This window comes from Thunnus thynnus, chromosome 5, assembly GCF_963924715.1.
Source record: "Thunnus thynnus chromosome 5, fThuThy2.1, whole genome shotgun sequence".
Taxonomy (NCBI): Eukaryota; Metazoa; Chordata; class Actinopteri; order Scombriformes; family Scombridae; genus Thunnus; species Thunnus thynnus.
In genome coordinates this window covers 29,957,752-30,167,882 of record NC_089521.1, presented here as the reverse complement: position 1 = coordinate 30,167,882, position 210,131 = coordinate 29,957,752, and the positions used below count along the sequence as shown (strand labels likewise).

General features: G+C 40.0%; 6 protein-coding genes across 16 annotated transcripts in view; 2 read left to right on the top strand and 4 right to left on the bottom strand.

Moving 5' to 3' along the window:
• Positions 1–792: 792 nt before the first annotated feature.
• On the bottom strand, positions 793–50,134 carry cftr (CF transmembrane conductance regulator). Of its 4 annotated transcripts, none has more exons than XM_067590633.1 (28): positions 50,045–50,134; positions 49,298–49,396; positions 45,161–45,271; positions 40,944–41,055; positions 35,828–36,043; positions 34,912–35,001; positions 33,076–33,239; positions 32,742–32,867; positions 31,941–32,187; positions 31,650–31,742; positions 29,127–29,303; positions 28,759–28,950; positions 24,261–24,355; positions 23,154–23,240; positions 21,925–22,717; positions 21,579–21,707; positions 21,447–21,484; positions 19,987–20,273; positions 19,728–19,807; positions 18,627–18,777; positions 15,369–15,596; positions 13,007–13,107; positions 10,087–10,317; positions 8,874–9,029; positions 7,525–7,614; positions 5,944–6,116; positions 4,588–4,693; positions 793–3,899 (listed from the first exon to the last, which is right to left on the bottom strand). In XM_067590633.1, exons 2-28 carry the CDS (start codon positions 49,309–49,311, stop codon positions 3,684–3,686), a joined length of 4,503 nt encoding a protein of 1,500 aa, XP_067446734.1. In that variant the 5' UTR covers positions 49,312–49,396; positions 50,045–50,134; the 3' UTR covers positions 793–3,683. The 4 variants fall into 4 exon arrangements, with proteins under 4 accessions (XP_067446734.1, XP_067446736.1, XP_067446735.1 ...); XM_067590635.1 differs by having other exon boundaries at positions 49,302–49,396; XM_067590634.1 differs by having other exon boundaries at positions 49,298–49,389; positions 50,045–50,133.
• Positions 50,135–50,187: 53 nt separating this feature from the next.
• asz1 (ankyrin repeat, SAM and basic leucine zipper domain containing 1) lies at positions 50,188–78,878 on the top strand. Of its 2 annotated transcripts, none has more exons than XM_067590643.1 (13): positions 50,188–50,411; positions 52,548–52,653; positions 53,274–53,396; positions 59,604–59,715; positions 64,333–64,444; positions 64,601–64,735; positions 65,070–65,188; positions 66,482–66,554; positions 67,106–67,162; positions 67,797–67,909; positions 72,068–72,173; positions 72,693–72,806; positions 78,461–78,878. In XM_067590643.1, exons 1-13 carry the CDS (start codon positions 50,298–50,300, stop codon positions 78,632–78,634), a joined length of 1,458 nt encoding a protein of 485 aa, XP_067446744.1. In that variant the 5' UTR covers positions 50,188–50,297; the 3' UTR covers positions 78,635–78,878. The 2 variants fall into 2 exon arrangements, with proteins under 2 accessions (XP_067446744.1, XP_067446745.1); XM_067590644.1 differs by lacking the exon at positions 50,188–50,411 and adding an exon at positions 51,620–51,856.
• Positions 78,879–78,982: 104 nt separating this feature from the next.
• wnt2 (wingless-type MMTV integration site family member 2) lies at positions 78,983–103,530 on the top strand. 2 transcript variants are annotated; one of them, XM_067590645.1, is made up of 5 exons: positions 78,983–81,442; positions 82,497–82,717; positions 87,432–87,709; positions 87,909–88,173; positions 100,720–103,530. In XM_067590645.1, exons 1-5 carry the CDS (start codon positions 81,360–81,362, stop codon positions 100,923–100,925), a joined length of 1,053 nt encoding a protein of 350 aa, XP_067446746.1. In that variant the 5' UTR covers positions 78,983–81,359; the 3' UTR covers positions 100,926–103,530. The 2 variants fall into 2 exon arrangements, with proteins under 2 accessions (XP_067446746.1, XP_067446747.1); XM_067590646.1 differs by having other exon boundaries at positions 81,350–82,234.
• A 1,273-nt stretch (positions 103,531–104,803) lies between these two features.
• On the bottom strand, positions 104,804–169,576 carry LOC137183511 (suppressor of tumorigenicity 7 protein homolog). 6 transcript variants are annotated; one of them, XM_067590636.1, is made up of 17 exons: positions 169,302–169,576; positions 167,197–167,267; positions 150,777–150,812; positions 127,659–127,741; positions 125,019–125,178; positions 121,065–121,119; positions 120,200–120,315; positions 119,873–119,948; positions 117,837–117,991; positions 117,524–117,621; positions 117,093–117,222; positions 115,337–115,409; positions 114,063–114,165; positions 112,173–112,323; positions 111,927–112,019; positions 109,807–109,949; positions 104,804–105,592 (listed from the first exon to the last, which is right to left on the bottom strand). In XM_067590636.1, exons 2-17 carry the CDS (start codon positions 167,237–167,239, stop codon positions 105,497–105,499), a joined length of 1,611 nt encoding a protein of 536 aa, XP_067446737.1. In that variant the 5' UTR covers positions 167,240–167,267; positions 169,302–169,576; the 3' UTR covers positions 104,804–105,496. The 6 variants fall into 6 exon arrangements, with proteins under 6 accessions (XP_067446737.1, XP_067446739.1, XP_067446740.1 ...); XM_067590638.1 differs by having other exon boundaries at positions 109,807–109,946; positions 169,302–169,575; XM_067590639.1 differs by having other exon boundaries at positions 117,093–117,207; positions 169,302–169,571.
• Positions 169,577–171,137: 1,561 nt separating this feature from the next.
• On the bottom strand, positions 171,138–191,801 carry LOC137183515 (F-actin-capping protein subunit alpha-2). The gene is made up of 10 exons (XM_067590648.1): positions 191,683–191,801; positions 179,903–179,966; positions 178,312–178,363; positions 177,752–177,815; positions 176,032–176,238; positions 174,949–175,028; positions 173,672–173,750; positions 173,436–173,507; positions 173,031–173,093; positions 171,138–172,340 (listed from the first exon to the last, which is right to left on the bottom strand). Exons 1-10 carry the CDS (start codon positions 191,719–191,721, stop codon positions 172,200–172,202), a joined length of 861 nt encoding a protein of 286 aa, XP_067446749.1. The 5' UTR covers positions 191,722–191,801; the 3' UTR covers positions 171,138–172,199.
• A 12,450-nt stretch (positions 191,802–204,251) lies between these two features.
• Positions 204,252–210,131, bottom strand: part of met (MET proto-oncogene, receptor tyrosine kinase) — a 77,199-nt gene continuing 71,319 nt past the window's right edge. The window contains exons 20-21 of the mRNA XM_067590630.1: positions 209,912–210,048; positions 204,252–207,189 (exon numbers count right to left, since the gene is read on the bottom strand). Of these exons, the coding sequence (XP_067446731.1) occupies positions 206,886–207,189; positions 209,912–210,048 (441 nt within the window). The 3' untranslated portion in view covers positions 204,252–206,885. The remainder of the gene's footprint in view (positions 207,190–209,911; positions 210,049–210,131) is intronic.

Below are 210,131 nucleotides of genomic sequence, written 5' to 3'. Positions count from 1 at the left end.
CTGTTGTTGCACACAATTGATCCAAAATGCAATTCACCAATGAAATGAAGGATCTACTTGTAGCTGGAAAAATCTAAATAAATTACAGATGGTGGTGAGACACCTACAGAAAGAGACACCAGCAAGTATTATATTATTTCTGCATACTCTGACATTAGCATATAGTAAATACAGTTTGTAGTATGGAATTGGGACACAACTGATGATCTGTGTTGTGACTGATGGCTGAAACATTTTCTACAACCAAAAAATATGTTGAATACAGAAAAGTAAGATGTACATGGCTGAAGGTCTCTGGACAGCTCAGTTATGTGTACTTCTGGTAAGGTTTTGGCAGGGCCCCTTAGGGAACTATTAATGCAACTGTATATGATTATGTTTCAGACAAAGCCCTTCATCTACAAAGAAATTGTTCTCCCAGTTTGGTGTGAAAGAACCTGACTGACCTGACCTCAACCCCATCCAACTTCTTCTTTGGGATGAACTGGAATGAGCCAGACCTTAAAACCCAACATCAGTGTTGACCTCACTAATCCCTGCAGCCAGGTGCAAAAAAAAAAAAAAATGTGGCGTAAAGCCTGAAACCAGAAGAGTGGAGGCTGTTGCAGCTGCAGACTCATGCCTGTGGTTTTGGAAGGAGATGACCAATAATTGCATAAGAGTGTAATGTTCCGGTGTCCACATATTTTTGGCCACATAGGGTATTAAGAAAAAGGGTGAGAGTCAGTATCTAAGAGATTGAGTCACAAACAAGACACAGGTGTAAAAAAAAAAGACACAAACATGCAGAAATTCTCAAAATCTTTAGTTTTACTGGAAATATAGTTGATTGAACAAATACATTTATACATTTTTTGGACATTTGTGTCCCTTTTCCTATGAGTAAGAAACAGCTTTTTCTTAATTTACACTGTAAAAAAAAAAATCTGTTGTCACAGTTAACACATCAAGGCATTTCTCCACGGTACCTTAATTTTTTCTGCATTGCTTCTTTACAAAACTATCATTCAGTATGAAAGGAGCAACGTGCTCTTCCCTCAAACCAAAAGAAGAAAAAACATCAGGAGAGTCAATATCGTTTCCAGTTTCAGAGGGAAGTACAGATAAGAGTTAAAAAATGGTTGGTTTTTGCGTTTTATACAGCAGCAGCTCTGAAAATATATTCATTTCAAATAGAAAATGTACTTTTTTTTTGATGAATTACTGCCTTCTCCCTATAATTTGTCAAGTATTATAGGCTGAAAAAATTAAAAGTAAAAAGCGTAATTTGTTATCAGAGGTCATAATTCTACATCTACACTTAATTTTATGGAAGAATTGAAGAAACTGTTGTACAGCGTTCAATCATTCGACTGTTTTCCTTGCTGTGAAAGCTCTTGAGTACCTCAGGGTGTCTCTAAAGTGCATACAGATTGAAAAATAAGGGTATCAGAGTCATCGCTCGTTAGTGACGTCAGCCAATGACGTTACCGTTCCCGTTTCTATGTGTGTGTGTGTTGAAGTTACTGCAGGGTCAGACCACAGATACAGAAGTGAAGCCACTGTAGAAGTCTCTACTTTACCTTAATTCTCAAGAGTAATTTATACACGGATTATAAATCTAACAGCAATACAAGGAGGATATTTCTGCCTGAGGAAGACCTGTAAGTTGGTAGAAATGTCACTAATAAAATTAAAGGGAGCTTTGGTTCGATGTGCTGGTGATCCTTGTATTGCTATTTAATTGATTTTGTATCCAGCACCACTTCCACTTCGTTTTTTTTTCAGATTTTTTATATATTACAGCATGTTAGTGGTGTTTTGATGCTTGATCTGCGGCTCATGTTGCATCAGTTTGTTGATAATATTATGTTTTGTTCCTGTCGTTAATGAGAGGTGAATATAATAATGATTAATAATAATAATAATAATGGTTTGTCTGCAGCTCATTAATGCTTCTCTTCCTGTTCAAAGACAAACAGTGATTCCTGCACCGAGACAATCAAATCCTAATTTTTACATCCTGTTCAGGTCACATTTGACTGATTTTTACATTAGACAGCAGTAGAAACACCATGAACATCATTCTGAAAGCCTGAAATGTTATGACTTTTCCTTAAGTGACCTAGAATATGCAAAATTATTTTGACTTTGCTTCAACTTTTTTTTTTTTTTAGATTTTTGTCCAGCTGATACACATTCTTGGTCCAGGTTGTGAATGTTTTTTGTGTAAAACCCTGAACTCTCTCTGCTCTCTGAAATCTGAATGAAGGATTAATCGCCCGTTTATTAATGACAGGTGAGGTATTTATGAACTAAAAATAGATTTGTAGCTCAGAGGTTTTAGTAGAGAGACTTATTATGAGTCGATGCTGTGAAGGTTTAGAACATGAACATGTTTGTAAAGGATTAAATACGCTTTGTTTTCCTCATCTACATGAAATGTCTGCTTAGTATTAATTAGTATTAAAAGGCCAAAACTGATAGCAAAAGATCGAGCAAGTCATCAACTTACTTGTCTGTTTTTATTGTGCAACATTATCATTAACTAATTAGATTTGATCTGTGTTTGCTAATTGATGCTCATAGTTACACTTTCTGTTTGTGCAGCAAACATGAGACATGAGATTTCTACAGCGGCTGCAGCTCAGTCTGAGTCAAACCATCTAAAAGAACGGGAACGCTTCCACTTCACTTACAACAAAACAGTTTTCTCAGCAAGTTAACCCTTGTACTTTAAAACAACAAAATATGCAAAAAAAAGGTTTTATATATTTCACGCTTTTTCAAAGCAAATACAGATTTTTTTTTTTTGGACCTCAGGAGAAAAAAAGAAGAAGCCCTTATACAGTTTGTCCAGCACCAAAAGGCACTCGAAATGCTTTTCAATAACAATAAGTGTCCAGTTTGAGGCCAGGTGGAGTCTGTTATGTGCTTCACTAACATTTGAGTTGTATTACTTTTAGCCATCATGTTTTTTTTTATAAGTGGTCCCTTCTTCATGGAGCTTCAGAGCTCTTCCTGCTGCACGTACATATATACTGCATCGGTATATTCATATTTTTCTAATTTAATGACAGATTTTCACCTCACAGCTTCAATTTGTACAGTTTCGTGCAGCCGCCATGAAATTTCAATTCATCTACATACCAATGCTTTTTTATGCAACTTCCAAACTCACAGCTACAGTATCTTGTACTGTACTGTTAAAGGTTTTGCACATGATTTGAAGTTTTATTGCCCTCACATTTTGCACTGTACATACCTGATTTATACGCAGTTGGCCGTTACAATCCAAATGATTACAGATACTTTCTGTTATATGTGAGCTGCTGTTATGAGTGAGTCATTACCTTTATTAGTCTGGATTTCTGTCAGTAAATTAGCTCCGTAGCTCAGCCTCGTTCTGTGACAGTAACATGTTCAGCTGAGTGTGCAGCCAGACGCTCTTTGCTGTGTTTTTATTGTGTGTCGTGCTTTGTTGCATGTTTACAGTAAAATATACTGTATGTGTATGTGAAGAAGTGTGTGTGTTAGATGATTATATGGATCCAAATTGTTCCATTGATGGAAAATCTGACTTAAATGTGTTCACTTTACTTTTAAAATGTTTTCCTACAAAAATAAGTTGGGATTTCAGTGTTGAATCAAACTGTTGTTATTGTGTGTGTGTGTGTGTGTGTGTGTGTGTATCTGGCCGGTTATTAGAGTCGGGTGTCGTGGACTTCGTCCTCAGCTTCTTCTGGCAGGGACGAGATCTTGGCGGTCTGCGGCGCCGCCCTCTTGCTGGAGTTGAGGCGGTGAAGCGTTGGGAAGAGGCGGAGCCTGTCGGCGGGGCTCATGGCCTGTTTCAGGTGACTCGTCTCGTTCAGAAGCTTCTGGATGGAGTCGTAGCTTTTCATGGAGCTGCCCTCGATCATCTGGACAAGCAGGAGGGAGCAGAGATCACGTCTGATGTGTTTATCTGAGCTTCTTTCAAATTATGATGTTTCATAAATTAAAAAAAAAAAGCTGTGTGGAGACTTTTGCTTCAGTTTTGTAAACACACTGTATGTGTGTTACCTCCTGTTTTGTACAGAAGCAAACCTTTTCTGTCAATACTGAACTACATTAGATCCACTCTCCAACCACAGTCAACAACAAACACTCAGCTGGTGTGTGTGTGTGTGGGGGGGTTGTTGGGGACAAATGTTGGCTTTTGGTAAAGAATAACTGCAGTCAGTTCAGACAGTTTTAATAAATAAACTGACAGTTCTTTCTGTCTTTCAGTCTTTCTGTCTTTCTTTTTTCTATCTTTCTTCCTTTTCTGCCTTTCTTTTAGTCTTTCTGTCTCTTTCTGTCTTTCTTTCTTTCTGTCTTAAGTCACAGTAGCTGCTCCTAATCTGAGGTCACTTCCCTCATGTTACTGTCACGCCATCTGTTGTTCCAACACAAACCCCCATTACCTACATGCAAACACACACTCAAGCACACGTGTGCACCCAACACAGTCTACCTAAGGGAATGATGTTCAGGCCAAGTTGAGTTTCATGAGCTTCTCCAAAACACCTGAGCTTTTAAAATGTGGATGAAAATCAGTAAAAAATGTAAATTTCATCCAGAACTCACCAGGAATGATTGGCACTCCAGCAGTGGCTCCACTCTGTGCTCTGATAGGATGACGGTGCAGCCGGAGAAAACCTGCTTCAATGTCTTCCTCAGGACCTGCAACGTTCTGTTCACAAACAAACAAATGCACACACACACACACATACCATCATCATCATCATCATCATCATCAAAGGCCATCTCTCTCCACTGCTAATACATTAGCTTAGCGTTCCATTCCTGTCGAGGGAGGTTGTTGAGGCTGACATGAAAGAGCGGGCGGCGTTCGGCCTCGGGTCAAACTAGATTGCTCATTATAGGCTTCATTTACCATCATGACCCCCCTTCTGCAGAAACGCTTACATGCAAACACACTCCCACGTACAGTAGGTCAGAATTACTGAAAGCACTCTAGATTGTCTCCATATGCAGTGACGGGAACACCGCACATGTTGGATTTGGGTGGCTGCTGCTGCTGCTGCTGCTGCTGTGACCTCACAATACAGGACATCACACACACACACAAAGGAAATACACATAAAAGTGAGGAGAAAACAAGATACTTGCAAGTATTGTGTGTGTGTCTGATATATCTTATTCCTGTGTCGTAGACCTCATCTTAAAAACCTTTCAGTCAGAACTACTCTCCGGAGACTGCAGAATGTAATCGCTGTTAATAGTCTTTGGATTGGTTTCTAAACAAACTACCGTGACTGTAGTCTTTGTGGCGCAGGAACACGTCACCCAGTGCAGCGGTGTGGCTCGCTGACGTGTTTTTAATAGTTTTTGGACGACGACGGAGCTCTGCAGCACAGAGGAACAAGATATATCAGGGTTTGGATACACACACACACACACACAATACTTGTAAGCCAAACCACCTCTACACATGAGATTTGAAAAATATTTGATTATTTTCTCAAGAATCAGATTTTAAGCACCTTTTTTTTTTTATTTCTGAAGTTTTAATTTGAACTACTTTCTACTGGAAAAACCCGTCCATATGAAAACTATAAGCAGCTCGTCCTGTTAGCAGAAATCTCATAACCTGAACAAATAAATCCAAAACTATCTACATAGATGCCACGAGAGGTGAGAGAGAATTTGTTTTGTAATTTGAGTGAACTGACCCTTCAAACAGGACGTATGCATACAGCAGTCAGCAGGATTTAGCTAAGCAGAGGCTTCCTCTGTCTATACAGCCTGAATGAATGTGTACACCATGTGTCACCAGCAGAGGTACATTTTCAACCCAATTTAAGAATACACTAATTTCTGATGCACCATAATTATATAATATTTTAGGACAGAGGTCACAAGTTAACCTCTTGTTGCCACATACACTCATAACACACATATGTTAGTGTTCCTACTGACATGGGGTCGAGGTAGGCGGAGGGTTCGTCCAGCAGCAGGATGCGGGCCTTGCTGAGGATGGAGCGGGCGAGACACATCAGCTGTTTGTGTCCGTTGCTCAACACGTTGCCTCCGTCTTCCAGCTGGAAGTCCAGCTTGTCCGGGAACTGCTCGATCACCGACTTCAGACCCACCTGAGGACGCAAAGGACGGATATTACCCACTGACTGCTGATTTTTTGCTGTGGATTATCATTTCAGAGGTCATTCATAAATAAGTTTCTATGAAAGGGGCAGCAAACCTGAGAACAGTTTCTCTTCTACCGACTATGCTGCTGATAGAAAAATCTGTACATTGTATACCATGTATGGTTATATATATATATATTAGATTGCAGGATCACAAGGGTAAAAGTGGGATAAAGTCATATGGATATCATGTGGAAGGGAGAGCTCTGTAAAGCTTTGTCTAGGTCTGGTAGGAATCTGTAAACAACTAAAGGTGCCTCCCAAGGGCATCAGGGCCATCGATATATACCAGTGAATTTCTTTTCTTCTTCAGAATTCTCCACGGAGACTCTGCGGACTCTCTGTGTCTGTAACATATGTTCTGATTGAATTAAAGAGACACCGCTTGACTTCAACAAACCTCAGTCTATTGATAATTTATCTATCAGCTGCTTATTTCTGATTATTTCTGACACAGCAGGACCAAGCAGCAACCTCCGGGGCTGTAAAATGAAGCCAATGCGGAAGTGCCAAAAACTGCAGTTCCTTGAACGACCACTTGAGGCTCCAAAAGCGAGTCGATCCCCATAGACGCCCATGTTAAAATGCCAAAACATATATAGCTAATTTCCTCTTTCATGACAACTGTACGGGGGGTGAATTTTTTTATAACTCACCAGTTTAAATTTTATTAAGCCGTAAAGTTCTGCATAATGAAGGACATGGCTGCTTTGAGTGACAGGTCCACCAGCCGCTAGGTGGCTTGTTTCAGCCGTTCGGCCCGCCTCTTTGCCCATTTTTGATTGGCCGGGAGTTAGGCAGAGTCATGTACTGCCAAGATGGCGACGGCCGGAGCGGCTCGCTTTGAGCTTCAGAACCGCTCTTCAGAAACCAACGGGTGACGTCACGGTAACTACGTCCATATTTTTATACAGTCTATGAGCAGGACATGGCTGATATCATTTTGGTTCTCAAGAGTAACATGTTACTCAGAAACATCTTATTTTTCATACACTTCCTGTGCTGAAATAAACATCTTTATATGTTGTTTTGTCTATAAGTTTATTTGTATTATTTTTAACTGCATATTAAATGTTCAAATTCAATGACACCTTGGTCGCATAACAATTGAAATGCGTTAAAAAAGCAGCAAGGTGGTCTCTACCTCAAGATAAAAACTTCTCAGTTTTCTCTCTGTATTGATCCCAGGAGACAAACCAAGGCAGGAAACTGTGGCTAATTCACCCAAAATTGAACGCCATAACATCTATATAACTAATAATATGGAAAACGTGTCTGGTTGAACGGAGTACTTCACCAATGAAGACCAAAATTACAGCAGCACAGAAGGGAAAAAGGGGAAATGGAGTCTCACCTCCTCGGCCACCCTCCACAGCTCGTCATCGCTGTAACGTCCATGTGGGTCCAGGTTCATCCGGAAAGTGCCGGTCAAAATAAACACTTTCTGTTCAATACGGAACACAGGAAACATTTAAATGACACAATAAACTTGACATTACACGTCTAGCCCACATGATAACGATCGTTTGGATCGTTTACAGCGGCGGTGATTATATTTTCAGGCTTTTATATTTTGAACTCAGTCAGTCTCACAGTTTGATCGTTGAACATGTTCATGTTCATATGTTTTGGATCTAATAAATTTAAGATCTTTATAATAAAAGAAGAGGTGATGTCATCTGCAAATAGTGACACAGTCTCAAAGAATAACAAGCTACTGCAGGCAATCTGTGGCTAGTTTAGAGGTCTAATAATATGAAAACCACATAGAACTGACTGTAGTAAGGACGACATTTGTCAAGGTGTTTTAAAGTTGCAGGTATGGTTCACTAGGATTTACTGTAGTATTCGCTGATACGATCAGCCTTGTTAGGCAAGAGCAAACAAATCACACTATTAAAGTAAATTAATTCAAAACAAATAAATTAAGTAGAAGACAATTTAACTTTTTTTTTTAAAATAACAATTATTTTAGTTTTACTTGATCATTTTAACCCAAACTATCATCTTTACTAAACCTAACCAGACCTTAACCACAGCGTTGTCACATTATTAAACATCATTATTGTTTAACAGTGACACGTGACGGTTTATAAAAACACAGACAGATGATGTCATCTTGCTGATTACTGCTGATAGAGACGCCTGATTATGTGTCGTTCTGGAGTCACATGATCGAACCAAGTATCTGCTCGTTGTAACTGAGGTTCCTTTTAGATGCAACACAATCAGATTATCTACAGTTTGACAGCATTCGTCGTTTGTTCAAGCACTTTAACAACCCCGTTTTCCTGACAAGCGACCTCTTGTGTTTAAGAGATTAAATGATTTGTCGATTAACAGACAATTAATCTGCAACTATTTTGATTATGGATTAATTGTTTCAGTTTTATTTGTTTTCAAATGCTTTTTTCTTTTGACAAGAGTCTTTTCATGAATGAAAATGATACAAACTGCAGAACGGTCCAGTCACACCCAAAATGATGCAGGACTAAATTGTAGTACTGATGGCGCTAAAACAACCATCTAAATTTCACAATTTCCAGTGTTTGAAAATCCCATTATATGGGAATCACCTGAGTAGGATTTAACCAGACTAGCTATACTTTCACCTGTCTATATTTTCACAGCTGTCATTAAATTTGAACCGACATTATTTAGAGTACTTTGCTAAATAAAGCAGCTCAGCAGTCACGGACGTACCTGCGGCACCACTCCGAAGGCCTTCCTCCACGTGTGCAGGGAGACGGAGCTCCATGAGACACCGTCAATGGAGATTTCTCCATCAGTGGAGGCGAGACGCAGCAGAGCGGACAACAGGGTGCTCTTCCCTGAACCCGTCCTGCCCAGCAGACCAATCTACACACACACACACAACCAGAAGACACACATTTTACTCAGCTAAAAATATTAACTAATTTCTATCTTATCAGTTCATTTAAGAAAGCTTAATTAATTCATTCACCATTTTCTGCATGTATGTATCTAAATATGCATCTATATAATCATGATTACATACAGTGTATGCTGTATATACACATAATGCACAGTATGCAGCACATACTGTATAGTTAGTTAAGTAGAGTATACTCATGACTTTGTGAAATGAACTGCCGCCTTGAGGTATTTAAGAGTCTAAAAGCTCTCTGTCAGTTCTTCTGCAGGCTGGTGGCAACAATTAACCCAGTTATCAGCGGGCCACACAGCAGCTAATGGGACGAGGCTAAAGTACTAACACTTACTGAGCTCTGCTGTCCTCCACGATTCATTACGAGGAGCTCATACTAAGTACAATTACTGCCAGAAGCAGAGACAGAGAGACAGAGAGAGTGGTCAAATATTACACTTGTTCTCTCTTTTCACTGAAAGCAATTTGGACACTACTAACTGAGTTCCTCTGCCCTAATTTAAAAGCATGAGGCATTTAAATGAAAGGGAGACATTACAGCTCTAAGCGTATGTGTGAGTTTGAAAAAAAAAAAAAAGGTCTTTCAGCAGTTGTCACTGATTTTACTGTTCTGACTTTAATATTATCTTTTATTTTTTCATTGTATAATGTCGTGGATTGTTTTGTCTGTATTGCTGTGTTGTCTGTGTTTTGCCTTTGTTTGCACCTTGGCCCCAGAGAGAAGTAACATTTTGTTCAACTGTAATGAACTATAACAAATACTTGATACTTGATTCCCTACCCAAATTATTCTAATTAGTAACTTAAACAAATAATAACAAGCCAGTAGTAAACATGTCACCACACACGCTTGTTAACGAGTTCGTCACCCAGCTATAATCTCTCTACAACACTGCAAGGATCATTTTCCTGCAGCACCCCTCTTGGTCCAGTTAGCCGGTGCTAACAAGCATCACTTTGCCATGTTTCATAATCTCACACAATCTTTACCCATCACCCAGGACTCACACTCTGTCCCCCGTCCACAGAGAAGGAGATGTCGCTGAGGATGGCGCGTCCGGCCTCGGTGTATTTGACGGTGAGACCCTGGACGTCCATCTGGCCACGGTTCGGCCAGCAGTCGCGGGCGTGAGGGTTGTCGATGACGAGGTCGGGGCCTCCTTTACCGCCGTGTTTCCCCGGCAGCAGCTCCTCAGATGGCAGGTCGATGAACTTGAAGACTCGATCCACTGAACGCATCTGGGACGGGAAGAAGAAGAGAGACAAGGTGAGGTGAGTTTTGTACGGACGCGACCCTACTTCCTACTTGATTTATTACCTCAGTAAACAGTTTCCTAATAGATTTATGGTCTCAATCGCTAGTTTCAAGTCTTCTCCAGTACATCATGATGTTCATTTTGTAAATTATGGTCCCATTTAGAATAAAACAGACGATAAAGCAGGGTGTGCTGTAGGGTGTGGCTACATTGTGATTGACAAGTCGTTACTATGGCGACAACGTTGGTTAGGTAACGTAACCATGGCGTAACTCCAGATTCACACAGCGTAGGCGTAGCCATAGCCATCGCTGTTTCAGTGTGTTTTCAGTTCATTAAAGTTAATTGTAACATTTTGGTTGCCTAAAAAAGTCTTGTTCAGCGTTTGGTTCTACTAAAAGACTTTCTGAGGAGTCAGCTGTTCAGTTTTTCTGGTAAGTACATTTTGTTTTTTGCTAGCAAAAATTAGCATTAGCATTATCACAGTTAACCATAGATTGTAAATACACTGTGCTAACAAAGCTAGCAGCTAGCATTAGGGTCAGCTCCACCCTCTCGTCCATATATGGTCACTTCTGGCTCCAGAAATCCAAGATGGCGACGGTCAAAATGCAAACTCTGACAAACCAATGAGTGACATCACAGTGGCTACATCCATTATCTTTTACAGTCTGTAGTTGGCCATGTATCTAATTGTATATTGCCTGTAAATATAATATAGTTTTTACTTGTTTATGTCTTCCTTCCTTTATTTCTTCCTTCAGTGTGACTTTTATGTACTTTGTTCCATTTTATTTCTAATTTTATTATGTTACTGTATTCACATTTTTAGTATTTTAATACTAAATAAATACATTTTCTGGCTACAACTGCATTTCATTGTGCAATCCTGTATTGTATAATGACAATAAAACTGAACCTTGAAACTTATATATTTATATTTCTTTTGTAAGTATCTTCAGACTGAATTGTTGTACTAAACAACATGAAACCTATGTTAACACTAAGTTAACATTTTAAACTAGCTGCGTGTAGACACCTGCAGTGTTAGTTATGCTCAAGCAATGTACTTGTACTTGAGAAGAATATTTTAATAGCTACACTTCCCATCCAGTGTAAGTATTATTCACAGGGAGTCACAACACATTAATGAGCTTTTCTCTCGCTCATAAGCATATGAGTCACACTGTGAAGATCAGCGCCAACTCCCCCAAACACACACCAGCACCACTGCGGTGAACGTGTTTGTGTGTGTGTGTGTGTATGTGAACATACTGAACAAAATGTCCTGCACTGTGATAAGCTCTGTCAGTTCAACAAACCAAAATGTGTCGGAAATCAGCCACCGACATGACAAACACTGGTTCATAAGAGCCTCACACACGTCTTCGACAGAAATAACAGCTTGCAGCAACATACCTGCTGCGTCCCTGCTCTACATTTTACTCCTTGTCTTGTACAATCAGAGGGAGTCAGCTTTTGATTGTGCTCACATGGAATATAGTCAGATACCATTTAAAGACTCTAAAGCGGTTCAGATCTCCCCCTAGTCCATCAAACTGATTTTCAACTACTGCACTTAGCATCAAGAGCTGACTAACAACAGGTGTTACACCGGTGTAACACCTGTTTGTGATCCACCTACCAGCTGTTGTCTTCTGATGACGTGTAAAAATCATAAGTGATTTTAATAGTGAAGTAGTAGAGAATAGCGTAGTAATGTCACCAAAACATGTTGTAGCTCTATATATGGAGGGCAAACTCTGAACTCGTATGAAACATGGGGAAGTTATGAGATATTACATTGCAAAAAAGGTCTAAATCCCAAATGTTCTGATTCCTGGTACATCTAGTTTGATTGGGTGTTTGGCACAACAGGGGGAAGAACTGTGTAAAGCATAGGTTTCACATTATCTCACCCGATATCTACACAGCCAGCATAGTGAAAGCAGCAGTAGCTGCGCTGCTGAGTGTCCTCTGGAAACACTTCCGTTGTGTTGTCTGTAACGAGTTGTGTTGTTTGTGTTTGCGGCGTGTTTCTGTAATGAGTTGTGTTGTCTGAATTTGCAGCACATTGTCTAAATGCTGCACATATGTTGTCCAATTGATGAAGATGTTTTTCTTAACTTGCTTTGCGTGTTTTGTCTATTCGCACGTGTTTTCCTGAAGTTGCAGCGTGTTGAGCTCTGAGCTCTTTTTAATCGTTGTAAACTGAGCATCATTTTTCAGCTCTGGGAACTTGTAATCTGCATTTTTCACAAACATTTTACAGACTAAATTAATCCAAAAAAAAAATATGATGGATTAATTCATAAAAAATTAATTAGTTGCAGTTCCTGGTTGAATTACAAGGCATTTGGCAATTACAAGAAAATAAATCTGCAATAAAAGAGAGAGTCTTAATCCCAGCTGTTGCAGAGGAGCGGCTCCCTGGCCAGCAGCGGAGGGTCTGAGATGTGTCCGGTTTGGTTTGGTGTGTAGATCAGAAGGAAACACATACATGCTCAGCAAAAAAACCTTCTCGAATGTGCGTGTGTTTGAGACACTCTTGACCGGCCACTGGCGATGTGGTATTTTAATGCAAGTCAGATCTTACTACTGCGATGCGTATGATGGTAGCTGTGCGTGTGTGTGTGTGTGTGTGTGTGTGTGTGTGTGTGTGGACCACATACCAGTCCGTCTACTGTGATGCTGGTGATGACAGCCCATTGGAAAGTCCCCAGGATGAGCATGGCCAGGGCCACGATGATGCCTACCTCACCTGGTTTGTCCTCTGCAGAACACACACACAAACACACACACACACACACACACACACACACACACACAATCATCATTACTGTCTATTCAAATATGCTCTCTCAGATGTCAGAGCAGCACTCAGGTACGGCAACTCTGCCATTGGCTTCATTGGAAACTAATGAGCTGTGAAATGACCCTTTAATCTGCTCTCATCATAAACACGCAGGCAATGACGCAACAACACGTGTTGTGTGTGTGTGTGTGTGCGTGTGTGTTTCCCATTCATTTAATTAAAAACACACACACGCGCGCTTCCTTTTGTACATGACATTTTATCCGGTGGCATTCCAACAGTTGATCAGTTTTCACAGACAAACTGTTCTGTTATGATCTTGTTATCTGACTCTACACACTGTAACACACAGATAAGACTGAAGCTTCTTCACTTGATAGGACCAGCGGAAATAATAAAGTGTTTACTGACAAAATGAGCAGTCTATCTGCAGTGGGTTGATAAGGTTCTTGATCAATACCGGTGACACACGATTACTTTGCCACCTGATTAGATCACTTGTTTTTTTGCTCATTTTGCTCTGTTTAGGAACAACAATCCTCCACAGTCCTTCAGCTGCGCTACTACACACACTTCATCCTCGAGCCAAAACAAAGAAATGATAAAGCAGAATTAGTATTAGCACTGATAGATGCCCAAAAGAAGTGAATACCACCATAAAATCACTTTTATTGTGCTTGCTTTAGTAATGACCGTGATGTAGGCTGCTGTCGTCTGTCGGACGTAGACGCAAACAGCAACGAAATGCGACACTGCTCTGCTACAAATGATAACAGGCTACACCATACCAGCACACGGCCTTGAGGGGGCAGTGTTTAGATACACACTGGCCACAACATAACAGTATGTCGCTCGCATGTGTAATAGTACAACTGATAATAATACCTACGCAAAAAAAAAGGTGCAGTTTTTTTTAAAGATGCAGTTTATTTATTAATTTATTTTTTGATTGGCCTTCCCCACGCGATCAACGCATGAGTCTTATATTACATCTTCATGTCTTATTTTATTGTTTTCACGGCCACCTATCTTGCTAAAGGGCACTGATAAAAGTTTGTATCGCTATAATTATGCTTAGCCAGATATTAATCAAATATGTCTTCTCCAATGTGGTAACCAGCAAGCATCTGATCACAAGTTATGTTCTCTAAACCCAACAGCCTCTTGTTTCCAGAGTATTGAAGCACTTCCTCCCAAGCATCCATCCAATTTAATGACTTTGAGTTATTGATGGTTAAGGTTAAAACTATTGATGGAGTTTTGGTCTGTCAGTGTTACTGAAGGAGGTGGGATTTATGTGTAGGTCTCATTCCCTTAAAGGCTCCACTCACAGTGCTCTTGCTTACTGAGGATCGCCACAATCACAGCTCATGTAGTTTTCTCAACTTAAAGGACCAGTGTGTTAGATTTAGTGGCATCTAGCAGTGAGGTTGCAGATTGCAACCACCTGAATACCCCTCCCCCTCACCTTCCAAGTGTGTAGGAGAAGCTATGGTGGCCTAAAAACTCATAAAAACTGTGAAAGGCCCTCTCTAGAGCCAGTTTTGTTTGTCCATTCTGGGCTACTGTAGGAACATGGCAGGATCTGTAAAAGAGGCTCATTCTAAGGTAACAAAAACACAACAATTCTTATTTTTATAGGATTATACACTAATTAAAATATACTGATGAATATTATATTCTATTTTGCCAAGTCCGTTCCGCTAGATGCCACTAAATTCTGCACACTGCACCTTTAAACTAATTTGTAGATTGTTTTGGTTTTGTGGGCTCAGCTTTTGAGATATCCACTGCTGAAACTTCTCCGTAAATCTCAATATGAAGGTGAAAAAAAATAAGTTTGTGTTGCTCAAAGCATTGAAAAATAACATTTGACAAAAACTCAAAAGTATTGTTTTACCAGAATCAGTGTCCCAGATACTTGGAAGAAAGATAATATGTTAATATGAGGCAAACATGGCTAGAAACCACCCTGCAGGTAAGATAGTTTTTTTAGTTTTAGTAAGGTGACTAAATCCATTCTCAATCCATTATGGGTTGAGAAAAACCATCAGTTGTTGAAATTGTACCACCTCCATAGTAAACTACTTACATGGTGCAAAAGCTATTAAAAAGTACTTTTCTTAGCACCTGAAATCTTTACATTTACCCTGAGAACGCTGTAATCTACGCTACATCCAAACATTCATATGTCAACCCACGACCATCCCGTCACTCACGGTTGGTTCCCACAGCGATGAAGGCGGCGGCACTGAAGAACAAGACGAAGATCATGTCACAGCGGAACAGGAACCATCGCAGAGCAGACAGGTAGTGGAACCAGGTGGCCGTGTGAGTGTTTAGAGCCTTGTGGAAGAGCGTCTCGAAGTAGGTCTGACGGCCGAACGCCCGAATCGTCCACAAACCCTTCAGTGAGATGATGAGGTGGGAGAAGATTGGACTACGAGCTGCAGGAGAGGAGACGGGACACATAAAAGATAATAAGGTTTGAATACATACCAACAAAGGTCAATTTTCAAACAGTTAATGGATAGCAATTAAACTAATGACATTAGTGCATTAGACTTCAAAATGTCCTTGATAATACGAGCTGACAACTTATTAAACACTAAAGAGCATTTAGTTTATAGTGGTAATTATCTCCCATCTGTTACAGTACAGTTTGTGACACACATCTGCCTTTGATAAACACTTCCTTGTATTAATCATCCACTGCATTTCCCCCCCATGCATCAGTGCTTAAAAATGGAGTCATTGTTGGGTTTTTTTTAATTCATTTGTCTATTTGAAGCAACTCTGACCAGGAAGGAATTTAAATGTGAGGAAGGAAACATTATTTGTCATTTGTGCAGAATAACACAATGAAATGCTTAAGATGTACCGTCCTGAGCCTTGAGGATCTTAAGGATTTCCTTGTACAGATGACTTGTTATTCCGCACAAATGACCAATAAAGTCAAACTTGACTTTGCATTTTTAGATCAGCAAACAGGTGAGACAGTTGTCTGCAGTGTGTTCATGATGAAACTGGCAGCAGGGAAACCCCACAAACAACACAGGAATGAAACTGAAAAATCATTTTGTCATCTGAGTGCTTTGGTTAACTCTTTTGAAAGTATTATTTGTTCTAAATGTGTACTTTTTGGCAAGAAAGAGTCACTTTACAATAATTCACTTCAGCTGGAAAAACCAAACAAAAAGCATTCTTAAAAATATTTGTTGAGTGACTAATGCACTTAATTTCCCCTACAGTTTTTCTGACACGCTGCTTGTGACATCAGAGAGAGAGAGCGACACCAGGATGGGGCTGGAGGAAATCCCAGCTCAGCTCATCTCTCTGACCCGGACATGCTCTCGGCAGCTCCGGAAAGACCTCCCTGTCTTCACTGAAACACACATTCTGTGGTACAACTGAGAGCGGAGCAGGGAAGTCCAAAAATCACAGAGCGGCATCTTCGTCAGCAGTCCAGTGACCTGTTTACTCATCCTTTGACTGCTCTGTGGACCACCGCATTATAGCTTTGAAATATAAATTAAAGGAACGATTTTCAGATAGCTCACACGCTGCACTAGAATTTACTGCACCAAGGCGACGTTTCGAGCACACCTGCTCTTCATCAGACTCAAAATATTTGTATATACTCAGGTCCCCACTGATAATGAGATCTTAATTTCAATTTACCTGATTATATCACATAAAGTTGGTATATATTTTTGTCCAAAGCAACTTAAATTAATTGAACTTTTTGCAGGAACAAGAGCTAGATGTCATCAAAGGTGATGACTGCATACACACACACTGTCAACAGTATTCACTGGAAATACTTTCTACTGAAAAAATAGTTCCTATGAAAACTATTGACAGTGTGAGCTGTCGATTATCCATTGAAACAAAGACATTGTTTCTGGAAAGATGTTTCTGGAAAGATGTTGCCTTTGAATCATTTTGGATGCAATTTTTCAACATTTACAACCACAAACAAAATCCCATTCATGCATACACTGTACATGGATCTAAGAGATGAACATCTTTGCAAATAAAAAACCATCTGCATTGCTAGATGCCACTAAAAATATGTTTTTTTTCCCACTTTTTTGAGGTGAACTGACCAGGCAAGGAATCAAGCATTAAAAAACATTTTAGAGATACAGACTCTAGTGGCCATATGAAAGACATTAGCACTGATTTTGGTGGTTTGAACCAACTGGTCAAAGCAGCTTCTGCACCACCTTCATCTCATCAATGTCAGCAGATGGTTTCTGCAAAATATCACTTATTACAAGACTCTCACTTGAGGAGTAGGTCTAGTACTGTGGTTAAAGAACTGTCCTGCAAATGTAGTCACAGCCTAATAAATATCTACTAAAAGCCCTCACTGGTCTCAGCAGTTAATAAAATGTTATTCTCTCCTGATTGTGAACATCACTGCACTGTTCAGGTTCTACTAAAGCACCTAATAACATATTTACTGACAGTATACTGCTCCAAATCTTTACCGATGTCAAGAGGAGCTCAAACAAGCAAAAACAGTAATCTAGTGTCTAAAAAAAATACTAAAGAGATACTAAACACTTTTGCACTGGTGTACAGCTGTTATTTTATTCGCCCTGCCTCACATCCTTCATCTGTCCCCGTCCCTTTGAGGCAGCCCATCCATCCTCCCCTTCAGCTCTTCCTCTGTCATGTTTTTGTTCTTCAGCGTGAGCGCTGACCCTTTGGCCCCGGACCATCCACCAGCTCTGCCTGCAGACGGGCAGTTGTGGTGATTGTCACGTCTGCCGCCCGAATTTCACTTCCTCTGTTCGTTCTATTGGTTTTCCTCTCATGTTTTCACTTTTACTCCTCCTGAATCTTTACCTGTTTAGTCACTGTACTCTTGCTGCTTTAGCCCCTGTCTGTTCTCATCCTTCATGATGTTGTGAAATAAAGAGAAATAAGAATGTAAAACTTATCTGATCTGTATAAAATGGATTTTACTATATATTACATTTAAAATACTATTTCAAGCTGTTTTAAATACATTGTAAACATATATAATAAAAATGTATACATAATGCATTTTTAGGCAATATTATATATTGCTCTTTTTTATATTTATATATTTTCTTTGGATTTACAGACTGCAAATGTATATTTTCCCTTTGTATGAGGACAGTCTCCCTACTCAATACACTAGTTTCCATGTAATGCTATGATGCAACACATCCTCTTCTTTGCTTGGTCTTTCTGGTACTTGGTTACGTCTCTTCAGAGGGACAGAGAGGAGACATTAGACTACATAGAAGCTGTTCATTCAGCAAAAGTATAAATCTGTGCAGTTGAATATTGATTCCTCAGGAATATTTACACTGTTTAACACAGGAGCTTCCTGGTTGCATAGAAGTCTAGGATGCTGACCACATTAACTGCACAATTCCCCCCAGAAATACATAAAACCCTGCACTGGCACACATACAAAGTGTCTCCCCTACTCTCACCTTCAGCCTCGAGTAGTTTGAGTTGCTGTCCAGTTCGTAGAAAGTACTTCCTGAGGACAACAAAGATGACAGCCAACGGGATGGCGGCGATGAAGATGTACGGCCGTATGATGGACACAGTGAAGATGGCACCTGTGACAATCAATGTCAACTGGTTTGAGGGAAAAGAAAGGAAGAAAAAAAAATCAGACCTGAGATAAACAGCAGCAAATAATCCTGAGTGTGGGTGTAAATAGCCGACACCTTTCAGTCCACATTGTGGACTGAGAGGTGTCCACAGTCCACATTGTGTACTGAGAGGTTGACTCAATTTTGAAGTGTCGTGGTATCCTGCTTTTGAAATTCAATCCTCACTAAATAGGTGGCGTTTGTCAAAAATTGTTGACATCCAACATCCAAACCAGTATTTTCAGAGATAAGGCACAAGACAGCTTTACTATTAAAGGTTCACAATGTGTCACGTCTGTCTGAAAACAATAGTCAGGTGCCCATATATACATTTACAAAGGTTTTGCTTGCTATTACTATTACTCCTGTTCATACTGGCCTTCAAGGGATCCCTTCCTAACACCCTTCTAATGTAAGTGGTGTGGGACAAAATCCACAGTCCTTGTTTTGTGCAAAAAGATATTCCAAAGTTTATCTGAAGCTAATATGAAGCTTCAGTCGTCCAAATTAGTTAAATCAAGTAGATATCTTCCAATGTTAAAGCTTTTTTATGACAAATTTCCCTCTTTTTGTTACTATCCTTCAACAGCAGCTCAACAGGGAAACACAAGAGGGAATTTTGCACTTTAATACTGAAAGATATCCACTTGACTTGACTAATTTGGACGACTGAAGCCTCATATTAGCTTCAGATAAACTTTTGAATACATTTGCGCACAAAACTAGGACTATGGATTTTGTCCCCCATCACTTATATTAGGAAGGGATCTTTTAATGGACATTATAAACAGGTGGAATAATTAAAGCATGTAAAACCTCTTTAAATCTTCATAAGGACACTCGACTGTTGTTTTAATTAAAAATTGTGAACAAAAACGAAATATTTTGGGTCATGAGCACAATATTGTATTGACACATTTGTTGGTTAAATACCTGTATGAGGTCAAACAGCACCAGAGGCAGCATGTCATCTATGGTGGCCATATCCTTGGTGAATCTGTTCATGATCCGACCTGGAAGAAAACAAACAAGAGAAACATTAGGAAAAACTGCAGCATTGTTGTGAATGACTTAAGTTAATATGGTATTCAATGAGACTTAACAGATGTTGTGCTTTAGAGATGAAGAAGTGCAACAACATGCCAAACAGAAAGCCCTGAAAAATATTGAGAAAATAAAAACAGCAAAGCACCTGTCTTCATAGTGTTGAGCAGAGCCATGGGGGCCCGAAGTACAGAAGTCAGCATCTGTTCATGCAGTCTTTTGGAAACCGTGAGTAACGTGTGCACTAGTGGGAGACCCCTGAAGAATCCTAAAGCCAGCACGCTCTCTGATGTGGCCACATAGATGTAGATGATGTAGTAAGCGCTGGTCGGTGTGACGATGACGGCTAGGTGGACCGGGGGCGCCGAAGAGTTGGGGTGCTGCTCATCGATGTAGTTGGGTGATGAGGGGTTGGCGCCATCCCTCCAGATCTCACTGACAGAACAGAGAGAGGATTTAGAATGAAACACGACAATTTTAGTGTGAAAACAGACACAAAATGTCACTCGTTAAAGCTCTTGAATCTTTGACATAACAGTTCCCAAAGGACTGTATGACTGTTTTATATATCAAACTGCTCACCAATACATAATCTGAAACTTAGAAAAGCATAAATCCAATGTTTAAAAGTACTGATTCCTCAGGAAAAATAAAGAATTAGACATTTGAAAACATTTAAACATATGTTTAACATACTATATAACATATGTACATCTAAAATATATTGTATTGTTCAAGAGTTATGCTGTGTCTCAAATCGCATACTTCTGTACTTACACTTAACATTTTGAGTGCATAAGTGCGTTCACACTGAGAAGTATGGGTAATGCAGTGCACTGTGAGTACCCTGATGGTGCACTCAAAATGGTCAAAAAGTCGAGTGTGGAACTATGGACACTTCTCGCCCTCAATGTTCGCCATCTTAACTACGTAGCGGAAGGGGAGGGACCACTTTTCAAACTGGAAATGACGGCCGGGTGCGTTGTAACTACGGTGAACATCGCCACATTATACAAATGTAAGTTATACATGTGTTTTTTTTTTAGCACTAAGCACCACTATACTATTGTCGGATATAAGCCGTCAGTATGTTTTTTGGGTTAATTTAGCAGTCTGTAATGATTTGGTAGTGTAAACGATAACGCGAATGCTAACGCTAGCTAATGCTAACGCTAGCTAATGCTAACGCTAGCTAATGTTAAGGCTGTGTTTGATTTGAGACAACACTACCCTGTCAAAATTTGTGCACTACGCCAGTAATATATAGTGTACTACATGAAAGTGTACTAACAGAAGTATGTGATTTGAGACACAGCTTTAGTCTTATAGAAGAGAAAAACAAAACTCTGGAACTGTGTAATAAGAATTACTACTAAAAAATCATCCTTATTAAACATCCTCAAGATGCTAAAAACGACTTTATCCACATACTTAATGATCTATTTAATGACAATATTAAGTGTTTCAATCAGGGATAATGCAGTAACTGCATACGGGGTCTTTCATGCTGCTTTGGTTACTGATTTCAGGACAAACTGGATCAACACAACTAATATCTTCTGCTGTTTTAATCACAGTATCTCAAGGAAAATGAAACATGACACTTACTCAGTTATGAGGAAAATGCCGATGACTGAACCAGCAACCTGTTAGTGGAAAGGAAAAGAACAGAAATATTTATGAAATAAATTAAATCTATTAAAAATAAATCAAAACTTAAATAAATGGTAGCGGTTTTACCTCAATGACAAAGACAAAGATGATGAACATGAGGACATAGACTAAGCTCCTGTTGGTGGTGATGTAGCGTAGGTAAGTGCTCCATGAGGTAGTTTCAAAGATGTTCTCACGTTCATCTGCGAAGCATTGCTGTGGAGAAACAGAATTGCTCTTTGACACCTATAATCAATTCCACAGTACGTCTAGCTAAAGTTTGATTTAAGACAAAGTCAAGTAAATTTTGAGGTGTTCACAAGATCTTGAAAATGAGGTCTGATTCTTCTAAAAGCCTAAACGTAAGACTTGTATCCATCCATGTTCTCTAATGTGAAAAGGATTTAACAAACATTACACTGAAAAGCTCTACCTCCATGTCTTCTTCATCAATTTCCTCACTAATGTCATAAACGCTGTCCTTGGACAGGCGACGGGCGTAAATGTCCAGCTCGGACGCCAGGTCGCACTGTGGCGTGATGGACAGCTTTTTTCTGAAGGATGACTGCATCTGCTGCTCTCTGCGCTCATGGCCCTGAGCGTTGGTGATGAACGCCAGGACGGATTGGCGCCGCTGCCCGTTGAGATGTTGCAACCCGTGGTGGTACAGGTTCCCTCTGGGGAGCACCTCCTCTACTTGATCGTCCTCGGGTACCACCGAGAATTTCCTCTCAGAAAGTTCACGAACCCCGTCCTCTATCGTCGTGGACTGGGGATTATTTGTAGTCTGTTGGGAGTTCCCAATGAAGGAGAACTTGCGGGCAGCTGCCAGGGGACTGAGTATGAGTGACTGCTTGCGTTTTTCTGGGTAGCCATCACCTCCAGGATGACCTTGGGATCCAGGGACAATTATTGGAGGCGGCGGCTGGCGGAAAGACTGGCGGATGGGCTCTGGGCCTCGGAAACCGGCGGTTTCATCAATGGAGACTCTGCGGAGAGTTTCCGTGAGGATGGAGCTGCGCCGCTCTGCGTTGATGTTGTCGTAAGCTTCCATGCCGAGGAGGAGGGAGCTGAAGTCGGGCCGCTGGGCCTGCAGCTCTGAGAAGGTGCCGTAGAAGTAACAGTCTCCGTTGTGCAGCAGAAGGATTTTGTCTGCTCGTTTGAGATGATCCAACTTGCTGGTGACCACAATTCGAGTCTTTGAGCCCATCAGTTTACAGACACATCTAAGTAGTGACACAAAAAAATTTGATTGTAAAGAAATATTAGAAGTCTAGTTATCTTAAACACATTAGTTTTTCTTAAAACAAGCCCACAAACAATGGCTGTTCATTTAAAAAAAAAAAAGCTACTGTATGTGTTTACTGTGTCCACAAGGGTCATTCAACATAATCACAATGAGTAATTTTGGCTGCTTCTCAAGTCTGAAAGACTTCCAAAGTCCACATGTCATCAAAGGATAATTCCCTATCGCTCGACTACAAAAAAAAAAAAAACCCAAAACATTTCCTGAGAAAGTTAAAGTGTAATGAAGCAGCCGTAACTCACCGCAGTCAATCTGAGTGTGTCTGAGACAACAAGTGATAACCTTGACCTTAAACTCAACCTTAGCTCAACCACCCCCACCCTTCCACATGAAAGACTCTCTGTTGGAATACTCACTTCTCAAAGATCTCTTTCTCTGTCACTATGTCCAAGTGGGTGAAAGGTGCATCCAGCAGGTAAAGGTCTGCATCTTTATACACAGCCCTGGAGGTAGAAAACACACAAGAGAGAATGTGTGAGAAGTCATTATATACAGTATACTGAGAAAACAACAAGGTAAGAGAAAAACAGAACATAGCCAGAGGTATAAATGAGGAAGTCCCTGAGGGCATATATCACTTCCAGTGAATATTAACCATGATGGCTGAAGCCAAACACCAATGAGAGGAGGCAAATTGATGCCAGGACACTAAACTGAATAAATAATGCATGGGAATACGAGAGTGTCTGACTGTTGTAATCTGATTTAATGGAGTAATAAACCTGTATTGAGGCTGTAGAGAGCATTTGTCATTAAAACAAGACTATAAAATACATCAGTTATGATAGGTGATAGTTATCAGTTCTTGTAGGTTATCATTATGTACAGTAAGAGCTCAGTTTTTTACATTGTTAGGAACCAGTACTGTAACTTTCAGCATTGCCAAATCAAGTTTAGTAGACGTTTTTATTGGCTAACAAGGAATGGAGCCTCTATCCTTAGTTTATGGCCCTGAAGTAGATTTCTTCAATTGCATTTGTTGTCAGCTGTGATTGCAGGCCTCTAACCCTGATCAAGGTTGCGGAAGTGAATGTGTTGGTTTTTATTGAAGAAAAAATTCTGTTTGATGTATTATTCAGCTCTCTTTGATCTACCCACTGTAGAGAAGCTGATGTTTTTAACCTTGAACTCCCTCTTAAACTACAAAAGGAATTCAATTCCCATTCCTCATTGAGCCGTAACATACCAGAGATCCCAGTAAACAAATTGCTGATCTCTGAAAAACCACCAAACAACTCATAGTAGCTACATTTAGTTCTTCAGAGCACTTCCTCGATTGGAGATAAGACTCAAATCTTTACTCTTTTTTCTAAATCGTTCTATTTTTGTTCACTGCAAAAAAAAAAAAAAACACTGTCAACATTAGACATAGACTATAATTAGAATTAATCAGCAGAGGTGGTCTGTGTTGACAGATGGTGAATAAGACATGTTGAAAGACGCTCAGGTGTGACAGGAAGTACCTGGCCAGGCCGAGGCGTGCCCTTTGACCGCCGCTGAGCGTCACTCCTCCTTCGACAAGGAGCGTCTTGTCTTTCTCGGGCAGCAAGGCGAAGTCCTAGAGAGAGAAAAACTAGATGTCAGCGGGTCAAACGCATACATACAAACAGTAGTCACCTGTTGAACAAGTAACAACAGCAAGAAAAACACTGTGATACCTGAGTTTGACAAAATGGCAAAAGCATCACGAAGACAATGACGACAATCAATTGTTGATGACAGGAAAATAACACATTAGCCTCTATTTGCTTTTCTATGGTTGTGTATCAAAGTAAAACTGATCACTTCACCCTATCTTTTCAGCTCTTCATTTGTTTTCAATGTGGCAACAAAGGTATTTAATCTTATCATTTTTGCATTCGTTGCATATTTTACTGCCTAAGAATGCCAATTAAATGCCTGAAGTGCTTGATGTACTACCAGTGTGCTAACTGCTACAGTGAATGAAACTAGGTCAGTGGTTTGCAGAAATACTTGATGCTTAAATTCATCTACTAATTCTGATAACTTTGGAATGAAAACAACATTTATATTTGGGCCACTAGGAATAAAGGTTGATGGTCTTGAAGCAATAGTTATAAACATGATGTACTTGGCTGATAAAATGTTTTAATGGAAAGAAGATTTCAATTTTATAACATGTTTGACAAATGCAAGGCCGCTACATTGAAACCGCAAAACAAAAAGCTTCTGCGTGATGAGTTTTTATCACTTGAATGGTCAAAGCGTGACATGTACTGTATAGTCTACTGTTCACAGTAGACTATACTGTCCCCTTTGCGTTGTATGAGGGCTTGATGTCCTTGCACCATGTCCTTGTGCAGAAGTTCACACCATGTTATGTTAACCTAGTCTTTTTTTTTGTTAATAAGGGGGCAGAAGATGTGTTAAAGTACCCATTTCACGTTTTATTTAATGAGGTATTATATGTTCATGCTTGCATAGATCAGTTTTGTAAGACAGTGATTGGGTGATTCTGTAAAATGTGCTCTAGGAAAGGAAATGCAAAGAGTTTTTTTTGTCCACCTTTGTACACCTGTAGCGTTAATGTTGTCACCATGCAGCCAGCAGAAAATACTCACCAAAAAAGTATTTTTATGTACTAATATGCACAAAAGATACTTGTTTTCACAGTTTAATGAAACTGCCCTGAGAAAAGAACTAAAAAAAAAAAGGTTAATTTCTTTTCCTGGTAATTTGTATGAAAGCAACAAAGTATGTCTCAACACCACAACAACACCAAGACAGTCCTGTACGTACATTACTTCTACCTGGAAATAAAAGTACTTCAGGTTCAGGTAATCACAGATTTATTGTCAAGTTAAAAACCACAAAAAAGGCACAAACCACAGATGGGATAGGCAACATGAAGTAGAAACATAAAGCGCACGTTCAGTGGTAATTCATAAGGAAAATGTAGCGCCGACAAGGATGAAGTGACAGCACAAGTTTATCATCGTTAAAACTTCCTACCTTTTTAACTGCGACTTCCGCTGTCCTGACAGGAGCGCATAGGGGGGATCAAGTTAACAGGTTGTTTAACAGCTTGTAAAATAAAGCAGCATAGTAAAAAAAAAAAAAAAAAAGACATGTTGTGTGTCTCTCACTGTGAACAAAAAGCACCTGCCGGGCCAGCGGCTAGAGAGGCTGGAGGCGAACCGTGAGTTTACAGTGGGGAGACCACCCATGGGAGTCTAGTCTGGTGCTTCGGGGGGCAACAAGAGAGAGGAATTACAGTCACGAGCCCCTAAAAGCTTCAGCACTGTCTGGAGAAATCTGCTCTGGTTGTCACTCTTGTCTGTCATGGTTGTCATGGTTACTACAGTAGAAAAACCTGTGTGCAGTTTCTCTCATTTTCAGTCATTTCTAGTCTATTGAAGTGACTGATAAGACAGAATAATGAGAATTACTGTTAAATAATGGAACCGAATTGGAAAAGTTATTGGTAACTAGTTATTTTAAAATTAAAGTTACATAATGAACCTTTTTATGCTTTTGTGCAAAGTGGAAAACCATTAACTACAAGGCCTGTGCCTTGTAGTTAATGGTATGGTATTAGTATTGATTACTAATTGAAAATTCAATTCTCACTTACTGTACAATACATCAGTAAAGATTTTTTTTAAAAGGAGGAATCTGTGATCCAAACACAAACAAAATACCCATCTCACCACCAAAAATACAAAAACCTGCCATCACTCTCACATTACCAGTCTCATACAGTAAAGAGTAAATGATGCTGTAAAAAGGTTTGTTTACAGTCTAAATATTGCAGTTTAAGATAAACTGCCCTAACTGTACTTTAAGTTGGAATCATTTTAAGAAAAAACACAAAATGCAGGTTTTCCTCTATTCAATTAAGAGAATACAATTAAAACCACCTTAATTGTATTCAATCTGAAATATTATAGGTTGCGCCTTTAAATAAGAATTGCGTTTTTTGATAATTGAGATGATTTGAGCATTTTTTTGACTTTTCAAAGTGTTAGAACAATATAATAACACTATCATTTTATGTACTTAATGCCAGACTTATTAACATGAGACACATTAGCTAACGTACCTACCTACCACAAGGGATTAGTTGAAACAATGCTGCCCCGACACTGTTTGAAGGTGAGCTGCTTTTTAACAATCTGTCATTTTTAGAGGCTTTAACAAAACTTCAGAGGAATTGTCTCACTCGCTCACAATCGAAGCTCACGTGAACAGTTGTCATTGTCTTATCATTTCCAAACAACACAAAGCAGAAGTGACGGTGCGAGTCTTGTTGTTATTTCATTGACACCTCATCGCTGCGTTTGATGTCTCTCCTCAGGACAAAATGGAGGCCAGGTTTTTTTACAAGGAGACGTCAATATTGCACACCGGCTTTGTTTGCTGTGACAACATGTTGTGTTTTTGTTAAAACCACTGAGGCGCTGTCGGTGACACAGGGGACGGGGCGTGGCGGTAAATTAATGGTGGTGTCACCCTCTGCATGAGCTTCTGCTATGATTTGAGTATAAATGATACTAATGTACTGTATTTAGAATATCAACATGTCACTGAGTGATCGGCATAAACCTTTAAAAGCTTTAACAGGTTCCTAAAATGATTCCAAAAACTGGATTTATTCTTTAATTTTGTTCGGTTAGATTGCTGTGATGCGTTTCAGAAATACATACACTGTTTATTCCAAAAAATATTTACACAAATAATAATGTAGTTTAGTCATATCTGACTAAAAAATGTTTGCAACTGAATCAAAAATGAAATGAGAGTTTATGTATATATGTTAGAATCATAAGTGTCTAAGCATGTACAGGATATACAGTATAATATATATCATATCACTTCTGAGGTATTTTACTATGAAAAACACATTTTATTTTCATGTATGCTTCTTTTTTTTTTCTGTTCAACGATGTAAAACATATTTGATCACATAACTTTATATTGAAACACAGAACCTAACAAGCCCACAGATCTGATGGTTTGTCCCAAAACAGCTCTTCTGTGTTTGAGACGTCCGTTACTGAAGAATCAACAAGCTCATATTCCATCCCAGTGACATAACGTGAGATTTCCATGGCAACAGAGGAGACATTATTCTGCTGAGGGGGCCTTCACTCAACGCCGAGGCTTATGAGAGACCGAGTGTGTGTGTGTGTGTGTGGATATGTGTGTGAAGCGGAGTAATAGAGAGAGAATGTAGAAAGCTTGTGTGTGTGTGTGTGTGTGTGTGTGTGGAACATAATGGGTTTAAATGTGGCCCGGGGAAACCTGAACCTTCTTGATGCTTCGCAGAGGCTCCGGACAGACAACTGAGCAGAAAGCGTCAGTCCGATGAAAGAGAGAAGACTTGAGAATGAAGCCGGCTATGGATCACTTAGTTATTTGATGATTTCATAGCAATAAACAGCGATTTACAACGATCCAACTAACATACACCCATCAGCTTGAATTAATGTAAGTTACAATGAATTCCAGTGGTGTCAAAAGTATCAAAACATCATTTAAAACAACTATTATCTGTATTTCATTAGCTCAGTATGTTCCAGATACTCAAATCTTCCCAAATATGCCGCTTCCACCGAAAAATGTCACACATGTGCCTGTCGGGCTTGAATTAGAGTGCAACACCGCAGCTAGTAAGCTGTATATTTAGCAAAATTTTAGTGAAAATGTAAAAATTGTGTCCATCTGTATGCTTAGCACGTTCCAAATACTTCTCATTATTTTAAAAATATGTGTCTTTAGCCATATTTTTAAAAAAAAATTGAAGCCTTTGAAACATGCTGAGTATATTGAGCAGATTGCCAAGTACATTTTTTTCCAGTCGTGCTCATGATAAACAGGAGAAGATCTGGGTAGTTTGGTTGTATACAAACATAGAACAGACACTCACTTCATCAGCAGAATAGAAAATAAGAGGGGGATAAAAAAAAAAAGAATAAATATATGGAAAAACAAATGTACCTCCTCCAGCTGGCAAGCCTTGATGACGGAGGTGTAGCGGTACTCGTCGTAGGTCAGGCCAAACAGGATGTTGTCACGGATGGTCCCGGGCATGATCCAGGAAGTCTGTGGCGAGAAGGAGATGCGACCGCTGTGTCTGATTTTACCCTCCGATGGCACCAGCTCTCCCAGGATCATCATGAGCAGGGAACTCTGGAGGAAAAATAGTTTAATCTTTTACATTTTTAATCTGATGTGTGAACACAGATCAGCCTATAACGAGTGAGAGTTTTGGCGTCTTGCTCAAGGACACTTTGATGGATACAGTGGCATCTTTGGATTTAGCATAATCTTTATAAAAAAAACACACAAAATTTTCTTTGACCTACTTTCCCTGAGCCAGTGGATCCAGCCACCGCCAGCATCTTGCCCTTCTCAAGGTACAGGCTGATGTTCTTGAGGACGGGCGTCACGTAGAGGTTTGTGAAGAAGAGGCCGGCGTCGCCGTTCAGGTGTCCGTTTGCTTTGTTCTCCTGCTTGATCTTCTCAAACAGCTCACCAATGCCCTGCAAAAAAAAAAAAAAAAGGACATTCATTGTTTATATGGACTGAACAAAGGCTGGAAGATACTGACAAAACATCCTTTACTATACTGCAGTTATACTATAATTAATAATAATACCTTGATATTGATCTTTCCCCCAATTTTATGTTCATACATATCTGTCACTGTTCACTGCAGTTTGATGTAAAACTGCTCAAAATATGTTTCCAGTAATAAAAAGTGAAATTAGTGACAGTGGGGAGAAAAATTATGAAATAATATCAGCTTTTTTTTTCTTAAATTATCAATTTTTCCAAATTTCTGTAGTTTTATTTCATTGTTTTTTTTCAAACAAATTAAAAATGTGCATAAAACATGATCTCTAACTTTCTATGTAAATAAACTAAAAAAATAACATTTATATAATAGTTTACTGTACTTGGGTAGAGCGTGCTATGCTGTGAGCTACAATATACTTTTACAATAAACTACAACTGTACGTTAAAACACTGTAGCACTCAATGCTGAAGTATACATCATTGTGTGTGTGTGTGTGTGTGTGTGTGTGTGTGTGTGTGTGTGTGTGTGTTAATGTGTGCATGGCAGGTGCTCGGTTTGTGTTTTTCTTTTAGTTTACATAACTGCCTGCTTCAGGGCTGAGCGAGTGTGTCCGTCATGCTTTGCTTTCAGACGGGGGAGATCAGGCCGAACCGCTGTGAGAAACAAGAGATTCTCTAAAAAAAAAAAAAAAAGACAGAAGAAGACTCCCAAAGTCTTCACAATGGCTTTATTTCACCTCATCTGTCACTGCCCTCTGTAAAGATTAATGGCTGACACATCTCACTGTTAGAAAAAAAAAAAAGGGGAACTCTGCTTGACTCGCTGGCTTAATCATTGACCTCTGTGACGTTTTATGGGTCACCGTTCCTCTAATGCCGGGGCTTGCTGCGGTTTTGTATAGGTTTTTTCGGTGCGATTGTCATTCTAATGAGCTGACGTACATGCTGTCAGCAGTAAAGAAAGACAACACCCCTCCCATTCATCTGTGAATGGCACCTTCCAGGAAGAGGAGAAGGCAAGAGGAGAATCTGGGAATTAGGTGATGAACAAAATCCGAATCTCAGAGAGAGATTCAGAGCGTGTTCCCAGCGAAGGCGAGGTTTGGTGACGACACCGAGGTAATTAATTATGCAAAGTGACGGACAAAAAAACACTTGTTCGTTTTCTCACGGTATTGGGTGGTCAATGAATCACACCTGTTAGTTACAGCCACTGCCTATAGATAAGATTATACTACCCACTCCCCGGTGACGGTGAAGAATTATACCTCTATTATACCTCTGATGCATGATGGATTTAGGGGTTGTGGGAGTTCTTAAAACCTAAATTGCACGTTGTTGCCCTCTTGTAATAATGTCACACACACAAATACTGTAAATGTACAAGCACACCGGCTCTGCCTGGGATGAGTTTTCTGCACTGAGAAGACAAATAAAATCAGTTATAGCACTTCCGTCTATCACAGAAGTGCTTTCTGAAAACCATCTGAGCTGTTTAGCATACACTGTGATTTACATTTAATTAATAACTTGATGTGTAACTTGGCTGTTTCTTCTGGTCTGAACCAGATAGGAAAACTTTGTTGTATAATTTAATTTCAGACTTAATTTTGTTATGCTCAACTTGTATCCACATTCATCTATTCTACAGTTAATACATAAATAAATCATTATTACCTGCAATAGACTCTAGATTACATTCTCACTCATAACAAGACATGTTAATGATTACACCATGATGGATTCATATCTTTTTAATATCAATCAATTAATATTTTAAACTGACAATATGCAACTCTACGGTATTTGTGCATCTCAGGATATCAGTTCTCGAGGTGTTTCCAGACTTTTTTCAGTAGATATCTGCACAGTCACACACCTGCTGGGAACCGTGACACATAAATAAAAGCTGCTAAGAATTAAGTCTGTTGTCAAGAGATATGAGCAGCCTATTTAATTATTGTTAAAATGTTTGAAATTGTTTGAAATTCACTTGTTGGATAAGAAGATGTGGATCAGGATTGCATCTTCAAGCTTATTACAATTGATTGTTGATCATTAATGAGTCTGGCAATTCATTCCTTTCACTAAGAGGATGATTAAGACATGAATTCTCAAGCGTCTTGATGTTATTCGATGTAATTTGAGTTTAAATAGCATCGTCTGTTTGAGGAAGTTCTCCACAGTTTTGACTCAGCAGCACTAAACATACTTGGTGTTTAGTGTGATAATTTGTACGTTATTTTCACAACATATTGCATTGAAATACTACTACCTCATTCAAGTTTGACACACAGACACGAACAAACCTCGTCCCAGGATGCGGACACATTGACCAGCTCCACTTCAGTGGTGGTCAGATTGTACTCCATCGCTCTGTATTCTTCTTTCATTAAGAATTCCTGGAGAACATAAAGCAGGTACATCATCATTACATTTACATTTATTATATAATGTAAGCTCTTTTTTTTTGTTATGGGCTGTTGCAGGTCAAAACCAAAGCTGAAGGCCAACATAACATGTCTGGAAGCAATAAAAGGCATCTCTCTCACTGATTAACACACTGAATGACATCACCCTAGGGTGTGTGTCTCACCCACCTCTATCTTCTGGACCAGCGCCAGCGTATCGTACCACATCTGGATGGATCCTGGCAGTTGGCGGGTGAGCGTCATTCTCAGCACCATGCAGTAGGAGGCCGTGGTGAAGATACGACGGAGGATGATGCCTTTACTGAGCGCATGCGGCACGATGGCCGACACGATGACCAAGATGGCGGAGAAGAAGTACGAGGCGCTGTAGAAGTAACGCAGGGAACCGATCTTCCTCGTCAGCGTCATCTCATCCCTGAGGAGAACGAGGGAAGAGGAAAGAGGAAAGAACTCTTAGAGAATTACAAGAAATGATATTTTGATTCACAGTAGTTTAATGCTACTATTGTCGAGTACATGTGAAGTCTTGTTGCCTCTGTGTTACCTCTGACGGTTATCTGCACCATGACACTAAAACTCTTTCCTGTATGTTTATTGTACGTGCCAATTAAAGTGATCCTGATGCTGGCTCTGACTGCCACCGGTGACGCCAGCGTGGTTCTGCTGGTTAACCACATGTTTTAACATATCTCTGTCTCATTTCGAGCACCAGGTTGATTCCATTTCTACTGTACGGTCAAAGCTTTTTGAGCGTGACGTCGGCTAAGTCTCTCTGTCAATGACACCATACCTACTAATATCTGAACTGAAGATGCTTTAGGACATTCTGTTATTTAAAGATGTTAATATTAAATGACAAGCAGATATGTTACTGTAGTCTGTGTGAAAGAAACGTTAGACTTGGTTCAAACTGGGTTGGAAATGTTCCCCTTTCTGATGTAGTTGTGTGTGAGGAGTGCGGTGTCTTACTGTCTGATGTTCTTAATGATCGTCTCCATCACCTCCTCCCATCCATACGCCTTTACAGAGTGGATGTTCTCCACGATCTCTGAGGTGAGAGCCAGACGACGGCTGATCATCCCGGCTCGCTTCGCCCTTTTTCCACAGAATGAGGTTTTACGTTATCAAGACACAGCAGCATCACAGATTCATGAAATACCACAGCAATTGCAACTTACAAAGTATTACAACATTACAAAATAATATTGAAGTTCTTAAAAGCAAACGCATAAGGGTGTATAACAATTAAGACTTTATGTATGGCTGTAGTACAGTATGTACTATATAGTGTGAATATTCCCACCGGTGAGGTCCCATCTTCTGGGAGAGCCAGGCCTGGATGATGCCCAGCAGGGTGAGAGCTGCAAGGGCACAGAAGCCGTTCACCTCGATCAGTTCCCAGATTAGACCCACACACAGGATACACTGCAGGGGGGTGATCCATACGAAGTGCGCCAGACCCAGACTCTACAATACACACACACACGTACAGATAACAATGTATATAAAGTAACTGGAAAACTTTTACTGCATGAGTAATACTGTCATACTTATCATACTACAGTGGGGAAATGAGATAAGATCAATGTAAACCAACAGTTACAAAGGTGCATCACAACAAAGGTAGACAGCTAAACATTCTAGCCATATTTTGGTGAAAACATGATTGTTGTGAACATACTTAGCATACCGAAAGACAGCAGAGCAAGTGGATTATGCTATATGCTATTTCATGAAGAGTCATATCCGAGGAAGATCTGACTGGTATTGAAATGTGTATTTAAAACATGTGTGGTTTGGTGTGTGTGTACAGGTATGATCTTGTCATCTTTTCAAAAGGCGTCGTGCCTACACGTGATGTACGTTTCTCTTATTTTGCATTAGTTATTTGCAGGATAGTGGAATTAATAGATTATAACGATGAATGACAATGAATAACTAATATAAACTAATGAAAATATATAATTTAAAAAAAAGAAAGACAGAAAGAAAAGCAGGAGTGTATCAAACAGACAAGCAAACTTTCAGGTTCCAGGAATCTACTTTCATTCAGTGAACACTGTGCTGATGAATCTCAGCTGCACTGTAGGTGAGAAACTCTCAGCTCTCACCTCAGTAAGCCTCCTTTCATCCGCTCACCTGCGAGGGAATCAACTCAAGCTCTGCTGAATATCACAACCTCCCTCCTTCCTTCCTTCCTTCCCACACACACCCACAAACACACACACACACACACACACGTTTGTGCAGCTTGTTAGGGCGTTGTATTGACTTCCATTCATTATGGAGAGCCTAACCAAAACCCTAACCTTAACCAGGACCTCAGAAGTGATGTTTTGCCTCATTAGGATCAGGCTTTGGTCCCCATGAGGACTACTGGTCTAGACAAGGTTGGTGTTTAAACGCATGCACATGCACACACACACACACACACAGATTAGCTAACCCCCAACAGTCATTATAAGAAGAGAGTGGTGCATTGGCCAAGCGACATCCAAGCCAGGTGATAATTGTCTCAAAGCAGGTTGCAGAGTGTTTCCACATTCAACGCCTCAATGAGACCCTAGGCAAGACTCAGTTCATTCTGCGTACACACACACACACACACACACACACACACACACACACACACATGCATACCCTCCAGCTATGTTGTCTTGTGTTTATCAGAGATTTGTTTTCCAACACTGATACACATTTACAGAACACTTCGCTTATGTGCACAAACCTAATTGTGTGTGTGTGTTTGTAGTGGTGTATTGTTTAAGATCTATTGTCCTGAAATTGTCCCTCAGTATGTAGAGCACATAGCTGGGTGTTGGGTAATAAAATGGATTCACTGAAGTCAGTGAGGGTGTGAACGGTCACTCCTCCTTTCCCCTCATCCTTCCTGTAGTGACAAAAACTTTCTCCCGGCTACTTATGAGTGTAAAACTACTATACTGGTCCTTTATCTTAAAAAAGTGACTTGATTTTGCACATTGAAACTTGCAATAAAAGTTAATTGGAGCCCAGAATTTATACTTTTAGATTTTTAATAGTAAAAAAAGAGCATTTCACTTCTGGAAAGAATGTCTCCTCACTGATTCTGACATGAATAATCAACTTTCCTCAGACTAAAAAGTTCAGGTTTTCTCACCTCATCAAGCTTGTTGAGGTGGGCGGACATCAGACTGACCAGTTGACCGGTACTGATTTTATCCAAGACGCGGCTGGACAGTTTCAGGGTCTGAAAAGGTCAAAGGTTAGGGGTCAGTTGAAGCAGGAAAAGGGAGAAAGTGAATTGGATGAGAGGAAGCTGGTGACATGCGGCCACGCCCCTCGCAGCAGCCTGTGGATTGCAAACTGCTGGACTTCCACACGCCAGAAGCTTTCTGGGAATGTTCAGTGATCGCGTGCTAAACAAGATGGAAGCATTCAGCTGATGAGGAAACTATGTAACACTGGATCTTAAATACAACAGTAATACAAAAGTAGTTCAGCTGACAAATGCTCACAGATAACCGTCTCTTTATCTAATCAGCTGGGTTGTATTGTCTTGTGCTGACAACTACTTGTTACAGCAGCAGTTTTAAGGAGAAAATGTTCAATTTTATGTTTTATCAGGGAAAAAGTCACTGATAACACGTTTTGGGAGACGTTACACTTTTACTCTGCAACATTTCAAAGGAAAATATTGTACTTTTTTTTTTTCTCCACTATATCTATGGGACCATTGAAGTTACATGTTATGTTGCAAATCAAAATTATACTGATATAAGATCATCAAATCTTCTGGTTTTCATTTAGAAAATATTCTCCAGTCGTTTCCAAAACTGACAACACCAGGAATGAAAATTACATTTTTGCATGATGACATAATACATTACGTAAGAGTTTTGGAGGAGTTTGCAAACATTAAAACCGTCTAAAATCCTAAAAAATTAGGTTCCATCACTTGATAAAACTCATTTTCAGCTGAGATCTGATGAATCCAGCAGTATTCAGTATGAAAAAGGACTTAATACAGAATAAATAAGTGATTCTTAGTTCTACACAAGCTGTTCTCTCCTTACCTTCTTGTATATGAGACTGAAAAGGGCAATGCGGATCTGCATGCCCAGGTGATGCAGGCCAAAGATGGCAGGCTGCAACAGGAGGAAGCGGGCAGTGAAGAGGAGGCAGAGGCCCAGGGCCAGGAAGTATCCCTGGCTCCGCTCCGGAGTATGGAACGGGTCAAAGGAGGCAATGATGCGACCCAAAAGCTGAGGCTGCACTGCCTTAGAGGCCTCCTACACGGAGAAATGGGATGATAAGAGAAGATATTCATTTATTAGATGGACTTTTACAATAATTACCTTTTTTTTTCCCTTCTTGTTGAGACGTAAAATCAGTCAGCTTGTCTGGTGCTCTTAGTGCAGGTTGGAGTCAACTGTGTTTTCAAGCCTAGGCAGTTACTAGCAAAGGGAAACACTGATTTCAATCCAATCATTTTGCAGTACATGTCGATTTCTGCTAGTAGCATGGTTTGGTTTGGTGTCATGGTGTCCAGAGGTACTTTTTATCTAGCACCACCAGCAGGTTTTCTTCCTGTGAAATATTTTAACATCTACTAGATAGACTGGCACAAAATTTAGCACACACATTCATAGCTCCCTGGGAATAAATCCTACTGACTTTGGTAATCCCCTGAGTTTTCTTTCAGTGGCACCATGAGGTTCATATTTGTGGCTTTGAGTGAAATATCTTGACAACTGTTGGATTGATTAGATTTTAATCTAACAGTACATCTTCATTCTTGAAAATATACACTGTGATATACTCTACAGTGTACACCGTCATCAGATTTTTTTCATACAATTCAGTAGTACATGAAATTTCACAACATATAAAAACTCATTGATCCACATCTGGATATTTAAGATCATCAAACAACCAGAAACTCCTTCTGGATTCCACTAAGAACCTTTTCTAAAGCTTTTCTGTTTTTCCACACAGCCTCTTTAAATCTAACAGGCATTCTTGTTGTCATGACAGCCACCTCCAACTTACGCAATGGCTGCTGTTGGCACGTTCCCATAAGCCTGGGACAGTGACATGGTTTGTGACACCATAGTGCGACATGCTTGTGATTTCTGTGCGTCATGGCACAGTAGATCTATTAGTCCTCACCCCTCAAACAACACTGTTAATGTTTGCACTGTTCCCCCTGAGTGAAATGCAGGAGAGGATGCACTGGGAGTGTGTTCCTGATTACATCTCAAACTTGGACCAAAAAAAGTGGAACATTTTGCAAGATGACCTTCAGAAAGGACTCTAAAGAAGAAGTAATAGCATTGATCAGCAAGAACAGAGGAGAAAATATCATCTTTGGACATATTTTTCAAATCAAGTAGCTAGCTGTCAACTGCTAACTGCTACCTGCTGTTACCAATATTCCAAAGGAGATACAGCACTAAAGAAGCTAACAGAAGAGTTATTTTATGAAAACAAGAAGAAAACTTAAAAGGATCCTTGCTGGTAATGTAACCCAAGCATGCTCGAGCCTCTCTATGTACCCTGGACCCAAGAAGGCGCGGACCTGTCCAGTTGCCTCTCTGTTAGCGTCACTAAATTTGTGCACTTCTGTAACTCTTTGTGAATAATACTGGACATTATTGGACAGTGATGGCATATGACTGTGAGTCACTTTCATATTTCAGTGAAGTAGTACATGAAATTTCAAACACACTCTATTTCACAACATATAAAAAACTCATTGATCCACATCTGGATATTTAAGAACATCAAACAACCAGAAATTCCTTTTGGATTCCACTAAGAACCTTTTCTAAAGCTTTTCTGTTTTTCCACACAGCCTCTTTAAATCTAACAGGCATCCTTGTTGCCACGACAGCCACCTCCAACTGTACCAACTTATGCAATGGCTGCTGTTGGCACGTTCCCATAAGCCCGGGACAGCGAGATGGTTTGTGACCAAGCCTCCAGGAACAGCACTGGGCTGTGAATCCAATTTGACACAGCGGCCAAACCGTACAATTGCAACGTCATGTGATGCTATTGGGCCCAAAAAGACTTTTTCCTTTTTTGTGAAAGAGACGTCTGTAAATCAGTGGATAATTTTTTTTGAGCATCACAACCCCTGTGAAATGACTCATGTCACTATCAGAATTTGAGCCGTTCAGTCCGATCACATTTCGACAGCCTAGAAGAGCCGCATGATTGAATTGTTTTATCCCCATTCAAGTTAGCCGGAGTTGCTAATGCGCTTTCTCTATGGGCCCAATGATCCCGGAAGATCCGGGTAATTTTTTTACACGGAAGTTGAACTTTTTTGGCTTCATGCATGACTGAGCAACTTCCATGGGATACATCCATGTTCGTGACACCATAGTGCGACATGCTTGTGATTTCAGTGCGTCATGGCACCGTAGATCTATTGATCCTCATCCCTCAGACAACACTGTTAATGTTTGCACTTTTCCCCCTGAGTGAAATGCAGGAGAGGATGCACTGGGAGTGTGCTCCTGATTACATCTCAAACTTGGACCTAAAAAAGGTGGAAGATTTTGCAAGATGACCTTCAATAACCTTCAGAAAAGACAAAGTAATAGCATTGACCAGCAAGAACACAAGAGAAAATATCATCTTTGGATATATTTTTCAAATCATGAAAATCGAGATAAAGCACTGAGGAAGCTAACAGAAGAGTTATTTCATGAGAACAAGAAGACAACATAAAGGATCCTTGCTGGTAATGTAACCCAAGCATGCTCAAGCCTCTTTATGCGCGCTGGACTCAAGAACCTAGGACCTTGAACCCTCAATGACCTATCCAGTTGCCTCTCTGTTAGCTTCAATAAACTTGTGCACTTCTGTAAACTCTTTGTGAATAATACTGGACATTATTGGACAGTGATGGCTCTTGACTGTGGATCACTCATTAGGATTGGGAGGTGGTTGGCTCACCCCCCTGCCGACTCTGCTACCAGGCCGGTCCAGGTTTTCAAATGTAAACATCATATTAAACATTGAGGAAAAGGTGGAGAGGATAAACACTAGCTGCGATCCCGACCACATGGACAAGCAAGACCATCTATACATCCATCTCAACATCAAGAGAAACGGTCCTGGCCACATGGATCTTCTGGGGATCCTAACTGCCTGGATGACGGCCTTTTCTTCCCCCCTGAGGTCGAGAGGAGGGTCCAAGTGCACCGGGCCCGTCCTGAGGGTCTTAAGAGGAGCTTCTACACTCGGGCCACCAGGATCCTGGATGGGACTGCTGCATAGGACTATCCTCCGAGGCCATTTATCGTATCACAGAGCATGCCTGTCAAAAACTGCGTCAAGTTCAAAGCAGTGTTTCATCAGCAAAAAGACCTGGGCTGTGTTTCATGGAGTGCTTTTTGGACTACTGTTGGTACTCACCGCTGTATTGCCTGTATGTGTCTGTTTGGCCACAGCAATCAACGTTGATGGAAAACAGCTGTGACACCGAGTGATTGAGCTTGGGACAAATGCTGGCTCATGGCCAGTTGACACTCCTACAGTGAGTTTTCATCATAACTTATTGGGTTATTTTACAATGTATTCCTCTGTCCTGCAGCACGGACGAGCCCAGGTACAAGAGCGAATTACTGATCCAGTGGACCGGTCATCTGCCACCCCGTTTTAGAGAAACTGGCTGACTGGCTTATTAGATCATAACCTAACCCTATGTGCGAGTAAACTGACTAAAAATAGATTTAGGACCACAGCAACTAAGACAATGATCCTTCAATGCATACCCAGAGCTAAGCAAGAAGAATTTGTCAGTGAAATTAACAGCTTGAACTGGGATGATGTACTGTCCTCTGATGAGGAGTAGTTGGTGCTGTATTTTTAGATCTGCATAAAGCATTCGACACAGTCAATCATGATGTTTTAATATTGAAACTCTTTGCATGTGTGTACACAACAGTGTCATCTGCATACATTTGCAGTTCTACATCATAACACTGTTGAGGGAGATCATTAACATATAGGCTAAATAATAACACTGACCCTTGTGGAACAACCATTGTGCACTTCATGTTACTGGACAGTGTGTCACACACTTTAACACATTGTATCCTATTAGATAAATATGAAGACATCTATGCCAGTGCTCTAGATGAGAAGTTAAATTTAGAAACAGCTGAGTTAGCTGCTGCTAAGCTAACAACTGCATTGGAAAGGATCACACATTGGCTTGATCAATCATGTCTGAGTCTAAATATACACAAGACAAAGGGTATGTTTTTCTCTAAAACCATGGTAGAACTTCCTAACGCTGATATTCTCATCAAAGGTGAAAGGATTGACTGATAATGACAGAAATCATTAGATGCAAGCCAACCCACAGTATATCCTGAATATAATCAGCTGTGAAGGTCAGGTGACATGTGCATGGTTATTTCCTACCTTCAGCGATATATATGGTGGGATATACTCCAACTTGGACCAATAACTGATCTTCAATAGTGTAAAAGGTCAATGTAAAACCATAAAATGCTAGTTGTACTGTTTTTTAAAACTCTCCATTAGTAGTTGTCTTTTATTATTTTGGATTTGAACCTGTCAATCAGCTGCAGCTAAAAGCTGAAGTAAAGAAATGCTGTAAGATGTACACATTACACATTATCAACAGCTAATTTCACATTTCTAATGTCAGTATGTAAGATTAATTGGTGATGGTGAATGTGTTTGTTGTTGGTGTTTAATTGTTCCATTAAGGATATACAAGGCTTAAAGAGAAGTATTTTTGAAACATGTTTGTATGAATGACAGGTGAGTGACTTGCTTCTTTCCCCCAAAGCTAGACCCAGTCTTCATCACATTTGCCCAAATTGGGATTTTCCGACAAGACAATTGCCAGTTGTAATCTCAAACCATAGCCGTAAAACACCCCTTCAGAAACGTTGATATGATGTTACCAAAGTTACATCCATTTTTTCCTATGTCTATAATTCAAACTAAAACTTAATTCTATATACTTTTAGCTACAAATAAACAAGCCTAACATCACATGGAACAGACCATTAAATTAATAAAAGTTAACATCTGCACAACAGAATGGTATGATGCAGTCTGGCAGAGTTAACACCACACTGCTTAAGTCAAGTTATATCAGATCTGCATCTTCCAGACAGAACAGACCAACAGACTCACCCCAAGGTAGAGGAGGACACCAAAGAAGGCGAAAGGGCCGAGGAAGCAGCGGGCCAGCGCTCGCATTAGCTTGGGCTTGTTCTTGGCTGAGACCACCTCTCTGTCCCATTCTCTGTGGGGAGGACAGAGTTACAACACAGTTAAACAGCATCACAGGCAGGGTGGGAGAATAACAAATCCACCAGCCAAATGCCAGCGAAGTTTGGCAGTGGGCTGTTCTGTTTGTCCACTACTACTACTTTGGCAATGAACCAAACGTCCACTTTTAAGGGTCCTTCCTACCACTTTGGCTGGTTATTCCGTCACAGAATGAGAAGCTGAAGTAGATTTATTTATTTTTTCAGGTTGTTAGATATTCTTTAGCTGCCAGACAAACACATAAACATATATTTGTAGTAAAATTACTAATGAAAAAGAACATTTTATTTGTTTTCTCCACTTGATTTGATGATTTGTAAGTATTTTGATAGAGATTTGGGCAAATCTACAGGTTGTTAATTAGTGAAAATGGAACTTGACTGTGTTAAACCTCAAATTTGTGATGAACTTTTTTTTTTTAAAGTTTTACAGATTTGGGAAAATTTGGGATATTGCATGTTATAGTTTTAAGTTTGTTGCCCTTGTTACAACATTGTTGGATTAACTTCTCACAACTGCCTTGGCAAGCAGTTACGGCTACAATAAGTAGCTGCATTGTTCTCTGAGGGTCATTTATAACCGGGGTGATTTGGCTGACCAGTTCAACAGTAAGTGATAGGAGAAGAAGTGGAGGAGAGAAGGGGGGAGTGAAGACAAAGAAGGAAGGAGGCGAGACCAATGAGGAAGAGAGTGATTAAAACGGAGTAAGACAAAGTCTGAGGTATCTTGGATGTTGATATCCCTAAGCCAACAGATTCAAAGGCTTCCAAATCCTAAAGGCAGAGGGTAAAGATGTATACAAATAGAACTTCTGCCAGTTTTATACATTATATTTATCTCAATTTGTCGACTGAATGTTACACAGCTGAGTACTGACACTAAACACTATCAACCGTGTGCATATTGTATATAAATTGTTGAATTATTGCTGGGTCAAATTTGGGAAAATCTGCTTGATTAGAGGAGTTTCTGGTGACAGCAAATGACAGATGGGAGTGAAGGAAAAAAAAAATGTCACAGAAAATGCAACTCTAACATATACACCTTCTGTAGGTAGGGAGGTAGTAGGGAAGATAGAACAAGACTGGTGGATGAACTTGAGAATCACACACATTAAAGGTCCAGTGTGTAGAATTTAGTGACATCTAGCAGAACAGACTTGGCAGAAATGGAATATAATATTCAAGTATGTTTTAATTACTCCCTACAGAGGGAGTGGGTCCTTTTCCATGGAGTCCGCCATGTTGCACCGCCATGTTTCTACAGTAGCCCAGAAGAGACAAACCAAACACTGGCTCTAGAGAGGACCTTTCATGTGTTTGTTGTGAGTTTCACAGCCACCATAGGTTCTCATACATGCTTGGAAGGAGAGGGGGGGTGTATTCAGTTGGTTGCAATCTGCAACCTTATTGCTAGATGCCACTAAATCTTACACACTGAACCTTTAATAGAACTACTGAAATTAGTCAAAAACTAACAACCTTCCTAACTAGTCTATAACAGATAAACATAAACAAAATGATTAATTTAAAATGGTTAAAATTCAACTGAAAACGTATATTTAAAGCACTATTTATAATTTATGTTTTGCTGTCTTTGCTAGATTTAATTCCAGCTTTCCATGCCAGCAAAGCTCATTAATTTGAACTGAACTGAGCAGGTGATGGAGTGGCTGCCGGTACACAGCATGCTTTAATGGAAGGTAAAGTTCACATTCCCAGAAGCCCTCACTGTTTGCCTGATCGGAATAATGAAAGCAAAATCACCCACCACTACTCATTTATCACCCGGTGGGCACCGGGCCCTTTCTAAAGGTCGAATTTTTAAACACCCAGGTACATTGACCGGCTTGTTGGCACCATTCAGCGTGACCAGGAAGCACGGCCAATGTGGGACTCTGCTGTGGTTGTTAGGCGAGGTAAAAAAATAAAGGAAGAAAGAAGAAACATGGGTATTTAATCTTTGGGTTAAGTTCTCTTTTCTTTTTTTTAAGAAAATAAAAATTTGTCAAAAGTGTGGAATTTGTTTAGTCCTTAAATAAGGAGAAGGGATAGAGGAAGAGATTGACAAGTATGGAAAAAGAACATAGAGGGCAGGGCATTTCAGAGAAAAAACTGAAAAAAAACAACTTAAGACCTCCTACATTGTGAATTATTTTGTAATTTGGAATATGCTTTTCAACTAATTAACAGGGATATAAGTAAAAAATACAAATTAGTAAAAAAAAACCCATTAAAGCCTTTAATCTGACCTTAAATTTATATGATTTCAAGACTTTTTAATGACCAGCAAATGCAGTGAAGGGCAACATTATTTAATGGGAGTAGAGAGAGACACATAAATAAAATAGAGAAAGGAGAAAGAGAGAGAGAAATAAATTCAATGAGAACAATAGATGACAAAGAGGGACACCTAAGAAAAGAGAGAGAGAGAGAGAAAGACAGAGAGATATAAAGATAGAGAAAAAAACAAACTAAGAATAATGGATTTAAAGAAGACAAGGACAGAACAAGAAAGATTAAAATGACTTAAGAAACTTCCATAATGTTTTATTTATGTCATGCCAGTAAAGCACATTTGAAATTTAAAAAAGAAACAGAAAAACAGATTTGAAGAAAGAGGGAATAAGAAGAAGAGACAGAGATGTAGAGAAAGCAAAGGTGGGCAAAGAGAAAAGAGAAATGTCTTGGTGAGGAACCTAGAGAGACGAACAGATTGAAAGAAGAAGAAAAAGAAGAGTTAACCTTTTCCATCATGTGTTGCCTGGTTGTTTGTTTGGCACACACAGCTCTGGTTTATGTCTAACCCTTTTTAAATGCCAGCCCTTACAGTGAGGGAAGCATGGCCAATGGCCTGCTACTGTAAACACAAGGGTGCCTATGAAAAACATGAAGGCTGCACACTTCTGTGTTTTTGTTTCTCTACTAGTTCATCCTCCATAAAGGATGTGAGCAGGCCGTGTACGTATCGGATAAACAGGCTGAACGGTGTATTTGATGAGGTGGATGGTTGTTGTTGAGACAGTGATTAATTACTGTGCTTGCATATATAATTTTAGAGCATGTTTTGGTCATTTGTGGATGCAGTGGTAGATTTCATACCTTTCCAACAGTGCTTTTCTACCACCGGTGTTGGCTGGCTTGTTGCCATGTTGTACTTTCGTGTATTTCCTGCTCCTGTGTTTCATTGTTGACTTTTGATGCAAGTCGTGACTCTACAAGGAAGTTTTAGTTATTTGATTCTGAGGAACTGACGCCGAAATATGATGTTTACTATTAATGAATCATGAGCTTGTGTCTATGTTGACGAGACATCATTGTTTGCGTTCAACCAACAGTCAGTGTGAAAAATGCCACACCAAATAATACAATATACCCAAGTATCATGCACTGTCATTGTCAACAGCTGCTTTTTCACAGAGTTGACATGTTGGATATGTTGGGATGGATTTTTTCTTTTTAAAATATATTATATATATAATATAATATTACCTTAAGAGTAACTTTACTTTAATTGGAGACGGTATGCATCTTTCCACCCAAATGGCACAGACTGCATTCTGACATCAATGGTCACTGATGCTTCTATCAGAGCTCGTCTTACATCATGAGCAAATTTGATTTACGTGTCAATTAGGAAATGCAGTAGTCCACACTCCACAGAAAGACAACCTTCACTGGATGTGGCTGGCACTTTTCCTGTACAGTGACACAAGATAACTTCCTTGCCCCCTCCCCCCATCAGTAATGCCTAAATGGATTTATATTATATATCCAATCCCAATTAGATAAAACTTCACCTTAATGAGCTTACCCAAAAATATTTTTATATACGTCATCATTATGCTGAATACCTCCCTGTGCTATCTTGTACATGGGAAAACTAATACAATTTAACTATATCATGTTGGGGACCACACCACCATGATTCCTGAGGTCTTAGGATACACTTTGCATAAATCAGGTGGCAGTAAACGTATCTGTTCTCACATCTCTTTACTAAGGCATGACAATTCCCATTCAGTATGCTGGAAACATTGGAAACCAAGGGTCAAGCACACCGACTTAAACCACACAAACCTTTCGAGTCGTTCAGAGAGGTTGTCTGCCAGATCGAAGGATGGAGCCTTATACACATCTGAAAGCTCCAACTTCTTTCTGAAGCCCTTCCTCAGCAGCGGTGACATCCACCTGAGAGAAAACCACAGATTAGATAAATTGCTGGTTATCAGCAGTGGAAGCTACTGTAGGTCACCTAATGGCAAAAATAGTATATGCAACTTGGAAATATACAACAGATATAGTACAGCATGTACAAACTGGCTACGAAATCTTATTTGTGTAGGTAGCATACAGAATATTAAACACTTTAAATACATTTTATGTCAATTAGGTGAAGATATTTGAAATATTATGCAAAATGTATTTGTGTCAATGTGGTAAGAAGACTTCAGGAATCCAGGATTAGAGTGACTGGAACCTTTAATGTAAACTGTGTTGAGGTTTCACAGTCAGACTAATGATAGATGAAAGGTCAGAGGTTTGTTGGTCTCCTGTGACTGAAACATTTTATGAAAAGCTCTTCCAGCCAGGTGACAAAGTTTTCATCTCTGACTTTTGGGTCTGCTTCTTTCTTTTGGACCTCTCAGTAGTGTGAGAGTAAAGGACATATCAGTGCAGCCATTGACAGAACTAATTCTGTATTACAATTTTAGGAAGATGATATTCAAATGTCACAAAAATAACACAAGTATTGAACCATAGAAATTCTAATAAAAGAACAGTGAATATTATTAAAAATATCATAACATCACGCTGAAGACGTTAATGAGCATCATAGTCTGTAATGCTTTTATTGTTAATAATGATGTTTTACTGCATGTGAATGACTAATACCACGCACCACAAATATTTAGGAATAAGCAAACCCTCAAGAGCGTCTACCCCCCAACCTGACAGCCTTTTCTAGAACATGCCTCATGAAACACACGTTTCGCGCAGTTTCATAGTCAGGTGCGCATTTTACGCACGGAATAAGCGGCAAAAACGCACTAGTGTAAGAAGAGTTAACAGGCTAAAAGATACCAATATGCAACAGGACGATCAAAAGTGTCACTTTTCGAGTGAAATGCAGCCGTGTTTTCCTTTAGAAGAAAAACAGGAGATGAACAGGCAACATGATGACGCTTTCTAGCGATATTGCACAAACAACCTGTCTCACCTGTCAAGTTGCACATGTATTCAAAGTCTCTACAATTTACCTCCAAACGCGCTTATCTCGAATAAACTCGATATTTACTCTTCCATAATGATGTGAATTAACACCTTTGCATCCAGAAACAACCTCAACTCCTTAGATATATATAAAAAAGGACCAAACGTGTCTTACCAGAAGAAATATTTGGAGAGGAAGTTTGCATCTTCCACTGGTGACTTCTGCATCCTAAGAGCGCCGCCAGTTTGGTCTCTATGCACCTGAGTCGTTTCCGTGCGCGTCGCTTACATTTGCGTGTCCCCTGAGTGACTCCGTTCCCACAGACAGTGACAGGGGGGGTGGGGGGTGCTCGCCTGTTGTATCCTCCACTTTGTGCCTCCGGTAAATATGATTGCCACTGTTCAATTTTATCTTCCTCCCCCTCCCCAAAAAAAGACTGCTATCTCTATCCTCGGTGCGTCTCTCTCTCGGGTCTTCTTTACTGGTCCCACTCCCTCTCTTTTCTCTTTGCTCCTGCTGTCTTGCTCGCTCTCTCCCTCCCCTCTCAGTGTGACAGTGAGAGGACAGTCCATCCTTTATGGGCTCGCCAAACTTTGCGGAGACACGCGTCATTTCCACACCGACGAGCCTCAGGTTGCGTATTGTGGCAACAAGTTGAAAAGGCAGAAGCCAGCTGATCCGAACGGGGCCACTTCAGCAGAGAGATATTGATCCATATACACTACCAGGAACTAGTCCGGAGGTCAATATGGATTTATTTGATAAATTTTACTCAGAGGAACTCATTCTGTTTCTTTCATGATCTCTCTTGATTTCTGTGTTTAATATTTTTAAGTTAAAATGCATGCAAAGCACATTGAAACTGCCTCAATCTATGAATTATGCTAGATTGTGCAGCTGATTTTAACGACAAACAAAAAAATCTTCATAACACATGACTTGCAAAACATTTTGGACTTGGATAATAAAGAGCCTTATTTGTAAAGATGACAAAACTGCATGGATAATTAGAGCAAAAACTTAGTGCAGTGTTCCACTTTAACTTTGCAGTATCACATCCACTTCTCTTAGCTATGTCTCTTTTTTAAAATGTGCAGATATCTTATCTAACTTCTCATGATTACAATAAATAAATAAATAAATAAATAAATAACACGATGAACTCAACAGTTTCAACCCAGAGGCTGCTTCGAGTCAAACTCAACCTCTTCTGAATGCTGACGAGCTGTGGCTTTTTTTTTTTTTAATGTCACTCCACTCAGCTGCCTCCCTATCATTCACAAAAAACAGCAGAAACAGTTCCGGGACATTTAAATGAACTTTTTTTTTTTTTTTTTTTTTAATCAGTTTCGGGTTACGTACTGTTTCAGAAGAGGGAGGATCAAAACCCTCCAGACATTCCATAAGAGAACAGAGATAAACTTTTAAGATGTGGTAAGCTTTTAGCTTCCAACCCACAAAACTGACTTTTATCTCCACTGTCAGCACTTCACCTGCAGTTACTTTCAGACTGAGCAACAGGTTGGTTGGATCTGTTTGACGGTGAAGCAGCAGGACAGCCTCCTGGTGTAGTTACACAGTCGTGGGTTTGATTCCCTCCCCAGATATGTGCCAATGAAGATGATAAGAAAAATAAATGTACTGCTGACAGGTTATCTAATAATCCAATCATGTTTTCGTATGACGAATAGTTACGGTATCACACATTTTCACTACAGATTGAACTGAGCAGTTCAAATTAAAGGTAAATTAAAATTGCAGCAGTGTATAAAAGGCAGCGGTGAAATTGAAACAAACCAAGAAACAAGTTTGTACAGTAGGTATTAGAGACAACAGGAAGTGGTAATCATCAATGTGAAATAACACACTGATAACCTGGATCAGTGTCTGTAGGACTAATTTAAATCAACATATTCAATATGCAAGTCTAATTTGCTGTCAGATTGAAACAAGTAAACAGAAAGGTCCAGACTTGAAAGGAGAAGGGTGTGCATGCGTGTTACCAAAGCAAAACACAAAATGTGCTTTAATAAAACTTAACGGTGTCTATAAAAGAAAATCAGATTTGAGACAAAGAGCCGAGCGGGGACAATTAATCCTTCTTCTAATACCGAGCGGGATATGTTCTCCCTGTCCCCCCGAAATCAAACAGCGGCCGGATCAGAGAATATTGTCTCCATTTCCCAGCTTCCTGTAAAGGTTATTTGGTATTTATTCTCTGTGTATGAGAGAGGGATAAAGCTGAGCCTGAGCTTTGTAAGAGAGTTAAAGGATGAGGAGAATTACATGAAGTCAGGCTGCTGGTTGCTTGCAGTTTTGCTGAAGTTGAGAGTCAGTGTTGCTGAGGGACAGAGAGGTTTTAAGCCTTGTGCAAAGGGAAGAGTGACCTCTGCAGGACGTTTACTGTCTTGTGCAACAACTAAACTGGTCAAAGGCCTCTCAAAAATATATGCATAAACCCAAACGGAAGTGTGACATAGAAGTTACACATATAGATTACAGTTATAGCCAATGACGGCTTATATCCAAAGCACCTTATACAGACAAGTTTCAGTAAGATTGAAACCTTCTGTCTTCAGGTTAAAGCTTAAATCTAACCAGACTCAAATTTTAACTCACCCTCTGTCATTGACTATTTGTTAACTCATGTGAATAAAAAGGCATTTTGGTGCCTCTCATTTGTAATATTTAGTCAAGACTCATTGTACAGATAATACAAACTCTCCCTGATATACAAGTTCTTTCTACAAATCAGAGCAATAAGTATAAATTTTGTGGCTATTAATGTCTGATATGCTGATTTGTATTGTTCACTTTATCTGGATTTGTGCCCCGTGCAGAGCTTATTTCACCCATTTCATATATTGGAAATATATCTTGGAAATATAGGAAATACTATATTGTCACTCAGTATAGACTTTATACTTTAGTGACATACTTGTGTTGTTTTTTTTATTTTAAAATATTTGAATATACACCAAAAAGAACACCAACCCACTCACCTACCATGATTCATTCAGCCTCACAGTTAACTGCAGAAACCAGGGCGTGAATATTACATGAAGCTCCTTTGCTCTTCATCTTGCTGTACAGCCTGTGGACTAACAAGAAAAAAGCATTACAAGAGCTGAATGAATAATAACCAACAGAGCATTTACAGCTGATGTGTGAAAGCTTCTATACATTCCTCTAAGGCTACAACTAACAATTATTTTCATTATCGGTTCATCTGGCGATTATTTTTGCTCGATTAAGTGATTCATCTTTTTTGAATGTAAAATGTCACAAAATTAATTTCCCATCTTCAAATGCCTTGTCTGATCAACAATCTAAAATCTAAAGATACACAGTTTATTATCATGAATGACACAGAAAAGATCAAATCCTCTCATTACAGAACCTGCAGCAAGCATTTTTGCTTTAAAAAAAAAAAAGACATTTATTCAATCAATCATAATAGTTTTCAATTAATTGTTTCAGCCCTGCATTCCTTAGCTGCAGTGTAACAGGTTAACACCATTAGCAGCTATCTAGCTTGTTTATAGTTATATGCAGTGTGAGCATTCATTGCAATGGTGTGAATGCTTACATGATAGCTTGCTTTAGCCACTGAGAGATTGCATTCATAAAATGAATAGAAAACTAGTAGTGAGTAGGATTTAAATAAACAGCAAAAGCTATGATTCACGGAGGGATATTAATGAGGCCTTTTAGCTGCTAACGTTACAACAGGGTAAAAATAAACTTACCAACAACGTGTCAACCTTCCACAACCTTCCATGTCTTTTGTTATTTTCACGCGTTTGCTCAATAACTGCAGGTGTGGTAGGCGTGTCTGGATGTCACACACACCGCCCACCCTCCCCGGACCCCGGGCTGCAATTTGGTGCTTACTTGAAGCACCTTTTGGTTGTTTTTTGCGGCGCCCCATCCCACCCGCGGCGGGGTGTCACAGGCTTGCTGAGCTGAAACATTTGGCTAACCTGGCTGCTGGATAGAAAGATGGGGAGCTTTATGGATTACGCCTTCCCAGCTGGGGATGAAAGCGACGCCAGCAACGACGAGTGGGACATCGGGTGTTCTTCGGATAGAAATGAGTCTTCTTCTTGCATCCAGGTTACTTTGGAAAATGTCTTCCATCATTTCTCAAACGGACGCTAACGTTTGCTAGCTATAATGAAATGATTGCGGCTTGCTAGTAACATAAGCTAATGTTAGCTTTATTTGCTTTTTTAAGGTAGCAAGCTAACACTCCGCTTTATTGCTTGTTTTGCGGGAAAATGGGAACAGGAGTATGCCATAGGCTGGCACAAACTATATGTTCAGTTTTATATACCGCTACATATCTAATCATATTGGAGCAGAGGAAGGTAACTGGCCGGGCATTTTGTTTTAATTGGCGGGCCCGGGAAATGTGAATGCTTCTCATTGGCGACACCATTTAATTTGCATAATATCATACATAAAGAACCTTAGGAATACATACTGTGTTGAACACACGACAATTTAAGACTTTAGGAGGACACCTACATTCATGTTTTCAACAGCTGCCGTCCCCACGACAACCACGACACATTTCCTTGACAGTCACCAGATAACACGGTCAGTGGTTAACCCGAAACACCTGTTTCTAGTTTCTAGTTAGTGACTGTGTTGACTGGCAGCTCTAAGTTGAATGTGTCGTGGTTGCTCGTAGTAACGGCAGCCGTTGAAGACACGAACAGAGCATGTAGGTGTCCTCCTAAAAGTCCTAAATTATTGTATGTTCAACACAGCATGTATTCGTCTGGTCCTTTCTGTATTACATTATGTAAACTAAATGACGTTGCCAACAAGAAGTATTCACATGTCCTCACTTTTTTTTCTGACATTAATCTTTTTAAATGGCTGAAACGCCGAATGTTGTTGCAGTATCCTCGTCAAAGGGTGACTACAGTTTACACACTATTTAGCCACAAACTATTTTTAATTTTTCCACTCAGTGACAAAGCAGGGTAATGGTTGGATATGGGCCACTTTCCGATTGAAGATAAGACTCTATAAAATCACAAGATAATCTATAGCTGCCATGCAAATTTATAGGCTACGTTTTGTTTCCGACATTATAAGAAACGTTAAGAGGTGAATGTTTCTTGCTGAGCACAGTTTAACTTAATGGTTAATGGTTGCCGTAGGTAATAAACACACTGATTGATTAAAGTCAAATTGACAAGGCTTTTAGGAGCCAACTGCCGTCACCACGACAACCACTACACATTCCCCGGAAAGTCACCAGTCAACACGGTCACTGGTTAAACCGAAACATCGGCCGGCATGCTAAACCTCAGCTAGCCGTTTAACTTCCCGCTCAGCGTCACACGCTGACAAATACTTTGAATAGCAGTAACTGCCGCGAACTGAAGTCCAGAGGGTTAACAATGTTCTTAGAAACAGAAAGTGACGACAGAAAGATTAAAAAAAGAGTGAAACTAAAAGTGTAAAGGCGGCAAATATTGCTGACAACAAAACAAACACCGCACTTCTGGTTTCCGCTTAGGAGCAGCAGAGATACTAAACACGAGGTGATGTCTGACTTCGCTCTAAATCCAGACACAATAAACGAGGCAGAAGGTTTTTTTTCTCTCCGTGAATTTTATTTTATTTTTTATCCTAGCCTTGTGGGCCCTTTCACGTCGTTGGGCCCGGGTCTTGAGCCCTGGTAAGCCCGTGCATTAAAACGGGAAAATATTTAAAAGTAATGGTTCAGTTGAAGAGACAGCCTCTGGAAGATCTAGGAAAACAAAAATAAAATATCAAACCTTTAGAAAAACTTTTTGACCTGTCATTGATAAGTGTAATTGTCTGTAGCTGAATTGACATTCATGAATTTCTTCTTGTATTTTTCGCTGTTAGTAAAGGTACATGAATTTCCCTACTAATGGCAAAAACTACAGACTGTAAATATAAGTATACACTGTATAATGTTAGTATGTTGTGTGGATGTATGAAAAATATGGGAATGTGTCGCATAACATTTTCTTATTCTGCTATGTAATCAAATGCTTCCCTTAAAATGCAGTTTCCAACTAGTGGCAAAAAAATGGTTGGTTATCACTCCAAATTTCCACAAATATCCATTCCGGAGGAATTTTTCAACAATATATCAACAAGTATTTTCTCAACGGACTGGTGTTACAGTTCCTATTTGAAGGATTTATTGTTGACTGGAATCTGTTTTAATGAATTCATTGTGATTCTTCCTCATTGTCACAGAATGCGGATGCTGTTGTGCCACGTGCAGAAGAAGATAACGTGTCACTGTTGAAAAGAGCCATCGATAAAGGAGATATTGGGTCTGTTGAACATCTGTTGGATAATGGCAAGTACTCTCATCGTTACTTTATGACAGAGCAGCATTTCATTTTTTGACTGTGTGGGTTTGTATTCAAATATAATCAGTGTTTTTATTGCTTTAATGTATTCATCCAGAACAACTTAAAAGCTGTTACTTTGTGTCTATGTTTTACTGTGACAATATATGTAAGAGATACAAAATATGTATACCGTATGTACTTAACATTCCTTTACTCAGTTTTTCTTATTTCAAAAAGTCTTTTTTTTTCAGAAACAGATGTTGCAGAAAGTGTGGGTCTTATTATAATCAAGGCTTTGTCGCATAATCGGACCAACATGGTAGATAAGAAAAACTGAATGGTTGAAATAATAGAAGGCCAATTTTATTAGACACAGTCGGAATATGTCATGTAGTTGATCGTGGAGCCCTGTGTAAAACAGTTTTGCCAGAAAGGGTTTTCCAGATTTAAGGAGGATAGAAAAAATAAAAAAAATTGAGCAAGAAAGCTCAAAGAAACGAGGGCTTATTGTGTGTATATACAGTATGTATATGTGTCTGTGCACTTACGGGGATTATCCACAGATATTTTTTTTAATGTGATTATTTTATTTCCCTATTTAATCTGATCCTTTCGGTGTGGACAGGCATGGATGTGGAGACCAGGCTCGGCTTTGAATGGACTCCTCTTATGTGTGCTGTCAGTGTGGCTAATTATGACCTAGCCAAAGTGCTACTGGACAGAGGGGCCAGCGCCAACTTCAGCAAAGGTCAGACCTGTATTGATCCTATCACAATGTTTGAAGAGGGGTGATTTTGCTTAATTAGACTTCAGTCTCATCAGGTTCATGGATGTATGGGGAAAAAAAATCTCATCAAACAAGATTAAGAGTCGACAATCATGCTAGCGGCTCTGTCAGGCTGTACTTATGCACAGGAAGCTAAATGCTAACACATCTTGGTTGAGTTTGTTAGCATGCTAACGTTTGCTAATTAGCACTTAGCATCCAATGTAACATTTTTTCCCCACTGGTCCACTTGGCCAGTAGATCAGAGTTTTACTGGCCCCTTGTATGTTTTTACTGGCAATTTTTTCCAATAATTTTGGTGATTTATTCATTTCATTCATAATATGTAAAACAGTGAAGTTCTCTTTACATTTGGTTGTTTTCCTTTAGTTATGGATATGTAATGTTGATATATTACACAAATATGCAAAATATGAAACTAAGCACATATTGGATCAGTAAATGTATGGTGTATAAATGTATGTTTCTCCATACGTAGGGAGATAAGAGAGGAGAATTTATGATAATATTTCAGAGGATGGATGACCTTGATAATAAACTCTTGTGTCAAGAACTGAGAAAGTTATCAGATGCGAGCCGTGTTTTCATAAAACCCTTCTGATCGCAATTAATTAATTTCAAAATTTCATGGCAATCCATTCAACAGCTTTCAGTCTATACCAAAGGACTGATAGACCGACATGTCCCTAAAACCATGCACCTAATAATTGAGAAATGAAAACCTTCTGCAGTTGTGATTTTAGACATGAAAAATGTGGGATAGATTGGATGATGTAGGATGGATGTGATTGAGTTACAACAACGTCCTGTTTCATGGTGAAACATCAAAATTCACCGCATTGCCACCTTTGTAGTTTTTCATTGTAAAGGTCTTTAGATAACATTGACCAAATTTGAAGTCGCTTGGGTCAAATCTCAAGGAGGAGTTTGTTAAAATACAACACCTGCAAATGGCAAAAGTTCACAGTAAATCCAAAATGCCAGACTTCCTGTTGGACTTTGAGTATAGCTCCAAGAGGCTTTTTTGTGCATCTGGACATGATACATGTGCCTAGCAAATTTCATTCATCTACGTCAAATTTAAAGGTCGAGGCTTTTAATTTGAAATTTTCTAGGGGACACCCTTGAGCCATTTTGCCACACCCAAGCCCAAGACCCATATAAGATATCAAGTTTCAACACTTCTGACACGTGTGCCGAGTTTCGTGGAACAGCTTCCTGTTTCATGGTGAACCATGTGTGTGTCACCATGGCAACGGCATCAAGGTCTTACAGTTTACCTGACCAAAACTGACCAAACCTTAGGTGGTGCTGGTTAAGATGCTAGAAGTTGTTTGTAAAAGAATGGGGCCTATAACTTCCTGTTGCCAGTAGGTGGCGCTGTAACTGTGATTCAGTATTTGCCTGTGCATGCCTTCAGACTGGGACTCTTATCAAGCATGTGAAATTTGGGAGAGATATGACGATGTGGAGTTTGTTTTTTCATGGCAAAATGTTGAAATTTGCCACATCGCCATTCCAACGGTGTGCAGTGAAAACTCACAGGCTTCACAATATGGCATCATCAAGGTCTTAAAGCTTTTTCTGACCAAATTTGATGTGGATCTGTTCAACCTGCCTGGCAGAGCTCGTAAAAGTACAGCAGCTTTAACTTTCTGTCGCCAGTAGGTGGCGCCATGACTATGACTCAGTGTCGACACCCAAACCCAAAACCCATAAAATATTAAATTTTTCACCACTTCTGATGCATCTGCAAAGTTTCGTAAGTTTTTGAGCACATTTAACCCTTCAAAAATGGTGATTCTTTTGGGAGAATAATAGAGAAGAAGAAGAATTTCTTCAAATACAACAGGACCTTCACACTGTTCGGTGCTCGGACCTCAAAAATAGAGATAGACCAAAAGTCAGGATCTTTGCATTTTAGAGTATAGATTCTACAGTACATAAAAATTGGCTACCTTATGTTCATTGTCTGTTTATTGTATTAGTAAAGATTTAAAAAAGGAATTAGAGATGTAAATTTATTGTATCTTTTAATTGTTGGTTTATATCATGATATACAATACAAGTGCCGGCACCGCTGACCTTTCTGTGATACCTCCCTCGCCATTTTCCAGAAAAAAAAAAAAAACTAGGGCAGATACTTTAATTAGGCAACACCATTACATCGCTGCCTTCCAGGCTTGGATATCAAACAGCCATATCTAATCCTTCTGACGGTCCCTGTTGTGTTGGTGTCCAGCTATCCTTCCCTGTGGCACCTTTTTTCAATTTCCTCACCTGCTACAGCCAAAAACCGGGGAACCAATTGGGCCGCTGCACCACTACGCTTCATCTGACATTACTTAATGGTGATGACGCCAAAGAGGAACTCTTGCAGAAACACACCACTGATCCTTTCAGTTGTTTTTAGTTCATGCACACTGCACCCTCATCTCAAAGCAAGAGAAATTGAAGGCATCTGTTGGATGGAGGTCAGTCTGGGTAAAATAAGCATGGGGGGAAGAACTCTTCCATGTTAAGAAGTTTTCAGTAATATGTGCATAAAAGCATGAATCCTGTTGGAAAAAAAAAGAAAGATGAAATGTGTTGTTGTTAGATAAGAGTTAGTGCAGTATTGACGTATTAAAATCTAATCTGTAGATGGGAAACTTAAGGTTGACTGACAACTCCACTCAAGTAAAAACAAGAATCAGTCGTTATTCAAGGTTTAAGATTAGTTTATTGTCATTTTTGTGCGTATTTGCATACACAAAAAAAACTAAATGCTGTTCCTCCCAGCCCACAGCAGTGCAACAACAACAGAAAGGATAAAGATATACTGTAAATCTAAAAATTCTCTTTAAAAGGAGAAAAACATATAAATCCTAAACAAAAAGAATGAGCAGTTAGCAGCACAGTGCATTAAGTGCATGTAGAGAGAAAAGTACATGTCTCAGTTCCATGTAGACAGCTCTCGCATGTCAACGTGCGACCAGCACTGATTGGGAGTTATATAATCCATTTGGCTGTCCAGAGAACATTATGTTTCATTTTTTGGTCAAAATACGTTTGAGGCCTGTGCAGCAGACACAATAGGCAGCTTACTTAGTGATTTGCTGATATTGAGTACATGGGATAGAAATTTCACCATGACTACTAAGTTAAATTCCTAACTAAGGATTTCCTGTTCAGACCAAATCACAAAGCTGCTCAGAACAACTTTTAGTGAGGAGCTGAGAGAAGGGGCAGGGTCGACTCCATTGCTATGGATGACATCGTGTTTCATGAACTTTATCACTATCTCTCCACAGTGACTGGTTGACAGGTGACTCGTCTGTGTCAGTGAGTGTTAAAGAAAATATTCATCAATTAACAGGAAATGATTAGATAGATGTTGGTAGATGTTTTAATGCATTTTTTTTTTACCTTTTTTTGTTTTTAACTCAATGTGTGTCTGTTATGTCGGGTGTTTTGGCACTTGCACCTTATGAGAAATGCCTTTTACTTCTAACAAGTGTATGAAATACATGAATGCTCAAATGACAAATAAAGCAAATCCTAATCTGAAGAAAATGAGGCCTGAAGAGTAATTTTAGTTTGATGAATAACTCTCAAAGACGAAGGTTATATTCTAAATTCATCAAAGCTCTGAACTGCATTTTTTGCCAATGTCCAAGTAGTGGAGAGTTATGTTAACCATTATCTCTGGTGTTCTTGTATGGTTTTAATATTTTGGTACACTGATTGAATCCTTATTAACTCACCTGCCATCAAAATATACTTACAAAGTTCATGATAGTTGACTTTTTCCAATATCCTGATTCAAGGAGACACATCACATGCATCTTGTAAGTAGGTATTGGTGACATAGGAGAACTCTGGACTACTTCTAACTTCTCTTAAACTTAGGAGCTACTTTAAGCAATAAAAATGTTTTCTGAAATACTTTTCCCACATAAACTTAGGAGTATTTTTAGGAGTTTCTCTTAACTCAGCCAGTTAGGAGCTACTTTTAGCCTTAGGATGTTTTGTGAATACAGCCCCAGATCCCTGAAGTCTTTTGTACATTCTGTCAATGTTGCTGCTGCAGTTACAATAAATTATTTTAAGACCACTGCCTTCTTTATTTTCCTGGGGATCCACTAGAAACCCTCCTATGGCCCCTGGAAGTCCTTTAGACCCCAGTTTGGAACCACTGCACTAGTCATGCTGTTGATATCTGATGTCAATTAATTCTCAGTCCAGAATGTAGAGTTAAACTGTGTGTGTGTGTGTGACTGATTTCACATGGTCTCAGCGTCTGATGCTCGAGGCAGGTGAAGGAAACAATTAAACAGGAGGGTGACGTGTGGTCACGTCCTGATGGCGCTTGTCCAAGCAACAAGGCTGAGTGGAGGAATGCATGAGTGATTGATAACGGTCACCATGCTGCTGTCATTCCCTCTCACCGATTCTCAGGCCAAGATTTATTTACTCCAGCCCTCTGCAGACGCAAACCAGGCATTCTGGTTTACACCCACACAGACACAGAATATAAACACACACACACATTTGCACACAGATATAGAGACAGAAATGCACAGCCACAAAGACACAGGAACCCACATACAGATGTAGAGGCCCAGGTATTTGTGCACACACATACACAGGAAAACACAAATACACATTTAGATGCACACTGTGACACACACACAGGTTGGGGACTCAGTCATTGCCGGAACAAAACAGGAATTGAGTGCATTGCCATGGCTCTCAGACTGGTCTTATCAGGATAAGATAAGGAGACAATTCCTCTGATGTCATTTGGTCCCATAAAGTCCCCCACACTTCCTGGTGCCAGATAAACTGCTATCCATCTCCATCACTGGGTTCTTTATTACAGCATGATGTATGGCTTAATTGTGATTTAAAAAGAAAAAAAAAAAAGGTACTCCTTTTTCCTCTAATTTCTTTTGCTAAATAACGTAATTATAATTACCAATCACAAACTTTTCATACCTTTCATCTGTTTCTATGATGCGTCTACAGAAACAAAACTCCATCACTCTCCAAAAACAAACATGACATTGAGTGAATAACAGAGGGAATACTTGTCCATTTAGACAAAATGGTTGGAGCTGCTAGGACATACATTTGCTGACTGTTTCATGGTTGACCCAACTGCATCATTATATTTTTGTACATCTGCTATGCTAATGAGATTGGACAAAGCCAACAGGGGCTATATTCTAACCCTAACCCTAACCATGTTAGGGTTAGGGTTATGGTTAGGGTAAACAGGGTTAGGGTTATGGTTAGAGTTAGTATGAATTCATACAAAGTGTTTGGGCACATTAGTTTGTTTAGAAACGGCAGTCTCTGGAGAGTAGTTCTGTGTAAGGCAGAGGCCACTGTGCATGTGCAGGAACATAGTTCATATAGTAAACAATTGATATTTTTCCATTTCTTTTCAACATGTATAAAGTTTGCGTCAGAAAATGAAGCACTCTGTATAGGGATGTCAACGGTTAACTGTTGATCGGTTAACCGTCGAGAGTATTTTTGACTGGTTATGCATGTCGGTCAATAGGTTCATTTGCATACAAACTCCGCTAACGGATAGACAATTACACAACATCAGATCTTTTTGAATGGATAAAGTAGTGTCGGTAAACTAAGGAGGGATTTTCCCAAAGGTTCATAAGAAATCTTCTATTTATTTGAATTCACAACACAACCCGCAATTTGGCTCTGATTGATCAAATGTGAATAGGTACTCGGTAGTACTGTCGTAATTTAGTCGGTACCCTTAAAAGTACCAAGTTTAGTACCAAACCCTAACCTCTGCATTTGATGAACTAGATAAAAAAATGTATCTACTTCTATGCACTCTATTGCCTCTATGCATTGCCTGTTGGCACCTATGACCTGAACTTAGCTTCATGGTCTGCATAGATCCTCGCTTGTGTTGTATTAACTGTCATTTGTACGTCGCTTTGGATAAAATCGTCTGCCAAATGAAATTGTACCATTGTAACTTACTCTCCATTGTGAATGGTAATTCTCTCAGATTGGTACCGGCTTATTGCATTTTATGTAATTTTATCAAATGCACGTTTCAATAAGTAGTGCTAAACTAAATGTTTTCTTTAATAAAATAGAATTTTAAAATTGTTCAAATCTACACTAACGTATTTTCGTCCACAGATCATTGGACCGTGCTCATGGCCAGCTGCACGGCGTCTGCTGGTGAAGACAAAATCGCTCGCTGTGTGGAGCTTCTGCTTTCCAGAAACGCTGATCCAAACGTGGTGGACAGGTGAAGGGGGGGTATTTCAGGTCAAAATGTTTATGGGATTTTCAATACAGTACGCACCGTCACATCCCCATTGATGTAAGCCAAATCAAAACACTTCTAGACTTGACTTGAACAGGGGAGTAAAAAACAGAGGTGCTAGATCGAATTTCCTTTGATGGTTCTTGTTTTGTTTAGCTGCCATGTGGTAGCATTATGCACCACAGCACTCCATACAGTGTGTGTGTGTGTATATTTGTGCGTTTTGTTTGGAATGTCCTGTTATGGCATGTGCATGTACAGACTGGTATCAGACAGACAGACAAACAAACATTGAGTGTAACGGGTGGGCGAGAGGATTTTAGGAGGTTTTTTACAAGCTTGGAGGGAACCCAGCAAGCATGCTTTTGGTCATTTGTAGGTCAGAAGTGTTCAAGGCATCTACTGTAGGTCAGAAGTGGGCTGGTTTTTGTTAAAGTGGGAGCATTTTTGAACATCCGGGTGACACATAAGCATGGTTTCAACTGAATTAACAAGAAAAACTCAAAGAAAAACGAAATACAATTATTTGAATCAAGATATCTACTGTAGATGTCATTCATTCAACCATCAAATCCATGCTGAACCACGACCAACCGGCTATTCATCAGAACTTTTCATCATTTACGGGTATGATTGTAAAAATATGCATTGTCTTTCCTCACTCCATGACAATTTTCTTGAAATTCATCTGATTTCCAAAAGCAGTTTTGGTGCATTTAGCTTTTAAGCCAAAAAAGATTTTTTTCTATCTTGCCTACAAATATGAGTGAAATGTACAGCAACAATGTCCAGCCATCACTCAATGGTGATGAAAAATAGGAGAAATCTAGTGGCTTGATTGTTTAGTTTTCCCTAACCCCCCGCCACTCTATCTCTGCCAGCATGCCGTTACTTACTCGACACACACACACACACCACCTGAAACCCCCTGGTGACACACATGGACATGCTACAGCGTTAGGAAATTGATCGGTTCCTTCCCAGACAAAATATTTGAAAGAAGGTAACAAGACACAGAAGGATGGAGAAGGAGGGGGGGGGAGGTGGTGAGGAGGAGGAGGAGGGGCCAACTGCCCCCAACATCCAGTGCGAAGAAGAATATGAGGTTCATGTGGGTGCAGCGGATAAAACCGCCTCCTCTTCCTCATCGCCTCTTACGTCTGAATATCAAACCAATGATTAACACCAGCTGCGCGTCTCTCAGTTTTAGTGTAAACAAGCATTCTCTGTCATCTCTCAAAGTCCTGCGAGAGCATGATGTGGGGTCCATTGCCTCCATGTGTCCCATTTTTTTGATCTTCACCATACTGATCTGTGTTGATCGTAGGTGCGTTAAGGCTGGAGCGTGCTTTTCTATGTTGCGTATATGTGAATATGAGACATTTGTATGGCTGTTTATTTTACATTTGTGCATTTTTTTTTTGTTTCTATTTTTGTTTGTTTACTGCTCTAAACATTCCTCCTAACAGGAATTGGATCAACTAATCGGCTTACTTGATGCACAGGTTTCCCCAATGCATTGTTTGAGGTTTGGGGGTAGGGGGGGTGCACGTCCACTCCTATGTAAGCCCCTATGATTACACATAACACCCTTCTCTCCTCCAGTCAGGCCTGCAGAGACATTTGCAGAAGCATAATTCCAGTTTAGACTTTGATATCCTTCTGCTTTGGACTCATAAAAGTTGGTCAAAAGGCCCCAAACATTTGGTAATGATTGTGTCAATACTCATCGTCTCCAACCAAAAAAAAAGTAATTGAAAGACTCAGAACGAGTCAGAACCTGTATAGATATGGGGTCCCTTAAGGCCTGACTGGAGACTTGAAAGCAAAAAAACTTTCAAATCTCAAGTCTTGAAAGAGCCAAATCCTGAACACGTCAAAAATATAAAATAAATAACAGAGAAAGGCTTTGTGTTGCCGCACATCTGCCAACGCTGAGTCATTTGAATTCTCAGGATTCAGACAATCGTAAAGACATGCATCTTGACTCGCAATTCGCACTCGACTTAAAGTTCTAGTAGATTGTTTTGGCCGCAGCATGTGTAGAATAATCATTAGGTATGATCAGGTAACAGTTGTGTAGGTCATTTATTGATTGGACAGTGGCTGTTGTGCAAGTCGCACAAGATAAAAATGTGATTCTCACCGACATGAAACCAGCCAATAACATGTTGTCTGTGCATACTTTTCCCATGATTACTATTTCAAGTCAAAAGTTTGGACACTTGAATGAGAAAGTGCGTCCAGACTTTTGACTGGTATTGTAATCATTGTGAATTTTTTTTAGGATTCATTTTGTGGAAGTGATTAAGTGAGGTATTTGTAGAAGTCATTCTTCATGCTGTCATGACAGCAGGAGCCTTGTTTACTCTGAATTGTCTGTATATCGATCAGATGTCTGTTTGGGAACTGGCCAAAACTCACAGTCTGAAGGACACGCACGCATAAAATACACCGAAATAGACTGTGAGTGACCTCGTTACTTGTCTCCCAGGCAAAACCATCCTTGGGAAAAAAAAAAACAACAGCACGGGACATGAAAGCTGAAATGATTGATGCTATCTATCCCGTCCTCTTGGGTCAAAGGGGAAGTGACTGGGTGTAGAGGAATGTAAATGCGTGATTGTCATACTCATCATAGTTATTCAGGGAACCGGCTCATTTATTTGAATTCACATGAAACATTAGCTTTTGGTTTATTTTAGTTTATTCAAGTAAGATATAGCTGCCTGGATGATGTTCACAACCCACTGAGGTTCACACAGTTTCACACCTATTTAACAAATATCACCTCTGTCCCGGACACCTTTAGTTAAACATAATATGTTGGTGCAAAAGTCAACACCTCTGTTGCAACACATTTGTACATCTCAATTCAGAGTGACAAAGCAAAAAAGGTTCTACTCTACATGGCATCTATGTTTAGGAGCTATGACAATATATTCTGATTTGTCAGTCAAACACTGAGGTAGCTATTCCTGTAATGTCTCTGGTGGGATTTTGCATCAGTATAATTACCTAATTTGTTATATTATAGATTAAATTCCCCCGACATTCCCTTTTTGGTTTTCTTAAGTGCTTTCCAATTGAATTTCTAGGAAGCGTACTATATCATGATGTCAGTGTTGCAGTATAATATTACAAATACTCTGACTGAAGATTTTATATGTAAGATATGCTTTGGAGCATATTTCAACTAAAAATATAGAGGGGAAAACTTGCATAGTTTATCTTTAAGGTTTATTTCTATAGCTATTTTCAAAATAAAAATAAAAGCGTTTACAACCAACTCTGAATGTAATTATGAAAAAGATCTTGATTTGTCTGCTTCTCATTCTCTTTTTTAATTTTGATTTTCAAATTAAAACCCTTGCTTAAGAATAACACTATATTATTGTGTTAAAGAAGCAGTCATTGATTATTTTACTATATATAGATTTGAATTATATTAACTTCATATACATCATTTAAAGGGTTTAAATCTTGAGAAATCTGCATTTTATTCTAAAAGTTTAGGGAAGTCCTTTGTTTATACAAAATATGAATGTAAACAAAGATTTTACTGCAACAGAAACACAACTTAGATTTAGTGGCTTTCAAATGTTTGTCCATGTATTAAAAGCCAATGTATTATAAGAGCTGTCAATCAATTTGAGAGTGGTAATGCATTCCCATCAGTGTTTTTTTTTGTTGGGTTACCTATTTGTTTACATTTGGATTACAGACTGTGCCTTTAAATGCCTGCTGTGTGTCGCTCTCAAACAGATATACACATCAGGTAAAGTGATGAATCGCTCCTGGACTTTCCCAACCCCCTCTGGATTGACGTATTTTTCTCACCCGCTGTGTTTGAGTCAGAATTAATAAGATACAGAAGTACTGTAGCGCAGGTTATTTATATACAGCTCTTGTTCAAATAGAAGCAAACATGTAGTTGCAACAGAGGATTAGCAAGAAAGGTCATAGTTGTTAAAACCGGGTCATTCATTTAACAATCGTTGGCTTTCGAAGGACACATTGAACAACTGTGTTTTGTTTGTGATCTGTTATCACTACAGTAGATAAGCCTACACTTTATTATTGTGCTCAAAGACTGAATGAGTGTTCAACAGTGGAAAGATTTTAAGTGAAGTATCCTTTTAAGAGGGAAATCCATAGATCCATATATGTGAGTACATTAAGTTTCAGCCATAATGAAGTCTTGGCTGCAAGTCAGTTGGGACTCTTTCATGTGGATAGTAGAAACACAGTTGAAACAGTGAATGTGCTGAATCAGTGTACTTGTAAAGTCTATCATCAGGTGTCTGCTGCCCCCTGGTGGTTTTTATGTGGTTTTTCATCGACCCCTCCGCTGTCCTCACCTCTTAACTTTACAGTCACCATGAAGAAGTCCTCTTCTTTTTTTAACTCTGATTTCCTGTGGTCTACTTTCATCACCCCCCCGCCCCCTCCCAGTGTCTGTACTATTTCCACTTCTCATTCCTCTCCCTATTTTTCCTGCTCAATATCCTCTCCTGCATTCCTATAATTACTTCTCCTTTGTTTCTCTTTTCTGTCCTCATCTCCTGTTTGCTGTTCTTGTCTGTTGTCCCTTCTCAGGTCTCAAATGACCTGCTTGATGCTGGCAGCCAGGAACGGCTACAGTAAGGTCATCAACCTTCTGGCGTCCCACGGCACAGACGTCAACGTCCAGGATGGCAATGGACACACGGTGTGTCACAGTTTTTTTTTTTTGTTTATAGCAGGTTCCTTCAGTGGGAATCTGCAGATAGTCCTGTAGCTGATATTTGTTGGGTATATTTCATTTAGATAACCTTTTATATGTTTTACTTTTTGTATAATAATCAGTATTAATATTTTCTGCCAGGCTTTGGCTATTGCAGTGCAGTATGGCAGAGAGGAGGCAGTGCTGAAGCTCCTCCAGCTGGGAGCAGACAAAACAATAAAGACGAAGGCTGGCAAGAGCCCAGCTGACCTGGCTTCCATATTCAAAATGACACAGGTACCTGATGTAGTTTTTTTATGCATTTAGATAACACATATCTGCAATTAGTATTAGTATTTTTACTGTCCTTTTGGTAATCTAGAGTAAAGGTTTATTTAATATCAGTCTAGTCATTACAGAAAATAAAAGAAATGAACAGCATTAAACATGTCTTTAGAATATGTACTTAGTCTTATTTGAATTTAAAGTATCATTTGGTCATTCAAAGTAGTTTTTACGTTACATGAATCTTACAGCTCTGTGACATTAATTACATACATCCTTGTGTTGTGCTGTTCAGGGAAAAAAACATTTTACATAGTATTGACACTGACACTGTGTCTGTCTGTAGATATCCAGGATCCTGGCCTCTTCATCCCACGTCTCTAACGTCCAGGCTTTCAGCTCCATGGAGGAGACTCTTCCGAAGTTATTAAAGACTAACTCTGAACCTCCACCTTCCAAGGAAAGGTAAAACAGCCCCAGGGCTTGGGCAGGTTTGACAAAATCTATTCAGATCTAATCAGATTTTTTTGGGAACATGAGTTATGTGTTTGCACATGTAATGTGCTAGATAGAGTACTCCAATAGAAGTCAGGGTTTTAGGGTTCTGATCAGATGAAGATCAGCTGAAGTGGGCAGGGGCATCTTCAACTTAACTTAAAATAATAAAAATATGATGCGAAACAATTTATTGACAATCTACAAATTAGGATAGGAGTGAATATTTGACGCTTGTATTGTGGAGGATTAAGAATATTGTTTCCAGAGTCCAGGCAGCTAGAAAACATAGTGTGTTCATGTTTAAACTGCTGAGGTCACTTAGTGGGTAAAGAAATGACAGAGTTGCTGCATGTGAAGGTGTCAAAAACATGTCTGCACCAAAGCAGACAAGCTTAAATAATGCTACAATCTTGTATACAGGAGCAGCATTATAGTAAAGATTATACTGAGAGTTTTACAACAATCTAGTCCTCTGTTGCCTCAGCTGAAGACCAGCCAATGCAGCTTGTGTGCTTGTCGCCCCCTGTTGGGTTTTCTGTGAACTGCACAGCAGGTGTTGTTGAATCATTGTTCGACCAGACATAAACAATAATAAACCTCTTGCATGATTGTTTTGTCCATTCAGGCACAGCTGGGCAAGTATGATCAGCCAAAAACATTGTATTGTAGCAAGTCTGACATCAGGAATTACAGCCTGTCAGCCTGTAAACATTTTAGCTGTCTTTCTCTCATGTCAGCTACAAAGACATTAAAACCCCAGTTAAGCATTTCACATATTTTGTATGTGCGAGAAGAGAGGCTCATTCATAAAGTTTGTCATGTCAACAGTCAAACTGACGCTCTGTGTAGACTGCGGTTACTCTGATGTGTCTGAACTCAATGACATTTTAGCTGCACTCACTTAATCCCTAAAGGAGAAATAGATGTCTTTCCTTTTGCCAAACCACTTCTACAAACAGGTCAAAGGTTGAATTCAGGAACACTGGAGCTGAAAGAGATGTAGTTCATTGCTCAAGGACACTTCAGTAGGGTAGATCTTCACTGCTGTGAGGCTTTAAACCAGGCCTTGCACTTGAGGATGGTACCCCTTCTTTTTATGCTGCTGTTCAGCTTTTGAACAACATGATGCACTATACAGAAAGTCTAAATTCATACACGGTTTTAGTGTGATTACAATCCCAGCTGGTTCATACTTGAGTTGATACTGTAAAATAAGTCCATAGTTTTACGTCTTCGAGGTGAACTCTCTGCCCTCCTCAGTGTAACTAAGCTGGATGACCTCGAGCTCCTCCTACACGGCCTCGATCTTGGCTACCTCGCTGACATCATGAGTGTAAGTATGCGTGTTGGAATAGGATTTCAGTGTTTTTTTTTTCTCAAATATGTATATTTTTGCATGCACAGTGCCAGTTTCTAATGGAAGATTCTTGTTCTCTTATCTCACTGATGGCAAGATAGTGAGAAGAGATAACGTGCTGTTACACACAATACAATACAGTAATAGATCTATGGGTGACATATAATGATCTCAAATGTGTTGAGCGCAGCTGCATTATTGGAAGAATGACATTTTCATGCTTGGCAGCATGTCATGATGTGCAGTTTACATATTTTACTTGATACTTCATAATGGATCTAGTGTGCTGGATTGACTTGGCCCGAATTAAACCAAGGGTCAGCTCAAGTTTTAGACCCTATCTGATATATGAAGACTGGGTTTGACAGGTGCAGGTAGATTGGTTTCACTGTATGGCAAAGCCTCATGCAGGTACATCTGTTTCAGGCAGTGGGGTCAGGAGCAGCTTGTAGAAGTTTTGATTCGGTAAATGCTGAGTGATGTTTTTCGCTTTCTGACCTGGTTTTTCCACATACACACATGCACAGGAAAATGACATCACCTGGAACTACCTGTTGACCATGGAGAAGGAGGACCTGGAGAAGGTAGAAGATTGACTGTAACATCTGTGTGTCTGTCAGCTCTTTCGCACACTGTCAGCCTTCAGGGTGACCCAGAAAGAGACGAGGGTAGCTGCTGTTGTCATAGCTTTTTAAGGCCACGGTTTCAGTAGAGAGATATTGTGATAGATTAAACTGATAAAGTACTCTGATAAGCATCTCTCTTTGTTGGAAGGGTATTCCAGGATCATTCTTAGGATTGAGTGTATTTCTGTTAACCTTGATAGACCGCCAATGTGTGATAAGAGGCAAATTGATGTTAATAAAGTGTAATGTATTTATAACACCTGGTCCACATTTGGGTCATTATTACAAAGACTTGTTGCATTTATAGTAAATGACAACTTCAGGTTAAATTCCAGACACTAAATATATTTTATGCGGACTTACGTGCACACTTGTATAAAATGACATCTAGAATTTTCCATTTGATATAATAGTGCAGTGATGAAAAATGTATTACCTTAAACTCAATGAAAGCATCAGATAATCTTTTGAGAAAGCATCTTAATATATCTGTACACATAATCATGCAGTTTGCTCATTTTTTTTGAAAATATAAGAAGAAGGGAAGAGATTTGGGTCAACAAAAAGGTAACAGCTTTTTTCTATCTGTCAGACTGGTATCACAGATCCAGTGGACCAACAGAAGGTTCTGAGTGCTGTGCAGCAGATGCACCTGGACAAAGTGGACCTGGACACAATCAGCCAACTGGGAGCAGCAGACATTGGGTAGGGGTTACACAAATCTTAATGCCAAGGCCGGTGGCAAGTAACATCTGTGTAGTCAGCGGAAGGGGATCCCAAATTACGTACTACGAACAGAATTCAAGGAAAACAGTGAGTCACGGTGTCAGTATGCTTCAGATGAAGTGCTTGATTGATCGTCGAAGTGTGTCATTATACCCCCCACACACACACACACAACATCTCAAGTGTTGGAATTGGAAGGGCTGCATCCAAGAAGTTTTGTAACTATCCGAAACCAATAATTTGACAACTACACCCACTTTATACATTGATTTACCAGTATGGTATGGTGAGAAAGTCGGCAGAATTTGAACCTCTTCCTCAAGCTCTCTTATTTCATTCCTCACGCAACTACTACCGTTACTTTGCATGTGTATAAACCTAATGCAACACAATTAATGCCTTTGAGGAGAAACAATCCAAAACTGCATGCTATTAACCCTATTTGTACAATTATTGGGTCTGTGGTCTCCCTCTGTAACGGTAGGCTTTTAATCATTCAGACGTGGTTAGATGACGTACAAAGTACAAATCATTCCATGCACTTCAACTTTCCTATCAACACTACTGTCCAAACATAAGAAATATAATGGTAGATGGAGGTGTCTGTGGAAAAAAACTTCCTTATCCTCACAGTATTTGAAAATCTTCGTTTGTTTCACTTTACAAAGAATGTCTGACAAACTGTCAGTCGCCAAAAAAGTATTCCACAACACAAAGCCAGACACAAAGTTGACTGTAGTAGCAGAAATTTAAACACTTGTCAGCCACACACCTTAAACCCTCCCCCACATCCAGCCCTCCTCCATCTCCCCGTAATGCTCCGTCTGTCCTCCCCCACTGGAAGTCGTCCATCAGCCCTATGAGCATCTCACTGTCCTAGCTCCTTATCCCCATCCCCCCCCCCACCCCCATAGCAGAGCCTTGAGCCAGGCCCTAATGGTTTAAGCGGAGCTGTAATGATTTGTAAGGTGAGAGGCGATGGGAGGTTGCAATGAGCAAAAGAGAGCCAGCGGCAGGGGCCAAACAGAGCCATCGCACCGCACCCCATCACTTCATGAATCCTCAAGCAGGACTAGGCTTGCTAGTTACACCCACCCTCGCCTGCTAGATGAGAGACAGTCCAATAGAGAGAGGGGAAGGTTAAGGAGAGGGATGGGAGAGCTCCTGAAGAGCTCCTTCAGAATCCCCATTTCACTCTCAAAAAAGGGAAATTATTAGAAAATTAGTCTAAAAATGTGTTCTTGTCATGTCGGGGACCAGAGAAAAAATAGACCTGAAGTAATAAAGTGTAACCTTACTTGTGCTGATGGACATGTTGCTGTATTAAATCCTTGGTTGTCTTTAATGTACTGAAACACTATGCTGTGCGGAAACTGAATTAGAACATTTATGACATTTGCTCATCTGTCAGCTAACGAACGAACAAGCAACTAATAGTTGGGACTGTACCTGTGGAGCCCGATCGGACCCAAGAACTAAAATAGGGCCGCTGCATTTTTCCAGAATCCCAGGGCAGGTTGGGGTGGTTGAGGGCATCCAGATCAAGCGGGCCATGTCCAAAGCCGTCATTGCAGACAGCTTTTTGGAATTCTGAATGTCAGTGGTGTCTTTCAGGATGGAAACCCAAGAGACCACTGGTGAAGCTAAAGGTAAAGACTGAGCCTTTGGATGAGTTTGGGGAGGTCATGCAGAACTACTCGATGCTTTGTCTCAAAGACATTCTGGTAAATGTTCAGACAACAGAGGAAGGCGAGACAGGGAAGGCTGTGTGGGAGGAGAACTGCTGACCTTGACTGGCGATATTATGGACAGTGGATGGTGCACTTGGAGGAGCTCCTGGTCCTCTGTGAGGCAGTTAAAAGACCCAGAGGAAGTTTTGTCCAACTCTCTGGTGGAGGTCAAGAAGTTGGTAAAAAAAAAAAAAAAAAGAATCTTTGTAGGGATAAAGCATGTCAGACATAATAAAAAGGCTGGATGTTGTTGGATAGTCTTTGTGCGCCTCTCCAATGTCTTGTGGAGAATACTGCCCATTGACGAGGGAACTGGAGGACAGGCTCCAATTATCAGGGTATCACACTGCTCAGCCTCCACCGTAAGGCTTGTGCTGGAAAGGAACCTCAACGTGAACAGAATCCACATTGCTCCTCCTGGATCAGCTCCTCACTCTCACAAGGACTCAGGATGGGTTATGGAAGTTTGTTACCCCGGTCTGTATGTGCTCTGTACAGGGTCAGAGGGTAGGGTAGGGTCTATAACTGTGGTACTGTGTGGGTTGTATAACCAGTGAGAAATGTTTGCATTCTCACTAATAGGTTTTCAGTAATAGGTAACAGGTTATCTATTGTCTCACTATGGGAAATTTTTATTGCAGCCAGAGTTCACATGAAGACAGAATACAGAAGGACAACATCAACAACACATCAACACAATAAATCATAAAACTTGTACAGGGAAATGGAAATTCATACCAAGTACAAATGTGCAAGTGTGTGTTTTTAGTGAAGGGGAGGTATTGCATTATCGCAGAATAATGTAATAATCTCCAGGCACGGATGACAGTCTGCTCTGTTTCTATAATGGCTTCATTGGACTGCACCTGTAAGGCCACAGAGGTTTTCTGGGTATATCCAACTGCACAGAAAAGAACATGCTGGAGCATTATACATCTTGCCTTGTTAGGGAACGTCTTGGGACCCCCCCCCCCCCTCCCCCTCCTGGATCATGAATGGATGTTTCTCTTGATAGTTAAGAGGAACAAACAATGCATTCAAAGTGGGATTTTGAGCTAATAACAGTTCAATAGTATTGGAAAAGTTGTCAACAGTTGAATCAGTATCACTAGGTAGCAGGAAAAATATGTCTTGGTGTTGGTTAGCTACCAGTTTGGCAGGCAATCAGCTGTCATTTTGGTGTCTTGTGTTTAAACAGGTCTTTCTGCTAGGAACTTGTGGCTCAGTGCTATCTCCAAAGGAAGTTGAAGAAGTGATGTGACTGAAATATTGCAGGTCTGAATCCTTCAACTCTTGGTAAAATGCAGTGAAAGCAAATATGAATCACTCTCCTCTATGCAATTAGCATTGAGCAAAGCACTTCTCAAAGTCAAGCAGGGTATTGCTGGAAAAAGGGCAGGTTTGTCCAATTGACTTTCCGGGGATAAATTAAGTTTAAAAAAGAGTGGCACACACACACCTTCCACCAACATTCCCATTTAACATAACATCGTTGTTTCCATCTACAATCCCTTCAACAATCTTCCCATCGGGGGCCTATCATCACTCTCGGCTCCCTAGATAAACTAACAGCAGGGAGAAGGGAGGTGAGGGTGCAGCACAGGCTGACTGACACTGTTTACTCGCCCCTCTGACAGAGTGTGAGGAGGGCTGGCTGCTCAGTCCCCTCACCAAGGGAAATGTACCATTAAGATAAGAGCTATCAATATCCCACAGGACCAGGGGATGGGAAGAGGGGAACGGAGAGGTTGATGAATATAAATAACTTATCATTTAAGGTGGATGTTTTCAGGGAGGGATGACAGCATGGGTTAGCATGGGGAGGAGGTGGGAGAAGGCTTGGCCACCTGCTCTGTTTTCGGTGAGGTGATCTTCAAGGAAATGTACGGAGAATGTTAACACAAAGTTTGGTCCAAACTATCAATCTGTCTACTCTGTCATTGCTGGGCATCTTCACTAGTCTTGCCTTGTTTTTATGATGTGGCCATCTCCTTTGGCCTCTCTTCTTAAAAAGTTAAACCCAACTGATCTTAGTTTTTAGGTTGTATGTCTACAGAAACTTGTATGACTTGACAGATGAGCAATGCATCATGTTCGTGTGGCCTTTCTCAGTTTTGCAATTTGTACAGCTAACTTAGATTGGACATTTGAAATTTAATTTAACTGTCACTGCTTGAGTTTTGCAGAGCTCAAGGTGACATCTTTTAATTGCTTGTTTTGTCGAACCAACAGTCCAAAACCCAAAGCAACAAATCCTCAAGTTTAAGAAGCTGGAATGTTAATCAAACATTTAAGGCATTTATGGAGGAACAAATGCTTGCGTATCAAAATTGTTGTGGATTGAATTTCTGTTGATTCTCATAGATTTTTTTTTTTTTTTACTCCATAACTTGTTTGCATTTTGCAGGAGTGAGGAGTTGCAGAACTTCCTGATTAGTGTGATGCAGCAGTGCTGTTACCTAACAGAAACCATTCAAGATGTCATCAGCCGTTTTCCCCGCCAAGCTTCTCAGGTATATGTTGTCTAGGGGTTGCCAGTTAGGTTTTGACACATTAGCCGCCAGTTCATGCTAGCTTGTTTACATTTTGGCAACAGAAGCACTAGTGGTGCAATTCCTTGGCCACATGCATGAAACAATATACAAATCATCATATTCTATCCAGCCATCCATTTTCCGCCGCTTATCCGGGACCAGGTCATAGTGGCATCAGACTGTCCTCCAGCTCATATTGAATGATGGAAATCATGGAGCTTATAATAAAGGCATGTTGATGTTATGTAGATACACCGTTTCAGATGGAGCAACATGCAAAGTAGGGTTGATTCTTAGAGCAGGTAATCCACTAAACTGCAAAAAAGTAATGATAACTAATGATAGTCTAAAATAAACCACATTCAAATATATTTCATTTGCAATTTTAAGGCTGTGTCCCTTCCTGTCACATGACTGGGATGAGACCAGGTGCCTTTATGTTCTCTTAACCTCTGTCCTTCTTCTTCTTCTTCTTGGTCTCTTTGGTCCTCCATGTAGCTGGTCTTCTCACTAGACCCAAAGAAAGAAGCCCAGGCTGTCTGCAACCAGCTGGTGGTTCAGACTAAAGACCTGCAGAAGGAAGTCAACTGCCTGCGCAGTCTGCTATGCCAGGTCAACACACACACACACACACACACACACATACATTGCTGAGCTTGTACTTCCTCCACTACGGATCACAAATTTGACCTGTGATGCAAACTGAGCTCCTTCGCTTTTGGTTACTGTTTCTCAAATGTTGATGTTAAACTGAGCTTACAGTAACGTTACCTTGTCTAAAATTAGCTAACTTTGGCTTTTTCTGGGCCAATGACCGCAGCGAGCCATTGAAAGCGGTGTGTCGTGAAAGTTCAACCATATTCATTCTCTATGCGACAAGGCAGGCGCCAAATGCCGTACACAGGTGGCATGTTGATGCACATTAACACTCAAGAAAAGCAGCAGTTTCATCAAATTCATTCCCTAGATCGACCCTAGATATATTTTAACTACTCTGCCAAGACTATTTCCGCTGCTACTGGCATCATTAAATGATGCAACGCTACATGATGCGGTCATTTCTCTGCCAGCCATCCTCAAGTGAAGAAGGAAGGAGACCCATCAAGTGGTGACAACAAGCACTTGAAATCTTGTTACAGGCCAAAAGTGATAAAAAATGTTTAGGGCTGCAACTATCTTTGGTTTTATTATCTTATCACATACATTAAGAATTTTGTTGTAGGTTAATGTGTTGATTATTTGTTTACTATATAAAATGTTATAATAGATTATTGTAAAAAAAAATCCCTTCAAAATTTGCCAGAGTTTAAGACGATGTCTTCAAATACTTGTTTTGTCAGTCAGTCAGTGTTGAGTCAGAAAATCAGAAAATGTTGAGCATTTTCACTGAATAAATAACTGAAAGCACTAATTGATCATCAAAATCGGGGACTATATCTGCCTTAAATGCTAAGGAAAAATATTTTAGAGCTGAAGAATAAAAAGAAATATTAATAATGAGTAACAGTATAAGAAATTTAACAGTAAATGGAAATGAAATATCAGTAATAACTAAATAAATATTCAAATGAAGTAGGTTTGAAATAAGGTAAAATGTGAATATACATAAAAATGCTGCTTTAAAACATTAATCTACCATGATTTATATTTGCATCTGTCAACATTAGTACTAATATATCAGTGATGAGCTGATATCAGCTGATTGTTTCTGCCGAAACACATCAATATTTCATGCAAGTCAGTCTAAATTCCTTTCTTACGTTGCTGGCTGTTATTCTGAGAGCTTTCCTCTTACTACAAAAGCAACATGAACAGAACATAGTGTGTGTGTGTGTTTTCGGTGTAAGTGCATATGAATTTTGACGAGCTCCAACAGGTATGTGCGAGGGTGCTTGCATGTGTGCACCTGACTCTTGTGTGTGTGTGTGTGTGTGTATATGTGTGTGTGGTTGCATTTGTATTCCAAGAGGAGAGAGTCTTTCCTGACAGGGCAGAATCCTCACAGCCCATAAGTCAGCACCGCTGTGACATGGACCTGTCAGCACACAGACGATGAGGCGGAGGGATGAGGGGGGATGAGGGGGCTGAGGGGGGAAGGAGGAGGGTGGGGGCAGAAGAAAGCGTGGAGAGGACGCAGGTTGGCAGGGTGAGGGAGTTTAAGAAGGGAGAAAGGGCTGATGGGTAGAGGCGGGAGTACGGGGTAAGAAAAGGGGGTGGGCGAGCAGCGGATAGAGGTGGAGTGTGGTGATGGTGTAGGTATGTGTGTGTGTGTATGCCGATAACGTCCGTGGGGGGGGGTCCTCAGCTGTGTCAAACAGGAATCCGACGGCCAACGGAGCCCATTTGGACCCACTGGCTCTGAGCCCAAGGAGGAGGGTCCTCACACACACACACACAGCCTTATCCATGGAAGCTTGTCTTTTGAAACACACAAACTATGTCACTGTATCTGCTGGAACTCTCACTGTACATGCTATCCAACACACTTTACTGGATTATAGCCCTGCTTTGAAAACAAACTTTCCATTTATTTTCTTGTAACATCTAAACTAGAGCCAGGAATCATCATCAGAAAGATGCTCGTCGCTGCCATCTAGTGTTGAGTTTAAAACTATGTGATTCCCAGTGAGGTTGGAGGAATATGAGAACTGATAAGAAAGTCGCAGCGTGATATTTAAAAGGCTGTTAAGTTGTCTGACTTTTATCACCTTCTGTCAATGTAAGGAACTAACCCTCCAGCACAGCTTATAGTGGTCATAAATTTTATATTTTCACAGTTGTGATGAGTGTACAAGCTAGAGTTTTAACACAAATGTGTTATTAGGAAATGTGCTGGCATTTTCAAAGTGCTCAGATGAAGGGCGAACATGATTTGTTTCAAATTATGTAGTTTAAAGTTCCAGCTGTCCATAGTTTTATATTAATAATGGTTCAAATGACAATTTGCAATGTGAACGTGGTCCCTGGTAGTGATGACCCCCACAGGGCATTATCATCAACTGTGCACCTTTACATTATATGGTTCAGTTTCCAGCAGCAGTGGGCACCTGTTTTCAGATAAATGAGCTCTGATAAACCTGCAGTGCGCTACCTGTCAAGCACCAAACTGGAAAGTTAGTGACTTGTTGGTGCAGAAAATGGAACATGTAGCATTTAAAGAGCCATATATTTATCTCAGGAGTTAATGTGGTTGGAAAAAGGTCTCCAAATTAATGCTAATGTTATGTATGTCCAATGTATGTGATATTCAGCTTGTTGTGACTCTTTCTGCACCAAAGAAGCCAAAAACAATCCATTAATGCAACTTTAAAAACACCACTTTGTAACATTAAGTGCTGTGGCAGCGGTAGAGGTAAGAGTCAATCAACCAAATAAAAATTTCATGTGATGACTTGGCTGATGAAGTTTAAAAACCCCTGATCTGCTTCCTGGAATGTGAACGTAAAGCACCCCGGCCTCCAGTTGAATGTTTGACTGCGACTGTTCTGCGGGGTTTGTAAACTCACTGGTTTTCCCTCATGCAGGACTCTTGACTCTCTGCGTCATTTAATGCAACAGTGCATCCTGTAATTCCCCTGAGCGCACATGAACCACCAGAGCTGTTTGCAGCTGAACACCTGATAATACAGTTTATTTATTCACGTCATCGGCTTGAAAAGAAGTTGCAATGCCAGTGGCTCAGTCGTAGCAGCACCTTTATATTGTTGAGCTGTTTAAAATGTGAGTAGTTCAATATATTCCAAAATAGAGCACAGGATGGAAAATGCATCTTGGATGCAAGACATTTCAGCCCCTAGTGAAGCAATCATTGAGTCAAAGGTATTGATCAATTCTCTGAGATATTTGTATCATACGAGACGCTAAAATTTTACTGTTCGACTTCACTTTTTGTTGTCTTGCACACTGTCAGCTGATCAGAATCTCCTTACTATTTAATCACCAATTACATGCACGTTATATTCTTCTCTACTCGTTTCTAAAAGCTCTCATATGTAACATTTTTATATGATTATAGCAAGAAAAAGTCTTTTTTATTCTACCACCAGGTGGCACCAAAATGGGAGATTTTGCTGTCACTGCCTGACTCCTACCTGATAACCTGGTTTTAACAGATGCCAAGAAAGGAAAACATATTACCCCTGTTTAAGCCTCTTTAGTGTAGCGTCCAAATGAATTCAGGAGCTATTTTGCAGAGAGTTAGATGAGAAGATTAATACCATTCTTTGTACACTAAATACAAAGCTACAGCCAGAAGCCGATTAGCTTAGAATAAAGACTGGAAGCAGGGGGGGAAATGGCTAGCTAAATTTAAAGAGTCAGGTAACTTTATGAAGACAGGATTCCAGGAAAGTCATTGCACTCAGCCAAGAAATAGTCCAGCATATGACTCCCTTCAGGTGTGTACAGATGAAACAAACAAGATAAAATGTGTTAATATAGATTTAGAGTTGCTGATAGTCATATTTAAAGAAATGTGAAAATTTAAAGAAAAAACCAGTACAGATCTGAATGTTTGACCCCTACATTTAGGGGATCTGGTGGCTCTGTCATGCTTTGGGGGCATTTTGCTGGCATGGTTTGGGTCCAGTCATCCCTTTAGAGGGAAGGGTCACTACAAATCAATACAAAGTTGTTCTGAGTGATCACCTTTATCCTAAGATGAAACATTTCTATCCTGATGGGAGTGGTGTCTTCCAGGATGACAATGCCCCAATTCATAGGGCTCGAGGGGTCACTGAATAGTTTGAGTATGAAAATGATGTGAATCATATCCTATGACTTTGGTGGTCACCAGATCTCAACCCAATTCAACACCTATGGGAGATTTTGGACTGACGTGTTAGACATCGCTCTCAACCACCATCATCAAAGCACCAGATGAGAGAATACCCTTTGGAGGAACAGTGTTCAGAGACTTGTAGAATCAATGTCAAGGCACATGGACGCTGTTCTGGCGGCCCAACACCTTACTAAGACAATTTGTGTTGGTTCTTCCTTTGATTTGTCACTCTTCTGTGTTTCTATTTGTTACTTTCATCTTCCAGTCATTATGCTAAGCTAAGTTAATCTCCTGCTGGCTCCAGTTTCATAACATAATGAACAGATATTATAGTGGTATCAATCTTCTTATGTAGCCTTCGGCCAAAAGATGTCAAACTAAGATTTTACTATTCACATAAGAAAAGGTTAATGGAATATTCCACTGACAGTCTACCTCTTGAGTATCAGATGCTGACTCCTGTAGGCTTGGAAGGTGTTTGAAAGTTTGTATGTTGCTTCTTTTGTGGACTGCCTGAATACACAACAATTAAAATGAAGACCCAGATGCACAGTAAAAAAGCAACAAATCTATCCAAAAAAAACCTTCATATAAACTTCTCCAAGCACTCAAGCCTCATAATTTCTTTAGTTTATTTATTTGGTCAGTATGTCCCAAACAGTTACTGCTTTGCCAGCAAATAGCTAAATACACTACTTCCTGTGCAGTATATTTAGCTTTAGCTTCCGAGCAATGAGGACTAGAAGGTGCAACATGAAGTAATATATTTAGATATCTTTTCAAGGAAACTGTTGTTTGTTGTTCGATTCAAAAATAAATATGTATAAAGATAGTAGATATCACCCAGGTTTCTTTGATATTGAGGTCCTGTGGGAATAATGCCTTCCCGACACTTATTAGAAGTTTTTCCTTGTTAGTGATTAGAGAATTCAGGAAGTTGTAGCAACTGGGTTCACTGCCAAACCGCAAGTTCCCAAGTCGTATTTACCAGAAGAGAGCTGAAACATTTTGTATCTGCGAACTTTCCCATATGACAGGGATTGAGTGTGACACTGTGTCACTCTCTGACTCGAGAGTTCACGAACAGCATTATTCCTCCGTGACTTGACCATGACCAAGACCCGTCTCTGGACTTGGCTGATGAATCTGTGAGGATTTGGCACAGGAAGTTTTGGGTGACTCAGGTTTGCGAGTCATGCTGTGGTGGTATGATGGGACCAGACATGCCCTCACCCTCAAAATAAGCGGGTCTCTGTTTGATTCCCGCCCACGAGTAACTGAGCCGATATTTCCCATCCAGTGAAGCTTTAACTGGCCTGGAACTGTGTGGCCAGTAAATTGCCATAATCCAGACTGGATTAAGTTAAAATGACCTGCAACCCTTCTACTTCCTGCATGAGGTCACAATAATCCAACCACAGGGTTTGGCGTGTGTTGTCATGCTCATGCGTGTTTCCCACGTGAACCTCTCCTTCTCCTCCCTCAGATGGATGCGGCCACAGATTGCTGTCAACTCCCTCAACCCAGTCCCCATGGCAACTGGAGGATGCGGTCCTTAACGAGAGTTGCACTGAGCACGCTCGGAGCCACCGTCCTCTTCCTCCTCTACAAAGCTGCCAGTGGCAAGGTTTACCTGCAGATGTGCAGGAATGTCTGCTAATCACAGGACAGATGTGTCTCTCAGTTAGCCGCTCATAATGTTTTTGGTCACGTAGGTGATTAGTTTGATTATTAAAAAGATTAATATGTTTTAGGACAGTGTTTGATAAGACAGGTCACTTTTATTTCTGCTGCCGTTTTGAGTACAACTTTGCTGACTTGTCTTTGAGTTTAGTTCTTTATTCTTTTAAGTTATTTTATATTTTAAGAGTTTAATTGAAAATTAAAGTTTCTTTTGAGAAGCATTTTTCTTGTACACTCAAACAAAGATTGAAATCCAGAAGTTTTTGTAGTTTTCATCGCCTGCGAAAAATTTTTTAATTCAGATTTTCATCTATATGAAGGAAAAATATTGTATATAACAAATTTCAGGCTTTGAAGTAACAGACTTGAAGGAATAGTTAAAACTTTTGGGAAACGTGCCTTTTTGCTTTCTTTGAGAGTTAGATGAGAAGATGAATCAATCGCATGTCTGTGTTGAGTGTGGAGAACTGGAGGAAATTAGCGTAGCTTAGCATAAAGACTGGAAATAGGGGGAAAAGGCTAGCCTGGCTCTCTCCAAAGTCAAAATCAGACAAACGAAACAAAACAACATGTAGTTTGTTCCATTTGTGCACAAACAGAAATGTAAATATGAAATATAAATTTAGTGGTTTTAGGGGGAGTTACATATTGTGACCATTTCTTGACCAACAACAGTTTATCAATCAGTCCAGCGGTTCTGTGCAGTCTCCAGCCACAGTGCAGGTTTCCTGATCCGTGATCTGTTGTTTGTCAAGAAAATAATTTGTTTGTGTACAGATTAAACATACAAGATACAACACATGGTAATTAGTCAGTTTTAGAGGTGCTGGTAGGTGTATTTTGGAACATTGGAAAAAGCCAGACGAGCTGTTTCCCCTGCTTCCAGTCTTCATGCTAAGCTACGCTAATCACCTCTTGGGTCAAGAGGCGATTATTGATCTTTTCATCTAACCGTTGGAGAAAGGAAGACAAATAAGGTCCATTTCCCAAAATAATTAACTATTTCTTTAAGAAATTCAGGAAAACAGGGTAAATATTTCTTTTTCATTAGGTTGTGACCTTTGTCCAACCACTCATCATTTTAGCCATTCAAATTCATAGATAAGGTTTTGAAATAAGAGAGAAATTGTTAAAATCCTTGCTTGTTTGGCAGGTATCACTCAAGTAGTTTGAGTAAATGTATCTCAGCTGTACTTTTCATGCTGGGCAGGTAAACTGAAGTCAGTCTTTCCATAAAACGTGTAGTGAAATACAATGACCTGCCTTAATGCGCTTTGGTAAGGCAGTGAACAAATAACTCCAATTAAATTGGATTTGTATTACAGGCTTATTACAACTACTGCTGCTGCAAAAACAAAGTCGTGTTCAATGGGCTGAGAAGAGCAGAGAGAGCGCTCTAAATCTCCTTGTTGTTTTATGGTTTTCTTCCACGGGGATCATGGGAAAAATCCAATTTGCCCATTAATCTCATCTGGTCAGGGTCTCCGGACCTCCAGATTCACCCAGGCCAGATCAAAGATGGAGGAAATGCCGTGTGACAGTGGTACAGATTTCCCCGAGAGACTTCAAAAAGACTGTGATAGATAATCCAATTGAAATGGACACATCACCTTTAGGTGCTGCTTTGGGAGAATCGGTGCGTAATTTTCCTTTCCTTTTTTTTTTTTCAACCACCATTCCTGAGTTGTTAGTTAGACTGAGTGGTGGTTTATATAAGGCTGTAAAATAACAATGCGTCATCAGAAATATTTGGCATCAGAGTGACAGTAGGGTATGGCACTTGGTTTCAAGAAGATCTAAATTTATTAAGAAGATAAAGGCCTTAATGAACAGGAAAGTTGCCGAATGTGTAAAATACAAAAGTAAATGTCCAGGTATGTGGGATATATTTGGTGATTGTTTAATTATGTATCATCACCAAAAAAATACCAGTCTCAGCGTCTAATGACCTACGGATCCACCGGAGTCCTGACAAATTCTAAATATTTTTGCGCAAGAAATGGATTTTTACGCACATGTCTTTTGTGCACAACATTAATTTGTGCGTAAAAGTTATAAAGATAAAGACTGTCACTTTTCGGGACTACACAGCTGATAATAAATATGGACCATTTCCTTCCAAAAAATTTGAATCTTAGCGGGGTTGTGCGGTTTTTCTGGTGACTGACATTGCCTGAGCTGGGTGAATCCTCCCACAGCCGGCTCATTCCCTGAACGCGTCGGTGCAGTTTGAGTGAAGAGCCCCATCAGCTTGGACCACATCTCAAGAGCTGCGGAGCTCCGGTCTGGACGCGGGCCAAGCCTGTCTGGTGTCAAACCAGCCTGAACAGATACTCTCAGACATCTCATTTCTTCACCTCATTCCTGAGATGGGACTCTGCCCACCCCTTGTGTAAAGCAATTTAAACCTGATAGCACATCATCTGCCTATCTCCACTGAAAATCTTTGCTGGACTATTAGACAGTCGGTCTTTACTTTTTCCTCATAAGCACTTTGCCACCGTGCAGAACCCGAGCCTGACATGGCTTTTACGCGCAAACCTCCGTCTGCTAACTGTCTCGTGATGATATATTTTTTAATCTAAACTTTTATTTGGAGAATCAAATTCTGACTTATCTGTTCTTCTGATTTATTTAATTATTTTTTTTTCATCCGTGGAAATGCTCCGTCCAGATCCATAAAGGACTTAAGTTTGGTTAATATGAACTTATTGCCAAGTGGAATATGTTTTTATTTATCTGTAGCAATCTGCTGGCTGACGGCCGAGGTCGATGCGTCTTGGTGGTAAGTACCGCACACTTTTCCACATCTTTATTGAAATGCAATTGTAAAAAGCTCGTGCGCTGAGTGCATGGCATTGTAATTAAACTGACATGTTTCAAGTTTATTGTTACTTCCGTAGTACACACTCGACATAGACGGGAGCGAAATATCGCTCTCCACAGTTCAACATATACAACACCACTAAAAATCACTATAAGCAGATACACGCTGGTCTCCCGTGGTCTTGTCTTCGCGACGCGCAAAATGCGCTCCAATGAGACTGTTAAACGTTTCTAGAGAGGAAAATAGTCCATGTGATTTCTCTAAAATGATACCGGGTATAGTTTCCCCTCTTGTGTTTGATTATAGTGAAATAAATATGCGTAAAATGTCTAAATTACATTCAAAACGGTTTCATTACTTTTTTTTTCTTTTGTGAGCGAGAAATTTCACAGAGATTAAGTGTCAAAATTCCCTCCATGGCTTTCATAATTGTATTTTTGCAGGTTGTTGAAGACTGAATATTTGGACAGATACCTTTCCAGAACAAAGTCATTTGATATCATTTAATTTCTCTTCATTTGCTGTTTTTCCCTCTTTAATCTTTAATATTTGCAAAAGGTTCTGTTTCCAACTTTGACATAAACTTTTCATACTTCCTATGATAGTGAGATGTTATTTGGACAGATAAGTTTCCTGACTGCTTTTTAAAAATTTCTTGCCGCTCTGTTCTTTCTGTAATCATGTAAGAAAATCTCTGGAGCCTGCAAGTGTTCAAAGTCCCTACCAGTCTTTCATCACCTTGTTCTGCAGGTACATGGGAGTATGGACTGTAGATCTCAAGACCACACCTTTTTTTGCTTTATTTTTACTTTTCTATTGGCGAACACAGACAGTTTGTTGAAGATAAGTGTCCACATTTCCTACAGGCATATATCAGGTTATTTGCAGGGATAGGTTCAGCATTTTCTTAATTTTCTCTCACTGAGATCATTAAAAAAAAGTCAAATTCTGTATCCGTCTTCCAGACCCCCTTTTGTGCCACTTTCTCAAGTTTTCTTCTTCTGTTCTGCAGGTACATGGGCACCCTGGGATCCCAGGTGATGTGCGACAACATCCCTGGTCTGGTGAACAAGCAGCGCCAGCTGTGCCGCCAGCATCCCAAAGTGATGCAGGCCATCGGGGCCGGGATGAAGGACTGGATCTCCGAGTGCCAGCACCAGTTCCGCAACCACCGCTGGAACTGCAACACCACGGCCAGAGACCACAACCTGTTTGGACGCCTGCTGCTACGCAGTGAGTGGAGGGAACGTTAGAGCTCATTTAACTCGAGCATTAAAAAGTGCAATTTTAAACTAACGGAGGTTTTAAAAACCGTCAGCGAGGGGCAGTCATCCTTCATCTGAAGGATTTGAAATCAAACCAGCATCCTGCCTGCTGTAGTGTCCTTTAGCAAGGCCCTGACCCTCTCAGCTCCAGAGCTGGTGTTCTATAGTTGACCTCTGACCCTCTGTAAGACAGGCTAGAGAGAAATGAAGGTTGAACAGGTTTGGGGGGTTTGAGGGATTAGTAAATAGAGACATTCATGGCTAATTTTTCTTGTAAGATGTTATAGTTGAGTCTGTTGGACCAAATAAAATCTTGTCCATCTTAAATACCTGCTACACTTCGTCTCCGGGAATTACGTCTGCAGAGTCAGACATCGGATTAAAGTTATATTAAATTAAAGCCTTTAAACTATCACTTATAGTCTCCATATTTATATTGTGTATTCTCATATTGAGACATTGGGGTTCGTAGTCGTTATCTCTTAATAGATGAGAAGTGAAATTTTAACAAATCTAAAAAATAAACTATAATTGAAAATGTAAAGATTTTGTGGTAGGAAAACATCAAGAATCATTTGACTCGGTGTCGTGAGGGCGACTTTTTAAACTGATTTTGAATACTTTAGCAGCATATCAGTATTGAGATAACGCTGTGAATGCTGCTCCTGCAGTAAATGATATTAGATGCAGGGGTTAGGTACGCAAAGTGTTCGTAAAGCATCTTATTCATGATATGAAGGCTTCAGGGTCAGTCAGGTGCCTTAAACACACTGCACAACTAAGAATATAAAGTTAGTGACTAGATTGCCTGCTACAGTATCTGCTGGGTTGTGTTTCCAGGTCATTGTTTGCTGCCGGCACCTTTTTTTTTGTAGAAACGATTCGCCGCGTGATCGTGTGTGTTACAGCACGCCGATCCGTCCGCAGTGACAAACATGTTTGACCATAAGCATCGACTTAATGCTGACAAATCCAAACAATTGCTCGGTTTTCAGAGTGTTGGGTAGATTTACTGCGACACCGAGGCTTTCTGGGAAATAGATGGGTCCCTTGCAGATATGTTCTTTTTCACAGAGGTTGGATCGCATTCCACACCTCGTCTCACTTTACAATTGTACATTTATCACGTCGGTGCAGTCGACTGGTTTCTCTGCCAGTTTGTTCCTGTGTTGGGGGCTACATATGACTCAGTACTTTAATATAACATAGTAATATTATGACTTGTGGTATACAGATTAAGAGCTGAACCAATTTGTCAATGGATGGAAAATTAATTAGCCACAATTTTTGATAAAAATCAATAATTTAAGAACTTTTTCAAGCAAAGATGCAAGAGATTTGCAGGTTCCAGCAACTCAAATACTCTCTTTTATCTTATTATAAATCAATTATTATAATTCTTAATTTTCATTTTATGAATCGATTGATTGTTTTAGTGATGACTAATAACACAAGTTCAGTTTGATCATGATAATGTTTGTGTTTTTGTTAGGTTCACTTAGCTACTGTCTCAGCTGATGATTCACTCTCCACTCAGCTTGTTTAAGAGAGAAACTTTTTCTAAATAAAAGTAACCTCACCACTTTCAAGATCCTCATCGGGTCGTTAGCACTGTTTATCTTCCCTGATCATTTGCAGAAGAAAAGACTTGATTTATTGACGAGTGAAGAGTAGATATAGGGCGGGGGGGGGGGGCTGTGGGGGGGGGTTGTAGTGGAAAATAAATGTTATGAAGAGTGTGACAAACGACTCCTCCCAGGCAGTAAAGTGCGATCAGCAACGTCAGGGATTGAAATGATTAACAAGTAATGAGTAGCAATAAGCTGCCTGTCGCTGCCTGTGACAGATGTGAGCTCCGGACAGATGCATCCTGTCAAATTAGACGTGCCACTCTGTGTCTGAGCAGCTAAATTCAGTCATCTCCTTTGAGGACATGTTATAACAAGTCATAATCTTTTTTTTTTTTTTTTTATTGCCACTGGAGGATCATCGGCAGCCTGATGTTCCTCTCCCATGCTCTGAGGTTTAACCTGCGAGGCGGATCCTTCGACTTAGTCCGTTTCATGTCGGGGCCTCTAATCAGCCGTGTGGTATTCAGACCTCCCAGTCGGGCCCCGGACGTGTCACACAGTATTATCACGGCACGCCGAGGCACCGTCAGAAGCTCCTTATTGTCAATGTCAGTGGGCTAATTTCAAACAATTACGCAGGAGTTTTGTCTCTCTGGTGTCGTGTTCTCTCAGCGTTCTCCTCATTAACCTTGTTAGGCACGCTCAACTTAGCCGCTGGACTGGGAGTGATCATGCATGTACACACACACACACACAGACACACTGAAGTCACTGTATGTATGTATGTGTGTGCTTGATTGGGCGGGGTATCATTTGTAATTTTTGACACGAGAGTTTCAATACAGATACAAGAACGATTGTTTTTTGATACCTTACTTTACTTTACTGCAAATTGACAAAAGATGCTGAAGTTCTCAAATGTTTTTCTAGAACTTTGCCTTAATTAATAGTCTAATCTAATTTTGATTAGAATCAGGATCTGTCTGATCAATTAATGAGTAAACCAGACATCTAATGGCAGCTTTTGGTTCTTGACAGTTTGGGGTTTTGGTATTATGTGCACACCTTGGTTGGTAACAAAAAAGTATTGAGGTTCAATACCTGGCAGTATTGTTTGCATTAAAATGTCTCTGTCTAAAACAATTAATTGATTAATCGGTTCAAACATTAATTGGATTTAATTTTATAAGTAATTTATCAATTACTTAATTTACCAATTTAAGATATATAATTATTATTATAAATTACAAAATACAAATACAAAAAAATGTAATACAAAAGATAATTTAATTAATGTCTTCTTTTGTCTTCCGTACTAAAACAACATGACATACATCTGACAGTTTGTCTGTAAACAAATGAACCAGTCGCTCTAAGAATGTTTGCTTCCGATACATGTGAACTCTGTATTATTAAAACACACGTCATTACTACCTGTGTACTTACAGGTGACTAAAATCTTATAGACTATAACTGTGATGACAGATGATGTCATAACAGCGAGTGCCATACTTGATTGATGTTAAGTGTCAGATGGTCGGGATGGGCAGCTTGTAAGTAGCCTGCCAGGCTAAACGCAGGGCACAAATATCTCACATAATGCCTGTTGCTTTGAGCACATTGTCATAATTAAAAGTCACCTAAATTTGTTTGTCATTTTTATCAAGTCAAGAGTCTCTCGTCTTAAAGCTGCAGTACGGGACTTTTGTCTCCCCCTTCTGGCAGTGAAAGTAATGACAAAAACACTGTTGACACGTGCTTACATCATAGGCTCCGCCTTAAGCTACACCATAGCTGCTACTGTTGCAGCTGTGAAACAGTAGATAAATTGTTTTGAGTGTCACACAACCCCCGCAAAATGACTCATTTCACTATCAGAATTTGATGCGTTTGGTCTGATAACATTTGGAAAGTCTAGAAGAGCAGCAAGATTACTTTTTTTTTTTTAATCCCCATTCAAGTTAGCAGAGAGCTAACCGGAAGCTACCTGGCTCGGCCGGCAGAAGTCTGTAGTGCACATGTTCTTTCCATAGAGCATGCTCAGTATGCATTCATCTGGCCAGCGTGGGAATGTCAAACCCAACACCAGGTTTAAAAACTCTGTATACTGTGAAATACAGAGAGATTTATCTGGGTTTAATCAGCATTGTGTGAACTCATTTTACAAGGGCTTGAATGTGACAGACGTTCATTTATATGTGCAGGTTTATTTATGACAGCAGGACAATGAGAGTTCAGAGAGATTTGATGATTAATTCAGATTCAGATGACACGTTGGGCCATTATTTTCTATTTTATTTTATGGATGACATGATTCATGTGTTGAATAAGTAAAGCATCAGCTCATGAAAATAACCCTTAGTTGCAGCCCTAAACATCAAACATTTAAAAATCCACCTATTTTATTGCTGTCACTGCATGGGCATGCTCTGTAGTGTCATGATGACTCGTAGGTGTGGTTAAACACACACACACACACACACACACACACACACACTTGCCCCGTCTCAACCTTTGATCCCTCTCAGATCTCTCATCAGTTACATGCAGAGGGAGATAAGGACTTTCTATCAGGGCATTGCTGGTAAATGTTAGCAGTTGGAGGTAGATGAAGCGTTTTTTATTTCATGCCTCGCACAAAATAAAAGCATCTTGCAGACAACAACAAACACGGGTCATACAGGTAGCAGCGGTGGCCAAACATTTTAAGGATCTTTCTGTTTATCGTGGCTTTATTTTGCCGTCAGGCAGCCTGTATCGGGAAACGCCAGGTTCAAGATCAATAAGAAGATAAAACTGTTATGTTTGATTTACATCAGTGGAGTTTATTGATGTAGAGAAGTGTACCAGCAACTGTGCTGATGGTTCTTTTGACGTTGTTTTTTTTACTATTCTGAATGCTTTCTAGTGTTTGTACAAAGAATACGGTGTCGACGTCTGACCTCAGTATGTAGTTCTAGATTTGAATAGTTCCTGGGTTTGTATCTACAGTCTCTACAGTTTATTTAATTATCTATTATGTGGTATATGACATGAAAATCTAGAAAAAAACCTGGCTTTGTTTCAGGTGTGTGCTTCCACGACTCCCAACATTTCCTCTTCTCCTCTCAGGCAGCCGCGAAGTGGCCTTCGTCTACGCCATCTCCTCGGCCGGAGTGGTTTACACGCTGGCACGAGCCTGCAGCCAAGGCGAACTGGACTCCTGCTCGTGCGATCCCACTAAGAAGGGCTCGTCACGGGACGCCAAGGGCTCCTTCGACTGGGGTGGCTGCAGTGACCACGTGGAGCACGCCATGCGCTTCAGCCAGGCCTTCGTGGATGCCAAAGAGAGGAAGGAGAGGGACGCCCGGGCGCTCATGAACCTGCACAACAACCGAGCCGGCAGGAAGGTGAGGAGGCACCGAGCTGAGAGCTAAACACCTGTAGATGGTATTATGTTCTGAAAGGCTGGTTCGGCTTTAAGATAACTTGTAATATGAACCTTTTATGTTACTTTATTTTATACGTTTTGCTTCCTAAACTATTTTATGTTACAGTTAAATCTACACACAGTTTTGTCCTAATCCTACGTTCTATTTTCCTCTCCAGGCGGTGAAGCGCTTCATGACTCTGGAGTGTAAATGTCACGGTGTGAGCGGGTCGTGCAGCGTCAGGACCTGCTGGCTGGCCATGGCCGACTTCAGACGCACCGGCGAGCACCTTCGCAAGAGGTACAACGGTGCGGTGCAGGTCGCCGTTAACCAGTACGGCACCGGGTTCACTGCTGCGCACTCACACTTCAAACGACCTAGCAAGAATGACCTGGTGTACTTGGAGGACTCGCCAGACTACTGCATACGCGACCACGAGTCAGGTAAACAACCTTTAGTCTTTTTCGAGCTTTAACATACCACAGGATCTGATAAGAGGATCACTTGTGCTGACTGGATTAAGACATCTAACTTTAAATACTCAACTCCCAGCAAGCACTGATTTGTTGATTTAGTCTAGATTAAAGAACTGAATTTTTGGCAACTTGGGGGCGACGTAAACAAGTTGTGAACACAAGATTGACATATCATCACTGTTTAAGTTGATATGTTGAACTGGTTTGCAAACAGTTGCTTATTTCCACATCTGGCAGTTACTGAGCTACATTATCATTCATTTGGAGTTGTGTTTCAGTCCACCTGGTGAATTTAAGTCCAATATTCACTCTCTTTTAGTTCTGTTTTTACTCTCTACCAACTCCTGAGGGAAATATCTGGCTCTTTAGCTGCTAAATGCTCCACTATGTTCACCAGCTAGTATACAGCTAACTGTGTCTGTTTGCCGTTTGGTGCTGAGCAGGTAGTGTACAGTGGCTTTTTAGAGCTTTTTCTTTGAAAACAGCTGCGTACTTCTGCAGAAAACAACGCCATGAGAGCGCTGAGAGTGAACCAAAACAGTAAAGTTGCAGCTGGACAGCTAAACAATGAGCTGAAACTCACTATAAAGCTCCGTAAAGCCGAGGGGAGCTTCAGAGTAATTCTCTGTAGGTTCGAGTGATGCCTCTCACATTAAACACTATCATTTGATATAAAAAATATCCATTTTATCAATTTTAAATCAGGTCCAAACTACACTCTGAAATGTTGTCCTTTAAATGCTCCTGAAACAACCATAATATGTAACCAGGACATATAAAAACTTTCACTTTTCAACCAAACCGTGCCCGGTGTTAACCTCAACATCTAGATTGCTTTTGGTCTCTTGGTTAAAGGTCTGAGATTTTACACGCCATTTGGTTTCCGCCTGAGTTGAAATAGGATTACAGTATTCTCTCACCAGGCCAAATGAACCAAACCAAAAAAAGTGAACGCTTCAGAGTTCAAGTGAACCACTTCAACAAACACGGTTGGTTGGTGTGAACATGCCTACAAAGGAGTGTGAACAGATTTGTCATGAGGGTTATCAAATACTTGATCACAGATGTTTGCTTGAATTACACCTCCAATACCTCCAGCAGGTTCAACTTTCTTGGCATCTCAAACCTGCCCAACTTTTACTTTGGCTTTTCACTGACATGCGACAGAACTGGTTCCAATATGATTTATCAACTTTCAGTGTTTCTGTGTTTCAGTGCCAAATAGGTTCAGAGTCAAAGGGGCTTAATTTTTTTCATATTTTGTTTTATCTAATTCCAATAGGGATAAATAAGATCTTGAAAGATAATTCCTCAAACTGTCCTAAATGTAAAAGCAAAGAAGGAACATTTATGCTCATCTTTTTTGGCAGTGTGAAAAATGAAGTAGTTTTTGGAAAAACTACAGTATTCATGCTTTCACTTAATCAGTGTAAGATACTGAGGTCAAGGCAAAGCAAGTTTATTTGTATAGCACATTTCAACAACAAGGCAATTCAAAGTGCTTTATATAAAACATTAAAAGCATTAAGACAAAGTGCAAAAGAGACACATTATAAAAGGGCATTTAAACATAATTTAAAATAGTTATTAAAGAGTTAAGAGAATAGAAAATAATAATAAGCTAAAATTGAATAAGACAGATACGATTTGAGGATAAAAGTTACAGTGCAGGACAAGAAATTAATCAAAAGCCTCAAATTTGGTTTAATAAAAGACAGCCGCAAACAGCTTGCAGCCTTGATATAAAAGAACTGAGAGTTGAAGCAGACCAGCAGTTTTCCAGGAGTTTGTTCCAGATATGTGGAGCAAATAAACTGAACGCTGCTTTTTCATGTTTAGTTTTTACTCTGTGGACAGAAAGCAGGTCTGTCCCAGACCACCTGAGAGGTCTGGATGGTTCATAATGTAGCAGCAGATCAGAGATGTATTTTGGTCCTAAACCATTCAGTGGTTTATAAACCAACAGCAGTATTTTAAAATCAGTTCTTTGTCAGACAGGAAGCCAGTGTAAAGATCTGAGAACTGGAGTTATATGATCTACTTTCTGGGTCTTAGTGAGGACTCAAGCAGCAGCGTCCTGAATCAGCTGCAGCTGTCTGATTGATTCCTTAGGGAGGCCTGTGAAGACAGCGTTAAAGTAATAAAATGTCTACTAGAGATAAATGCATGGACAAGTTTTTCCAAATCCTGCCGAGACATAAGTCCTTTAAGTCTTGATATATTCTTCAGGTGATAGTAGGTTGACGTTGTAGTTGTGTTAATGTGGCTGTTGAAATTAAGGTCTGAGTCCATGACTACACCAAGATTTCTGGCTTGGTTTGTGGTTTTTAACATTATTGATTGAAGCTAAGTGCTGACTTTTAAATGTTCTTCCATGGCTCCAAAAACAATTACTTCACTTTTATCTTCATTTAACTGAAGAAAATTCTGGCACATCCAATCGTTGATTCGTTCACTGCACTCACTCAGTGCTTGTATTGGACCATAGTCCCCTGGTGATACGGTTATGTAAATTTGTGTGTCATCTGCATAATTATGATAACACATTTTGTTGTTTTCCATGATCTGAGCCAGTGGGAGCATGTACATGTTGAACATAAGAGGCCCCAGAATGGAGCCTTGGGGAACTCTGCATGTCTTTTTTTTTTTATCCGCTCAAATGTGTAATTACCTACAGACACAAAGTAGTTCCTGTCCTTTAAGTAGGATTCAAACCAGTTTAGTACTGTGCCAGAAAGTCCCACCTAGTTTTCCAGTTGGTCTTGTTATATGTTGTTGTCAACCACTGCCATGCAGCACTGAGAGCCAGTAACACTAAGACTGTAATTCTGCCACTGCATATGTTTTAGTGGATGGATAAAGTTGTGTCATGGTATTTGAATCGATTTTAAGTAGACACAGAGATGATAACACATCCTGTCTAATTTCATGAATTTTGTCAGTGAAGATGTAGGTAAATTCATCAATTCATATATATAGACTGATGACAAATTAAAGGAAAAACCGGTACAGGTCTGAATGCTAGACCCATACAGGGAGGGGATCTGGTGGCTCTGTTGTGCTGTGGGGGGGCATTTTGCTGGCATGGTTTGGGTCCATTTGTCTCCTTAGAGGGAAGGGTCACTACAAATCAATACAAAGTTGTTCTGAGTCATCACTTTTATCCTATGATGAAACATTTCTATCTTGATGGGAGCGGTGTCTTCCAGGATGACAGTGCATAGGGGTCACTGAATGGTTTGATGAGTATGAAAATGATGTGAATCATATGCTATGGCCTTCGCAGTTGGGGGGGGCGGGGTTGTATAGGATATTGTAACTGTGACGATTGTGTCAAAACCAGCTGAGGACTTAGTAACTACTAGTAGTAGTTAGTAATAGTGGAGGTGGATACTGAGGGGGGTTTAGGGGAGAAAATGGGAGTAGGTCAGGGGATAAGTTTGGTCCCTGCAGTGACCAGCTCTTTCATCTGGTCAGCGAACTCCAAGAGGGGGGAATAGGAGGAGAGGAGAGGAGGGTGACCTGGATGTGGTTTGGGGGAGGGGGTGAAGAAGGTGAATCCCCACAGGCGGTTGTTGGTGAGGGGGGTGGAGACTCCTCTTCCTCTTGGCTCTGATAACTCTCATGTTTAAAGCTGTCTTCAGACGGGGGCTGAGGTGGCTCTCTTTCAAGGTTTCTGCCGCATTGTGTTATGTCTTCTTGTTTTGATTCCTCTTGTCCTTGGCAGAGGGAACAGATGGGTGATGCAGGAAGTAAAATAGGTGAGAGATAAACAATTTTACTCCTGACTTGTTAAGGCAAAGTCTATCTGCCTTAAAAAGATGTCTGCAGTCCCAGAAAAAGTTGAAATTGTCAATAAAATGTGGTGAATGGACGGTACATGCAGTTAAGAGCCATGTGTTTAGTGCCAACAGTCTGCTGAATCTCTCAACTCCTTTTCTTACTGGCGGTAGAGGGCCACTGATAAACACCTCAGCAAGAGCTGACTGTGTTCAACAGATCAATAAAGTCTTGTTTCAGCACTTCAGATTGTTGTTTCACAACATCATTGGTCCCTATGTGCACCATGATGGTTTTCACAGTTGGATGTGCAGCCATGATACGCAGGATTCTCTCAGTCATGTCAGAGACCATGTCCTTTGGAAAGCAGAGTACTTTGGTGTTTTTACTGCACATGCTTCTTACATCCTTTACAGCAAAGTCACCCACAATCAGAGTTTAAGTCCCAGTCGTTAGCTTTCCCTGTAGCCTCTTACTTTCTGATTTACTCTCAGTCCTTACCCTGCTGTGTGAAGACAAGAGGTTATCCAGGTCATCAGACGGAGATCCAGGGTCCTGCAGCAGTGGAGCAAATCTGTTCTCCAGTTGTACACTCGGTTGTTGGGGAGGTTTGCTGCTAATTCTCCCTTTCGCAGCTGTCCACGGCTGTGTCCTACTAAGAACAGGGGTTGAAGAGGCGCTCTGCCTGGATGATAACGCAGGCCAGCCTGTTGCATCACAAACCTCAGGACGCTGGGCTCTGCCTGTTACTCGTCCTCCCATTTCCCAGTAAAATGATTTATACTTAGGCTTTGCACCAAGAAGAGTTCCAGGGAGGACTATCACTTGTAGATTTATTACCCGGCACACAGCCCTCCTGTTTCTTGGTAGTCTTGTCGGTGGTAATGAGCCGTGCGTTAGCATGATCTTGTCCACTGTTTTGAGTCCATGGTGAAGTGGTGTCCTTCCCACATAGTCCATTCACTTCTACGTTCACTTCTAACCGATGAATTTTGGTTTCCAGCGCTGCGATATTCCGTAGAAGTTTGTGGAAGTCATCGGTGGAGAAGGGAGTCATCTTGCTGCTAATCAGCTTTAGCTAAGTACCACATTCCCAGTCACTGCAGTACAGGCTTGTGCTATCGGTAGGCCACGCTCACGTTGTACTGAGGAGGTCATAAAAATGTTGAATTATGGCAATAGCCTACTATAGCTACAAAGAATTACAGTCCCAGTGATTTATAAGTATCCAGCAGCCGCTGCTTGTAATTTCTCGCAGAAAAAAAAAAACACGAATATCAGCAGAAGAATGCAAGCAGAGGCGAGAGCGAGCAGCAAAGCGTCTGCACTGTAAGAAAGCAGGAAGCCGTTCTCGCCTCGAGCCGTTCTCGCAGCCAATACTCATCTGTGTCTTTTAAAGTCCAAGCCTGATCTCTTTCTAGATTTTTCACAGAAAATGCAGGATACAAAATTTGATTATTCACTTTGCAAAGAAATGTATCAATGTATCATGATCAAGTATCACAATTATTACCATTAGAGAAGTTTTATTAGTTGTTTTGGGACATTTTGTTAAACCTTTAGTTATGGGGACTTTTCATTATCCAAGTACATATTTCTTCTTTGTTGTTTTTTCAAAAGAATGAAATGAATGAGTGTTGCTGACTATCTGAATCTGGCAAGTTGTATGTTGGCGTCTTTGTCTCAGACATAGAGAGATGACGCTGCTTTGCTTTTTGTTTGTTTGGGGGGGGGGTTTGTGTGTGCGAGTGGATTTGTATGGAGGTTTTGATTTGTGTCTCTTGACATGTGAAGGGTAAAAGTGTGACCTATTGACAGGGGGGGAGAAGATGGAAAAGAATTTAAATGTCATCCGTAGCCGAGGCCAACACAATTCACCTCCCAGCTCTAAGGCTGCTGTTGTTTACAGCATTAGACTAAAGCACAGGTAGACTTTCAACAGCAGCTCATAACAGGCAGGACTTTCTGTCAGTCATTACTAATTACTTACCTAAATTAATAACGACATTATTACCTATTATTCACCGAGGAGTGTTTTCTCATTTAGAGCCGCAATGATTAGTTGCTTAGAAAACTAATCGCCAACTATTTTGATAAGTCTGGTTCCAGCTTCTTAAATGTGAATATTTTCTGGTTTCTTTAGTTTTCTATGACAGTAAACTAAATATCAAACACATTTTATTAAAAGAATAAAATACATTAAGAGGACGAAGATTTGTTTCTGAGCTATTCTGATATACAATATCAACTGTGAGTTAATTCTTGTCCTGACCAGTAGGGTGAAACAGTTGATAGAATGATATAATAATCAATTTATTTTCTTTATCACTGCGTCAGTACGGGACAAATAATTAGATCTGGTGCCAAACAACATACTATAAGACTTCAGATATCTTTAGGTTGTGGACTGTTGGTTGGAACAATACAAGACATTTAAAACCGTCACCTTCAGGCTTTAGGAAACAGACATTTTATAGACCAGATGACTAATCGCTGAATTGAGAAACTATTTGACAGATTAATTGTGTGTGAGTGAGCTTCTGTTTAACAACTGGATTGTGATTGGTCCAGCTCTTTCTGTTGTCTTAGCGTTTTGCTTTTTCAGTGATGTATCAAACTGAGCTACTAACATCAAACAGTAGCTCTGAAGTGATCCTGCAGCTCCGATACTAGTCTGTAAAACTCTCCCCGCTCTTTACACTTTCTTCTCTCGTCAGTAGTGACAGAATCATTATAGCTTGAGCGCTGTACAGAGGGAGGGGGGTGGGGGGGGTTGGATTTGTCTACGATTAAATAACACGCAATAAATTATATATGTAAGTCTCGGAACAAGACAGTGAGTGTGAGAATGAAAATGTTTGTGTATGAAAACTGTGTGTGAGAAAGAAAAGATGAAGAAAAGGTGCCTGAGAGTGTGTGTGTGTGTGTGTGTGTGTGTGTGTGTGTGTTCCAGTGGAGGTGGATGCCTCTCAGGCAGCAGATGATCCGTGGCGATCGGGTGTCAGCCAGTTTAAGACCCATTACACACTTCTGTAGGCTGAAACCTTAGAGCACCACACATCGCTATAAATCACCACCAATGAAAACACACACACACACACACACACACACACTTACACTCGAGGGTATGCTTGCCCAGCAAGGTGAGGCATATTTCGGGGGGCAGGTAGGATCACACGATACAATACAACACAAACGCACACACAAGGGCAGTTTACAGTGTGTTATGTGCATATGTGAGACGATTCTCTGGTATTTCCTTCTGACTACGATGAAATGTCTCTTTGAAACTCCAGTAATCAGTAAAAGCCTCCAGACAGCACAAACATTGTGCTGTCGGACTAAAAGTGCCGCGTTGGCTAACATACAATAAACATACAATAACCTTCTGTCAGTTCAAACATCATGTTTATTGTCATTTTCCCAGAAGAACTTGGTGCCACCAACATTTTTAGCAGAGCCACCGAAATTCTGAGGTCAAAAAGTTATTTTTTTGGATGAACTAAAGCTCAGAAACTAGATTGATGAATAGAGTCGACACAGAAAATAACACAGCAACTATTTTAGCTTTTATCAGGCAAGAAAGCCAAGCATTTCCTGGCTTCAGTATCTCAGAGTTTGTCTTCAGGTTCTTGACTGTTGATTTGGACAAAACAAATCAGAACAGGACTCCAGTGACTTGTGTTGTGCATCAGAGCTAAAAATCATAGTTGTATTTGTGAACTTGACTGTATTATCTTCTGATTACGGCTGCAGCTAGCGATTATCTTCGTTATCGATGAAACTGTTGACCATTTTCTCGATTGGTCGTCTATAAAATGTCAGAAAATTGTGAAAAATGCTGATCACTGTCTCCAGAATTTCATCTTTTTGTCCCAAACAAAAGTCCACAACCCAAAGATATTTAGTTTATGATCATTAAAGACTAAATAAACTGGAAAATATTCACATTTGACAAGCTGGAATCAGAGAATTTAGACAAAAAACAACGATTAATCTATCATCAAAACTGTTTCTGTCGCTTGACTGATCGATTAATCGACTAATCGTCACGGCTTTACTTCTGATATCTTCTCAGCATCACTAACTTAATGTCACATCAGGTTCACGTTGTGTGTCTTTAATCCAACAAGTCAAGGTTTCAGTGTCTCACTCGAGGACTTTTTCGGAGTCAAAGGACACGTTTGATGTTGTAGAGAATCAAACCTGGGAGCTTTCAGTCACAGGACAGTCTGTCACGACATGCATTCTGTGTGCAGTTCAAATTTTCAGGCACCGTCATGGTCTTTTAGGTACTGAGAGAGTTTTATGACCTTTTAAGAGTCAATTAAACCTGCTCAGATATATTCAGAAGACACATGGTATTCATTCGGAGTCTAGATGTCGGATAAAATAGTTTATTCATTTGACAACACTAGAGTAAACTGCTCTGTCAGTCAAAACTAGACTTTTTGTTACTGTTGCAAACCCAAAAATTCCCTTTATATTGTACTTGAACGCAGCTCATCACTCTTGTTGATATTGTGCTTTTTATTCTAGCTCCACGGTGCATATCCTCATTTTCTTGTATTACTTAATTTAAGCAACGTTGGATCCCTGTTTGCAAACGAAGTATATCTAAAGTATTTTAACTTTTCAACAAAACTGAGCAGTTTAAACCTTTTGAGAGATCCTTTGATCTCCACTGAAATCATTTTCTCTCTAACCTCTCGATGGACCTCTGGAGGTCTCAGGGCCCCTTTTGGGAACAAGTAGAGGCTTCCCAGCAGACATGAAGGCGTTATGGGTTGTGTACATGTAAGCAGGAAGAGGTAACACACACACACACACACACACACACACACACACACACACACACAGGGTCTCATGAGAACTTTACTTGCTCCCTCTCTAAGGACCGGCTCCTCTGGGACACGCACAGAGTCAGACATGTAAACCGGCTCTGGATGGTGACACATAACTGTATGTTGAATCACCGTCAGACGCACAAACACACGATACAAACAAGCTCCCATGAAGCTCAATCATTCTGGAAACACACACACTTTGAGCGATCGACTCTCTTTTCTCTCTCTCTCTCTCCCATCACACACACACACATTGAGAAAGCACTTAAAGACATGCAAACTTGCCCTCAATCATTCTGGAAACACACACACTGAATCCATTCTCACAGACAGATGGAGACACACACACACACACACACTCGCAGGCCCAGAGCCCACAGAGATAGTGAGACGGCCCCTCTGTGCCTCTTTAAAGTGTGAAATCAATTTCCCTCGGCCCCGGCGAGGCTCAGGTGCTAAACTCATCTCTCGGCGCCCCCTCATCTTAATTCAATAAGCAGACGCACAGAGAGAGAGAGAGAGAGAGAGAGAGGGGGGGGGGGGGGGCTGCGAGGAAGACTCTGGCCGTGATGTCACCCCTAGCAGCGCGGCATACCTCGGATGACAGGCGGGCACGCTGCCAGAGAGGGGGCGGGGCTTCGGGTCATGCCCAGACATATTACCTGGCGAGGGAGAGACGGTGCAGAGACGGTGCACACACACCGAGCGAAGCAGAATGTAAACATTAGCAAATTCCAGAACAATGTTCAAGACGGTTCTTGAAGCCAGTTCATAATTTTTTTTCGAAACCTTTATTTATACAGGAGAAGTCATCTGAACACACACACACACACACACACACACACACACACACACACACACACACACACACACACACACACATGTTCTCCTTCAGTAACACTTTGTGCCTCACAGTCAGACAGTAACAGTCAGTCACACCTGCACCGTCCTCTGCTGTCTCAACAACATCTGCACCACAGCAGCCCAGAGGTTTAAAACACTCCAGGACGAGTTTAATCAAGTTTTATAATTCAAACATCTTCAAGATGATAACAAAACTAGGCAACAAAGTGAGATAAGAGAGTTATCTGAGGCTGCAAGGGTTTTCATCTGTAGTCAAGTCTATCATAACATTTTTCAAATTCATTGTTTAATCAATTAATTACCCATCGTTGTCAGACTAACACTTTAAAACCCAGACATATGACGTTTACAGTTGTATAAAAAAAAAGAGAAAAACAGTAAATCTTTTCATTTGAGCAGCTGGTTACAGATTTTTTGCTTAATAAATGACTTAAACAATTAAATGATCGTCAAAATTGTGGTGGACTGGGGCGTGTAGGTGGTCTGGTGGTTTAGGAGGCTCCTCAGACTGTTGTCACAACTCTCTACAACTTGAATTCTGAACACCACAGAAAACGAACAGCTGGAAATCAACACATCCATTGTTACAGCTTCTACTGGATGGTATTCACAGCTAGCTGTGTAGTCGCTAACTAGCTGCGATCACTCGTCAAAACAATATCACGTCATAAACGGCTGCACCGGAGCTCGTAATAACACAACAAGTCTCTGAAGCTGCAGATTTTAAGCAGATATGATCAGAGTATCTGGGCTCCATCACAGCTACGGGGCTTGAAGTGTAACAATACACTGTCAGTGTCGGTAGTCGTGTCAGAGAGGTGCTGAATCGTGTTTTTGTTCTAATCACAGAATGATTCATTCTTAAACTCGACACAACAAGTTCATTTTTTTTCCGCTGATCACGGAATAATTATCTGGAAATCTTGACGCGATAACCCAAACTGTCTTTGTTATGATCATTAGATCAAAACATGTGGTAAATATCTATAACAAGGGGACGCGCAACATCTGTTCAGGCTGCTCATGTTTGACATGAGCAGATAACACATTGATATTATTGCTGAAAAAGTCCCAGTAACCCCAGTAACATTCCTGTGGATGACTGGAGCATCTCTGACAGACTGATACACAACAACAGCAACAGCTGCAACTGACAATTATTTTCTCAATTGACTGATCAATCATTTGGTCCATAAAATGTCAGAAAACAGTGGAAAATGTCTGTCGCAGTTTCCCACAGTCTGAGGTGATGTCATTGGTGGCTTCAATTAGCTTTTTTTTTTTGGTCCAAAATCCAAAAATATTACATTTGCACTATTATAAGACATGGAAAAGCTGCACATTCTCACATTTTAAGAAACTGGACCCATTAAAAGTTTATATGACCCATTTAAATTTATATGATGGATGACTTAAACGATGAATGATTGTCAAACAACTTATTATTTTAGCTTTCTTTCTTTCTTTCTTAGGATCCTCAGTATGGTTATATAAAAGGTTGTTTTTTTAAGATCAGAGATAGTTCTTATATGATGACAAGAAAACATCAAATGACCTCTGCAGGCTTCTGTAGTTTTATGATGAATTAAGATGCAGCAGTTCCCTCCTGCACAGCTCACACCTGAAACACCTGAAACAGACGTCTGAGTGTGTCTGTGGAGACACAAGGTGTGTGTGTGTGTGTGTGGGCGAGATTCAGTAGAAAAAGTGAGATTGTGTGTTATCAGTGAGGCCAGTCTACCTATAAAGTGTATGAGGAGATTGTGTGTGTGTGTGTGTGTGTGTGTGTGTGTGTCGGCGATGAGTGTCTCCTATAAAATGAACAGCTGATGAAGAGTGGGAGTGCAGGCTGACGGCTCCTATCATCAATCTCTCATCTCTCCTTCGTCCAGCGTTCATCATCTTACCCTCCTCCTCCTCCCCCCTCCACCTCTGTCTCATCTTCAGTGCACTGCCAGCGTTATACTGTTCTCCCATTGGCTCCTGATAACCAATTAAACTCCTCAGATTGGCGAGTCACATTCCTGTAAAGCCTAATGATGCTATAAACCGTTTTATGTATAAAATGCCTCTAAATTATACTGTGACAATGACTCTCTTACATTGTTTTAGTCTGGAATAATTATCAGTGTAGGCGTCAAACTGTTCCACTAGTTCATCTCATTTCGGAAGGAAAACACTGAAATGTGTTTTTTTGCATTTAGTAAACAAATGTAACGTCGGTTCAGTCGGTGCAGCGAAGCAGGAAATGAACGGCGAGATAAATCCTGCTGCTGCAGTAAAGTGATTTAACCTCAAGAAGCATTTAAGTTCATCTGATCTCAAACTGAGCGCAGTGTGTGTGGAAAACAGAAGCTTTGATTGCGTAAGATGTTTACATTCTGTTGAACAAAGTGATCATAATGCTTTTGTTTTGAAGTCTCTGCTGAGACGATGTGAACAATGTTTTATTATTAAATTGTCTCTCTCACGTTATTTATTATCATTATTCTCCACCTTATATCACCCTCGGATCTCTCAAGTATGCATGAGGTTTGCAGGTTCTGAGTTTATATTTGTGTGGGGAAATGGCATATGTATGGTTTTTGTGCACATTGAAGTTCACCTACATCACAATAAAAAGCCTGTTATCCCATAAAAAACCCCCACTGGTGCTCAGCCATGCAGACAGTTTTAGTTTTATTCCTCCAGATTGATGCTGAAATGTTTTGATTTGATTGAATTTCATTGAAAAAATGACATTTTAAAGAAAGTAAACAAGGATAGATGAAGTGTTCTGTTGACTCTGGATGATCATCAGACTTTTCTACAGTCAGTTTCCATTATTGATAAGTTTCTGTTGAGTTTTTATAATGTAGTTTTCCAGCTTTGAGTACAACAAATCAAACATATCAAATCAAACAATCTGTAGATGCTATTAGAGGTGAGTCTAGAGATAGTTGTGATTTTGGTGAATTGACCCTTTAATTTTCAACTCAAAACCTCTCTCTCTCTCTCTCTCTCTCTCTCTCTCTCTCTCCAGGGTCGATGGGGACGGGCGGGCGGGTGTGTAACCGGACGTCTCGCGGCGTGGACGGATGCGAGGTGATGTGCTGCGGTCGAGGTTACGACACGTCGCGGGTCAGCCGGACCACCAAGTGCGAATGCAAGTTCCACTGGTGCTGCGCCGTGCACTGCCGCGACTGCCACCAGCAGGTCGACGTGCACACCTGTAAGGGCCAGACGTGACATCACCGCGCACCGCCGACCGACCGACCGCTCAACGTTTAAACCAGCGGTTACGCTGCGTGACAAAACTACTGCTTCTGTACTGGTTCTCAACTGGTCTGTACATGTTTACCATCAGTCCACCGAGCTGTAAGTGATGATCTAAAGGATGTTTCGACTCCGTCTTTGGTGCTAATCACCTGTTACTTCAGCAACTGTCCTTCCCAAAGATCACCTGTCAATCTGAAAGTACGTAGTCGGGTTTTTTGTTGAAGTTTCTGTAGGAAGTGCTCCTTTCTTTGTTCGGCCATGTTGTCTCTTTACTGCTTGTGTTAAGTGCTCAGCTGCTCTTCTTCCTTTTATTCCAAACAACAGAAGAAGGTAAAAACACATCACTCGCGCTCTTGAAATAGCTTCCAGACTTCAGATTATTAGAGCAGAAAATATAGAAGCTTTCATCAGCTGGTTTTAGGTTAAATAATTAACAGTAGTGAGCTGTACATGTATTTTAAAAAATATATCAATCAACACACAAACTAATTCATACAAACGTCTATTTTCTACACAGAAACCTGGTTTTTAAAAAGGCAGACGGGCTCAGTGAGTTTATAAAAGTTCCCTCCGGATGAGATTTCCTTTCATTTTTTTATCTTAAAACCAACTTCAGGCTCCTGCTGAACTCACCCCGCCAAAAATAATCTGGTGAACTACTGCTAATCTGACAGGAGATACACTGATAAAGTATCTTAAATTATCTAATCTGTTGTACTGTCGTCAAGTCTGTCAGCAGGGAGAAAGATCTTGTCTTGTATCCAGTGCAGCGTGAGAGTTTCATACCGTTAAAACAGTTGAACGAAAAGCAGAAGTTAAACTCATAAAAGACTGTAAATCTAGTCGGACATCATTGGTTTGGCAGATTTTCAGCTTGTTTTGTTGACTGTAGGGGGTTTTCCACTTATAACGGCACCTTCCATAAATCCTAAATTCATTTCACCTGTCTACTATGCTTTTTTTTCCCAGCAACCTGTTCACAAACATCAACTCTGATATCGTCCGACATATGTTTTCAATTTCACAGCGTGACATGATTTGAACTCCTCACGAAAGCGAATAGATTAGTTTTTTTTGTCACGTCGGGGTCTGAAGGAGCAGAATTTTTTTTGCACACCTGCAGTTAAACAGGTGCGTCGGAGAAAAGACGGTGTGCAGACAATAATAGAACAAAGAACTCCTGCACGCTGTCTTCTGTGCTCGCAATTAAAGGAGGTTTATTGGGAACGTTTCGGTGCACAGACCAGAAATCACCTGATGAAAGTCTGTGTACTGAAACATTCCCAGTAAGTAATTCTCATTGCAAGTACAGAAGAAAAAAATATATATATATTTTTGGCAGTCATAAAAGTAATTATTTTCTACATAACTTCTGCTTCTCAGTAATTTACAAGTAAATTGGATCATCGCTTTTATCTCATGAAACCGGCTTTTAACGTATAAACTAATTTTCACATTCAGTGGGCATCAGGTTCTCCACAAGGGGGAGCTGTTCAGTCAGTTCAACCTGCAGGTGTGGACTCGATGGTGTCGCCTCTTACAGGCAAAGAAAGTAGTTTCAACACTTGTTAGAATTACAGGCAATTAGTGTTAAATAACGGGGGGATTTTGTAGCCGTGCTAGCAGCTTGACTCAAGTTATGGCAAAATCAGTCGGTCTGAAATATCTCAACAACTATTGGATGGATTTGCCATCATGCAGCCAGTATAAACAGCTGTTTATGTTAAAAACACACCTGAGATGATTACTGACAAACAGGCTGAAATGTGTCCAGTTCAGACCGGGGGAGTGTGTTAATTAAAGAAAGGCTCATATGTTCAGAGTAAACGTTTCTTTCTCAATTAACAATAACCTGCACTCAGCAGATAATAGAAATCTATATGTTTATGGGTTAGAAGGGGTTCAAACTATAAAACTCACCTGCAGGTGGCATAAGTGTTAAAATTTCACCAGCTGTAGGAGACATGAACGTGTCAGCGGCTCGTTTGTTGTCGACGCTGCAGCTGCTTTTACTTTACTTACCTGTAGGTGGCGCAGGTCGCTCTGCAGTCGAGTGACATCAGCTGCACCTGGTTTTAAATCCACTTGTCTTCTAAACTGTCGCTGTAAATTAAAAGCTTCTAAATTAACTAACAGAGTTAAAGGAGTCAGTAAATTCGGACGTTGTGACCTTTAAATTTCCAGCTTTGCATTTTAAAATCTGCTCGTCACACATGCAAACTATCAGAGCGATGGCTTCAGATTCACTGGTTAATTGTCGCTTCCTTAATCAGCACATTATTATGTCTGAGTTATGTAAGAGTTAGACATTTAGTTCACACTCATTTCAAGTTAAACACCCACTTTTCACCAGTACAAACTGCTGTTCTGTCTCATCCGAAGGTGTAAATCCTCTGTTATTCATCCTGTCATTTCATTGTATTTATTTACTCTCAAGTGTGTAAAAATGTCTGAAGTGTATTTGTGAAGAGACGAGTGTATCAGGATGACCTGAGTCTGTAAGTTGCACCTGAACGATCTGACGTAAAAACACGACCTGAACATCTGCACTCAGAAATAAATGACTTCACTAAAACCACCGTGCATCAATATTTAAACACACACAAAAAAAAGTCACATTGGTTGTTTTAAACACTCTGCAGAGTTCAGAATATGCATTAAACCAGAGAGGGGTTTGTTTGTTTGTTTGTTTGTTTGTTTGTTTATGTAAATATGTGGTTGTGTAAATTAAAAAATCAGATGTATAGTGTATTAACTGTGTAACCGATAATTAACACACTTCATTTCCTCCCGCTGTGCCAGCCAATCACAGAACAGCATTTACTGTAGACGACCTTAAGCGGCTCATCACTAATCACAGCAGGTAAACAAACAAGTTTAGCATCTGTTTAAAGTCAAATCAGGTTTATTACAACTGGAGTCTTATTTTTTTTTTGTTCTTTTCAGTAATAATAACGTTGTTCTCACCAAGTTAATTTCATGGAAAAGCTGAAAACATCACGTAACTGCTCGTGTTTGTTGCAGTGTCACATCGTGTTTACATGAACTATTAACCTGGTGAGAACAGATTACTGTGGGAATGATGGTCAAAACCACTTAAATAAGACACAAGTTATAATAATCCAGTTAAGTATTTCTTTTACTACAAATCATATATACTTCACATTTTTTTGTGTGTATTCAGGCTGTAAGTTTTAGATTTGTGGATGTATTTAAACAACTGTCCAGACTGTTTTAATTCATTTCTGTACAGCATGAAAACATCAAGTCTGCTTTTATTTGTTCCACTTATTTGATGGCGTAATTATTAGAGCTGCAGCAATTAGTCAGTTGATTGGTTGATGGACAGAAAGTTAATCTGCAATTATTCTGATAATCAAATGCATTTTTTAAGCAAATATGCCAAATATGTTGGGTTTAGCTTCTCTAATGTGCTGATTTGATGCTTTTTTTGTCTTACGTGATCGTAAACTGAATATATTTTGGTTGTGACTGTTGTTCGGACATAATAAGAACTGTAAATCTTGACATTGAAATTATAAAAGGCATTTTCACTATTTTCTGACATTTTATGGACAACAATTAATTGAGAAAACAATCGTTAGTTGCAGCCCTGATAATGATGTCCTTTAACTGCAGATATATTTGAAGTCTATGGTGTGATACATCACAAAAATAAATGCAGACTTGATGTTCAATATGATGAATTACATGACTCAAGCTACAAAAATGTGTATGGAGACGAGTAGAAACTAACGGATCATAACAGCAGGAAAATGTTGAGAAGTGTACATGTTTTGTAGTAAACAAAACCCACTGGTATGCTCCTTTTTAAAGAAATCATAATAATCAGTGGAGATTTTTAATAAAGTAGTTGCTGTTTCCGTCAGCATCAGTTTAATGAAGCATTAAATCAGCATCTGGAAAAACTTCTTCTACCTGTGGATCGAGACGTTAGTTTGAGGATGAAAACACATGTGAGGAGTTAAAATAATTCCTCCTCAGATAAACAATAAAAACCTACCAGGTTGTGTTTTGTGGTTTTAAAAACAAGAACAACAACAAAAAAAAACCCCAACCAGTGTTTGAAAAGCTCAGCGGCTCCAGATGACGGTCGGCTGTTAAACTGCATCGCTGCCCGTTTCTGAATCAAAATGGCGGGAAGAAGCTGGCTTGCAGCAATACACAAAAAGTCCTTTATTGTATTTTTTTGTCTTTTCACTTTTTTAATGATGGCAATTGATCACCTCTTTTTGTACAACAAAAGAACAGCTTTAAATAATTGAAAACCCAAAAAAATGCAAACATATCAAATAAAGTCAAAACCAATTCTGAATTCCGTTGTTTTTGCCTTTTTGTTTCATGCCTCCTCCCGTCGTCTGTTCTCAGTTTGGTTTGAACTCGTTAATCTTGGCACAAAGGTGTGTCAGTCCAGTCCAACGCAGCGTTCTGGGTTTCAGTTCAGCTGTTTCTGTCTGGATGGAGGTCGGCTCCTGGTACACGGGGTCTTGATTCTGGTCCGGTTCGGTTCGGTTCGGGGGTCAGATGCGGGTGAGTTGGTGCCAGAGGCTGGACGGCAGGATGCTCTCCACCTTCTCCATGATGAAGTTCAGAGGAGCGAACAGCGTGCTGAGGAACTGAAAGGAGACGAAGAATTAGAAAACACGACACTTTGATGTGTTCCTTCAGGTTACGGCTCACATCAGCAGGAAGACAGAAGACTGACAGCTGAGCAGCTTCCTGTCCCGCAGGTTACCAAACACAGTTCATGACTTTTATATAAAAAATACAAAAGCATCATTTCCTTCATCAGAACTTTCAATGTTTTAGCTGCTTTCAACATCCCTCAACATTAATAGAAAAAGGTATACACTAAATAATCAAGTAATTCATTTACAAAAAGAAGAAAAATGGCCAAAACAGGTTCCCAGAGCCCAAACTGATGTCTTCAAGTTGCTAATTTTGTCTGAACTGTCCAATAATCAAAATTATAAAACATTTATAATGAAATAAAACAGAAAAGCAGAAACTGTAAGACTTTATTCTTGACTTCCTAACTCATCTTTCGACTATAACACATCGTCCCCGTTTGTCTTAACAGCAGAAAAAAAAGACTTAACAGAAAAGACCACAGATGAAGATCATGTAATAGGGTTGAAAACTCTGGAAAAAGTTACTAACTGGACTCGTAGTCGGGATGACTTTATGAAACCATTAGTAAATCTCAGGAACGGACTTTAATGCTTCACTTTTAAACGGACACAAACGCTTTGGCTGCTACTGAGTCTGCTCGTCAATACGTCCATCTCCATGACAACTGAACAAACTCCCTACGTTAATGAAGACCCTGTGATACACCAGAAAAAGCTCATAAGTGGACCTTGAGTTAGTGAACCATAACTCGTTGATTAATTGACTAATTGTTTTATGTTGTAATTATTAATTAGTAATTTTTGGATTATTTGAAAAACAAAATGGTTTTATTGCCCTTTCTGTCCTCCTACATCAACATCTACACCTGAAATTCAAAAAGGTAATATCTTTAAAAAATAAAAAAGTCAATGTTGGCACTTAAAAATGTATTTTTAACTCCCAAAAAAGATTTGTGACAAAACATTTTTCCAGACAATGGAGCATAACTTTGCGCCTGCAGCCTCGACTCAGAGGACAGTACAGCAGACTGGTCCTCAGACTGGTGTTTTGGCAACAACCAGTGGAGAGGCTGAGGGGTGATAGGGGCTCCACCAGAGCCATGTCAGGTCATGGAGGTTCCCACTTTGTCAGATGGCAGATAAAAGCCATCACAGGTTTGTTAAAGAGAGAGAGAGGAGTCTCTTTTTAAAACACTATCTGTGTCGCCCGTCCTCTACCTGCATGATCCGCCTGCTAGTCGGGGGTTTGAGCGCTGACGTCTGCCTCGCACATCGCATCACACATCTCTGCTCCGGCTTCAAAGAGGACTTCAAAGTAAAAGGTGTGTGTTCTGTGTGTTTGAACTGTGTGGGCGGCAGCGAGCGATCGTCCCAAAAAAACAAAGTGTGATCCCCGCAGCAGCCAATGAGAGATCACGAGACAATACACTTAGCAATAACTCAGCTAAGTCAGAGCCAATTTAAACATACGGTGATTGATGTATTGTGCTGTTAGTCGAGGTAATCAGTGACATGTTGTCTTTTCATGAACAGACACTGGTTGGGATGTGTTTACACATCAGTGAAAACCTCACTAGCAGTACTGATATGCTCAGTCAGGCTCTGCTCATCAGCAGCAGACACATCCTGAACCACTAAATGTCCACTTAAAGTCAGATAAAAGTTCATTAATTGATTAGTTGATTGACTGAAAATTAATAGGCAACTATTTTGATAATCAAATAATTGTTTTAGTCATTTGTTAAGCAAAAACACTAGAAGTTTTCTGGTGGCAGCTTCCTGAATGTGACAGTTTGAAGCTTTTCTGTGTCATAAAACATGATAGTAAACTGAATATCTTCAGATTTGGACCATTGATCAGATAAAAACAAGACATTTCAAAACATCACCATGAACGCTAAGACATTATAACGGGTATTTTTACTTATTTTCTGACATTTTCTTGATTAATCAAGAAAATAATTATCAGATTAAGTGATAATGAAAATAAACGTTAGTTGCAGCCCTAGCTGAGACATCGAGATGTTGAGAGGGATCAATAAATCAGATTAAATCTATTGACTGATATCAGGAAATGAATGTAAATCTATGTAATGTCCCCAAAAGTGATCTAAGTAAATGTGTGTGTGTGTGTGTGTGGTCCAGGTATTCCTCACGTTGTGGGGACTCACCTCCCTTATGGGGACAAAAAGCGAGTCCCCTTAACGTAAATCATTAATTTTGGGGTGAAGACTTGGATTAAAGTTAAGGTTAGTTTAGAGTTATGTTAAGGTTAGGGTAGGTCTCCAAGAAATGAATGTAAGTCAATGTAATGTCCTCTGAAGTCATGGAAATGCGACTGTGTGTGTGTGTGTGTTCTCAGCAGGTAGATGGTATCTGCTGATAGTGTCACATCAGGCAGGAGAGATGAGCTCACCCACATTCCAGGGGAGCAGCACAGCGCTGCGGGGCCGCAGGGTGCAGGGAGGGGCGGGCGGGGGGGGGGGGAGGCAGCGCCCTCCGCTGGCTGCTATGAATATAGGAGGAGGAGGGGCTGATGACTGGTGGGGATGTGGTGGCTCATCTCTGCGTTAAGTACCGAGAATGTGAGACGATATTTAACATCTGCAGGTTCTTTTGGAATTCCTTGTCTTTAAAGGGAAACTCCACCGATTACACACATCAAAGTCTGTTTCCAGGTGTTGGGGAGTAACTACTGCATGTGTGGAAAAAAGGAGTTTAAAGCCTTTTGTGGTTCCAGATGGAGCTGCGTAAAATCTGATAAACTGTGATGTCACTAGAGTCAGTGTCAGTTGGGGCTGAAGACTAAAAGTTTGACAATGAAAAAAATCCGGGGGTGTGGATGTGCTTTAAGCTAGCATCTCCAGGCTACATTACCTGCTACTAGCATAACAAACCCAAATCTCTGACCAAACTGTCAACAGTTGAGTTGCAGTTACCCAGTTGTGGGTAATGTAGGCGCTTGAGAGTACTCTTTTAATAAATCTCTTTCACAAGGTTGCAAGTATTTGATAAAACACGTCTATTTACTTCACGACAGCACAGTTATCACCTGCTGTGAAACACGTGTTCACATTGTGGTGCAACACGACGTGCTCCAGGCAAAACTGTCTAAATGACTTTCAAATATACAGCGTGAGTAGCTGCAGCAGCCGACCAGCTCATCAACCTCAATCATAAGTAGAGCTGCAATGATTAATTGATTAGTTGATAGACAGAAAATTAACTCTTTACTTTTTTGATAATCGATTTGAGTCATTTTTTAAGAAAAACTTTCCAAATTCTCAGATTCCAGCTTCTTAAATATGAGTATTTTCTGGTTTCTTTAGTCTTGTATGATAGTAAACTACCATTATTAGACATTTTATAGACTGAACTAATTGTTCCATCAACAAAAATAATCGACAGATTATTTGATGATGAAGATAATCATTGCTTGCAGTCCTGAACATAATAGCTGCACTTGTCTGGTGGCTGATTTAGTTGATGCTCTTAAAGCCAGTGCATCAAATTAAACAAATTAACTTGATGGTTGTCAAATATTAAACACAACCAGTAGTCCAAGAATGGATGAGGATTATTTTTAAAAAGTAGAAGTGAAATCATCCAATGAGAAACAAGATTAAAAGTCCAGCTAGTGACCCCTAGAGGCTGTAATGTCTCAATATGTTCCACAATATAAAAACATTTATTATACTGAATATAATGATTTTTGCATTCCTGGAGCCCTGACAGATGTGGAGTTGAAGATATATAGATTATCTCAGCTAGACGAAAGGTCATGGGGTCATTAAAATCAAATCAGTTTAGTATCTTGGAGAAAATTTCACAGCAGTCTGTCTGTCAGGTTATGATGGGACGGCACAAGCAGAGAGGTCAAAGGGTCATTGGATACATTATTCTATCCAGCAGATTTTATGGAAATCAAGCTATTAACTTGCAGGATTCCTTGTCATTTACCAAAGTGCGGCTTAATGGGAAAGTTTCATGTTAGAGAAAAGGTCGGAGGGGTCGCCGAAACTCAATCAGAGTTATTATCTGAGGACCAGAAACATCCACAGCAAACTTAGACAGTAGTCATGAAATCCTGCAGCAAATATGAGAGAACTTGTATCTTCGTCTGTAACTTTCCAAACAAGGGAAACAAGTTATGGTGTTTGCGTGTGTGTGTGTGTGTGTGTGTGTGTGTGTGTACTCACAGCTTTAGCAAACACTCCCATGAGTTCGGGGAACTGGTGTGTGAGCAGAGCCAGCATAGCGGTGAAGGAGCAGAGACCGGCTGTGAAGAGGATGAAGAAGGGCAACTCCTTCTTCGGGTAGACTGACACCTCGTGAAACACTGCTTCCACGTGGGACACACACACACACACACACACACACACACACACACACACACACACACAGAGCACAAAGTTAGTTTTGAGCATTTTTTTTACACACACACACATCTCAAAGTGTCCACTACTGGTTGCAGGTCAGTTAGTTTTAAAACCATTTATTCGATAAAAACATTCTCACAATTTACTGTCCAGAAATTTAAATGTTTTTTTAGATTGTACCTGCAATCACAGTAAATTAAATATTTCACAGAATGTTTTTTTTATTATTTAATTTTAATTATTAATTTTTTCCCAATTCAATAAAATAAAACAGCATAAACAATAACAACAACAAATGAAAAACAGGAAAATAAATGCAATAAAACTTGACGATTGCAGACTCCTCATGATGCAGGTGATATGAAGTCAATTTGAATATTTCAATATATAATACATAATATTTCTATCACAGATACATAAGCATGGGAGTGTATTGCAAAAACTCAAGGATCAATGCAAAGATAAGTATAACTAGAGTATCTCTAAGACAGGATTCATCAGCAAAAAATAAAACATCAACAGAACAATACAGGAAATATAAATGTTTCTCTTAATAAAAATAAAAGTCAGGATTTCAACTCATATATGATATTAGCAATCAAGATGTTAGAGGACAGATTATCAACATAATCAATGACGGGAAGATTCTACAATGAAGCAAAACTAAAGCATTTAACTGAGTAATGCAATGTTCTGTTAAAGGTTCACCAAATATGGACGTATATGGATCTGGATCTATTGTTTTGTTAGAGATATACATGAAGGCTTCAGATATTAAAGTCCAGCAAAATGGTTTTTTTTAGCAAACTGAAAAAAGAATAAACTACCTAAACCTCTGACAGACATCTGGCACCTTCATGACTCCCAAACACCAGACAGAGACGTATGTTTTTATTAAACAGCCGAACAAAAATCATCTTTATTTTTTAAAGAGTTAAAGATAGTAATTACAGAGTAAATTTGAGCCTAAATGTAATAACATAATAAACTCCACGTGGCTCAACTAATAGCTGCTGCGTTAAAGGGAGGATCTTGAAGGCAGCAGTGTATCTTTATGTCAATAGCAGGCTGACGTACAGACATGTCTGATCAGGTTACTGCTAACATACAGCTCTATAAAGTCTGAACTGAAGGATCTCACATACATCAAACATGTGACATACATTGCTCCTGTTAGAGGAAAAACACTGCTGCTGCATCGGTTTTTAATACTTAAATCAATAAATTTACATGAATGTGTCTGAGGTTGTTTTAATAAGTTAAAAACCATTTTTTTACATGCACCCAGCTAATCAAGCATGTACACATCCACAGACACACACTTCTCTGTGCATATTTAAACATGCTCACACACACACACACACACACACACACACACACACACACACACAGACAGAGCAAAGTGCGTTGCTGCCGGTGGCTGGAGGCCAACTTAATCAACTGAAGGTTTGTGTGTGTGAGGACAGACGAGCTGCTGAGCAGACAGCACGACGACACACACTCTTCGCTTACTCGAACTCACGAGAACCAGCGCTCCCTTCAGGAATTTGTCTCATCATCACAAATTATTAATGACAAATTCAACCGCTCGATCTTTTGTGCCAACGTTAAAAATCAGCATAATTATTCTAAATGAAAAGTCTTAGAGAGACGGGAGCTAAAACGGTCTGTTTCACACAGAGGATGAACTCAGGGTCAGTATAAGATAAATAAGGAGGTTTTTTTTAAACTGTGAATCATTCAAAGATATTCCAGTAGAGCCCCAGAATAAAAATATAGACCCTGAAATGTGCACAATACATCCCCTTTAAGACTAAAATCCAAACTGTATATTTGCTGCTGTGAAACAGAAGATAAAACAGATTTAAACAGTGTATTCAGTGGGGTGTATATATATATATATATATTAGTGTGTGTGTGTGTGTCAGGGCGTCTCTTACTGGGTAGCAGCTCTCTGTCTGCTGTCTCTGTGCAGATGGGGTAGGGATAGAACAGGTGACCCTTCTCCAGAGGATATGGGATCATTCTGAACGCTACAAAAACACACACAGAGAGAGAGAAGTGGTTTAAACAAAGACAGCTGATGACTCCTTTAAAATTGATTTGGAACGGAAACTCCTCATTAGATACCAAATGGCCGATGTGTGTGTGTGTGTGTGTGTGTGTGTGTGTGTGTGTATACTCACTTCCTTCCCAGGTGCAGTGTAGCAGGTTGAGCGCCCCCTCCACCCTTTTCCAGTGCTGCAGGTGGAAGAAGGCGTAGGCGATGGCCTCGCTGTCGCCTCGCTTCAGGATGTGTTCTGGAGGAAGAATCAGACTCTTCATCTCCAGCAGATACTGAGGAGGAGACGAGAAGGAAGAGAGACAGTCAGACAATCACAGAAAAAGGAAAAGAGGACTGGATATAGAAACAGAAAGCTTCTAGTGACGGTAGTCTGTCTGAATTGAGAACAAATGGTCAATAAAACACAGCTTAGTAATGGAAAGAAAGCACACACGACCACAAGATGCTTCACAGCAACAGTCTGAAACATTTTCTGATTAGACTTGAGCTCATAATCTGTACAATTACTGCACCAACCTCATCTGAATTCTGTTTCACTTCCCTCACAATTGGATTTAGTTTGTTACACTTCATCAGGATTTTTTATTACTGTGAAATGTCAGTCTGATATTAAATAGCTGCAAACAGTAAACGACTTTTTTTCCCCTTTTCTATCTTACAGAAAAAAAATTATAGCTACTCTTTTGTATATAGCATATAAAAAGGTTTTAGAGTTCAAAAGAGAAACAAAATGCATGAGAGAAGTGATCATTTTACCAAAGGCAAATGTCACAAATGCAACTCTGCCATATCGATGTTTATTTTACTTTTATTCTGTAAAGGAGAGGAAACTGGTCCAAAAACACAAACAGGAAACTCGCAGTCAATCAAAGTTTCATATAAATAGTCAGTCCACTATACTCGCACAGATGATCATATATTCAGTTGCTCTGCTATGTTTTTCAATGATCAGCTGCATTTTACGGCTCACTATGAGCTGACATGTATCTGAGCTGTGTTAAGTTGCTGCTGATGTAAATTGAAAATTCCAGGTCACTGTTGCTTCACAATAAAATCTTTCCACCAGTGAACCAAAAGGAGACTTATTAAATTAGGGCTGGGTGATATATCAAATTAATTCAATTAATTTGAATTTTTGTGTTTTGCAAAATGTGTAAAATGTCTAAAATTGTGAAGATCAAGTCATTGCAACATGCACAAAAAGTTTACTTTTAGTTAAAAAGTAACAGAGATGACAGCTGCTACATCGGCCGTTTTGAGTCCAGTAAACAGTTACACTACATGTTCACCTGCTGCAGTTTACAGGTCTGTAATGACTCCAGGTGGTGAGCTTCCTCTGGTTATCTTGTAATGAATTTAACGGAGGGACGGACTGAGAATGACTCTGCACACTGATCTGTGCTCTGGGTTTGTGTTAGTTGACGAGGTCTCATCTCTGGTTACTTTATTCAGTTTGTCGCTAACACTAGTTAGCAGACAGCTAGCTGTCTAAAAACATATGATTGTTTCAAGTCTGCATTTTGCAGGCAAACAACAATCCATAAAAATTGTGAATTAAGATTTTATTTTTTGGTTATATCTCCCAGCCGTAATTGAATTTATAGGAAGTGTTAAGTGTTTATCACAGAGTTGGTGATGCTTAGTGAGCAGTGCTATTCTTCAATAAAAACAGGTTGATAGAAAAAGGTATTTGGAGCTATTCATTTGAAGGATCACTTAAAACATTGCAGAGAATAATAGTGAAAGCAGAAACAGTCACAGTGAGACGTTAGATGAAGAGCTGCAGACAAACAGACTCTTACTGCGCTTTCAGCAAACGATAACAGTCATCAAGGTAAACAACTTATTTGACCTCGCCTTGCTGCGCTGTACGCTGCGCCAGCACAGCTTTAGTTCAAGCGTATCCTCATCATCACAATCAAAAGACAGACTTATACTGCGACCATGTGATCAGCAGTGTGATTTCACAGCAGGTGTGTGTGTGTGTTTGCAGTGTCGGTCTAAGTCTCACTTTGGGGACGTGAGGGTTGAACTCCACCGCTCTGTGGATGGCTTCTACTGCATTCATCTCTGCTGTGCTCAGCCCTCGCCTGGACGCTGCCTCTGGAGAGAACCTGCACACGCACGCACGCACGCACACACACACACGCACACACACACACTAGTGAGTAATCTCACATCACCAGGTGATCAAAGTGATTTTAAAAAATGACTCATTGAAATCCAAACTGCTCACTTATCACTATCCAGCTGCTCTACATAAGAACATCAAATAAATCCCTTACACGCAACAGAGTGTCGGTTTCTCAAGAATAAGATGAAACGTGTGTTTTGATTACAGTTGGATTATTATACATGTGAAGACCAGAGCAGGAAAACGCACCAGTAAATCACCAGTCGCTGCTTTTTAAAAATGTTTTAACCCTTAATTACTGTTCAGGTCAAAGTTGTCAGCAATAAAAACACCTTAAACATCGTTCATTTAGTCTGAAATTGTATAATTTTTCCTAAAATGACCCAGAATATACAAAATTTTGGAGCAGCTTGACACATTTTTGTAAATAGAAGGTGTTTCAGGTTAAATTTGACCCGTATTTATTCAAAAATAATTCAAAAATGTTGTTGCTGTTCTTCACATTCAATAAAATTAATTGAAATCATCATAGCTGTTAACATGTTCTCCTGTTTTATGTTCTCCATAAACAAATTGTGTAAAACCTAAAGAACAGATCTCAGCTTCCTGATATTTCATGGAGGACTAATCACCAGTTTATTAAGGACTGATGAGGTACTGAATGAATAAAAATATATATTTGAGATTTGGCATAAAGATACTGTGAATGGTCAGAACATGAACTGTATGTAAGGTGGATTTTTTTGCTCATGAACATAAAAAGAACATACAGATAAAGTGATAAACAGATCCTCAGTGTGTGCATCTATTTACGTGTATAAACAAGCAACAGTGTTTTCTATGATTTTATCTGTGTAGCAGCAGCAGCAGCGTGATTGTATTATTTATTTTACTGTCATAAATAAGTCTACAAGATAGACACACTCACTTCTCACAATAACACTGATCAACCCTCCAGGCAGCCCTGTTCTAAAGAGCAAAATTACTGTTAACACACTGTTACTACATCATCGCTCAGCCCTGTTCTCTCATTCATGCAGATCGGGTCCCCGGGCTATTTTCAGCTCTATTTTAGAATCTTAAATAGCAGCAGAGGTACAGTATGTCAAGCCCTTGTTTGAGCATTGTAGCCGATGGAAAGCGATACTCACTTGTCCGATACCGCCCTGGCTTTGAGCAAGGCTGCTGTGTAGCATATTGTTGCAGATTTGGGTAAGCTAATATCTGTGGAGGAGACACAAAGCAGACATGAGGAGAGGGGTGTTTAAGAAAACCTAGTTTGGAATTACAGTCACAGGTGATAGTTAAAGAGGGGAGGGCTGCACTCGAGAAGGCTGCAGCCGCCCGGAAGGTGTTTGTGAATGAAGATAATGAGTTTGGGGTTTCATAGCTACGGGGTGTCAGCTTGATTGTTACTGGCTCTTATTTTTCTAAAAAAGGTTGAGTGTGATCTGCTTTATTTCATTTCGATTTAACTTGTAAAGATAACACCAACACGGAGCATTATCAGATAAATCTAGACTTTACCAAAGTGGAAACATCTGTTGTGTAAAATGCATCCGTTTAGATCAAGGTTGTTTGTAGCTACTACATACTGTATAGTAGGGATGTGCAGAGGGCCCAGTATTTGTATTTGTATCTGTATTTGTTGAGGCAGCAAAATTATTTGTATTTATATTCGAATAAAAGTGGAAAGAGGCTTAAAAATCCTGTTTTTGTTTTTATTACGCTTTTAATTTTAGAAAATTAAAAGTGTCAGTAGCTCCAGGAGTGATGTCCAAATTAGGAAATGTGCATCATGTAGCAGGTGGATGTGACTCCCCTCGTTGAGACCTGCTGATAGACGTAACAGCGGAGCAGAGGAGAGAGACTGAGATAGTGATGTAACTGACCTGCGCGCTGGTATTTGACTTTTTTTTTTTTTTCTTCCCGAAAACAAATAATTTTTAAATATTAGTAAGAAACCCACTATTTGTGCTTTGCCGAATAACGTATTTGTATACTGGGACACCCCTATTGTATAGACTGTATCAGAACTATATCTTGTGTGATAGTGCAGAGCTTCACAAAGTGACTCCTGGACATTTCAGGACATTTTATATCAATGTGATCTGTATTGCTATTAAAATGATCTTAATAACATTTTAAAAACAACTTTTGCTATGGATATAGGTCTGTATTATTAATTTCTCAATTAAAAAACAAAAATAAAGTTTCTCACTACACTAAGACTATTTCAGAACCTAAACTGAGTTTCTGATTCAGGACATTCATACTTGCAGATTGTTAAATCACTAAAAGCCTCTTTTACTGCATTATAGAACTGCAACAATTAAGTTATTATCAGCTGAAAATTAATCTGCTACTTATTTGATAATCAAATAATTGTTTTAGTCATTTTTTAAGCAAATAAACCAACGATTTGATGGTTTCAGCATCTCAGATTTGTCATGCATAATATTAAACAGAATATCTTGTGTACACTTCACAATATAAAGCATTTACAATAATAATAACTTTATTTGTATAATAACTTTCATACAAGAAATGCAGCTCAAAGTGCTTTTTACAACAAAAGGTAAAGTTCTGTGTTTGTGGTCATATATCAATGATTTTGGTGCTGTTGAACTGTATTGGATTATACTGATAGGTGTTTGTAATATTTTATCCATCTGATTTGTATGAATTAGGGTAGACAAAATATTAGAAACACCTCTCACCCAATACACTTCAACAGAACCACAAAATGACTATAGAATAAATCAACACCTCTCTAAAACAGATTAAATAAAAACTGAACATTACAGATATATTCCAGAGTTGTTGTATTATACTGTAGTTGTCCCTATTAAAGATGCAAGTGAGTGTGAATAAAAGCGTTATAAACTCTGAGAGTACGTCTCTCACCGTCGTACTTGGCCAGAACGGCCTGGACGTCGGCGTAGTTCTGGAGCTCTAGCAGTGACTCCAGCAGGTTCTCGTGGATGTTGAACATACTGAGGAGAGGGAACTCCTTCATTAACTGGAAAACACACAACTGTTGTTACATGTAATACCGGACAGGGGGCGACACATGCACAGTCAGCACACAGAGCTTTGGGTCATCACTATGCACTTATATTGACAAGTGTAAACCTTGTGATCTGAATGAATGTCGGGAAGAGTGTTAAAATAAAGTCTTTCATGTGTCTCTCTGTGATTTTCTCACTCCGGTAACCAAACTTGAAGTCTTTTGATGTTGTTAGAAATCAAAGAGCAACTTCCTGTCAATCCTCTGAGTGTGTGTGTGTGTGTGTGTGTGTGTGTGTGTGTCTTCTATTAGCGGGCTGCGTACTTACATCTCTCATCATTTTAACTGCTTCTCTTGTTCGGCCAAGCTTTCTGGAGCACATGGCCAGTCTCCTCTTTATGTACACCAACACATTGGTGTCCCTTCCTGATGGAGATACATAAAAACATAATTTAAACACATACAAATCACCGTTAGCTCTGTTGTTTTCCTTATAATAAAACTGGGAGTATGATGAACCAGTCACAAGTCACATTTAAAATGATCCTTATTGGCCTGAGAGGTGAGCTAAAGCCACCAGGAAACAAGTATATTATTATTATTATGATGTGATTATTAGCTAGTGAGTGGATTATACTCACTGTGCTGGGCTTCATATTGTGTACCGTGGTGTTGGAGCTGCTGGCTTCGGCGGTAGCAGCCCTCTCCAGCTTTTAGAGCCTGTTTAAACAAACGCTCGGCCTCCATGATGGTGGTGGCCTCCTCCTCTGCCAGCAGGATGTATGCTGTTGCACAACTACAGGAGGAGAAATAAAGGGAAAGTAGAAGAAGAAAAGAATGGTATAAAAAAAGACAGGAAGGAGGACAATGAAAGAGACAAAAGAGGGGAGAGAAATACAACACTGTATTTATAATTTGCCACTTTATCTTTGAACGTGCGTCTATTTATTTCCTTTTTTTTGTAACCAGTGAATTACAAACTCACTCACCCTTATGGATGAATTCATTAATTTACCGGCTCAAAGTACAGGGAGCCTTGTTTGTCTACACAGCATGGCATCTGTGCACTATCAAACTGCTTTTACGCCTCATGTATTCGTAAGCAGCATCTGACACATCAATGAAGAAGAAATTTTCCTCTGAGTCAAGCTGCTGTCACGGCCTTGATGTGAGCTGAGAGCAACATACAAAACTGCCACAATACCTCTGCTCTGCCTTTGTAGTTGCAGACGTGTCTAAAAATAAATTCACGCTGCCTTGAAAACAAGTAAAGTTGTCTTCCCCCCCCCCATGAATGATGCAGGTACCCAGAGGGCCACTTAGTCCCATCATCCCTCCCACGTCCTCCCATCCTCATCAAAGTCAGACCAGAGGTGTAGCAGGTACAAGTTTGCAGTGGTGACCTCTGGGATAGAAGTTTGGGAATAAACATCCTGCCAAAACCCTTCTGTTCATCCTAAAATAAAGTGTTTAATTGAAAAAGAAACTGCAAAGATTAACCAAGCAAATGTGTCGACCGATTATAACTTCAGACTTGAATCTGGACACCAGCAGTAAACGTGTTTGGTGATAAGGAGGCATTAGCATTTAATTATAGCCGCTCCACCAGTAAGTGATGTACCATGCCTCCAAATTTTGTCAGAATTGCACCAGATGTCTACCAATAGGACATTAAATTGGTGGCAGTAGCCTCACAGTTAGACCTTGTGACCTCCAGACGACCTGAATCCCAAACCAGCAGAGAAAATCTGGCTGGTTAAAATTAAAGTTCCCCTCCAGACATGTTTTAAGACATTTAACACTCCTCTGCTTGGAATAATAAATTGTGATATGTCAAAAAAACAAGTTCAATTATCTCATTAAAAATGCTTAAAATGACATCTCCTCCTTCTCTCTTCATTGAAAAATACAGAATCTATAATTATGCAAATATTGTTGAATCAAAAATTGAACTGGATACAAAGTGTTTCTGGTCCTCGGGTTCAACAGGCCCACCATGTTTCTACAGTAGCCCAGAATGGACAAACTGGCTCTAGAGAGGACCTTTCATATTGTAGGTTCTCCTACATGCTTGGAAGGGGAGGAGAGTATTCAGTTGGTTGCAATCTGCAGCCTCACTGCTAGATGCCACTAAATCCTACACACTAGTCCTTTAAGTGAAAAAGAAAAGATCCCCTTAAAAACATCTATTGTTGTGCCCTTGAGCAAGGTGTATGAGCCCCGTTTTTCCCAGTTAAAACATACATGAGCAAACTGAACTTCATGCGTGTAAAGCAGTTCATAGCTGGAAAATGAACCCAAAAATCAATGTGTTTTCTGGATGAATAAAAGCTTTAAAAGGAAAAATAAATATTTGATGGGCGTTTTCAATACCTTGGACGGATTCATATTTTATTAATTCATTTCCTGCTCAGCTTGGTTTTCCGAATTTAACACATCATCTGCTCCAGGGCTGCCTGACCGGTCTATTAGATACCATCGTAATGTTTCATTAACACTGCCATTAGCCCGGATGATTTAACAGACACATTTATTTTAAATTGTACTCTGGCTTTCTTATATCATCACCTTCACTGTTTTAAAGACCACTAACACTTCTAGCTGTTTTTCTCAAAGGACACAGTTGTAAATAGACTGTTACATTAGAGAAATGGGCACAAAGGACAGATGAACGTACTCTTCGAGCTCCAGAGCTTCATGTGCAGCAGAGATGCGAGCCTGTGGGTTCCTCTCTCTCCACGCCTTCTGCATAACTGCCGCCACACAAACACACACACAGAGATAAAGTTAAGGTTCAACATGCATGTGTTGTACATTCTTTATATACTGGGTGCTAAATAATATTTCCTTCTGTGATCTTTACCACTTGATCTTAACACAAACAACAAATTTTCAGGCAATAATCTGTTTTTGGAGTTTTTAATTCGACTAGATTGTTCAGTTTTATTTCCTTTGCCTTGATAAACAGTCTCTTGTCTTTATGCGTGGATGTGTGTTTACTTACTAGCATCAGCAGGCCGGAGGTGGTCTGAGTCGCAGGTAAAGAAGGTCTGGTGGTCTTGTGCTGACAGATTCATGTCGTAGTACGTTAGCGGTTCTCGACCCGTTACCCACGTATACCTGAACACCAGAACAGAGACGCTTTTATAACAAGTTACTGACTAAATACACCTTATAACAGGAAGAATTACAACATCACCAACGAAAGAAACAGCAGGAGGGAGAAAAACCTGAGAATCTTTACTTGCTCAGATGTTCGTAAGATGTTAGATGGTCATGTAATAGTAAAAGAGTGCTGACTTAATTGTACTTGATTCTACTTGTCTGAAGGTTAGAGCTGATAGGACAATTACAACACAAGAGACATGACAAAAGTGGAGGATGACTCATTAGGAGGAACAAGAGGCTGACACATCAAACAGAGAATAAAAGAAGATTGACAGAGAGAATACAGACTGGTGGGAACAAATCATACGGGACAAAAGAAAGGAAAAAAAAGATATCAGAGAAAGGGCAAAATAGACAAAAAAAAAACAGGGAGACAAAGGAGGAAGCTGATCAGAAAAGACATGACCAGAGGCGAAAAAAATGAATGAAACGAGAGGAAGGAGAGGAAGAAATGCCAAAAGAGATGACAGAAAGAGCTGGAGCTGAAGGAAAATAAATAATATTTCAAACGAGAGGCAGAAGAAGACAGAAGAGGGAACATGAGGATGACTTATTAGAAAAACAAACAAGAGAGAGAAGACACGGAGATCAGAGAGAGGAAAGAAAAAAAGGAAAGACAGCGAAGGCGAGAAGCTCCAGTGTTCCTGGAGGCAAACCGAAGCTCCGAACCGACTGCAGGTAGCTCCGCTGCCGTCACTCACCGATTATATTCAGCTCCTCGAAATAAATTCAGCGGATTTCTCCAGACTTTACATTCTGCAGAAGGGGAGACACAGAGAGAGAGAGAGAGAGAGAGAGAGAGAACAACACAGATGATGAGTGTCAAGGGTAACGTCGACGCTGAGCTTCCTCGGAGCACTTCAAAAGGACTCGAGCGAGCGTTCTGCCATCAGCCCCGCAGCTCCCTGACTGGCACATCGACCTCTCTGAGATCCCGGCTGACAGGAAAAAAAGGCCTTAAAACTCTTCAATGACCAAACAAGCTTCTACAGAGACTCTAACTGCTGTCAGGAAAACAGTCAGGAGCCCGTGTATCAGCACTGAAGAGATTAATGTAGGGACGCGGGATTTAACGATATATGAGGTTTTTGAAATGTCTCAAGAATATTTTGGACTTAAGTCACCTGTAGAAGAGCTCGGATTTTATAGTTTAAGATCAGTTTACTCATAATTAATATGCGTCAGCCTATGAAAACAGTTATGTATGTATGTATAAATATTAGGGATGTGCAGAGATCCCAGTATTTGTATTTGTATCTGTATTTGTTGAGGCAGCAAAATTATTTGTATCTGTATTTGTATTCGAATAAAAGTGGAAATAGGCTTAAAAATCCTGTTTTCGTTTCTCTGACACTTTACAGTAAGTGTTTCTTTTTTCAATCCATCTCCTGCAAACTTTACTGAAGTGCTATAATAAAATTGCTGAAGTATCCCTTTAAAATAGTGACTAATAGGGCTGCAACTAATTAATCCATCAGTTTGTTTTTTGTTTTGTCTCAAACACATAATCAGACACATAAACAAGTGAAATATCTAGTTTTACAACCCTACTTTAAACCACGGCAACCGATTTGCACACTGCTATTATTATTCTTCTTATTATGACTACTACTATATCTTAATCCTTGCTCGGTTTGTCTTGTTTTATTTATGTATTATGTTAATTTTCCTCCGTCTGTCCTCGTGTGTTTTATCTGTTCCCATCATCGTTGTATCTGTAAAAATCACTATTTTGTGTTTTGTTTTCTTACCAATAAAAGAAAAAATAATATCTAAAATTTATTATGTATCCATTATTTTATATTTTCATTGTTTCACCCATAAACTGTCACATAATAATGAAAAACGGCCGAAGATGATGTTTTCAAAGTGTTTGTTTTGTTCATCCTACAAACCTCAGTTCCTGTTTTTATTAAGTCTTTGATTTATAACAGTCATTTATTGTTTTATATGTAGACGAGGGTGAAAGTTGAGGTGTGGTGGTGGTGGTGTTGGGGGGGGTATTGTTGTTTTTTTTGCTTTTATTGCATAAAGCACTTTGTATTTGTATGAAAAGTGCTATTTAAATAAACTCTGATTGATTGTTTCTATTCACAATTAAATAATAATATGAATCAGAAACATTTTACACATTTTAGAGGCTGGAGCCTTGATACAATGACCAGCTAATAGGTCCAGCACTGGTCACCATCATGGCATCAAGGATATGTTCACACCTACTGAATTCACACAGTAGTTCATTCTTTCATTTCAGATGCAAAGCTGTGAATAATCACAATCAGGAGACGTCACCTGAAACGGTCTGTGTTTGACTTCTGCTGTGACAAAGAAAAAAAAGAAAAACGCTGCATCTCAAGCTTCAATGGAGACATTTACACAGAGAAGATTATTAGCAAGAAAACTGTGAGTTAGCACAGTCAAAATAATTACACTGCATTTCTTCTCTCCATCACTGGCTTGCCGATTTCATACAGAACACATAATCCTTCTTAACTCCGAGTTGTTTGGCTGAAAACAAAACTCCGAGTTGTTTGGCTGAAAACAAAAGCGAACTGCGTCACGTCTCCACAGAATCCTTTGAGAGGTCTTTAATATGTTTCTTTAACATAACAAATGCTGCTGTAAAAAAAAAAAAAAAAAGCTGGCTGATTCATTTAATATATGCCTCATTATGGATGCATATGCAGGATAAATGTTTTTCCTGTATCATCCGCAATGGAACCAAAGGAATTATTCAGCACGGAGACGTCTCCTCTTTTGAAATGAATGAATTTCCATGGGGGAGCAAATACACATTCAACGGATTAACCATGATCAAAGCGTTACTGATGTAGAAGGGAAGCCAAAAAGTCGCTAAGCAGAGCTCACTCCCAGTAACTGTGGAGAATAATGCTGAACAGACTTGAATTTCTTAGATCTTCTCTATTTTAGATCAACAGGTACAATGTTAGGGGTTGTGGGTTTGATTCCCTGTGTGAATTAAGCTGGTGAAGCATTTCTTTAAACATACTTCTATGTACTGGAACGCTCAGCATACCTCAATCTGTAATGCTGAGTCCATTTATCCTTTTAAATCTACACTTAAGACTCGTCTTTTTAGCCAAGTTTTTCGTTTTTTTTGCTTTTTTCTGTATGTAAAGTGTCTTTAGGTCACGTGAAAGGCGCTTAAAATCTTATTTATTATTATTATATTTTGGTGAAAGTAGGTCTGCAATCATAATCAATTAATCTGCTGATTATTTTCTCTGACTAATCAATTGTTTGGTCTGTAAAATGCCTGGATACAGTGAAAATTCGTCACAATTTAAGATCACAAAAAAAACAGAGAAAAACAGCAAATCACCACAAGTGAGAAGCTTTTAAACATTTTTGTTTAAAAGTAATTAAAACGATTAATCGGTTATCAAAATACTTGCTGGTTATTTTTCTGTCAGTCGATTAATCGACCATCATTGCAGCTTTATGTGAAAGAGCTTTTTTAAAAACTTGATTTAACTTGTCTTTTTATTGATCTTACCCTATTTTTTATTCTAAAAAAACAGAGAAACCCATATTTACATACAATACTGCATGTATTGGAATATATATACACTTACAGTACAGCTAAAAAGTTACAAACATTGAAATTGAGTATAAAAAGACAATATTACACCAAATTATAATTCATAACTACAATGTTTGTAAGGTTGTAATAATAAGTTTGTGTAATAAGTTGTCATTTGACCATCAGAGAAGTCCTACAGCTGCTCCACAGACGGTAAATATGAAGCGACTCCTCAATGAAATGTGAAGCACCCGCAGTGAATTTACTAAGACGGGAACATTTTTTTCTGATTCACAGCAGGAAGCCGCACATTCAAACAAAACTCATTTGGTAGAAATATCTGAAATAATTGCTCTGCGTGGCCTCAAAGACTCATCAGGTGGCATTCATTCATGTCTGGATGCTTTGTATTGCAGTTTAATGTGTCAGTAGTACCAACATTTTTTGAATAACAACTTTATAAAAACCCCTATGAGTAAAAAACAAAACAAATGTAAATGCCTTTTCCAAAACTACACAATAAAATCAGCCCTTTTCAACCTCTTCCAGCAGCTGAAAAATTGCTTTGACATTTTACAACATTTTGGCTTCTCGGTTCTCCTTTTTTTGAAGTTAACACAGCAGAACCGAACTGACGTGCTCTGTAGTACTGAGAGAGTGACCTGCGGAGGGATGAAATCTAGAGTGGAAAAGCTGAAGTGAGCGGGGGAATCCCAGCCAGCCCTGAGAAGCAGTTAAATAAAGAGATGGTGGCGGCGATGGTGATGGTGATGACGACCGTCACCACACTCATGGTGAGCATAATACTCATTCTTCTGTTTATGTTGTTATGTCGTGTCTGTGTTGTTCTTGCCTTTCGTGTGTTGTGTTGTTGCGAAAAACTGTTTTTGTTCGACTGACGGCATCCAAACATATGTTTATGGGACAAATTTAGTGTTGTTGCGAGCTTACAACATAACAGAAAGTTGTCTGTTTCACAACCATGCAATTTCAAATAACCTTGTGCTGCACATGACCTGCTGGCAAAGTGTAAGGCACAATTAAACTGTGTGTACAGGAACATAATTTTTGATGCTGCAAACAGATGCGTATCCCATCAATCAGCTCTTACCAGATACACTCTGTCGATTGGAGTCGGCCTCCCCATTACTGGTGTTTGAGTTGCTGGGGGAGCTGCTGTCCACTCCGCCCAGCAGGGGGCGCAGGTGGCTCACAGACACCTGCTCTATGAAGGATGTCCCATATTTCCTGAAATACCACCATTCAAAGATCTGCGAGAGAGGAAGAGAGAGAGAGAGAGAGAGAGAGAGAGAGAGAGAGAGAGACGGAGGGAAACTTTAATTTAACGGTTCATATTACTTTCATTTAGTAAAAAGACACACTTTCAACCAGAGAGGAGGAACTAATCAGTGAAATCTGCTGTTTGGTCAATCGGTCTGAGAGCCACTCAGGTGGTAGAACGGGTCGTCCATTAGATCCTGAACTACAGACTGCTCCTGACAAGCCAGCAGTCTGTGTGTGTGTGTGTGTGTGTGTGTGTGTGTGTGCATGGGTAAATGAGAGGCACTGTAAAACGCTCTGTTTTGCTCTCAGGCTAAAAGCACTGTAGACTGTAAGTGCAGTCCATTTACCTTTAAGCCTTGCCCCCCTGTGCTGGGATCCAGCAGCACTCTCCTTTAAGCATTTGTCAAACAAATTTGTATAGACTAGTTTCAAACCCATCGTCTTCCCCGTCGCTCCACTAGAAATACGACTATTTCAACAATATGAGAAGGTTTGAATCATCAGACCAGCTGTGGAGTGTCTGTGACACATAAAGAAATAATCTCCACATCCTTAACAACCACCATTAAGTTGCTTCTTTAATAAGGCACAGCCAGCTGCTCAGGTGGAGCTGCTCAGTGGATAAAAGCAGAGGACTGTAAGTATTAATGGAATTAATAAAGCGAGAGTGTTGCTCAAAGTGTCCGGTAAAAAGACAGATCACTGACGAGAGCGTTAAGTGTGCAGACAGCCACCTGGTAAAGCTATTATACCGTCAGCCTCTGCCTGAGGGAGCGACTGATATTCAACTTTTGATGGACTTAGCTAGAACTCTTCTGCGGAAAAATACCTAATTGGGACATAAACATCTATTCCAATTACAGAGAAAACGACCAGTATCGCTCCAACGAAACCAATTGGCTTCCACATTCCTTAATCATTTCACAGAGCATGTGCAAAGCTTAACACCATTTCTAAGCAGCCTACGCATATTGGCCAATAGCCCGCAGGGAAGAGAGAGAGTGAGTTAATTAAGAGAGGAGCTATTTAAAATACAGACCAACCACTGTGGCACAGTTGGCTGTCTGTGAAGAACTTGAAAGAGAGATAAAATACCTGAATAAATAGGAATAGCCGCTGCTAAGAGTTTCATTACTTTGGTTCCCTGCTCTGATGATTTTGTCACAGTCTTGACGTAAGCAGGGAAGACGTTCTTTACAAATCTGTGTATTGAGAGATAGTTGCAACACAACCTCGTCTCAGAAGACATCCAACATTTTCCACAGTTTGCTTTGTCTATAAAATATTAGTAAATAGTGTCTTGTATTGTCTGACCAACAGTCCAAAACACAAAAATATTCAGTTTATTATCATGTATGACAAAAAGAAACAAAATATCTCTCCATTTAAGAAGCTGAAACCACATTTTTATTTTCTTTTTTGGCATTTTTGCTTAAAAGAGATAAAATACTTGAATCTCATATTTGCACATCTGTGATCTTTGATCTAACACGGCGCGTTACATTGATGCAACTTGTATAATAATTACTATTATTATTAATAATTACATACTGCATATACTGTTTACTCCTGGTCATTATTTTGTTTTTCACTTCACTCTTCAATTTAATATTTAAACCTGTAGCAGCTCTTCTCGCTTAGAATATATTTTACACATTTTTTTATTTAAAGTAAAATTCTTTTTTATATTATTTAGGACTTAACTTTGTGTGTATTTTTGACTGTTATGCACCACAACAGCAAAGCAAATTCCTTGTATGTGCAAACCTACTTGGAAATAAACCTTGTTCTGACCATGATTCTGGTAAAAAATACAAACGATCAGTTATATATGACATCAAATTAGTGAGGTGTTTCTCCTCTACAGATGTCTATTATCCACATTCCAGACAAACCCTTCCCACCCTTTCCACTGTGTTCTCAGTAGATAAGCAGTAAAAACACAGAAAGTGTGTTGCATGGTGTGAAAAGACAGGAGGATATACTGCACAATGACAGCACTGGAGGCTGCCGTTTCTTTGCACCTCATCTTATGAAGGACTAAGTGAACCTTGTGGCCTCTGAACCTGTTATTATTGTTCTAGCGAATCACATCCTAGGCTCATAAAGTCACCTCTGGAAATTATTCTTTGCCTTTTTAACATTATGGATGAGTAAGTCAAGTAAGAGTGCACAGTCATCAGCCCTGAGTTGTGATTATTACATTTATCTGATGGACCAGAACAATGTAGAATGAGAATAACATGCATGGTTGTATTTATTAGTCAAAGGTCATCAAACCCATTGTGTTTGACAGTGTGTGCATCCAAGAGCAATTATATCAAAGAGGTGATACCTGTGCTGCATGAATACACTTCAAAATGAGTGTTTCTAGCAAAATGAATACAATAATCATGATACATTTCAAAACTGACATCATTATATGCTTCAGTTTCATCAAATAAAGACTGTAAATATAGTATCTTACCAATATGAGTCCTGATATGAGGGAGGAAGTGCCCGTCAGAGCCACGTAGAACTTGGGTGTCAGGGTGTTGAGAAACATGCTTACTGAAGATGGAGACACAAGAAGGAAGAAAGACAGATGGGTTAGCACTTACTATTAACTAGATTGCTTTAAAAAATCTCTCTTCTACACCAAAGGATTCTTTAGGAAAGATATTTGTAGAATCAAATGCCGGATGTTCATGTAAAACTAGGTCACGTCTACAGAGGAGACCAGTAAAGACTGTGAGGAAAAACATCAAAAAGACTCAACGACAATTGCGAAACATAAAAAAACATTTCATGCAAAAAAAAAAAAAAAAAAAAGCACATCATCCACATGCAGTGTTTGGCATTTCCCAAAGAACCCTGCTGCTCGGACGTGAAATTACACAACACCAGGGGACACGGGGTAAGCCTTAACTACAGAGTGACGCCCTGTGGGTAAAAAAAAAAAACATGAGCTCAACTGGCAGTCTTAACTAAAAACACAATATTCACAAATATGCAATGCAAAAATGACTTTTACATGTGGAAAATGGCATCTAGATGATGTTTAGATTGCTGCTAAAGGCCTAGTAGAACAGAAACAGTGATCAACGTGTCCAGCATTTGACCTGCTGGTGGTTAATTTTCCCAGATTAGTTATCATTAATAGCTCAGCAAACGGCCTTGAACTCTGCAAGAGACTCTCGAAGCTCACAGTTTAATAACCGATTGAACCGATGGTCAATGAGGAGATATTGGTGTCTACTCCTGTCATATGCGCATAAGAGTTCAAGTATCATCAGTACTGTCAGTAACAATAAGATACAATAGATGCCAAAATGTCTATAGGTTTAACTTCAAGCTCTTATCCACCGATCTAAGCCCTCTCTCCTAGAGGTGGGTATAGAAACCCCAATGCTTAAGTTGGGTTTCTATACAATTTATTTCATAGTGCAACTTTTGTGAGATCCTGTGAACCGTAAAAATTATAACTCCGAGTGAATGATCCATATCAATCAAGCCTCGTGGTGAAGAGCTGATCCACGCTCCTCTCTTTTAACGCCAGCCTGCAACCATAATTATGGTACGTTTTTTTTGCCATAATTAGGATGTATTTCAATTCTACCGGAGATGTTAGAAGGTAAAATATTTATAGTTCATGTTTTAGGAAGGAACGTCTGCGACTGAGGTGTTGTAGCTGGTAATGATGGTAGTGAGATTATTACACTTGTTTCACGGAGGGAGTCTTCTTCTACCATCTGCTTTCAATTTGTCTTTTTAATTTCACAAACATCTCTAAGAAACAGAAGTTCCAAAAGTGACAGATGATATTTGGATTGATGACATTTCCATTCATTATCTGACAACTGTTTTTTGTTTGTTTTTTTAGTTTAAAATCTAACAATACTGAAGACTGCAGTTTCTTCTTCTGATGGATTATAATTTTTAAAGCCTCCTTTGATTCTTTAACAGTTGGTGACATTAAGATGGTTGCAGGTAAGGAAGGATTGAGTGATTAGTCACAGCGATCTGAGCTTGAAGGAAAGAAGCAGACTTACATAAGTAAGATCACATAACCGGGACAGCTTATAAATAATGATCTGTTTAGAGAGATTAACCGCTAACTGACTTGTAGTTATCATATTACTGTAACACGGTGATACACTTCAACCAAATCCTAATAGCAGCTAAGAACAGAAACCCTGGAGCAGTATACGTAGTCAGTAAGAAGAGCATTTGAGTGCCTTCATTGATGCAATAAAAACTATACAAATGACGGCCAGTGAGCTACAATTCAATGTTTACATTCTTCAAAATACATTTCATTTGTCATCCCTGCTTTACCAAAACCAAACTGCATTTCTATTACACCTGTGATACTGACAGAAGAGGACAGACAGATAGAAAGTAGACCTAACAAGTTACAGGGTAATCCAGAAATGGCCATGAAATCGGCTACATTAATTAATTTATTCATTTCAGATGTTAAGTATTTTCTGAAGAGCGCACTTTGTGTTTGTTGTAGTGGATAATTGTGTTAACCATCATCTCTGGCTGGATTGGATTGTTTTGTTTTGTTGGTACTTGATTGAATGATTATTAACCTTCTGAACATCAAAATATGCTTTTAAAAAGTTCATTACTATTGTATTTTTTCCCATTTTGTTACCTCCATCAGCTGAGTGACTGTAGGTGATTAACTTCTCTCAGACTTAAGAGCTACTTAAAGCGCTAAAACGTGTGGGTCTTAAAAGTAAGGACTCACACGGCCATTACTTTAAGAAGTTTCTCCTAATTTTTAGCCTTAAGATGTGCTGTGGCCCCATGAGGCCTCAGCATTGTGAGGGGAAAAAGAGCGTGTAAAGCCAAAAGATTATTAACAATAAACTTGTACAGCAAGTGCAATGACTGAGCTACAAGTCACCTTGTAGCTCAGTCATTGCACCCCCAAATTATACCAATTAAGTTAGGATTAAAACAGGAATAACAACCAAAACTACAAAAAATACAACCCAGGTTGTAAAGAAAATAAAAAAATCTTTTAAAAATTACACTGGACATCCAACTGATGTTTGGTGACCTGCCAAAATGTACCAAGATTTCTGCTGGTAGCTAGAGGTGACCTCCTCCTCCTTCTGTATTTTGCCGTAGTGAGTGAGAGACTGTGCTAGCTGCAGTAAAGGATACTAGACTGATAGACCATGGGGTTGTTGGGGTTGTCATGTTAATTCCCTAGGAGTCACATAGAGGATCGGGGAGGGTGGGACAAAGACCCCACTCAGATGAACGCCTGCCTTATACACACACAGAAACACATGCGCACATACACACACAAACACACACGTGCAGCTGGACAGCTATTCAGTGGTGTGAAGTGCAGACTCTCGTCCCAACAGAAAAGGGTCTTTCAGCTTGGCCTGTAGTGAAACAGGCCTAACAGCTGTTGTCAGCCCGCATTGTTGAGAGGATACTGCTGTCTGGCTGGCAATGGACTGTCTCATCTTCATCAAGCCAATAACTGAAGCCATAATTGACATACCATATATTCACATAAATAACATAAGAGGGTGGACATGTTCCAAAAGTCACAGATGTAATCCCTAAAACATTCCTAACATGAAATCAACTAGCAAACATTTGTTTCCAGCTCCTCAAATGTGAAGATTTTCCTACTTTTGTCTGCTTTGTATCATTTTATATTTAATACCTTTAGGATTTTAACCACTGGGTGCATTTAAAAATATCAAATTGGGTTCTGGGAACATGTGATGGGCATTAGTTATGTTAATCTTTGTGGAAGAAACTGTCAGCAGGGTTGCATGATCAGAAAAGAGATCTTCTCTCTAGTGGACGTCCTGGGTTCAGGCTCCACTGACAGAAATCTTACACCCTCCTTGTGTAATTTAATTACATAATCCTCGAGCAAAGGTGTGACATGAATTTCCCAATTGAGTATCAAACTAAATTAAAATAAAACGTAATCAAGCCTCTATGTCTGGTTCGTGCACACACTTACAGGATTCGCTTACAGGATTTGTAAAGCTGTAAAAAAGTTAAAATAAAAAAGGTAAAAGATTATTTTTTGTGCCGCTGTGGTGCAGATTTCTAAGAACACTTTGTCCTTGTAAGAGACAGTTTAACTCAACTCTAAGATAACAGACTGAGCTGCATGATGGAAAATTATTCCACCAAGACTTTTTTCTGGCTTCTACTCTAACTGCAGCTCGCCAAGTGTTTGTAATCGACTTTTTACATTCGTATAAAAAAAACTTCAGTGAGCAGAAGTAAAACTGCACCATCAGTCCTCCAACACAAACAGATACAACAAAGAAGAGTTTCTAGCACCGAGGTTCAAAATCTGTTAATGCCAAAAAGTTAAAAACCTGCACAGCTGATTGTATTTAGAAAACACTCAGTGCTGCAAGTAATAATCAATTCCTCTGGCAGTTAATTTCTAGATTCATTGATTATTTTAAATTGTTAGGTCTATAAAACATAAAATTAATTAATCGTAAGGGACTGCAGATGAAAATTAGTTTAAGCTAACTGCACATTGTCCCAATAAATACAACACAACAACAAACAATGAAAACTGTCCATCACACTATCCTAAAGCACAAGGCAGCTTTATCAAATACCTTGTTTTGTCCAATAAAAAATCCAAAACCCCAAACATACTCAAAAAGCAGCAAGTTCTCAACCTGGAACCATTAAATCTTTAGCATTTCTGCTTAAAAAATGTCCAATACAATTTATCGATTATCAAAATAGTTGCAGATTTGTTTTCTGTCAATCAACTAGGTAATCCTTGCAGCTCTAAAAACATTTAACATTTGAGAAGTTTGTCTTCCTTTGATTAAATGGGGAAAAACATGATTTATGATTAAAATTTCAAGTGATATCTCATCATATTCTGGATAGGAGCATTTCCAAAAAGCCAGAAAATGTAAACACCAGCATCAGGAGATTTGGTCTAGACCATAATGTAAGCTCACTTCTCTACCTCCATCACTGCTACCACTGCCATGATGCTCACTGACAGGGAAGCAGGCCCAGAGCATGTTGGGAGTGTAACATGATGAAATGAAGGGACAAATGCTAACAGACAGACTCAGGACTAAATGTCACCGGAGACAACAGGAGATGTGACCTTTACTGAAGAGGGGACGGTCAGCAGACTGCTGGTCTGACCAGAATGATAAAAGATACACACTGAGACACACACACACACACACTCACACACACACAATCCCTACATGTGCAGCCAGACACACTTAACTACAAACGAGAACAAATGACAGGTCTTGTTTCATGACGTATTAATGCACTCTCATGCTTTTAAAATCACTACCACCATATGTCTAAAAGAGGCTGACACACACACACACACACACACACACACACACACACACACACACACACACACACAGCCTTTGATGGGTAAAACTGACAATAATCAGTGACTTCAACATTTATCTCCAACAGAGCACAGTGCTGTTGGAACAAAGCTACTTGATATTAGTACTGACTGCGTGCTGGCCAACTCTATACAGTGGAGTCAGAAAGTATTAGAAGAGTGACACATTTTGTTGGCTTTGTACTTCAACACACTTGATTTCAAATACTGACTGTGAGGTTTAAGTGCTGACTTTCAGTTTTGATTAACCTTGTAGGAACTGTGGCCATTTTAATACAGATAAACCCAATTTTACGGGCAAATATAATACATCGGAGTACCGTTACACTCCACATTCACCCATAAATTCTGGATATTGTAGATGAAATCTGTGCATGTCCTTCGCTGTTCAACCTGACACTGACCCGCAAAGCTACACAGAAACGGCTTAAGATCATCAATGTTTACTACAACGCCCCAAATTAAAAGTCCAGACAGTTAATACAATCCAACATTTGTCATTGACTGGAAGATTGCTCATCTCATTGAAGCAGTCGCCTCGTGTCTGCTCCATATTTTCAAAGCGTTCCTTTTGAAACGCTTCGAAAACATGGCAGCGGTGGAGTTTTACAGCTGACATATGGAGCTCAAATGTGAGTCTTATAGTATGTTATTACAAAAGTCTGTGTATATTGACATGTGGGATTTGAGTATTTAGAAGTTTCTGTATCTTCAGCAAAGCGCCTGCTTTTGCAGCTTGGCAACAGCTTGGCAGATATAACCGCTGGACAAATGAGTATTGGACTGGTTTCACGAATTAAGTGGTATTGAAAGATGTCTTCTGTACATTTTGCTGATTCTAAATGTACCTAAAAACTTTGCTGCACCTTTCAGGGTTTTTGGAACGGAAAAGTACTCGTGGCGGGTTGTCTGGATACAGCAGCACTGCTTTAGGAGACACATTCATGTCAGATATTATCATAAGAAGCAATGTGTGAGTAATACAAGACAAGTTTTGGGAGCTCCTGCAGGCCGCCTGCATCCTAACCTCTTTAACTTTCTGTGTTGTTGTCTGCAAGTTTGTGCCCGTGTGTGGGTTGGAGGGTTTACTGCACATGTGAGGTATAAATAATGTAAGTTATGAGGAAGAACTGTCCAGCATTATGAACAACATTGACAGATCTATGAAACTCCCACACAAGCAACAACAAAACCTCATTGTAGCTGCTATTGGTGGCGTACTGTAGGAATACATCTCGGGGTTTCTACCAGCAAAACTTATCTTGAACAGAAGGCAGAGAAGGAAACACAGACAGAGTGAGTATCATCCAAGGACGAGGAGAGAGAGAGATAAGGGACTAACTCAAAATCTCTCATCTAAAATTCTGGAAATCTATTTTTGGGTTTCAGTAGAAAGACTTTCAAACAACAAATGTAGAGCCGAACTGGTACTTATTTTTCCCCCCTTGTGTGGAAAAAAACACAAAAGGGGATCTAAGAAAGTACCAGCAGAACAGACAATCAATCGAATGCGCAGTTGTTTTAGGTAATGCCAAACATCTAAACATAAAAATATAAAACCTACTCCAGAATACAGACAGAGAATCAACCTAGAATTATGTGGTTGCCTGAATTAGAGAGTATAGCGACATTAGATCTCACTTCACAACTTTTAATTTAATTTTGGACTCATTTTGCAAAGTCTCTAAGAATTCAAAAAATCCAAAAGGAGCATTATCCAAATGAAATGAAGCCTTGGCAGTCAAGACGCTTGAAACTAAGAAAGGGAGACATGAAATACTGGCTGCTAAAACCAAACAGATTGTGTGAAGTTGTCATTGCTTTTAACTGTTTCTATTTTATTTGATACTCAACAGGACAAAACATTATCCTAACTTTGTAACTTTGAGTGTGATCTTTGATGCTGTCAGAAAGTATTGGAAGTTTCTCTTCGCTAGCTACAAATTGAGAGAGACGTCTTTTTTATATTTATTTTTATCAACTTCTGTTGGTTTAATTGGCGTCCAAGATTTGTTCTATTCAGTTAGTAACAACCACATATTCACTGTTTTCTTTTCATTTTTTTCCATTTCTATTATGCACTCTAAATTAAATGCGATGGAATAATTGCTTTGTGGAGTCCTGAAATGCTTTGGCAATATTGTAATCTTCCTTTTACATCAATAAAGAAACTGGAGGGAACAGGAGGGAGCGAGAGAGACTCGTTTATCTATTTTCTTTGCTTTACTTGCTGGCTGATGGATAAGAGCAGCTCCCTCGCTGTATTTCTTCCAAACAAAAACTGAGATGTTGTATGGGAGGTTGCAGAGGCGGACGGGCATAATTTCTCACACAAACAACTTCACTATTTTTAATTATTTTCCATAACCACCAGACAACAGTAAACAAAAGGAAATAAACATATGGGACATCAATGGAAAATAAATACAAAGATTGAATGACGGCACCTTTCCCTACCCCAGGTTTAATCTAGCTCTGCTCAACAAGCCACTATGTAAACACAGATATCAGCTGCAGCTAGCATATCCCTCACACGCACATGCACACACACATATATACAACTAAGACATAAAGAGGCAAGCAACACACACACACACACACACATACACAGAGCCAGCAGGCCTTCGCCCACGCGGTGAGTAAACCATCTACTTCATGAATATCAATACAAAATGTACAGGGCCACCTGCTGTACACAATACAAAGGCCATTTGCAAGGGAAAAAGATCAGAAACACAGCTACCGTACAGTTCCTGACTACACACAGCATGTCAGCAGCAGACCCAACGAAGCAACAGCATATTACTTACCCTCCATTCCACTGAAACATCCACTAAAGCCACTAATACACTGACAAGGCCTCTTTTTTTTGCCTTATAAATAAAAATCTCAGATCTCAAAAATCTTTAACAAACACTCAGTCAAAGTGAGATTTTTCTTTTCCGCTTTCACCAGAAAAATCAGGGGTTATGCTCCTTCACCACTGTCCAAATCCATACAGCAATCTAAGCAGCAGCTAGCTGTCTTTCATAGAGCACATTTACTACTGGGGGCCCCTGGTCTGGTTCGCTTTCCTTGATTGGCTGTTGTCTGTGAGTGACAGCGGGCCAACACAATTGTGAGCAAGCTCTGTCCTTCTCTCCTGCTAGTAACCCAGCAGAATAAGTACAGGGGGGTCTGTAGATACCAGGCCAGCCAATCAATAACATGGATTTTAATGAAGGGGGGCGGGGTGCTCCTTAGCCTCCTCTTGCAGAGGTAACCATGACAACCCCTAAATGACCCTACAGCAGAATGGAAGAAGGAGCCTCCTCAGTGCAGATTTACAGATAGCCAAGGCCTTCAGTCCTTCACTTCTGTGATTATTGTAATGGAAATATCTTCTAATATTTATTTACTCCGAGCATCCAGCCGGCATCCCTCCAGTCTGACAGACGGCCACTGACCAGCTTTAATGGTTCTACTGGGGGCTGAGCGCGTTGCTCCGGAGCCCCTCAGCATTAGTTATTAGGAAAGGGTGAAACATTATCATTATCATCAGTCTCACAATTCCTCACTTGATCCATTGATTAGAACCAGTGACCTTGTTCCTTTCTTTCTTTCTTTCTTTTCATAGCCTGCTGACATACTAGAGAAGGAAGACGGAGAGAGCCCGGAGAAATTAAAAGGCTGACAAGGTTAGCTGCAGTTCTTTGTTAGCGTTTGAACATGATGATGACAAATGCAGTGATTTTCTCAACGAGATCCGACTGAACCGATTCAATTATCACTGGGCTTCCTTGAAGATCCACCAAGAAGACTTATCATGCAGCAGTCAACAGCCGTGTAAACGTCCTTCTCCTGAATGGAGGAAGCAAGGCCAACGATACTATTAACTAAGGCTCAGATTACTACTCTGACACAATTCAGACAATGAGGATGATGCTGATTTAAATTTTATCCCCAGTTTCAAAACAAAATCAGCAATTAGCTCAGCGGGAATGAAAGGTTTCTAGAAGCCGGTACTATGTTAAATAATAGGGTAGACTGAGTATCAGTGTCACCACGTGTTAGATTATTGCAGCATGTTCCAGTTAGGAGTGTTTAAATCCAGGCGTTTACGCTCGTAACAATACTACAGATGACACACTCAATGGTACAGCTGCTGTATTAACAGCTGAATGGAGTGTTTGGAAAATGGTTGTTGCTTTCAAGGCAAATACCACCATGATGACGGACTGAAAACAAGAATAAAAATAGTCAGATTGAGGTCTGTATAATTTATTCCTCCTTTCATAGTAGACCTATAATTTTACTACAGTCACACAACAGTGCAATTAGACGTTTTCTTTGTTTTCTCAGGGAGAAAGAGGTTTTTTCACATGACAAGCTCTTTTGTTGTAACTCGAGCATAGTGTCCCTGCCCCTCTTAAAACCTTTCCAAGCAGACAGGCCCCGTGTTTCAGCCAAATAATATTCTCTCCATCCCATGCAGCCCCGGGTGTTAATCATATTCACTCATTCTGCAAGCTACCAAAAACTCCCCTTTTCATCATCAGCCAAGCACACATTATGATTATTACTGAGGGAGTACGCCAAGAACAGTGATGTTTTCATTTCTCCCCTCGCCCTTCCACCGCAGAGGGTCCAACTTCCAAGTTATGTGACTGACTAATTGACACCAGTTCGCTGCACGCTGTTTAGTTTATGTGGTTAGTCCCATTGAGTTGCTTTATCGATGCTACTGTGAGAGCTCTTCCTTACAGTGTTTGGGTAACTTTGAGAGCTGAAACTCTTAATGGATAATTTAATTTTCTGTCTGTTGAATGAAGTGACAGCTATTTCAACAAACGATTAAGTTTTTCTGACATTCTCTGGCTTTAGTCACACAAATGTAAGGATTTACAGCTTTTCTCTTTTGTATATCGTTGTAAATTGAATATATTTGGGTTTTTGGCAGTTAGTCAGACAAAACAAGACTAAGATTTTAAGACATCTGCTTTTTATTCTGGGAAATTCTGAGGAGCATTTCTCACTATTTTCTGGCATTTTATGGGCCAACCTAATTAAAGGCAGAGTCAGTAATTCTAATCCAATACACTCTCCTTATGGCCCGCTAGCTGTTCATTCTGTGTGTGTGCTGAACAAAAACAAAAAAAAAATCTGGTGTTCATACACAGCACTGGCTCTGTAAATGTGCATGTAAACACAGGGGCTCAGAGCGAGCCACACAACACTATTCCAGCCAATCAGCAGGGGGCGTTCTTGCTCGTGCACAGGAGAGAGGGGAGTCATCAGAGCAGCTGTCTGTGTGAGGACATGACAGTCTCCCGTCTCCAGCACCCGTTGAACGGTCAGTTAGGGCTGGCGAACTGGAGAGAGAGAGGCCGTGGCCAATTCACATAGAAAGCATTTTCTCACAGAACAGATACACGTCCATTTTATTAAATATATCAGTCCACACTGAATCCCAGACAGTCTCACGGAGACCAGCCGTGTTTTTTTATGCTTTTTACGAGTCTGTTTCTGTCGCGTTTAGTGAAGCATAATCTGAGCAGGCAGCTGTTTATACCGCAGAAATATCCCGCTCTATATGTGTTTTCAACCTCTTAACCATATTTCTCTTTTGGTCGTTGCCTTGGCGATGCACATCCATGAATTTAGGGGGGCAGAGCTTCTGAATGAGTATGAAGGGAGGGGTGTGTTTGTTTGGGTGTTCAGTTCAAACATCAACAAGCTTTGTCCAGAATGACTGACTCTACCTTTAATAGTGCTAATACAACTAGTGAGATAATCTAATAATCATTTTAATCATTTTTTTAAGCAAGTACGAAGCTTTTAGCTTCTCAAATGTGATGATTTAGTGCTTTTCTTTGTCATACATGATATGAATATTGAATATATTTGAGTTCTAGACTGTTGTTTGGACAAAATAAGACCTTTAAAGACATTTTATAGAGAAAATGATTAATGGAAAAAATAATCAGCAGATTAATCACTAAAGAAAATAATTGTTAGTTGCAGCCCAAATAATTATTGTCCAGACAAGATGACAAACAGGAAAATATTTTGAGCTTTCTGTTGTTGTTCTGTGATCTAATTATTAATTGTTATGGGTTTGAAAGCCAGCACCAATATACTGATGCTGCTAATAAACTATATTTTGTACCAGTCTTTCATGTTCAAATTTGAACATTTTAATGTCAAACAATTATAAAGTGACTGAAAAAAGTATTCTATTCAAAAAAGGAGCCAGTTATCAGACCTAGAAGATGCCATTTAGTGGACACTTTGACCCAAAGTGGCATGGACCGCACACATACAGTACAATGTTTGTTACTGGAACTCAAACCCACTGGAATTCCACAAACGGTAGTTGCTATGCTTAATTTGTTGAGCTACATAGAACATTTGACTCAAAGAAATTTAACTATGCCCATGGCGAGTGTGGTGAGCAAGCTGAGACTGAATTCAAGAGCAACAGAATGACTTCACCTCCCGTGGCTCTGGCCAAGCCTATGATCATTAAAACTCAAGAGTCTGAGCTCTGTTACTGTTGGCACAGGCTGTGCACCGCTGAAGTTATGGATGGCAGCAGCAAATGGCCTGGGAGCTGGTCCTGTTTGTTGAATAGTTTCACAACCAGCCTCAGATCCATATATGGAGATTTTGAATGCCAGTGAAATGACTAACTATGATGTAAAAACATTTCCAGGTCTTTTTTTTTTATTTTATTTTTTATAAATAGTTGTGATCTAATCTGAACATGCTGTGGTTGACCTAAGAATACAGTATTCAACAGCTATGAATGATCAAGGAAATAGGCCATCATCAAAATTCACTAAGACAAGTAAATTCATCCAAAATTTGAAAACCGAAGCCTATTTCGTTTGATAAGCACACAGCACCAACAGAGACTTGCTGCTCCGCTGCTTTTTTTTTTTTTTAGTGAGAAACAATGATGGCTTAAGAAAGACTACTAGCATAAATAATCCACTGATAAGGAAGCAGATACATGTTGTTGTTAATCATTTTGTTAAAGATCAGCTTCACAGAAGAAGACGTTATCGTAGCCATCTGATTTTGAAGGAGAGTTGCATCATTCAGGCAGCTCAAAAGGAGAAACAGACTCTTTGCTCCAGTTCAGACACCGGGGTTTTCACTCAAGTCAACTAGTTAGGTAATATTTCCCAGTAGTTTTTAATGTTTGGACACATCATACACAAGTATTACACTACAAAATGAAAGCAAATTGAAATTTTGCTGCATTCACACCTGGGATAACTACCCTATATCACACAATTTCCAATCCAAAAAGTAGCAAATGAGTTAGATTGTGCCTTTAATTTAGTTTTCAATGTCAAGATTTTGCACATGGGGGAAAAAATACAGAGATGTTTTGGTCAGATAGTAAGTTTATTACTGGCATGCAGTGAGCTACTGCAACAACAACCATGTTTAAACTTTAAAATCCGATGCATTAGAGAGTGTACAAGCTTTATGGCGAGATGTTTTCAGACCCTTTATCTGTTGGGTGAGGATTTAGGGTCAAAGGTCATAATCCATGGGAATACATTAGTGTCTCTTTCAGGGGATAAAAGTCCTTACTGAAGATCCTTTATCTAAAATAAGCCTCCTTTTTGGCTCACTCAACTTCCAGCCAACTATATGAGCTCAAGAGACAAAAATAGCATAAGTCAGCAGTTACCACAGAAACCCGATCACTCTGCCGGTTTCGCCGTTCTTACGGGGGGTTACCACAGCAACAGAGACAGCTGGTTGCCGTCAGAGTTCTCTTTGGCTTTCATCAAATGGCCAATTTCAGTAAGCACCTTATTCTGCTCATGGGCCCCGACAGCGTAACAAACAAATACAACCTGGAGCTACCTCAGCATGAGAGTTCAAAGCCCATTAGTGGCTTATCACTGCATTGAAAGATGATGTGATCTTGTCAGGGCAATAACCAAAATAACATCCAGCATAAAAATAAAAAAAACACATAATGGACCAGCGATGAAATAGCACTTATACAATGTTGGAGTGATATGACTAAAGGTATGGCCTACAGCAATCCTCCCACAATCAAAACAAGACTCCATTTCCCAGCTGCATTAACCTGAGCTCAGCCTTATCAGTTGGCATACCGCTTGCAATCTAACATTTATCTTACACAGAAATAGCCCGGTCTACAGTCAGTGTGGTGTTCAGGTTTCAACCAGGGCTAGGCCGGGGACACCCAAGAAGATTTCTGAAATCCTTATCGATCATGAAACTGCATGTAACAGTGGATATCAGAGATTATTTAGACTACAAACTGGAAATGTGCTCAAACCAGATGATCAGGACAGAATGGTTTCATGTAAGCTGTTAACTCTTAACTGTTATCCTTAAATTACTAGCAAATCTATCCCAGCTCACCTCACAGTAAACTTGTATCACTCTGGCTTTTGGCAGTCTTTTGCTCCTTCATTTCCTGTCATCTCTATTATTGGCTCCATAATAAAAAGGTATAAAACAATTACGACTGTTTGTAGTGGCTCAGACACATACAGTATATGAGTAAATAATGTGGTTTAGACTGATTCTACAAATTAATCTCACTTTTTCAAACCTTTGTCCAAGACTGAACCTCAATCAGGGCTTCCAAACAGCCAAGAGACAGTAAAGACAGTCTTGAACAGGTCAGGGTGTTGGAAGGCCATTGAGAAAATTGGAGAACTTGGGTTCAAATCATTTTCTTAGCAAGTATCCACTGTGCTTAAGTCATGAGTGGTGCTTTTTGAAATGTGCACCGCTTAGGGGACTTATAAAAGCTCCCTGCATAAGGAATATCCAGTGTGCAACTGTGCACTCATATACTAAGCAGTACGGTAAAAGTCGAACAAACATTCATCCACCAACTGTTGTGCTGTTCACCCACACATGAGGAGGTAGCTCCATGATTTTCTAACTGTAGTAACAAAATCAAAACAGTAATGAACTACTGGCTAATAGGGTTGTGTCGGTGTCCCGGTTTCACTTATCATACCATGTACATTTGTACATTTTACCAGCGTGCACATTTCCTGTCCTCCTCAAATGCCTGTCAGATTCTGCAACTGGCGCAACACACACACAAACACATGCAGTGGAGAAAACGGCAGTGAGAAGCAAGACTGATGCCACCAATCTCCACCCCACCCCCCCCGGAAAAGAAGTTGAAAAAAATCAGCAGCGTGGGAATATTTTGGATATCGTAAAAACGAGCACAGGGTTGTCCTTGAGGACAGATATCTAATTTGTAAAAAAAAAAAAATGTGGACGCAATGGCTGCCAAAGGAGGGAACACTTCCCTCCATGCAGATCAAATAAAGTGTTTAATCCTTAAAGAAAAAACATGTGAACGCTTGACCGTCCATAATAAAATGCGCTATCGAAATGATTTTCCACATCCCGGCTCCCGGCTCCATCTGTGTTGTCTAACCTCTGACTTACAAACAGAAACACACTGACTCCGATCTGACCCCGTAAAGAAACACACACAAACTTTCCCCAGCTCGAGAGGGCTGACATAAGCGAGTGTGTGTGAGAGTTAAAAATACAGACAGGATCAGTCCGGCTGTGCTGTCACACACCTACAGGAAATTGGAAACTATTCTGATAATTGTTTAGAGCGCTTGTGACGTCATTTCTCACTAGTTTGAGAATTTTTACAAACCAAACAATTGATTAATGGAGAAAATAATCAACAGATTAATCCATAATGAAAATAATCATTAGTTGCAGTTGGATAAACAATAATTCAATGCTTTTACATTAATGCATGAGTAACAATAATCTAATTATATTATATATATATTAGTATAACAGTCACAGGGGACGTTTTTCTGCATTGAGTACTTATTTTTAATACTTTAAATACATTACGTGATAAAACTTCCATATTTCTACTTAACATTTTCAATGCAGGACTACTAAAGTACTTTCACAGTGTGGTATTAGTATTTTTATTTAAGAAAAAGGATGTGAGTACTTCCTCCATCACTGGTGTTTGTCACATGCAAATCAAGTTTTTATACATGCTAGCATTGAAAAAAAATGTTTCAAGTTTCAACTATAATAAAGTGCTTCTGTTTTCATTCCTTTCAGGGTCATTGTAACTGATGATAATAATAATAATAACAATTGTGAAATATCGTGAAACCGTGAGACAGTTATCATACCATGTAAATCTCATCCCGTTGCAACCCTACTGGCTACGTTTTCATCTCGACAGCACTTTGCCATCCTAGCACTGTGGGGTTTACGAGCAGAGTCAGTCACTACAAACGAGTACGACCCTCCACATAACCATCTGAGGAAGTTATTATTAAACTGATAGTAACGCCAACAAAAAGAATGCAATGTCACTGTTGGTCCCTTCAGTTCACATCAATGATAATAGGATCTCTGTTCCTCTCCAGACAATTTGACATCAGACAATCAATACCCCCCCCCCCCCCCTCCAAGGCTGCAGTACTGACTAAACAGGCTGAGAGTCACTGGTTTGAATCCAACATTTTTGCATTTGCATTTTTTGTATTTAGTTATTACCTTCCCCTCTCTCTCATTTTATATCACCGTTGTTGTGTACTAATGATAAAGTTTAAATGACTACAAGAAAAACAAAATGAATCTCCCTTCAGGCAGGAATAACATCTTGTACCACCTAGAAAACTGCAAGTACTGACCTCCATTTTGATAAAGTGCAGATTTATTGTACAACTAGTGAATCATCCGTTTCTTCCTCATAACATCCTGCAACATGTGGGCCAAAGGATAAAGAGCAATGCACAATGCAGTAGCCATTCACAAACACTGATGTTGGATTGGTGGCCTGAAAAGAGAGATGGAGGCAGGGAGGTGACATCTGATCAGGCCAAATGTTTAATAATGAGCTGTGTGTGTGTGTGTGTGTGTGTGTGTGTGTGTGTGTGTGTGAGTGTGTGAGTGTGTGAGAGAGAGAGAGAGAGAGAGAGAGAGAGAGAGAGAGAGAGAGAGAGAGAGAGAGAGAGAGAGAGAGAGAGAGAGAGAGAGAGAGAGAGAGAGAGAGAGAGAGAGTGTGTGTGTGTGTGTTTGACAAGGTAATTGCATTTACCCAGAGTTGTGTGAAGTAAATGATGTTTGTGTTCACACTGAAGTCAGTAAGGTGCATTTATAAGTGCTGCTCGCTGTTAAAAAACAGAGGGAAATGGCTAATGAAGGGCTGCTCTTTAAAGTCTAACACCCAATAAAACCGAGGAAGACATCACTACCGAAAGGCCTTTTGAAAAATCAAAGCATGAAGAAAGAGAGAGAAAGAGAGAGAGAGACAGAGAGAGAGGGGGCATCAGCAGTTGAGCAAGCTAGAGAGTGAACAGAACTAGCGGTGCTGGCGAGAACAAAGCCGGTGAATTAGATAAATAAAATGTTGTTTTCTGATTGTTTCAAGGCGGTCGCGTTCTGAAGCACAAATTAACACGCCCACGCCTCCGCGCACACCTCCGCTCCGTGCAACCCTGCGGGCAGGTGCCGCATTGCCGGATTTTGTGTGAATGCTGAGCTTCATCCTGACCGCCGTGGCCTCTCTGCTCTGCGTGTGTGTGTAGCTCAGCCCCGCCCTCGGTCAAACAGACACACAGAGTCTCTTTATACGTTCATGACACACAGAGACAGAGAGCAGATCGGAGCAGAAGAGAGAGACGGAGACAGCGATGTAACCTGGTCGCTACACTAAGAGTCCCGACTTCACACCCTGCGCTCTGTTATTGGCTGCGGGCTACACAACCGCTGCCCAAAGATCGACACCCAGAAACATCCTGAACACAGCAAAATAATAAGAAAACAAGAAAATAAAGGCAGACACCACCACACACTTCTAGAGGGTCATAAGTGATGATTGAGAGGGATTACTTTTGTATGACTCTATACATTGTTTAAGGAAAATCCTGCATGGTACACCTGGTAAGTCATTCAATATCTCTAAACTACAAAGGTGACAAATGAGCGTCCGTTCCGTAGCCTTTGTTGCTAAAGTTGTTCCACGGGTAGTTTGCGTCGTCCACTCACATGTTTCGGATCAGATTCAGGCTCAAACATGTACAGATGTATTTGAGTTCGAGTAAGCAATGAGAAAAAGAAGCAAAATCCTACTATTATTATTTGTTTACGCAGACTCTGGAGCCGGCGGATGCTTTCGGAAACTAACCAATCAGAGCAGAGTTCATTGGGAAGGGGGTCTTAAATAGACAGAAGTTAAAACAGCCCGTCACCTTTTGTAATGATGGTAGTCAGCTGAGTCCTGTTGACCAATATGGAGCTTTAGACTTCAACTCAGCACAGACGGTATCAGGTAAATAAAACATGTCCAGCTGGTGATTTTCAAACTGAATTCAGTCTGGTGTTTGATTGGCAGTGCTGTCTGCTCTCCTCTGCTTGTGTGCAACTGGTCACAAAACTCAGAGCGTTTTATTATTTAAGCAACGCTGCTGTTCTGATGAAGTAAAACAACGTGAACATACAATGTCATGATCAATCAATCAGTTTTGTCACCTGAGCCGAATCAGATCCTGACACGACTCACATCGTGGCCGAAGCAGTTACTAGATGATGATGAGTATGCTGTGTAGCATTTGCTCTTTTTCTCTGAAGGTTAATGTCACCAAACCACTTCCACATGACTGAGGTTGTTTTATTTTTGAAACTGACTCCTCCACAGTGGTGCAAGCAGCAGTGTTACATTCGCTTTCATGTGAATCGCTGCTGTATAATTGTCAAAGCGTAAATACAAATGATGTGACAAATTTTTATCACATTAAGATTATACGGGTATTATCATGACCAACATATGCCACACATCTCCTATGTGTATTGCCAAATTACATGTTATAACTTTATATAAGAGTAAACAAATGGAATTTTTATTTGTATTGTCATTTGCTGAACTGAAAAGAATCAACATGTTGGAGGTGATTTCCTGGCTTTTCACTACCTCTATCATCTGCCATAATGAGGAAGGGGGAAGCGAGGCTATATTCAGAACCACCTACTACAGACTACCAAAGAACGCAGTATTACAGTATACTGCATACTGCTTTTCATGGTAGTATTCAGCATGAAACTGTTAAATCAATTTAATTTGCAGTATGCTAGGCCAGGCTTAACCAGTTTCCGGGTTTGGAAAGTGAAAGTAAACAATAGCACGGCTAACGGCAACGGCTGAGTTGACTGACTGGTCTCACTCAGCCAGCAGCTCCTCATATCTCTGAAAACATCGGAGCAAATTTCCAAACAGCTGTTACTGGGATAAACTGAACACACAAATCTAAATGGTTAATTTCTTGCCTGAATTATAACTTAATAAAGTGACATATTAATAGTCCTAGAGCGAAAATTACAACAGCTTTTAGCCTGGTTCAAAATCTCTGCTATGTTGCTGTCCGCCGTTTCAAAAATGACCGGTTGTTGTCACCGTTCCAGTGCTTAGCATTGTGGAACTCGGTAGATGAGGTAGACTGGTTGGATGCATACTGGAGATTTTTTCCAAATTAGTATGACATCCGGGTATTTTTGGCATACTGCTCAGTATTTCCTCTATAATTGCACAGGCCTGGTTGGCCACCAGGCCAACGAGAGGCCCCAACGGACCAAAAAAAAACTTTTCGTTAATGCCAAAAATAATGCCAAATATCCATTCATTCGGAAATCAATAACCATTTGCGTTTGAGAGCCTCTGTGCGGCACTGTTCTGAAACATGAGTCAACCTCTGTGTTGTTTCCTTGGAAACTCTTGGAAACTTGCGATGTGAATGACTCGTCTCTTCTTGTCTCTTTAGGGTTTTTTCGGTGTTTACCACAAAAAACTCCTAGGGGAAACACTGCTGCTGATTTTGCTTTTGTTTCATTCTGCATACTACATGCTAAATTTTGTCCAAATCAGTATGTTCTGCTAGTATAGTGGGTGGTTTCAAATGGAGCACTGTTTGGTGCCAGAAAGCAATTCGGCACATTTCCCACCAAACCTGATCACTGACCCACAACGTACAATGCAGCACAGAAGTTGAAAGAGGCTTCCATTTTTTCCCCAGTGATAGTTTGACGATAGACTGTACACTGTGATTATACCAATGTCTAAAATTAAAATCATTGTGGCTTATTTATGATATAAACATTTTAACTGTTAAAATAATTCTATTATCTTGAGAATTGCGAGTGAGGCTGAACAGGACAGCAGTGTTTCAGAACTCCAGCCATGGATGTGAGAACTTGCCAGGATTTTGTTCCTCTCAATCTGGATGTACTTGAGATCAGATTTTGGCTTAAAAACGCACAAATCTTACACCCCCGAGTTGCAGGTTGAGTGTTTTCCTCAATGACACACACTGCTGTGGAGACAAGACTTGTAACATCCTAGTTACAAGCGTCTCTGTCAAAGCCAGATGACTTGATGGTCAGCTTGCACAATGTCGTTGTGACTACAGCAGAAAATCCTGATTTACACCATCACAGTTGGAAAGGCTCATCATAAAAAGTATAAAAGTCTCATATACAGTCAAAAACTATAGATTGCTATTTTAACATAGCCTCCAATTCCAGAGACTATTTCGCTGTATCAAACAAAAACTTTCTAAATGTGTCCAAGTTCATTTCCCATTTCAGTGTTTACTGATGCAGTGTTCGCTGCTTGGAAATAAACTTGGACCCAAGCTGTTTCCTAGCAAAGCAATTCCAATGAAACTGCCTATAAAAGAGGCTCCACTTGCCTCTGAGTGTTTCAACAAATGCTGGTGAGTTTATGACCTCAACCTACAGACCTACAGAACCTAATGCCCATTTAAAATTAGTTGATGGGCATTTACCAACAGTAAATGGGTATTATAATTTCGCCACATTCTGTTTGTTTCCAAGGTAATTTCAAAAAGCTATGAATGAATTTGCATAAAGCTCTGTCAACGTAAGAAACTGCCAATTTCTATGAAAATCAAACATTTATATCTATAATGGTTGGTGGTAGCAGCACACAACGACGACGTTCAGACCGACTTTTGCCCTGCAGGAAAAAACACAACCCTTTCATTTTATTTGAATGGGCCCAGTACGGCGACGCAGCAGGGGTGCCAACGCAGAGGGCTCCAACAACAAGACTAAATCTAGTATATGGCTGGATCATGTATGGTCAATGTGCGAAATTGTGTCCAATTTGTTACAGGGATAGTCAGTGGTAGTGTCTATAATGTGAATTTCTGGATATGAAATGTTCATCTGCAATTTTCTGTAGTGGTCCCAGTAAAACTTGTTGTTAAAGTTTACTGAACTAGCATATCACAAACGTTTGAATCAAAAAAGAAAAAGAAAAAAAGATAAATGCAGTTGCAAGAACAATACTTCCCACTCATATCTTGAGATGTTTGATTTGAAAGAGAACTTATTTTAATTTTAATTGAAACTATTCTAATTATCTGCTCTCTCATCTGCTTCTACCTGCGGATGTCTGTAAACATACGGCTTCATCCATATGTTTACGTAGGATTAGCATGCTAGGCTAACAGTCCATCAGCTGTGTGACTTTATATCCGTGCCGTGACGTCTTTCAGAGCAGAAACACCATCAACACACCTGTCACGTGCCCAGCACGGTGCTGTTAAACCAGAGACACCACAGCTAAACCTTATTGTTATACAGTCTACAGGCTGCACACAGCACGACAAAGCTATGCTAACGATGCTAGCCACGCTAACTAGCTGCTAGCCGCTGTAAAGGCTGGTAAAATGGATCCGTCGCATCTCTTTGGTGCTCCTGTCAGTATCAGAGCCTCCATGCGAGACACTTCAGTCGGTAAATGTGTATTTTTAAAACTTAGCCTATTTCAGCTCCACTGTAAATGCCCCCTGAGGACGTCATTGAAACCGATACATTTTGAAAGGGCAAAAGCCAATTGGGAAACTCCAACACTGGGCCAGCCGACCAATGATGCAACTTTATTAGTCAGTGAGTCAGGATTGACTATGTCTCACATGACAGTCTACTGAACCAGTGACATGTTCTGTATATTCATTGTGTGGTCACAAAGCAAAGCACCACAATCACCAAGTGAGTTTGACATTTACTATTGAACCAAATAATAATGGAATTTATGTATGTTTTCATGTGTTCACAGTCAAAACAACCTTATCAGCTGTAAAAAGCTGGCCACAGCTACCATGTACTCTTTTGAATCAGATCCTGTGAACTGTTACTCATTGGCCTCCATTCACTAATCTTCTCTGTATGCTGTATATGCACTATGGCCTTGGTGCAGCACCATTACCATTTAGCTTTCTACTGAAATACAGCACAGTTATGATTTTCTAGTGTACCTGTACCAAACTGATCACATAACAAAATGTAAAAACGACAGTCCTACAACATCATAAGACAGCAGCAGGGCGTCCAAGCAGAAACTGCCTCATAATCAAACAGGTCACGCTGCATCTCTGGTATAGCCACCGTGTCCGTCAACAACAATACATCTTGTATATGAACTTTATTTCTCTGACACACTACTGTATAAACACATTGTCTAATTTGAAGCTGAAATACAAGGAATGGACACAACTACTTGACCTCTAGTATTTTATATCTCCTTGAATCCTTTAGGAACAAAAATGTAAGTAGGGTGAGCAGTTCCAGATTTCTTCTTATACTTCTCTTCTGTTGTTTAACACTCTATTCTTTCTTCATCACCATTCAATCTTCTACTCTATTGAAAGGCAAGAGTCAGCTGCAACAGATGTTAAAACATCTAAACAAGGGTTTTACTGAAAAGACAAGCATAAGCAGAAATTTGGAAAAGCTCAACATCGGCACTTATAGTCTGATTTGTTTTCATTAATTCTTTGCCATGATTACAAAAGACAGAGGACATGTAACACAATATGATCCCTACAACAATAAACCCTCTTCAAGATCTTTCAAACATGTATTCGGTGCTTGAAATAGATCATCACAACCTTTTAAAAGCTACAACAATTCCTGCAGGCTAAAAACCCCTGTAGACAATCTGCTGTCCAACTGACTTAGTGAAAGCATTAAGTTTGACCCTCAAATGACCTCAAATTTTGGCAAGAACTCAGACTCCCAGACCACAAGGACAAGACAACCTCGGTCAGGGGCTCTTTTGGTGAAATATAAAATGTGATCTGTACCAGGCTGCGCTTCCAGAAGACTCCACGGTGTCATCCACTCAGCTGTGCATTTTGATAAACAAAGATTACACTAAACTGTTCAGCAGGGAAGTGGTGCATGACAGCTCTCCCTCACAGTAACAGCCGGGACGCTAACACACACACAACACAACACACAGCCTGTGCAGCTGCCGGCGTGCAAGCTAGCTCTGATCTGACGTCAAAAAAAAAAACAGAAGTTACTTTTCTGCTCTGACTGTGCAGCCGTGACAGAATCAATTAGGTCAGCTCAGACTTCCTTGAAGCATAGAGCAGGTAGTGGAGTGAGGTATCATGGTATTGATCAAAGTGAAAGGTTTTCATGAGAGAGGGTGGGGTAGAGGGGGGAGAGAGACGTCGGTCCAACTACAGATCAACTCTTCTGAAGGAGGTTGGACACACACACGTGCACGCATACATACATATACATACACGACGGCAGTGTGTTATGTTAGCTTCAGTAGCGTCCCAGACTGGAAATGCTTCACTTGCACCTTACAGACATCTGACTGAGTGGGAGAAAGAAGAGAGAAGGGGTAGGCTGATGCGTCTGAAAACGATGCAACTCCGGCGAAAAGCATCCATCTTCTGACATTCTCACTCATATACACTTTCAACTAACACGCCATTACACTCAAGAGGACTGTAAATACATACTGACAGGACATGACTCCATACACACACACGCACGCAAGCACGCACACACACACACAGAGTAAGGCTGTGAGTGAGAGAATGCAAGGCAGGCTGTAAGCTCAGCATGACCAGCTAGCTTGTAGTGCCGACCCTCCGTGCTAAAATGGTAGATCCCAGATTTCTCCCCATGCAATCTGCCACTAGCAACCATGGAGGCAAAACAGGAAGAAGAGAGGAGAGGAGAGGAGAGGAGAGGAGGGATGCAGGAATAGCTAGTTTCCTTTTTCCTCCTCTCCATGAGATAAAAACGTACACATAAAATAAAAAGACACATAAAGATACACAGACACACGAGCGGCGGGAGGATGGTGGTGGTACTTACATGATGACTCTGTGCCGAACATGGCTGGATCGGGAGCTGTGATGGAGAGAGAGGAGGAGGAGGAGGAGGAGGAGGAGGATGAGAAGGAGGAAAGAGAGGAGAGAGAAGGGGGGAGGGTGAGAGAGAGATAGAGAGAGAGAGAGAGAGAGAGAGAGAGAGAGAGGGGAGGTTGATGAGCAGGCAGCTACACAGCGGGGGTCATCAAAGCAACACAATGCAGCCAGCCGGCCGTCGCTGCCTCCCAGACGGCCAGATGCCCCAGCTCCGCTATCCGTCGCTGCTTTAAAAGCCCTCCTCCACACACACACGCTCAGTTAGTCCGGCCACAAAAAAAAAAAAAACACAAGAGGCCTTTTGGAGGATTAAATCAATCAATAAATAAATATAAATAAAAAAAAGCAGAAATCCTTCACAGCCGTGGCAAAGTGTGGTCAAATCCAGAGATGGAGATAACGGGTGTTTGCGGCTAGCTATCGCATCTCTCCTCTTTCTGCAGTCTATATTCTTCTTCTCATCCTCTCCTCTCTCGTCACTCTCTCGCTTCTCATTCCACTGTAGGATTTACTAATGAAGAGAGAGGAGAGAGAGAGAGAGAGAGAGACGGACGGAGAGAGAGAGAGAGAGAGAGGCTTTCCCGTGGAGAGGGGAGACAAGGGGGAGTGAAAAACTCAAAATCCGGTGAAGAGCCACGGCCACCGCTGCTGCTGCTGCAGCCGCTGTAAGACAATAGCTATGCAAACAGAGAGTGACGTCAGGACAGAGAGGGGGGAGAGAGAGAGAGGGAGCTGTAAAAAGACTGACTGACTACTGCTGCTGCTGCTGCTAGATGGGCAGAGGGAGGGAGGGAGGCGAGGAGGGAGAAGGGGAGAGAGGCAAGGAGAATAAGGGGAGTAAAGGAGGGAGATTGAGCACAAGAGAAAGACGGGAAGAGCGGGAGCAAAAAGGGTGCGAAGAAAGGAAGAAGGCAGCAAAGAGAAAAGGGAGGGAGTGGAAAGGGAGAGGAGAAAAAGGAGGATGAAGAGAGAAAAGAGGCAGAAGAGGGGGGGACAGATAAAGAGATACTGAGGGGGAGGAGGGAGGCAGCTGGTGCTGAGGGGGCACCGGAGAAAGAGAGTGGGACGCAGGCCAATCAAAATGGTTTGTCTACTTTGGAGCTAAAAAAAAAAAAAAAAAAAAAAAAGCCAACCGCTAGAGATACAACGGGACACACACACACACACACACACACACACACACACACACACACACACGAAGGAGCAGTGAGGGGAGCTAGGGGCTGCAGTCTGTCAGTTGGACAAATTGAAAAGAGTATGAAGCCGAGCATTAGAGACTGCTGTGTGTTTACCTGCTGTTAAAACAACACACACACACACACACACACACACACACACACACCTGGCCGTCAGTGAGCCAGGTAACATATTTTCTGCTGTAATAACAACATCATCAATCAAACCTGCATTCAAAGAAAACCTATCAAAACATACTCTATGTATACTTTCATTTAACTGTTAACACACAGGTACATATTAGATTAGAAAACAATTAAACACCATAGAGAAATTTAAAAAAAAAACGTGAGCAGTCATTGCTTTAAAATGACTAAATAACATGCAGGTAAATCTCTACTCTAGCCCTCAAATCTTTTAATAAAAGTACATCAAATGTCTGTATTAGCGTGCTCCTGTCCCTACAGGCTCCAGAAAGCACTTTGTCCCATTTAAATGGACCCAAAATCAAATACAGACCAGGATTATCAGAAAATCAACAACCAAAAACAAACAAAAAAAAAAAAAAGTACAGCTGATTGAAGTTGAAGTAGAAACAAGACCTCAAGAGATGAAATGTGTATGGACATAACATGCAAAAATTATATATGTAGCTATTTTCAGCTACTGCACATGGGCACCAACTGGAAGTAAAATATATGTCAACTGAACATAAACACTAACGGTCGATCACCTCTTTTGATCAAGCTACTGTACACAAATGATGGTATTTTGCATATTTAATTTGGCAGCTGTTAACACCACCAAACATGTATTTATACACTCTCTATAAAAATCTGCATTATATAACAAAAAAAAAAAGACTGTATTCAGGACATGTGAATCTTTTTAAGAGCTCTAAATCTAAATGATTTAACTTTCTTTCCCTCTTTAGGATGCATGGATACCCAAATGTGCTCGTAGTAAACCTGCTACAAGTGATAAGTCTCATTATTGATGCATACTGTAAAACTTTAATAAAGACTGGAGTACGGAGCCTTTAAAATGTAGTGAAGTGCACACATAACCCAGTAACCATGCAGCAGTGGTGCACACACTGGGACAACATATGAATGGGTACAGTGGTGAGTCTGTACAACAGCCCGCTAACCTAAATAGACGGGAGGTCAGCCGGACGTCCTCGTGGCCCCCGCTGTGAATGGGGTGAAGCTAGCTAGCATGTGGATTAGCTCGGCTGCTGAATAGAGGAGTGTGTACCGATTGAGGCCTGTGTTCTTTTGTGTCCCATACTCAGTCACCCTCCTCCTCCTCCTCACCCTCCTCCTCCTCCTCCTCCTCTTCCCCCCAATGTCTTTGTCCTTCAAAGGGACGCCTTCTCTCTCTCTCTCCTGATTCACTGCAAAAATATTTATCTTCCAAAATATTTCTTGCAATACTGGGTCAAAGTCTTTTAATAAGCTAAATCTGGAAGTGGGGTGGGATAATTTATAATGTAAGCTATCATTATTAAACTATTTTTTTTCCCCAATTCAATTTGATTTTTCATTAAAAATCATTTTGCGGGATACTGAAGGGATCCAAAAGTCAACCGACATACTTTTTCTATTTAAAAATATGATTGGGAAACATGACAGAAAGGGCAGCGGAAAAACAGGCTTGAAGTCCAGTTGTGTTTGGTGAAGCACCTGCAGATGTTTTACATGCTTTGTACCATGAAATGTGTATTAACCTGAATGGACGCACGATGTGAGGAATTAAGATAATTTATGTTTTGTTAACATTGAGTTTGGGGCTGCAGCCAACAATAATTTTCTTGATTAATCGATGACTTGTTTGGTCTATAAAATGTTAGAAAAAGGTGAAAAATCTTGATGTTTCCCAACCTAAAACGTCTTATTTTATCCCAACAGAGTCCATAACACAAAGATATTCAGTTTACTGTCATAGACGACTAAAGAAACTAGAAAATATTCACATTTGAGAAGCTGGAATCAGAGAATTTGGACATTTTTTTCTTAAAAAAATGACTCAAAACCTTTAATCGATTATTAAAATAGCTGTCGATTCATTTAATAATCGACAACTAACCGATTAATCGTCTAATTGTTGCAGCTCTATTTTTTTATACACTTTAAAACTCACCCGTTCTCCATTTTCTTGATACAAATTCAGTGACATTTAAACTTATTCCCAAAGAATTGCTCAAGCAAATGAAACTAAAATTGGAGGCGAATATATAATCTCACCCAGTTGGCAGTTTTGTGGTATTTTAAGATGAATGTTCTTTGCAGAGCACCGCCGTTCCCTCCGTCCTTACTAAAGACATCTCCTGGGGTCACGTTAATTACACGAGGGGGCCCCTCTCTCAAACGCTCCGTTGAGAGAGGTGAAGAGGAAGGCACCGGGATGGATCTGTACGATACACTCTCTTCTGTAATCACATTCAGTGTGATTTGCTCTCACGTCGTTGGTATGATCTGAATTGGGATCAACAGCTCGGAGGTGGGGGGGGTGAGTGTTATGATGCAGCTGTGATAATCACAGGGGCTGAGCAAAGCAGAAGTAATGGTTTGCACAACCCAGCTAAATATTCATCCACCATACGCTTGTGGTTTCCTTACAGCTAGCAAAAAATTCTCTGGAAATGCATCGAACTTTGCTACTCTATGGTCGTAATGGCTTTACACTACCTGTCAGCTTCAGCCAAAACATCACCGCTTTACTGAGGACATACACACACACACACAGTAACAACAGGGGCTCACCACTGTTGAAATGACTTAATCTAATTCATAGATTTTGAAGCCGGCACAACCGCCCGCACAGCCCCACATTCGATAGAAGTCTTCTTCTGAGATAAACTAATTTAGTAACTGAATAAAATAATTGGACATCTGGCAGTACAGAGTGTGCTCCCCAATTCAGAGCATTTATAGGTTTGGACATGTGAAACCACCAAACACTCTTTGGAAGTTCTTTCTTGATAGAAGATTCAAATAAAATGCATTAAGGTCAAACCATATTTCCTGTGTATTTATTGTATTTGTTACATCATGAAATGTTAAAATCTATCATGAAATGCTAGAGGATGAAGATAAAGCTTTTTTTTTTTTTACATGAGTGAACAGAGAGACAAAAACAGTATCTGTCTCCAAGACGGTGTTTGGTGATGCAGAAGTGGTGAAACTGAAGAGCCCCTCACTGTCAACTTCAGCCTCTTCCTCTTCAAAGTTTGTCTGAGTCACACATGGCCCATGGCTACACACACTGGCACCTTGCCTTACTCTCACTGGCACAGGGATAATTAGGATGCAAACCCATTGCCATAACAGTGGTGAAGCCCAGGTGAATGAGTTTGCTAATTGAGACACTATGTAATGGAACAATGCCGTCGTTCAATGAATCTTCTTCTTAAAAAAAACAGTGCTCCTCGCCGCCTCTCTTCGGTGGAACTGAATTCACGAGCCATTTATTCCTGAACAATGCACACCTCACCCCGCCCCCGCTTCCATCACAAAGTACCACCCCGAAAAAAGCTTCTCCTCCTGGTTGCTAGGCAACTGATAATAAGCGTGAGAGGAGTGTGGCCATCCTTCAGCGAGAGGGGAAAAATGAGGAGAAATATAAAATAGAGGAGGAGGGAGGAGAGAAGACAGTCTATTAGAACAACCCAAAATGAGATACTTCAGAGGACTTGACGTTGACACGAGTGTGTTGATAATGAGGCGTAAAGTAGTGCAAGCCATAAAAAGCACGCCGACACAAAAGGCCCAAACTGATCAAAAATCTTATCTAGTATCTGGCCTGTGCACAATAAGCTACATGCCATCCCATCCTTGACTTGTGTTACAAAGACCGAGCACTGATTAGACCCCCATATGTTCCAAGAAAAGATGACAATCGGGTACATATCCCGACATCTTCTGTGGAAGAATAAGGGCAGAAACCCCCATTCGTCCTCAGGCTACAATGACTAGTACCTCCTGAAATCCACCAGCCTCTTTTCAGCATTTCACCAACTCAGCAGAGTTTAGAAAGAGAACAGCATCTCCAAATCATGGCTTGTTCCCCAAACAATGTTTCTGCTTCAGTTGGCAACCCACCCAGCCAGACGCATATTTGCTGGTAGTCAAATTTAGCCGTTTTTTTTTTTTTTTTGACAGTGATTAGTGAAGAGGCAGACAGGAAATAAGATCAGAGAGATGGGTATGACATGCAACAAAGGTCCCTGGCTGGAATCGAACCAGGGATGTTGCAGTAATTTGGCATGCGCAGTAACCATTTGGCAACTAGGGCGCTCCTAGATTTAGCATTTAGCTGGTGGTCATTTCCTGACCTGAAGAGATTAAATTTCCAGTACTTAAAGCCAGCTGGTGTGAAAAAAAATGGATTGTGCCCACCACATCCACCATGTAGACAACAGCAGGGATTGGCAATCTTTTGATGACCAGACAATCATCCCCCTTGTTTCCCTTTCAGAGGAACCAGACTCCACCACAAAAGGAAGGTCAGCGAGGCTTTGATTACCTCCACTGGGTCACAATTCAAATGCAGCGCTATCATTCAGCTAACTGGGTCAGGAGAACTGTGACTGTCACTGCTGACACCAGCTGGTCAAAACGGGGAATTGTGTTTCTCCAGCCCTCCCAGAGCTGCTATTACAAGGCCACTGATGCATGGACAACAAATGAATTACAATTTCTTGGTCTATGGCAAGCCATTTGAATATGCATTTTAAAACAATAAACCAAAGCTCGATCAACCAACCTATACATTATGGCTGAAACTGTAAGCTACACTTCCTTTGAATATTGTGCTTTTAAACAGCAACCAGGGCTCAACGTAACCGATGGCCCAATGGCCCGGGGCCAGTAAAAGTTTATGCAGACCAATCAGAGTCAATGGTATACAGTTTAGGACCAGAACAAAGCCACTGAATGAGAGAAATACAACATTATTTTCTGATTGTTTGATGGTGGTTACATCCTAAAGCACAAATAAATAACCATTAGGGTTGGGTCGATATCCAGTTTTGCCGGTCTGGTCCAGTCTATGCTGGATACCGGCTTATACCGGTTTGATTTTATGTGAACCAGCTGAACCAGCTTTTGTCATTATGAGATGTCTAAGCATCTCATACGGAGGCTGCTGCTGTCCCCCCAGCTGGACACCAGAGACGAGCTGGAGGAAGTAGGCTGACCTGGGCTCACAGCACAGATCTCACCGATAACCCAGATAAACCCGGCCGGGCTTCTTACAGCTTCCAGCAGTCTGAGAGCAGCTTGTGTTTTGAAACCAACCCGCAGAAACAAAGGGATGTGATGGATCATTTTACCAGCCTGAACGGCGGCTAGCAGCTAATTAGCATGGCTAGCATTATTAGCATAGCATAGCCATGCTGTGTGTAGCGGCTACACATTATTATTAGTGTGTGTTAGGCCTGACATTGCCTGCATTATCAATACATTTCTTCACAGACAGGAACCCACTGAAGTGAACGCACAAAGGAAAAAAAGACTAGTGGGCTGTCACTTCTTCTTCAGTAGTTCCTTTGAATAGTAGGACTAATCTGAACAGGTCCAGACAAGCAAAGCTCAGTCAAGGAGGATAATACTGAATTCAGTTTTTTTCATCTTTATCCAAGGTACTTTTACTACGCACATATTCTGTTTTTCCAACAGCCCTCTGCCTCATACTCACAAATTGATGTTGATCTCACAGGCACCAAAAAAACATTTAACTTGTAGAAAAAAACATTTTTTTAAGATCACACATTCACCTCCTCATCCATACTCCCTGTCTGTGTGTCCTTGTTTGGTTTTGGGCACTAATATACTCTCACTTTTTCATAGAGGTGTATTTGTTTTCCATGGCCATTTTTCTCCGTAGTATTTTTAGAATCACCTGGGCTTGTTTTTGAGTTGGATTTCACCATTGGGATTATGTCCGGTGTCATATTTTTGACCACAGCCATATAATCCACCTTCTGGTATGGAAGGACCGACCTCCAGTGGCAGTAAAAATACTGTAATTTCAGCCAAGCGCCATATTAAACTGCTGTGTTTCTCATACATTGATTTATTTGTGGCAGCTCGCCACAAAATCAACACTGACCACCACATATTGATTTTCTATTTTTTTTTTTTTTTTTTACTATTTAAAATGAGTAAAATCTTATTTCATTGTAAGAGTTGCACTGATTCTCTCAGCCCCTCCTTGCCCCGCTCTCGCTCTCTGTCTCTCTCTCTCTCTCTCTCTCACACAAACACACTGATCCATCTGTGAATAGCCCCTCCTCTCCATGCACACTCTGAATCAAAACATGACTCTTCATGAGTCTTCGTGATGCAGAGAAGACTGCGGTCAAGTCACGCCATCCACACTTTGGGGAGGCACGGTCGCGCTATCTCCACTTAAAAATCGTTTGCGCGTCTACATCGCTTTAAAGTGCATGGGCGCCGACAGGGACTTCATGTTGCATTCAGGTGCACCTTGTAAACTCTTAAACCTACATCGCTTTGTATGGCAAAGCGTGCAGGACTTCATGGTGCATTCAAGTGCACCTTGTAAACTCAAGGCAAATACAGTGTTTCCCTGCTGCCTCTAACCAGTCCCATTCGCACAACTAGGGCTTTGATGTTTTGCTCACACCTTACAGTTTTTCCAGTGCTTTCATTATTTTTTCTTGGCTTGTTTGAGTCTGAGGAGACAAACTTATTTTAAACTCAGTTACTTCTGTTAAACATTTATGTCTTTTAGGGTTTCGTCTTAAACAAGCGCTATTATTCCCTACCGATCATTTGTTTAGGTTGTGGCAACACAAACTTTGGATTTGTCAGTGTTCATCTTTTGGTTAAATATAGAACTGCTGTATTATATTTCTAAGTTGTGTATGAGCATCTCATATTGCCTGTAGTTATGAAATGTAGATGAATTAGTCAATAAATCAATTCGTCAATTATTCAAAGACAGAAAATTAATCACCAACAATTCTGATAATTGTTTTAAGTAATTTTTTAAGAAAAAAAGTCAGAATTCTCTGCTTTCAGCCTCTCAGAGGCAGATATTTTCCAGGTTCTTTGGTCTTTTTTGAACTGCGGATTCATATGTCTAACAACAACTTATGGGAAGAGTCCCAGTCTGGGTTCAGGGCAAAACACAGCACTGAGACTGTACTCACCAAAGTTGCCAATGATCTGCTTGTAGCTGCTGACTATGGTTACCTCAGTAAACTATCCTGTTAGATCTCACTGCTGCTTTTGATACAGTCTATCATAATCTTCTGATGAACCGGTTAGAAACACTACTTGGTGTCAGTGGCACTCCATTATCATAGTTCAAGTCCTACCTCACAGCTAGAAAACAGCTTTAGGTCTCCCACATCCCCCCCTCTCCCACGGTGTCCCCCAGGGCTCAGTTCTTGGACCATTACTGTTCATTATTTACATTCACCCTCTTGGACATATAATTCATCGACATGGCCTCAATTTTCACTGCTATGCTGATGACACACAGCTCTACATACACAACAAGCCCTTGGACATTCTACCACCATCCAACCTGACAGACTGCTTAAATGATATAAATGCTTGAATGACCGGCATTTACCTTAATCTTAACCAGGATAAACCTTGAGGCTATCCTTGTTGCCTCCCCAGCCACACTTTGCAAAATCCCCCAGCTAAATTTGGCCATCCCTGGTTTTATTACATCCACTGTTGCTGAGGTAAAAAAATCTAGGTGTTACTTTAGACTCCACCCTCTGTTTTAACACACATATCAAGTATTCCTAATATTTTGCCCCCCTCATGTATGTTAATGGAGTGGACAAAATATTAGGGACACCATTCAACATAATGCAACCCCAGTACACCACCATCACCCATTACGTCCTTAATAATACACATAAAGTAGAATTATCACCTTTCTGACAATATCAACAAAAGCTGAAAATGTATAAACTTCATAAATGTAGAATTTATGGCAGATTATGGTGGCAAATGAGACTATGATGGCAAATTAGATTGCACAGGTGTCCCTAATCAAGTGGCCGGTGAATGTATATAGTAGGGCTGTAACTAATGATTATTTTCATTATCAATTAATGTGTCGATTATTTTCTCAATGAATCAATTAGTTGTTTGTCGAGAAATCTCCATCACTGTATTCCAAACCCTAATGTCCTTGAATGTCCTCTTTTGTCCCGACCAACAGTCTATACACAGATATTCAGTTTACTATATAGAAGACTAAATAAAACAGAAAAAACTTGATTAAAAATGATTAATCAATTAACATCATCATTATAATTGCAGCTCTAATATGTGTGAAGGACAGAGCTGTTCTGAGATAAGTCACAGTAAAACCAATACTCCATGCTTTCATTTCCACAGATTATCTGACTCTGAGCGCTGTTCAGAGTGTAGTGTTTCTCAGGTTAAACTGAACACAGCCTCAGGCAATGTCAACCACTCTGGACTAGAATGGGGGTCGAGTTACTCTACCAATAGACATGAAATCAAATACACCAAAAAATAAAAAATCTGCTGGGTGTTTCTATTGTGGTGGAAGAACTGACATGATCCAATACCAGTAGCAGACAATGAGTGTAAAACAACAGCTACTGCACAGAAAAGGTTATTTAAAACAAGACTAGGTCAAAACCTAGTATATGGCTGGACCGTGTATGGTCAATGTGCGAAATAGAGATAGGCGGTTTTAGTGTCCCAGTAATATTTGTTGTTTAAGTGTACTGGAGAAGCATATCACATGACATGGTGGAGCTACGTTTGAGTCAAAAATAAAGGTATAAATCCCACTAATATCTTGGGATGTTTCATTTTAAAGAGGGCTAATTTTAATTATAACTATTCTAATTATCTGTTAACTGCCCCTGCTCTTCCATCTGTTTCTATCAGTAGATGTCTAGGAACATATGGTCTCATCCGTATGTTTACATAGGGTTAGCATGCTAGGCTAACAGTCAGTCCGCTATGTGACTTTATATCTGCGCCGTGATGTCTTTCAGAGCACACAAACACCATAAACATACCTGTCACCTGCCCAGCACAGTGGTGTTAAACCAGAAACACTGCACCTACACCATGTTTTTATACAGCACAGCACAGCTATGCTAATGATGCTAGCCATGCTCAGTACCTGCTAGCTGTTGTGCAGGCTGGTAAAATGGATCTGTCGCTTCTCTTTGTAACCGCAGGTTGATGCTCCTGTCAGTGTCGGAGCCTTCGTGTGAGAAGCCTGAGTCAGTAAATGTGTGTTTTTAAAACTTATTTCGGGGCTGTGCTCAGTCTCAGTCAGCAACCGCCAATGGTGAAACTCAAACACTGGGCCATCCAACCAATGGTGTAACTTCATCACTCAGTGAGTCAGTCAGTCAGTTAGTGACGGACAGACATCCAGGGTTATAGGGCTGGTCTGTGGTCGGTCCAGCCAAAAATATTGCCCAATACTGCCAGTAAGTCATTATGCAAAGATATAATCTAGCTCAATTAAGCATAAAACTTACTTTGTCTGGCACTGAAATAAAATGTAAGAACACACCCGATGATTGTTTCAGGCAGGATGTCTCTAGTATTACACAGATTCTTGTAAATCTTATCATATAGTTTGGATAGATTCAAATATGTGCAGGCATTCAAATACAGAGTATGTAAATTGCATTGAAATACAGGCCATTGGACATGTCATTCATCAAACTGTCTCTGTATGCAAAATAGGAAGTAAAGATGAGGAACAGAGGGTGAGGAAATAACCACCTGCTTCATGTTAGTAACCTCTGACTGTGGCTGTTAGCCTTGTCGGATTAACTAATCTTTTTGGCATGCAAGCAACCATTGTGCAGGAATTTACTTTTAATTTAGTTACTGAAGCCAGAACCTGAAGTAAGTGTGCTTTTGTGGTAAAACTACACAGCTTATACTTTTATTATTTAGCCAACCTTGCTGTAAAAGTGCATTCCTCATTACATGAAGAATAGACTATAATCAGCACCTTTGCCCTAAGTCCCACAGTAACTCCTAAATGGTGAGGAAAATTGCCACAAAGACAATGTTTAGTGTAAGATGTACAGCCAATAGCTGGATTGCTGCAATATGGTAGCAAGTCATCATCCTTATGTTCCTTATGTGTTTTAAATGATTAGCTGGTTATCTACAGAATTGTTTTATTAACCACTATGTCCTGTAGACAGAGAGATTAGTTTCTTGCACTGCTGATCAGACCAAAATCTATTGTACATAAACACTGTGAAAAACTGGTTGGGTGTGATGTGGTCATGATTGAAGGGTTTATATTCTCCACACGGCATTCAATTGTAAAGGAGACATATATATCATGCACATTTCCAGTTCTATATTTTTATTCTGCGGCTCTACTGGAATGATTTACAGTTTAAAAAAAACTCATTTATCTTATACTGGCCCTTCATGCAGGCCCTCAGTTCAGCCTCTGTCTGAAAAAGGCTGTTTTAGCTCCTGTCTTTTTAAGGTCCCCCTCCCGATAAGCTCACTCTGTTCTGACTGGCACCTTCCAGCTGCCAAGACGCATCCGGAAGGTGCGACATGGCAGACTTCTGGCAGTTCGGGAGGCAACATAAACAAACAATAATAGTAGGATTTCACTTCTTTTTCTCGTTCTTTACTCAAGAGTAATGACTGAGTGGACAATACAAACAACACATGGAACAACCTTGGTAACAAAGGCTACAGAACGGACAGCCGTTTGTGGGCATGAGCAAGCAATCTGCACAAGGAGGAAATAGAGGTAACATTGCAAACAAAGCATTCAGAACAGACAGAAGCCTGGCTTTTAACTTTCGAGGAGCATATTTACATATGTTCACCTCCCATTTTGGACCTTTGACCATGTTTAACATAGACACCTGACATCATAACAGTATGAAAATGACATAACATCACAAAAAGGATGATTTGTCCTATTTAAATGAAATTAAATCTAATTAGGTGGTCTGTTACCCAACATCCAAAACTTTCAGATGGTCACTAACGGTACAAAATATTAGAAATCTTCCTGCTTCCTGTTGCTGAGCTACAGTCCCTTTTGCACTTTGGCATAGATTAAAAAAAAGACTCTAAGCTGTTACTTATCTACCTTTCATCTTTCATGACTGATATAAGTCTAGTGAGGGGGATCCATATGGGATAATGGATTTTATGTGGATTCACCTTATCATTGTACCTCACTAGCAGAGTGTATGACATTTTGGACAGTCAGTGTGCCTACATAGCAGCCACGACCTTTCCCTCACTTGGCCAGAGCCTTCATTGGCATGGCGGGTCAGATATTAGAGAGCCAGCTGTGAGGGGTTCAGAGTGTTTGCCTTGAATTACCAGTTTGGGTGCTTCAAGGATGAAGGTGATCCAGGCTTTCTGTTCTCACTGGGAACAGCTGATTGAAAGCAGACAGAAAGTGGACGAAAAACAGACTGTGATTGTGGACTTTTTTCCAGGCAGGGCAGGGCAGCCTGCCCCGTCAAAGGTAGGGCAAACATTTCTGACTGAGATCGTGTTACTGAAGCAGCGCACAGGTTCTAAATAAAGGTTCCTGGCCAGTCTGATCTGGCTTTGTGGTGAATGTGTGCTGTGTCTGACTGTGTGTGTCACATCATTTAGCCAACTCAGAGAGTTTCTATGTATTTAAACCCAAGACTTTTGTTCTACAACTTTATTTTGGACTGGATGTTAAACACTTTGCATTAAACTATTCAGTGAGTTCTATGGAGATGTTCTTACTGCATCGGGTCAAAAAACATGCCCATACCTTTCCAAGCTTATATGTGTATTTAACAAGATTGTGGCTTGCTACCAGAGATGTGGAACTACCTTAGCACGAGCTTTACTGCCCCATCCCTGACTGGCTATATTGGAATCTTATTGCAGTAAAGAAGTGTTTAGGATAAGTCCTATCCTCAAAGAGATTTTATTTCTGATTCATGAATTAATTATCTGCAGAAAATTAAGCCTGGGAAAATGCCCTGCAGAATCTGTGTGAACTCAGATACAAGTTATTATCAAGGGTCTTCAAGGCAAACCTTGCCAGTATTCTCTACAAAAACATGAAGATGCATAATATGCCACTTCTACAATTTCAGCATGGCCTAAATGGCCATTGAGAGCTACTGGGAGTTGATATGGTACCACAAAATGGTCCATAAATCTCTCTTTACATGCTGACCTTTTGAGTCTTATGGCTGCACAAAAAATTGAGATGCCAAATCCAGAGGCGGCAACTGTGCCAGAAACTGCTTATTGTTGAGCTTAGCATCCTACACAATTATAAATGGGGTTGTGTTTCTTTAAGCTTCATTTAGTTCAAACTACACAGTGCAATTTAAATGTTATCCTGAAGTACTGAAGATAGGTACAAATGCTGGTGTGAGAGTTTGGTAGGTGGATAATCATTTACGCAACACATACTCTGCACTGTAAGCATACAGGATGGAGATGAATTGCTGAAGCTAATCTATATCTACATTTGCAAATCGTGTTTGATGACTGTGCAATTTCTAACTTTTAGAACAGCAAGGTGCAGTCCAGTGTGAGCTTATATTAAAAATTTAAACATGTCACCCAACTCCAGGACAGCATGCTTTATTCACCAAATGTTTGCAGCCGTCCTGTTTTTAAATCAGAGTGATGTCTGAGGTCATTTCCAGTTTCTTTTTATACAGTTCTTCTATCAGTTGGTAAGGGAGACTGAGACTTTGCTGTAGCTGCCTCAAAGCTTTGGAATAATCTTAAACTTTCAAAGTATTTCCCCTCCATTGACACTGTTATGGCAAAACTCAAGACTTGCATGTTTTCAATGGCCTTTGGATGCTCTTAATGGTTTTAATATTTTTTTAAGAATCTTTTATTTATTTATGTATCTTTCAATTTTTATTCGGTTTTATGTCTTACATTTGGGCATATATTTTGATATTGCCTTGTATTTTACCATTGCCTTTCATTGTTGTCTTCTATTTGAGCTTGTTTATGGACAACAATGGAGGTCTACAGCACAAGGAATAAGATATATCAGGCTTTGGATACACACACAGTACTTGTAAGTTGGATGAGCTCATTGTTGGTTTGGAGATTTGTTGACAGTAAGAAAAACATAGAAAATCACAAGCCAAATCCTTTAATGCAAATATGTAATCACTCAGCCAATCATGTAACAGAAACTAGATGCATAAAAGCATGCAGAGATGGTTAAGAGTTTCAGTTATTGTTCAGACCAAAACATCAAAATGGGCAAGAAATATGATCCGAGTGACTTTGTGAATGACTGAGAAACAGACGTGTTGGTTTGAGTATGTCAGAAACTGCTGATCTCATGCATGATTTCACACACAACAGTCTCTAGTTTACAGAGAATGGTGCAAAAACAGTGAAAGAACAGGAGACTTAGAGGAGACTAGCCAGAGTGGCTCAAGCTGACAGTAGTAAGTAACCTGGCATTACAACAATAAATTGCAAAAGGGCATCTTTGCACACAACACGCTGAAACTTTGAAGTGGATGTGATACAGCAACAGAAAACCACACCAAGTTCCACTCCTGTCAGCTAAGAACAGGAAACTGTGGCTACAGTGGGCTCATCAAAAATAGACAGTAGATTGAAGGAAAAAAAAAAAAAATTGCCTGGGCAGACGAATCTTAAATTCTGCTGCAACGTGCAGATAGTAGCGTCAGAATTTGGCTTAAACGACAGGAACCCAAGGATCCATCTTGCCTTGTGTCAACAGTACAGGCTGGTGGTGATGGGAATATTTTCTTGACACACATTCGACCCCTGCATCAATTATGGCCACAGTCTACCCCTCGTCTAACAGCTACTTCCAGGAGGATAACGCACCATGTCACGAAGCACACGTCATCTCAAGCTGTTTCCACAAACAAGCCAATGAGTTCAGCGTACTCCAATGGCCTCCACGGTCACCAGACGTCAATCCAATAGAACATCTTTGGGATGCGTAGCTGACAAATCGGGAGCGACTGTGTGACACCATTAAAGAATGTTTCCAACACCTTGTTAAATCCATGCCTGTATTGAACAATTCAGGCTGTTCTGTGTGCAAAAGGGGGGGTCAAACCCAGCACTAGAAAGGTGTAATTAATGAAGTCGCGGGTACATCCTACATTGAGCTGAAGTACCGTCAGCAATCGGAAACATCAAGAGTAAATGTCAGGTTTCGGTATTAGTTTGTCAAATTCATACAGATAGAAACTGATCATACAAGATACCACGATAGCAACAGCAGTCTAAATACACCAGAATGCACAGTAGCAACACAATGTGCAACATTTAGAGTTAGGAACATTCACCTTGCGGTTCTTACTACGCTACTGCTGTGGAAACAGATCTTTCCACATACTTTCATAAATCACTCTCTTTGACAGAGTTGTAAAAATAATCGGTTAAATAACTGGTAGTCGCAATATTTACACAGGGAATTCAACATGTAACGAGCCAAGATTTCTGTATTTGGGGAGTTGGGGGGGACTGACCTCATGACAGGTCAATGCAACAACTCACACTGAACAATCATGTCTATGCAGAATCTTAGTTTTAGAGAGGTAGAAGTCATTTCAGGTGTCAGAATTATTAATGCTGTGACTATTCCTGTGGAAAACTGCCTTTCATATCAAACTCAGGTGGGGAGCAGGGTCACAGAACCAGTTCAGCAAGAAATCAAACGTAAGAGGACACAGTTTCTTCCAACAACTGTAGCCCTATTATTTTAAATCGACACATAACATGGACATGAGTCTTGCTTTATGTGTCCCTCCTGCTGTTATGAAAGCTATTGCTTGCGCCATCTGAGAGGGACGCAACAAGACCAAGCAAGTTCTCAAGGGGGAGCAGACAATCACTAACAAATTTAATAGTAGAGGAAGCATGTTAAGAGAAAGTGGCTGATGTAATAAACCACTGATAAATTTTGAAGGGGAATGCCACAGTTCATAGATGAAATCGTTCCTGGTACAGGGGAAAAGGAGAACTAAGAGAACACCAAATAAACTGGTGTTAGTGGGGAAGAGGAAGTGAAAGTATGTTATCGATGTGACACATTACTCTCAGTTTAAGGTTTTTCTATGAGACAAGGTCTGTCAGGTACAAAGTAGCAGCTGCTTTTCAGTTCTATCTTTCATCCCTCTATAAACTTACCTGTAATTCTGTCTGCAGCAGAGAGCGATTCCCTGTAAGTCATTATTCAAATCTGATAAGGGGAGGCCATGCTGAAATGATACATAACCAAGGTCAAAAATTGTGCTTTATCTCTATGACGTGGCAGCATATAAATAAACGCAGCACATTTAATGATGTGTGTTTTTCCATCCAAATTATACACTTTTTGAGAGTAAAATCTGGTATTTAACTTAAGCAGTATAGAAAAGGATGATTTAACTAAGAAAATCATCTGTTGATGTGTATGACATTTTGACCCACCAGCTATTGATCCCCAAACAAACAAACAAACTAAAATACCTCAAATACCTCATACATGTTTTTGACAGAACTTTGACATCCTGGTTGTTTTCAGTGCTAATTTGTTCATTTAAAACTAATAATAATAATAAAATGTATGAATGCTCTACTACATCTAAAAGTCCTGCATGAAAAATCATGCCTATAGTACATAAGTATTAGCATTTAAAGTATTAAAGTAAAACTACTAATTTTGTCCCGATATATTATTGTTGTTTGATAAAATGAAACCAGTGGTAGTGTTGCCAAATATATGACATCATTAGATTATTAATAGTGAAGCATCAGTGTTAGAGCAGCATGTTACTGTTGTAGCTGCTGGAGGTGGAGCTAGTTTACACTACTTTATATACAGTTAGCTACTTTAGTCCAGTGGTTCCCAACCTAGGGGTCGGGCCCCTCCAGAGAGTCACCAGATAAATCTGCGAGGTCGTGAGATGATTAATGGGAGAGGAAAGAAGAAAAAAACAAAGTTCTGATACACAAATCTGTTTTCAGTTTTTGGATTTTTTCTCTCATCTTTGGTGTTTGGTGAAATATTGGATCATTTGAACATTTACTGAAATGAAAGCATGTGAGAAGTTTAGAAGGAAAATCACTATTTGGTGGAGCTGTTAACAACTCATAGACATGTGAAATGTGACCCCGACTACACACTGCTTTTTGTAAGACATCAAAAGCCAAAAAAGGTTGGAAACCACTGGCTTCATCTTTAACAATGTGTTGTATTTTAAAAGCTTGTTAAATGATCCATTCTGTCATAATATTCATCTGAAAAAATAACTAAAGCTGTCAAATAAATGTAGTGGAGTAAAAAGGACAATATGGAGTGGAAGTATAAAGTAGCATCAAATAGAAATACTCAAGAAAAGTACAAGTACCTCAAAATTCTACTTAAGTACATGCTTGAATAAATAAACTTAGTTACTTTCCACCACTCTCTGACATATAAACCTTCCTAACACCCATGCTTTTGGTTATGACTGTTCAGTTCCAACTCACACACACACACACACACACACTACTATTAGACTTTTCAACCAGCCTATGTGTGCCTAAAGGCTCTCCTGCCCTCTCTAGTTCCAGCCAGCTGGCTTTCTGAAAGAGCACATTCTTCCATCTGCTGCTCAGCACACAGTCACAGGAGACTCATCATTGGCTACTGTGAGAGCAAGGAGACACATAATGCCAACTATACCACTGAGCTGCTGTTGAATACCCAGCAGAGGTAAACACTTGCAGGTCCATGAGGCTATAACAGGTAGTGGCAAAATTGAGATCTTGTACTTTAAATTGCTAATGATGCGTTCACTTAAAATGCATCCCTATCAGACGTCTGTCCCTCAGTTAGAGGCTTGGTAAACACACAAGCAGCATGGCTAAATAACACCTGGACACCAATGACATTGTAAACTCTAGAGTACCAGATAAGAGATATTGCACTGACTCATGATGGAGACCACTAATAACAATACACCGCTCTGCTCTCTTGAGCTGGCTTGTGCTGCTCCGGCAAGGAAAACTAATTACACGGTATCTCGGGAACATCCTATTGATGCTCTAATATGCATTTAACATTGAGGATTTCCATTTAAACTTGGCTAACTTAAAGTGTTAGCCACTCATTCTGCTTGCCAGCCAGCTAAATGCTAACGCGAGCTGGCTATGGTTGCAAAACTTTTTCTTTTTTTTCTTTTTTTTCTTTTTTAAAGTGGAGGCACTGTGAATGGCAGCGGTCGTGGGGGAAACGTTAAAGCAATGTGTGTCAGAGAGAGAGAGCTTACCTCAATTTATGTATATGCGAAAGGCAGATAAATCCTTATTCGTAGCTAGCATTTCTTCCAGCAGGAGTTCAACATGTGTGTAGTATTCAGCAGCAGCAGCGGCGGCGGCGGCGGTGGTGGTGGTGGTGGTGGCGGACTGTCTGTAGACGTGTCTGCAAACTGGGCAGGCTGGCTAACGTTAGCTAACAGTTAGCCACCGGCTCGCTAACCTGGACAGTTAGCTCCCGTCGCCTCAAGATGTCGCTGTCAACGATTTATTTACCTGTAATTCAAGGCAAGTTCAAGCAACACACACTCAAAATTGATTTTATAATATGGCTTGATATAATATTATACTTTTAAACAATACAAAACAACGACATAAATGAACAAATACACGCTTAAAAAGGAAAACTGTCCCCAAAATGAGACGAACGTTAGCTAGTTTAACGGTCAACTTTCAGGCAAATGTCCAAAATTCATCCTGTTACACTTTCACAAGTTATACCTGTCAAAGTGTAAGCAAACTTCTATATTCTATATATATGTTTCTAAAACATATACATACATCTGTGTAAATGTAATATCACACAGGTAGTTGAATAAACTTGAAGAAATGCTCTGTAGGTTTTTCCATTGTTATTGTTGGTGAATGCTTTATCTCATCTTTTTTTTTTTGTATTGTGTTTATCAAGCTTTTTTATCGATCTTATTTATTGATTTTTTATTCCACATACAGCTCACTGGTGTTTTTTTTATTCCTTTTGTGTGTTGTATATTGTATTATTTATTTGTTTGTTTGTCTGTTAGCGTGTTGTGTGTACAACAGGCTGCTCCAAACTAATTGCCCCTAGTGGGATTAATAAAGTTGTTTGTATTGTATTGTAAGATATTTCCCTTGGATTAGATGATATTGCATCAGAAAATAAAATAGGTTTGTTATTGTATGTAAATAAATTAAAAATAAAATGTTTGATATTGCAGATAAAGAAGGCTTTGGGGAATATTTTGTATTAAAAAAAATTCCCTGACATGTCATGCCACTATTATCAACATCTTCTGTTTAATATTATAAGACTTTATAGACAACAAATTAATGATACCAACACTTTGATCTCACTAGTTCTCAATCACATCAAGAGTCGCTTTTTTAAACTCAAATCTGAGCTATAGTAATGTGTGTCAAATGGAAACAGTACATATTATTTAATTGGTTGAATTTATGATACAAAAACAAATGCATCATTTATTTTACAAGCAATGCATTTATGCTGCCTTAAATGACCTAATCTTTATTCAAACCTCAAACCTGCAGTTCCAGCGCCCAGTGTTCTCATTATCCTTTGACTCAACACACCTAACAACTAAATTTGTATGAATACTTAAAACCACACAGTCTCATTTGTCACAATTTCTCATCTTTGCCATTCTCAATTTTAATGTGTGCAACTTGCTAATTATGATGCAAATCCAGGTTCAGGAGACGTTTTTGACAACTGATATTATGACACATTTATTATTATATTGCATCAGACTCAAAGTGTCTTCAGAGTCTCCAACATCTAGGCAACATTATAATTTCATTGTTGATGTTACAACAATGGACTATATAACATGTAAGGACAGTTGTGATATTGTACAGTCATATCTAACAAATTAATCTTTAATGATGTTGGTCCTTACAATAAAACTCTTAGAAATAATGCTTGTTGTGTGATGCAGATGTAAAAAGTTTAGGACCTCAAACAAAACCCAAACTTATATGAGCTTTTCAATATTAAACCTTGAGTTTGATTATAATTTCTCCATCTCTACATCACTATAAATGGTATCAGAAAGTATGAGTGACTCAGTGAATAGAAAATTTGTTATTTAATGCAACATAATTGTGACTGAATTACAATTAATCTCATGGAAATAAATCACCAAACTGACAGACAGGATGTTTCATACAGTTATATATTACAATGTGCCTTGTTATATAATACAGTCAGGTTCTGTTTTTTTTTTAATAAAAATAAGCACTGGAGGAGAAAGTGATACGTTTCGATTTTATTGTAAATTGGACATTATGCACATTACTTAGCGATTGATGACTTGTTAATTAAGCTTGTTAAAGTGGTCGCTGAACTCCCTGCGCTGAGTGAGAGTTCGGACGATGTCAAGTCAAAAAAGGCAAAATTTAGCCAAGGAGAGCGTTGCGAGCTTGAGATCTCACATACGGGGACAGAACGGTGAGGGGGGCAAGTACCAAAATAAGGGGACAAGAACATTTGAGTGGCTGACAGTGGTGACTGCTTGTGCCAAAGATACCAGTCAATGAACACAAAGATCTTGTTTTTTTTTTTTTTGTTGTTGTTGTTGAACGTATGGGTCGTAAATCGTAAAGTGAAGGGAGTCTTTTTCTTTCAGACTAAACATCTGAGCTCTTTTTGTAAATGCAGACAGGTTTTTCTCCCAAGAATGATTTGTTTCACCATCATTGCAAACTCAACCGTTTTTTTCAGCAGGTCAAACAAAAGGCGTGGTCTCACACTGACACAATAAATATTGCACACGTGATACTGTATTCTAATAAGGGTGTTTTTGCATACAGGTGTCCGCCCCTCTTTTCCTATGTCTTGTAATATTTCCTCGGAGTTACATTTTTTTCCCCAAATACGATTATCGTTATCACCATATATTCGATATACAGAAGAGTTAACGGTGTCTGTATAAAAACAAAATAACATCAACAAAAGTAGACATCCAATGTGTAAATTTGACATCTTGCTGTGAGACCAAACCTTTCATTGTCCCCCGTTTCTCTAATTTTTGTACAAAGACGATACAACTATCCAGTCATGCAACGTTGTTTGGGAGGGGTGGGGGAGGGGGTTGGGGTTGGGGAGGGGGGTGTCTTATGTTTCTCCGTTGTTTTTAAGCGTTCTGCATCTCCTTGCCGATCTTGTAGCTCAGGATCTTGTTCCAATCGATCTTGGTGCGTGTCACAGGAAGCTGGCGGCGTAAGGCTTTGAAGGTAGTGTCCGACATGGTCTGGTAATTCTCGTTGATGGCCGTCTGGAAGGAATAACGAGAGGAGAGGAGATGAGAATATATTGAAAGTTAATTTACTTAAAAGTCACTTCCAGGTTTTGAAAGGTGTTTTTTCTTGTTTTTCAGATGTTTAAAACTTGTATTGGATGACAACAAAACTTTTAAGAGGCTGCAAATATCCATAAATTCTCACTAATAGCCCAGATTGAAAAATATGACTATTTATGTACGACGGTGTTTCCCCCGAGCTTTGTACGGTCAAAGGCGGCCTTCATAATTCCTTTTAAATGAATGAATTTCCTTGCAAGAGCAGATTTCTCTATTAAAATACAACGTCCGCATTTATCAGTATGACTCAGCTCACTATCTGTACAAGCATAAGACTTTCTGAGGAAAATTCTGTGCTGCAGTGCAAAAGTAAAGGATGCCATCATTGATTCCTACAAGAGTAACACGAGATCTTTGTGATGTCTCATTTTTAGCCTCTTGCATATCTTACCCCCCCCCCCCCCCCCTAAACATAATGAAAGTTTATTGAATTGAATGTCCTAACAAGTGTAGGAACGCTGACTGTAAACAGTGTTTTTGTTTTTTCTCAGTTCTCTTCCTGTATACACGGGTTAAAAAAAACCACAACCTAAGATGATAGTTCAGTTCCCAAGAAACAAACAAAGTCTATAATCAGCAGAATATGCTCTTCTGATCATGACATACTTGATAGTCGTTCTCTGCAGCCTCCATGATCTTAACAAACTCCTTTGCAGTTGAAGCCTCGTTCTGAAAGAAAGACGAGAAGATAAGAGAGAATTTATTTTAAGGAAATAAGTGACATAAACAAAAGACTGAGAAGTTGTGCTTCACAGGATACACAAACACCACAACACTGCAAAGTGGGGAGTTCTCAGCAGGAGGAAAACATTTTCAGGAGGTTTTAGAGCAGATTTGGTTATAGTGGTACAATCATCATAAATAAATAAAACAATGTTCAACATATAAGATGTTATAAGCTGCATCTGAGATGACTAGAGTGGTATTTGCTAACTCTTGTAGCTTATATTTGAGGTCCACATCTTCATCAAATGTCTGCGTGAACATAAAATCTGTTCAGTTAATACTCACAGAAATTGACATGGACTCCTGGACCTCTTTGTGGCTCACCAGCTGAACGTTGCCATCCTCATAGTAATGAACCTGGAGAGATGAAAATGTTTTAAACTCAGTTAATTCTGTTCAGACTAAATGATATAAATTATAATAAAAACTGTGCATGCAAAGAAACCCCAAAGCATTCTATGAAAACATCCTTTCAAACTCGCTTGTCTCTTCAAAAAAGTGAAAGATTGAAAAGAAAATACCTGGATTTTCATGATTCCTGCCACTTGAGTGGTGGAGGGAGAGATTGTAAATTTCCATTCTGACCTCCAGCGTCCATTCCTGCGCAGAGAGGAGGAAGAGGATGAAAACCAGACTTTAATAGCTCATTACATCTCTTATGACCATGTCACGCAAAATTAGGGGAAGTCGGCAAAAATAAAAACTCAGCGTCGCTTTCAAGTCACGTCCTCGTTGATATTAGACTGAACTTAAAAGCCTCGTGTCGGCTTCAGGAAATAGAAATATTCACCACGCTTCTGTCAGCTAACACGAGATGTTATCTGGAGATCGACACAGAGTTAAGTTGTTCCTTGTTTGAATGACCTTAGGTCACAGCAGTTAAGATGTTGTAATAATTAAAATAACTAATAATTGTATTTGCAAATATTTAAATGCCTGCATACTCATCATCATACAGACTTTTTAGCAATCAAAACAAGTTCTTGTGACAATCCTTCTCTAAAATAAGCTGAAAGTTGCCAGTTAGTCATATTTCCAAGAACGTCAGTGTACTATTTTAAAGCAATAAGGTGACGGAGGTGAAGAGACGTTTCATGAAAATCTATTTTCCTTATGATTATACAACTGTCTGCCCCCAAGTCTACTCTCATAATTACAATAGCTGAATCCAAGTCCTTTTTATTTATACATTATTCAGCTTGGATAAAAAAAAAAAAAACTGGAGATGAGAGAATATATATGATGTCAATTTCATGTTCATAATTTTGCCCTATGGGTTCCTGTGGGTGGCAGTCACATACTGGAGCTGTGGGATCATTATACCCAACAACCTATAAGCCCAGTTAAAAACCCAGCAGCAAAGAGGATTGGTTCTTATCCAATTAGATAAACCCGATCAGAAACAGCTCAGCGATGCTTATGAGGACCAACAGCCCGACGCTTTCGGAGTTAAGTGCCAATTAATGTAATGCCTTTGAAGCGTCTCGTACAAATAAACCAGCATTTGAGGCTTTAAGCTTGTTCAGTGTATCAATATCTTTTTAAAATGAAGTTTGATTTAGAAACCGTCGCTGGGAATTCTACAAGCCCTGTTGTTCTTTTCTGAAAGAGAAGAAAAAACCTTCCTTTTAAGTAAAGATGACACTCTCGCTTGTCATCTTAACTCCATGCTAAAAACAGGAAAGGCTTGTTTGGAATCAACAAAACAGCTTTGAGTGTCTAATGTGTTTCCCTTCAACAACAACAACAAAAAAATTATATATCAGATGTCAAAAATCCCACACTGACTGAAACATACCAGAAGTTTTTTGGTTGAAACTGATGGCACTCAATGCACACAATGATGGTTTGATGTCCGTCGATGGTTTTCCCGTAAATCTAAAAAAAAAAAAAAAAAAGAGAGAGAGAAGCAACAACAGGGTGTTAGTTAATGACAACTTTATAACTAAGTAATTTACTGCTGTGCATGTGCAACAATTGAATGAGACAGTGGTTTGTGGTTAACAGCTACACGAAATTATTCTCACGCTGACCTTAAATCCGACCGAGACAGTAATACATAGGAACGTGTTCAGAGGCGATTTGGCAAACCGCACGACACGTCCACAGTATTCTTTTGTGTGTCTGCAACAGAACTGTGCTCTTCACTTTGCATTAATAAATTAGTAGCACAACAGAAGCTTTATGGAGGAAACTGCAAGCATTTCTAAACACTGTCCGACTACAACTTCTTTTACCGGATAACAAGAATGACTTGTTCTTGTTATCCACATTAGAGGAATACATGGAGATAATGAACACTGGTAAACTGAGGTGTCAGTCAAAAACGAAAGAAAGAAGTAGATAACAATCTCACATATAAACTCATCACGTCCTGGGAATGTTTTGTGATGGTTTATAAAAATCCTCTACAGCAGAATCAGGTCAGGGTCTACTACAGAACAGCACTCTGGGCTGGAGGGTGTTCATTATCTTGCTGAAAGAAACACAACCGGTGGTGGATGCTCGGTCACATAGGAGCTCGCTTAACGAGGGTCCGACAGCGAAAAGACAGCTTGATACTTACCGCGCTACCATCATCGTTCAAGGCTATTATTCTAGACGTGAAAACCAGGCTGTAGCTTTGATGCACATAGAATGACGGCTCATTTCTATTTTAAATTGGTGAAAGCAAACTTCTTATTTTTGCAATTAAACAACCTTTTTATATAAAAGCAAAGCATAGCCCTGCTTTTCAGCATTTCACAATGTCTTTGCTTAAGCTACAAAACACTTGCTGTTTGTGTAATTGTACACCTTTAAAAAAAAACAACTTTAACAGTCAGATCACATTCATCCATTGTTAAAGATTGTTATGGAGTGAACTGTTGTTGGGACGTACGGTGCAGACTCCGTTGGGGTAATGCTCCTTAACGTAGGCCCTGACGGCCGAGTCCACAGCGCTCCTCCAGCCCTCCAGGGAGCCGTCGACGTCATGGGGCCGGGGGTCGCTGGCCTCCTTCCTCAGGTGGTCAAACTTGAACGAGATCTTGTTCTTGGGGTCCAGGACCCGGCCGTTCCCAAGGTCACCATGCTCTGTGATTAAGACCTGTGAGGGAAAGAGAGAGAGAGAGATGGCAGGAGAAAGAGGAGGAAAAGAAGAAGAAAGCAGAGATAGAAGTGGCGTGAAGAAGAATGAGTGAAGAGCAGGAAGTATCAGGAGATAATAGGAATGGAAAGAAGGAATGAATAGATAACAAAAACAACACAGAAAAGTAAGAAAACAAACACAGACAAGGGATTTTGTGGAAAAGAAGAGAGAATCAAGATTAAATAAAATAATGCAACAAGAGAAAGAAGAGCAATAAATAGAGAGGAAATTGGGAAATAGGACAAAGGAAGACAGAAACACAGACGTCAGCCTGAACTTTCCATCATCTGTCTTCCACCTCGACACTCAGCGTAGCCTGCTGGGTATCAGACAGGGGAATATCAACCCGTGATGTGGGAACTCGGGGACATGATGACATCTTTACATAAGACATTGCAATCATTACTAACACTAACACACAGCCTCGTTCATTCGACGACTCGTTAAACCTTCACAGGAACTCACAGGCGGTGAGCACAATGACACTAAAATAAAAGATGTGTTTGTGATCTACTGTAGTTTCCCGAGGACGCAAAAGGGACTTGTTTGATCCTTTCATCTAATCCCCCTCTCTCTCTCTCTATTTTAATACCCATGATACCATAATATTAGTGTAATTATAATAAAAAAAACTGAAAGAGCTTGTTGTTTTTCCCTGCACTCCTGCCTCTTTATGATGCTAGTTATCACTTATTGGCTTTTATTTCCATTGTTCCAACTGCATTTATTATGTTATGCTGTTATATAAAATATGCTATATATATACACTCACTAGCTACTTCATTAGTACACTCTCTCTCTCAGCTCTGCCATTAATTCCACTTTTATGAAACTTATTCATTTTCAGTTATTGTTGACATTGTCAGAAAAGTGATAATTCTACTTTATGTTTATTATTCAGGTCATGGTGGGTGGTGTTGGTGTACTGGAGTGCATTATACTGAATGGTGTTCCTAATATTTTGTCCACTCCATTAACATACATGAGGGGGGCAAAATATTAGGAACACTTTTCAATATAAAGCACTCCAGTGCACCAACACCACGACATGTATATATATGTCATGAGCTTTACTGCTGGTTCATTTTGTCGTGGTAGCGCCGAATTAGTTTAAAGAAAACACTATAAGTTGTCCTCTCCTCTAATGAAACGCTGGTTAAACACCCAACAGTTAAACTCATATAGTTTATGAACTGAACTCGTGTTTTTCTCAGCTTCAGAAATACTTTTCTTTTATGGAATCAGCATCAGCTACAGCATAATTCAATCATGAATGAAATTATCTATTTTGAATAATTTAAAAAAATTATTTTACTGCACTGCAATGTCAAAACTATTCGTGGAACATGAATAGTTTTGCAGTTTGCAAAGTTATACATATGGTGCGGCAGCGACGGATTCTCTTTAGATATGAATCAGAGAACAACGTGCTCTGGACGAGACGGACAGTGTGGACAAAGCTTTAACTCACCTGTTCTTCATAGCCATCGATTTTCACCGGGGTAAACTGGTCCAAGTTGTACTGTGCAAATGCACTGCAAGAAGAGAGAGAATAGTTACTTTTTACATACTTTATTGTTTATTACTCAAGCATTTTTGCACAGAAAGATGACTGTGATTTTGATCTCCATCTCGTTCATTGGAATCATGTTAAAGGGATTTCTGCATGGCCAGTATGGAGAGGAGGGACAATTATAGCAACAATTAAGTCTTTCAATGTACATATGGGCATGTGAGTATTGTTTTCAGACAGGCTTGATAAAATATGAACCTTTCATTTAAGTCATATTCAGTCATAAAGGAAGATTCATTCTTACTCATTTTAATCTGATGCAAATCTGCCACAAACATGAAGTACAAATGACATCAAGCTACGTTTAGTGAAGTAATATTTCCCTACTAACTAAACAGTATAAAATACAATTTGCAGAGTGACGGTGTGTCTGTTTGTGACCCATGTTTCAGTACTTTTTCTCAAATTTAAAAGCGAATTTTCATGACCAGGAAAGAGCACAAGAGGGGAGGACTTACTGCGCTGCACCTTCCCTGAGAAGATTGTCATTGTTGAGCAGCAATCGCACATCTGAGGAGGAAAATTGTGAGATTATTATTGAGGAGAGAGGAGAGCAGAGGAAGGAGGAGAGGAGACAGGTAGAGCAGATTAGCCGCATGACACACACACACACACACACACACACACACACACACACACACACACACACACAAAAACAAAGCTGCCTGCAGTCAAGTCTTTGCAGCATTTATGCCGGGGGGGGGGGGGACTGAAGCAGACATGGTGTATTAGCTCAGTGGAAAAGGCTGTAAAAATCACACTGAGATGAAAGGGGACAAAGTGGCAATAGGGGACTGTGTTTAAGTGTTGGTGTATTTGTGTGTGGCTGTCAGACTGTGATAAGAGGCAGACAGACAGCCCCCTCGGTGCTCCTCTGAGGTGACGACATTTATCGAAGCGGGACGGGGCCAAAACGATGCCAAAACACATACACACGCTTTCTCTCTCTCGAGGGGCGCTACTTTGACAGCGTGGTGTCAACGCCGGAGCTGCAGGGTGAGCTACAATTTGACCAAAACATCACAGTGTCGTTTTTCTTTCTTCATGGCGACAGCTGTAACAACTGATGTGTGACACATAAACAGGAATGTTTTCCGTTTCAGCTCCTGTTTAGCCGCTGCAAAAAACACTTTTTTGGGGGAGACTATTTGCTTTGTTTCACAGCAATAAAAAATAACTAACATGCAAAGTTAAGATGTTCTTTAAGCCACTTTAAGCAACTTCCACTTTGGCTCCACCCAGTGGCGTTATCAAAGAACGTTACTTTTAAAAAGGAGGTTAAAAAATGTCATTACCACATGGCAGAAATGGGAATAAGTCTGAATCAATGTCACCCTGCAACCGCATGTGGGTTAAAAACTGCAGCAGTCAGTAACACTACTTCAATACGCCCACAGTAACCAAAAGAAATTCTTGGTTCATCTGTCAAAGGTGAGTCATTTCAAAACGGGACATTTTGACACATCATAACAGGAAAGCACAAGTGTTACTCTTGTCTATTCCTCCATTGAATTGCACTAGTGTGAGGCAGAACAGGATAGTATTTTGGGTCATAAATGACAAGCTTTCCATGTCAAACTCTTCCTGAAGAGGAAGGAGGTGATGGCAATGCCTCTGAATCTCTGAACAGATCTGATAGTTGGCAAACTCTACATTCATATACCAAATTACCAAAAATGTCAGCCAGGACTATATATATTTGCAGAAACCTTATTCTGAATCCTAAGTATTAAAATCCTGTCTTCTTTCCCATATGTAACACTCTGTAAGTGATAAAACATAAGATATCCAGAGCGGGCTGTGTTCAAGTGCATACTAATAATCTGGTACAAATAGTACAGTCATATAAGTGCCATTAATTAACTTTTAAAAAGTCTACTGGCTCCAGACAAAAGGCTGTTTTTCTAATCACAGGGCATTACTAACAGCTTCCTAAATACTTTTCATACGCTGTAATGAATCAGTGCCTCGCAAAATCATACATTATATTCTAAGCAATAACATCATAGCATAACATTATATAGAGGAAAATAAACAGAGAGGACTCACCATTGAAAACTTCGTTGAACTCTCCTGGTGGGGCGTGGATGACGAAGTTAGCTGCTATGCGTACCTGCAACCGGAAACAAGGTACAATGTCAAGCCTGGAGGTTGCAGGTCACACTTAAATCTAGCATCACAACATCAGGAAGTGACATCATATACTGTCCAAAATCTCTCCAGCATATACATTTTTTTTTAATTATGTATTTTTATAAGTTTGTTTCCCTTTTTATTGACAATTTGGAACAAGCAGTTTCCACAGTTGGCCTGGAAAATGTGTCTCAACAGCCTTTTTTGCTATGAAAATTTAAGTTTGGCCTCCTTTTTAAGTTTGACCTGCAGTCACTCTGAGTACATCAACTCTATGTAAACACTGGATATACATACAGTATATGCAGTGTGGCCAACAGAGGGTGTAATGTTACTGTGTCACTGGTGTGGAGGGTGGGGTGAGGCCGTCAGAGTCTCTCTCTCTCTCTCTCTCTCTCTCTCTCTCTCTCTCTCGGTCTAGCACGGCACATCTGAGCAGTCATTTTTCCCCTTCCTCACTTCTCTTCTGCTCGCTGTACCACAACACTTCCTGTTTCCAGGTCACATGTCAAACTGACAGCGAGACGACAGCCCCTCCCTCCCCCGCATAGTTCACGACCATATAAGGACATAAAAATGTGCTGAGGACTCCTAGTACGCGCTCTCTCTCTCGCCCTACCTCTGTATCTTCCTACCTCTCTCTATCACTGGTGGGCTCAGCCAGGTTTCCCCTGGTCTCACAAGCTGGCATATCAGGGAAAGGTGTTCATATGTGTGTGTGTGTGTGTGTGTGTGTGTGTGTGTGTGTCCCGTGGGCCCTTATTAGCAGTGTGTGTATACAAGTGCTCTGGCACTCGCGCAGAGCTGCAGATTGATTTTTTGCTAATGAGCAATGCTGAGAGAGAAAGGAAGGCACTCGGGGAGGTACATGTGTGTCTGTGTGATGTTGAGATCAAAGTTTATCAGCATTAGTCTAATCCGCTGTCATGAGATCATCATGACCCACTTATATTGGACTCTCTAAAATTCATAACACAATGGAGGTGTGTGTGTGTGTGTGTCGTGTGAGCACACGGCACATACACACACTTTGTTAATCAGCTTGTGGAAAATTGTGTTTGTGATGTGAAATCCCTGTGGGAAGAGTAATTTGCATTGGGTCTCCCTCATTACACTGGGCTGCTGCAGGGTAAACAGACTTTCCACGTACAGAGAGCATCTTCCAGACACTCCAGGGGCCTGAACCAAGATAAATGATGAGTTACCTGGATGACTGTGCTGATTCAAAACCAGAAACTTCTTCAATCTAGACCATAGACTGATGTAAAAAGGTGGAACAGGCCCCGATGAAGCCTCATAATTACACTGAATTACTATTTTGTTTCACTTCATTGATTTAGCCTCACGTTGTGTTCATAGGTTTTGTTGTTGAGAGGTGGATGGGGGCGTATTTCGTTCTGTTAGTAACGGGTAACACGTCTGTCTCGCTAACATCAGAGTCTGCGGTAGTAATTGTTAACTACGTTCTTCACACTGATCAAAGAAATATGTGGATTTAAAAGCTGTTGTTTCTGTATTTCTGTCTTAAAATTATTTGTACACTTGTTCAAAGTCCACGTACATTTGCACTTGTTGCCATTTTTATAAAAATGCAGCTGAATAGCTAGCCAGCTATGCAGGAAGTTGACATCCTCATTCATAATCCTTGTCTGCAGAGTTCTGTTTGGTCGACTGTTTCTCTGCCGTCAAACCTGAGATGACTAATGTTGTTATATTAAAGTGTGTCATCTGCTGAGGTTCATATCACAGATACATTTGAAAACATAATATTAATTTCCTCTGTTTTTTTTCTCTGTTTTAAATTGAATCCTTTTAGATTTTGGACTGTGGGAAATTGCGATGGACGTTTTCAACTCTTTTTGACATTTTATAAATGAAATTACTGAAAAAAAAAAATCAGCCACTGTGATAAGGAATAAATGTAATTTTTCTATTTTGATACAAAAAATCTAAATATGCTAATGTGGACATAAAAATGTCTCCAGTATCAGATTGATCTACATTGTAGTGTGGACATGGATTGTTTCACAAATTTATCTGGTACAACTGCTACATTAATTTGATTTTACATGAACATTTAGGAGGCTGTGTGAATGACAAAATAAACTATGTGCATCTCAAGTAGTTCAAATATCTGACACCGATTTGAACTCTATGCTCAGGTCTGGTTTCAATAAAGTATATTAATAAGAGTTCAGCTGGACTATTATAATTACTGTTAGAATACAGATGTACAGTTTCATAGCCCGATATAACATTACATGATGCTTTTTAATGTTTTTCTGTGTCTTGACTTGCAGTTTCAAAGTAATGCAATACTGTAATGGTATCTATACATCCATTTTCAAATCTGTTTATCCTCTTTAGGGCTGTAGAGGGGCTGGAGATTATTATCCCAGCATGTATTTAGCAAGAGATGGGCTTCACCATGGACAGGCTGCTGGTCCATTAGAGGGATAACACGCATAGAAAGACAAATACAGTCAAATATGAAAATTTGGTTTCGAATTCACCTAAAACAAGCAGGTCAGAAAACCTGAGCAGGCCACTGTAATGACACTTCAGATGGTGATAAGAATTAAAGTCTGAGTGCTTAAAATACTGGTTTAAAACATGCTCAACATCTAGATATGTTGATCATATGCCCGATTAACTGTGTAGCGCCTACAGCTAGGGAGAGACCAGTAAACACAACAAAGGAATGGACACGGATGGTGTCACAATCATATCCAACAGCAAAAAAAAAAACATCCTAACTTGTTTTAGGGTGCATGGAGAGCAGAGGAGATGAAGCCAAAGGGAGTTTGATGTGGTTCAAAATGAATCATTGACAGGAGAAGGAGGAGGAGGAGGAGGAGAGAGCTACTCCATTAGCAGATTATGAGTCAGGCATTGACTGTTAAAAGCCAGTTAAAACACTTCCTCTTCCCTTTAGTAACTGGAAAAGAGCCTACATCCTTCTTTGACTATACAGTAAGGCAACATATGAACATATATATATAAATGATAAAATGACATTAAGACAAATACACTCACTTTTCACTAAATTTTGACATAAAACTTGATTTTTTTTAGACATTTTATCGACTGTCAAACAAACAGAAGCAGAAACATCAACTTCTAGACAGAAGTAATTACAGCAGGGCTTCACTTTTGAATGCTGAGCTTCAAGGTTAAGTGTTCTTTTCATTTTCAGTCTGTTACGCTGGGACACGGCCTGCTGGGACACTCTGGAGCTTCAAGACCTAGTTTTTAGCCTTGAGCGCCGACTGTGACCGCGCTCCGTGACGAGCTCAGACTGAGGCGAAGGGTCTCTGCAGAGAATTTCATTAACTAACTCGAGAGTCTTTGGTGCTTGAAGCCTGTCAGATAAACCGTGCTGTGTAGTCGTACTGAGATAATTCTGATTGACTTTAGCTGGACCTGGTTGGGCTTTCACACCAGATAAAAATCAATAACTTTGTCAAATCGTTACTACCTCCACCAGTGGAGCTAAAAGGTTGTTTTTAACTGGATGTGAGTGACTGTCAAGGAATGAATGAAACAAACTTCCTTTGGGGAACGTTTGATTGAAATTTAGCGATAATCTAATACCTGGGATGCACTGTAAGCCGTTAAACTAGTGCTGACAACGTTAGACAATTGATTGATTAGTCAATCAACAGAAAACTGACAGTTACTTTGACAATCCTTTAAGTTATTTATCTTGGTGAACAGAAAACATTGATTCCACCTTCTGAAAGGTGAGGATTTACTGCCGTTGTAATTGTTTTTCTCCACTCTTGGTCAGAAAAAATAAGATATTTTGAAGACATGCAGTCACTTTGGGCTCAAAAAAACCTATTAGTGTGGCTGTAGTAACACATGAACATATAGACTGCATCCACACTAATACCTTTTCTTTTTAAAACCTATAACTTTTGCTACGTTAACACCTGGCATCCAGACTACTCCAGCATTTTCAAACTCCGTTTTCAAATGCTGCTGACCCAGTTCTAGTTTGAAAACTTTATTTTTGCTTGAAATAAGGGTTTTTCATCTCGTATAGACGATTCTCTTATCTTTCTATGGATTCTCGGAGGGTAGAGGTTAAGGAATCGGCATGCGGGCAACCGAGGAGCTGGAATAATAATACTGACAGACACACAGACAAAGAATGTGGGACATACGGACCTCCTGTAGTGTGGCATTCTCATGTCTTTGTGCTCACTTGGACACCAGCTGGTCTCCATTTTCTTTCAATTTATTCACTGTATATTCCTCCTCATGTTACCCAACAACCACCGCTCCCACCGCACAATCCCACGAACGCCGACCTCACCCGCACGACACCCTTTCTTAATCCCAGAAGGACACTGGCTGAAACTGAAACCGCACCGTACTAATCCTGACATCGAAATTCGCCTTATCATGCCGATCCAGATTCACGAAAACACTGGTAATATATTTTTTTTAAAAACAAAACAAAAGAAACAAGAAGTGAGGCGATATTGTGGCCTGCAGGCGTTTTAAGCTGCATCAACCCCCCCCCCCCCCCGCCCCCCTGAGTTTGATCCCCTTCCCTGGCGAGCCTCCATCTCAACATCCTACATAGAAAAGGGAAAAGAGAGCCTCGAAATGCTACACCAGAGACAAGGCTTAGTTTAAAAAGAAAACCAATTTAATGTTGGTGAAAATGGAGGTTGGGTGATGGGTGCAATAATTTATGAATAATAAGTCCACAGTGTGACAGCAAAGAGAGAGAGAGAGATGAGGAGGAGGAGGAGGAGGAGGAAGACTGTCAACCAGCCACAGGGTAACTAGAAATGTTCAAAATGAAGAGGTGGTGGCTGGTTGGATGAAGATTAGATTGAAGAGGGCAAATAAGTGTGATGTTGGAGATAAGATTGTTGATTTACTGATGGGGGGAGGGGTGGGGGAGTGGGGGGGTCCTAACAGTAAAGATCAAGACTTTGTTATTAATAGTTGTGGCACCATGTTATACAGAGTAATGACTTTCTGGGACACTGTGCTCTGTTTTATAGCAGGCCCTGCTTCACATTCACTCAGACCGACACATTAACACCTGCTCTAATGTCCAGCCACAAGTTCACAGAGCTTACTGCTAGTTTTAAAAGCTTTAGCCCATTAACTACCAAGCATATAGACGCAAATCTGAAGATTTCCTTCCTTCCTTCTTTCCAGGCAGCCACCCATTTCAGTTCATCTGAGTATTAATAAAAAAAATGTGAAGACTTCCGACTTGCTTAAAAGTTGCTTGGTAATTATTTTATCACCTTTATTTTCCTGTTAAAAAGGTAAAGCTGCTGTGTCTGCAACAAAAATCTTCTGTGATTTTTTGTTGCCCTTTCAGTTATAAGCTGAGGATGTAAAATGAAACCAAGCAAACTATGTAAATGTGGATGTGTGTGTGTGTGTGTCAGCCACAGTGTCTTTTTTTAATACTAGTAGCTAAATTTAGACATTTTAATATCCTATCCAATAAAAATGCCTTTCACAAGTTACCAAAGCCAAAAAAAAAAAACGTGATTGATAGAACAATCAGTTAACAATCCATATGTTGGGGCATCAAATGTTGCATACTGAGGCAGCAATCAATCTTGTGACCTTGCAGTTACTGGTTTGCTCTGCTGCATAAATACTGAACCTGAATGATATCGCCTTTGACTACTTTAGATGAGCTCGTTTGTCACCTTCAGCGTACATCCCAACGATTTATCCTTACACAGTGCCGATGAAAGTAGTGTCGTTTTACCCAAAGCAGCTAGCTGTGCAATATACGGAATATCTCGGGGTTGCATTACAACCTCCAGTATGCAGACAGCACGCTGTAAAAGCCGCTGGTCTTAACCAATCATCGTTAGCATTTTATAGGAAACTCCTGGGTAAAAGCAGGGGGCATAATGGGGTTTAAAACAGATCTAGAGAGTTTCTCAACCTTCTAGTAGCACAAAAAACAGCTGTCAAAACTATCCTCTGGAGAAAAAGGTGAGTTTTCTGACTGGAGATCAGCGGCTGTGGTGCAAACGGTACGAGGAGTGAACAGTCTGGGTGTTGCAGACTGAAAAGCCTGCATAGTTCTGTCCTCATCTACAGATTTCTGACACTGCTGCAGGCACGTACAGACAGCGCTCCTCTGTCTTTGCATTCTTTCAGTTAAAGGGAGATGCCACTAAATTTCAGCACTCAACGAAGTCTAAGACAGCGGTTCACAAGCCGAGCTAAAGCAAACACACAGGGCTGTTGGGGGTTTCCAGTGGCTCTGGTTTGGTTTTAGAGTATTATTAATAAGGATTGTATTCTATAGATGGAATCTGCTGCAATCTTTCATCAATAATGTCTTACTGTACCATGTGACTACATGCATTTTTCACATGGTTGGCCTCTGTAAGAATCGAGCCACTAAATCTGGTATAGTCAGCTATATGCTCTCACTAATTAGCATCATGATCATGAACAAAGGCATTGGAGGTTTCAGTTTACCTTCTCTGACACGGAAGTTAGCCGACATGTTATGCTAACTGCCAGAATAGCTGAGGTGGTCAGGGCTCCTCTAGCAGGGACAACAAACCAACTCTGCTCTTAAATGTATGCAGGATGCATTCAAATCCTTCATTGAATACGTCTTTACTCTCTTTCTCTGGTGGCTTGTTTTTTCCTGTATGCCTACCAACAACCTAGATCACACAAACACATACACACACAATACAAGTTCATTCTTTCTCCCTTTCAGTGCTGGTGAGCAAAACGATGGAGAGATAATACATGAAAATCAATGAATCAATCAATTAATTCACCAGTCAACAAATAAACTTGTAAATTTTAGTCACATTGTTTTTGACATTGGTCACAAAATGCAACTAAGAGGTTGCAGCGTCGAGCCCTGCACACTCACACGTACTGTACGTACACTAACAACGTCTAGCTCACAGGACTGAAAATAAAGAGAAGTTTCGGATGTACGCAACACACTATTTCAGACACTGCTGGTCAGATTTCCTCAAATCTAAGAAGAAGAAGCGCTCTGTATCGTGTCTCTATGTGGAATCTGTTTGTCTTTTTTAGCTTCCTCATTTATTTCTGCTCACTAACAGCACGTGCTCTGTTCTCCTGACGGTTCATATAATATACCACATCGACTATAAAGACGTTACAAGCTTTGCTCAATAATCTGGCAAACTTGTAACAAACTCCCATCAGGCATCATTTCATATTATATATATAAGTTATTGCTTGCAAACAAAGTACAGTAAATGGTAAGCCTCTATGAGTCTGTTTTTACACTACGGTGATGATTTCATGGCCGACCGATTCACAACTAACATGAGAAAGATTGTATGTTATTAAAAGCATCTAAGCGTCATCACATCAATAAAGTCTGTGGAGAACTAAGACTATAAATATACCATCTCACGCCCTCGTGAATATACGCCTTCTCTTGAGATTATATATTTTTACCAAACCACTTTTTGCAGACATAGAGGTCTAGTCTGAAACAGGAACTTCGGCACAGACATGCAGGCTCCTTCACAGACATTTGGTTAAAACAAAAAAAGAAACCTTTGGTGTAAAGATAATAATGTAAAGTGTAAGCTACAGTGAAACAAAGTGGGCAGCTGCCACTTGCTTATAAATGTGTCTACTCTGTCAATTAATTTACCAGATGCCCCACTATTATTTTAGGTATTTTCATACAATAACAAACAATCAAGTTGACAGATCAAACAGTCAAATTGCTTGGTTTCTGGTTCTGGTTCATGCACAGATGTTCAAGTACAGATGAAGACGAGTCGACGGCACTCAGATTGAGTAATGACAGTTTCCTGTAATACCTATGTGTGGTTTCTTTGCTGTAATCAGGAAGCTAGCAGGCTGGTTCCCATATGACTCAAAAAAAAGACTCCGTGCAGTATTTTGTATCTGTGGCAGAGATGAGACTCTCTTCTTGCTGTTTAATAATTTAAAAATGGAAGAGACTGTTTAGTAATTTCCAATCAGCTTTTGTGTCTTTTTTTGGAACAGCAGTGTGACGCACAGACAGCTACAACGGCAACAAAAAAAGAAATCCCTCAGTCCCCTGAGACACATTCAGGACGTATTTCACAGAGACAAACCTGAAACCATTTATTATATCTGACACAGACGTGGCGTTGCTATCAAAAAGCGACGGCCTTGGTTACCTTTTCTAAGACATCACGGGTCATCACAGTAATGTTGGATCATACCGAGCGAGGATTCTCTCAAAAGCAATTCAATGTGAGAAAGTACCGTCAGTGGAGTGAGGAGAGACACACATCATGACAGTAACTAGTGAATACAGCTAAATGATAAGGGCCAGACTACAGATACATCATATTAGTGTATAGGTCGGCAGATAAGTAACGAGAAATCGCAGTAAAGAAATGTCACAATAGGTTTGAGGTTATTTGGAAACAGAGTTTACATTTTTGTCCACCAGAGAAGACTGACAAGTTCATTTCTCAACTGTAAAATGTCCAGATTAGTGTGCATCTCAGTCACCAAGAAAAAAAAGAAAAGAAAAATCAGAGGGCTCTGTATCAGTACTGTTTGTTAATGTTATGGCCTTATGTTAGAAGCTGTTCATCATTATCTGATTTAAATAAATTCAAGACAAGTATTGATTGGTACACTAGTGAAATTTTGGAAACTACTGTCTGCTGTCAGAGTGTTAATGTAAATGCTCTTTCCTCCAATCTTTCACAGAGCTGCACAAAACAGGACCGACGGCCCGCAGCAGCAGATGGTTTGACTGCTCTGAGCTAATGCACCAGAGAGACGGACTTCCAAGTATGAAAACGCGACTGCGGCGTTTGCATGGAAACGCCATGCTTTTAAACAGCATGACAGAGACGGATGCGTGACGTGACCCGCTCGGTCCCGCGCTGTTCATATTCAGAGCAGGAAGTGAACGGCTTTCACCGGGCTAAATACTGCGTGATATTGGCTGCGCTTGGTTCTCTACCGAGGCAGCTGGCAGGTTGCCAACCATCATTCTTTTCAGCTCTACAAAGTCAAACTGTCTGGTCAAACTGTGAAAGTGGCTAGACTGTCATGGAAACCAGTGTGGTTAAATGATGACAAAAAAGCTCCACAACACTCACACCTAAGTTTGCGGGTTTCCCCATCAAGTTTTTTTTTTGCCACAGATCCAAGTCACTTATTACTGAGTCCCAATCCAATACTTGTATTTTCCCACATAATACAGCTGCATAAAGCATATTTCAAGTACATTACACTGATTAAAATCAATCTTATGTATATGCTTGACAATTTAAATACCTCTGCAAATGCATTAAGAAAAAAATTGCCTCCATCCAAGCTGTTCCTTAAGGTTTTTTTTGTTGGCTGTGGCTCCAAAAGCTCCAGAAAACGGCGAAACTCTGCATTCACTACCACGCCGATGGGTCGGTCATCCAAAAGCGACGAATTCAATTACCCTCTCTGTGATCTTTCTGACCTTGTTGCAGTCTCAAGGAAATTTCTCTCCTTTTAAAAGTATCCTCTGGTGTTTGTTGCTTCGGTGCAGCCTTTCACTTGAGTTGACTCACTGCATACCGTTGAGTGTTTTTATTTTTTTAGGTGCCATATCAAATTGAACGCAGCTCTTTTACTACCGCTTTGCTAAAAATGCTCGCGTTGCAGACTCTAGAAGTGGTTGTTGGACTGCTTTTGTTTTCCAATTTTAAATATTTCCACACTGCAGATATTTTAGCCGCAGGTATGCCAAAGTACACTTCTGTTTACTCCGACACCTGTGTGACAGCCGACGTAGGATAGGAGGATCGGGTTTAGGTTCTTGCTCAGAATAACCAATACTTGAGGTCAGATCAGGACATCCCTACCTAAGTTGTTACCAGCTTTTACCGTAGCTTCATGTCATGATCAAATATCTGAAACATCGCTTGTGGTGAAGTTTGTGAACATCACAAAATGAAAAAGTGACTACAATCACCTTACACGCCCAAGAAGCCCTGTAATGAAAAGCTTAGCTAACAGCTGATGCCTGTGTGTTGATGAGGATGACGCGGTCACACCCACGGGTCAACGAGCTGCCTAAACTCCAAAAATCTTCTGACTCAGACTTCTGTGGGGCAGAGCAGAATAAAACCAGGCCTTGTTCTGACACTGAATGGTGGATTACATAACTTTCAGATAAGTAACTGAGGAGTTCACAGCCCCGTTTATTATGAAGAATGTCCATAATGGTTTACTGGGATATTAACAAGCTTTGTAGGAATTTGTCTGTGAGCTCAGGATAGACACATCACAGTGTGTTAGGTACACATGTACACAAACCTCCATGCATATGAAAACATTAAGAATGTCATGTCGGATTGTTTTAACTATTTATAAATTTACCATGTTTTTTTCATTTGATTGTTGAATCATTTAATGCACAAAATGTCAAAAAAAAACAATGTTAAATGCCTGCCACAAGTAACCAAAACTCACAGAACTGTCTAAAAATTGCTTACAGAGTCTGATCAGTAGTGGGGGGAAAAAAAAGTTCAGTTTATGATGTAAAACTTCCCGTATGTAAATTAGTAACCAGCAAATTCCTAGCATTTCTACATATTAACTGACTGAAACAAACAATTATCAATTTAGCCTAACCAAAGAGTAAACCAGGCTTAGCAGAGATTAAAAAAGTGTAATGAATATGAGTTTGCAAAATAATATTAACCCATTTAGCAGGATATTAAAATAAAGTACTAGTCAGATTCGTGTAGACAGCTCAGACTCAAGCAGTGTGTGTGTGCTTCATAGAGAGAGAAAGCTCTTTTAAGGAAATGAGAAAATGAACAGTGCAGTGCTACCAGACACTAGCAGGGGTGTGTAAACCCCGCTCACAAAATGAGCTTCGCTACCTTATTTGCATAATAGTTTTCGTTTACTGTTTTTTTTAATATAATAAATATTAGTATCAGCTGTAGCCATAGATTTTTTAAAAAGGTAAAGAACACCTGTGTTTACAGTTTTAAACTATAATTGGTTACTGTAACGTTATATGTGGGGTCGTTTGCATCATGTCAACTGGAGCACATAGTTCTCACATCTTTTTACTGACCGTGAAACACGGTAACAGAGGTACAGCGGTTGGCTGGCTAGCTTGTAAGTTAGTATGCCTACAGTCGCTGTCATATGCCTGACTAAATCATATTTTATATATGGAATAAATTATCAGCCCTTTTCCACCACTTCCGATAGTTTTACGGTGTAAAGGGAGAAAAGCGGTGTCAAACAGCGAAAGGGCGTGTTAGTGTAGCTGTCTGCTAGCAGGCTGTGGCTATGCTAAACTAACTAGCTAGCGATCTTTGATGTACGAAAACTTCCATAACACAAGCAACCAAACACACAGCGGAGAACCGACGTGTCCAATGAACGAAAATCGTGCGGGAGGTAAGCTTAGGTGCATTTACAATATGTACACGGTTCCTATTTTGAGTCAGGACCGTACAAGGAGCCTCCGTTTGAGATTCGCAAATGAGCGGAAGTTGAGCTAAAAATAATAAGAGCAGAAGCAGCAGCGGCTGTGCTGAGGCCTCGGTTTTCTCCACATTTCAACAACACGGTCGACGCCGGGATGCACGGCGAGAAGGACTCAAATGCAACTCGAATTTCGAGCGCTAACGTCCCCCGCTGGGCTTTATCTAGTGATTAAATCGGCATCTTACCTTTTCCTCGTCGGATAGCTGCTCCTCATGATCCGCCATCTTTTCTTCCGGCACCACCAGCTTGTCAGAGCCCCGTGACGTCACCGCATGGGTGGATTTCCAGCTTGGCTCAGTTCACTGTTCCCAGTTTGATTGATGCTCAGTCACAGACTGTGCAGCGGTAGTAGAGATAGTTCATGGCCACACGAAGCCTACATATTTGCATAATTCAGTAATTGATAATTAATAACTGCACTGTTTGTTTTTGGACAATTCATTTATGCATCATGGTCAATGGTAACATACTGTACACGAGGTCAAACTTGATTTATGTGCTATTTGTATGTGTTTTTCACCTATATATGAAAAGGCCATATCAAAGTCATCACTGGCATCTAGAAGTCTACATTTATAATGCCTAATGAGACATTTAACATCCGCAGTTGAGCTCAGCGCTAATAATCATGACAACAGACACAAGAGGTTTTCTTAAAAAGTCCCTCATACAAACTCTGAGCTGGGGAAGACTGGTTTCCAGTACTGTGCACCTAACTGGAATGAGCTGCAACACAGCTTAAAGATAGTCACTTACTCCTCTGAGGGACTGAGCTGATATATATTATTTAGTGAATTTAGAATATTTTAATTAGTGTGTCTGTGAGTGTGTTTGATGATTATTTTATAATTGTGATGTGAATGAGCGGTCTTATTGTGATCTCATTTATCTATCTATCTATCTATCTATCTATCTATCTATCTATCTATCTATCTATCTATCTATTTGATTGATAGATATATAGATAGATATATAGATAGATAGATAGATAAGCTGTTCTTAGGTCACTCTTGCAGAAGAGATCTTGAGCTCGATGAGATTTTCTGAATAAATAAAGCTTAACATACTTCTTTTGTGTCTTTCTGGTTTGTTTTTTGAGCTGCTGTATTGCAGAATTTCCCTCCAGGAGATCAATACAGATACATCTTATAAATTAATATTGCAGAGTTGAGCTGAAAAATGTTGTTGATAAATTGCCGACGGACAGAAAATGAATCTGCTGCTATTTTGATAGTCAGTTAATTGTCTCTTTTCAAGTAAAAATGCTAAACATTCACTGACTTCAGATTCTCCAATGCAAGGATTCCTACACTGTTCATTATCATATTCGATATTTAACTGAATATTTTTGGGCTCTGGACTGTTGTTTGAACAAAACAAGCAACTTGAAGACATCACCTTAGGCTACGGGAAATTCAAATGAGTATTTCACAATTTTCTGACATTTTATAGAAAAATTAATTAATAAGCAGCAGGTTTATTGACAATACAGTCATTTTTAATTTGCAGCCCTATTGTGAAGTGAGTACATCTAAGGTTTATATTCAAATTTAGAGGCCTAGCTGGTCAGTTCAGTAAGTAAGGTTTCCTGTGCAACCGGGATGTGACCTTGCAAAAGTGCTTGCTTCCCTAAAAATAACTTTACTGAATAAACAGTCAAACTGAAATGTTCATTATTTTGCAGATGCCCTCCTAAAGCCCATAAACATCCCTGGAATCATTAATCCTCACTTTAGTAACCGCTGGTACAGGATAACCCTTCTTATGTGAATTCTCCCCCTGATGATCAATAGTTTAATTTTTCTTTTGCCAAAATGTCAAATCCCTTTCTTTCATGAATTCATCATTTGCATCCTCTCACAGTGTAAATTGTGCAGTCTTAAATTACTCTATATACACCAGTCAACACAGATACTGTACGTTTCATGTTTATATAGCTCATCACATTTACACCTGAGAGCTGCCAGTTCAGGCTGAACTGGCCTTGCTATTTAATGCCTTGCTCAAGGGCACATTTGTCGTGGCACTATTTGTACCTGACAGCAGCTGTTGAAAGAAAGCATTCCTCTAACATCCATCAGGAAAATGTAATGTTTAAGGTATAATTATCTTCTTCATCATCACAATGGAAGCCCTGTGATTTAAACCACCGGTTCAGTCACCATGTGTAACCATGTTTTCTCCCACTAGATGGCGAGCTAAGACTGATTTCTGAAGCTGAGTTTTCCCACAGAATCATCTCCCTGTGAGGGGGAATGAGATCAGTTTCAGTGCTTGACTCATTCCTTTTCACACCAACAGCAAAACAGATAACAAGTAACTCTATACTTAATACTAAAACCCGCAAGTCACACTCACACAGAGAGAGAGAGAGAGGGAGGGAGGGTGAGACAGAGAAACACAGAGAGAAGGTTTTGTTAAATATTATCACAGATGGTTGAATCATTGTTGGCTTTAGGAAGTTTGAAGTATTCAGTGTGAGCACTAACAAGAAGGAAGTCTGGGTGACTGGAGTCAGTTAACTCATGTTTCACTGTATCCTCTTTGTAAATGCATCACTTGTCTACATATGTAAACACAGACACACACACACACACCCTTGTTTTTTCACTTGCATGAAGATCACTGACTTATGCTCATTCCCTGGAGGCTTACTCTAACCCGACCCATAATTGCTAGCCTACCTGTAACCTTTACCCTAAATTTAACCTAAGCATTGTATTACAAAAAACAACAAATTCTTAACCATAAAACAAATAATTAACCTTGTGAAGAGCTGATTTCTGTCTCCAGATGGAAGGTGAGTCCTCAAAACATGACTGTTACCAACAGAGATGACTATATACTCATATATAGTGAGTACTGACTTCAGTCTGGTAGCCTTCAGTCATGGAAGAGGTTTTCAGACCCTTAACATAGATTATTTTACTAAAAGTAGGAATAACACAATGAAAAACAGAAGTATTATCAGTTTTATAGGTATAGTCAGTATATGGTGACTAGAATCTAAGCTCAAAGCTCCCTTTACTAATGATTCAGAGCTTTCAACCACACCTCACAGTCTTTATGCATTCATTTAGGTCACATGATGACACCTGAGCCGGCTCCATTTGCTAAATAAAGACCATGAGATGGGAGAAAAGCTCAGAATTATTCGCAAGTGGACCTCTTACACTTTCTTCACCACTTACAGTATGTAATTGTATATTATATCATTGCATTATATCCGCTAATGCATTAAGGTGTAAACATATTTGTAGCCGGTCAAGGTGGAGCTAATTTTAGCTATTTTTCATACATGGGTGGTTAATCTATAAGAGTCCATTGTATTTATGAACTGATCATACCCATACCCAAAAATCATGCCCAAAAAATGTTTATCTGTAAGGTAGTGAGTTGTAACTACAGGCCAAGCTGAAATGAATATGATCTAAATATAGACAACCAAAGGACATCCACTACAAAACATATCTGGAATGTTGTGAGGTAGAAACAGCATAAATGAAAATACACATTTAAAGTACAAGAAACTCAAAAATATTCTTAAGAACCGTACTTCAGTGAATGAACTTAGTCATGGTTTACCACCTTACTTTTGCCTGTTACTGTTAGCTAGTTAGCTAGCTGACTGAGCTGCTTCTCTCCAGGCTGCAATGGAGAGCCTAAAACAAGAATAATCATACTGTAGCTCTACTGTAGCATTACTAACATGTCTACAGTCACATCACAACAACTCTATTTTTCTCACTAGGTTGTCATTCACTGCAAAACCTCCACTGAACTACAATACAAGCACTTAAAACTAAACTGCTGCCTGACGGCTACAATCCTTCCCAATGCCCTGCCCTTCCCCTCTAAGACTGTAATTTATCCCTCCTTTGAAAAGACTCAGTGTTCATGTGATGCCAGCTCTGTTTGTTTAGGTGGGGTCACTTCAGTGCTCACGTTGCCACTGTATTACACCACTATTACAGGGCCACAGCGATGAGAGAAACGATGATAGTAATCTACGTCTTGCAACAAGCCTGAGTCTGTCCGTCCTTCACCTTCATCTTTCATCCATGACTCTTCTTTGCACGAAACAAAAGAGTCCTTTACATCCATACACCATTATTTTATCTATCATTACAGATCTACAGGAACTAAAATTCGTCTCTGTCACGTTTTAAATCCTTTCAGAGTCTTTCCTGCTTGTTTTTTTTTTAATCAAACTGTTTCTCAGTTTTGTCATTTTCATTTCATTTCAAAATCCCATTAAATACAGGTCTTGGCTGTCTCTGTTGAAGATTTGTTGTGCTTTATACCTAAATTATAATTGAAGAACCCCCAACTTATCATTTTTGTCTTAATCTCCCTCTTGAGGCCCCACCATCAGCACAAGTTACAGAATAATTATGCTGCTTCAGATTTGGGATGATGAGGCATGCTGGAGGATCAAACTGGGGGATTTTAGAGGCCCTGTAATTTGCCTTGAACTTGAATGGCCTGCAGTGCCGCCATTGTATCGACACTGGAGCTACTCATCACCTCTGGGGACCAAAGGGAGCATTGAGAATTCTGCATCTGAAAAAAAAAGGGGGGGGGGCACTCTCTGACTCACCATCAGCCACTGATTAGTCACCACAGATACTCATTACACTGTTCCCACTTGCACAATAATCACCCAGAAGATTCAAAAGACACTAAAACGTTGAGATATTAAAGGTGCAGTTTGATGAAGTGTTATGATAAAAAAAAAAGTAGCTCCACTTTTGTGTGCAAGTATCATTTTAGTTATTCCACGCTGAGTGATTGTGTCCCTCTCTGTTCGCCACGCCAGAGTATCAGTGTGAGAAATGTCTTTTTGGCAGCGCATCAAAGTCTAAGGAGGCAGTGCCATAGAGACGATAGAGACTGTATTTCCACACCTCCTGACAGTATCTAGTGCAGTCTGCTTTGTGCAAGCTCAATGGCTGCTTGTGTTGAAAAGTGGTCAGCAGTAACAGAGATGGATGAGGGTTTACGGTGTTAAAAGCACTGATGAGTAGGAACTTCGGGGTTAGGTCAGGTGGCAATTGTGAGATGATATATGCAAGATGTTCTTAATAAAAATGATTTTTATCACCGTAGTCTTGGTTAAAACTTGCATGTCAACAGTGTAATTTTCTTATAAGCAGTAGCCGTGGTTGCTGGAGTTTATCTAATTGCTTAAAAAAGTATTTTATTAAGCAATGAAGTTCAAGGATTTAAATTTCCATATTGGGATTATGACATGACCATCAACATGAAAATTTAGGATCATATTTTTAGCCACGCTAGTGCAGGATTGTTATGAAATTGGGTGTAAGTATCCACTGAGTCCAGAGGATTAATGCTACTGACTTTGGTGATTCTCTGACTTTCCTCTAGCGCCACCAGCTGGTCAAAGTTTCCACTCACTAATTGAAATACTTCAACATCTAAAGGATGGATTGGCACAATTTTTGGTGCAAATACTTATGTTCCCCAGAGGATGAATCCAAATGAGTTTGGTGATCCCCTGACTTTCCTCTAGCGCCATCATCAGGCCATTTATTTTTTTTACAAATTACTGTCATAGTTTGGTTTATCTAACAGTTTTCTTTACAATGCGACAGAGCTGCTAACGAGGCTGTTGAGTCTTAGTCTTGTTAATCTAAATCTAAATCATCTTTGACCTTGGAAATAGCAGTAAATAATCTTACCTTAAAGTCCACTTACTGACTTGTTCTGCAGCTTTCTACCATAAAACAAGGTGTTCGTCAGCTGGTGGAACTATAGATGTTCAAACTTTTACTTGTGTCAATGTTAACATGTTAACAAGTTGTACAAATAGGCCTGGATTATTTATTTCCTCATGTAAGTCTACAAGTCTCTTTTAGAGCCAGTGCACTAAATGAACATTAAACTTTTTAAAAATGTTCCCTTTGACTTATTGCTTTTAGTCTTTTTTAAAGTTATGTGTTAATTTCTTTTCATGTTGTTGGTTTTTAAGCGTACTGCTGTCACCTGTCATGTGGAGATACATAAAAGTATCTTATTGCAATCTCATTAAACTTGAACTTCTTTCTGGCTGAAAATGTTGAGACATACTGGTTTACAAAAGCACCACCCCCACCCTCCACCCTCCATATGGCCATCTGGGACTTTGGTGCCCCACTAAACCACAGATATGGGCTTTCAACGCCAGTCTGGCTGTGATCGCACTCCCCTGGAATTCCTTGGTACACCAGCACTCCCAGTCCTGATTATCAGTCTTTTCACAGCAATTTCATTTTTGTGTGAGCGATTGTGGAATTATTCTAGTGAGGAAGCTTCAAACCACACTGGAAATTTAAGAATTTAAGTTCACATTATTAGATGAACAAGCATCTTAGAAGCTTGCAAACCAGGATGAAATGATGTTAAATTCCCCTTGTGTCAACATCGTATGTATTATATTTCTCTTTGAAATACCACCAAAATTCTAATTAACATCCCCTTTCACCTACAAGAATGTGGCATTTGCAAAAACCTTTAAAGAGTTTGAATCTGCAAACCGGAGAGCCAGAAACATAAAATCTCAGCAAGTGGAAAAGAAAACTTTTCTAAACTCATCTCCAGGGTTGTACAATAAGATCTGCTGACCTTGGAGGAGATCGGATGCTGGAATGAACATCCTCAGCCAACAGTCCGGTAGGTCTGACTTTAAGATGTGCTCACCCTAAAATACCTGGACCGCATTTTGAATTATGGATTTAGGCCTCGCTCACACATGCATGTTGAAGCTGAAGGTGAAAAAGTATGAGAAGAAGCTCACATCTGAGTTGTTGTTGTCAGGTCGGTCATGATAAATTGTGTCTGGCAAGTAAAGAAAGAGAAACGTACGCCAGAGTGATCAACTGGAAACACACATTGTGATGATTAATTGGGAAGGAAAATACAGAAATCATGTTATATTTTAACAGAGTGTTGCTTAAATCATCTGGATATTTTTTTTTAAATTTATCTTAGAAATACCGAAATAAACTTCTTCTTTAAATGGAAGTGTATGAGAAGTTTTGAAATAAAACTTCATGTCTCTTTGCGCAACATGCAAAAGGTTGCAGGCAACCAAAGGACGTCCAGGTGACATGGGAGGAATCCATCCTGGTCAAACAACTGGATCCTGAAAGGGTGGACAAAATAATGCAAACACTCAAAGGATGTAACAAGGAGAAGAAGCAAATCCACTTAGCTTTCAGAGGAGCACCATGTCATTCCTGAAATCTGTAGCTTGGGGCACTGCACTCATCTTCAAGAAGAAAATTAGAAACCCGTACTTGCCTCTTAAGTTTATTCAAAAAAAGGTTCAGTGATGTTCAGATCTGCTAATTAAAGGGATCATTAAAGGCATTTGATTTCATCCTGGTGTCCATGTAAATAATCTTAAATCTGTATGGGGGTTATCAGCCTGGAATATGGAAACATAACAAGGGGAAGAGCTTAATCAATCCCACAATATGGCTGCTGATATTATCATGGATCTCCGCCATGTTTAACAGGTGACAACAGATGTGAGCGCATCCTTTGGCCGAGTGTAAACCTGTCGTTAAACAGTGCAAAGCATAAATAATCGAGCTCTATTTACTTTTCTGCATTGCTCTGGCTTCAGTTTTTGTGTTTTATACCAGGCACTGTGTCTCTCTGTGTGTGTTGTACTTGGATAGAAGCGGTTTTCCAAATGGCAGTCCCGCCATAAATTCAAGCTCTGTGATGTTCATGATGTAAAGTTTTTACGGCTCACAGAGGTGCTGATTTAATCCCGACAACATTTCTGGGGCTTCTGTGGCATTTAGAAATGATATCCCTGTCACTGAGCTTTTGATTTGCAACTGCTTGTTCTCTTTTGATGAAGCAGTTTATCTGGCTTATTCTGTCCTCATTTTAGAATTGTACATTTATCATTTAGCCGACTGATGCATTACACATAAAATACTCTATGTCTTTCTGCACTCTTAAATAAAAGTTTGGAGGGTGAATCAGAAAAGGCACAGGATCTTCTTCAGGGTTGCTGCACCAGCAAGTCACGCACAGACTCTGGCCTATTTAAAACACAGCAGAGGAAGCTATGTTGGATCTGAGAGTAAAATAACCAGCAGGTGTTCCTGATACAGAAAACGAAGAATATCAACAAGAGATGGGAAAAACATTTTCTCCTCCCAAATAAATCACTGTACTGCACTTTATTCTACTATAAGAAATCAATTTGCATTGAATTTTGGGATGTTTTTCTCTCTTTTTTTGCAGAGAGACTTGCATCTTTAGAACTCTTTAATTTGTCCCATGATTTTTTATGAATTCACATATTAAGTCAAGTACTACTAGCAACATTTTATAGTTATAAGTTAATATCTACAGTACGACTCACTGTTGCAGCTGCATGCGCAACAATACTTCCTTTTCTTTTGTCCATTATTTTGTCCAGTGCCCATATGGCTTAATGAAGTGTCCTCATTAGATGCATGAACAATGACACAACAGTGTCAACAGGGGGCGCCAACAACTAAAAAAATAGCCTCTCAGCTCTGGCGTTAATAAGTTTGACCCTGATAAAGCTTCAATAGTAACAAACCATTTAATATCTGATGAAAATCCTTAATGGAGGGTAGCCATGGTATTTGTGGTATGTGTGTGTGTGTGTGTGTGCGTGTGTGTGATGGGGGTCGGCGGGGGGTTCTTTACCACCCCGTGCCATCTACCTCCCTCTTTTCTCTCATGCCAAAACTCATTAACAGTTTAATGAGTGTGAGTTGACTCAGCAGGTCAGAATGTTACTGACTGGCTTTGGTTGTTATATCAGATGATGGGATTTGTGTATCAGTGTGTGTGTGTGTGTGTGTGTGTGTGTGTGTGCTACAGTTAAACTGTAACTGAAATTTGTTTTTTACCAAACACTGTCGGTAGACTTCAAAGGCTTAAATGGCTGGAAAACATTTCTCTTTTCTTCATTGTCTAAACTTATAGACTGGGATCATTTCAAATTAAAAGTCAGATACAACAGACTCAGGTTTCCTTGAAGGGAAGAAAGGTCAAATATATGAAAGATCAATACCTATAGAAACATCTTGAAACCACTCCTGCAGCACAATCACCTTCTGTATGCTAGGAATGCAGTAGTGGATGTATGTTCTGTATCACAATGATCACAATGATAAACTTCTGTGTCAAGTAAAAGTCCTGCATTCAAAATGAAAAGTAAAAGTGCAAGAGTATGATCAGAAAAATGTGCTTGCAAACGAGCAAAATTGCCCACTTGAGAGTGCTTTATTGCATTATAACCACAGATGTACTCAACTGTAAGACATTTTAACATTGTAGTTGTAATTCCTATATGGGTGATTAATCTGCTGTATAACAATGCATTATATATATATATATAAAACCAAAAAGTGCAAAGAAGCTACTTAAAGATGTCAGATAAATGTAATTGAGTAAAACATACAATATTTGGAAGTATAAAGTGTTGTGCTATCAAGCTGCAATAAACATCATGATTCAGGCTCCAATTAAATCAATTGAACCTGTTTGAACTCAAGCTGACCACAGTCACAGAAACAGGAAACTTTTAACCGCCACCTTTCAAGCCTCAGTGTTCGAGACTCAAAAGACAGATTTTAGTTGGAGTGTAAATCCTGTCACAGTGTGCTTACATGCAAGTATGTGTGAGGGTGAGTATAGGGGTGTGTTTGGGATCAGCGGTCCCTCCGACATGCATACCGACCCCGCTGACTCACCTGATGACTACCTCAGAAAAACCTGCATCCCGTTTAACTTTCCACTGTGATGCTATCGAAAGCCGCACCTGCCCTCTCTTTGAACACGCGGTGTGGTCGTGTTTTTTAGTACGTATCACTTACGACAGGAGCCAGGCAACATACACACAGACACAAAAACCCAAACTGGGGATGGAGGGAGGTTGGGGGGGGGGATTAAAGCCTGTTGGTACTGACTTTGGAGGAGATTAGGAACAGGGAGTGGAGAGGTTGCGTTGTTGTGTTGAGGTAATGTGTTTGTGTCACCATGTAATGAATAATGAGATTACATTAACCTTTGCATTTTTAAAAAAAATGGCAATTTACTTAGTGAAAAAACACAAAAGAAGATCCGTTTTGCATTATTTTAAACCAACTACATTGGTTTAGATGAAAACACTTAATGGAACTACCTTACACTGTGACAATAAAAGCAACAATTTGCTTTTAAATGCTTTCTGTGCTCATTTCTGAGCCGTTACATGCACACCTAAGGCTTTACTACGACCAAACCCAAATTGAAACTTGTGATCTGAGGAGACCAGTAGCAGCATTGGAGGCGGCGGAGTGAAGGATTGAGATTGAGGAAGGATGAAAGACAAGACAAGCCTGGTGTGGCAGGCGAGAGGGGTGGATGCCTAGAGTGATATGCAAAGACAGACATGCCTGATTCTCGTGTTAGCTGAGGCTTAAAAAAGGATTTCACCGGGATAACTTAAGTCTTTGGACAAAGATACTGCAGCGTGTTGGTTAGGATAGCTACATCTACACGTGCATGTTCTCCTGATGGCCTGGAAAATTCCACCACAGCTGCTCCGTGTCTCTCAGCCTGCAAGTCTGAGAAAAAGAAATGTAAAGGTTTCCATGATACAGAGTCGAAATAAAGAAAAAAAACTATCCTATCCAAGTTTTTTCTTATCTAAATCGAGGATAGAGGATGATGTATGTCGCACAGATTGTAAAGCCCTTAATGCAAATTTGCATTAAGGGAACTGTGTAATTTTGGGCTGTTTATAAGAACATTAGGTCCAACTCTATCCATTGCATAATCTATAGACCTCTAATGACTGCAAGTGAAAACATAAAGGTATTGTTATCAGATTATTAAAAAATGCAGCAAGTACCTTGACTCACCTTGTCAAAGTAGACATGATATGACTACAGGCGGTAAAAAAAACATCCACATACCAAGTCCGTTTCTCCGGAATTAAGATAAAGAATTACGATCCTCTCTGTCATACCCACATATTTTTTTAATTTTGTACAATGGAGGATTTAAAAGCCCCTTAAGGTCATGATGACATTCAACTAACACATCAAAGATCTTGCAATCTTAAAGTTCAGCCAAGATGAAGCAAACGTTGCACTGATAGTTGCTTCATATGCTGTGTACTTGCTCTGTTTGTCTAAAAATGGAATAATACTTGTATAACACTTCCATATTTCAAAAGTTATGACAGATATTGTAAGAACACTCCTAAATTTTGATTGCTTGCAATATCTGGATTTATTGTACTTTAACTCTATTGTAGTGATGTTGCCGTAAGATAAAAACTTTATGACTTATTGCACAAAATTCTTTTTTTTTTTTAAAAAAACCCACCAAAATCCGTATGTCAAATCTTTTAACCTTGGTCTATTTTTCATATGCAAGTCTTGTTTCACTGGAAAAACAGAACTCTCTGACTTGTTGTTGAGCTTAGTGGCACACATTGTAAAAATGACCTCTACATAACACCTTTAAAATCTCTCTCACAACACAACCATCTAGCTGAGACTATTGTGAGACCATATTTGGTGTGACTTTACCCAAGTCCCAGGTCGCCAAGCAACTGAAAGGACAACCTATCCTGAAAGCCACAGTCATGGCTCAGTGAAGACAGAGGGGGGGGGGGGGGGGGGGGGGGGGAGTCTAGACCACAGTACTTAAAGGTCAAAAGAAGAGAGGGGAGCTAGAGGTGAGGGGTTAGAAGTCATCACCAGCCAATGGGAACAAAAAGGGTGAATTCCTATAACAAAGGCAGACACAAAAAGGCAAAGACTGTGTTCTCAAAATGTTATGCAAGTATGAAGTGCGTCGACCCAGCGAGAGGCCACATAATCATCTATCTTAATCCAAATAATGAGTTTTTAAAAAACCCTGCTGTTTCCAGGCATGCACGGGAAAACAGGAAACGCATTGTAATCCGGAGTAGCTGCAGATCCAAACCTTGGCTGTGTTCTGCATGCCATTTGGTCAATTTGTGCACATATTAATCACATTGAATTCTCTTTCTTTTTGTTTTTGCATCTCAGTTTTTAAAAACCTTAACCCTTTAACATCCACCTGGTCGCCGGCCAATCACTTAAGCCAGTTGTAAGCGGCAGCATCACACAGTAATGAGTAATTGGCACAATTTGGCCAATAGGAGATGATTGCAGAGGTTCAGGGACAACAGTGACACCACAAACTGAAAACTCCCTAGCTCCCACAAGGTTAGGCCTAGAGGTCTGGAATATTATACAGGTTGACAAGATGTAGAAGGTATATGGTGTCCTGCATAGTTCTGGCATAAAGAATATCCTAATTATTGTTATTCAAATATGACTCAATATAGACGAGGACCAAAAACACTTTTTTGAGCCTTATTTGAACTGATGTAGTTTAGTTTGTGTTTTAGCCACATGCTAAACAAACACATTTCCAGAAACTAGAAGATGTCACTTGTCAAATGAAACCTCATACATGCATCATGGCCTTGCAGTTCTTCTGTTATAAGCTTTTTTATTTGGGTATGCCAAATAGGCGAAAATTCTATAAAAAGGGTGGATGTTAAGGGGTTAAAACCTGCCCTGCATTTAAAAGTCTCCCAAAACCTTCATGAGTGTGTCATTGCACCTTGAGTATAGTGTCTTATTTATTGTGATGGAGGAATAAGCTTTACATTTGCCTCAAGAACAGGTTTGATCAATAAAACACATGAACAAGTCATAGAAACAAGATATTACTCTGATAGTATAGCTTTATTACACTGACAAAGTTGATTTGACATTACATAGGAACATGTACCTCAGGATTTTATTTTTTTTATATATATAGACAATAAAATCATACATACACACACACGTAGAACAGACAGTGTTAAGCACGGGCAAAGTGGTGTAGAATCACATGATCAAAGTGACAGCAGTGTCATGTGGGATGTGAGGCGGCGTTAGCTACAGTTTAACTGTCTGCTCTTTACTGTTCACACAATAATCCAGCAGTGATGATCATAAGCTAATGAGCATCCACTCACATGTTTTATAAGACAGACCCACACACGGATCCCTACGACCCCCCCCCTTTCTCTCTTTATTTACAAAATGGCAGTGGTTCGTCTCGGAAAACGTAGGATTGATTAGGTGGGCTTTTGTTCGTTTGTAACGTGGCACTATTCGCTCACCGCTGGTCTTCTCGTTCGACCAGATTTGAAGAAGCTCATCATCAATACAAAAATATAGTACAGCAATTTTCTTGTCATAGCAAACATTCATACCTGTCTGTCAATGGCCCAGTCACATCAGCAGCCATTCAAAAAAAAACAACAACAAAAAAAAGACAATCTGCTACACAACAAAGATAAAAAAAGGGGGCTCTGACCACACCAGTGTTTGCATGTTTCCACTCATATTTACACATATTTATGAAATTACTAGTTGATTACTGCAGCAGACTGATTAGGATCTTTATACAATTCATGAATATGTTTTGCTCCACCCCCCCCCCCCAAATTAATGTTAGCAGGAGATTCTTCAGTTGTCAATATGATCATCAATCGGCACATCCCGATGTTACATTATGAAGTAGTGCACACTTAAAACAACCAATCTGCACTTTGACTGCATTAAAACATAACAATACTGTAACACTGACAAAACTTAACACAGACTGGATGTGCACAACTCAAAAAAGTTTCAAGAATCAGCTAAAAGACTTTATTCTAAAATGAATGGGAGCCGACGGTTACCTGGAAAGGTGGGCAAAACATCTGTACATGTAAAACTGTGTATCATGCTTTTGAAAAAAAAAGGTCAAAAAAGTGTAAATTTACATGATTTGTAGTTAAGAGGCTAACATTTGCAAACACACTGGTATGTTTTTGTTTTTTTTTTAACATTAAAAATATTTCTTCACATGACTGCACAGTTGTCTTACAGTGATACACAGCTGTCACTGTCACATTAGTGACACATTCATGGTTTGAAGCCAGATGAGCACAGGAACCCTTTCAGGCAAAAATATTTACTTAAAGCTCTGAGTGAAATCTTTAGGGAACAACAAGCTCTTGAAGATTCAATTTTGACCAATAAAAGACTGAATATTAAAGAGTTTTTAGCTCTCTGGCTGCGAGCCTTCATGTCCTTTGCTTATGTGTATCATCTTATCAGGTACAGGATGTCTCTTTGTCGATAAAATCAAATTTATGTCAAACAGACACAGATCTGATATACAGTAAGCGGCTTGGACAGTTCATCAAACCCCGGGGACATGGTTCTCATTTGTTCTCCTTCTTCTTTCCAAGAGTATCTCAAAGCTTTCAAGTGTGTGCATGTTGTCAGAGTTGTACTGTTTTGACAGGACGTTTCAGGTTTAAATATTCTTTAAGAAAAAAAAGAAAAGAAAGAGAAAAGACACTTCTAACCCTTTTCACTCAGAAACATCTGGAGATTCCATGCAGGTGAGTCACGGTGAAGCAACGAGATGTTTTTTTTTTTGTCCGAGCACATTGACGGCTAATCTTCCAAAGATAATTATACTAATAAAGCATCCAGTGAACTGCACACAGGCAGCAGGTTTGTTTTACACACGCCACCTTACACCTCTACACCGCCGTTCCCCGTGTTGCCTTGTCTTTAACGGCATCCAGCAGAGCGCCTCGGTTCACTCACCTGAGGCGCCAAAATCTGCAATTGCGGCCTTCGTTCTCTCTGGATGCAGGCGCGGGGGGGGGGCGTGCGAGGGTGGCGTATAGTCTTGTGTTTGATGCGGAGGTGTGACATTTTTTTTTTATACAACACAATACATGGCCATTTGTCAAAACATTCACATTACTGATAGCGAAAAAGGTCCGAGCCACAAGCCACGTATTGAAGCACACGCCGCTCAGAGATGAGCGGGAAACATGGAAGTCTGTCCCCCCCCCCCCTTTGCGTGGGTACAGCAGTCAATGAGACGTTCCGGGTGTTTGATGAACGGTGTTGTGCTTCTGCGACGGTGGCTTTGTCCGCTGGGAAGTCTACGAGGAGGCGTTCCTGTGCCTTGTAATCGTCTTGTAGGGAGACGCAGGAAAGCTGACCTCACGCTCCTCGGGGTCGATGAAAGGTCAGAAAGGTCGGTGGAAATCGATAAGGTCGGCCCTATAGTTCGGTGATGCTCGAGAAGGTCAAAAAGGTCGACGATCTATGTACATTGAGTGAACAGTCGAAGTTCCGTAAACTGTGTGTGTTTTTCCTCAGCATACAGTGTCCAGTGTTTGGTAAGTACATACAGTAGTTCTCAAACAGAGTCTTCATCACCTTCAATTTTCCTCCTCGCTTTCTCTCTCTTTCTGAGTCTTTCTTTTTCTGCCTTCTTCCTTCCTTTCCGTCTTCATCTCTCAGGTGCAACAGTCTCTCTCCATGTGGCAACAGAGGGGGGAGTGGGATGGCAGGGAGGTGGAGGTGGAAGGGTCGGACGAGGAAGGCGAGAAGGAGGAAGTCGCGGTGGAGGAGGAGGAGGAGGAGGAGGCGAGGAGGGAGGGGTAAGGGCTCATCTTGTCGATGTTGACGTAGGTGGTGTTGAGCAGGACGTAGTGCTCGCCGCTGAAGCTGGAGAAGATGGCGGAGATACGCGACACCAGCTCGGAGAAGGAGGGACGCCGCTCCGGTTTCGGATGCCAGCACTCGATCATCACCGTGTAGCTGAAGGGAGACGAGAGGAGAGGAGAGGAGTCAGAACAAAACCAAGGCAGGAGATGAGCCTGACCACAGCTAATGTGTTTAGCATATTTAAAGGTATACTATGCAGGATTTTCCTAAAAAACTATAGATCCCTCTCAATCATCACTTATGACCTACTAGAAGTGTGTGGCGGTGCCTTCTGCCTGTCTTTTCTTATTATTTTGCTGTGTTCGGGCTGCAACCTTTGGGCAGTGGGTGTGTAGCCCCCAGCCAATAACAGCCTGCAGGGTGTGAGTGTATAAAACGTAGCGAGCTGGTGCCAGATCATAAGCGCGCATCCAAGAGGAAGCCACGAAAATGGCGGACACAGTGCCGATGTTCCGCTTGTTCGGTAGTTGTTTGACAAATTGCTCGTACTGTCTCCCTTACTGCCGGATTTTGTTGTGAGCCGTCGAATATAATCTGTTTCGTTCTGTCTGCTGTGATCTGCAGCAGAGTGCTGTCTGCTCTGTGTGTGTGTGTGTGTGTGTGTGTGTGTGTGTGTGTGTGTGTGTGTGTGTGGAGCTCGGCCTCGCCTTCGTACAGAGAGCAGAGGAGAGAGAGAGGTTGCGCCGGGGAGGAGGGGCCGACTTTGAATGTTGCGTTTACAAAATAATATTAACCTATGTAATGAGAAATTTCACTTTTTGTGAAACTTTGGCAAAAACTGATCTCTACTGACTTGCACAAAAGTAGTGCTGAAATGAATGATTTCAGATCAATTAATTGTCAAGTGTATTGTGAAATTTAAATATTTGTTTAAATCATTTTTCAAGCAAAAATGGCAGACACTCTCTGGCTCCGGCTTCTTAAATGTGAGGATTTGCTCCTTTCCTGTTTCATATCATTGTAAATTGAATATCTTTGGGTTTTGGTTGGATAAAACATATAATTTAAAGACGTCTCCTTGGACCCTTTCTTACTATTTACTGACATTTTATAGACTAACTAATTCATCTACTAGTCAAAAAGAATGTATAATTATGAATAATTTAATTCATCATCATTGTGTAAAACCTTGTTTTTATAGTTTCTGAGCTTCACTGCAGTCAAATTTGTGTTTGTATTTTCATTTGTGATAAGGTTTCACATCTGGTTTTTCATTTATTTTTTTTGTAGCAGCAGAAAGCTCTCCACTTTTAGATTTTTCCATGTAAAAATAAACTTCAAGCCAACATTTGCATCTTGAAACCCGAGTGGCAACCTCATGTTTATTTTTTTTGAAAAATAGATATTTAACGGTTCATTTCATCATACAGTAGCTTATAAACCTACTGTAAGTTATTATTCCCTCAAAAGTGGTTTGTGTATGAAATTGAAATGTCTTACGACCACTAATAATTCAAATGTGTCTCAAAGATAAGTTTGATTCTTTCAAGCCAGGCTTCATTTTTATCATTTCGCAACTAAACTTTTTGCCCCGTCAGAGGTTGACATCCCTGATATTGCCGTTATCATGTTTCTCCCTCTTTCCCTGATTTGGCAGCTCATCTCTATCATTGTTAAAAATTAGGAAAAATGGCCCCCCATTACCACACGTCAAAGGTATCTGCCAGCGTCCGCTATCACTAAAACAACCTGTGAACGATCATGAGTGAGGAATTGCGGGAATGTTTGCAGACGTGTATCACCGCCGCTGCCGCTCTCAACTCTGACGTTGCTGTTTAATTTACAGCTTGGGAACTTTGGGCCTCAGCCTCCCTCACCTGAACACTCCCACTCCCCTCTCACTTCCACACACACACACACACACACACACACACACACACACACACTATAGACGTGCAGTGTAACCTCGTGATGTTATCTGTGCGGTATGAGAGCACACTTGGCTTTCGTTTCACAGTACCAGTGGGTCAGAGTTTAGTGGATAAGGACATATTCAGATACTGTTGTGTTAAGTGAGTCGATGTGTGTGCTGTATTGACACTGAAATACTTTCCTGTCATTTCACATGTGAATAAATCACTTCACAACTTGTTTTATCAGCTAAATGTTTCTTACGTCTTTTGACCGAGACGCAGCATTTGACCAGAACCTGTTAAAGTGTACCTGAAACACTGAAAATCATATTGTATCCATCTGGTTTCACCGCGGCACAGCATGAAACTTTGTTTGTCTGATGTAACAGATCCAAAGAAAACTAAAGATGTTGTTGACAGCAAAATCCAAGAGAGAAGTGAATCCCAGCGGTGCCAACGCTGTCCTGATTGATGTGTGATGTCGAGGGCCAGCAAACCTTTCCAAGTACCACAGCAACGAGCGCTTAGCAACAAAGCAAGACAAATAAAAAAAAGAAATGCTCTACTGGTATTGGATTTCCATTTAAAACTTGCTTTGTGTTTTGAGGTAAAGCAAAAAAAAGTGACTTATATTTGACCCATGCTTGTGATGAGATATCTCGCTCCACTGCTGAGACAGAGGAGCTGTGAATATGTTTTGGACTCCCGCTGATGTAGGTGATAGATGGTCTAAAGTTGAGTGGTTTTTATTTATGACTTCCACTGCTTATACAGCTCATTCACCTTCACTGTTTTTCCCTGCCGCACTCAGACTCTATCTTTCACGCCGTGATGTATTTAAGTATAGCTCTACAGTATATCACTCACGCTAACTGAGCCGTGGCTTTGCTAAAGGGGGCGAACGACAGTCGAGAAAAATATGTGTAGATATAGTCCGAGTATGTGTGTTCGAGTGCACTTACAGCGCATCGGGGCAGAACTCGGGCTGCAGCAGCCTCCTCCCCTGCAGCAGGAACACGGTGATGTCGAAGGAGTTCACATCAGAGTAAGGTGGGGCTCCGCGGGTCATCAGTTCCCATAACAACACGCCAAACGACCACTGTGGGACAAAAACACAAACATGCATGTTGAATTTGCAAGAGGAAGTCAGATGATATAGAATCGTTTCTTAACGTGTTTTGC

Coding starts and splice junctions, on each gene's coding strand:
- cftr (XM_067590631.1), bottom strand. CDS start 46,522: ATGCAGAAGTCACCAGTGGAAGATGCAAACTTCCTCTCCAAATATTTC. Junction 32,868..33,075: donor CAGAAGATGGGACCTCACCG/GTGGGAATATTC, acceptor CTGTGGAAAAAG/GGCGAAGCGAGCCGGGATGA. Junction 28,951..29,126: donor GATCCACTGGCTCAGGGAAA/GTAGGTCAAAGA, acceptor TTTTTCCTCCAG/AGTTCCCTGCTCATGATGAT.
- LOC137183515 (XM_067590648.1), bottom strand. CDS start 191,721: ATGGCGGATCATGAGGAGCAGCTATCCGACGAGGAAAAG. Junction 176,239..177,751: donor TCGATGGCTATGAAGAACAG/GTGAGTTAAAGC, acceptor TTTCCCTCACAG/GTCTTAATCACAGAGCATGG. Junction 172,341..173,030: donor CTGCAGAGAACGACTATCAA/GTATGTCATGAT, acceptor TATTCCTTCCAG/ACGGCCATCAACGAGAATTA.
- wnt2 (XM_067590645.1), top strand. CDS start 81,360: ATGAACTTATTGCCAAGTGGAATATGTTTTTATTTATCTGTAGCAATC. Junction 81,443..82,496: donor GAGGTCGATGCGTCTTGGTG/GTAAGTACCGCA, acceptor TCTGTTCTGCAG/GTACATGGGCACCCTGGGAT. Junction 87,710..87,908: donor ACAACCGAGCCGGCAGGAAG/GTGAGGAGGCAC, acceptor TTTCCTCTCCAG/GCGGTGAAGCGCTTCATGAC.
- LOC137183511 (XM_067590636.1), bottom strand. CDS start 167,239: ATGACTTACAGGGAATCGCTCTCTGCTGCAGACAGAATTACAG. Junction 127,742..150,776: donor GTTCGGCACAGAGTCATCAT/GTAAGTACCACC, acceptor CTCCATCTTCAG/TAAGCATGTTTCTCAACACC. Junction 112,324..114,062: donor TCAACCCTCACGTCCCCAAA/GTGAGACTTAGA, acceptor TCTCCTCCTCAG/TATCTGCTGGAGATGAAGAG.
- asz1 (XM_067590643.1), top strand. CDS start 50,298: ATGGGGAGCTTTATGGATTACGCCTTCCCAGCTGGGGATGAAAGCGAC. Junction 50,412..52,547: donor AGTCTTCTTCTTGCATCCAG/GTTACTTTGGAA, acceptor TCATTGTCACAG/AATGCGGATGCTGTTGTGCC. Junction 72,807..78,460: donor TGCGCAGTCTGCTATGCCAG/GTCAACACACAC, acceptor CTCCTCCCTCAG/ATGGATGCGGCCACAGATTG.